Source organism: Vulpes vulpes, chromosome 1, assembly GCF_048418805.1.
Source record: "Vulpes vulpes isolate BD-2025 chromosome 1, VulVul3, whole genome shotgun sequence".
NCBI lineage: Eukaryota > Metazoa > Chordata > Mammalia > Carnivora > Canidae > Vulpes > Vulpes vulpes.
Genome location: NC_132780.1, coordinates 90,992,601 through 91,280,958, shown reverse-complemented (window position 1 = coordinate 91,280,958; position 288,358 = coordinate 90,992,601). Strand labels below are relative to the sequence as shown.

Here is a 288,358-nt window from a genome sequence, read left to right as displayed (position 1 = left end):
TACCCATGGTGAGGCCTGAAAAAGATTGGAAGTTTTGGCCATCTTTATATGTACCTTTTTGCCAATGTGAATAGGCACAGATCACAAGGGTCTTTGCATCTCACATTAATGCGCAATGGAGAGTATCCACCAAGCAGTGGCATTTAACCATCAAGCAGAGAAGATGACTTGTCCCATGGATGTCAGCCTCCTTTCTCCATTATGGTTGCAAAATGGGCCCATGAATGGAGACTCGGCATTGCCCAATACTTGTGCTCCTTCTCACAGAACTCAATCCAGCTACTACTATGGATTAATGCCTAATTTGGCAGTGCTGATGGATGCTGAGCCCTCAGTATGAACCCATTCCTTAAAACTACTTGGTGGCAACTTGATCACATTCGTCCCTTCTGCCTTGGAGGAAGCATGGATTTGTCCCTGTTCGGATGGGCAACATGCCATAGACCCTGAGCATTTCTGCACATTCTTTCTGGGTATGCCAAGAATCCAAGGCCCTCATATCTCTTACCCAGGTCATTTTTCAGCATTTGCAGCAGTCAATCTTGAAAACATATCTCCTTCCAGAACAAGAGGCTTGTTTATTGCTTCCTTTAAAACAATAGGTTCCCAAGCTAAGTATTCCTCAATTGTGATCCAAATCTACTGTATCTATCTGGGCTTTCCATCACACTCCTGTGAGCCTTCGAGCCCAGAACAACTGACCCTACCTCATGCTACTTGTTGTGCTGGGAGTAAAAAGTCTGTCTCTGATCTTAGAGTCTTCTGTCTTTTGCTAGCATCCATAAAACAGTAACAGGTTAACTTGTTAGCGTAAACGTAGGGTAAAATCAATTCCCCTGGCAATTTTTATCAGAATTGATAGCAATTCCAGGTATGTATTTGCCTTCTCTTTTTTTAGTACTCCTACCAACATCATAAACCAAGAGCTTAGAGAATACTGAATTATGTACTTGGAACCCTGTATAACATTGCCTTAGTCAAAGGACCTTTAACAGTAAGGGGAATATGAGATATAGGCACATGAACACAGTATTTCCTGTGCTTAGCATGTGCTGCATCCATCATTCTGAGGCATTTGGCTTAACAAAATAGTAATCTGCTAAAGATTCAGGTAAGGGACCATTTTAGGGTCAAAGCCCTATGGTTTTAGGATACTTGTCTCTAAAATGTCATAGACACACTCAACCAAAGATAGATATGGACAGCTATATCCTCAATAGCCAAAATACATGAGTCCTGAAACTCAGTAGTACAAGTAGAATTGGGCCTTCTCACCATCTCTCCTAGTAACCCACTTTTAGAATCTAGGCTTTCCTTCCTACAGCCATTGGCTCTGCTAGTTCTTTGCAAGAAACCATCAGCTAGAGGATATAATACAACTTGGAGCTATAAGTACCACCAGATCATATAGCAGGGGACTACCATGCATATAAAGGTGTTATACTACAATGGAAATAACCATAATTAAGATGAAATTGTAGGGTTTCTTCTACACAATGGGTCAGGGAATAGCATGTTTAGAATCCAGGAGAGATATGTGGAACCACTCTGATTCTATGCCCAGTGAGAATGACAAATGGACAATTGCAGGCATCATAACCTAAATAAAAGCAAGGCAACCTTAGAGCTCACATCTCTTGAGGATAAAGATCTGGGTCAACCATCAGGCAGATTATCCAGGTCAGTTCAGTAATGGTTGAGTAAAGGGGAACCCTAGAATGGCTGGTGAGGCAAGAAGATGATGAAAATCCATTAGGGCCATAGGACCAGCTACAGCTTTAAGAAATGTAGTCTGTTTCCCTAAACCTCTTGCTTTAGGTCTTCTCAGAGCTGTACTTGGCTTTCACCTTAAAAAACACTATGACTGACTAAACTTAGACTTCCTCTTTTGAGGAATAAATGATAAAATCTTGTTCCCACAAAAATGGAGGCTTTAAATCTTATATGTGTTCGACATATAGGAAGTACAGCTGAGTCTAAGGAGTACAAGGCACAGGCTGTATCAAACACTTCTTAGACACCATGTCAGACCCTTTTGTCCTCACACGTCTGAGGTCTTTGGCCACAATTTCCATGTCTCTGCTTGTGCCCCAAACAACTTAGAGCAACCGCTATCCAAAAACATTTGACTTATACCAGTCTAATTTCTGCCCCCTGCCCTGGTTTTCCTGTTGGTGAGGCATGATGCACCAGGAGAACTTCTAAGGGAACTCATGTAAGCATAACCCAAAAACTCAGCAGAGTTAATGTTCCTTGGGACTAATATGTAACTAATGGGAAAAGGAACTGAGTGAATGATTTCTCCATCTATCTCCCATTCCTGCAACGCCAACAATTGATAAATGACAATGCTGCTCACTTGAGGGGAAATCCTAGATCACCTCCCCACCACAACCATCACCACCCTACACAACCTCTGTGGTTTGTTTCAGTCTCTGAGTCCTAGATACTTATAGCATTTACATGAGAACACAATGATACCTAACATTCACTAATATTCTCCACCCACCAAAGCCCCCTAGGCAAGGCAGGATCAAACAAGAGTTTAGTGTTCCCGTTCTTTCCAGTGGCAGAAAGTGTCTAAACAGACTCTCCCCAGAAAAGCAACTAAATCTTCCCTGAGACTCCTACCCTACGTGTAGCAAATCAGTATTCTTTTTCTTCCAGCTCTGGTATTGCTTGAGCTTATTTCAGATTTTCTCAAGGTAGACTTGATAGACACAGAGCCTCAGTAAGCACTCCAGGTTCCCTGAGCCACCAGACAGGTAAAGCCTGTAGCTCAGCTACAGGAGCTTCCCAGCACTGGGGCAGGTGACCCAATCCCACCAGTGGGTCCTGCCCATCAAATGAGGCTGCCGCAGGTCCCACTCCCTAGGCGCCCCTCCTTGTTTCATCTGGAATGAGTGCCAGGTACTTTTATTCCTCATGATTTATTTCACATGGACCATATGAGTGCAATTCTGGACTCCACAATGCTGGAATGGTGACTCGGTCTCCACATTTGTCATCAGCTTAACTCCCTACATGAGCCCCAGGGGAGTCTTCCCCTTCTCTTCCCATTCTGAGCCCCACCCTCTACTTCTTTGATTCCAAGAATAAAAACCACTGCAAAATGTATTTATGTGAAAATAATATTTTAGGGGAAGGTGAGATGTGAAGTTACTTTTTTTTTTTTTTAAACAAAGAACAGGAGACATCAGAAGGGCTTGCAAATGTTGTCGGTTACCGGCTAGACTCAGGATCCAACAGAATGGTGAACTTTAAGACTTGCGCCTCAAAAGTCTGGTTGGAAACTACCTCTTTGGTAGCGATCCCTGTACTAGTGAAGTCTTAAAGCTAAAACAAAACTTTAAGGAATAGTAGGGTTTGCTTTTATCAAATATGGTAATTACAAACAAATAAACAGAAGACCCTGCCACTTATTCTCCTTATTGTTTCTTAAACAAAAAGACATTTTAACATCTAAAGATAAGGAGAGCAGAATTGTAATAAAAGAGAGCCTTTAAATTAACAAAATGAATTCCAAAGGGAAAAAAAAAAGCCACTGCTTTATTATTTTCCTCATTTTACTCCAGATAAATGTCAGTTGTTGGATCAGGTCTATAGAAGTCCACAGGCAGGCCGGGAAGCACTCTTCTAGAACTCAAAAGAGGATTCGCAGAGAGCTTCTCACGTAGTTCGGAACCACCCTAGTGGATACCAGGATATTCTTTACTAGCTCCTCCAAGGCCTTTACCAGAAACCTACTCCAATGCTCTGACAAGGAGCAGCAACACGTTGTCTATCATTCAGGATGGAGACTGCATCCACAGGGAATCTAAACATGGTTGTGCTGTGTACTTGATGCCATCAGCTGGGGACAGAGAGAAATCTCTGTTGCTAGTCCCGGTAAAATGGATCCTTTTTTATTCTTCCTTAAGCTATCCATATTTTAAATATATTACTTAAAATCTTTAAGACCGTGTTGTAAGAAGAAAAACCAATATGATGGAAGTATCACCTTATGGTAATGTGTTTTTAATAACAACAACTGTGGAATTACTAAGAAAGTGCAGTGTCAGGGGAACCTATCAGAATTGGAAGCATCCAGCCCTAAGAGTCACCATGCTCAATGCCCTAGGCCAATCAGGGGTCCCCGGTACACTGGACCCTATGTTTTGTATTTCTGTAGAGGATCTCCAGTGGCTACCTCAATGGGAAATGAAGGTCAAAGTATTAAAGAAAAAGCAAGAAAGTGGTGAAGAGCAGAGTTAGGAAGTTCTGAGTGTAAAGTTTGTGGACATTGTAATCAGAAATTTATCACTGACCGATGGATCTTGCCCTCATGCACAGTTATTTGGAAATCTGACACATTTTCTAAAATTTCTGCAATCATTAGCCAGTAGTATACTTATTCTGGAGGACAATTCTGAAACCATTTGTCTATTCTTTCCATAATATCATAAAACAGGTTTCTCTTAGAAAGAGCTGTTCCTTTCCTCCTGAATTTATTTGCTCCTTTTTATACCTGGTGGTTCTGTAATGTATTCACTTAACCAATGCACAACCCAGAAGTCCAAAAAAAAAAAAATGGATTTTTAAAATTAGCCCTTCCTGTGAATTTCATATTAAGGGAGGGAAATCAAGCTGGAAAGTACCTCCTAAACCCAACTCTGTATTTGGTCTGATATTTGTGAAACTATTAGAATGTAAGCCTTGCTCACAGTGCACTAATTTTGAATTCCTGAGTGATGCAGACAGATACTGCGGAGCAAGATTGGGCAAGTTCATACACCCCATTTACTAGTAAGAACAGAAAGTTCCCAGGAGAAGGAAGACACTATTGAGAAAGCAGAACTAAGAACAGTGCCATTTAAGAAAGGAGGGGGAAAAAAATCTCTGAACAACTATCCAAATTTTCAAAGCCCCTAAGCTGTTTAGTCTTTGGGCTGTGCTAACACTGGAGAACACAAAAGCTAAACCAGCACATTCTATAAAAATGGGAAACAAAAATCTGCTTGATCCTCTGTCAGATGTACGAAGGACTGGAGAAAGGACTTTGCAAAGCGGTCATAGAACTTGAGACCACATTTAGGTGACCTGAAGAAGGACAAATTTCCAGGATAGAGACTTCTCATGTATTTTGAGACGCTGATTTGGGTAACCTTGAGTAAACCACATCCTCAGTGTTTCTTCACATTTCTACTAACTGAGCTATATGACTTGGAGTGAACCAAAGCGAGAAATGACTGAAGTTTTCAAGAGGAAACGAGTTTCGATATGAACTTATTCCTCTGAGGCATCTCTGGACCAGAGGAGTCGGGTGAGAGGGCCACCACCCTGCAGCAGGCCACACACTGGCTTCCCGGCAGGCCCTGGCTTCCAGGCCCACATCATCTCAAAAACTCTCCACTGTCTCTCTTCTTCACTGTGTCTTTTCAATATGGTTTCTGCTTCACTCATTCTTTTCCTGCCCATAATGTTGGGACCATTCTTTTAAAAAGCACCCTATGATACTGGTTTTGTCATGGATTCCTCTAAAGAGACTATGCTCATTAAAGAACAAGAGGCATCAGAGACAGGGTTAAGAATCATGATGTCAAGACCAGCATTAGAGCAAGATAGAGCTGAGGTGGAAAATCATTTTATAAACCTGCAAAAAGTGAGTTCCTTCAAGCTTTGCACACTTACATCTTCTAAAAGGCAAACACAAATAAGACCTGATTTAAAAAAAAAAAAAAAGACAGGTATGCCTTCAAAATCAAGATATTAGCATAAATATCAGTTTCGACCACTGACTCTAAAATGATTCAGTCATGTGGCAGTCACCTTAGGAAAGTAGACACCATTCCAGAAACACACACTGAGCCAGACACTTGTATACAGGCACCAGTGACTATTGTTGGGGGTGTGCTGATGAACTCAGGGCACCCAGAGCCTTCCAGTTTGTCTCAGAGCCAGCAGCTGTCACTGATGAGCTGTGCCTTGGGGGTGATCCCTCACTGCAAATGTTCTTAGGAACAAAACTGACCATACTACAGTGCCTGAGCTAGATCCAACTACCTCAGAAAACACCCAGGTGAATTGAAGCCGGCCTATGCAATATTGTCATGTGAAGGAGAAAAAACATAAAGAAAAATAAAATGTGCCACCAATCAGAACTGTCTTTCTGCCTGAGTGTGATGAACTCAGTATCTATCTGGGGAAGAGCTAGATGCTACTCTTGTGTGGCCTGCCCCCTGTAAACATGGTCTGAGACCCATCAAGACACAAAGGGATGAACAGCTGCCTTTCCCTCATCCTATCTTTCCAACCACAAACCTGCCCTCATGTCATGAGTGAGCCAGGGTCAGAGAGCTCCTGGGATTGCCCACTTGTGTGATAAGGTTGTAGAAACCATGAATGGACAGCACAGGAGAGGCACTTAGACTTTGGGTGCCAGAGAAGCTCTGCTGATGACAGAACAGAGTGGTCGCTGAAGCTGTGTTAAGAAGTCTCGTCACCTGTAGAATTGGTCAGCAGTGGCTCTCCACCAGGGTTGATTTCACCTCCAGGAGACATTTGGCAATGTCTGGAGACAACTGGGAAAACGATCCTGACATCTGGTGGGTAGAGCCAGGGATGCTGTTAAACATCCCGCACACACAGGGAAGCCCCCCTTCAACAAAGAAATGTTGATAATGCTCAGGTTGAGAAAATCTGCTCTGGAGCACGCCACCAACATTACCCTGAGTAAAAAGTAGGGAGAGAAGATTCACAAAATTATCACTGGTTCTTACATAAGTAGAGCGCTATCCTGGGTTTGCGGTTGGCTCTGAGGAAGTCTGTCAAGGCTATCAGTACTTCCTGGAAGGAAGAAACTAGTCACAGTGTGATTAGGACTGTCCCAGTTGAAGTCTTTGGATTAGATATAGTGTTTGCTGCTTCAGGCCTTGTCAACAGTTATACAGGAAAAAACCAGGAAATGGAGTTCTTGCAGCTCCATTAGAGAACAGTTCTAAAAATCCCACTTTTTGTTTCAGAATCAACAGAAAATTATGTTACCACAGAGCAGGGTTTTTTTTTTTTTTTTTCCTGTCTTGTCAACTGATACACCCCAAATTCCTAGCACAATACCTGGTATATGGTAGGCATTCAAAATATTCAAAATATATTCATTGAGGCCTCAGAGCCACCCAGAATCCTTCTCAGGCCTCCCCTCACTGGAAAAATAATAGCAGATATTTCTTGATTATTAAGTGCCAAGAACTGTGCTAAAGCTAATCCTATCTAAATTAATTAAATTAATCCTTACAACCACTTTATGAAGTGGACACTATTATTACCTCCATTTTACAGATGAGGCCAATGAGGCAAAGAAAAGCCATGTAACTTGTCCAAGCTCACACAACCAGTGAGTGGAAGAGCAGAGGTGCAAACCTAAGCAGTCTGACTCCAGAGCCTGGGCACTGACATGTAGGCAGCACCACCTTCCCCAGGGAAGACCAGATGCAAGGGTGGAACTCTGCTGTGCCTGGCTCAGTACCAGTGAGAAATATCTCGAAAGGCAGAAAATAAGAAAGTACTTCTTAACCTAGAATCAATTGCTAAAATGAGGATGAAGGTATAAGTTGAGAAAAGGAAAGAGTTGAAATACCCCAAATCCTGAAAGAACTAAAGGAGTCTTTGATGTTGGGAAGTGACAGATGGGTGGCAGGAGAAGACTGCAGTGACTGGCCTGCCCTCTCCCCAGGTTCCTGCATGGTCGTCCTTCACCATGGGCTAGAATGCCCGCCCCCCACCCCTTGGTGCCCACCCCTCCATCTCAGTTGTGCCTCAACTTCTTCAGGCAGAACTGGAGACTCTGCTCAAGTGATTCCACTTCACTTAGACATTGAGTTTATGGCCCAAACAACCTCAGCCTGCATCCACGTTCCTGTGAACCAATAACCTTCTTCGCTTCCACCAGCCCCTTCTCTCCCTCTCAAGATGGGAGCTTCACTCTTGAAACCCCATTTTTGGTTCTATTCTATTAGCTTCTGCAAGATCATCTGCTTGATCAAATCTCAAACAAATTATCTTCGCTCCACTGCTCTATGCCCACACGCTGTTCCCTACTACTACTCTAACTTGCCCGGTTAGACCTTCCTGATGCTGTCGCCTGCCTGGAGTTCCCATCCTTTTCACAAACCACATTCCACCTTCCCAGATGTCCCATTGCTTACAGTTGTGTCTTCCCGGAGCATATGTCCTGCCCACAGGGATGGGTGTGCCCGTTTCCACGTTCTGTCTTCTGGTCTGTCTGGGGCAACTGCCTTCAGAGAATTGACACTTTAGCTGCTCAATGAAAGCTTGACCAAAGCTTAAGTGAGCAAACTGCACATCTGCCCTCCTCACCCCAAACAGAGCTGTGTGACTGCCTCATAGCTGCAAAGGTTTTCCTAAATCCCCTAGGACAAGTTGACCATTCATCCTTGGTAAACACAAGCTCCTTGGGTAGATCTCTATAAGGACACCTATCACTGTAATGACGTTAATTTTTAATATATGTAACAGGGTAGATGAATCTTCTCTTCCTTAGTAGCAGACATTAGATTTTTCTTAGGGCAAGATACTCTTTTTTTGGGAAATATTTTCTTAACATCGCTTGGATTTAGTGAGTTTCTGGCAAGAAATATCATCTGGTGTTAAGGTCCCAGATGAAGGTCAAGATTACATCAATCAAGAAGAGGAATTCATTTGAACCTTAGAGCAAATGGGAAGAATAAACGAAGGAGAAACATAGACAGGGAGAAAAAGAGTACAGCCAACAAGATAGCTGAGCCTGGGTGGCTCAGTGATTTAATGACTGCCTTCGGCCCAGGGTGTGATCCTGTAGTCCTGGGATTGAGTCCCACATCGGGCTCCCCGCATGGAGCCTGCTTCTCCCTCTGCCTCTCTCTCTCTCTGTGGGTCTCTCATGAATAAATACATAAAATCTTTAAAAAAAAAAAAAAAGGCCACACACTTTGTGATGAGATCCTTTCCCTTGGAAAAGCCAACCAACTTCATAATAAGTAGATTGCTATTAGCAGCAGTGAGTTTGGATTTGGCATCTAGGCACCCTGGTGTTTCAGTCAGTTTAACGTGGACTTGGTTTCAGCTCAGGATAGATAAATAGATAGATAGATAGATAGATAGATAGATAGATAGATAGATAGATAGATAGATAATAGATAGATAGATAGATGATAGATAGATAGATAGATAGATAGATAGATAGATATCTTGGGGAGACTTCAGGTTTCCCAGCTATGAGTTGGAGGGAGGTCAGGGCATTCCCACCAGATGTCAGAGATATGTGGGAAATAGGCAGCTGACACCTGAGTAGCATGTGCCTCCTCTATGAAGCATAGAACTCTGGCAGCAAAGATCACATCTTACGCATCTTTGTTCAGCCTTTATTTACCACAGTGCAGGTCTTGCACACACAAAAGGTGCTCAGCAAATATGCTGTGAATTGGTAAATTTCTGCATCTATTCTGAGAGGAGATCCACCCTGCAAAGTCTGTGCAAGATGCCCTTGTATTTTTTTTTTAACCCTAAGAGACTGCAAACTGCCACCTGAATAATGTCCATCACTGCTTGTGAGAAACCACCTCAAGAGAGTTACCAAGCCAATGAGCTATGTTTTGCTGCCTTGCTTGTTTGTGCAGAGGGCACACAGCCCTGGGCAGAGGGGCCCCATCCTCCCAAGCCTCCAGAGAGTGCTGAGGTCAGCCTTTCTGAGTCACTCCTAGGGTGTGACCCATGTGGAGGGCCCCAGGTGAAGGGTGGGGATCCTGTCAACCTGGGTGGGGAAGGGCGAGGGAGGAGACTTGTAGCTTCAGTATTGTGCCTCTTTACTCAGTTCTCACAAGTATGGCGCTAGACTACAGGCAGGTGTGGGTGCTGTGTACTATATGGGAAACAGAGGGGATGCTGTGGGGGGGCATAAGAGCTGGAGGGCTTCAGGATTCCCAACCCAACTAAACACTTGCACTTGGCCCTCTCTTTTGTATCTCATCCCTTTACCTGGCATGTGAGACCCTCCTCAGTCTGGCCCAATTTACTTAGCCAACTGATTTCCCACCTTTGAAGAGAGACCTTCAGAAGTTGACCTCACTTGCTAATCTGGAGGTTATGTGGGTGGGTCATAAGTAATAAAATCCACACAGAAATCCTAAGAGCAGGGACTCGGAGAGAAAACCTCGGTCTTATAATTGAATGAGCCACCCATTTATTGTTAGTTACTCATTCTGCGTTCTAACCAAAAAGACGAGGCAGCATCTATTTAAAGAGCCAGTTCATCTGATTTCTCATCAGCTGATCTCTACTTGCAGTTCACACAAATGAGTGTTCATGTACTTTCTAGATTGTGTCACCATCATGTAAGAAACTCAAGCAATACTTATATGTGTTAGGTACTAGAACAGATTATTTTCCTGGAAACAATTATGACAAATGCTGCTTACTCCCTCTAATGAAAACATGCCAGCCTGTATATCACTCAAGAAGGATGAAAGGAGGTCTTGGACTAAATGCCCTGAAGGATGCTCTAGGATTCTGGCCACATCGCCTCTTCATAATCAACTGAGTTTCAAGAGAGAATAAACAGTCACTGACTTTGGGTTTTCCTTTAGCCAGAGGCTGACGTCATGGCTGCTCAGGCTCCAGTGGGTAATATTCAAGTAATAATAACAGGAGTCATATAAGGAAGACTTATACTCTATAGCGTGAGGAAAATACCTGTGTCAATGAAGCACTTAGGTTTCTCACAGTTCCACTGTAGCCTCTCAAGACCAAACACCTCCTTGCTACCCAGCACCCCCTACCACCACTAGTTATTAAACTTAGACCTTTGAGCACTTACTGTTTGTACATGCTGCTTTTAGAGGCCCCTAGGTATTGACTCAGTTAATCCTCACAGCCTAATGATATACGCACACTTACAACTGTTGACAAACAAGGAAACTGAGAAGTGTACAAATTAAATAATTTGTCCAAGAGTATAGTTGATACATTATAGAACCCGGATTTGAACTTGGGAAGCCGGACTCAGATCTATAAGCCTAATTGATTTGATACTCCAAAATCAGAGAACAAAGAAATGGAAGGGGAAGGATGGTATGTAAATGGAATATAGAACCAACATGAATAAAACCATCTGAACCGGAAAAACAGAACCAAAAAAAAAAAAAGTGGAGAAGAAAAATTGTCCTTTCATTAGCTCTGTACTTCTGTCCGTTTCGGTATGACTGAGCTACTATAGAGACATGGAGGCCAAGTTAAAATACAAGAGGAAACCAAAGTTTGCTTTTGGGATAATGTAAAGAATTTTCATGGATAATTTTATTATTCAGTGTTTTTCCTTACATTGAGTTAGATCCCAACTCCCTAAAAAATCTGACTCCATTCAGTTTATGTGACTTATTTTGAGCAACTCCTGAAACATTTCTCTCACCACTGAATCATAGTCAAGAGGCATCATGAGAAATACCAACTGTGTGCCAGGTTGGCATTCAGAGCCATACCTTCTTTCTGTCAGGCTAGCAAGGACCCTTCTCCTACACAGGTCATTTGGCCCATTGGGCGCTAATATACAGCTCACAAAATAATAGCAACTAACTAAAATCAACACACATCTACACTCACATAGTGGTCAAAACCCCATTGAGCATTTCTCCATCATACATAAATCACTCATTAATAAGATCTGCTTCATACAGAGCCTATTAGCATTTTCATTCAACTATGCAACAAAACATCTGCCCACAAATACCCAATACTATTTGCTCTTCCACATTGAAAGCTATTTCCACTAAGCAACGTCCCTAGTGTCATTTGATGAAGGCATTTTGCCAAAAGTATATTGGGTTCTCTTTCTGAGCATAATATTATTCATTATCTTTGCCTCTTACTTTAGAAACTCCTTAAATAATATAACTCAAACTGTCTTTGCTCTAAGTAGTTCATTTGGGATCAGTCTTCAGGAAGAGAGCCCCAGATGGGAAGCTGAAATGTCATACTCAGAGGAAGAATGGTCAGTCTTTTGATTTAGACCAATAGCTAATTACCAAACTTCAGAATTACCAGAAGAACTAAAGAATAATAATAATAACAATAATAATGATTATTATTATTATATCTGAGCCCCACCTTAAAGTTTGATTATCTAAGTCAGGGACGTAGATAACCTGGGAACTTTTTAAAAAGTTTTACAGGTAATTATAATGATCAGAAGAGACCAAAGTTCTGCTGAAAAAATAGTATGTTTCAGAAAGCACTTTGTACTGTAGTTCCTTTCTATTAGTTTTAGACCTATCATCAAAATGTAATTCTTTTAATTCTATAAAATATAAAAAATGTAATTCTATAAAATATGAACAACTATTACTTAGCATCTACGTATGAGACTTTGAAGTTATCAAATTGGCTTTTTAATATGGTATCTGTGTTCTCTTTCAAAATCAAACAGAAGAGTACACCTTGGAGAAATTGCACACATTGGCCATACCTTCATAGCAATCACCTTCCTGGTTATCCCTAGCAAGAACGGGACTAATAAATTCAAAATGTTCCATAAATAAAAAAGGAAGATGAAGATATCCTAAGTGTTCTCACTGCTCCTGTCATTCGCTGCTTTCCTTTGGAAAGCCAGAAGGTATCCAGGGAATGGCAAAGTAGAATACACTACAAACAAATACCAAATGTCGAGGCAATTTTTCTATTTTCTTTAATGTATTATTTTCTCAGTGGTGGTGACTACAAACACGCTGGTTTCATATCAGATGCAGGAGACATGAGACAGTGGCCAATATATCCAAAAAACATTTGAGCGAAGTGTGAATTCCCTTATGCTATGGGGAGATATTAAATAAATAAATGTATTTCATTATTTGGTTTGACTATTGAATTTTAGTAATAGTTTGAGTTTCATCAGTCCAGTTACTGGTAAGCTTAAAAATTTGGTTCTGGTTAGTTTTAATTACGAAAAAGAGGTTTCTAGAACAATGTTTCTGTGTCGTCCCTCCAGCTCCCACCATGAAGCCAATCTTATTGTGGACAAGCTCTTTTTTTTTTTAATTGGAGTTCAATTTGCCAACATATAGCATAACACCCATTGCTCATCCCGCCAAATGCCCCCCTCAGGCCCATCACCCAGTCACCCCAACCCCCTGCCCACCTCCCTTTCCACTACCATTTGTTCATTTCCCAGAGTTAGGTGTCTCTCATGTCACTATCACTGATATTTTCACTCCTTTTCTCTCCTTTCCCCTTTATTTCCTTTCACTAATTTTTGTATTGCCCAAATGAATGAGACCATATAATGTTTGTCCTTCTCCGATTGACTTATTTCACTCAGCAAATACCCACCATTTGAGGTTTCTAACGGCTGAGTAATATTCCATTGTATACATAGACCACAGCTTCTGTATCCATTCATCTGTCGATGGACACCGAGGCTCCTTCCACAGTTTGGCTATTGTGGACGTTACTGCTATAAACATCGGGGTGCAGGTGTCCTGTGTTTCACTGCATCTGTATCTTTGGGGTAAATCCCCAGCAGGGCAATTGCTGGGTTATAGGGCAGATTTATTTTTAACTCTTTGAGGAACCTCCACACAGTTTTCCAGAGTGGCTGCACCAGTTCACATTCCCACCAACAGTGCAAGAGGGTTCCCCTTTCTTGTGGACAAGCTCTTAACTGGATCTAAATATCAAGGCCTGAATTTCTGAGAGACTATGGATAGATAGCAGGATGGCATCTGCCCTGTGCGCTCAGATTGGGAGCTGGAAAGCAGAGCCCCAATCCAGGATCTGGCTTTCCTCCTCATTCCACAAAAAAAAAAAAAAAAAAAAAAGGACATATTTTCAAACCAGAGATAGGTTTACTTTATAAACCAGGTTATTTTGGCCCATAGATTCATCTGCATTTATTTCCCACGTGTCCCCCCGCCTAGTGTCAGTAAGTTCTGCCTGTTTCAGCAATGCTTCAGGAACTCCAGGGGAGACTTGTATGTCCACATTGACCTGCTGGGTTGGAGAGCAAGTATTGCTTTAAAGGCAAGGGCTGTGGTAAATCAAAACTTGGTGGGGCAGCAGGGAGAGGATATAGGATCTCAGGATACAGAACAGAGCAGTGGCCTAACTGTACTTCCCCATCAGGAAATTCTTCTTTTCAAGGAAACCAACCAAGGTAGAGGTTTGACATTTTTTTCCTTATTAGGTAAAGTTGTATAACATGGAAATAATATCCCCATCTTACAGAAGAAATAACTGAGACTAAGGTCAGTTAAGTTTCTTTCGCCAAAACAGCACAGCTGCAAGTGGTGGTATAGGAAGTGAGAATTGTACCACCTAGTGTTTTACTTCATTAGTCTTCAAACTTCAGGAGTTATAGTGTATGTCTATAAATTTTTTTTAGAACTGTAGAAAAATACATTAAGTATACATGCATATATTCAGTCCAGTGTAGTGTTAAGCATATTCACACTGTCGTGCGAGAGACCTCCAGAACTTTATCATCTTGTAAAAGCAAAACTTTATACCCATGAAATAACTCCCTATGTCCCCATCCCCTTTACCCCCTGGCAACCACCATTCCATTTCTGTTTCTATAAATTTGCCTTCATTAGATACCTCATATTGAGTGGAATTATACAAATTCAAAATTTATATGTATTTCACTTAGCATAATGTTCTTCCGGTTCATTCATGTTGTAGCATATGACAGGATTTTCTTCCTTTTTAAGGAATAATATTCCATTGTACGTATATAGGTTCACATTTTGTTTATCCAGTCATCCACCAGTGGGCAGGAGCATTGCTTCCACCGCTGGACTGCTGTCCATAATGCAGCTTTGAAGATAAGAATGCAAACACCTCGGGTCACCTGGGTGGCTCAGCGGTTCAGCATCTGTCTTTGGCTCAGGGCGTGATCCCGGAGTCCCAGGACTGAGTCCCACGCCGGGCTCCCTGCATGGAGCCTGCTTCTCCCTCCGTCTGTGTCTCTGCCTCTGTGTGTGTGTGTGTGTATGTGTGTGTGTGTGTGTGTGTCTCTTATGAACAAATAAATAAAATCTTTTTAAAAAAAAAAGAATGCAAACACCTCTTCAGGATCCTGCTTTCAGTTCTTTTAGGTATATGTCCAGAAGTGGAATTGCTGGGTCCTATGGTGATTTTATGTTGAATTTTTTAAGGAACTGCCATACTGTTTCCCATAGTGGCTGCACTATTTTACATTCCCACTGACAGTGCACAAGGGTCTAGTTTCTCCATACCCTAGCCTATGCTTTTTATTTTGTTTTTCTTTTTAATAGTAACCATCCTAATAGTATGAGGTAATATTTCATTGTGGTTTTCATTTGCATTTTCTTGATGATGAGTGATGCTTGAGCATCTTCTCACATGCTTGTCGGTCACTTATACATCATCTTAGGAGAAATGTCTATAAAGTCCTTTGTCAAAAAAATAAAAAATAAAGTCCTTTGTCCATTTTTTAATTAGTTTTGTTGTGGTTATTTTTGTTATTGACTTGTGGAGTTCTTTATATATTCTGAACATTAACTCCTCATCATATATATGATTTGCAAAACTCTTCTATCATTTTGTAGGCTTCCTTTTCACTCTGTTGACTGTGTCCTTTGATGCACAGAAGTTTTTAAGTTTGATGTAGTCCAGTTTCTCTAGTTTTATTTTCATTGCCCATGCTTTCAGTGTCATATCCAGAAATCACTGCCAAATTCAAGGTCATGAAGCTTTCCCTCTATGTTTTCTATTAGGAATTTTATAGCTTTGGATTTTACGTTCAGGTTTTTAATCCATTTTGTATTAATTTCTGTATATGGTATAAAGCAAGGGTCCCATTTCATTCTTTTGCATGTAGACATCTATTTTTTTCAGTATCATTTGTTGAAGAGACTGTCTTTTCCCTAATGAGTGTTCTTGCCACGCTTGTTGAAAGTACTCACTGCCCCAACTAGGCTGCTTTAATACATGATTAAAGCTCATGCATGTTTTAGTAAACATGAGATATTTCTCTAATATATAACTAGCTTTTTCACTTAGCATAATGTCCCTAGGGTTCATTCATGTTGTAGCATGTAATAGAATTTCCTTTCTTTTCAAGGCTGGATAATATTCCAGATTTTGTTATTCCTTTACCTCATGAATGTGCATTTCAGTGTCATTAATTATGGCAAAAACAATAACAATTTGTGTATGGATCAAAATTTGGTTGCAAGCCAAAGACCAGATCATGATGTACCAGCGTACCTTAGCATGCCAGATGAGCATCACCATGCCATAGTACAGTCTTTCATGAAGGCATTTCTTGGAACCCTAAGAATATTTTTCCCATCCTTACTAAGCTGAATAATTATACCAGTTTGATCAAAAAGATAAATTTTCTGATTTCTGTGGAAGACATTACCATTTCAAAGCAAAGTACATAAATAAAACCAAACAATGACTGACATTTGATTTATGCATGAGTAAGAAGAATTTTGCTCTGAGTATCTTAATAGATGTAGCTGAAGCCTAGGCCACTTCATCTTGGGTCCTGTGCTCCTCAGGAGTATTGATTGTGTCATGAGTAATCGGGAATTAAGAAGTTTGGTGGCATAGGCTCTGGGCCAGGATGTATTACGGATAAAAAGAGAAGCAATATCTCCAAGATGGACAGGACCTTCTACAACAAAGGTGAAGAGGGTGCCATACCCACAACAAAGGTGAAGAGGGTGCCGTACCCTACACCCTGCTGCTGTTTTTGTGCCTGTCCAAAGGCAGCCCAAAGGATAATAGCAACTCTCCTTTTATCTGCCAATCATTAGCTCACCCCACACAGCCTCAGCGTATATTATCTTCAGTTTTACAGAGGAGTAAATTTTAGGTTCAAGAGATGAAATGGTTGGCCAGAGGACACAGAATAAATGATGAAGCATAGCATTCAAATTCAGATTCCTAGATGAGTAACTTGCTTTCATTACTTTGTTGTTTCCTTGATTTTAAAAGAGTTACCAAAAAATTTTGCATTAGCGTTTGCTACATAGCCTTTAAACATACTAGGTGCAAACATGATTTAGGTACTATTTTTCACATATCCTTTTATTTTTTTCATCAGCTATCATGACGCTGTTCACATAATTTTCCTCCTTCCTCACTAGTTGCCCCTTCTCCACCTCCTTTACCCTCTAGATGTTGGTAGACTCCAGCATCTTGTCCTTGTACTTACTTTTTCTATGGAATCTAAACCCATGGCTTTAAATAAAATCTTCATGCAATGAAACCTGACTTCTCTTCTGAATTGCAGGTGGATATACCCAATTGCATACTCAACCTCTTTACTTGGATATTTGGTGAGCTCTTCGAATGGAATATGTTCAAAGAGAATTTTTGGTTTTCTCCCACAAATCTGCTTCTGCCTTAGGCTTTCCACCTCACTGATGTTCAGCTGTTCAGACCAAAAATGGAGACATCATCTTTCATTATTCAGTTTCCCTCATTACCCACCATCCCCACCAATGATAACCATATCCAGGCAAGTACTGTCAACTCCACCTCTGAAATATACATGGATTCCAGCCACTCCTCTTCACCTCCACCACTGCTGCCTCAGTTCACACCTCCACCTTCAGTAGTCCTGTCCTGTACTACTGAAGCAATATCTTAGCTGGTCCCTCTGCTTCCAATTTATCCTAAGCACACCCCTATGGTCACAGTCCATTCTCCAGTTAGTAGACAGATGATATTGTAAAAGTATAAATTAGATAATACCATTCCCTAGCCCCCTCCAGTGCTCCCCACTGCAAGTAGAATAAAATCTAAAATCTACATGATCTGTTTTTTTACTATCTTGCTAAACTCATATCCTACCATTTTCTCCTTATTCATTATGTCCTAGCTACACTGGCATTCATTCTTTCTATTCCTCATACATGCCAAATTCATTCCCATCTTGCTATTCCCTCTGCCAGGAACACCTTTTCCTGAAATTTTTTCTTGGCTTTCCGCTCCTCAACATTCTTTTCTCACCTTATCTGAGAAGCCTTCTTTGGTCAGCAATAAGAAGTCACCACAATGCCATCGTCCTCTCTCCCATTATTCAAAATTTTTTATTATTTTCCTAATTTAAATTCAATTAGCCAACATATAGTACACATTAGTCTCAAATGTAGTGTTCAACAATTTATCAATTGCATATGACATCACATCACATGCCCTCCTTAATGCCCATCACCCAATTATCCCATCCCCCTACCCATCTCCCCTCCAGTAACCCTACTTTTTTTCCTATAGTTAAGAGTCTCTCATGATTTGTATCCCTCTCTGATGACTTTCCATTCAATTTCCCTTCCGTTCCCCTATGATCCTCTGTGCTGTTTCCTATATTCTGCATATGAGTGAAACAGTATAATTGTCTTTCTCTGAATGACTTATTTCACTCAGCATAATACCCTCCAGTTCCATCCACATCAATGCAAATGGTTAAGTGTTCATCCTTTCTGATGGCTGAGTAATATCCAATTGTGTGTATGCATGTATGTTTATATCTATATAATATTTTCTTTATCCATTTGTTGATGGACCTCCGTGCTCTTTCCATAGATTGGCTATAGTGGCCATTGCTGCTATGAACATTGGGGTGCAGGTGCCCCTTTGGATCACTGGATTTGTATCTTTGGAGTAAATACCTAGCAGTGATATTGCTGGATAATAGAGTAGCTCTACTTTTAACTTCTTGAGGAACATTCATATTGGTTCCCAGAGTGGCTGCACCAGCTTGCATTCCCACCAACAGTGTGAGGGTTCCCCTTTCTCCACATCCTTGACAACATTTGTTCTCTCTCTTGTTAATTTTAGCCATTCTGACTGGTATAAGGTGGTATCTCATTGTGGTTTTGATTCACATTTCCCTGATGCCAAGTGATCTGGAGCATTTTTTTAATGTGTCTGTAGGCCATTTGTATGTCTTCTTTGGAGAAATGTCTGTCATGTTTTCTGCCCATTTCATGACTGGATTGCTTGGTTTTTGGGTGTTGAGTTTGATAAGTTCTTTATAGATTTTGTTTACTAGCCCTTTATTGGATATGTCATTTGCAAATATCTTCTTCCATACCATAAGTTGCTTTTAGTTTTGTTGACTGTTTCCTTTGCTGTGCAAAAGCTTTGTATCTTGATTAGGCCCCAATAGTTCATTTTTGCTTTTGTTTCCCTTACCTTTGGAGAATTATTTTTAAATATCACTTGCCTTTACCTAAAATCATCATGTTTGATTTGTTTGTTAACTGTCTCTACTCATCAGATCCCAGTCTTTTTTTTTTTTTTTTTTTTTTTTTTTTGGTGGAAGCCACAGCTTTTTACTGAAAGTCAATCAGTGTACATGCCCCTAGGGGCCAGAATACAGTCTTATGAGGGTAAGAAACTGGCTTATCTTGTTTGCCTCTGAATCTCCAGAGCCTGGAAGAGTATCTGCCACACAGTATGTGTGGAATAAATGAGGGAATGAATAGCAAAATTAACAAATATAGAAAACTTATAAAACATTAAAGGTTATTTAAAAAGATTTTTAACCTTATTATCTGGAGGTAGTGACTCTTTATACATTTTCAGGATTGTTCTTTTCAACTCTCTCTGTTTTCTCTCTCTCCCCTTCTTCTCTCTCCTTTCCTAGTTGTAGGTGTGTATATATATATATATATATATATATATATATATATATATATTGTACATAGTATTTTATAGCCTCCTTTATCACCTGGAAATAGCTATTAAACCTATACCCCTAACAATAATAATTATTATAAAGTTTAAGCATGCTTGTTTAAAAAATAAAAGATTAAAAAATAAATAATGAAAGTCATACCCCACTCAATCTAGTTCCCAGAATTAACAACTGTTAAGATTGATATGTATTGTTCCATGGTTCTTTCTTTGTCTATTAAACATACACACAAATACATACATCACACATGTTATGTAACATATGTATACATATATATATCCATGTGCAACTTTGTATGTATATATATATTTATATATGGAGAAATAAGATCACAGAGATCAATTTTAGTATATGTGCTGCCAAAGCGAGCACTAGATCACAGAGATCAAATTTACTTTTTGTATGTCAAAGTATATTAAGATCTTCCCCTGTCAGCACATGTTAAAATTTTTAAGGGTTTTTTAATCTTTAAAATGGCTGCAGGGTGGGGGGAGAGGTAAGCCAACAAGAGGCAAGCTGATTCCTGCTTCAGAGAGGTTCAGGAATTAAAGACAAATCCTATCTCTGAAAGCAAAGACTCAACATGAAGTTTAGGAGGATAGATCCAAAGTTTTTACAAGAAGCATATCAAAGCCCAGTTTCCCTTCTCTACTACACAGTTAACATCCTCAGCTTTAGCAGGAGACTAGAAATATGCCCAGAGTATATTGAGGACAAATCACAGCTAAGGGCAAAATAAGGCACATGTTGAAAACAAGTGGGTTAAAGTTTACATATTCACTGATGAAAGTTCCAGCTCATTCTCCCATTGACTAGAATAATAACAACCAGGCTCTCTCTTCTAAGCAAGATATTGGAAAATTCTGCTCTAGGAAAACTGATCTGCCCAAGAAACAAGACTTACATATATTGGCAATTTGGAGTCCTTCAAACCATATCCACCACCTTAACCAATTGTGATTCTTACTAAGTTGAGCCCAATCAATATACAAGGAGTTTCCAAACTAAATTTTTTTGTGTCCTAGTCTGAAATATAAACAAACAACTGAGGATCATTAAATATCCAAGGAAAGCCTAAAAATTGAAAAATAGAGACCAAAATATATGCATAAGCAATTTTAAAAAATGGAGCTCAAAGGAAAAAGGGACATGGGTTGGACCAGAAAAAAACTTATTATTAATGTGGGAAATGAGAGATTTTGCTTCCACAAAATAAGTCAGAATAATTACTTTTTAAAAAAAGAGAAATAATTGGGGAATAAGAAAAGGCTCTTGGAAGTTAAATAGATGTTGGAAAAAATTTTTTTAGATTCCAGGAAGATTGAAAGATTAATATTGAGAAAATCCCCGCAAAGGAAGCATAAAAAGACAAAGAAATGAGAACTGGAAGAGAAAGTAAAACAAAATGAAGAGAAGGAACAATGAAAAGAAACTGACATAAAATTTAGAAGATGTAACAAAGAGGTCCAACAAATGACTAATAGGAGTTACAGAAAGGCAGAACAGAGATGTGAAGTGCTGCAAGTGGTTAAAAACCAATACTAAGGCTCATTATAAATTTCACAAGAACTATGCTTACATGACTATAATAATACAAAATATGAAAACTGATACAACCAAAAATAGTGGAAACTTGGTAAGAGGAGGGTCTGTATGCATGCATGCCTCTGTTTGTGTATGTGTTTGTGCACACAGATGTGTTGGGGTGAGTGGGAAGGATATAAAATATGGAGGGATATATCATTATCTTCCATGGTAAGAGGTCAATTTAAAATTAAAAACTCAAGGATAAAGGCATATGATTTGAAGGATAGAGGTAAATATCAAAAGAAACAGCTAAAACAGTTTTCTGTGGTTATTGCTTTAGCAGTCTGGACACGAAGAGCAAGGAGAGAATGGGTAGCACCCACTGTTTTCATGGCAAGCTTTTTGAACTGTGTGACTTTTAAGTTCAGCATATGCATCATTTTGACTTGTTTTTTTAAAGAACACAAGAACTTGGGAAAATATTTGCAATGTTTCTGGATAGGATGAGTATTTCTTGATAAGCATTAAGTTTGAAAAATAAATAATACTAATGTGTCTGCATTTACAAAGCTGTCATGGAAATTCACAATTTTTGAAAAGTGAGAATCCTTGCAAACTGTAACAAAATTTCAGTTTTGTCTGTTATAGAAACCCATTTTTTATTTGGAAACATTTTAAATATTTAGAGAAGTATAAGGAATACAGTATTTATTTATTTCTATGTTTTTAAACACAGGTTAAAAAAAAGTGACATTTTGTCATTTTTATTTTCATCTCAAGTCTCACTCCTTTTCTCCTTTCCTAAAAATAATCTTACCACAAATTTGGTGTACATTTTTCCAGTCCATGTTTTATGCTTTTGTTACAATAATATCCATACACAATGAAGTACCTGCCTGATGGGTTTTTAATCTTCTGTAAATATATTCATATTGCATGAATTAGTCTGCAACTGAATTTTCTTTCCTTTTTTAAAATATATTTTATTTATTTATTTATTTATTTAAGAGCGAGCACAAGCAGGGGTCGGGGAAGGGAGATACTTGAGAGAAATGCTGTAAGGGATTTGTTTGTTAATTCATTCATTCATTTGCTCAGGAGGCATGAGTGAGTCTCTCTGTGCACCAGACCTTATGTTCTATGTTGGCAATGACAATCAAGGCATGTTTTCTGCCTGTAGGGGTCTAGCAGTTTAGCAACAATGAAATGGAAGCATAGAGGCGGAAGAGCCAACATTTGCACACTGCAAGCGTTACAAGTGTGCCACACAAATAAGACATAGCTCTTGTGCTTTCCATAACTGTCCTTGTTTTGCCCCCTTGGTGATGGCAGGGGATGGGAAAAGGGAGAAGTGGACTTAAAGTTGCCAGTGAAAGGTCACAGTTTGTTCTGGTTTAAAGTCTGTCTTAAGTGACCTTAATTCCTCTAGAGTAAATACTGAGTCATCCAAAGTTCACACTTCTTTGTTTTAGCCCATCCTCGAGCATCTTTCATCCATCCATCTCCACTTTCACAGAAAGACAACAAGAAGCATTTATCACTTCGTGGGGAGGTACAGACTTTATAATGAATTAATCCTAATCTTCTCTACTGAGCCCAAATTGCCTACATCTCCACTGGCAAAGCCTCGTCCCTGGAGTGATGAACAGTCTGTTTCCTTGGTTCTAGCAAGACACAGAGGCAACTTCTCAGGGACTCCAGCCATCAACTACTGCTGACATGGCCCCTCGTTGGCTTCAGCCGGTGCTGTGAATACCTGGAGCCCTTAAGTGGCAATGCAAAAGCATTGGCTTTCTTGCCAGATGGCCTGAGATTGAGTCCTGGTCCAGCCAATTACTAGCTTTGTGATTTTAGGTAAGTTACTTAACGTTACTATGCCTTGGTCCTTCATCTGTAATATGGGGCTAAGAAAAAACATTATCTACCCTATCGGGTGGTCAGGAAGATGAAATGAAGTAATGCATAGAGAGGCACGTAGCATGGTATCTGGGATTCTAGAACTGTTCCAGTATTGCTTTCTGTTGAAAGGGTTGTGCGTCAGCTCTCATCAGCAGTCAGAGGCTGGAAACTCTGGATCTAGGCCAGAATATCTAGGGGTAAAGTGAAATAAGGATGCTCTTTGAGGCTTTAAAACAACATAATGGCCCCTTGAAGACATTCAGATTGAAGACAGATGAATCTAGTGTGGAAATCCAGAAGCTGTGAAAGGATGTGAAAGACTCCAATCCAAAACTGACAGCTGAATGTAATGGTGCCAGAATGGCCAGATCCTCATGTTGTCACTTCCTTTTCTGAACATGCTGAGCTCATTCTCTAGTAATTACACGTGTTGAAGGGAGTGTCTGATATCTCTAAGACACCTCATTAATGAAGACCAGATGGTCAAATGTTAATTATTGGTCAAAATGTAGAAGTTAAACCTGGCTTTCACTCTCTGGTTTCTAGTAAATTCTGTCCAAGTCACATGCCTACTTTATGTCACAATGTCTGTTCTCTCTCACAGGGATACAAGGATAATAAAAGGCAAAGCACTTTGTTTGAAAAAAAAAAAAAAGCTCAATAAATGTGAGCCATTTTTCTAACCTCTAACCTCATCAGATTATCAGATAGCCCCTTCATCCACCCTTGGCACTGCCTTCTATATGGTGGGGTGGAGGGTGGGGAGGATTTGGAGTACTTCCACACCTCCCAAGCTGAGAGAGAAGGCTTTTTAAAGTTTTCCTTGGGAATCAGGGCACACAATACCACTCACACCCCCATGCATATTAGCTTTCCTCTCTACTTCTCTGTGACTTCTATTGTTCTTTGATTCCTCTTTTCAACCCCAAGTTTTATCCCAAGAGGAGAAGTAGGATGTTTCAGCTACACTCTTCTTCTAATCAGCCCCCCCACCCCACACCGCCAATTCCTCTTTTGGAGCAGGAAGCTTTCTTGTTCTTTCTGTTTAGTAGAAACTTGGCATAAATCACATCCTGAGTTCTCTCTACCTAAGGCTTAGAGTAAGACTTTGTAATCAGATCTCCCCACTTTGCTCTTCATATGTAAGGGAACTTTCAGAATATAGAAACTCCTTTTATCTTTCAATTAGGTTGATTTCACAACTAGGGAAGACTCAAGAAAATCAGCCTGGAGATTCAAAGCTGGCCAACTACTTCCTGATTTTAGTGTTTCTTATCCTTTCTCTGAAGGGGTGAATGCCACACCCACCGGGACACAGTATTAGCTTTCCAATCTTTCTTTGATTTCTACCCCTCCTTGATTCCTATTGTTAACCCAAGGAAGAGCCTCAGTAAAACAAGGTTGATGGCGGGGTTCGGAGGGAAGCAATGTTAGAAAGTCCCCAAAAAATCATCCCCAATATATATACAAATAACAGTAGCTCCAATTTCTTAAATACTTGGTATATGTCAAGCATTGTGCTGTGCTGTTTTCATATAGTCTTTCAATTAATTCTCACAGCAACTATAATTACCCACCTTTTAGCCAATAGATAAACTGAATCTTGAAGATATTAAATATTTGCTGAATGTCACACAGCTAGTAATAAGCAAAGATACCTGACGCCAAAGTCTACTCATAATCACTGTGCTATTTTACTTCATAAATACGCAATGATGTGGCATAAGAATGATTTGGTGAGCCAAGAGGGGCCAGAGCTTGGTGGTTAGCTAGTGTCAGGGCTTCAGAGAAAGGGAGAAACAATTCTAGATAATATGAAAGAAGAATTCAGATCTTTGGGGAGAATGCAAAAGGGAGAGGATGAGGAAAGATAAGAACAGTGGTTTAGAGAGGAATTTCTTTCAAGATAGAAAAGCAGACAGAGCCAGATTATGGAGGGTTTTGTAAGCCATACTACTGAGTTGCAATGTAATCCTATGGGCTATGAAAACCAATGGAAGTGAATGGGGTAAATAATCCAGAGATGTATTTCCCAGCCAGACTTCTGCTAAATGATGATAGGGTTGTGTAGTAGATGCTGTTGATGCCTACCTTGAAAGCCCATTGGCCCACTGCTGAGTTCACCCCACAGCTGTGATGGATGGTTCCCATGCACATCCCAAGCAGCTGTGTCTCTGCCTCTTTGCCTGAGGGATTTGACCAACTTGCTAGCCCCAGCACAAGACTCCTCTGAAGTGCTGAGGATCTAATCCCCAATCATTCAGGGATGGAGGTGAGTTGATAAATACTCCAGTTTCTACATCTGCTATGGGACAGTTCTGCATGGTCGCTCAGAGGGTCTGTAGCAGGCCTAGCCCCAGGTGCCTACACAATAGCCAGAAGTAGTAACAGTAACATACATTTTATTGGCTTTTTCCCCTTCTCTATATTACTTTCCTCACTTGGGATTCCTGAGCTCACCTCCCAAATACTACCTCTACCTAAATCCTTGTTTTATGTTCTACTTTGGGAAAAAAAACAATCTAAGGCAAGTGGTTCTGGGAGGGGCCTCAAGATGGAGCCTGCCAGTAGCTCGCTCCAGTCAGATGGCAGGCTGAATGGCCCTGCTGGTGGTCTGTGCCTCTGCAGTGACTCCTAACAGCCTGGAGCATGACAGTTACTAAAGCACTCTCTGTGATAGTTGGATGGAAAAGGAAGCACGGGCTTCTGGGCTCTCTGAAGCACTTGAAAGATATGGGGGCAGTAATGATAAGGATGGTGGGATTGTTAACTGGAGTGAAGGAATAAAAGGTTGGCGTCAACTGAGCATCAATTCACTATGGCACAATGTGAAAGCCAGGAATCCTCCTGGAAAGCATTAAAGAGGTCCTTATCTCCTATATCTGCAGAGCAAGCTGTGTTGCAAATCCAGCCTAGGATTCGGTATAAGGATGATAGACATACAAATGAAACTGAAAACACAGTCGTAGGGCTTCATGTTAAAAATCAGACTCTGATAGGGAATGAGACTCTAAGACCTGGGATGGGGGCATTGGGTGGAAAGCTCCATCCTAGCAGAATGGTTCCCTACCCCTTAGCAGAGAAAAATTACTTTTACCACCCATTGCCTGGAACCACAGGAAGTTCTTTACTTGACACAGATGCCTCACAAGGTGATAGTGTCCTTATCATTGCTCCTTCCCTCATTGCTTCTAGACCCATAACTAGGCTGAGACCTTGGGATATCCTTAGTGGGAGGGTAAAGTTCATGCCACAGAAAGAGATGATCCATCCACAGAAAGAACTGCTGGACCTGGTTGATCTATCCCACAGGCACAGAGGGAACACAGATGGAATGGATCTTGAGGATGTTAGATGGAGAGACAGGTTGGTCAAATGAACTGCCTCTCAAAAAAATAAGCTACGCACTTGGAAACTTCAGACATTTCCAGCCTGGAATGGGCAGTAATTCATCCTATCAGAGTTGTTTACTTCTGTTTCCCTTCCCTGCCTTCAGTGCCCCTACAGCCCTATTATCCAAGGACTTATGGAGTTGATGAGTTATTGACATGAGATCCTGTATAACATTTTCTTCAATTAAGGGAGCTGAGGTGTGACAATGGGCATGTGACCATGAGGTCCACTGGTCTTTTTCTCTCTCTCTCCGCTCTCTCTCCTAGAAGCTGCCAGACTGATAAAATATTAAAATGTTTTACAGTCTCAGCCAAGAGATCAGCTCACAGATCTTTTAGGGCTGGGACCAGCCCCTTGGACCTTTATTCCCAGTGTCTTATTCTAGGGAATTTGTGCCTCCTCTAATAGAAAATTTTGGCTCTGCAGAATTAGAGGTCTAGGTCTCCAGGAGGGTGTGAGTTTCAACCAGGGCACATAATCAGGGTTCCATTGAAGCTAAAGCTGCTGCCACTGGTCATTTGGGGTTCCTCATGCAGGGAGACCAACAGACCAATAATCAGAGTTAATAACTGGTGTTAATTGGCCTTGATCACCACAAGGGGATATAGTTGCTGTTATGAAATATCTGTGAAAGCCTCAGCCACAGCTGCTATTATAGGGACTATAACTGATTTCACTAATCCTCCCATTTTTAAATTCTTCTTAGAGCTTACACCCTACAGCTACCTTGATGCATTAATACCAGAGTTTACTCAACACTGGGCAGGAATGATCTAAGTAAAGCAGGAATGAGGGACTATTGCAGACAATATAGGTGTCCACCTATGTCCTCTTGACTCCTGTCCCATTTAGCCTGTGGCCACAGTGGGCAATTGCCCTACACACTGACCACAGCTTCCCACCCACTCCCACATTGATCTTTCTGTCTGTTGGCCTGAGCACTTTACCTGGCACCTTGAGAGCTTGTTCAGCCTGCAGGTGGGTCAGCCCAGACATGCCAGGATGCAAATCCCAGAAGCAAATCTCAACAATGAAAGACAGAGTCATGAGATAAATAGCCCAGGTCGCTTGGTCTTCAGTACAACTATTTTGAGGCATATTCCACATGACTCCTCAGCAATAATGAGCCCCAGTTGCAGTGATCTGACTACACACACACACACACACACACACACACACACACATCTTTTTTCCTAAACAGTTCCTCTTCATCCCTTCATATGCTTCCTGGGATCATTTCCCAAATAAACTACATATCCTCAAGTCCTTGTCTCAGGGATCCAAATTGAGGCAGTGCGCCATGAAAAAAAAAAAAAAAAGGAAATGTTCTGATTTCAAAACCCCTGATGACTTATAATTCATTTTAGCACTTTAATAGTTGTGAAATTTGTATAGTAATAAAAAACACAAAGCAGAAACAAAGAATACAAAATTCTTTAAGCTGGGCAGCCCCAGTGGCGCAGCGGTTTAACACCGCCTGCAGCCTGGGGTGTGATCCTGGAGACCCTGGCTCAAGTCCCACATCAGGCTCCCTGCATGGAGCCTGCTTCTTCCTCTGCCTGTGTCTCTGCCTCTCTCTCCTCTGTGTCTTTAATGAATAAATAAATAAAATCTTTAAAAAAATTCTTTAAGCCATATTTATGTCTGTATGCCCCAAATACATTTGTGTATGGTTAAGAGAATGGGCTCTTGGAATCAAATGCACCTGGCTTGAATGATGGCTCCATTACTCCCTTTGGAAGTCACTAACCTCCCTAAACCTCAGCATCCCAAACTCTGACATGGATGTGATAATGTGTCTACCTAATGAGATTGTTGCTATGGTTAAATAAGAGCCTGGCACACAGTGAGGAAGCGATACATAGTAGATATTATTGCAATTACTTGACTATAGAATCATTTTAGTAACATCTGCTAATATCCAGAACAGGAATATTTTTTGGAACTTTCTGTATGCATTTCCCTTGTGAAAATCTCACCTATCTCATCTCGTGCAGAGAATATTAGGTTAATTCTTTGTGGTGACTTCTCTTTCAGAGAAGTCTTAAATGCATTTGTAAAACTCAAAAGGAAAAAGGCATTCATTTTTTTTTAAGATTTTATTTATTTATTCATGAGAGACACTGAGAGAGAGAGGCAGAGACACAGGCAGAGGGAGAAGCAGGCTCCATGCAGGGAGCCCAATCCTGGGATCAGGCCTTGAGCCGAAGGCAGATGCTAAACCGCTGAGCCACCTAGGCACCCCTGAAAAAAAAAATTCTTATCCATTAATTCCTGCAAATGAGAAACCTGTGTTTACCATGCCAGCTTGGCATAGAATATAAGCCTTATGATGCCTCTTTGAGGATTCTCATGTTGCCTGTTTTTTCCAAACCTCTTTTTCAGTGGAAAAGGTGTTTCAAGAGAAAGTTACATTTTAGACTGGGAAGTTGTCTACACTTTCCTGCCATCCCAACTCATGCTGTGATGACTCGAGGGACAGGCTGAAGGACAGATTGGGCTGCTCTGTTACCAAACAAACATAGACCCCCAGGCAGGCTTTTCTCATTGAGGACCTGCTAAGAGAAAGGCCACAGACACAGGCTGGCTCCTGTTTCTGCCACTCTTCCTGTATTTCCCAAGGCGGCCTGAGGATCACACAGCCATCAGTTCTGGCAACTTTTCTTACCTTTTCTTAGAATAAAAATCTGTTGTGTAAAAGAATGTGAACAACTAGGCGTGTTCTATGCAGAAGCCCCTCAGTACCAGACCAGCTAAGCTGAGGTGACTCGGGTGGCAAGTTAGCAGCAGACTCTGCTTGAAATGGCTTTTCCTTCAACAAGTCCGGGTTCCCAGGGTCCCAGGACAGCAGCCCTTCGTGCGCGCACGACAGACAGCTCATCCCATGATTCCCAGAGAGCCCCACTGGGACAGTTAGGTTAAAACTCAGCCAGCTGTCGCTGGAAGCTTCTGGTTAACGTTCTGAGCTGAGGAACTTCAATGCGGGTATTTCTTACTTTTTCATACATAGTTAAATGTGGATTTTCCTTAAGGTCTGTGTATCTGCAGCACGTGTGAATAGAAAATGACCAACATCGCTTGACTCAGCTTTGACTTTAATTGGTGGTGTTTCTGAATGTTGCATTTACCCTTTAAGGACACAACTTGGAGAAAGGGAAGTGTGTTCACACTGGTAGTAAGTCCTTTTCTTTCTTTTTTAAAGATTTTCTTTATTTATTCATGAGACACACACACGAGAGAGAGAGAGAGAGAGAGAGAGAGGCAGAGACACAGGCAGAGGGAGAAGCAGGCTCCTGCAGGGAGCCAGATGTGGGACTCGATCCCAGGACCCCGGGATCACGCCCTGAGCTAAAGGCAGACACTCAACCGCTGAGCCACCCAGGCATCCCTGGTAGTAAGTCCTTGATGCCAATGCTGAAAGCTGCCTCTGTTTCTGAGCCTCACAGAAGAAACATTAGGGAGGTATGTGGGAGTGGGGTGTTCAGGGAGAGAAGGCAAGAGGGCTTGACTAACTTCTCCAGACAATCCTGGTAGCAATGTTCATTCCTCCCAGGGCTCCTCCTTAGAGTGAGGACTGTTCCACCGTGGTGGCTAGGTGCCCTATCCCACGGCCAGGGCTGCTCGGGGGGCTCTGCAGCTGCACCCTGCACGGGGGCACCCAGCCCAGGGCCTCTTGGCAGAAGACTGCATCAGTTCTCCTTCTAAGATAAAATAACTAAGATAAGAGAACTGGCCCAGAGGGTGAGTGGGAGGTGTCCTGCGTGACCAGTGTCCTGCTCTGAGACAGAGGTATTTGTATTTGGGGCCTGCCAAGAATTCATTTTTTTCATGGTGGTGTTTCTAGTCTTGATGTAGCCAACTTCTGACCACCTAGACATCTTCAGAAGAGGCGATTATTCCAATGGTAAATTCTCTCCCCAGGAAAGTAATCGTGGCCAATGCCAGCCTCCTGTATGGACTTCAGCTTTTCAATCTTCTCTGTCTTGACTGAAATCAGTTTTTCTTTTTGGGGATGTATGTGGTGTGTGTGTGTGTGTGTGTGTGTGTGTGTGTGTGTGTGTGTGTTTCTTTAAAAAAAATGTTTAGGCATTGTAGTGTCACTTGACTAGAAACTGGGTGGGATGGCATTTGGAAATACGCATGGTCACTGAAGCATTTCAAGTGAAGAATATCCACTGAGTCACCAAAACAGAAAGCATAGACCAGAGAAACAGAGGATTCACACATGGAACTTGCTTTCAAAGTGTCACTAAATTGACTTTCAGTGATTTAGTTCAGTTTATATTTCAAATCTATGTGTTCCTACTTAAAAGTAACTAATTCAAAAACAGCTGATAATAGCAGGCTAATTACCTTGAATCTTTGTACTGGAAAAACTGGCTGAGCAAATCATTATCCAATTGTCTATTATGATTATTCAGTGACTCATTATCACTAAGACAACCTGACTCCAGTTAAGTCAACAGGGTTCCATTTCTTCACCAGAGAGCTATCTTTACACACACACACACACACACACACACACACAACTGAGTTTTCCTTTATTTCCACAGCTAGAGAGAAAGTTCCTAGGTCAACAATGAAGCACAGAATAATATAAGTGGAACATCTTTATCCTGCCAGTTGCTGAACCCCTTTTAATTTTCCTTTTTGGCTGTCTTTTCCCACACCCAAGGTGTATAATCCTCCCCTCTGCCACACCCAAAAAATACACCCAGATACTTAGCAGAATTGTGAAATCCAAGAACAATGAGCTGTATGTGTGACCAGGTGAGCCCAGCTCCTTGAAGAAATCTCGAAGAGCACAAGCTCTGGACATTGATGGGTCCCAATCTCGGTCTGTTTTCAAGAATTTTAAGACCTAAAACCAGCATGCCTGGGTGGCTCAGCAGTTGAGCGTCTGCATTTGGCTCAGAGCGTGATCCCAGGGTCCTGGGATTGAGTCCTGCATCAGGCTCCCTGTGTGGAGCCTCTCCCTCTGTCTCTGTCTGTCTCTTTCCCTGTGTCTCTCATGTATAAATAAATAAAATCTTAAAAAAAAAAAAACACCTGAAACCATATTCACAGAGGTGAGATAAAGCAATCTTTTGACCTCAGTAGAATTGTTGTTAACACTACATTGCAAAATAAAAACAAAACAAAATAAAACAAAAAACAGTTGTGGAAGGAGTGAGGAAAAGAGGGGGAATCCAAAGGAAGGAGCTGGAATCCTGTGTCTTCATCCCAAGCTCTCCTCTGAGCAGTGTTCTCTTGCCTCTGGCAGAGGTGTTGGCATCCTTACTGCATAAGCCTATGAAATAGTCTTGTTCAAAGTCATCCCCCTTTCACAGCAGTTTAGATTTAAGAATTGTTGGAATTTCTGTTACAGTTTTCCTGGTAATACTTTGAGTTCCTTTCTACAGATGGGAATTAAGTCCTGGAGGACTCTTAAAACATTTCTTTGTATCCCCCACTTAAGTCAGAGTCAAGGCATTGGTAGTCAGATGATCGCTTCTAAGAAGACGACGGCATCCCCAAAGATGACAAGTTTCATTCATATCTGCTCCATCTTATTTGAAGATTTGGGGATGGAAGGTGGAGAGTTAAGTAATTGGATTTAAAATATTTTTATATCAGAACAAGCATGGCTGTCTTTCCGATTAAACAGTTGTGTAGAAGGTAAGGTAAAACCCGGAGCTGTGCATGCATTCACCTTCCTCTGCGGAGAGCACGTGACAGAAAAAGATTTACACACAGTGATGTAGGAAAGTGAAAGGGAGCCCTGTTTCTATTTCTGATGAAGAATATTCTCTAGCATAACAAAAGCCAAAAGGATGAGATGCGGTCTATCTATATCTAGGTACTCTATATTTTATAAGAATACTAGAGGTTCACCATCTGGGTTGTTTTTGTAATACATATTTCAAAGCAGCTTATAAATAATAACTAAGACTCAAAACATTCTGTAGCCTATGGATGATTCTAAGGTCTAAAAAAAAAGTTTAGACCGGTAACCGGTAATATCAAAAGCAGTACATTTTAAGAAGACTAAAAAATAAGTGCTTCAGGAAGATGGCACTGGGTTTTCATTTATGAGGCCCTCTCCATCAAGCTACCAAACCAGGACTGGGCCCTTTCATTTCATCCACACCCTTGGGATAGTCTGGAAAATGGCTCATACCTGCAACATTTACAAAGTGATGACTCACATGGTCCAATCACAGAGAAGTAATCCAAAGTTAGACGGCATGATCATGAAGACTCAGAACAGTGTGAACTGCATTTCCCTAGCTCTGTGCAGTGAGCTACATAGACCCTAGAAATCCATTCGTAAACCTCTTTTTCTCCTCTCTCCCATTTATCTCCTTTCGCTGTCCCCACCCCCCAGCCTAGCTCTTTATATTTTTGGCCCTCCACCTTCTCCTTTGCTCCACACCTCCCCATTTTATAGTCCCCTGTCCCTTCACCTCCCAACAAGGCACACCCATCCCTGGAGCATGGAGAAGTGGAAGAGGTTGAGGGCTCCACACCAACACAATGGGGTTGGGGGAGCCCATGAATACTCGTGTGGTAACATTACCTACTGTACTATTCCCAACTGTACCAAATACCATAACATTGTATTTTGCACTTATTATTACTGTTATTTACTAGCTGTCTGACCTTGGAGACGTACTTCATGTTCCTATGTTTTCATTCCTCCTTTGAACAATTAAGAATAAACCTATATCAAAGGGTATAGGTGAGGTTTGTATGGGCTAGTACATGGGAAGCACTTAGAACAGAGCATACTATTTAATAATCATGATCATCTCTGAGGTTTGCCTACAGATCAATTGTTCCCTTCTGTAAGGGGTAGGAGTCTGGTGGGAGGAAGGCAGGAGTCAGGCCAACTGGGAAACTCTTCATGGGGTGGACCAAGTCCATTGATTTATACCCTCCACATTTCCCAGTGCTACCCTTTTCTCTGCCAACTCCAAGCTTGGCACTTCTTTGCCACTTATCAGGCAGCATAGGTGTTAATTCCCTGACATGCAACTTGAGTTTATTCTGGGTGGTGGCTTCACTCCACTGTTGACAATGTCACTCATTTCTCATCTTCTCAAATTTGACAAAGCCTCTGGTCAGCAAATGAACCCTTCTCTTGTTATGGATTTAATCCCTCTGGTATTTGTTTATTATTCCACATTTCTTCTCATGTTGGTGAGAAATGATGGATTTAATGGAGTCCACTCCACAATCTTGAATCAGAAGCTCCCTGAAATACAAATAAAGCTTTTCTTCTAAGCTTTAGGGTTACTTAAGCTCATGATAGAGTTCAAATTCACTTATTTAGTGGTCTTCCAATTAAAGGAATTTTCTTTTGTTTTCAATTAAAGAAAAAATTCCATCATAGTATTAAGATTGTAGTCATTGTCTCTAGCTGGGAAAGTCACTTTGAAAAAAAATCACATAAAAAATAACATCACTTTACCCTATTTCCTTTTTCTCAAGAATGTTTAAGTAGATTAACAAATGAGCAGATACACATACAAACACACTGAATCAAAGAGCTTTGAAGGGAAAAAGGACCATTTACAATAATTTTGTGAATGAGGTTATAAGGCCAGGCAGGGGAAGGTAAACTGCCCGAAGCATGGACAGCTAGCAAGAGCCAAAGTTGGATACGATTCAAATATGGCCTTTTTGGTTATGCCTAGAAAAACAAAACAGGTTGATTCAGGATTCATGTTTATTATATTAATTGGACTTTAAGCAGGAGTTTGTAGCAAAAATTAACATAATGAAGATATTATGACTACATCCTTCCATTGTTTTCATTTTCTTAGAAAAGGAAAGCCTATCAAACTTTATTGTCAGTCCTGTAGTATATTGTTTTGAAGCTAAAAGTAATTATATTCCATAGTTAGCTTGTGTGCCAACTGAAAGACCTTGACATATTACTTCTTTGTTATATTCAACAGTAAATGGCAAATAGCATATCTGACTACTTATAGTGTGAGTGTGAGATAATTGTTTGGGAACCTACAACTGCTTATTTAAAGGGTGGGGACTCTTAATATAATTACAGAGCCAAAAGCCACTCAGCTTTACTAGGGGAAATATCATGCAATGTATTGTTAGTCTTCAGATGGTTTCTTGGTCAAATTCTTCATTATTCTCCCAAGGAGCCATTTTTCCTAAACATGCATCATTAGAATATAGTGTATAATTTATTGAGAAGAATAAGACAGTTGGGCAGGGAAAAATCCAAAGACAGGAGTGCCTGCTTTAAAGAGAACCTTGTCCTCTGAGAATCATTTTCAGGTATAGTGGGAATTCCAGTTGCTTTAATCTCTAGCTACCCATGCTATTATTTTAGAAGATGACATCTTTAGCATTGTTGAATGTCACTTCAAGTCCTCTACTTGTCAGAGAATTAGAAAAAAAATTTTGGTGTAAATAATCACCCAGGTGACACTCTTCTAAACTTATGATGAGGAACATTCACCTCATATTTTGAAAAACATGGGAAAAAATTTACTTCCAAGAACCAACCAGAACACTGTAAGAAGTATCTCCAATCTGCCACCTGCAACCTGTCTTCACATTTACCCACGCCATAAGAGATTTAACCTATAACCCATGCTGGAACACCATTGTCAGCTGGGAAGGTGGACAAGGGTAAAAGAAGCAACTGCTTGCTGTCCCACTACCTGAATGGAAGAAGATCCCATCTCAAGCAGGAAGATGGAGAAAGATGAATCTTCAGCTAAACCACACAAATGCTCCCTGGCATCTGCACCTACAAGAGATCTGTTAGTCCATTTCCCTCTGCTGGCAGCACCAGATAGATGTTGTATGGTATCTGTGTACCGACAGGGATTGGTCATTGAGGAAGAAGTCCAGGAAGCAGACCTCTAGAATCCCTTAAAGTCCATTCAAAAATTGTTACTGGATACCTAAAATAAGCAAGACTTTTAAAACGTTAAGGAAAAGCTATTTTTCATTTTATCCGATGTTCTTATTTTGCCCCACTCAAAGAATCTTCTTAAAAGTCCCTTCCCCAGACGTGAAAAAAGAAAAAAAGCAAGACCAAAAACTACAAACTAGAAACAAGATTAGAACACCTGGTTTATTGGGGAAAATTCATAATGAAAACTGCAGTTGCTTATTCTGAAACTTACAAAATAATAATTTGATATATAAAATGAATTGGTTTTCATTATGTAAGTACAAATGGTAAAAAAAAAATCATAGTCAATGTGATATATCATCTATTTGCCATTCACGGGAAATCTCACATCCCTGAATTCTCCTGTTATGTGTCTTATACCAGATAGTTTATATCTCTTTTTCCAAAGATGACCAGGTTTGTAACTACATTTAAGGTGTCGTTTACAATTGCTATCTACCAGAAGCTGTGTCTATATGATGAGAACCCAGTCAACCTGAGATGAATAATTCAAGCCACTTCATCTCCTTGGGCTGTTTTAATGTTACTTTGTGAGAAGAATGGCATTCCTAATGCTTTACTAAGCAACCAAAGCATGCCTATAGTCGTGATGAATTAGACCTAGCCCATCTTTTAATCGATCTACTGTGTTCCTGAACATATAGACACAAAAGAGTACAGATTTATTAATGTAGCATTTTCCCACACCCCAACCCTATAAACCACTTTCAAAGAGAAAATTTCATCTTAACATTTCACTACATACGAAGGCCTTACTATTGCAGCAGGCTTTGACATGAAAGAATACTTTCCTAGATGCCAGATCAAGTTAATGTGAAGCTTCGCACAAAAAAAAAAAAAAAATTACTTAGGATATTAGAAATTCTCACAAACGATATGCATTTAGGAAGCTTTCACTTCTTTAAATAAGTGAAGGCTTGGAAAATATTTACTTTTTGCATTTCTTTTAGAATATTTGGTCACTGACATTTTTTACTAGTATCTCCCTCTTTTTATTGGCTCTTAATAGATCAGTCCATTCTATCTGGGAAAAACAGAAACTTTATCAGGTCCAGCCAATCTTTTAAGCCTTCTTTTTCTTGCCTTATATATGGTTAAGTTTCATATTCATATTCTTTTACAAATGTCGTATAAATGGTATGCATAGATATAAGGGGATATTAGCATATTACAGGTCATTATTTAAAAGAAATAAGTTTTGTTTACAAAACATATATAAAAGATGAATATGAAACTTTAACACCATTTAAGAAATTTTCCCCAAAAATTATTTTAGCATTGACTAGTCTAATGATATGAACATTGCCTACAAAATGGTTTCAAAGGATTCTGGGAAAGACAGTTTCTTGCTCTGGGATCCATCTCGGCAGCAGCGTTGTCTTCTGCTCACTCCCCACCTTAGGCAGATGTGTAGAAGTACCTGGGCTTGGCATTGCCCAGAAGATCATCTTCATAGTTGGGAAGACAACAGAAGAAGAAGGCACAGCCGATCAGGATAATCGTGGCTGCCCACCCAAAACCATAGGCCCAGTTATAGATGTAAGTGACAGCCGGGTTGGCATGAAGATTGAAGGTCTGGGTGTACTTCACAGGATAAATTACCAGGGAGATGATCTGGAATACAGCTAAAGGAAAGAAAAACATCCCAAAGTGAATACGGATCCATGAATGAATGCATGGTAATAACAGATTAACTCCCTCTTCCACCATTGTTTTTTGCCTTTAAATAAGTGTTAAATCCACTTCATGCTAATGAAAGGGGTTGAGGGAACCTATCAATCATGAGCTCAAACAAGTTATTGACTATTGTATGTCATATCTGGCACTGACCAGAATACTGAATATACGAAAGACAGAAAGCAATTAGAGAATCTCTCTTTGTGCCTGTGCAAGCATTACATTCACTCAAGTAGAAAATGCAAAACTATGGTGTATAGTAGAAAGCAGGGTGGCTCAGAAGAGTATTTTTTCACTTGGTATTTACTGTGCCAAACACAGTGAATATTATCAGTGTTAACAAAAATAATATATACACATATATTTGATGATATTGATATTTAATAGCACACCATTGGAATATTTATTTAATAAATGAGTGACTAAATGAAACAAGCCAATGATGTGAATCATCAATGTAGAGAAGCACCAGAAAAGTCTGCAGAGGAGGCAGGAATCTAAAGAATAAATAGAAGTGGAGAAATGGAGGTTGGAGGAACAGCATTCCAGGCTGGGGGAACAGAAATAAAATAGGAGAGTAATCATCCTGACTTGGGGGAGTGTACGGAGGATATAAGAAAGAAAACACAGGTCAAGAAGATTTCTAAACTCTTTGGTATAACAGTCACCTTATCACAATTAGTATTAATCATATTAATATTTTAAGCAACTTAAAAAAATAAGAACTCGATTAAATCTACTTTTGTATTATTTTTCAATGAGCATGCATAACTCTATGAAGCTATAATGAACATCCACATGCTATGCTGTGTTCTGCATTCTTTTCACATACTATTTCCCACGTCCACTGCCACATCATAAGGTATGAACACATTTTCACTCTGTAACATTAAGACACGAGTCTACACCAAGAGGTGCCAGGTGGCCGCGCTCCAGGGAGTGTATAGTCCTCACCCCTACCTTCCTTTTACCTACTTTTTTCCCTATCTTCACAGATGTAACCTAAAGTTGTTTTCTTTTCCTTTTTTTTTGTTTTTTTTTTTTTTTTAATTGCTAGAAAGGCCATAGGTGTTTCTACATCTTGATTCATTCCTTCTGTTTCTCAACTCAAAATATTCCTCTTCTCTAGCAATTTAAGAAGGGTGATCTCGGTGCAGATCTTAAATATTTCTGTTTCTTACACACTTTAAGTGGCAAACTATTACTTGGGAAGTTTGTTATCTACTGCAAATATTGTGTAAGACACTACATTATTCTCTAATTCCCCTGGTTGTAAATGTTAAATATTGTTCATCACCCAGATGTAGAGTTTGTATAGCAATTTGGATCCACTTCTGTAAAATCTAAATTGTATCAGTGCTCAATTTTTCTGATGTTAACCCCAAAATAAATATAAGATTAAAAATAACTGTTTTTGTGAAGTAATTCTTAAAAGTTGAGTAGGCCCTAATTCAACATTATTAACACTAAAAGTACATTGAGATTTCTAGGCTTTTCACTCCTGTAAACACTTCTCATTCTACTTGTCAAGCTCTCAAGGAAAAGATGAGTATTTAGTCATAATGTAAAATAAGGACACAGAATTACACAAGGCAGTATGCTGTGAATCTGTGAGAGTTCATAGAACCAGTCTTCCTGAAAATAGTAATTCTTGCAAGCCTGTCAGCTCAAGCTGGCCATTCCTAGATCTTAATTTTTATTTATTTTTTTATTAGTAATGTGTTTTTATTTCCTTGAAATTTCAGTACCCGTTAAGATGATATTTTATCTCCAGCAAAAAATCAATAAAGTTTTACTTAACATTTATAGAGGGCCAGACACAGTACTTTTCATATATTACCTCACATAATCTTTTTAAAACTTTTATTTAAATTCAACTAATTAACGTATAATGTATTATTGGTTTCAGAGATAGAGGTCAGTGATTCATGAGTCTTATAGAACACCCAATACTCAAGACATCATTGATGTCAGATCTTCTTTTTTTTTAATTAATTAATTATTTATTTGTTTGTTTTTTTTTTTAGATCTTCATTTTTTAATGCTAAGATGGATAAAAGAGTTTTACTGGGATTTTTTTTAAATGGTGGCAAAATATATACAACATAATACTTATCATTTTAACCATTTGTTAAGTGTACAACTCAGTAGTATTAAATACACAGTGTTGTGCAACCATCATCACTATCTGTATCTAAAGCTTTTTCAATATTCCCAACCTAAACTCTGCTTACCCCATTACCCACCCCGCCCTCAGCCCCTGGTAAGTTTGGATCTCTATAAATTTGCCTATTCCAGGTACTTTATATAAGTGAAATCATAAAATACTTGTCCTTCTGTGTGTATACCTTGTTTTTCTTGGCATAATATTTTCAGATCCATCCACACTGTACCATGTATCAAAACTTTATTCCTTTTAATGGCCGAATAATATTCCACTGTGTGTACATAATATTTAACCATTTTGTCCTGATGAACACTTGAGTTGTTTCCACCTTTGGCTATGGCAAATACCACTATGAACATGTGTGTACAAGTATCTGTTCAAGTCCCTGCTTCCAGTTCTTTGGGATATATACCTAAAAGTGGAATTCCTGGGTCATATGGTAATGAACATTAATGTCCTAGTGTGTTTCTAATGGTGACTGAAACAGGCATCTAGCTAGTCTTCTAAGATGTGTGGAAGAAAAGATATCAAGTGTGTTTCCTTGATAAGGCCTTATAAATTTAACTATGAAAGCCAAATAGAAGTAGAGATGGGATTCAATAAGATTCTTCATGTTTTGTGGTTCCAAACTGCTCCTAATTTTAAAATATTATTCTAAAAGGAAACTCTGAGACAGAAAGAAAACCAGAGTAAACCTTATGTTCAATCAAGAGAAATGCTCAAATATACAGGTGAAGGTTGGTCCTGCACAGGTTGGTTCTCTGAGCCACCCCCTTTCTCTGAGCCAGGGTCCTCTCCCCTCTCCCCTACTCTCCACCCTCCCCCCGCACTCCCAACTCATCCTGCCCTGGGCTCTGGGAACACGTTCCCTAAGCTCAGAGAATCCAGCACAAGGTGGTCTCTCTCTGGGCTCCTGCTTTACCTTATGTACCTCTCCTAAATCCAAGGCTTCTGACCATGTGCTCACTCTGTACCTGCACCCCAGGTCTGTGGCTGGATTTTTGCTTTGATCCCAAGGGCCTAAGTTGCTATGTCAAACAGACCTGTGGCCTTAACCTTATCAGCACCTTCTCTTTTCTCTTTGTCAGAAAAATCCAGTGATCCATCTAAATTCAGTTCTGTGACTGAGGTCCCTAGTGCCAGGGACCAACGGAAATTTCAAATAATTCTTGGTCCTAGATTCCTAGTTCTTGTAGTCCATTAATTAGTGTTCACTCTGACCACAGCCACCTGCCTCACTCCATTTCCCACCCCCAGAATCAGCTCTATGATACAAAAAGGCAGTTCCAGATCTGGACTTTCCTTGGATCTCCCGTCCCCCTGCAGAAAACCCTTCTATGACCTGGGACATAAGACTGTAATACACCTTCAACAAGTAAGATGGCTCAGGGACATCCCACCCCCCATAGCAAGGGGCTCACAGGAGGCCAGCACTGGGACACCCCATGGAAACAACACACTGTGTCAGTCTGGTCCCTCCAAGTAGGGGTGTTGCTGGACGTGGGTCACCTACAAGAGACAGCATCATGCAGCGTGGATGGAGAACACAAGATATCATCTGAGACCTCCTCCAGGAAGAAAGGCACCTAGACCTTAAAGCACACATCTCTGTTACTTGTGCCCCTGGTGACACATTTTCTGACAACAGACCTGGAAGTGTAATTGTCAAGAATGGTGGGTTGGGCAGTACTATAATGATGTCTATGGAAGGTATGAATGAAGAACCGCTGACTTAGTCTTACCTGCCAGGGCCAGGAGACCTCCAATCACTCTCAGGAAGACGAGCATCTGGGGTCCGCAGAGGGCAAAGAAAGACAGGATGAAGCAGATCACCAGGATGATAAAGCCACAGAAGAGCATGGCGGCCGCTGCCCTTCCCCACGCTGTGGGAGAAAAGAAACCGTGATTAATAAGATACACATGCCAAATTTAAAAATCCCTTATCAAAGTATCAATAGTTTTGTTTTTTTTATTTTCTACTACCTATAGTTGGGTGAAAGGAGTCTTTTTGACAGTACTTACACATCTCCATATCTCAAAGGGAGAAGTAAGCAATTCATATGGAGGGCACTAATAAATTGCTTCCAGTAACGTCTTCTACCCCCAGATTTGGGGCAAATGTTTCTATCTTTGAAACGAAAGTTAAAATTCATTCAACTGTTTCTCATGTAATAAAGAAGCCATATAAACAGGTATATTTAAAAGGTTTTCTCCCTCTCCCTCTGCTCCTCCCCCCACTTTGTTCTCTTGCGCTTTCTCAAATAAATAAATAAAGTCCTTTAAAAAATAAATAAAAGGGATCCCTGGGTGGCGCAGCGGTTTGGCGCTTGTCTTTGGCCCAGGGCGCGATCCTGGAGACCCGGGATCGAATCCCACATCAGGCTCCCGGTGCATGGAGCCTGCTTCTCCCTCTGCCTATGTCTCTGCCTCTCTGTGACTATCATAAATAAATAAAAAATTAAAAAAAAATTTTTTAAAAAAAATAAAAATAAAAAATAAAAAAATAATAAAAATAAAAATAAAAAATAAATAAAATAAAAAGTTCACACAAGTTCTAACATAACACAACCATAATAAACAACATTTTTAGTGTTGAACAATTAAATTAGAATCCCTTTAGGAAATGGTTCAAATACCTTTAAAAAGACCTTTGTTTCATATTAATGTCTGGTTCTGTGCCAAAATAATCATTGAAAACCTACTTATGGCCAGGCAGAGAGGTGAGCTAAAACAATTTAATTATAAAGAAGCTGTGATTTTTATAACAAGTTTAGGTGCACATATATCCAATTGTCTAAATTTTAACTTTGCAATTTATAGTGCAAGGATTCTTAATTATGGATATGAGCCTTATAAGCAACCAAGATGAAGTGAAAATTGAGTTCTGGGTTTGAAAATCCTCACGAGTACCTCCTTGTTTTACCTTGAACCTGTAGAAACAAGGAGAGCCATGATACCCAGGCTAACAATTCCAGTCAATAATTCCCATTATGCAACCTGCACTGATTTCAAAAATCTCTTCCAATACAAACTGCTTTCTGGAGGGCATAACTAACATTGATGACATAATGCTCTGTGCCAGGCACTGAGCTAAGAACTTGACATGTATTCACTAAATCTTCACAATAACTTTTGATTTATTTTATTTTATTTTGTTTTGCTTAAGAGAGGGAGGCAGGGGAGGAGCAGATGGAGAAGGAGAGAAAGGTTAAGCAGGTTCCATGCCCACTGCAGAGCCTGACGCAGGTCTTGATCGTGACTTGAGCCTAAATCAAGGGTCGCACGCTTAGCCAAATGAATCACCCAGACACTCCCACAACACCTTTTAAAGGTTCATATAATCATTATTTCTTTAGTGGAGTGCCTGGCTGGCTCAGTCGGTGGTGCATGAAACCTTTGATTTCAGGGTTGTTAAGTTCAAGCCCCATGTTGGGTATAGAGATTACTTAAAGATAAAAAAATCTTTATCATCATTTCTTTAGAAATGAGGATCTAGTAAGACTTTGAAAGTTCAAATGACCTGCCCACAGCCACAGAGCTGTTAAGTGGTTCAATCAGAGTTTGATTTCAAGCTTGGTCTAAATACAACATATGATTCTTTTCAGATATATAATTTACATCCTGTAAAATTCACTCTTTCAAACAATTCAGTGGTCTCTACTATATTCACAGGGTGGTGCAACCAATCATCACTTACAATTCCAAAATTTTCATCACCCCCAAAAGAAGCCCCATATCCATTGGCAGTCGCTTGCCATTCGTCTCTCCAGCTTCAGGCAACCATTAATCTAGTTTCTGGCTCTACAAAGTTGTCTATTCTGGACATTTCCTAAAAATGGGGTCCATACTGCATGGCCTTTTGTGACTGTCTCCTTTCACCTAGCAGAAACGTCTTCAGGGCTCATCTATATTTAGCATGTACCAACATTTCATTCCTTCTTATGGTCAAAAAATATTCTGTTGTATGTATAGCCCACATTTTATTTATCCTTTTGCTGATGGAAGAACATGTGCTCTTAACCTATCACTCTGTATTGCACTCGAAAAAGACAGTCATGTGCACATCTGCCCTGGTATTGCTCCTACTGGAACACAGCTTGGCTGACAAATGTCTCCTCCCTTAATGATAGATCATTTGACTGGCCAAAGGAAAAGGATGTCAGAGAGCCGAAAGGAGCCGGGGCTTGGAAGCCAGTTGGACCTCATTTATACCCTGCCTCCACCACCAATTAGCCACCATCAGCCTGCACATCTGCTAACCAGGATGAAAAATGCCTTCTTTCAAGATTATTGTGAGGATGACAGCTCTTGTATGAAAGGGCAGGGAGTTAGGAATTCTCTGCCCCTTGCCGTTCAAGAAGTTTCTCAAGTATGCCTATGACTTCTCTCCAGGATCTCAGGTTTTTCCATTTTTCCCCCTATATTGGAAAGTTCTGCATCATCACATTCTTATTCCTCAGTTACCCACCACATATTTACATCTCCATCTGTTATAGACAAGCCTGAACAAAGTTTCCCTGTTGATTCTCTAATCCCCACGCTCCTTCCAGATCTTCCTCTAGGTTTATGAATGACTGAGACATAGTAGGTTATTAAGGAGAAGACACATTTTTATATGCCTCAGAAATACCACATTTCCCCACAAATTATCCCTTAATATCGCTGCAGGATGAGGCTGAGACAGTGCATGAGTGGGCCTAATTTATATTTATAATTTTCCTTACTTTCCTCCAGACCTTTTTGCTCTTTCTGGAGATCAAGAAGAGATCTTAGGGGCAAGGTAAAATAGAAATGTGTTATTTTAAAACAGAAATGAACAAAGCCAGAATGTGAAACAATCTCACTTTTGCCTTGTCCTTCAAGTAAGGGAAAATGCAAGAGAAGGGGACCATCAGACCATCTCAAAGTCTAGTCCATAGACCACTGTGTCAAAATCATCAGTGGTGCTTATTAAAAATATAGATTCCTGCAGTTTCCTCTGACCCAATGAATTAGAACTCAAGAGATAGTACCCAGGAATCTGCACCTGACTGACATTTGTTATAGCCATACTAAAGTTTAAGAAGAACTAAGAGAGATGATTAATCTCATAAAAACATATGCAGTACTGCCAAAAAGGAGAACATTTTATTTTCAGTATGTGACCCACTGTCAATTACAGTCACATTTCTATGGATTTTTATGGCTACTACTAATCATTACATTCAATTAAATCCAATGATTAAAGTCAAGTAAGCAGATACTGATTTTTCCTTTTAAGTTGAGTTCACAGGTTAGAAACTGTGCAATAATAGGCTATACATCTGTATAAACATGCACAGGAATGCAAACGTAATGAAAAATTGCATATCAGAATGTGAATTTTCAAAAATAACAATAAAACTTCCTAACAAGGAATATATATTGATAACCAAACTTTATAGTCACAGACTAGAGTTTTAAAAATATAGCTATGAATAGTAATATCAATAATTATTCCTATTTATTTGGGGAAGATAATAGAGATTATTGCTATTACTACTTCCTCTAACATAATAGCTGAGGTGTGATTTACACTTAGTTTCAAATACTTGAACTAAGAAAATAGCAAGCCAGTTCACTCCACTAACCTGAAACCAACAGATGAACACAAATAGAAACACAGCCCATTTTAAGAACTTGGTCTATGCTAGGTTAAATAATTCAGTAGTAGCTTGTTTACTCAAAATGCTGAGTCTACAGAAAATCAAAATGGCAAATTAAGTAGCATTTTGTATTGAGAAAGGCTTCCCTAGAAGTAGAACACGTAAAACCTGCTCTTGCAGCATGGAAACACCCACACTGAATCATTTAACTACCACTTAAGACTAAAACCTAGGCAAGGTTTTGAAGATCTGGCTGACGAAGACAAGTAAGACAACCTGCCTTCTCATATCAATGACTATTTTGCTATAAAATGATGAGATGGACCCTGGTCTAAGCAGGGTCATTCCAGCCCAATATTCTGCCCAAGAAGGCCGACAGCCATGTAGACTTATAACATGGCATATCTCCATGACAGACATTTTGAAAAGTTAAGGGGTGTCTGGGTGGCTCAGTTGGTTAAGTGTCTGCCTTTGGCTCAGGTCATGATCCCCGCATCCTGGGCTCGAGCCCTACTTTGGGAGGCTCAGTAGGAGCCTCCTCCTCCCTCCTTGCGCTCTCTCTTGCTATCTCACTATCTCTTTCTCTCAAATAAATAAATAAAATCTAAAAACAAAACAAAACAAAACAAAAAACAGTTAAGTCTGTGCTCCAAATACCTTTGGTCTCAAATACCCAGAATGAGCTTAATACCTACAAATCTACCCAACCCTTTTGGGAAATATTTATATTTTTATATTATATCATGGTCTAAATTATACCATATTTACCAACCCCAATAGAAAAATATCAGCTTTTAAAACTTATCCTACTACTTCTTCCATGATTGAACAGATAGATGGTCCTTGGCTCTTGGAAGGCAGTATGTCCGTCTTTATTCTGAAGAAGTCTGCCCTTTATGTGCAAAATTTTATTGCCTTTCCTAATTGCGGTTTGTGATAGAGAGCAGGGAAGATTCTCATCATCAATTGGCACTCTTTGAATTGAGACCACAAGTCATGCAGTACTCCAGGTAAACAGATGCTGTATTTCTGTGCAGGAATGTTTCTTGTTTGTTCTTTCTCCTTAAGGGAAAATCAATCTGGTGTTACATATAATCTGTTATGTCCTAAATTTATTTTCTAAGTACCACTTGGAGAAGTTCCTATTATCAAAGAAACCAGCAGCCTTATAAATCCACTTTATAAGATTCATTAAAGATCCATTTGGATGGGCAGCCCTGGTGGCGCAGCGGTTTAGCTGCCACCTGCAGCCAAGGGCGTGATCCTGGAGACCCTGAATCGAGTCCCGCGTCAGGCTCTCTGAGTGGAGCCTGCTTCTCCCTCTGCCTGTGTCTCTGCCCCTCTCTCTCTGCATCTCTATAAATAAATAAATAAAATCTTAAAAAAAAATCCATTTGGATGAAGAACAGCTTACTTAATATTGCTATCACTCGCAAAGATTCAGCATTAAATCAAAACTAACAGTCACTAATGAAATCCTAAGTTTTTCCTAGGAAACACTTTTAAGTTTTTTGCATAAGAAAAATGCTGTATCTTTTTTCCAGTGATGACATATGAAAATACAATGTTACCCATAAAAAGAAAGAAAAAAAAATACAACATTACAAGGTAAATACAGCTAGGAAAAGACCAGTAAGGTCAACTACTAAGAAAGTAGGATAGATAGATAGATAGATAGATAGATAGATAGATAAAATAAATACCTTGAATGCCAATCTAGCAACCATAAACTGAAACTTGTAAAAGGGAAAAAAAACCTTTGTAAGATGAAAACACTACTAATATTTTTAGTATTGTGGGTAATACTCTGCAGGCTGTCACCAATTTTTCCTCCAAAGTTAGTGTTTCTTTTAGGGGATTTGCTGTATTCTTCAGTAATTTCTCATGTAGGCACCCAACACTGACCAAGACAGTCTGGCCTAGCCCCTTACTCAGTGCCCTGCAGATACCAACCTGTCACCCAATTACAGTAGGGTCCCTTTCTAGAACAACAGATTCATCTAGTAATAGTACAACGGCCCTACCTAGTAAATCTGAGCTTTTGTCAGATCCCATACTGCTTGTATAGGGTTCTTTATGTCAAACAGATTCTTTATATCAGAAATGAAAACTGGATTCATGACAAAAAAAATTAAAAAGATCCTACCTACACAAACAAGATATATACAATATATAATGAATATACACATGGGTGGAATATATATTCAAAAAGACTGGTGCATGTCCAGTGAGGAGATAATCTGCAGGAACAGAGGCCAGTGCTTCTGAAACCAGAAAGTGCTTACAGATCACCCGATCTTGTTAAAATGCAGATTCTGATTCAGGAGGTGGGGCCTGAGACACTGAGTGTCCTATAACCACCAGATAATGTGGATGCTTCTGGTCTGGACACTTTGAGTAGCAAAAATCTAGAGGACAACTCGTAACAGGCCTCCAAAAAAATCTACATCAGAAGAAGTGATTTTGTAGAAGCTTTAGAATGCAGTAAAGCAAGGTCAGGGTCACATGGGATGGCATCTAGTTGGTGTGAGATTCTTTGCATGCCCCACATTTTCTCCTGAAACTGAACCTGAAGATAACTACTTACCACTGTGTTTTTATAGAACTGTGGTCCTTTCCCCCATTATGGTTATCTTTGAAAGTCTCAGTGGGGAAACGACCCTACACAGGAAGATGTGAAAACAGGGATTTCTACCCTGAACTGAGTAAAGATAACTAGCAGGGAATTGGGGATCTATCCTCACAGATTTGAAAGTTTGTTAGATGAAGGCAGCTGGGAAGTAGAATTTGCATGGAAGCGTATTGGAACCCCATCAGTGTAAGACAAGTACTTTTGGACAAACAGCAGTGTCCAGAGAACTGAGTTATGTTGTGGAACAAAGGGGAGAGGCTTAGCTTGTCACGGGTGGTGTTGATGAGCACAGGCTTTGGTGAAAGCTTGAACAGGTGCACTCTTACACCCTTCTTTATAGCCTAGGAGTCTGTGCCCGCTAGACGGAAGAAAACTAGTTAGGTCACTTAAAAGGGAGTGGGGCTCTCTGTTGATTTACTGCTAAGTGCAGCAAGTGGACTAGATCACTGGTTCCTACACGTCTGGATTTTATAAGTCAATAGACATATATATTTTAATTATGAAAATCAACTGAGTACTAGCCAACTTTTTATTTTGTTAGGTAAAACCATGAACACACACACACCCAGAATAATCTATCCACTAATGCCTAATTTCATAAAATAATAACATTTCAATACCTCACCCTGCCTCCCAGCAAAAGAGCATCATCTCAACATGGTCCTTTAAGTCAAATTTAGTCTAATGTAAACCTATTAAGTTGGTACTTATCTTTCTCATTTCCTACATATTTAAGAACGATAGGGTGAAATCTAAAAAAATACTTCATATAATACTCTGAATCCTGGACTTATCCAAGACCAATTTCATGCTAAAAACAAAACAAAACAAAGCCACATGCAATGCACTGTGTGGTATTCAAAGGCATCTGGTAAAGATGAAGCTCCGAACTTCTGAGAGAAAGAGCTGAGGCAAGCACCCTTTGACTTAGCTGCACTGACTCCCCACTGCCATTCTTGGTAAACTCATCACCATTTGTCTCCACCCTGACAAGTAGGAGCCTGCTTGAGATTTGAAATCTGTATCACTGATATTTAAAATATCCTCCTGATGTGTTGTTTTCTTAAAACTGGGCAGGGGAGGGATGGGTGCCAGCAGAACAAAAACAGTATGCATGAATATGCATTCAAATGCAATTTTGCATTTTATTTATATGTGAAATTTGAATGATCATTTGGATGTTCTTTCCCCATTTGGACAAATATAAATGTGAGATTCTTTCAATGCTCTACATGCTCATAATTTTTTTTAAAAAAATTAAGCAAGTATTGGTTAAGCTGGGTATTTACTCAGTTGTTAATATCATGTAAAGGCAAATATTCCGTGTATAATTTGGTTCACTTACAAGGAAAAATGAGGTGATGTAGCAATCTGAAATTCCTTTTAAAAAAACTGTCAATAACCATGGGGAATATAATATTCTGTATTTTACATAGTTCTTAGGAACTATTTCCCTTTATAGAAACAGCTATATTATTAGGATTATTGCCAAGATTTGCCAGGAATGGGATCCCTGGGTGGCGCAGCGGTTCGGTGCGTGCCTTTGGCCCAGGGCGCGATCCTGGAGACCCGGGATCGAATCCCACGATGGGCTCCCGGTGCATGGAGCCTGCTTCTCCCCCTGCCTGTGTCTCTGCCTCTCTCTCTCTCTCTCTGTGTGACTATCATAAATAAATAAAAATTAAAAAAAAAAAGATTTGCCAGGAATGATCTGTGTTTTTAATAACAAAATGAACATATTAATGTTATTAATATCAATTAATAGAAAGAGATGACCAAACACTTTGTAATAAGAAGATATATTTTCTTAAATATATTATATATTTAAATATTAAATATATTTTCTTAATAGTTACAATGGTAAATCACGATGTTTACTTTCTAGTACATATCAAGAAGTTTTTAAAGAGTAGATAAACACAATTCTCTGCACTGAAATACCATATTAACTAGAGCCATTTACCTTACTCCTGTGCTTATACTTATGTGGGAGTGTGTATAAACCTTTTACTACATTTTAGATAAACCTCCTGAAAACATATTGTTTTCCACAAAGCCTTACTGAAGTTATCTGAAAATCTCCAGAGTTAAAGTTGCCCAGAAAATCGCCCTACAGTGTAGAAATACACAATTTGTATACTTGTGAAGCAAAATTTGCCACGACAGAAAATGAAGTGAAAGTATAGTAAACACTCCCAACTCATCTCTGACCACGGTAGCCTGAGATGGACCTCTCTTTGGGGAGTTCACATCTATATTGTTCTTCCCACGGACACCTGATGACAGTGGATCCCGGATTCATGATTTGATTCTAGGTCATGAGCAAAAGCTGCATCTAACACATTATTGGCACTTACTTATCTTTGCAAAGGTCATAGGAATAATTTAACTGGGAGGTTAAAGCCACCACCCACTTATGAAAATCGGTCTTGCTGCATCATAAAGGTAGTAATAGATTTTTCAAGACCTACTTGGAAAACTGAACTTTACCACAGGCCAATTTCTATATCAAATTGAAATATAGTTTATACACTGGATCAGTGTTGTCTTTACAATTAGAAGAGTGAATGCTTTAAACTCCTAATTAAAAAATATCAAACCAACAAAACCTGCTCATTCTCTTCCATATACAAAGCACTATATCATCCTGAAGCTGGAGGCGCCACACCCTCCGAAGGTGAGCTCATCTTGCAAGTCAAGAAAAATAAAAACCTCATTGTGTGAGTTTCACAAGAGGACTGCAGCCACAGCCAAAGCCTTGCAAGCTGGATCATGTCCCAGCAATAGTGCTGCTGGTGGCTCTACTGCACCTCCCTTCCAGTGGTGTGCTAAACTTCTTACTTCACAAGCAAGGGGTGGGGAGGGGGTTGCGGCATGCTCTTTGGATCTGTATTAGTTTTTGTTCTCAGGCACGATTATCCAGTCTGTTTAAAAACACACTCGTCTAAAGCAGTCCTATTAAGTCCCCTACAAGACCCTGAGCTCCAATGCATTTTAACTAAAAGATACAGATACTTTACTTCAAAGAAATTAATTTCCTTTCAAAAGATCTGAGATGATAGAAACCCTGGCAGGCGGTCTGTTTGTTTTAAGAGAGGAAAAACACAGACTTTAAGGAAAGCAGGAATTCCATGCAGTCTTTACATTTTTATTACCTGCTAATGAGGACCCTGCACTCCCTTTGCGGGAAAGCACAAAGTGGGAACCTCCAAACAATCCCACAGTAGATAAGATACAGCACCAAGCTCTGGATACGGGGCACCAGAACCACAAATAAACAGTGTGCTTGGAAGCCGTGGACAACTTCGGAGTAAAGAATCAAGTCAGTGGTCCTAGCAGGGAATGAAAAAAAGGCAGGGTAGCCCTCTTTCTGAGTTTAAAACTATTAAACTCAGTTGCTAAGGCCTCATTCAGTAGCATTTAGCTTTAAGTTTCCGACGCTGCTCATACTTAAACTGTTGTCTCCTGCACCCCAGGCCCGCATTGCTAATCACAACAGATCCCAGCTGTTCTCAGGAGTGCCCTAAGCAGGGGGTGGCAGCAGACAGGAAAGTGCTCCTCTCCAGTCGGGGCCTATTCAGTGAAACACCCAGGCTGCCTTCAGGCTGGAAAAATAAAACACTCCCTCTGAGATATATTAAACTTGTCGACTCTGTTTCATTCTGCTGGCGTAGAAGATGTGTTTGCTGCATAGATTACAAATCATATTAAGATAAGTGAGGTTTTTAAACAGTGCCCTACTTAAGTCATAAAGACACCCCCTAAAACAAAACTAACCAGAACTAGCCTGCTGCTTAAAAACACTGTAGTACCTGCTGAGATCATAACTGCTGAAAACTTTGATGGAAAAGGCTTTTTTTTTTTTAATGGAAGAAGAGTTGCTTTCGCTTAGTTCAAGTAAACGAATACACCGACCTCGGGAAGGCGCGTATTTTAATATTTATATTTTAATCTTACAAAGAATCACAGGAGGACGTATAATGGTAAGAGATTTTGGCAGGTCTCCAAGAAAATACACGTTGTCCATTACATTTCTTCTTCTAAAACTTTTCAATGCCTGAAAAATCACCTTTTGCATGTAACCGGCAAACTCCACAAAAAACAGAGCTTAAACTAGGGCCGTTTCCGTCCAGTGGTGAGCCTGGTTTGGGCCACCCAAAGCTGTGACTCCTTTTTGTTCAGATCGGATGCCGAAACCCAAGCTCTAAACTTTTTTTTTTTTTCTTTTTTCCTTTTTTCTCCCAGTCACTCACTACCTCTGCCCCAGTTCAGACCGCTCGCAAACGGCGGCTTCGGAAGGCAGCGCCCGCCCAGCCGCAGCCCGGAGGGCTTCCCGGAGGCGCCGGCACTCACCATAGTCCATGAGGCTCTCGCAGCCTTCCTCGTAGGACCCGCTGCCGCCGCCCTCCTGGGAGCATCGCCACCACAGCGAGGACGTCTGGATGTGGTCGCTCGACTGCAGCCAGCCGCGGCCGGCCAGCGCGATGATGTCGAAGGCGATGGCGCTGAGCAGCAGCAGGGGCAGGATCCACCTGCAGCGCTCGCAGGCCAGGCCGCAGCGCAGCATCTCGACGGCGGGCACGGGGCGCGGGGCGCGGGGCGCGGGGCGGGGGAGCGCGCGGGGCTCGGACGCCGGCGGAGAGTGGCGCCAGCGCGGGCAGCGCGACAAAAGGGAAGGGGCCGCGGGGAGGCGGCTCCCGGGAGGACGCGGCTCGGGGCGCCCGGGCCCCACCCAGATTCCGGTGACTCACGGGCGCCGCCCCGACCTGCCCGGCCGGCCGGGTGCGCGCGGGCAGAGGCGGGGCCGGGCTCGGGTTGCCGCGGGCGCCGGGGCGCCCCCCCCCTCCCGCCGCGCGCCTCCCCGCCCCCCGCCTGGCTCCGCGCCTCCCGGGGCCGCCCCCGCGCCGCGAGCGCCCTCCGCAGTGCCTCGCCGGGAGCGCGCTGCAGCCCTGGCGGGCCCTCCAGGTACCCCTCCCCGGCGGCGGATGATGGCCTGACCCTCCTCGACCTCACACGTCGTTGCGAGCCGCCCGGGACGCGTGTTCACGCCGCAGCTGCAGCTCAGCGCTGCCCCGGAGCCCGCCCGACCCCCCGCGGCGCGGCGGCCGCTTCCTCCCGGGCCACCCTGTACCTTGCACCCGGGCTCCCTCGTACCCGCAGCCGGGCTGCCGGGTCGGCCGCGCTGGGCCCGCAGGGGCCACGTTTCCTGTCCCCGCGTGTCCCGGTGTCGAGCCCTGGGTCTGGGGTTTGGAGGCGCTCACTGAGCACTTAAGGCACCAGCGCACCCCCTCCGGCCTCGGAAGCGCCTCCTCTGGCCTCCCAGGAACCGTGGGGTCCCCTCTGCGGCTGTCCTCTCCCACCACGGATCTGTCCATATTTAAACCCCACTTTAAACTCCGCTTATTTACTATGTTGAGGTTTCTCCAAATAAAAAAAAATGTCACCATACAACCAGCACCTAAATCCCACCTCCAGGTCCTGGCCCTCCTCCTCTCACCACCCTGCCTCAAGTGGGGCAGGGGGTGAGGTCGGATGCAGGGGCGAGGGGGTGCCACTGGGTGTGCCATTGAAGAGAAACAGATTCTCAGTGTCTCGCTCCATGGTGGCCTTGGGCAAATCATGAAAAACATCCAATGAGGGTCACATCTGTTTTGTTTTTTATTTCTAATGAGCATCACGTTTTGTTTTTTTTTTTTAATGAGAGTTATATCTTACCTTGTACCTTCACAGATTTCTTCTGAGTCGCTTGCTTTTCCCACCAATTTAACATAAAAGAAGGAGGGGAAGTATTTAGCCACCTTTAAAATTTTAGTTCTCTGTATTTCAGCTTGGTACTTTCAAAAGAAAAAGAATACTATTTTGTCTTAGGCGTTCTCTCGCCATTTTTGAGGACTAATAAAGTGTGAAAGTATTTGAAACCACATGAAAAAATTTCTCCAGCCTTAATTTTACATAAGCCGAGTTCACATATTTTCCTTAAAGGCAAATATTTTCACTTTGAAAGAATAGCATAAGGGGGGGGGGGGGCTTCTGCCAAGAGTTAACTGCATATGGTGTAGATTGTGTAAAGAAAATAAGCTTTCAGGGTTTTCAAAAGTAATGTAAATATTTGTTTAATTAGCTGTGCCTATAATATATTTGTGAGGGGGGAAAATCACATTCTTATAGATAAATAGAGTACTGATCATGAGCAAAGTGGTTTCAGACAAAATCCGAGTTTCATGGGTCTTAATATCTCTAAATGATCTTGGACTAGAAATGCCTTCTTTTTCTTCTTCCAAGAGATTTGAGGAAAAGAACTCATTAATGTCGGGGTGAAAGCAAGGAAAGTAGCTCTTCTGAATTTCTGGAAGAGACTAAACCCACCCTGGCTGGGTTCAAACCAGAAGGAGCCTAATGTATGTCTCAGACTGTGGTGGAACCAGACAGCTCAGGTTCAGATCCTCATGCTAGCTGTGTGACACTGGAACACTTGGCTTCGCTGCGCCTCAGTTTCCTCATCTATAAAATGGATCATGCTCACCACATAGTGTTGCAATGAGTTTTAAAAGAGTTAATACCCTAAAGCACGCAGAATAGCGTATGCACATAGTAAGCCACAATAAAATGGTGATGGTGATGATTTTCACATTGGTTTCGCACTTTCCTAAGATTGGAAAGGGGCCCTTGCATGTTCAGAAGGAACACATTCCTTATGAGAATACCAATGGTAAATTATTAACTTTTCTCGGACAACCTTTCATCCCAGCCATCCTGGTGAAATGGTGGATTCTGGAGAACAGACCATCAAGTAGTTCCCTCTGCTGGATAGTCCAGGGATCACAGAGCACCTGACAATGTAAAGTGTGTCTGAAACGGGGTTTTACTTTTATACATTTGGATTTTTATGGTTATAAAGGCAATAAATATCACAAACAAAAAATATATAAATATGTAAATTTAAAAATAACAGTATATAGTTTTACTGCCTTGTCTAATGGTCGTAGTAGCTAACATTTGTTGGGAGTTTTCCATGTGCTAGTAAGTGCTCCAAGTCCCTCAGATCCTCTAGGTGTATACTACTATCAGCTTCCTAGAGATGAGAAGACTGGGTCACAAAGAAGTTAAGCAACTTGTTCAAGACCACACAGTCCCTGAGTGGCAAACCCACACATCACCCCAGGCCATTTGTCACCAAAGCCAGTGCTATTTGCCACCATAACCGTTTATAAGAGTTTGGAAAATATTTCCCCTAAAGTTTCCTTCTTTCTTTCCCTGCTCTCTGCCTCTGTAAACATCCAGCCCACTACCAGTTGTCTCCTGAGCTGTAATGAAATGGTCCCATTTAAGCTGCCATGTCCTCACCAGTAAACCAAAGCAAGAGCTGCGCAGGTGGTAGTAGAATGAACACGGGACAGGAAAATCAGGCAGCCTGAAGTCTAATTCTCACTGACCCTGTGTTTAACCTCTAATTTTATCCCATCTCACTCCTCCCCTGTTCCTGCAAACTTTTCATTGTCTCCACTCTCTCCCTTTCTATTCCTTCCTGTCTATTCTACCCAGTGGTGTGATGGTAAATGTTTAACAACCAACTCTCCGACCCTCCCCCGAAGTCCTTGATTTGTAGCATTCGCCAATTTCTATCATGTAAAACTCTCCCAAGACCGATTTCCAGATACCATCTGATGTCACTGAACACAGAATTGGAAAGAAACATACATAATTATCTCTCTCAAGCTAGTAAAAGCACACCCTTGGGTCTGTGCCCAATATCCTACTAAAACTGTTCTCACAAAGGTCACCAGTAAGCTCATATTTGCCAAATTCAATAGACGTTATTGATCTCTTCATTCCACTAGCTACTGTGATGTCTTCCTCCATAAAACTTTCTACTTTCTTGGGGTGCCTGGGAGGCTCAGTGGTTGAGTGTCTGCCTTTGGCTCAGGTCATGATCCCGGGGTCCTGGGATCGAGTCCCACATCAGGCTCCCCATGGGGAGCCTGCTTCTCCCTCTGCCTATGTCTCTTTGTATGTTTCTCATGAATGAATAAATAAAATAAAAACTTTCTACTTTCTGTAAAAAAACGTTAAAGCCCAGTGCCCAAGGATCATCTGAAAACACACCTGTAGTCAAATAAAGTTAGATTTATTTACTCTGCAGCAAAGGACACTGCACACTAAGGGGAACTCTGGGGATGTCCCAGCATGAGGATGTTAGGAGAGCCTAGTCAAAAGATTTAGGCTTATGTCAGGTGATTTTGGAAAGGATTCCAGGATATGAGTGTTTTGTTCTATGTCGAGGAGAGTGATATTTTATTTTATAGTTGCATGGTGTTTTTTTTCTTTCTGTGTTCAGATATGATTATGGAGTCTTGCTTTTGTTTCGTTCTATCGCAATGATAGCCTGACCTTGTCTGATGTGAATATTCTGCGTAGCTATTTTCGCTCAGCATTGGATCATCCTGGCCTAGCTATTGGATTGCCAGAACAATAACCAAGTGCCAGGGACTGGCTCTTTCTCCTTCATGTCTCCACGAACCTCTCTATCGATCCCTTCCCTCTCCCCTTGATGTGCCGGTCCTGCTCTGACCCCCCACCCTCACCAGTGCTGGATTCTCTGGGGTTCTTTCCTGGATCACTTTTCTATTCATTTTTTTTTCATATTACATCATGCATTTTAATGATTTCAACCCCTATGTATATATTCATGGCTTGCAAATATATACACTCTTCCTCTGTGCTTCATTCAGAATTTTATATCCAACTTCCAGCAAGTGGCACCACCTGAATTCCTCCCCAACCACTTTAACATCAACCCGTACAGAGTTCAAACTGCTCTCTCTTCTAAACCATCATCTTTGTCTTATAGCCCTTGTACTGCCTCCATCATCTTGGTCACCACAATTGAAACTCCAAGACCATCCTTGAGTCTTACTTTTTTATCCAATTAACATACAACAATTTAAATTTTTTTTAAATTTATTTATGATAGGCACACAGTGAGAGAGAGAGAGAGGCAGAGACACAGGCAGAGGGAGAAGCAGGCTCCATGCACCGGGAGCCCGACGCGGGACTCGATTCCGGATCTCCAGGATCGCGCCCTGGGCCAAAGGCAGGCGCCAAACCGTTGCGCCACCCAGGGATCCCAACATCCAACAATTTAAAGTTTTGCCAGCTACCATGGCTCCCAGGTATTTCTGAAGGGCAGACTCTGTTCTGCCCCTACTCCACCTGCCCTGAGTCATTGGCCTTCGCTGCCACAACTGCCCTCACAGCTATCCCCACCTCTAGTTCTAAACACTCCTTCCTCCCTCATCCGTCTTCCACAAGACCACCAAGTGATCCAGCTAAATGCATATCTGACTCCGACACTCTCCATGATGTACCCCTCACTTATTTTTCATCACCTCTGCTATCAAGAATGAAATTCTTAAAAGTGACACAGATTCTTCTGTGGTCTGGTCCGTTTGCCTCTCCAGCCTCATCTGTCCCCTCTGCCTGCCTTCTCATCTTTCAGGTTCCCCCCAACCTATCACAATCTGATTCTGCTTGTGCCACTACATTAAAACAGCTCTTAGTACGAATATCAAGAGTATTCAACTTTACTGATGGCTTCCTCCTGGAAACCCACACCTCTCTCTGTCATGGCACTCTCACTTCTCTTACCTTTCTTTTTTTTTTTTCTTAAATATTTTGTTTATTTATTCATGCTCTCGTGATTAAGAGCTTGATATTCTTAGTAAGAGCTGTTTTAATGTAGTGACACAGAGACATAGGCAGAGGGAGAAGCAGGCTCCCTGCAAGGAGCCTGATGTGGGACTTGATCCCAGGACCCTGGCATCATGATCTGAGCCAAAGGCAGATGCTCAACCATGGAGCCACTCAGGCGCCCCTTCTTTTACTTTTTTGTACTGTCCTTCTCATTCTATAGTGCTTTTCACACTCTCCCTGGATGATTTAGTCCAGTCTTTTATTTCCTCACATTCATGATAACTATATTTGCCTTTATTCCTGATATTATTTCTGGAATACCTTTCTTCCCAGTCCCCTATCCATCTCCCTAGTTACTTCCTACTGATTTTTAAAGATCTCCCTCATGCCTCATGGTCTCCAGAAAACTTCCTGAATCTTGGTATATCCGCTCTATCCCCACCTCCAATCTAAGGTAACTATGTGCTCTTTCTCTGTGCTCCCAGAACACGTGAACCATAAGTAGTAATATCTTTGTTTTATAGTAATCTTTTTGTGTGTGTTTCCATTAGATTGTGAGATCCTTGAAGAAAGTGAGCCTGTCTTATTTGTCTTTGTATCCCCAGCATCTGTTCTAATGCAAGTGTAAGGTAAATGACAAGTACATGCATGAACAAATGGATGGATGGATGGATGGATGGATGGATGGTTTTGTCAGTATCTATGAGACTTGGCTTCTCTGAACTTTAGTACATTCATTTATTTGTTGAAGTGGCTAAAAAACAAACTGCAAGGAAACCTTAGCTCTAAAATGCTTTGAAAAAAAAATAAATAAAATGCTTTGAAAGTATAGATAAATAAAAACATTCTGAGACTCCAAGTTGAAAAAAATATATATTTATTTGGAACAGTAGATGGCAGTAGAATACTGTTTTTCAGCATAGCATTTGCAAGCCTTCAAATTGATCAAATCTCCATAGATAAACTAGTAGCCATATAGTATGAATTTTTAATGTCTTTATACTTTAGTTAATAACGATGTGTTCATATTGGTTTCTTAACTACAGCAAATGTACTATACTAGTGTAAGATGTTAATAATAAGGAACACCAGGTACAGGGGTTTAGGGGAATTCCTTACTATCACAAGTTTCTATAAGTCTGAAACTATTCTAAAAATTTATTTTTAAATACTTCTATATTGCTTAGTAGATCATTTTTCTCCTATAAAAATAAATATAAAAACCCCAATATCAGTCATTTCCTTATACAAAATCCCCATAATTAATCATTAATCTTCCAAGTTAAAAATAAGTTTTTGATTTCAGAAATAAAGGCCATTTATTTATTTAAAATTTTATTATTCTGTTGTGATTATAAATATATTATTTTGAAAATCTGAAGAAGACGGAAAGTATAAAGAATACATCATTCATAGAAAATTGCTCCTTTCTTTTCAATCAGTCAATTGCTACTGATTTTGACCTTTTTTTTAAGGCTTTTTCCGTGTGTGCTCTAATAGTTGAGCACTCCCTTGGCTCTTAGTGGCACACATTCTTCTGGTTTCTTCCCACTCTGTTGCAGTCTTCTTTCCTAGCACCTGTAGTCGAAACCACTGGGGTTCATCAGGGTTTGGTCCTGGCACCATCTCCTACCTCTGCATTCTCTTCTTAGACGACTTCAACTATTCCTGTGGCTTAGATAATATCCTGGAAACTTCCAAGCTTATTTCTGGGCCAGACTTCTCTTCTAAGCTTCAAGTTAAATGTCTCTCAGGTAATATTAAACATAAAACAGCCCAAACTGTCTTTCATCTCCGAAGTGTCTTCTATATCCTTCTTTGTTTTTTCCACATTCATAAGTAGTACCAGCATCTTCTATCTTCTTAGAAGCCATCCTCAACCCACTTGCTCCACATCCAACCCATCAGAAAATCTTTAGAGGCTACCTGCGGAAATATCTCTCAAATCTATGTGGCTTTTGCAAGTTTTATCACTGCCCTACTCCAAGCCACCATCCTTTCTCACCTGGATTATTGTAATAGCTTCCAGATTGATTTTCAAATATCCATTCTTATCCTCTCAGAGTGGCCAGAGAGATGTTGAAAAGATACAGATGACTTGCCTATGTAAGGTTTGACAAAACAGCAATGTCCATGGCACCTGCCCTGGAACTTGCCCTGCTGGCTGAGCCCTTCAGCCGCTGGCCAGCCCCTGCTCACCCCTGTTCAAATAATTGGCATGCCTTTGTCTCCTAGAGAACTCTGACACAATTTTTAATTATTGAAACATAAGAAAGAAAATGTTAAGTCCTCATAGCACTGTCACCTACTCAGAGAGAAACAGGTAATAATTTTATACATTTCTTCTACTCTTTATTTCCACATTATATATATATGTTTGTTTTTAGAAGATTAGGATTCCACTCTATATTTCTGTATCCTGGTTTTTTTTTTCACTTGACAGGTAAAATATGAGTATTTTGTTAATACACACTGCTATTTACATTTGTCACCCACAAGCACTTAATACATAACCTGCCCTACCTTTGCGACCTTTGATTATTTCTCCTGTTCAGATCTTTACATTCCTGTGTTATACTGGGTATAACATTCATTTCCCCAGGATGCATGTATTGAGACCCTCTCATGCACATAGCGCTATGCTGGGAAATAGTGTAGGAGGACAGAAGACAGGTCCCATAGCAGGGCTCAGGGCTCAGGGAAGATGCTGCCACCAAGCGATGCCAGTTGCAGGTTGCTGTGCTAATGTTAGGGCTGTGGGGCTGTGGCAACAGAGAGGAGGTGGAGGCACTCCTGGCCCTGGAGCAAATGGCACATCTATCTATGGTGGGAGACAGGGCTGGTTTCAGGCCCAGATGTACTCTGTTACCTAATTCTATCCCAACTCCACCGGGGACTCACTGATAGCCAACATTTGTTTACAATTGCTATGTTCTGTTTTAAATTGCTATGTTCTGAGGACTCTGCTAAGTTACAAGCAATATCTCTTTGAATTCTCATGACTGTCTGCAAGTTATTTTTTTTTAAGATTTTTTTATTTATTCATACAGACACACAGAGAGAGAGAGAGGCAGAGGGAGAAGGAGGCACCATGCAGAGAGCCCGACGCAGGATCCCGTGTCTCCAGGATCAAGCCCTAGGCTGCAGGCGGCGCTAAATCGCTGTGCCACCGGGGCTGCCCGACTATCTGCGAGTTAAATGCTGTTATGCCCATTACAGAGATGGGGGGAAAAACCCTGAAACTGAGCTATTAAGTTAAACCATTTTAGCTACAATTCTGATGGCTTAGATACTATGCCATAGAAACTTCCAGATTTATTTCTGGTCCAGACTTCTTTAGTAAATAAGGGGATTTAAGCCCCAATCTACTTGCACCATGTCCATGCTATATGTTCCTTCCAGCATAAGCAATTTTGTAGGTAAGACAGCATTTGGAGCAAACAAGTAAATAGAGTTAATGAAGGGTTAGCATAGACGTATACTCTGCAGAAAAAGTAGTTACATTTCAACATCATTTCCAAGTTTGGAACATGACTGAATAAATAAAAAATAAAATACTGAGCTCAAATCATGTCATCTGGAACCCAAAATTTAATCAGAGATAATAAATGTTAACATTTATTGAGCGCTTCAAGATAGGTGACACTATTCTTTGGACATGCTGTGTATTAATTACTTTATCCTCGGAAAATCCTATGAGGTAGGTATAATGATTACATCTATGTGGCAGATACAGATACTGAAATGGCTTGAATTACTTGTTTAAGATCAGCCAGAAAGTTGGGGTTAGCTAGGATGAAAGCCCAGGTCAACCTTCTTGACTTAAAGTCTCGGCTCCTGACCACCATGTGAATAATAATAATAGCAATTAACCCTTATCTGTCACTTACTATGTGCCAGTGCCTGCTTCAGGCACACAGGAATCTCTCTTACTTTCACACTATCACAAGCAATGTACAATTATTGCTGCTATACCACAGATGAGGAAACTGAGGCAGAAAGAAGCTAAGTGACTTTTCCTGGATAACTCAGCTGGGGAGTAGCAGGGCTGTCCTTCGAACCCAGACATTGGGCTGCAGTCCGCCCAGTGAACACCTAACACTCAATTTTATTTTTTTTTAATTTTTATTTATTTATGATAGTCACACAGAGAGGGAGAGAGGCAGAGACATAGGCAGAGGGAGAAGCAGGCTCCACGCACAGGGAGCCCGACGTGGGATTCGATCCCGGGTCTCCAGGATCGCGCCCTGGGCCAAAGGCAGGCGCCAAACCGCTGCGCCACCCAGGGATCCCTAACACTCAATTTTCATATGCAAATTCTTCAATCTATTGGGGTACATTTGAAATTTGTAGAGCATATCCAGTCAGTCATTGGTGTGTATTTGAAAACTACTTATCTTTCCAAACCAATTCCATAGTGGGCTCGGTCTCTCCCCTCTGCCCACCCATGCTCTAGAACAAAGATGATTGTTGTGCCCCTGACACAATCCCTAAAATGCACGTTGTATATTCTAGGGTTATTTCAGCCTGGAAAATTTCCAATAAATATTCAGCTAAGACCTCAGTGTGTCACACATGCTCTTAAAATACACTTTTTAAAAATATACTCACAAGATGGGCAAAGAGATGAAAAGCCTGAGCCCCGGCTACACAGTTGTATTAAAAATTACACAGACCTGTTTCCTTAATGAATTGAAAAAAGCCATTAATATTTGGGAGATTTTTTTGTATTTAAACTTCACATATTTTCAGTCTGCTTCTCATATAGACATTTTGTTTCATTTGGAGCTTTCTAAGAGTTCTTTCTTGTTTATGACTGATTCACTGTGTGAGGCCACCTCAGCCCAGCCCCTGATGGCTTCTCCGAGCCCATTGGCCTTGTCTCCTGTCTCCACAGGGGTGGAGAATCCTAGTGGGCTTAACAAAAATCGTTGAGATTTTTAATGGTAAACATTAATTATGGGGTTTTACAGATTTTTTTTTTTAAAGTGGCTGTTTCCCAGCCACTTTATGAGATACAAAATAGTGTACAATTGATGCAGCAATTTACAGTTTAATTATGTTTATTTTCTCTCAGGAGGGTTGTTTTTTTACTTTTCCAAAGATGTACTGCAACGTTTCTTTTAAAATAGCTATGAGTTAATCAAGTACTTTAGCAGTTGGATTTGTGGCAACTAGAAAGAAATATAAACCCTCACCTCTGTTTCCTTTGAGTTTACAACTTAATTTGGAGGACAGCTCATACTGGAATATACATGAAAACAAGTAGCATTAAAAGGCATTTATGACTAAGTGCTCAGTGAAGATCTATTGAATAGGCATTCAGAGAGCTGGAAAGAGAATTATAAGGAGGCAGGTAGTTTTCTGTTGCTATATAACAAATTACCACAAACTTAACGACTTCAAGCAACACCCAGTTGTTAGCTCACAAATCTGTAGCTCTGAAGTCCTGGAGGGCTCACACTACTATTCAGACTGTTCTCTACTTAGGGTCTCCCAAGGTGAAACCAGGGAGTCACCCCGGTCAGACTAGGCTTGACATGGAACTTGGGGGAAGAGCGGGCTGCCAAGCTCCTTCACCTTGTTGGCAAAATTGGTTCTTTGTGACTGTACTTCTGAGGTCCCCGCTTTCTTGCTGGCTGTCAGTCAGGCCCTCCTATTCCTGGGGCCCCTCCATCTTCAAAGCCATCTTCAAAGCAACAGTGCGCTGAGACCTTCTCACACTCAGACTCTCTCTGACTTCCTCTTCTGCTGCCAGCTGGAGAAAATTCTGCTTTTTCATCCACGTTCCACTCACACTCCAAGAGGAGGATTATCCAAAGGTGAGGGTCATTGGGACCCACTCTTCAAATTTAAGGAATAATTCACCTGAAAGGTGGGACCAGAATGCGCCTTAAAGGAAAGATAGCTTCTAGTTAAATAAGAGTACTAAAAGGTTTATTCCAGACGGAGGAACTATTGACTCATTCAATAGATATTTATGCAACACATTGATATATGATTATCGGGATTAAAATGATGAACAAAGCAGACATGCTTCCTGGTTTGATGAATTTGACAGAACAGTGACCACAGACAGATTTGCATGAGCCATGCTCAGGGACAGCGAATAGTCCACAGTTTTGAGGCCAAAAATAATTCCTTGAAAGAGACAGAGTTTAAAGTCACATTAGGTATGTTTGTAAGACAAGGTGTAGATACAGACACTTGATGGCTTTTAGGACAAGACAGGGGATTTTGTGTTAGCAGCCCAGTGGCTTTTGAAAGGAAGAAATAGAGATACCTACCCTTTCTTCTAGAGACCTAAAGCTGTTAAAAGCTGCCCAGGTGAGCTGGATGGCCCTACCCCAGTCCACTGGCAGGGATAATCAGCAAAACCCTGAATTCGAAAACACTGTGAAGACAAAAGAGATGGCCCAGCGGGCTGAATTGCATGGTCGGAGAGAGGACAGTGAGTCAGGGCACATGTGATGATGGCACCCTACTCACATCCCATCCCAGCCTCCTGGCTGGTAAACAGGTACCTGGGTACAAAGTGATGTGAGCTGGGAGTGTGGGAGTCTAGTTCAATCTGGTGTGGAGCATATGTGGCTGAGTTTGGTACCAAGGGGGGAAATGGTCCTTGACCAACCTCTGTGACAAGGATGGAGGTCTGCAGAAGTGGATGGAGGAGGTCCCAATAAAAGCTTCCAACCCAGCTGTGGTAGTTGCCTGTGGAGAATGTCCTTAAGCTGTCAAGGCAGAGCAACTTTTTCTGGCAAATAATGAAACTTCTCTTGCCTCAAAGGAATACAGGTTTAGCCAAATACACTTAGCATATGTTTCAAAATTTCCCTGGGGCACCACAAAGTATAAGGAAGGAGGCGATGACCTAATAAGAAGCACCATTTAATGAGTGTCCACAGGGAGGCAGAAGCAATTCCCATGTGTGCTCTGCACTCCTTCCTTCTCCAAACCCTGACACACAGATACCAGAACTCTCATATTGCAGATAAGGACACTGAGGGTCAGAGAGGGTAAGCAACATGTACAAGGTCTCACAGAGAAGAATTGGTAGACAGGACTCTGCTAGGTCTAAGTAAAGCCTGTGGTCTTTTAACTGAAGCATCGCTTCCTCTTGAAATCATGTTTTCAAAAGGATGAAATGTGCTTATGATTTCTAATTTTTTGGTTATCTAAAATCTCATGAAACAGCATATAACCTGTGTTATTAGTTGCCTTGATGGCAATGTCAGAGATGAATTTACTGATCAGAGCATAATATAAATAATATGTGGTGAAAAAGACAGTTCCAACTGTCAAGAATGCCATGGAGATGTCACTAAAGAAATTCTGGGGCTTTGCCAATCATTGTATATTGCAAACACAAGGACCAAAGCATTGGGCTACTTAGGTAATCTAGGATATAGCCCAGTTGAGGTTGTGGTGTGCTGGCTCTTGGCTTTCTGGACCCGAATATTTGGGAAGTTCTGGGACCTGAAGAGCAGCTACCCCATGTTAGGGATGAAGACTAGAATGGGTCCAGGCTTGCAGTCTTCTAAGAAACCTGCCCTGCACTTCCAAAGGGAAGAGAGATCAGAGACTGAAGAAAAATCAAGAGGAGAAGGTGGGCAGGAGACGCTTTCTCAGTGTGCCTAGTAATTAGTGGTCAGATGGATTACAAGTCCCTTTCTAGGGCACTTGGGTGGGGCTCGGTTAAGCGCCCAATTCTTGGTTTCAGCTCAGCGTGGTGAGATTGAGCCCAGTGTTGGGCTCTACACTCAGTTTGGGGTCCACTTGGGTTTCTCTCTCCATCTCCTTCTGCTCCTCCCCCTGATCCCTTCCCACCCTCCAGCGCCCTATCCACTGCTGCCTGCGAGCACAAAGCCTCTCTCTCTCTCTCTCTCTCTCGTGTGCTCTCTCTCTCTCTCTCAAATAAATAAATCTTTTTTAAAAAGTCCCCTTCTAAGGGTCCAGATGGTACCATCCCCTTAAATGCAGATTCTGCACCATATTTAGCTCTGTCCCAAAGTCTCAGAGCAGTAGTACGGATTTCACCCTTCTCTATTGATCTCTGAGCCAACATTATGGAGAGAGACTTGGCTAGGAAGTAGCTGGAATTTCAGTCTTGATTTTGCAACCAATTCTGTGTCTTTGGAAAACACACTAAGTCTCTCTCCAATTCATTTTCCTCATCTCTAAAATAGTCTATTAACATGGAGTTATAAAAACAGAATGTAAGTTTGAAATCAATTATTCAGATAATCTTAGACTGAAATAGTTTTCCCCTGAGATGTCAAGAAAATTAGGGCAAACATGTTGGAGATTACATCCAAGACTCCTCTAGATAATTATGTAAGTTTACCTTACATGTTTATATACAGTCAATATACAGCAAAATTTTTGTTGATGGAAAAAATAAATGTGACACCCAACATATCTATACCTGAATATTTGGGGAGCCTGTGAAAAGACTAGGAATGGAGGCCAAATAACACATTCTAAATATGTAAAATCTATAGATCAAGGCAATAAAGTGCAATAAAACATTTCCTATCCTCCTATCTTGATAAATATACCTTCCTAACAATCTGGAAGGACAGGTTTGAATTTAGAAACCATGGAGTGTTGATTCCCAGCCCACCCCCATTCTTTTCCCACCTCTGACTCCTTCCTGTATTGCTAATACCTCGTGCAACCCAGTGTGCACACCCCACCCCACATGCCAAGCTCTGGCCAAAGCCCCTGCAAACAGTTGCCCCTGGCTGCCACATAGGCCTAAAGGTACAGATTGAGACCTTGGGAGGATGTACTCAAGCTCAGGCTGATTAAACGGGGAATTTATGGGACATGGGTAACCAGAATGTGGTCTAGAGGGTCAATGAGGGCAATGGTGGTCATGTGCCCTTGGCCTTGTGGATTCTTTATCCCAAGTGGAAGTCAGGGGATGGCTATTGTCAAGGGATGGCTATTGTATGGCTCTTGAAAGCCAGGCCAGGGCAGGGACCTCAGATCTGACACATCTGTCTTAAAGACTAATATCTGAGCACCTCTTTCTCCTGTGGTGCGCACTCTATAAAGCCCCATTGCAGTCAAGAGGAACATCATCTGAGAGGCTGTTGACCCCTGAGGGCTGCATGCATCTCTCCATCTTATCTGCTCAAGCATAGGAAGGGCAGTATTACCTGCTTGTCCTTGTATTAGGAAGTCTGTTCTGCCACTATTACCTAATTGTCTCCTTTTTTAAAAGAGATTTATTTATTTGAGAGAGTAGAGAAGACGCAAGCGGTGGGGAGGGCAGAGGAGTGGGAGAGAGAGAATCTCAGGCAGACTCCCTTCTGAGTGCAGAGCCTAATGTGGGACTTGATTCCACATCCCTGAGATTATGACCTGAGCTGAAATCAAGAGTTGGTCACAACCAACTGAGCCACCCATGTGCCCCTAATTATATCTTTTAATTGAGTCTGGGGGAGTTTTCTGAATTTTGCTTTAAAATTTATTTTTTAAGAATTACTTATTTTAGAGCGGTGGGGCATGGGCAGAGGGAGAGCAGGAGATAGAGAGACTCTGAAGCAGGCTCCCAGCTAAGCACAGAGCCTGACACGGGCTTGATCTCACCACCCTGAGGTCATGACCTCAACTGAAATCAAGAGTCAGGCCCTCAACTAACTGAGCCATGCAGGGGCACCTTGTTTTAAAATTTAAAGCATATCTTCTGAGGAGGGCACTTGATGGTATGAGCACTGGGTATTATACTGTATGTTGGCAAATTGAATTTAAATAAAAACAAATAAAACAAATAAAATAAAATTTAAAGCATGTCTTTATATGCCTGAGAAAGGATTGGAAGGATATAGGAAATATGTTAACAACAGTTATTTATAGGGCAAATTGCAGGTATCGAGAATTTTTTCTAAAAAAAATTATCAATTTTTTAAAAAGATATTATTTATTTATTCATGGAAGACATGGAGAGGCAGAGACAGAGAGAGGGAGAATCAGACTCCCTGTGGGGAGCCTGATGCGGAACTCGATCCCAGGACCCCGGGATCATGACCAGAGCTGAAGGCAGACACAACCACTGAGCCCAGGAGCCCCAAAATTCTCAGTTTTTAAAAATGGTTTTTATTTTCACTTTTAAATTCATCAATATTTTCTGCAGCAAACATATAGAGAAAGAAACACAAGTTATATGGTCCCTTCTGCAGGTCATTTAGGCACATAGAAGTACACGACACACAAATGGTGTAATATAGGTCCATAGGCTCTGCTTTTGTGACTTAATTTGTTTTGATACTTGTAGTTCAAAACATCCTCTTTTCTACATCATCATCTTTTCATCGTGCACCAGAATTCCATCATATAAAATAGCCATAATTAAGGCAACCATTCTTCCATTGATGGATATTTAGGTTGTTAGCATCTTCTTGCTTATTATAGGCAATGCCACAACAAACCTTATCTTGTGTATTTCTGCAAGTATCCCCTTTGATGAATCTCTAGCAGTGGGAATAATGGATTAAAGATGATATGCCAACTGATTGATATTAACAAATTGCCCTTCAAAAAGGTGGCACCCATTTTCATTTCCACTGAAAGCGTATGAGAGTTCTGACAAGTGCTTGCCAACACTGCATTTTAGAAATGTTAATCATTTTTGCAAATCCAGTACATAAAAAATTAGGGCGTCTCCTTGATTTGATTGTCAGCTCACTTTGAGTAAGGTGGAATGTAGGTATTGGGCATTTGTATTTCTTAATAATGTAAAATTAAGATTCTTCCCAGCACCGAACTTAGGGTAACTGCTACTCTGAATTCATATTCAGTGTCCAAGGACTCACTTTATTTGATGATTATTTCTTTTAAGATTTACATGCCTCTGCAACACTGCTGGGAGCGCATTGGTAAAATGACTTCACATGCCCTAAGTTTATGTGTAGCAAAATGTAACAGAAACAGAACTGGTTGTGACCTCATCAGACAAGACTTTTTTTTTTTTTTACAATAAAATCTAAACTCTTCTCTGAGTCCTGAAAGTCTCTCCTGATTGGCCTTTGTTAATCCTGCCAATCCCATCTGGCGCCACATTGCTTCTCCTCACTAGGCTCTGTCCTGGCCTCCTGTCTCTCCAACCCACTGACCACTTTGTTGTCCCAAAGCCTTCACAGGTATTATTCCCTCCATCTGGAACACACCTCCCTATGCTCTTCACCTGCTCTGCATGCTCTCATCCCTCAGGCTCCAATTCATTCCCCATCTTAATTAGGCACCTTCTGTCTGTTGGTCTCACACATCACCCTGTTTATTTCATTTAATATGGGCAGCATCAAACTCAACGATTGCTAAAAGGAATCGTGGGCCTCAAGGAATTGTTTTATTCAAGGTTTTTTTTATTACAGTGAAAGGATACACATCAAAATCAGCAAAGGGAGAAGGTGGATGGGCAAAGTCAAGGAGAAACCAGGTGCGTGCTTGCAGGCGCGCCTCCCAGTGGAGACACATGGAGATGCCCTTAATTCTCCTGGCAAACATGTATGACAACGCATGTGAGCATGGCCCACCAGGGAAGTGCCCTGAGTCCTGGGGTCCAGGGTTTTTACTACAGATCAGTGATGTGGGTTTGTAGTAGCCATGTGACTGACCTTATTACTCACTCTTCCAGCCCCACAGAGATCAAATTGGCACAGCATGGCCCAAATAAAAACAGTTATCAGGTAGGATATTCCAAGGACTATCTCCCAGGAGCCGGTCAAGGGTCAGACTCCCTGAAGACAGGGCTTTTCTGGGTGTGGGGTAGGGTCTGAACAACCCAGGCCTGCTGATCTGGGCCTTTACCACACAGCCTGAAATGTCTTGTTTATCCATTCATTGCTTGTGGAGCATTTCCCTCCTTAGGAGATCGGTCTCTGAACGCAGAAAAGTCTTGTCTATAAGCTCCAATGCTGCACACCTGGAAATGAGCCCAGTGCCAGACACTCAGTAGATATTTGATGAAGGAATAAATGAATGAGTAAATGAAACACTTGAATAGGTATTTACAATAAATTCTTCTTACCCCTGCTTCTTAGAATTTTGTCATGCTTGTACACCTTGAGAGCTTAGAAGAAATTTGTAAAACATAACATTATCAGAGAGAAAAACAATCCTTTAAAGCTCAGTCTTTATTAGCATAAAATTCCAAGCATTCCTTCGAACAATTTTTAATTTCATAATTATTTGACTTGGCATGAGATTCTATCTAAATATGTCAAAGGCTTGAAAAATAATTTTGGCTTTGTAATGAATCTCACTTTATTACAGAGCCTGCCTTCTCTCAAATGATAGTAATAATTCTACTACAGTGTTTTCTGAAACATTTATGAATTCCTTTAACTTACACTTCAGTGCCATCTTAATCTTTTGAACTTCTGATGTGGAAATATCTTTTTATCTAATGTCATAATTTCTTGCAATGTATTCCAGTAGAGTAAAAAAAAAAAACCTTTCAATAAATGAAATAAGTTTTCAATATAGAACATTTCTGCTTTTTTGAGGGGTGGGGAGAGTGTTTTATGATTACGTTACCTGATGCTTAGCTCTTGCCATCTGCTCTGCCCACAAATTATAAATGTCGGGAGAATAACTCACAAACATATAAGAGATAAAAATGATTTAAAATCCCTGTATCTGTTTCTTTCATTAAAAAATGCTGCAAAGAAGATATTATTATTCATGATTATTCATGATTCAGGCACAAATTATAAAGTGAACTGGTCATACACGACAGACCAATTTATTTCCTGGACTAAAGATTTCTTCATGCTCACAAGATACTGGAGAATGACTGCACGGAACGTTCATAGCATTTTCTGCATTAAGGCACAACAGAAAGTGAATTATTTAAGGGCTGTTGCTTATGGCAGGGTTGATGACACAGAGATAAATTAGTTTCGACTGCATTCACTTTGTGGGAATCTATTTTTGAGATGAAAGAGAGTATTTAAAAAAAGGAGAATGGGAAGTGAGGATGTATATAAGCAGATTTGCATAATCCGAATAATAATAAATCCTGCTGTAATAAAATAAATCCTATGGTAGCAATGAATTTAAGCCCTAACTAATAAAACCAAGTCTCACGATATCCACACTGTTCCTGTTTTTCTTGTTTAGGCAAGTGTAGGTAGTGTTGCTTTTGGGAAAATCATTGCTCTGCATCGGTAAGTCAAGTATGGATAGAATAGGCTCTATGCTAACTCTCTACTTTGGTAACAATAAGAATTACCTGAGTGCTTATTAAAATCACAACTTCCTAGGCTCCAAACCTATAGAACATGTTTATAGGTAAGGGAAGTGTATATAAATCTATCTTCCAAATGGTATGTGGGGCTAACAGGAGATGTCCTGGACAAAGCAGGCCATATGGTCATTAACAGTGGGTCTGGATATATATTTGCCAAGAACTCCACGTGATTCATGTGAAGAGGGAATGGGAATCCTCCTGAGGGAATAAATCTCCCTCTATCCCTCAGGACCTAGAGCACTTCTAGGAAGAGACTCTGCCTAGAGGGAACCATCTGCTATGTAACAAGAAAGGGCCTTTCAGAGAGAGTCACCAAATGTCTTGGTTTGCCTGGGACTGAAATGATTCCCAGGACAGAGGACTTTTAGTGCTAAAACCAAGTTCTGAGCAAACGGGGATGTGCTGGTCACCTTATCACAAGGAACCAGGCAAAGTAGCCAAGTAGCTTTTCCAGAGCCTAGGAATGAGAGACATCAGTGAGAAAAAAGTCAGAACTCTCACAAGAGTGGAATATCATTTCTATCCAAAGGGATAAAGATTAAAAAAAGCGGGGGGTGGGGGTGGATAAAGATATACAAGAATCCCTTCCTTGTGAGGATTATTAATTTCCTGGGGCTATCATAACAAAGTACCACAAAACTGGGTGGCTTAAAATAACATAACTCCTCTTGCAGTTCTGGAAGCTGAAAATCTGAAATCAAGGTTTTGAAGGACCATCTAAATGCTCTGGAAAAAAAATCTTGGGGCATCTGTGTGGCTCAGTGGCTGAGTGTCTCTGCCTTTGGCTCAGGCCGTGATCCTGGGGTCCTGGAATCCAGTCCCGCATCAGGCAGGGCTCCCTGCATGGAGCCTGCTTCTCCCTCTGCCTGTGTCTCTGTCTCTTTTTCTGTGTCTCTCATAAATAAATAAATAAAATCTTAAAAAAAAAAATCCTTCTTTGCCTCTTCTCAGCTTTTGGAGGCCAAGGAAAGTCTACCACCAGAAGCTGGGAATCTGCACCCATTGTCACATGATTGTATCCCTTGTGGAGTGTGTATGTGTGTGTCTCCAAATCTTCTCTTTTTTCTTTAAAGACACCAATAATTAGATTTAGGACCCTCTGGAATCCAGTATGACTTCACCTTAAGTGCAAAGACCCTATCTTCAAATAAGGACTCATTCTGGTTTCTAGGTATGTGAATGGTGGAGTAGGGGGTGGGGAAAGTATTTAACTCAGTCTGGCATATAAATTACATTAATGGAAAAGAACTAACTATTTTCAAAGATGATTCCTTCAGGCCCTTTTATTTGGAGTCTCCGCTACAGAATGTTCCTCCTCAAAGAGATTTACTTACCTACCCAGAGGTCCACATTTAGCATCCACATTGCACAAGCTCAAAATCCAGAAAAGACAAACGACACTCCCAACACACAAAGAATGGAGGCAACTTGGTAGCAGTATCACCATCTGAAATACTGAATTATGTTTCTCAGAAACACTGTGCGCCCTTACAGAGTTCAGCTCCAGTATCTTCAAAAATGAACTAAGAAGTGTATGCTAGACAAGAAGGCAACTGGGTTTTTTTCACATATCCTTTTGGAGTTTGAAAGGGAAAAATAGAATGGAACCAGCATTTATTCAGCATTCAACTCTATTCTAAGTACTTCTCATCTATTATTTTGTCCATCTTCCCAATAGCTATGTGATAGGCATTGTTAGATCTCTCTTCTTTCTTCAAAGTTGTTTTAACAGAGGAGGGGCCTCAGTTCTTGCCACCTGATGGATTCCCAAGACCTCTCCAGAGGTCAGCAAGAGTTGGTTACCATCTGCTCGGAAGCTTAGACGAGCAAAGCCTAGTAAAACCTAGAAGTCACTCGGGCAGCCCGGGTGGCTCAGCGGTTTAGCGCCGCCTTCAGCCCAGGGTGTGATCCTGGGGGCTTTGGATCGAGTCCCACGTCGGGCTCCCTGCATGGAGACTTGCTGTCTAAGTAGCAACAAAGCTGGCTTCCACTTCATTGTTCAAACACTCTGCTTTCACTGAAGGCCTCGTCGAGCCTGTCAGCTCCCCTATCGCGTTGGGCCATCGGTCTGTGAACAAGTTTGTCTCCGGAGAGGTGCAAAAATGGGGTGTAGAGACTAAGGAGGGAACAGGTCACAGGAGAAATGAGTGGAAAAAATCAGAGAGGGTGACAAAACGGTGACAAAACATGAGAGACTCCTAACTCTGGGAAAAGAACAAGGGAAAGTGGAGGGGAGGCCAGCGGGGGTGGGGGGGGGGTCGTCTGGAAGGTGGGAGTGGGGGTGCGCGGGGGGGGGGGCTGGGGAGGGCACTTGATGGGATGAGCACTGGGTGTTATACCATATGTTGGCAAATCGAACTCCAATAAATAAATAAATAAATAAATAAATAAATAAGAAATACATGTGTATATATAAAAGAAGAACTGGGCGGACTGGGCGGAGGAAGGCAGGGGTACACCTGCGCAAGCCTAAGGAGTCCTGCGGCGCGGCAGCCCTGTGCGCATGCGCCTGAGAACCGCCAGGCCCGCTCAGTCCCGGAGCTGCGGTGGCTGCAGCTCCTGTGCGGGGCTCCAGGTGCGCGGGCGCACCTGACCCTCCACCCCTGCCTGCCTGCCGAGCGCCAAGAGCAGCAGCGGTCAGCATCTGCGAGAGCAGCACGTGTGACCTCGACAGCACTGGGGCTTTACAGAATGTTGCACTTGGCAAGGCTTACTGAAGTAGTGTGTGCTTTCTTTTAGAAATTTTCCAACAGTTTTTCTGTATTTTATCCGAGATTTCAAAAGATACTCTTTTTAATGTATAGAATAAGAATGTTCACTAAGTCAGAGTCGATTTAACTTTCTGTAAGAACACGATAATAGCTCATTCTGACATATCTCTATGAGGTTGACAGGAAAAATAGATCATGTTTGAGGAAATTGTTTTTTTTTTTTTTTAAGATTTTATTTATTCATGAGAGACAGGGAGAAAGGCAGAGACACAGGCAGAGGGAGAAGCAGGCTCCATGCAGGGGCCCGATGCGGGACTCGATTCCAGGGCCCCAGGATCAGGCCTTGAGCCAAAAAGGCAGACGCTCAACCATTGAGCCACCCAGGCATCCCTGGTTTGAGGAAATTGTAATCATTATTTTAATATACATGAACCAAGTCATGGTTTGCAGGATTGAATTTAAGGTAGTTTAAGTTGAAGTTAAGAGCATTTCAAATATACCTCAGAAATAGACACATAATTTGATAAGGAGTTTTCTGTTTTCTTATATGAGGCAGTAACTTCCCTCCAAAAATATTTTTTGAAGGAAGGACAAGTGCACACAGGTGAATTTCATAAACGTTGGGACCCATGTACAGTGTATTAAGTATTTGAGAAATGATAGGGTAAGAGCACTGGTCCAAAAAGTCAAGATTTGTGGGTTCTCACTCAAAGTTCCTTGTAACTAACCATGTAAACTAAAACTTCTCTAATATCTTTGTGCCTTGCAAATCTTTTCTGTAAAATAAATATATTCAGCACAGCTAGTCATTTTCAAAGTGTGCATCCCTGCCCCCACATCCCAGCTGAGTTCTCGTTCTGATTTCTCACTCATTCTCACTGAGAATCGCAAGAGATTGATAAACAACCCTCCCTTCATCTCTTTCTGTGTTTGTAAACAATTGAGTGATCAATGTTGGGTGCAGACCAACGGAGGGCAAAATCGGGTTTTGATTACTGATGGGAGCTGGACCAGTGAAGATAGCTCACTTGTGCTATAACAGAGGGCCACTTTGTATACCTATCAACACTGGCCACAGGGCCACCTCAGGTCTTATTAGATGGAGGGACAGGGAATGTATGTGTCCTGCAGAAAGGCTGGTTCCAAAAGGAACAGAGCCCAAAAGACCCTGAGCCAAAATACTTAGTCGCTTTTTCTAAGTGTACCGACCACTTCAGTTATCCTCCTGCTGTTGGATGGAAAAATAAGTAAAGAGAAGCTAGGCAATTTCCCCCCATATTTCTCCTTCTTGGGATTGTAGTAATGATTGTATAACTGTGAACATATGAAAAATCAGTAAATATTATAGGTTAAATGTGTAAATAGTACAGTATGGGAGTTGAATCTCAATAAAGCTATTATTTTTTAAAGATGTATTTATGTACTTTAGAGAGAGAGAGCACAAGCAGGAGGGGCAGAGAGAGGGAGAGAGAATCTCAATCAGACTCTGCACTGAGTGCAGAGCCTGACACAAGGCTTAATCTCATGACCCTGAGCTGAAACCAAGAGTCTGATGCTTACCCAAATGAGCCACCTAGGTGCTCCAGTTCTTACCATTTTATGTGTTCAGTTTTGAACATGCAGCTTAAATACCCTTTCAAAGGTTTGTTGGTTATTTGTATTTCCTCGTATGTGACCTCCTTTTCTCCTTTCTTATCCAATTTTCTCTGGTATTAGTCTTTTCCTTATCTACATAACACCCCATTATTAGAGATATTAAGCCTTTGTTGCATATATTGTAAATGTTTTTCTCAACATTTTGACTCTGAGAAATGTCAACTTTGTCATATTTTTCCACATGGCATTTAATATATATGGGTCGCTTTCCAATAAACAAGTTAGAACTCTCCCATTCTTCCAGACCAGATACTTATCAAAGTCCTCAGAGTCAAAATATCTACTCTCTAACACCTGTCAAATGCTCATATTTGAAAGAAGTGGCATGCATCCCTCAGGGGGTGGGGCGATGGGTGAAATAGGTAAAGGAAATTAAGAGGTACAGATGTCCAGGTATGAAGTTAATAAGTCACAGAAATGAAAAGTACAGCTTATGGACTACAGTAAATAATATTGCAGTAACTTTGTATGGTGACAGACATTTTAAAAAGAATGAAGTGTTTAAAAACTACTGTATGTACAAAGATCTTCTGACTTACAATAATACTTACAAATGAGTGACCACTACCTTGTTCCCACAAGTCCTCTCCTGTCTCTAATAGCCTCTTCTCCGGGAATCTTACCCCCATCATTGACACCCTCATCCATGGAGTCCTTCCCCATCACTGCTGGGGAGACCACCAGGAACACCTATTTGGGGCCTCTACAGCCAACGGCATTTCCATGCATCCTTCCCTGTGGACAAAATCATCAGGGCTCTAGGGTCTCAAGACTCAAGAATCATAGGGCTTAGGATTAAGAGTATGAGGTGGTAGTCAGGTCTCTCTGGGAATACTAAGAACTACATTCAGGAATATTTCATCCTCATGATGGACTGAATAAAATTTTGTGAGTTTGTGAATGTAGCTATATTTGTGACATTTCCAAGCATAGACCTAACAAAATATTTTTGGAGTTATAAGCCATTCATAAATTGGGGTTACCTGTAGAGTGAACATCAATAGTTATAATAGTTTGATTTTTATTTTTATTTGATAAAGTATTAAATCGAATGTACATTAAAGCCCAGTGCAATTGTAAAGATAAAAAAGAAAGTGTTCCTTTCTGGGCATGCCTGCAGCTAACTCAAGGGACCTCCCAGTCATAAAGGCAAGCAGAATTTCTTTCCCCTTCAAATGCACTTCTTGTTCCTTCCCTTCTACATTTGTTTGTGTAGTATAACCATAAGCTTCTGAGGGACATGACCTGTGCTTATAAAACAATATACATAATATTCCCCCTAAATTAAAAAAAAAAACAACTAAGTCACAGGGGAGAAATATTCAGTCTTCCTACTTCTGAATTTCTGAAAATAAAACATTTCTGCAGCATAAATTTCTAGGTATGACAGAGGCAGCTCAGAGTATTGCTCTAGAGGACATCCCTGCAAAGTTTCAGTGCCTAAAACACAATTTTAATTTCCTTCCACTCCTAGGACCAAAAGTGTCTTCTTTAAAAAACAGGCCCGGAGGGTCACCTGGGTGGCTTGATTGAGCTTCCAACTCTTGGTTTCAGCTCAGGTTGTAATCTCAGGGTTGTGAGATCTAGCCCTGTGTCAAGCTCTGCACTCAGTACAGAGTCAGCCTGAGATTCTCTCCCTCTGCCCCTCCCCCCACTTGTGCTCTCCATCTCTCTCTAAAATAAAGAAATAAAATTAAAAAAAAAAAAAAGCAGGCCCATGATTAGGACTCTTCATTTTCTGTCCTACCTTCCAGCCAGTCAACTCAGCCAGCCACTTAGAGTGCAAACCCTTTCTCACCATGGATCAGGGACTCCCAGGGTCTAAATCACACCCAGCAGAGCTTCCATCAGGAGTTGCTGCCCAAGTTCCTACAGGTCAGGTATGTCTGGTTGATTCTAGTTGTCTTTCCCAGTCCCCCTGAGCGCTGCTCTCCTACCGCCAGGTTAGAACCATTGGAGATTAGAGAAGTGAAATCCATTTTGCTTGATTCTTTTATTATTATTTTCATTTTAATTCCAGTATAGTTAACATGGAGTGTTAAATTAGTGTCAGGTGTACAATATAGTGATTCAGTAATTGTATACATTACTCAGTGCTCATCACAATAAGTATACTCTTTTTTTAAAAAAGATTTTATTTATTTATTCAAGAGAGACACACAGAGACATAGGCAGAGGAAGAAGCAGGCTCCCTGTAGAGGGAAGGGAAGGGAAGGCTCCCTTCCCTGTCGGGAGCCTGATGTGGGACTTGATCCAAGGACCCCAGGATCACACCCTGAGCCAAAGGCAAATGTCCAACCACTGACCCACCCAGGCGTCCCGCTTACTCTTTAATTCTCATCACCTATGTCATGCATCCTCCCACCTACCTCCTTTCTGGTAATAATCAGTTTGTTCTCTATAGTTAAGAGTCTATTTCTTTGCTTGTCGTTATCTCTTTTTTACTTTGCTCATTTGTTTTGTGTCTTAAATTCCACATATGAGTGAAATCATATGACAGTTGTCTTTCTCTCACTGACTTATTTAACGTAGCATTATATTCTCTAGCTTTATGCATGTTGTTGCAAATGGCAAGATTTCATTCTTTTTTATAGCTGAATAATATTTAATTGTATATATATGTATACACACATACCTATATACATATGTATATATAAGTCCTGCTTTCTTAATTCATTCATCTTTTAAATGTTTTTTTTTTTTTAATGATAGTCACACAGAGAGAGAGAGAGAGAGGCAGAGACACAGGCAGAGGGAGAAGCAGGCTCCATGCACCGGGAGCCCGACGTGGGATTCGATCCCGGGTCTCCAGGATCGCGCCCTGGGCCAAAGGCAGGCGCTAAACCGCTGCGCCACCCAGGGATCCCCTATTCATTCATCTTTTGATGGACACTTGGTCTGTCTCCATAATTTGGCTATTGTAAATAATGTTGCAGTAAACATAGGGGTGCATATATCTCTTTGAATTAGTATTTTTGGATTCTTTGGATAAATATCCAGTGGTGTGATTGCTGGGTCATAGGGTAGTCCTATTTTTAACTTTTTTTTTTTTTTAAAGATTTTATTCATTTATTCATTAGAGACACACACACTCACACACACAGAGAGAGAGATAGAGAGAGAGAGAGAGAGAGAGAGAGAGAGAGGCAGATACATAGGCAGGGGGAGAAGCAGGCTCCATGCAAGGAGCCCGACATGGGACTTGATCCCTGGACTCCAGGGTCATGCCCTGGGCTGGAAGCAGGCGCCAAACCTCTGAGCCACTTGGGGATCCCCTATTTTTAACTTTTTGAGTAAACTCCATACTGCTTTCTATGGTGGCTACACCAGTTTGAATTTTTCCCATATCCTCACCAACACTTGTTGTTTCCTTTGTTTTTTATTTTGGTCATTCTGACTGGTGTGAAGTGACATCTCATTCTATTTTTGATTTCCATTTCCCCAATGTTGAGTGATGTTGAGCATCTTTTCACATGTCTACTGACCATCTGTATGTCTTCTTTGGAAAAATGTCTATTCATGTCTTCTGCCCATTTTTAATTGGACTATGTTTTTTAGGTGTTAAGTTGTATCAGTTCTTTATATATCTTGTGCACTAACCTTTTATTAGACATGTCATTTGCAAATATCTTCTCCCATTCAAGAGATGTCTTTTAGTTTTATTGCTTCCTTCACTATGCAGAGTTTTTATTGTGTTGTAGTCCCAATAGTTTATTTTTGCTTTTATTTCCTTTGCCTCAGGAGACTTACTTAGAAAAATGTTGCTACAGCCAATGTCAAATAAATTACTGACTGTGCTTTTTTCTAGGATTTTTATGGTCCAAGGTCTCACATGTATGTCTTTAATTAATTTTGAGTTTGTTTTGTGTATGGTGTAAGAAAGTGGTCCAGTTTCATTCTTTTGTATGTATGTTGCTGTCCGGTTAAATCCATTTGATCAAGTGTGTCATTGAAAGCCACTGTTGCCTTATTCATTTTCTGTTTGGATGATCTATTGATGTAAGTGGGGTGTTAAAATCCTCTGCAGTTACTGTATCACTATCAATTATTTTCTTTATGTTTGTTATTAAATGTTTTGTGTATTTGGGTGTGTCCATGTTGGGTACATAAATATTTATAATTGTTATATCTTCATGTTGGATTTATTATTAGAGTCCTTTTTTGTCTCTTGTTACAGTCTTTGCTTTAATGTCTCTTTTGTTTGAAATAAGTATTGCTACCCCAGCTTTCTTTTGACAACCACTTGCTTAATAAATGTTTCTTTATCACTTCACCTTCCAGTTGCAGGTACCTTTAGCTCTAAAATGAGTCTCTTGTAGGCAGCATATAGTTGGGTCTTACTTTTTATCCACTCTGTTACCCTATGTCTTTTGATTGGAGCATTTAGTCCATTTACATTCAAAGTAATTATTTATAGATACGTATTAATTGCTGTTTTGTTACTTGTTTCATGATTATTTTTGTGGTTTTTCTCTGATCCTTTCTTTTCTTGCTCTTTCATGATTTGTTCACTTTCTTTAGTGATATATTTAAATTCCTTTTTCTTTATTCTTTGCATATCTATTATTGGTTTTTAATTGGCTACCTTAGGTTTGTATACAACATCTTCTGCATAGAGCAGTCTATATGAAGTGATACTCGCTTAAGTTTGTACCCATTCTTTACTCCTCGTCTCTCCGTGTCTTAGGTATATGATGTCATACTTTACATCCTTTTATTTCGTTAGCCCCTTGACTGGTTTTTCAGATAGCTAATTTTTTACTGCTTTTGTGTTTCCTACCTTTCATACTCTCACTATGGTCTTTCCTTTCTACTCAAAGAGTTCCCTTTAATATTTCTTGTACGGCTTGCTTAGTGGTCAGGAACTCCTTTAGTTTTTGTTTTTCTGAGAAACTCTTTAATCTCTCCCTCTATTCTGAATGAAAGCCTTGCTAGGTTGAATATTCTTGGCTGAAGATTTTTCCCTTTCAGCACTTTGAATATATCATGGCACTCCTTTCTGGCCTGCAAAGCTTCTGTTGAAAAAAATCTACTGATAGCCTTTAGAGTTTCCCTTGTACATGGTGATCTTCCTTTTTCTTGCTGCTTTTAATTTTTTTTCTTTATCGTGACTTTTTGCCATTTTAACTACTATGTATCTTGGTGTGGACCTCCTTGCATTGATTTTGTTGGGGAATCTCTGTACCTCTTGAATCTGGATATCTGTTTCCTTCCCTAGATTAGGGAAGTTCTCAGCTATTATTTCTTTGAATAAATTTCCTGTCCCCTTTTCTCTCTCTTCTTCTGAGATCCCTATAATGCAGATATTATTATACTTGATGGAATCACTGAGTTCCCTAGTCTATTCTCATTTCAAATTTTTTTTTCTCTTATTTGCTCAGCTTCATTACTTTCCATTATTTTGTCTTCCTGGTTGTTAATTCATTCCACTGCCTTCTCTAGCCTGTTATTTATTCCATCAAGTGTATTTTTAATTTCAGCTATTGCATTCTTCATCTCTGATTGGTTCTTTTTTAATCTCTGAGTTAATGGTTTTAGGTCCTCCACTTTTAAGTCCAGTGAGTATTTTTATAATCATTACTTTAAATTCCCTACCAGGCGTATTACTTATATCCATTTTGCTTGGGTCTCTTGCTGTGATTTTGTCCTGTTCTTTTATTTGGGACATATTCCTCTATCTCTTCATTTTGCCTACCATTCTATGTTTATTTCTGTGTTTTAGGAAGTTAGCTATGTCTCTGCTCTTGAAAGTAGTAGGCAGGGCATACACTTTTAACAAGGTGTCACTGGTCCTCCTCCACAGGGGAAGAGGCCACTCACAGCCACTGTGGAAACTGGGGCAGCTGGAGCCACTCTGCCAAGTGCACACATACAGATGGAGGATGCAGTTTTTTTCTAAAGATTTATTTATTCATTTGAGAGAGAGGGGGAGAGAGAGAGAGACTGTGGGAGAAGGGGCAGAGGGAGAGGGAGAGAGAATCCTCAAGCAGATTCCCCTCTGGGCATGGAGCCCAATGCAGGGGGCCAATCCCATGAGCTGAAATCAAGAGTCACCACTTTAACTGACTGAGCCACCCAGGCACCCTATCAGAGGGTACATTTTTAACAAGGTGCTTGTATCCTCCACAGGAGGTTGGGAGGTGCAGTGTTGGAAACGTTTGCATCAGTCTTCCTGGGGAGGGGACCCGCAACACCAGGACTGAGGCAGGCCCAGCTGGAGAGGACAGGGCACAATGTAAGCAAGTTAGGCAGTGAATTGCCTGTGCAGGGCTGGTTCCCACAGGAGACTGTAAGATTATGCTGAGGGAAGGGGAAGGGAAATGATAGCTGCCAGCTCCTTTGTTCCTAGAGAGGTCCCTCAGTGAAGTCTGAGATTGGTAACTAACTCTCCCTTGTATATGCTCCAGGCATTTTGAAACTGCTGCCTCTAACTCTATCTCTGAAGGCTTTTTGTGGCACTGTGTCTTTAAGGACACTCTGGGCTCTCCCAGAGCCATGCCTGTTGATTTTTAAAGTACCAGACTTTAAGTCCCATGGGTTATTAAGAACTCCTGAAATTTGGCCCCCCTGATTTCTAAAGCCAAATACTATGGGGATTTGTCTTCCCTGTGTAGCCTCCTGGTGTGATAGTCGGATTTTCACAGCTCTCCACACCTGTGGCTCCCTCCCTCCAGTGGCCAGATCCATGGGGTTTAGTTCCCTACTACATCTCTGCCCTTCCTACCTTCTTCAGTTGGCCTCTTCTCTACTTTTAGTTGTGGAGTTTGTTACAGTTTCTGTCAGTCTTCATTTTTCTAGGTTATTTGCACTGATGTGAGTGTTATGGAATTATATCTATGGGACAAGGTGAATTTAGGGTCCTCCTACTCTGCCATCTTCCCTAGAAGTTCATTTTGTTTAGTTCTTGTATCCACTCCTTACTCCCAAAAGAAAATTACTTTTCTTCCAATCACTAAATGACTGACTCAGTGACTCAGAGTTTGCTAAACAAATGCAATTCTTAATTCTCTTCTTCTGCTGGATGTAGGATCTATTTGCTATTTTGCTATTTGCTGTTTTTTCTCCAGCTCCTTTAGGTGCAAGATTAGCTTTTGTATTTGGGTTCTTTCCAGTTTTTGGATGGATGCTTGTATTGCGACGTATTTCCCCCTCAGGACTGCTTTTGCTGTATCCCAAAGATTGTGAATGGTTCTATCTTCATTCTCATTAGTTTCCATGAATCCTTTTAATTCTTCCCTAATTTCCTGGTTGACCCTTTCATCTTTTAGCAGGATGGTCCTTAACCTCCACGTGTTTGAAATCCTTCCAAAATTCTTCTTGTGATTTAAATCTAGTTTCAAAGCATTATGGTCTGAAAATATGCAGGGGACGATACCAATCTTTTGGTGTCAGTTAAGACCTGATTTGTGACCCAGTATGTGGTCTATTCTGGAGAAAGTTCCATGTGCACTTGAGAAGAATGTGTATTCAGTTGCATTTGGATGTAAAGTTCTGTAAATATCTGTGAAATCCATCTGGTCCAGTGTATAATTTAAAGCTTTTGTTTCTTTGGAGATGTTCTGCTTAGAAAACCTGTCAATTGTAGAAAGAGCTACATTTGAGTCACCAAGTATAAGTGTATTATTATCTAAGTATGTCTTAACTTTGGTTATTAATTGATTGATATACTTGGCAGGTCCCACATTCGGGGCATAAATATTCATGATTGTTAGGTCCTCTTGTTGGATAGATCCTTTAGTATGATATAGTGTCCCTCTTCATCTCTTACTACAGTCTTTATCTGATATGAGGATGGCTACCCCTGCTTTCTTTTGACGACCATTTGAATGGTAAATGGTTCTCCAACCTTTTATTTTCAGGCTGTAGGTGTCCTTACATCTAAAATGAGTCTCTTGTAGACAGCAAATAGATGGGTCTTGCTTTTTTATCCAGTCTGAAACCCTGTGCCTTTTGATGGGGTCATTAAGCCCATTCACGTTCAGAGTTACTATTGACAGATATGAATTTAGTGTCATCATGATACCTATTCAGTCCCTGTTTTTGTGGATTGTTTCTTTGGACTTCTGCTTTCTTTTACAGGGTCCCCCTTAATATTTCTTGCAGAGCCGGCTTGGTGGTCACATATTCTTTCAGTTTCTTCCTATCTTGGAAGCTCTTTATCTCTCCTATTCTGAATGAGAGCCTTGCTGGATAAAGTATTCTTGGCTGCAGGTTCTTCTCATTTAGGACCCTGAATATATCCTGCCAACCTTTCTGGCCTGCCACGTCTCTGTGGAGAGGTCTGCTGTTATCCTAATGCTTCTCCCCATATAAGTTAGGGATTTCTTGTCTCTTGCTGCTTTAAGGATTTTCTCTTTATCTTTGGAATTTGCAAGTTTCACTATTAAATGTCAAGGTGTTGAGCGGTTTTTATTGATTTTAGGGGGGGATCTCTCCATCTCCTGGATCTGAATGCTTGTTTTCCTTCCCAAGTTAGGGAAGTTCTCAGCTATGACTTGTTAAAATACACATTCTGGACCTCTGTCCCTTTCGGCACCATCGGGAACCCCAATTAAATGTAGATTTTTCCTTCTGAGGCTGTCATTTATTTCCCTTAACCTATCCTCATGATCTTTTAATTGTTTTTCTCTTTTTTCCTCACTTTCCTTCCTTGCCATCAACTTGTCTTCTATGTCACTCACTCGTTCTTCTACCTCGTTGACCCTCGTCTTTAGAGCCTCCAGTTTGGATTGTATCTCATTTAATTGATTTTTAATTTCGACTTGATTAGATCTAAATTCTGCAGTCATGAAGTCTTTTGAATCCTTTATGCTTTTTTCTAGAGCCACCAGTAGCTTTATAATAGTGCTTCTGAATTGGCTTTCTGACATTGAATTGTAATCCAAATTTTGTAACTCTGTGGGAGAGAGGACTGTTTCTGATTCTTTCGAGGTGAGGTTTTTCCTTCTAGTCATTTTGCTCAGTGCAGAGTGGCCAAAAACAAGTTGTACTGGAAAAAGGAGAAAAAGAGAGAAAAAGAAACGAAAAAAAGGGGGGGGGGGAGACAAACAGAAAACAAGAAACAAGCGGGAGTATCCTCTGATTCTATATACTGTAAATCCCTCGACTTCCCCTGGAACTTTCTAGTGCTGCTTGGTCAATAACTTGCTTTTCCCCTGTCTTTTTAGCTGGTCTTCTGTGGGAGGGGCCTGCTGTGCTGATTCTCAGGTGTGCGCACCTGGGGAGCTACCTAGGCCCCTGCCGGGTGCACAGCTCAGTAGGAGCTGTTTATCCTGTGAGGCCCCTGCTCAGTCCTAGGTACAAGGTGACACCAGGAGGAGGAACAACAGTGGCGGCAGCCAGCTCTCCAGCCCTGGATTCAGCTCCCGCAGTAACTACCGCAGCTCTCAGTCCGCAGGGGCCTGGATGCTCCGGGGGCGAAGGGCGCTGATTTGCACAGCTCGGGGCCGCCAGGCGACAGGAGCGTCCTTGCTGTCCTGTGTCCTCCCGGCCTCTGCCTGTCCTGGGGGGAGCGCGGGATCTTGGGCCGTGTCCCCCGGCACCCTGGGCTCCCGGCCTGTGCCGCTGGAATCGCGCTCCCGGGGCCACGCAGCCCTCTCCGTGCTGAGCCGCCGCCGGAGCCACCGCCCGAGCTGCTCTCCGGCCCCGCTGGGCGCGCACTGCAGCCCTTTAGGGAGCTCGGCCCGCGGTGTGGCGCGCTCTCCTCCCGGGTGCACCCCCTCTGTTAGTGCCCCCGGGAGCCTGAGGGCATCCCCGCCCCTCGTCGGATCCTGCCCGAGCTTCCTGCTAGCGCCTTTCCGTCCTGGAAGATTGGTAAAGCTCCTGCTTCTCCAGGCCTGGGCTCTCCTGTCCTGGGGGCACTTGCCAAGGGGCCTTAGCCCAGCTCCTCACGGGGGCTCCTCCCCCTTGGATGCTTTCTTTTTTATTTATTTATTTATTTATTTATTTATTTATTTATTTATTTATTTATTTATTTTCCTGTCTTCCTACCTTGATAGAAGCGCAAACTCTTCTCACTGTAGCATTCCAGCTGTTCTCTCTTTAAATCTCAGACCGAATTCATAGGTTTTCAGGATGATTTGAAAGTATCTAGGTAAGTTGGTGGGGACAGGTGACTTGGGGACCCCACTCCTCTGCCATCTTGCCCAGCCTCCGAAGCCAAATGAATTTTAAAGTAAGCCTTTTGTGCTTACTTTAATACTCATTGGGAATTTCACTGGAATTGCTTGTTGTCCAATATTTTGTCTTTATAAAAGTAGGATCTGTCTCTCCATTTACTTGAATCTCCTTAAAACGCTTCAATAGAGACTTAGAATATTCTGTACAAAGGACCTGCACACATTTTCTTATATTTATTTGTAGATGCTTTATATTATTTTATGCTACTAAAATTGTTTTTGTTGATGAGTAGAAATGCAATTGTCTCTTTATATTGACAGTACCTCTAGAAATCTTGCTAAACTCTTATTAATTCTGACAATTTTTCTGTACATTTTGAGTTTTCCATGTAGATAATTATATAACTATCCATAAATAATCCATAAATAATGACTGTTTTATTTATTCCTTTCTTAATTTGTGTACTTTCTTTCTTATTTCATTGTATTACCCATCAACTTTAGTCCACTGTTGAATAGAAGTGGTGACAGGAACATTCTTATCATAGACCTATGTCCTTCCCTTCTTTTTGGTGCTTGCTTCAGAATCAGAATCTTGAATGGACACATGGATGAGGAAAAACGGATGCCATACGTTAACACCCACAGGATGACAGGGCTCTTTCTCTAAACTTCTGAGGAACTGTTCCCAAATTGGAAGAACATTCAGATGCTGAACAAAGCAAAGTAAGTGTCTGGGTGCTTGTCTTTATCACAGTGTTTCCACCAATCAAGTTAATAAGCATGCAGAATAATGTGCCTGTAGGAGAATGTATTCTCTACTTCAAATTGAAACTCTGAGAGCACGTCTTTCTTTGCCACACACATAACATCAGGATTGGGGATTCTCCCTCTTCTAAGTCATTAATGGAAGCTGCTGTGGCCCATTGCACAGTCTACTTGAGAAGCTGCCACTTAGAATGGGTGAGAGTGAAGTATGGAGCATCCTAAAGAACTGGAATTTCCTGGGAGTAGAAAACCTCAGAGGAGATTTTACAAAGTCACATCTTTGGTAATTCCCTTTTTCTTTTCCCAAGGATATATCTACTTCTGTCGCCATCACATCGCCTATAGTAGCACCCATATTTTCTTCTGCTAGGTTACTGGTGAATACAGCAAAATCTCCTTTGCTTTCATATCTGTGAAGAAGTTTGTGTCCCTTTATGGTTTTCTAGAATATTACTGCTGGCAACAATGAGAAAGAGACTTAATAAAGAGGATTCCGCTACCAAATTCATACCCAAACACACAAAGTCATGATTTGAAATGTGTAGTGAATCATAAACAAAATGAAAAAACAAATTACCAATGTAAAAAGCACATTTACATTCTATATGACAAAATTGCCATCCCTAATATAAAATAAGCTCTTACAAATTAATAAAAAGAGGTAATATCCTAATTTTTAAATGGGCAAAAGACATGAACAGGGCAGAGATAAAACAATAAAAATAAGATATTCAACTTTGTCTTTTAGGTTTAGTTATAAACTAAAACAAAAATTAGATACAACTTTTTCACCACTTAAGTTGGCAAAGAGGGAAAAGATTTTCAATATGTTGTGGTGCTGAAGAGTGGAAATACAGGTTCTCCTGTGCCTTGGTGGAAGCAAACATCCGTGTTCCTTGAATCTAGTCTGCCAATACGTTGTCAAACACTTTAATTGTGTGTGACTTTTGACTCAGTATTTCTGCTTCTAGAGGTTTACTCCAGGAAGATACTCTAATAGGGAAGTAATAGAATAGCCACAAAAATGTTCATTGAAGACTTCATTATAACACTAAAAAGTGGAACCAACAATATGGATTGATTAAGGTGTGTTAGAGTTATACAACAGAATAATAAGCAGCCATTTAAAAGGAAAACTTGTCTGTCACATACCACTGAGTGAAAAGAAGCAGAAGCAGAATGTATAAGAGCATATATAATATTACCTCATTTACAAAAATGCATTTGACTATGTGCATATACACATCCACACACATAGACATATCACAACTATGAGAAAGGCTAGTCATTAAAATTTTATTAGTGAGCAGGTGTCAAGCCTTTGAGTCATTTACTTTATTGATTATAATGTTATGTATGATTTTAAGTAGCCTTAATTACATGTGAGTGCCTCTGTTTGAGGAATCTTGGTTCCTCAAGCTCTAATTGCCTTAATAGCTCAGGATTCCAAGTTTTGTTTTCCCAGACTTTGAGAACTCTGACACCTCCAGTCCACCATTTTTTACTTGGCTTCTATGCACAGTGAGGTACTGGCAAGTGCTCCGAGGGAAAAAAAGTAGTAGAGAACATCTGGCCCACTTCTGTGTATTCCCCTTCTCTTCAGGATTTTGGCCCTTAAATCCTGGCAGCCCAGTTGTTTCTGATGCCTTCAAATAATCACTCTTAATTAATTAATTATTTTATTTTTATTTATTTTTTTAAAAAGATTTCATCCACTTATTCATAAGAGACAGAGAGAAAGAAAGAGAAGGAGGTAGAGGCAGGGAGAAGTAGGCTCCCTGTGGAGCTGGAAGCCTGACACGAGGTTCTATCTGAGGACCCCAGGATCATGACCTGAGACGAAGGCAGATGCCTAATAGACTAAGCTGCACAGATGTCCCCCTTAGTTTTTTTAAATCCAGTTTTAGAACTTCTTTCAACAGTAAGTTTGTCCTGATACAAGGTGCTGAATCATAGCCAGAAGCCAAAGTTCAACTGTATCATATTTGAGTACATATCAATTTTTACTAAAATAGAAACAGTTTTTTGCAAATGAAGGAATCATTTTTCAATGTTAATAATTGTTAATGTTATCTGTTTTGGGTATTTAAATTTTTTCCTTAAATAAAGGTACATTATATTTTAGATAAATTACTTAAAATGTATTAAAAATAATCATTTGCTTTTTTAAATGTCCAGTCAACAAATGATTTTTTTTTAAGATTTTATTTATTTATTCATGAGAGGCACAGGGAGAGGCAGAGACACAGGCAGAGGGAGAAACTGGCCCCATGCAGGGAGCCCGATGTGGGACTCGATCCTGGGACTCCAGGATCACGCCCTGGGCCTAAGGGAGGCGCTCAACCACTGAACCACCCAGGCATCCCAAATGATTTCAAATTAAACACTGTTTCCTAGGCTGAATTTACTACAAAACTGAATTTAATCCAAAACCATGCTTATTTTACTTACAGGTTATACTTGTGCATATTTGGGTTAAACAATATTGCCTACAAGTTTCTTCAGTATACTGTGAATTAGGTACTAGAATAAGTGAAAAGATCAATGATTTGAATATCAGGCAAAATAAGCTTGAAAGGGAAATTAAAAAAAATATTTTACTTATTTATTCATGAGAGACACAGAGAGAGGCAGAGACACAGGCAGAGGGAGAAGCAGACTCCCTGCAGGGAGCCTGATGCGGGACTTGATCCCAAGACCCCAGGATCATGACCTGAGTCAAAGGCAGAGCTCTACCACTGAGCCACTCAGGTGCCCCTTGGAAGGGAAAATTGGAGCTGGAAATCTAGATTTAGCATCATCAATCTGGGTGGTCAGCATCTGAAGCAATAATAGCAAATTCACTAGATATCACCAGACTTGGAAATTTTGCTGAATTGGGACTGCTCCTTAAACATTCACAAACAGGGAATTTCTAGGGTCCTCGACACTTCAAGGAAGCTTCCTTATGCATCCTTGGTCACCACCCTTTCCCATTTACAGACTTTTGGCCATCTATTTATATCTCTTATACTCACCAAATGTCTTTCTGTTTCACAAGGAAAACAAGATATCAGATGTAACTCCCACAAATCCCTGTCCACATCAAAAAACTAAGCACTACCAAAACCCAGTCTTCCACCTTTCCCTCCTTATCTGGAGATTGGCTTTCAGACCCTTACTGGACCGGTGGCTATCTGTACACTAAATTGCTATCTTTCCCATCTCGTTATGATGCCTATTTCACCTGTTAGGTTGGCCACTTCCTACTATTCAACTTCTACCTTTAAGTCTCTTTTCTTTCACTGTATAAATATACTTCCCACCGATAGCCCTTTAAATCTCCCACTGGTCTAGTGTTTTCCAAATTTCAGGTTACTCATCAATGTGTTGTGAAGTCAATTAGTCTGTTTCACCACAATGTGTTTTTTGAAATGAAGTAGTATAGAATCTTCAATATTGGAAAATGACACTTATATTCTAAGACATCCTGTCCACATTGTAGCAAATACTGGGGTCAACTGAGTTGGGTGACAGCTGGTGACTTTGTGCATTGGCTGGGAGCCAGCCGGCCATCCGCTCTTCTGTTCACTGGTGCTTCATTTGATTTTCTGGATTTGATCATAATTGTATCAGGAGAGTTAATGTTTTATAGTTTAATTTGTGTCAATGTAATTTGCAGTTAATTATGAAGTGAAGTTTAGAATTTATTCACTGCTGGCAAAGGCAGCAAAAATTCCTATTAACTTTTGTTTGTGAGTTAATAATTTTCAGTTTGAATTTTTGGATTAGGCATAATCATTAGGCACTCTTTGACTTTGCAAATAATTGTACATTTTAATCAAACTTGCATAATTCTTCTTAAAATAGTTTATTTCATTATTAGAAGAAATAAGAATGATGATGCGAAAAAACACAGAAGCATATTTTGATTGAACTGGCTGATATGGACTTATGAATAGTGACAACATTGGGGAAAATGTTTCTTCCATTCAATACATTTTTTTTTTTAATTTGAGGAGTCTAAATTAAAAAAAAAGGTAAGCCATTTAAAAAAGGTTTAAGGGATGCCTGGGTGGCTCAGCGGTTGAGCATCTGCCTTTGGCTCAGGGCGTGATCCCAGGTTCTGGGATCGAGTTCCACATTGGGCTCCCTGAGAGGAGCCTGCTTCTCTCTGCCTATGTCTCTGCCTCTCTCTCTGTGTCTCTCATGGATAAATTAAATGAAATCTTAAAAAAAAAAGGTTTAAGTATAGTTTGTCAAATGCTCAAAACCACTAAAATGTATTATTTACAGTGATATTCTTTTTTAAAGAGATATTAAATAGTTTATCTAACCTTTGAAGGTATTAAAATATTAATAACCATATATTAGCTAATAAAATATATACTAATATATTAAATAGTAGTTTTAGAGTTTATTCTTTATTCAAGTTTAATTGACATATAACACTATATTAGTTTCAGGTGCAACATAATGATTTGACATTTGTATACATTGCAAAATGATCACCACAAGACTAGTTACCATCCATCACCATACAAAGTTGCAAAATATTTTTTTCTCATGATGGAAATATTTAAGATATACTTTCTTAGCATTTTTCAAATTTGTAATACAATATAATTGATTATAGTCAACCTATTGTACATTACATCTCATGACATTTATTTTGTAACAGGAAATTTGTACTTATTGATCCCCTTCACCCATTTTGTCCACCTCTCAACTCCCTCCCCTCTGTCAATCACTAATCTGTTTTCTCTATGAGTACTGCCTTGTTTTGTTTGTTCATTTGTTTTATTTTTTTAGATTCCACATATAAGGAAAATTATATGGTACTTATCTTTTTTTAAAAAACATTTTATTTATTTATTCATGAGAGACCCAGAGAGAGAGTCAGAGACATAGGCAGAGGGAGAAGCAGGCTCCATGCAGGGAGCCTGATGTGGGACTTGATCCCGGGACTCCAGGATCACATCCTGGGCCTAAGGCAGACGCTCAACCACTGAGCCACCCAGGCATCCCAAGTACTTATCTTTTTCTATCTGACTTATTTCGCTTAGCATAATAGCCTCAATGTCTTCCATGTTGTCACAATTGGCCAAATTTCATTCCATTGTATGGTCAAGTAGTATTCCAATGTGTAAACGTAAATACCACATCTTCTTTATCCATTCATCATTTGATGGACACTTAGATTGCTTCCATATCTTGGCTATTGTAAATAATGCTGCAATGAACATGAGGGTGCATATACCATTTCCAATTAGTGTTTTCATTTTCTTCACCTGTAAGTGGAATTATTGGATCATATGGCAGTTCTATTTTTAATTTTTTGAGGAAACTCCACACTATTTTCCACGATAGCTGCATCAATTTACATTTCTACCAATAATGCATTAGGGTTTCCTTTTCTCCTTATCTTCACCAACACTTCTTATTTCTTGTCCTTTTGATAATAGCCATTCTAAGGCGACATTTCATTGTGGTTTTAATTTGCATTTCTTTGATGATTAATAATGTTAAACATCTTTTAATGTGTCCGTTGGCCATCTGCATGTGTTTAGAAAAATGTCTATTCAGATCTTCTGTCCATTTTTAATTGTATTTTTTAGTTTTATAACCCATGATTTGCAAATATATATATCTTCTCGCATTCAGTAGTTGCCTTGTTATTTTATGGATGGTATATTTGGCTGTGCCTTTTAGTCTGATGTAGTCTCATTTGTTTATTTTTGCTTTTGTTGCCATTGCCTTGGGAGTCAGGTCCAAAAGAAAATACTGCTATGACCAATGTCAAGGAGCTTACTGCGTATGTTTTCTTCTAGGAGTTTTATCATTTCTGGTCTTACATTCAAGTCTTTAAGCCATTTTGAGTTTATTTTTGTGTGTGGTATGAACTAGTAGTCCAGTTTCATTATTTTGCTTGTGCCTGTCCAATTTTTCTAGCACCATCTATTAAAGGCACTGTCCTTTCCTCATTGTACATTCTTGCATCCTTTGCTGTAAATGAATTGACTATGTATGTACGGACTTATTTCTGGGCTCTCTATTCTGTTCCATTGAGCTATGTGTCTGTTTTCATGTCAGTACTATTCTGTTTTAATTACTATAGCTTTGTAATATAGTTTGAAATTAGGGAGTAGGATGCATTCAGCTTTGTTCTTCTTTCCCAAGATGCAAATGAAAATTTAAAATCTTACAAAAAGGAAAAAACAAACTTGGAAATACAGCAAGTCAAATTTGTTGATAAGGCCCTCAAATATTTTCAAAGAAAGAAAAAAAAAACAAATTTGTCAACACTATTTCATGATTTACATTGGTTAATGAGAAAGTGTTAGTACTACGTTTAGTTGTATATGTGTGGCAAAAGAGAAAATTACTCACATAGTTGCTGAAAAAATTATTCCTAGCATGCATGGTTATGATAACTATAATTCTTGATGATTAATCAGCTGAGAAACTTAAAACTATCCTGCTAAGTGATAATACAGTCCAGATGTAGTTCCACAGAATATACAGAATAGAATTAATACTTAGTAGTCAGGTATGAGCAGATATAGGTTGTATGATTCTACCTCTACCTATTGAGAGCACTAATAATTCAAGTTATTATACATTCAGTTTATGTCAAATATATATGACAATTTTTATGAAGGATTTGTTTTGTTTAAATTTAAGCTAACATATTACTGGTTTGAGTAATTTGATAGAATTGGAAAAATACTGTTTGAAAAAATATAAACTGGTAAATTGTAACAGAATTGCAAGCGGTTTGAAAGTAAATATGACCAGGAAACAAAGCACAGTAATTTAAAATATTATTAGTAATTACCTTCTACCTTACTACTTGGAATCACTGTTCACACATTGTTCATACATCTGACATCCTTAGAATTCTACTGTATCTCTGCTGAATTTCTGGAAAACAAATGTAGTGATAGTTGTTTAATTTCATTAAGAGAACTGCTACTTTTTGATACCTATTGTTCAAACTGGAGCTGTGACTGACATTGGTGTTATCCACAAAATCCTTCCCCTTCTGCAAGGATTTCACAGGAAGAGATCTGTGGTGGGGCACTGAGGACCCAGACAAACTATATTGTATCCAAGTGTGTCTCTGCAACTGTCCTCACCAATGGCATATAGGAAAAGGGATTTGTGTGACTTCTACATCTCAGGCCTGGGCTTATATACTCTCTGTTTCTCTCCCTATCAACTAGAACACAAAGTGCCTAGGACCCATCTTTGGAGAACAACTTCTTCCAAGATAGTGGAGCAGTAAGATGTAAGGCACAAGGACCTCCAATGATCTTTTGGAACTGCTGTACTGATCTTCACCACTGACTTGGGACTTAGTTTAAATGATAGATAAAAGCCTATGTTCTGTAAACCACTGTATCATTGGGTCATTGTTAAAGTAGATTAGCCTTTCCATTAACCCATATATGTATATGTTATACTGGAGTTATCGGTTGTTATGAGGAAAATATTAAGTTATATGAACCCAGGAATGGGATTCACATTTTTTTGTTTGTTTGTTTAAAAGCAATCTCATTTGGCTAACATTTTTTGAGATGTCTTTTAGCAACAGAATTGGCACATATAACTTATTTTTAACATTTTGTAATAACTGGATTTGGAACTATAGGGGAAAAGTAACACTATATTTCAAGATGCTGAAGATATGCAACAGTTAAAATACATTTTAAGTGATCACCATGGTTACTATATGTCCTCAACATTTTGCAGCACAGAAAAAAAACATTATTAGTAAAGGCACTCTGAATGGAATGAAATTAAAGATATTAGTGATATTGCAAGTCTGTTTCAAACTTCAAACATTTCCAATAAAGATATTTGAAATATCAAGAAAAAGCATTTGGATAAAAGATCCATTTGTTTTTCAAAATCCTGAATCCACATTTGGATTAGAGTTGATGCTCAAAGAAGAAATGTTTTGTTATTCAAATACATTGAAGAATGATGATAAATTTATCACCATTTTAGATTAAGATTAAAGAATCTGCTGAAATTTGCAATTTTAGTTACTAAGTAGAGTGTATTGTTATTAATAGCATGCACAGCAACTTATTTGTGTGAACCAGAATTTTTAAACAAAATAACTGAGAAAGGTGGGAAGGAATAGACATCAAAGCACAAAGCACCTGGATTTGTGCATGTAGCATTATCCTCATGTCTCCAGCCTGGAATAAATATAAGAACAGGCAAACATGCCTACAACAATGAATCAAATCCCATTTAAAAGTAACTCTATTCTGTGTAACAGTAAGTATTGTTTTATAAATAAAAATTTTGTTGCAGGGGCCCTGCTGGCTCAGTTGGTAAAGAATGTACTCTTGATATCCTGGTTATGAGTTCCAGCCCCACTGTTGGGCATGGGGATTACTCCAAAAAATCTCTTGTTTCAGTTTTTTAATCTACCAATATATGTATTTCTGGGTACACTCGGTAGTGATGTAAATGGTATTTACTGAGTTGATGTTTAAAAAAAGTGTTTTGACTATTCTGCTCTTAATCTCCTTCATAGCTAACATTTTGAGTGGGTTGTTTAAACATGTATCTCTACCTGCTCTTAATCTACTGCAACCAGGCTCTGCCTTCATTATTCTTCTTGGGCAGACTTCCTAGCTAAACTCCATTTGATCTGTTTGCCATTGTAAAAGGAAAAATGTTTATTTTCCTATGTGTTCATGTGTGTTTTTAAAAACTTGTATGTACATCCACATCAAATATTTAAATAATAAAACTGGGATCTGTGCCTGGATGTATGCGGTAGCATTTTACAACTTTCTACTTCACTCAACTAAGTAGTAGCAACAACTCTTTATGTCATTCAATATTCCTATCCTACATTATTCTTAAAGGCTATGTAGTATGCTGCTTTATGGATACATACGTCATGGGTTATTTGTCCATTTTTCTACTGTTGGACATATAATTTTTAATTTTTTAAAAATGAAAAATGATTGAACAGCACATTGAAATCCTTATAGAAAATTTTTTATCCACTTCTACAATCACTTGCTTAGGATGAATTCCTAAAAGCAGGATTGCTGAATTGTAGCCATATCTATGCTGTATAAACATCCAGAAACCCTCCAGAATTACCCTTCCACCAGCACCCACAATGTGAGAAGGTCCAGTTGGCCAGCCAGCTCTTAGCCAATTTGATTGATTTTTTTAAAAATCCCATTTTATGCTTGTGCTCTTTTGATAAGTAGGTGGTCGAACATTTCTCATAGGTCATAAATTATTTGTATTTCTTTGTGGATTGACTTCATAATCATTGTCCTTTTTTTTTTTTTTTTAGTGTGCAAATGCATCTGTTGTTTAATACTCTGTAAAAGCTTTTATACAAGGCTATTTAAATTTTATATCTCTGACATTAGTATTTTCTAGTTTGTAGCATAAATTTGTTTTTAATCATAAAGTAATAATAAATACTCTTTAAAAGAGTAAGGGGACCCCCAACTTCCTCCCTGGCATCCTGCTCTTCCCATTGCATCCACTGCCTTCTGCAACCTTTGCCAAACCCCAGGCTTCAATCAATAACTCTCAAGACCTGGAGGCTTTCAAATCCTCATTTTTATCACACAACACTGTTCTGGGTCCCTGCCCATAAGTGAAACACCCTGTGGGTATCTCATTGTGATTTTCCACCTGAATATGTTCAAAACTGAACATGTATCCTCCTCAGATTCCAAACTGTCCCCTTCTCGTTAACTTGGAAGATGGGGCCACCGTTTCCCAAAGGAGGAACCATCCCGGATGCTGACCATCCCCATCAGTCAGTAAATCCTCCTGCTCTGACTCCTTACATATCTCTTGCTGTATTTCCCTCCATTCCTTTCCACCTACTGTTGGCCTAACTCATTTCTAGATTCCTGAAGAATCTTTTTACTGTTTTCCCAGCTGCCAGTTACTCCCTTGCAATTTTTTCCCCCCCGCTATCACTCCAGTGACATTCCTAAAGAAAAACGAATATGCTTCAAAACCCTCCTTAGCTCCTAGTCTGGGAAACAACAGGGAAACAATGAGACGCCAAATGAGATTCCTGATTTCCTTCTCCCTCTTTGCTTCAGCGACCACCCCAGGGACGCTCTGGGGGCCTGAGGCCCGGCCGAGGCCGAGGCTGCCTTCCTCCCCCGTCGGGCCGCCCCCGAGGGTCTCCCAAGTTCAGCCTGAGGGTTCTTCGTTGGGGAAGTTCCTCCTGTCCGCCCTCCCACCCCCACCAGACTTAGGTGGCTGCGTGGGGCCCTGCGCGCCCTCCCTTTCTTTCCCCAGAGATAACGATGTAGGGCAAGAGAGGAAGGAAGGGGGGGGCGGTCGAAGAGGGATTTTTTAAAGGGGTTTGCATTCAGGAACGCGTCTCGAGGCTAACCCCTGGAGGCGCGGGAGCCACTCGGCCTCCCCGGGCCTGGCTTCCTCGCGTGTGCAGTGGGGCTGGGGCCGCCGCCCCCGGCCTCCTCCGCCAGAGCGTGGGGCGCGGGGCACAGGCCCGTCTGCCCGCCGAGCGGGGCCGCGGGAGGGGGAGCGCAGGACGGCCCGATGCCAGGGCGCCGCACGCCGCCGGGGGCTCCGCGAACCCGGGCGCACGCGATCGCGGTCGGGGCACCGGGTGGGGCACCGGGTGGGGCACCGGGTGCGGATCCGGGTGGGGCGGGGAAGCGGCGAGGCCCCCGGGCCCCACGGCGCACCTGACCCCGGCGGGCGGGGCGGGGCGGGGCGGGGCGGGGCGGCGGGGCTGACGTGGCCCGCGGCTCGGAGCGGGCGTGATTCATCAGCCGCCGCGCGGGGCCGGGGTGGGGGGGCGAGCGCAGCGGCCGCCTGGGCGCCCGGGGCCAGGCGGTGGCGGCGGCGGCGGCGGCGGCGGCGGCGGCGGCGTCCCCGGCCGGGCCTCGCGCGCGCCTCTCGCTGTCGGTGCCGAGCCCCTGCGGAGGGCAAGATGGAAGAGATCCTGAGGAAGCTGCAGAAGGAGGCGTCCGGGAGCAAGTACAAAGCCATCAAGGAGAGCTGCACCTGGGCCCTGGGTAAGCGCGGGCGCGGGCGCGGGCACCTGCTGCGGTCGGGCCCCGGGGCCCTGGTGGCCGCCGCCGAGGGCGCGCGGGCCGGGGCTGAGCCGGCGGGGATGCGCGGGGGCTGCCGCCGGGCTTCTGCGTGGGCGAGAGCGGCCCGGGCCGGCTGGCGCGGGCATGGGAATTCGGGCTCGGGCGTGCACATCCGTCCGCCTCCGCTCTGGCCCCTGCCTTCTCCCAGACCGTACGGGGCCGCCGTCCTCAGCCAGGAGCCCCTTCTCCCGGATCCCCAGCCAGGCGCACGACGGTCACCCATCTCCAGTGAGGACCGCAGCCGGTGCGAGTCCAGGGGCCCGATTGCAAGCGCCTGTGGCGAAAAGGAAGTTGAAGCATCCTCCCGGATCTCGAAACGTTGGCGACTGTGACGAGGAAGGAATGGCCTCTTTAATTTGATTTTCCGGAGAGAGGCCAGCTTGTTAAGTAGTAGCTCCCATGGTTATTGTGCAGGAGACGTTACGTACGGGTGGGATTGCGTTACCTCTGCCATTCTGCTGTGGTGTGCCCTTCAGACAGGTGGGATTTTACATATGTGAGCTGTGCAAGTATTGAAATAAGTTCCAGGTGGCACATTGGTGTTCCCCACCAGACTCAGGTTTGCAGAACTCCACCTACAAGACGACTGAAAGACGTTCATCCCAATTTGGCACGGATTTGAGCGATCAGAATGGTCTGAACGGGAATGCAGAGGGATCAGGAGCAGACCTCGGGTGATCAAAACAAGGAAAGGTGGAGGAGAAACCGAGACAGCTCTGTGTCCCCTGTCCCCCCCCCCCCCCCCCCCCCCCCGCTCGCCCTGGCCCAAGCCTGCCTGCCATTCCTCAGTTGCCATTCAATTACAAAACAAAATTAAATCTCTTTCTCTCATAATCAGAAAGCAATCAGTGCTTGTTATGACACTGCTGTGCTACAACCTGAAAAAGCAATGTGCCATTAGCAGGTTTTTTTTACTGTATGTAGAATCCGATGGTGTTTCAGGTGACTCTGTTAATATGTAGAAGATCAGAATTCACATATATTGGGTGTCTGTGCACAGACAATCCTAGCAACATCAATTTTCTTTGACATCTGCATATCATCACGAAATTTTCTGCAATATTTTCTAGGAAGTTTATCTTGTAGGCGGAACTTGACCATTGTTTACCGTTACAGGAATCTGGACCAGATATAAATGAGCAACTAGGCCCTTAAAGCCACAGTATTGTTTTTGCATTGCCATTGTCATTCAACAGACTCATTCAGAGCTAGATTCCTAAATGCCTCTAATGAAGAGTCACAGATGGCTGAATAACATAATAAAGCAGGGCCTGACTACGCTTTAAACATACCATCCCTGTGTTCATTATTATTTTGCTCTAAGTTATGCAGATTGAGATAACAGAGAGGAGACCAGTAATGGAGTATTTTTCATGTTTAAATTTTGGTACTTACATCTTGTTAAGTTAAACCACAGTGTGGCTGAGGTGAGATCCTGGAAGCTACATGGGAAGCCCAGAAGTGAGGAAGGTATCTGAGTGGAGCCTGGAATCCGAACTGACCCCAGAGAGTGGATGTGATTTTTTGCCCCAGTGACTGTTTTTCTGTACTTACCAAGGGGAGACAAAGTGCGTGAAATAGTTAAATAACAGTGCTTGACACTCATTGTGCAGGTTGGACTGAATAAATCAGGAAAACAGATCAATGAAGAGGGCATAAGTATGTGGTCAGGGGTAGGTTGGGGAGGAAATTGGTGTGAGTTGGTGGACCTTTTAAAGTAGATTTGTCTTCAAGAATGGGTAAGCTGTGAATTCTTTCTCTTCTTCACTTATTTATTTAGCACACATTTATGACGGCCTCCCTTATACTGAGCATGGGGGTATAAGGATAAGTATGATGCTTCCTCCCTAGAAGGAATTTGTTAGAAGGGCATATGGAGAGAGAAGCCAGCGGGAGCAAAGGCTATATAGTTTCCTACTCTGTTTTCCACTCCAGTTCATTTTCTACCATTTCATCTTTTTTTTTTTTTAACTGTGAAACACTTCCTCCTCCTCAATCTCCATTATTTCTCTCTAGATTAAAGTGTAAATTCCTTAAAACACTCTTCAGAATCTAACCCCAGCTCTTGTTTCTTATTGCCCTTCCACCAGGGGTCCCATAAACTATAGTAAGCTGAAGCTTCCACAAACACCCTGCACTGCACACTCTGCTACCTTTACTTGTGCTGCGAAGTCCCTTTCCAGACTCCTAAGGCCCAACTCACATAGGAAGCATTTCCTGAGCTCTTCAGTCAAATCCATTCCTCCCCTAGGTTCAGAAACCTGCCCTCACGACTGTCTTAGAGCACCTGCTACTTTGGAGTATTTGGGCATAGTTACTCTTTTGGGGGCAGGATAATTGAGAAATATTGTATCTGGGAGACCAAATCGCCCACCTCCCCAAAACAACAACAACAAACCCTAATTTAATTTAATTTAAGCTGACCAGCAAAACAGAATTTATTCATTCTATTAACTAAATATCCCTTGTAAGGCTAGCTATGGGTTGAGTTTGGCTCAGAAATTATATACTGATCAAGGACCTTGCTCTGCATGAGTCTCCATAGCTTTAGGCTTGTGAATTATCACATTTAGACCATCTCATGAGAAAGAAGCATCAGCACACTTCAACCATCTGAGGGGAAAGGGATCATCTCTAACTGAAACCATCGTGAAAGGGAAGAGTCATTTACACTGACCTAGTCCGTTGGAAGAGAAAGGTGTTATCTCCCATTTGGACCATCATAGAGGAGAGGGATTACCATGACATTTAGCCCATCACAGGAGAGAGGAGTTATCTCCTACTGAAACCATCATAGGAGATGGGGGGTCATTGCTATATGTAGGCCATCACAGAAGGGGTCATCTCCCGCTTGACCCATCATCAGCTCATCTCAAGAGTGTGGAGCTCTTCCAGTCACTCCTGCCCAGTCTTTGGTTTCACTTGTTCTCTCTTGGTCCTGATGGGTCATGTGTATACCTGAACAAGTCCTCTAGCTAAGGAATGGAATGGACCCACTGGCATAGATCTAGGCTACAAGGCTTCCTGAAATCCCTGACTCAGAAAAGGGAGGTTTCCTCAAAACAAATTTAGGATTCTTTTTCAGAAGGCTAGTCAACCAAAACAACAAGTATTGACAGTATAGACTCATGCTTCTTGAATGTAGGGACTGTCGCTTATGCTTTATTGTGGCTTCTGCATTTGTAAGAAAAGAAGCAGATGTTCAGTAAACAGATCAGCCTCTTAATGACTTGTTTGGGTTTTAAGATATATTCATCTTTTTTTTCTATTATAAAACTTACATATGCTCATTTTAGAATACTGAAAAATATTTGGACAGTATAAAGAAAAAAATTAATGTCACCTGTAATCTCAACACCCAGAGAGAATGCTGATCACATTTTAGAGTATTTCCCTTCTGTAAAGGGTTATAGTTTCTATGGCAGAGTGTCATTTGTTTTTTTGTTTTTGTTTTTAGCTTTAGCATTTTCTTATATGTTGTCATTGATACTTCTCTGAAAATTGGTTTTCTTAGTGGCCGCATAATAACTGGCAAAGAATGTATATATGTGTCTTCCCTCTATTTTGAACAATCTGGGTTGTTAGATATTTTTCTTGTCAGTGAGAAAATGGTCTGACTAGGGAATAGAAAGAATAAGGGAAGGGGTCAGCTTGAGGAAAGTAGAGACAAGAGCATTTTTCTTCAAGAAGTGGTGATCCCAGACCCACGTGAGCTGGGACGGGCCAGAAGACATAGAATGTCAGAACATTAGAATGTCAAGGGACCGTGTCTTCATTTTAGAAACTTTTAGTGTCTTACATATATCAGGGACTTGTGTAAAATGGATTTGGAAAATGGAAGAGAAGAGAAAGAAAACTAGAGGCTGGAATGCCACGTTGGGAAGGAAGAATAGTCCGTCCACCACCATCCTTCCCTCTACTTTCCCATCTGCTTTTCCTTCCAGCCAGTTTCTGTTATGTTCACAGCCAGGCTTCATAAAATGTGTCTATGGTGATTGTGTCCATAGCCTCATCGTCTACTCATTCTTCAACTCACTGCCATCTGACTTCCTCCTCCATCATGCCACCAACCATGGCTAAAGAATAAGGCACCCAGACCCCAGTCCAGCAGGGCATTCTCAGCCAGGTGGAACATACTGGGTGTCTATCATACCCTGGCCTCCAGGACTACAATTTTTATCATGCCTCCTAAGGGGTTCTGTCTCCTTTCTCCAGCACTTCTCCCTAGCCTAAATGTTTGAGCTTCTCAGGAGTTAGCCCTGAGCCCTCTTCTCTTATTCTCAACCCTACTGGAGTTGACCACATCCATATCCACAGCTTCAGTTCAGTTTCTGAGAATGTGATGCCCACATGGACATCACTAGTCTGCAGCTGGGCTTGACACCCAAAGCCCGGGGCAGACACCTTCTCAGCATCTCTCCTTGAACAGGACAGGCTCATTACAGCTGCTCTGTGATTGTCCTGTGTTCTTTTTATTTCCTTTGCCTCTTGGTTAGCATTTGTAGGGTTGGGCTCTATTGAACATCCCGAGTTGAATATAAACCCCTCTGTCTGATGAAGAAAACTACAGTGATTTGGTCATTATAGTGTGAACACCTCCCCCTGGACAGTAGCATCAAATTGTTAAATTGTTGTGGGCACTGGCCCCTGCCCTGCTAGCTGCTAGGCCATGCTGCTCTGAGTGGCCTTTGATCTGCTTCCTGCACGTGCATCTCAGGGCTTTCCCTTCTTGATGTCCTGTCTTGTCCTAACAGCTGACCTCAGTTCTTCCACTGCCACCCTTAGCCTTGTTGGCCACAGCATCCCTGACCCTACTGAGCCCATCTTTCTGTTTTGTGGATTGTCTTGCTTGCACCCACTCTTTGCCCCATTGGCCACAACAGGCTCAGATCCTATCATCAGGTTTTGGACTGTTCTTACCCTTGAGTCTCAGGGATACATATGGTGTCCATTTTTCCTTCTGATCTTTTAGCAGACAGGGAGAAATATTTCTTTTCCAATGAAAATGGTTTGCATTGACAGGTCTAGTTGACTCTAAGCAAGGAAGAAGGAGTTAACACAGTTTGAGCTGAAAAAATTGGGAACAAATTGGAGCTTGTGATATGGGGATTTCTAATGAAAAATATAGACTTGGTCTGTTTCCTTGTTTCTGGCTCAGAGCCCCTAAAATCCTTGAATTTCCTAGGTGAAGAGAACCATAAAGTGTTGTTATATAAATGAGGCAACTTAAGGATGGGGACCAGTCGCTAGGAGGACCAACCCTGTGCTTAGAGAGTTGGAATTTTCAGTCAGACCCCAGACCTCCCCAGAAAGAAGAAGAGATGGAGACTGAGTTCAGTCTCCAATGGCTGATGATTTAATTAATCGTTCTTACATAATGAAGGCTCCATAAAGACCACAAAAAGGACTGGGTTCAGAGAGCTTCTGGGTTAGTAAACACATGGAAATTTGGGGAGAATGGTACCCTCAGAGACATGGAAGCTCCTCTTCGCCTTTTCCATTTCCATACCTTGGCACATGCCTCTCTTCCATCTGGCCATTCTGGAGTTTTGTCCTCTTGTAATAAACCAGTAATGTAGTAAGTGAAATGTTTCTCTGAGTTCTGCAAACTGTTCTAGCAAATTAACTGAACCCAAAGAGGGGATCATTAGAACCTTCAGCCTGAGCCTTTTACTAGTGGGATCTGACCCCATCTCCTAGTAGATATTGTCAGAATTGAGTTAAATTGTAGAATGGCTTAGCTGGTGTCAGAGAATTGCTTGTTCATGTAGGGACGCCTCTCGCAACCACACATGCTGGAATTCGCTGCAGAACTGTTAGCACTATTGAAATAGAACAGCTTTGGGGGGGGGGAGAAGAATAGTGTTTCATTATCTCTACAATTGGAGGCAGCAGTAGTTTGAATAATCCACAACAATGGGAAAGTATTGAATATCCAGGTTAGGTTAATGAGATTTAAAGGTGAGCTTCCTTACTGTAGGATTTTTTTTTTTTAAGTTAAAAATCTACCATGTCAGAAATGTGTGTGAGAATAATGAGATGTTGCATAAAATGCCTTGTGAACATCAAGTGTCTCACAATTATAAATTATTATTTAAGGGTATTGAAACAGTATTTTCGAGGAAATAGCTTTCTTTTCTGTATTTATTATTTTTTAATTGAAGTTTAGTTGATATACAATACTATATTAATTTCAGGTGCACAATTTAATGTTTTGGCTATTTATATACATCACAAGATACTCACAAAAAGTGTAATTACCATCTGTCACCATGCAAAGTTATTAAAATATTATTGATGATATTCCCTATGCTATACTTTTCATCCTGTGACTTATTTATTTTATAACTGGAAGTTTGTACCTCTTCATCTCCTTCATCTATGTCGTCCATCTCCTGCACCCCTCCCCTCTGGTAATCATCAGTTTATTCTCTGTGCATATTCATGAGTCTATTTTTGTTTTTTGTTTATCCATTTGTTTTATTTACATTCCACATATAAGTGAAATTATATGATATTTGTCTTTCTCTGCCTAATTTTACTTAATATAGTACCCTCTAGGTCTATCTACCCTCTCACAGATGATGAGATTTCATTCTCCTGTTTATGGATGAGTAAAATTCCATTATATATATATTATAGCCCATCTTCTTTATCCACTCATTTATTGAGGGACACTTAGGTTGCTTTCATATCTTGGCTATTGTATATAATGCTGTGATAAACATAGGGTTGCACATATCTTTTTGAACTAGTGTTTTCATTTTCTGTGGGCAAATACCTGGTAGGAGTAGAATTACTGAATGGTATGGTAGTACTGTTTTTAATTTTTTGAGGACCCTCCATACCATTTTCTACAGTGGCTGCACCACGGTACATTTCCACCAACAGCTCATGAGAATTCTCTTTTCTCACATCCTTACCAGCATTTATTTCTTATCTTTTTGATTTTAGCCATTCTGACAGGTATCAGGTAATATCTCATAGTGGTTTTGATTTGCATTTCCCTGATGATGAGTGATGTCATCATCACAGATGTGATGACACATCTTCTCATGTGTCTGTTGGCCATCTGTATGTCGTCTCTGGAAAAATGCCTATTCAGGTCCTCTGTTCATTTTTTAATTGAATTATTTGTCTGGTTGAGGTTTTTTAAAAAAATTTTTTGCTGTTGAGTTATATGAGTTCTTTATATATTTTAGATATCCCTTTATTAGATATGATTTGCAAATATTTTGTCTCATTCAGTAGATTGCCTTTTGTTTTTGTTGATGGTGTCTTGTGCTCTGCAAAGGTTTTTAGTTTGGTGTAGTCCTAAGAGTTTATTTTTGCTTTTGTTTCCTATATCTTCTCTCTATTGTTATAGTAAGAATATAGCATTTTAGACAGTTGTAGCTAAATTATATTGGCATTCTGGTTCAGGTGAGAAGTTTAGCTATTCAATCTCGGTTTCTATAGGGAAATGTATCCTAATTTTTAACTCCTCCAAGGAAGTCTTTGGAGTCATGAAGGGGAAGGATTTTTAAGTACGAATGACTTGCATGCAGATAATTGAGAATTGACCAGTTTATAATTATAGGGATTTCCAGGGAAAAAAAAAGAAACCAACAAGGAAATTTATCTGCAGATTCCCAGTCTATACATTATTTATTTTTAACCTTGTAATTTTCCTTCTGCAGAAACCCTGGGTGGTGTGGATACCATTGTCAAGATCCCTCCACACTTGCTGAGGTAAGGAGACTGGAGTTATATAATGTAGTGGAAGTAAAAACCACCGTGTTTTCCTGAAGGCCCAGATAACTTCATTGGCTTATAGCATTTTACTTGCTGACCAATGGCTTTTTTATATCTAGGAACAGGATGGGAACCTGATTCCCAGGCATCTGTGGAATTAATGAAGTCAGTAACCCAAAGGAAGCAGTTGAAGAAGTAGATGAAAGATAAAACTGGTCAGGGAGAGAAATTACCAAAACCTGAGTGAGAATGTAGATAGTAGACAAGATCTTCCACGAAGACTGGGAGATGGTGCCCCTGTTGGGAAGAAGCAATCCTACACCTACAGGGGTACCTACAGGGGTAGGGGGTTAGATTTAAACTCTCATTGGCCCCTTGGCTGGACACCATCTCACGAATTCTATAGCCACATAAAACAGGCTGGAGATAATGAACCAGTTTCTCTACCTTGCTCACCCTTCCCCACCTTCCTTTATCATGAGACAAGTGCCCTGTGTGGGACATTTGGGAAGAACAAAGCTGTGGATTCTTTCTCTTCTTCACTTACTTATTTAGCACACATTTATGATGGCCTCCCTTATACTGAGCATGGGGGCATAAGGATGAGTATGATGCTTCCTCCCTAGAAGGAATGTGTTAGAAAGGCATGTGAAGGGAGAAGCCAGTGGGAGCAAAGGCTATACAGTTTCCTACTCTGTTTTCCACTTCAGTTCATTTTCTACCGTTTCATCTTTTTTTTTTTTTACTGTGAAACACTTCCTCCTGTGCCCATAATCACACCACCTAAGGATAACCACTAAAAACAGTTTAACAAATTTTCTTAACAGACTTTTTCCTACATATACATACTTTACAAATTAGTATGAATTTTGTTTATGTTTGTTTCCTGCTTGTTTTTTCAGTCCACATCATATGAAGAATATGTTCTTACATCAATATATGTTCCTCAAGTTAAAATATTGTATATTCTTCCACTATATGGCTGCTGTAATGTTTATTTAGTAATATTATTAAACATTTGGATGATTCCCAATTTTTTGACATTATTAAAAATATTGAACTGACAGTCTTTTGTTGAGTATAGTTCTATACTGTCAGGACATTATGATTTATTAGATGTTTTCCATCTCTACAAGGAGAATGAAAAAGAATCCTGTGTTTAAAAAAAAAAATATTGCTTCTCCTGTAGTATCTGCTACAAGCTGATATGTTGTAATGAAATACATGTGTTAATCAAACCAAAGTACGTTTCTGTGTATAAAGCTAAATGGACAGAATGCCTGGCAACGATACTCTTGCCCAGAGGAGGGGTGTTCCAGCTGGGGTATGCATGCACACAGGAGAACATGGAGACTCTCCAAGACATGTGAAGGCATAGATGGTTTAAGGGAGATATTTCCTGGTCCCTGTTGTCTATAGGTACTCTTTCTGAAAACTGATTTTGCCACATCTCCTTTTCTGTGTTATCTGTTATAGTCCCTCTTCTCTTTGACCAAGGAAAGCACCACTATTAACCCATCGCATTCTGAATCTTACTGTGATGTGTTGTCCTGGAGTGCAAAAATCTTTTCCCACCAACCAAAGACTATGAAAATACTAATGTTTGTGTTGGTAAAGGGGACAATGTAATGACCAGACCACACATTTTTTGTAAGTTAGTTTTTACTTCTTGGCTTTCAACAAAATTGAAGGAAGACCTAATCTTTTATAAGGTAATAGACAAAAAGATAATAAGGAATACTTCATCCATGGGTATGTGAAGTAATTGAAGAGGAAAATAAATGACTTAAATTTTAAAAATAAAAAATATTTAAAAAATAAAGTAAAATTATACTTTCCAGGTTAATTATATTAATATTCTTATAAATAATACTTAATTCTATTTGGATCAGTTGGGTCCATTAATAATTACACTTCAAAGTACAAGAAAATTTAACACTTTAAAGCCTTTTGGCCACCGGAAATTTTTTAAAAATTACTTTATACACATTTTGTTACATGGAAATATAGTAGGAGAGTAATAAAGGCCTCTTAAGAGTTAAAACATATTATATTGAGAGAAAATTAAGTTGGCGAAGTAGAATGGAAGAACAAATTCAAGGTGAAAAGAGAAAAATGTAGCATCTTTTACTATTAAAGAAGAGTGTGCTCATATACTTTTCTGATGGATGAAGGTGGTTTTCAAATTGGTAGGATATTTTAAATAAGTGATATGTTTTAATTAAAAATTGTAATATTTTCAGTATGCCTGGAAATCACAGCCTTTTCCATTAATTAAAATTATGACAAAGAAATGTAAATGTCAGTTTAAAATACGTGAAAAACAGAACTTTAAATTTTTTTAAGTGGCTGGTTGCGCAAAAAAGTTTGGTAACAACACTTTAAAGGCTAGCTCCTAATCCAGAGGGTTGTTGAACCTGACGGCTGGGCTTTTTGTGATTCTGGGTCTGTGATAAGAGTTCTGCCTATAAGTGTTAGGGGTGAGAAAGTGGCAATGATACCAGAGGAGCCTCGTGGCCTACTAGTTAAGCACATTCATCAAAGGACAACTGATATTTTTCAACCCTTGATGTATGTACGTCCGAGGATGTCATGGGGCACAGATGAGGTAGAGAAAATGAAGTGTTAATGGGACCTAAACATGGTTGGTCCTCATTTAGCCATGGCATTTAGCTTTACTTTCCTCCATGGCTTCAAGATTCACCCAAAGCCCAGCTGCCATCTTGTACAATCCATAGAAGGGGCTGGGGGGAGGATGTCACCAAATAGGTGGCAAGGATGCTGGATCAGGAGCTGTGGATGAACATATATTGGTGTCTTTTCATATCTTTACTACCGTTAGCAGATAATTTGGAGTGTTTATCCTAATAAAGAGCTGGTGATGTCATCCTCATGTATGTGTATTGTGTTCTCCGTATGCATTGAGGTTAATCAAACATTTTTGTACAGAGAACTAAACCATATGCATGAGACAAAGCAGATGTGAGCATTGCTCTCAAAGGTTTTATATTCACAGGGAGGAGAATAAATACATATGTAGCTGAAAAACAGTATTTTGTGGTAGCAACTGTAAATTCATGGTAGAATTTTATACATAGAAGGATACTTCAATTTGACCATGATTCACAATAGATGAGAGGCTTTTAAAGCCTCTTTTAGGGTATAGGGATAAGCCATAATTAGAACAAAAAAGAGCAATTGAATCAATATTTGTCTGATTTACTAGCTCCCTTTATCATAAGGGAAGTGATATAATGAGATACGCTGTAATGGGCTTTTCTCTCTTTGTTGTGAAGTCAGTCTTCCTTTAATCCTTTGATTCTGCTGCCGGGCACTATTAAACCCAGATAGGACTTAACTCTGTGCAGGCATCATGTTTACCAGAGCATCCTGCTATTGTTTGAGTACCTGCTCAAAAAAAAAAAAAAAAATCTAGTCACTGTAAATATGTGTATCCAAGAAAGAATTTGAATATGTTAATTATTTTTCTTCAATTATATTTTAATTATTTTTCTTTGATTACACTTTTTTGTAGTATATGAGAAAGAGACCAGATTCATTAGGTATGGCTTGCAATCTCCTGATTTTGTATTCAGATTTGGTTTCCATTATTTACAGATATTTTGTTGTTTTGGAAAGGGCAATAGGGAATAATACAAATCTCAAATACTGCTGTGCTGTTTTTCTTAATTTTTTCTTTTGCCACTGATTGATTGCTTTTTAGGTTACATATATTGACGTTCTGATAAATAATTACTCATATTGTTTTGCTCAAATGTGTACATTAGTAATGATACCTCAGATCAGAAGAAAACCAAAGCCTTGAGAGACCTGTGGTTCCATTATCTTCTGTTTTTCGTTTGTCATTGATTGCTCCGTGGACTTCTTGTACAAACTGAAGTAGACCAGATGTCACAGGAGTGATTTTAGTCACTCTAGTGACTAGATTCAGTCATATGTAGGGCACTATAGGGGAGAATCCCATGATAAAATATTTTAGATGAAGATAAGGAGTGGTCAGAGGCATTGCCTATTCCACGCCAGGCTTGCAGTTAGCAAACACCCACTCTCACGGTCGGTAAGTGAGCCGCTATAGCTGCAACTACAGGAATCCATGCAGAGTGCCAGTGAGATTTTGTGCCAGCCACGGAGGAAGGTCCAGGGAACCTGTCCTGTGGAATATTTCTAGGGAATTCTGTGGAATTTGTTTGTAGTTATGTGAATATCATTCTACCTTCTTGCCCTAAGTCTTGCTTTTGAACTTGGCAGTAAGTTTAAGAGTTGTAACCTTGGGCAGCCCCAGTGGCTCAGTGTTTAGCGCTGCCTTCAGCCCAGGGTGTGATCCTGGAGACCCGGGATCGAGTCCCACGTCAGGCTCCCTGCATGGAGCCTGCTTCTCCCTCTGCCTGTGTCTCTGCCCCTCCCCCCACATGTCTCTCATGCATAAATAAATAAAATCTTTTTTTTAAAATTTTTTTATTTATTTATGATAGTCACAGAGAGATAGAGAGAGAGGCAGAGACACAGGCAGAGGGAGAAGCAGGCTCCATGCACCGGGAGCCCGATGTGGGATTCGATCCCGGGTCTCCAGGATCGCGCCCTGGGCCAAAGGCAGGCGCCAAACCGCTGCGCCACCCAGGGATCCCAATAAATAAAATCTTAAAAAAAAAAAAAAAAAAGAATCCTAACCTTCCTCCATGATGAGCCTGTCCCTTCACTGTCTTTGTTCCTCTTTTCCTTCTTAAATTTAAGGCCTTCCATATCTACACAGGGTTGAAAACCTGTGAATTAGTGGGACATCATGGTGTTCTTAAACTCAAGAAGGAGGTCATTGATAGCTCAGGCTCTCCCTTTGATTGGGGTTACCATTTCCATATCCTACTTGTTTTACAAGCAGAAAGCAACTGAGGGTGCTGACCAAATCACGTTCGCATTAATAGTCCTTGACTTCATCATTGTTAGCTGTTGTTTTTTCAGCCAAGTAATAAATAAGACCTGGATGCTACTAATCAAGAAACATTATTAGTTAATAGCATGAAATGTTTTCTGTTCTCTGACATTTTTCTCCTTGAAACTAATAGAACCCTGTTAATTACACTGGAATTTAAAAAAATGTGGCACTAAAATATTATTTATCTTGCTGAGTTTCTTCATGCCCTCTAAAATTTTTTACCCAAGGCCAGTACCTCACTCACCTCACCAGAATTCCAGCCCTGTACTCCCTGTCCCCTCAGAAAGTTCTCATGGCTGCCAGGGCCATCCCCCTTCAAGTCAAGCTTCATTCTGCCCTTCCAGGTTCCACAGACTGTTTTAAGGACCTTGGTTTCTGTCCTGCTATGAGTGGAACCTTAGTGGCACATGCCATCAGGGAAACAAGCTCTTTCCCACAATGAAGGCTGTGATTTGTTCCGGGATACTCTGTCTCACATGTACTAGTGTTTTACTGAAGGCATTTCCCAGCCCCCTCCTCCTCCTTCCTGAGCCCATCTCAGAAGTTGAAATAAAGCATGCTGTTATGAATCCTCTTCCGTCTGCATGCCAGAGCCTAGACCAACATGGCAGGTCTGCAGTGTTTGCTTAGCAATCCCAAACTCCCTTTCTAATGGGGCATTAAAACACGAGGGAGGTATTTTCTGAGCTGCTTTTTTCAAGATTGTCTACTGGGTGCCTCATTTACATACAACTCTTCCCACTTTTCATCCTTCTTATCCTTAAAGACTGAGCTGTGTTTGCTAGAAGGGATTCTTTTCTCCTTTGTGCCTTCACTATACATACATCTCTCAGGATGCTTATCAATCAGGTTGGCAGCTGTCTAGGGCTTCCGTTCTGAGACCCTATCCTCAAGAAGGTCATATATATAAATTATTCATCTCACGGTGCTCTGTAAATGCTTGCAGGATGAAACTGATTCTCCAAACTGCACTGCATATCCCAGGGCACCTGTGCCTCATCTCCTAGATTCTTAGAAAACACAGTATTTGGAAGGATCCATGCCAGAATGAAACCTCAGCTTTGACAAGACAACTTTTTACATCTCACTGACTGAAGGGGGGGTGGTCCCAAAGAGTAGGATTGGAAGCCCAACACCCAATCCATTGACTCAGCTAGTATAGTCTTAAATGCCTCACTCTCTACTCAACCAAAGCCCTGTATTAGATCATGGGTTGGGAGTTGGTAGTAGTTATTGGGACTCTGATTAATGTTCTTTGCCAAAGGGCATTGATGATGCAAGAATTTCAGCTCTCATTGGCCCACCTAGAAGAGGCAAGCTGCCTCCTCTGCCACATGCCCAACATGAATTTGACTTGGAGTATTTCTGTTCTAAAGAACTAAAGAACCTTCACCACCATCCTGCTCCAACCCAGGATTTGCTCCTTCTCTTAGCCCAGGTTATTTACAATAGGAGTGGTATGGATGAGATAAAACTGTCAAGGGAATCCTCGAGCTGTCTTGTTAAAAGGCAGCCATTGGCAGTGAACCTCTTGTTGGCATTTCTCGGTCCCCTTTGGGAACAATCCCAGAGAGTACTCCAGCCACAGACCAGCTGCCTTTTGCTTACTACCTTCTCTGTGATTCTTCAGAGTCAATCTCAGCCTAATTACTTTTCTCCTGCCAGTTGCTGTTCCCAGAAAGACTCTTACAGCACTTCTTCCCATTCATCCTTGTCTGTGTCCCACACACGACTCCTGTCCCTGCTCTGGCCGAGCCTCTGCTCAGCCTTCTGCTTCATTTTACTTGGGTGGTCCACATATTTTTTTTCAGCTCGGATGCTGTCATGTTCCTCCCTATCTTGATTGGGGGACCTACTGATCTTTCATGCAGAATGGGAGCACATTCATCAGCCTTTATGCTTTAAGAGAACCATCCATAGTAGCTCCCCATTCTTTGTATGGTTTTATTTTAATTGCTTTTATGCTGCTATTATCTACTTCAGTGTTTCAGTGCTATGCTTTGAGCCCTGGAGCAACTTCTACAGGATGTGCAACATTTTTATTTTTTAATTGAAATAAACATATTCACATCAAATGGGAAAGACTGATTTAAAATGGATGAGAACAGCAGATATCTCAATAGTGGTTTTTGACAGACAGTTTCAATCTCAGCATTGTTGTTTCTTGTGTCATGAAGAAGTGTTGGGCTTCCCTTGCTAGCTCCTACAGTCAAGAGGAGGAAGCAAAGGATGGTAGTGTAGAACTCCCAGGTCCTGTCTTCAGCTTGTGCTAACTGAATAGGGGCTGTTAGCATAAGTGCAGGACAGGTGTTTCTAATGAGGCTTCCACGTTATTCCAGGTGAATTGGAAACATCTGTGCTTCTCATGAATTTAAACTCATCTTGAGGTCTTATCTCTTTCTTCCCAAGTACAGCTGACCTCCCCTTGCAGAGGTAGGCAAATGTAAGTAAATATTGGCTCTGTTTATCTTTTGCTGGTTCTGCAATAGGAAGATGATAATGATTATGATGATGATAGAATAAGAGGTTTAAGACCCTTTGGCTAATCTAAGCCTGGCTCATTTACAGTTATAAGGAATTCTTTATCTCAGTGAATCCTGAAAGGAAGGAGGGAGACTCTGTCAGCCTTGCCAGAGGTAGATAGGGACCATTTATGTGCACAAGGACTTGCCTTGGCATGGACCTGATGTGTTCCACCTTCCTGAGATCAGAATTGCCCTGCACAGGTGAGCATAATGACATTTCCGTGTTGACCACAAAAACCCATTGGCAAGAAGAACGTGGCATGTGGAGAAGCCTCTAGCAGGGGGGATGCTGAAATCCATGTTCAAAGTCAAGGTGCCCCAAAGATCTAATTTCTCTTTTTCCTTTTTTTGCTGCTGTGGAAGACAAAGAGTATTTCTGTCACCTTTTATCTTATTTTTTTAATATTTTATTTATTTATTTGACAGAGAGAGAGAGCATGTGCATGAGCAGGGGGAGTGGCAGGGAGAGGGATAAGGAGAAGCAAGCTCCTCACTGAGTGAGGAGCCTGATGTGGGGCTAGATCCCAAAACCCTGGGATTATGACCTGAACCAAAGGCAGATGCCTAACTAACTGAGGCGCACAGCTGCCCTCTGTTCCCTTTTTATGTATCATAAGTAACAGTACTATACTATTTCCTAATTTATAGCTTCTTCTGCTATCTGCCAGCCTGTAGGCCAATCCTAATGGTTTTCTTATTCTATTTCCCTTTGATAAGGAAGACTTACAATTAGCTCTCAATTATAAAGCTTCTCCTTGTTAATATCCCCTGACCTAAAAGCAGTTTTAAATGATGCAGTCAATTAAAGAAGTGTATAACCCACCCAGACTAGGAGGATATTGGGCTTGATGGATATACTGGGATGTGAGCAAGATATTAATGTTTTTTATAATGATCTTTTAAAAGATTTATTTATTTATTTATTTATTTGTTTGTTTATTTATTCATGATAGACATATATAGAGAGAGGCAGAGACACAGACAGAGGGAGAAGCAGGCTCCACACAGGGAGCCCGACACGGGACTCGATTCTGGGACTCCAGGATCGCGCCCTGGGCCAAAGGCAGGCACCAAACCCCTGAGCCACCCAGGGATCCCCCAACAAGATATTAATGTTCAAGAATAGCCTTGGCCACTCATCATTCCTTTTGACAAGTGGTTGATGTCTTTATTTTATAGCCCTTGATTCTAAAGGGGAAGTGTTGGAAGGAAACATAAAACTCCATTTTGAGGAATCCCTGGGTGGCTCAGTGGTTTAGCATCTGCTTTTGCCTCAGGGCGTGATCGTGGAGACCTGGGATCTAGTCCCACATCAGGCTCCCTGCATGGAGCCTGCTTCTCCCTCTGCCTGTGTCTCTGCCTCTCTCTCTGTCTCTCATGAATAAATAAATAAAATCTTTTTAAAAAATAAAAAATAAAACTCCATTTTGAGAAAATATAACAATCCAATCCTGAATTTTCCCTTCTTAAGCCTCTATTCTTTTTGAATGGAATAAAGATAGGCTTTTTATTCTGTTTGGTTTTTATAATTAAACTGTGCCTTATAGGCAATTTAAGTCCAAAATTCCTGCTTTTTTTCAAAGTATGCCTCTGAGAAATTGTTTCTATTGATGGGTTATAACAGTGGATTTCAAGAGATGGGTAGGGACTGGAGCTTATTGATTCAGTGATATAAGTGTTTCAGTGAGTTGTTTGTATCTCCCTTGTTCACCCTGTAGGGCTTTTTTTTTTTTCTGCTGGGGAAGGCATAGTGCAAAAACTAAAATCATATTTAGTTTCTTTGGATATCTTCATTTATTAAATATTTTATATTCTGTTTTCATTTTGGTGCATATTTATGTGTAGTTGGACTGTCTGTAAGTCAGTATGATTATGGAATTACACAATAATACCCTGGTCTATCTTTTCAAGTGAAGTTCAGTACATTTGACACAGGAGATCTCCTTTACCTCTTCATATCCCAGTGCTCTGTTAATAAAATGTCTCGAAGCTTCAAAGCTTTCTGATTCATATTTTCTCAACTAATTTGAAGACCCTTAAGAATACAAGTTAACATTTTGAAAACCTTTCTTATGTGACAGGGCCTCTCCCAGGTGTTGTGCATCCTGGTCTCCATCCTGACAGCCCTTCTGTGCAGCAGGGGAAACGCTGTGGTTTGGAAAAACCAGGTAGCCAGCCACACTTCTCAAGCTGGCCTCGGGGAGAGTCAGGACTCCAGTTTACTGTCTTAACCCATTATGGGGTATTCCCTCCACCATTATTGATTCATCAAAAAGGGTTATTTTTTTCTTTCTTGTAACTGTGAAAAACTGAGATATAGAATACTAAATTTCATGCAGTACATTATCTGATGAAGCACCATCGTTGCAAAGAGCTCTTGGGAAATCCGTATTTAGCCACTGCTCGTTAATGAGAGCGACTTACTAATGTTGGAGTTGCGGATAAAATCACCCAGTACTGAAACAACTTTAAATGCAATTTCCAAGGAGCCAGAGCTTTTTTTTTTTTTTTTTCTAAAGATTTTATTTATTCATGAGAAAGAGAGAGAGGCAGAGACACAGGCAGAGGGAGAAGCAGGCTCCATGCAGGGAGCCCGATGTGGGACTCAATCCCAGGACTCCAGGATCAGGCCCTGAGCCAAAGGCAGATGCTTTAACCACTGAGCAACCCAGGCGTCCCAATGGAGCCAGAGCTTTTAAAAGAGGGGGTGTCAAAAAAAAAAAGAAAAGAAAAAAGAAAAAAAATAAAAGAGGGGGTGTCATATATTCAGGCTGAGGGAAGAGCTGTGAATTATTAGAGCTGTTGAGATTCACGTGTGTACAGAACTTTGCCAGGAAATGACCTAAATTGACTTTTCCTCTTTGTAAGGCAGAAGAGACCTTGAGATAAAAGACTCCAGTCTGAAATTGATGTGAGTACCCACGAGGGAAGCCTGAGTAATTATGTCATTAACTAACCCTTACCTCTCTGAGCTTCTGCTCACTTGAGTGGGGAAAAGGCTAATGAGCAGCTATGGTGGTCTCTTTAGGGAGGGTTACCATGAGCAGCGAGCCTGCAGACTTCCCCAGAGGAAATGTAGCCAAGGACTGATTTTTACCAAGTTAGGCCTAAACTAAAGAAACGCATCCAGTATAGATCACGTTCTTAGTGAGAGCAGACCTGGGCTAATTTTTAATTTAATGAAGTCCAGAGAGAACAGTTGTATTTTAAAGATTTTTTTTTCCCTCTCTAAAGCTGTATCTTCCCCATTGCCTGCTTTATTTTGTAAGCCTCATTTTGGTTTTCTGTATTGCCAGCTGCAAGAAAAATCTTTCAAAGACAAAAAGGGTTTTGTATGTGTATTTCAGAGTCTGTTGGTAGAGAAGAAGCCAGGAAACACTGTCCAGCTGTGGTTGGCAGGCAGGGGCTGGACACAGAGGCCATCCGGGTTGACCTGGGGAGGGTCACTGTATCTGCCCTCTGGAAATTTAACTGCTCTTCTGAAGTAAACCTGAATGTGGAAGACAGGGCCAGTAACACGACCTTTGCTGAAAGCGAGGAGGGAAGCACTCGCATGTTTCAGACATGGTCAAAATATAATTGTAATTTTAAAGTCAATAAGATATTTGATTAAGAAAGAAAACAATTGCTAGTTTAAGGTGTGTGTACACAATCACCCAGTACAGTGGACTCCTTTATTAATATTTGCTTGTGATGATGCCTTGCAGCTCTGTCATGAATGTCAGGATCTCTATGGAGGTGTCTGAAGCTGTGATTGGTAGTAGGAAGACAGTATGAGGGGGCCTGGGTTGTGGTGGAAGAGGCAGTGGCAGATGGGGACAAGCATCCTGGGCTCAGAATCAGCCAAACCAGCCATGTTTTGTGTGCTGGGAATAACACAGAGACCATCTCCCCTCCAAGAACACACCATTGGAGGGGAAAGGAAACAGGTAATAGTCATACAGTGACTTATAGGTCCAATTCCTGGTTCTTCCATGTATGGCTGTTGGGATCCTGAGCTAGTCATTTTGCCCATCAGCATCTATAAATGAAGATGGACACTGAAAGGGAGTAAGGTGCCTCTGTTTCCCCAGTGTGATCATTGACCAACCAGTAGATGCAGAAAAAAAGAGATCTAGAGAGACCCAATTGCAGACCACAGAGACAGACTCAGTCTTCCTGCAGAAGGGATCAGCATGCTTGCATGTCACCTTCTGTCCAGGCAAAAAAGCCACCAATTTACCTCCTCTTTTCTTCTCTCTTCTCAGCATTTGAGCAGGAGAGCAGCTTCTGGCCCAAAGGGCTTACCTCAGGGCCCTCCATGTTACAGGCATATGTTTTTCCAGCTTTATTGAGATATAATTGACATAACATTCTGTAAGTTTAAGGGGTACAACGTGATATTTGATTTATGTTTACATTTTGTAAAGTCATTACCACATAAGGGTACTTAATATCCATCCCCTCACATAGCTACCATTTTGTGTGCATGTGTGACGAGAACTTTTACATAAAATCATACAGTATTTGTCTTTGACTTATTTCACTTAGCATAATGTTCTCCAGGCTCATCCATGTTGCTGTCAATGGCAGGATTTCCTTCTTTTTCATGGCTGAGTAATATCCTATCATGTGTACCTGTACCACATTTTCCCTTTCCATTCACCTGTCACATTAATGCAGCAATTCTCAGACTTTTTGGTCTTAAAACCCTTTACACTTTTAAATGTTATTGAGGACCCCAAAGGGCTTTTTAGGAAAAATATTGGATTATATCTATCAATATTTACCACATTGAAGTTAAAACAGAAAGTTTAAATATTAATTCATTAAAAGTAACAAGAAACCAATTACCTATCGATACGAATGACATTTTTTTATGAAAAGGAACTACTTTAAGCAAATTTAGTGAGAAGAATTTTATTTTTTTTTTTCAAATCTTTCATATCTGGCCTAGTAGAAGGAAAATAGCTAGAATCTTGGCTCTATTTCTGCATTCAATCTGTTCCAACATGTTGCTTTGGTTGAAGGAGATAAAGAAAATCCTGCCTTGCACAGATAAGTGGTTTAAAATGGGAGAGGAATCTTAATTGCCTTTTCAGATGATGGTGGATATTCTTTTTTGATAGAGTCCACCATATACCCTTGAGTGATTGAGAATGAAAATGTGTTTGACCTCGTGGACCCTCTGAAAAGATCCCAGGCATCTAGGTTATGCTTTGGGAACATTTCTTCCCCATTTTATTACTAAAGATTTATTTATTTGAGAGAGAAAGAGGGAGAGAGTGTGTGCAGGTTCAGGAGGGGGCAGAGGGAGACAATCTCCAGCAGACTCCCTGCTGAGCACGGAGTCCAACTTGGAGCTCCATCTCACAACCCTGAGATCATGACCTGAGCCAAAATCAAGAGTTGGACTCTAAACTGACTGAGCCACCCAGGCGCCCCCTTTCCCATTTTAGATGTCAGAATCTTAAATCCTTCATTAAGATTTACCAAACTGGAGTACCCGGGTGGCTTCATCAGTTCAGTGTCCAACTCTTGGTTTCAGCTCACCTCATGATCTCAGTATCATGGGGTCAGGCCTGGTGTCACAGGGTCAAGCCAAAGGTCAGGCTTTGTGCTGTGCATGGAGTCAGCTTGAGATTCTCTGCCTCTCCTTCTCCCTCTGCCCCTCCCCCTTGCATGCCCTCTCTCTCTCTCTCAAATAAATTAATAAATTAAATTTTAAAAAATGACCAACTCTTACCTGGGAATAGGAGCTTCTCCCACCCCCGCCTTTCCCAGGCCTGTCCTTGACTCCAAGCTTTAGGCCTGCACAGCAATCATGCTATAATGCTTTGTAGCCCTCTGGTGTGCCTCCCAGGCCTGTGGAACTGTCACCTGGGTCATGTTGTTACACTTCTGTCATCCCCTGGAACTATGGAGATTGCCCTGGAATAGCACTACAAATAATACTCCTTACTTGGGGCCTTAGGAAGATTAATTAAGATTTTAAATAAGATGGTACTCTGCAGAATGTACATCAAATCATAAGTGAAATATGACTGATACAATAGTATCATGGTGTTTTGGCAGTTTGCAGCATGATTAAAGTTTTTGGTTTGTTTTTTTCTACCCCCCTGCAGTGCCGAGTTTCAAAGTATGATTTTAGATAGAAGAACAGATTTCAGGTACAAAGGAGCAGATGACTATCTGAATTTAAGTAGTGTCACCTCTGATTCCTAAGAATACAGAGAGGTCTAAGCTGGTCCTTGGGCACTAGAAACATGAGCTGGAGCAGGTGTGATCTGTGAAACGTCACTGTGGCAGTTTCAAGTGTCGTTTAATAAATTCTAGGATCTGCAAAAAAGAAAACTGGCATTGAATGACATTCTATCTTTCTCTTCCATTTTTGCTTATAGACCCAAGAAATTTCTTTGAGGCTGGCTTCTTTTGTGGCAGTCTGTGATGAGTGTGGCTGTTGATGGAATTATGGGGGCAGAGGGAAAACCCAAGTTTCCAGTAGTGCTACACTACATGCCTACCTAAAGGTCGTGGTTTGGTTTCTAATCAGAAAACATGCAGGGGTTTTCCTAGTTTAGGAGGTGGTTGCATTTGTAAATTCTCTGGGCCTTCCATTATTTTCCCCTGGAGCAGAGACTTTTGGTTGTTACCCAACATCCAGTCACCCCCTACCACCAGTAGGACTGACTGGGTGTTCAGAGGAGCCTACCCCATCACAGGTGTGACTTTCTGGTCTGGCCTTGGATGTGCCCTATGTCAGAGTATCAGAATGGAGTTCCAGAGGGATGCCATCTCACACTTGTGAAGGTGAAGTTAGTTCTTCTCTGATCTTCAAATGACACTTCCAATGGCCACAGCTCACTTTGCACCTGTAAGGAAAGCCAGAAGAGGGTGGGGGAGTGGGGGAAGGGGATGTGGGTCAGGGAATGCAGGTGGGTAGGTAAAACAGACACTTAGAGGGTAGATCACCGGAAAGATGGAAAGAAACTGGGCTCTTGGCTGTGTCATTGGAGCACTGAATCGCCTAAAATTGAGGCCAACCTGCCTCCATGTTTAAGCACTTAGGGAGTTAATTTCATGTCACTTGCAGCTGAAAGTGTTTTCCTGATACACCCGCTTTAAGAGAATCCACATGACCCCCCAGGGTCCAGGCGCCCAGGGGTGGCAGCCTAGGCAAACGTGGCAGGCTGGAAGCTCTGTTGGTGGAATCCTTTTCCTGTTGTCTGGCTGCATTTTGACCATTTTGCTGACCTTTTAATTTCTTTTGCAGGATAAGGGTAAGGAAACTCTAAGTATTTGGTAACTCCAGTGAGATATTAAGGGAAGAGGTCTGAGACATCTGTGACATTTACAAGGTCTAGGCACCCTAAGCACACGGGTGCACATTATAGCCTCATTCTTCTGCCACAAATAACTGATTTACTCCTGTGCTTCTGTAGCTAGATTCTAAACCCTCATCATCCTTATATCCAGGCTGGTGGTGTGATGTACCTCCCCACAATATTGAAGGTGACCAATTATGAAGAATCCGTCTATGCCAGGAATTGTGCTAATGACTTCATTATCTTATTAAACTTAACAATAGGTACTAATATAATTTATATTTGAATAAGAAAACAGGCTGGAATGATAAAATCATTTGTGTGAAGTCACACAGCTAGTACAAGATAGAGGTTCAAATATAGGTTTGACTTGAAAGTTGTTCTTTTAACTAATATAATCTATGTTTTCAATAGATATTTGCTGAGTACTGGTCACTTAGATATGTTAAAATAGGAACTACTGTTGTCCCTGTCTCATAACCCCTTTCACCTTTGGGAAATGTATTGGGAACAGAAGACACGTATGTGATTGCTTGAATATTGGCTTTTCTCTGGAAATTGGCTTTAGGGGCTTCTAGGTGGCTTAGTTAAGCATCTGCCTTCAGCTCAGCTCATGATCCCAGGGTCCCGGCCCTACTCAGTAGGGAATCTGCTTCTTCCTCTCTCCTCCCCATTTGTGCTCTTTCTCACTGTCTCTCTCTTCCAAATAAATAAGATCTTTAAAAAGGAAGGAAGAAATCAGCTTTAGTAGTAAGTTACAAATGCATTCAGCTATAAGTAATGGAAAATGTAAATGTGGTTTAAATGAGATAGGGCTTATCTTCCTCAGGTAATAGGCAGGCTGGTACATTTAGGATACTACTGACCTTCCATTATATTTGGCTTTCTGTACCACAAAATGGCTCTTGCAGCTGCCCCCATCCAAGACAGAAGGCAGAAGAACAGTGCTAACTAAACAGGCCTTGTGCCCTTTTTATCAGGAAAGCCAAAGTACTTCAAGAGCCACAATGGAGGCTGAAAAAGTAGGAAACCGGATTCATCGGGAACAACTCAGACCAACTTTGATTTACCAGAGGAAGCTGACTGTGCTGTCAGCCAAAAACAAAGTTGCAATCAAGTTGCTAAGAGGAAGGCTGGTAAGACTGCAAGCCGCACACCTCAAAGAAGCCGAGGCTGTTAGAATTTGAAAAGGTCCTGGAGCTGCCAGGTGTAGCTGGTGAGATAGCTGGGACATGCAGAGACCAGAGCTGGTTTCCTTAGACTCTGCTGTTCTTGTCACTGTGCTTCCCTCGTATTTCCATAAAGTGTTTGCTTTCAAAGCTCTTTCATATCCCTACTCAGTTTATCCTTCCTGTCCTTTCAAAGAAGTCTAGAAAGCTTCTGCACTTGTCTTGTGAAAAGAAATTGCATATCAGAGAGACCTAAGTAATATGCTTAGGATTATATCTGACATTTGTTGGCTAAAATGAAATAACAGAATTCCAAGTTGGGCAGAGTGGTTTGTTTGGTTTGTTTGTTTGTTTTAGGATTTTATTTATTTATTAGAGCAAGAATATGCATAAGTGCGGGGGCTGGGAGGGCAGAGTGAGAGAGAGAAGCAGACTCCTTGCTGAACAGGGAGCTGATGTGGGGCTCCTCCCAGTACCCTGAGATCATGACCTGAGCTGAAGGCAGATGCTTCTCTGACTGAGCCACACAGGTGGCCTTGTGCCAGAGTTCTTTTAACAGACTCCATTGCCTTCCCTGACACTTTGATCTTCCTTTCTAGCTTTCTACTTAATCCCGAGCAGAGGGACTTGCTCCCCAGACACCCTGGGCTTTCAGTTGGGCAGGCCCAGCTACCCAGCATGGATGGCTTTGGTTTCTCAGGGATAACTGGGTGGAGCCCAGCCTGCATAGAGGTAGCGGGTCCCTTGGAGTCCCCAAGGAGAAAGGAGAGCCAGTTAGTGGGGCTATGAAGAATAGCAATGGGCAAGTGCCCATAAACTTGAGTATGAATGTTTTCCAAGGTTTATTTGACCCTGTCTTTCAGCAGCAGGGTTCTTGGTCATTTTGAGACTGGTCAGCATGTTTTTGCCACCCCAGGCTGGAACTGAGAGCATCGGGTGTCTTCTGACACACAGGGAAGAACAATGTAATGCAAACACTGTATTGAGTCACCCTAGGGAAGAGTGTTTTGGTGGTAGTCAGTTAATCGCAGTGTTCCATAGTGGGGACCTCTCTCATCAATATTAGGATACAAAATGAGAGGAGGGTCCTTTACTTGCCTTGTAAAAGGAGAGACGCCTTTCCTTAGCTAGAGGTTTCCATGTAATCTCATGTAATGAGATTTTGCCAGTACAAATAATAATTATAGCAGAATTATAATTATAGTGTTTAAAATACTTGGTTAAATTAAAATACTTGGTTAAATACTTGGTTAAATTTATCCATACATTTCCCTTTCTTCGATGTGAACATCTTTATGAGCCTGCAGAATCTCAGCTTATTTTCTCGGATTTTGTGGGTACCCACATATGTACTTTTGCAAACTCACTATGTCCCTGTTTGGATTTAGGCCATTTAGAGCCAAACCTGTAGCAGCTGGCTGTGTGGCATTTGCTCTTTGTGATCTCTGGTGGCTGCGAGTGGTGACAATAACACCTGGCCAACTCATGTTAACACCCATAAGGAGGAGGAGCTCCACCATGGCCCTCCTGGGTTGGTCAAACCCGCAGTCCCTTGATGTGCCATTTTCATACCCTAGGTTGGGATTATTGTCAGGCAGCTTTTGCTGTCTTGATCTTTAATCATTTCACTAAGAGACCAGTCTGCTACTGCTTTTTCTCTTCAGTACATAAAAAAATACGGAGCATATCTATTTTTCTTCCAGTACATGTTTCATTTAGGAAGGTCATGTGGTGTGTAATAGATCTGCTGCTACCTTGAGTGGGATAAAGCAGCCCCTTGCTGATGTATTGTCACAAACAAAACTGCTTTCAGGATGACTGGGTTCTAAGGCAAGCTGAAGGGTAACTAGCGCCCAGACACAATCCCAACCTTTAAAATTAAATTTATCCTGAGAAACAGTCTTGTCTTCATATCAGATAGTGCCAGACCTGAGGCTACTGAGTGGCAGATTAATGTAGATCTTACTCAGCTGAGACTATAGGCTGAGCGAGGGGAGGTATAAAATCTATAATATGTTTAAAGCAGACGGCTAATAACCAAACCAATCTCCTTGGCTCTCACCCAAGGCTTATTTTTAGAAAGTGCTTACAGAGCAGAATCTTTTGGGATATTCACTGGTTAAAACAACACACACATATGCCTGTTGGGAAGTTGCTATTTATGGGAATATAAAATTTTACATCCTTCTCCATCCGATGCTTATTGCCAAAATGTATTGTTTAAGAGGTATGATCTTTCTACATGGATGGCTGAATGTGATTTTTGATGCCTATGGGGAGAGAATTGTGGGGCGCTTAATGGGATGGAGGCTATAACTTCGAAATATAAAAAGGTATCAGTTTATTTTCCCAACTTTATTGACAAATTTGTATTTTTATTTAAGGTATACAATGTGATGATTTGATATATATATATACATTGTGAAATGACCACAATCAAGTTAATCAACACATCCATCACCTCACATAGTTACGATTTGTGTGTGTGTGTGTGTGTGTAACGAGAACACTTAAGATCTACCGTTTTAGCAAATTTTGAGGCTATAATAGAGTATTACTGTCTATGATCACCATATTGTACATTACATCCCCAGAATTTATTCATTTTATAATTGAAAGTTTGTACCCTTTGACCAACATCTCCCTATTCCTCCACCTTTTAGCTCCTGGCAGCCACCATTCTGCTGTCCTTGAATTTGACTTTCTTGTTTATTTTATTTATTTAAAAACATATTTATTCAGTGTCATGGTCAGACTTTTACATTTAGGAATCAACAGCATGGGTGCAAAAAAAAAAAAATCTCCTTTAGATTGTTGGAATGCTTTACACTTTCCACAGAACAGAAAATAACCTGTTATATAATTAGTCACAGATAATAGCCTTCAAGTTTTTTGCCCATACACATGAATATTGTCTAAAACATGTCTTCTTTGTTGCAGGTGGGCCCTGCCACCACTGTGCTTGGCTGAGTTAACAAATCTGTTATAACTGGTAGCTTCCTTGTCACTTCTCTGGCTCTCCTCTCCTGCTAAGCTTTATTTCCTGGCAGTAATGAAAACCCACTGCCATAGCTACTGCTGCTGCTGGAACCATCATAGCCATGTCGGTTTCATGGTTTGGCAAAGTATTGGCCTCCACCACCATAGAGGCCAGAGCGTCTACCTCCAGGGTGTCCTTTCATGGTCCAAACCTTGAAGATTGTTGTAATTGCTAAAATCATTCTGGCTTCCACCACCTCCAAAGTTGCTTCCATCATTACCAAATTCATTCTAGCCATCCCAACTGCCAATGTGAAGCCACCTTGCCCACTGAAGTTCCCTTCATGACCAAAGTTATCATTCCCACCAAAACCACCTCTATGACCACACCACCTCCACGACCACCTCCCAAGTTTCCAGAACCTCTTGGCTCTCTTTGGTTGGATGAAGCACTAGCTATTTCTTACTTAGATAGGGCTTTCCTTCCATCACAGTTGTGGCCATTCACAGTATGGAATTTTTTTTAATAATAAATTTATTTTTTATTGGTGTTCAATTTGCCAACATACAGAATAACACCCAGTGCTCATCCCGTCAAGTGCTCCCCTCAGTGCCCATCACCCATTCACCCCCACCCCTCTGCCCTCCTCCCTTTCCACCACCCCTAGTTCGTTTCCCAGAGTTAGGAGTCTTTATGTTCTGTCTCCCTTTCTGATATTTCCTACCCATTTCTTTTCCCTTCCCTTCTATTCCCTTTCACTATTGTTTATATTCCCCAAATGAATGAGAACATATAATGTTTGTCCTTCTCCGATTGACTTATTTCACTCAGCATAATACCCTCCAGTTCCAGTATGGAATTTTTGAATGACAATCTTGTCTACAGAGTCCTAGTCATCAAATGTTATAAAAGCCAAATCTCTCTCTCTCTCTCTCTTTAAGATTTTATTTATTCATGAGAGACACAGAGAGAGAGGTAGAGAGACAGGCAGAGGGAGAAGCTGGCTCCTCACAGGGAGCCTGATGCAGGACTCAGTCCCCGGACCAGAATCACACCCTGAGTTGAAGGCAGATGCTCAACTACTGAGCTACCCAGGTGTCCTTCAAACCTCTCTTTTTGCCACTGCCTGGGTCAGTCATGATCTCTGTCACTTCCATTTTCCCCATACTGTTCAAAATAATCTCTCAGATGATATTCTTTAGTATCTTCTTTCATGCCACCAACAAAACTTTTTCACAGTTAAGTGGATACCAGGTCTTTGAGAACCTTCTCTTGAGCCAGCCCTCTTTGGTTCCATAATTCTTCCAGCCACCATATGTGGCCTTGCCTTCATGGTTGCATCCACTTCCTCCACAGCAGCATATGTGACAAACCCAAAGCCTTTGGAGAGCTTGGTGTTCAGATCTCTCATCACCACACAGTCTGTACGTGTTCCCCATTTCTCACAATGGCTCCTCAGACTTGCATCAGTTGTTTCAAAGCTCAAACCACCAATGAAGAGTTTCCATAGATGTTCAGGCTCTTTGGGAGACTGACTTATACATGACAGAGGTGGGAGAGGAAATTTAATGATGCTTACTTGGTGGCATCCAAGGGCAGAAAGGAGTTTGACTTTTTTAGATTACACATATAAGTGAGATCATGCAGGTTTTGTCTTTCTGACTGGCTTATTTCACTTAGTACAATGTCCTCTAGATTCATCCATATTGAACAAACGGCAGGATTTCCTTCTTTCTTATGGATGAGTGATATTCCATTGTGTGTCTGTGTATCTATCCTATATATACTTATGTATATATCTAGGTGTATATATAGAGATATCTATATATAAATATAGATATCTAGGTAGATAAATATCACATTTGCTTTATCTATTCATCTGTTGATGGACACTTGGGTCATTTCCATACTTTGGCTTTTGTGAATAATGCTGCAGCACACACAGGAATACAGATATTTCTTTGAGACACTGGTTTCACTTCCTTTGGGTATATACCCAGGGATTGTTGAACCATATGGTAGTTCCATATTTAATTTTTTGTGGAACCTCCATACTGTTTTTCATAACATCTGTGCCAATTTATATTCTTACCAACAGTGCACAGGGCTCCCTTTTCTCCACATCCTTGCTAACACTTGTTATTTCTAGTCTTTTTGAAAATAGCCATCCTAACAGGTGTGAGGTGATGTCTCATTGTAGTGTTGAATTTGCATTTTCCTGCTGATTAATGATTTGAACAACCTTTACTGTACTTGTTGGAAATTCATGTTTTCTTTGGGAAAATGTCTTTTCCATTTCTTTGCCCATTAAAAAAAATTTTTTTTTAAGATTTTATTTATTTGAGCATGAGAGAAGCGTGAGAGAGAGCACAAGCAGGATGAGGGGCAGAGGGAGGAGCAGACTCTTCACTGAGCAGAGAGCCTGATGTGGGGCTCAATCCTAGGGCTCCAGGATCATGACCTAAGCTGAAGGCAGATGCTTAACTGACTGAGCCACCCAGGCACCCTTCTTTGCTCATTTGTAATAGGATTATTTATCATTATTATTGTTGTTGAGTTGTATGCATTTCTGACATATTTTGAATATTAACCTGTATCAGATAGATGGTTTACAAATATTTTATACCATTCTGTAAGTTGCATTTTCATTTTGTTGATTGTTTCCTTTGCTGTGAAGAACTTTTTTAGGGCACCTGGGTGGCTTAATCAGTTAAGCATCTACCATCAGCTCAAGTCATCATCCCAGGATCCTGGAATCGAGCCCCAAATCAGGCTTCCTACTCAGCAGAGAGCCATTTTCTCCCTCTCTCTGTCCCTCCCCCCTGCTTGTGTTTTTTTTTTCTCTCTCTCTCTCTGTCAAATAAATAAATATTTTTTAAAAAGCACCTTTTTAGTTTGATGTCCCACTTGTTTATTTTTGCTTTTGTTGTCTGTGACTTTGATTGTTATCCAATAAATTGTTGCTAAGGCCAATGTCAAAGAGCTTTTTTAAGTATTCTGGGAGTTTTGCAGTTTTAGGATTTATATTTTTAAGTCTTTAATCGATTTGGCGTTAACTTTTGTGAGTGGCATAAGAGAGAGCCTAAAAGGTATCCTTGTGTCCTATAATATGAAATATGTTTTAAATTATCTAGAATGTAAAAGAATACACAAATGATACACTTGCAGGGGGAAAAAAAGTATTTTTAGGTTGAGAAGTATGTTCTTACTGTAGAAAATTCAAAAGCCTAGAAAATGTAACTCTTGAAATACAGTGCCATGTTACTTAGTTTAACTATTTAGTAGGTTTCATTACATCCATACTTTATAGATGAGGACACTTAGGCATGGAGCAGCTAGGACTTGCAGAGGGTTGCCCAGTAATAACTGGTAAAGTCTGAACTCCAACCCCTGACAGTTGGATATGAAAGCCAGATTATGTAGAGATAATAAATCTTAACATTGGTTTATTTTCTTTTGAATGTATGTCATGAAAATTAGATCAGGAGGTATATACTGTTTTACAACTTGCTACTTTCACTTTGTGTTGAAAAAATATTTTCAAATGCCATCGGGGGTTCTTTAAAAACATTTTGAAGGCTACTAAAATTCCATCAAATTGATGTACCATAGGAAAAATCATTGTAGCTATGATTCTAACAGTTGATCAAAAATTGGCATAAACTGCTGGAAAGTGCCCCTTCTTTGAAGGTATAATCCCAATTTTAAATTTTATTATGCCATTGTAATAATAGTAAGACAGTTCACTTGCTTTAGTAGATTTCACAAGGACCTTCATTACCAATCGATTGTGAGTCAAGAAACGTGAAAATGCCCCCCTCCGACACAGTTATTTAATAGCATCCCTAACTACCTGTGTAATCATCTACTCTATACTGTGTCATGGAGGTGAGGGAGGCACTAACCCTGCCAGGAGGGGCTCTAGAAATGCTAGTAGGGTCAAGCAGAAGCATGGAGGAAGGTAGCGTTTGTAAAGATGGATGGATGTGTAGAGAGGATGTGAGGTTTAAAAGCACTGTGCATGCCTTTGATGAATGATTGTTAGCCTTAATGGTCCAGTCTTTCTTGACAGTGAAGATTAAGCTTGTTCTTGGCCTTTCCCTATATTCAAACTAGCCAGATACTTAGCTTTTACATCTTGGACTATATTTGACAATTTAAGGCTGAAAATATTGCTGTAGATAAAAAGTCAATAAAAGAGTAAAGGATACAGATTTTTCTATTTTCTGTGACCTCTGGGCCCTATGCATTTTATATCTGAGTGTGTTATTTGGATGGAAATAGTTCTTAGTTTTATCTGTCATAAGAAAAGTAGGGATGACATGACAACAAAAATTTGTTGAGCATGTGCAACATGCTAAGCACTATCATACCACCAACCTAAGTCCTAGGAGTAGTGGGCCCCTTCTCTGGGCTCATGTTGTAGAGTCCCTGTTCTTAGCTTCTCCAGAGTGGAGGGAACATTCCCCCTCAGAGCCCACTCCATCTCCTCAGTTCATGCTCTGAGCACTTGAGATCTCCGAATTCTCTACTTAGACTCTACTGAGCCTTCTTCCAGAAACTGCATGTGGACCCCTTTCCCAGCTTTACCTTTAAGAAAGCAGATGGTGCTATGGGGGTCTGCATGTCTAGGGCCCTAAACAGCAGCTATTTGCATAGCTGGCAGTCTGAGACCCGTGTCATGAAACCCTTGTGGGGCAGGACAGAACCAGAGGTGAGAAGAGAAGGGAATTGGGCCAGGGATCTTCAGGAGTGCTGTAAATGTTAGGATGGGAAATCAAGAATTCTTCTAATGTAGCTTTTTATCCCATCATTGTAATAGTTCTCCAGGTAGGTAATACTAGGTCCATATATAAAGTGAGAGTTGCAGAGGTAGAATACTTACTGTACAGATTGTAATTGGAAGAGCCTGAATTTGACATAGATTAGTTAGGCTCCAGAATTTTATTCCATGATACTGTTTTTTATCCATTCCCTGCATTGTATCCATTCCACTTTGTAGAAAATGTCTGAGGTCACATTATTCCCTGGATCACAAAATCTTCCCATTGATTCATCATTTACAACTGGCTAACAGCCAGTTTCTCTGGAATAGCATGCAGAGACCCTTCAAAAGCTGCCTCGACTCTATCCTGCCACATTCCTTTCTCATCCGTCTTCCCACTATGACTTATCTGGTTGTAATGAACCTACTCTGAGCCTTTGTCCCCAAAACCTCAGCTGGGTATGTCTTTCCCACTTCAGGCCCATGCTATACTATTTCAAGGCCAAATGAGCATCACCTTGTCCATGAAGACACTTGACTTTTTGTAGACAGGATCTCTCCTACTCTTGTTACACATTCATATTTGATTGTTTATACCTTAATAAAAATGTGCATTGCTTTATTACCTATGTTTTAATATTATCCTTTGTCTGTTACTTCCCTGAGGCTGTGGCTTCCATGTGGGAATGAACTACATGTCTTATCATTATAATCCTATATTTTCATGCAGAGTCTGGACATATATATAGTAGGCTAGATAAATATTTTTTAAAGACTTTTATTACTAAAAATCTTATGTACTTTTCACAAATGAGTTATTAATAATTGAATACAAATTCTAGTTCTGACAGTTGTGCTGAACTGCTAATGAACTGGTTTTATAAGGCATTTTGACATCACAACTGGAAATTTCTAATTCACAGGAAAAATATGTTACTTTACTTTTAGCCCTATAATTTCACTATCATGGCATTTAAGTGATGAGAAATCATTATAAAAAATATATATATATATATTTGTGAACTTTTTACAGGCCGATGAGCTCTGAATAGAGCATAAATCACAGTTTTGTCTCAGTGTGATTAGTTGTGTTTTTTAAGCTATTTGTCTTTAGCTACATAGACTTTCCTGAAAGATATGTATATCATTAATTGCTGTTTTTAAAGAGGTAGCTACCTATTTACATAAAATTATCAGCACTTAAAAAAGATTATGCTAAAAAAAAAGATTATGCTATGGTATTGTCCAGCTACTTTTTCTTCTTCCCTAAGATTTGAACAAGTGAGTTAGAAATCCTTTCTGTTTTGGTGATTTATTGCTTTTTGCCTCTTCATGGCAGAGATTCTGGGAAGAGTCCTACCTCTGGATTGCCAGTTGGAAAACTTTCATCATAAAAAAATCATTAAGTAGGCACTTGGGTGGCTGCATTGTTGAGCATCTGCCTTTGGCTCAGATCGTGATCCTGGAGTCCTGGGATCGAGTCCCACATCAGGCTTCCTGCATGGAGCCTGCTTCTCCCTCTGCCTATGTCTCTGCCTCTCTTTGTATGTCTCTTATGAATAAATAAATAAAACCTTTAAAAATTAAAAATAAAAAAATCATTAAGTAAAAGATACATGTGGTTCTGTGTTACGCCACAGGGCAGAACAATTCCCATAGGCAGGTTTCATGCTAGTGGTATATTTATACTCTAAGCCCAAAAGTTTGATTATGGGAAAGCTTGTCCTAGAAAGAAGCAAAATGAAGTTAAACATGGTGATTTTACACTATGTAACTAAGATAATTAAGTATATTTTAGGGTCATAAGCAAGCCTATTTTTCAGTCAAAAAGACTTTAGGGAAAACAAAGAATTCAGGAAGTATTTGAAAGGTGGTAAAGGAATGTCTTAGAGGAAAGGGGAAGGGGAACTATTCCTGGAATATGGCCTAGTTTTTGATAAGAAGGAAGGGTGGTGACTTGACAGAGTAGAAGAAGTTGGCACAGCAGGAGCTCAGGAAGGATTAGATGAAAGCTGTTACAGGAAACATAGCTCCTCAGGTTCCCAGGCCAAAAGCTTTGAAAGAAAATGGGCAGGCGTTTTTGCTCGTGTAGTACAGGTCTAGCTTCACTTTTTATTTCTAATGGTAATATGTTCTTGAAAATTTTTTGACTGTAGAAACATGTAATAATAATAATACCAAGATCATTCGTATTCCCAAAAGGCAGAGAGGCATTCTGGACATGTCTGAGGAATTTCTTTCCAGCCTCTCTCCTTCCTCCAGCCTTCTATAATTGTAATGGTTTATTTAAGAGTAGGAATGTCATAGTATGTATTCTCCATTGCATTTTCATTTTTAAACTTTTTGGCATAATATTTCAAAGCACTTTCCTGTGTCAGTGAAAACATTCCAGAATACTTTTAATTATTATCTATTATTCCATTTTATAAATGTGCCATAATTTCCTTAACCTTATTTACATTATAAACAAAAGAACAGTAAAAAAAAAGTCTTTGCATCTAAAACTTTGCTACATGTATAATGATTTCTTTAGAAAGATTTCATGGCATAGAAGACCCTCAGTGAAGGCAGATTCATGGTTTTAAACTCTTGATACTTATTGACAAATTATTTTTGGTGGACATCTTAAAGAATAAACCTTTTCATGGTGCCACAGGAAGGGGCTATATGAGAAATTGCTAAGTGTGTTGATGAAGGTGAGGAAGAGCTGAGTGTTTCATGGTGGAACAGCATACAAGTTGGTGTGTAAATGATTGACGTGGGAGATAATGTGAGGAGATGTAAGAAAGAAAGGATGCTGGGCTTTTTGTTTTTCATGAAAGGTCCTTCACAGGCTTATTGTGTGTAAAATGCTTAACCCAGTCTTGGAACAGGGTTTGAGAGCTACCAATGGGAACCAGTAAGGTCATCTGCTGTGGGAGGAGCTTGTGTTCACAGCTCCGCTGCTGCTCCATCTCTTTTCCAGGAGTGAGTTTTCCTCTCATCCTCTTGTTCTTCATCAATAAATGCCAATACTGTTTGTCCCTCCTCACTGGGTTGGCATGAAGCTTAAAGAACATCATGTGCCTAAGCTCTTAAAGTGGTGCCCCGCACACTCTTCCGTGGAAGGCATTAATAAGTGGTGCTTCTATACTTGCATGGCTACTCTCCTGTGTATCGATTAGGGGTCCTCTGGTTGACAGTGATGGAACACTCAAGCCAAAGAAAAAAAGCCAGCATGTTGTGTCCAGCACATTTTGTGTCTGACGGAAGGAAAAGGACACTTGCTTTGATCTTTTTACCAGACATGCTCATCTTTATAGGCCCAGCTAAACTTAATAGCCTTGATGCTAACACATCTCAGGCATTTTCCTTCTTTTTGATGATCAGAAGGTGAATTGACACTAACCCGTATCTTGGACAGGAATGATGGCTGTTTTTTTCTGCTGTTCTGTGTTAAGTGCCAAGTGCAATGCCCAGAACATAACAAATGCTCAATAGTTGTAGAAAAAATGGATTCCAGAGCAGCTTCTGTTATGATTAGCATGGACTTCATGTCTCTTTTCCTCTGGAAATTAAAAAAAAAAAAACTTTAGTGTTTTTCCACTTGATTACAGGGTATGTGTATCTTATGGCAGAAGTATGAATATTGATAAACCCAGATTGTTGGTGAAAATACCAACCCATAATGTGTCTTAAATTTTTTTTCCAAAGATAAATAAGTTCTGAGATGTCATGTACAGACTGGTGACTATTTGAAAGTTGCTAAGAGAATCCTCTTCAAAGTTCTCATCATAAGAAAAAAAAATTATAATTTGTGAGTTGTTAGATGTTAACTAAACTTATTGTGGCAATCATTTTGCATTATACACATATCAAATCATTATGTTGTACACCTGAAACTAATATAGGTCAGTAAGTAAAACTGGTCGATAAAACTGGGAGAAGGTATTTTCAAAGTGAATAAAAATGTATTCTCCTTTATGAATTGTTTTCTTGACCTGTTGTATTCTGTATTTTTAAATTACTGCAAGAATATTAGATGAAAACTTTGAAATGAAAAAAGTAAATGGGTTTGCCGTTGCCCCATCACAATGATGTAACAAAATATTTTTCGTGTTTAAGTTGCTTTCTATTCTTTTGCAGATTTTTTCTTCTGAATTGGCTTCTTTTATTAAGAAAAAAAAAGTCAAGAAAATGAGCTTGACCCATAGGTGTTAGAAAAATGATTTTCAAGGTAGATTCTAGCGTTTGAACAAATTTAACCTACCTCCATACAAATAACCATCTATTATAGAGTAGGAGCCATTAGACCTATCAAATAGCAAAGGTAAAATCCAGATAGTATTTACAAGTTGTCAGATGTTGATAAGCCTACTTAATTACCTATAGTTATCTTTTCATTACGAAAACAAATCAATTAGCATAGTGTTGCCCATCATGTAAATGAAACTTTCTTTATGGACAAGAACAACAGGTATAATTGCTATAAAGATTACAAGGACTGTAATGGTGCACCTAGGTGGCTCAATCAGTGAAATATCTAGCTCTAGAATTTGGTTCAGGTCACAGTCTCAGGGTCATGAGCTTGAGCCCTGTGTTGGGTTCCATGCTGGGCATGGAGCCTGCTTAAGATTCTCTGTCTCCCTCTTCTCCCTCCACCCCACTGGCCACTCATGCGCATACGCAAATGCTCTCTCTCTCTCTCTCTCTCTCTCTCTCTCTGTCTCAAAAAAAAAAAAAATACATGGACTGTCAGTGTAAGTACCAATAAGAAGTGGGAGAAAATTAGTTCCATACTTAATATTTTGCCTGTATACAAGCAAAAGCACTGCACTCACCTTTTTTGAGCAGAACAGAAGGAAACAGTGATGGTTATTTTTGTAAGGAGCCAATGGCTTTATGGCTTTAAAAAGTATTTTGTTCAGATTATGCAAGTATATTCTAGAGTTATTATATAAAAATTGATACAAATAGAAAGTATAAAAAAAACCCCAAAAGATTCCCCCATGCCACCGTCTGAAAATACTCACTGCCAACATCTAGCCCACTCTCTTCTAGAGAGGGCCCTAATTGATTTTCATTGCTATCCACCCTTTGTACTGTTTGAATGTTTTTATGTACATGTAAGTCTTTTAGAATAAAATGATAGTGAAAATATGAGCATAACCATATTATTTGGGAGTTTTAAAATAGAATCATAAAAAATTGCTGATACTCTGTAAAGATGGCAACTTCATATGCTCAACTTAATAATTACAGTAGGCTTGCTAAGATATCTTGAAAGCAGGCAGGAGAGAAGGAATTATGTTGTTCAGAGTATCATTCATAGGGCCAAAAAAGTTCCTGGAGGGTGAACCTAATCTTTGTTATGAAATACAGAAGGAATGATACTGATAAAAATAACTTAAAATAGAAATGAAAACTGTAATAAAATGGAAACCTTTTTAACAGCACTGCAGTGAAAGTCAATTAAGGAACCGATTCAATTCCAATTGGTTAAATAGAATTGGCTCTGGCGAAGCTTAGTCAATGAAAATTCATCAGTTTTTATACAAACTATATACAGCCGCAGTATTCAGAAACACGAATTATAAAGTCCCAGGTGTCACACAAGGTGGGTGGAGAAGCATTGAAAAACCTCCCATACTCAAATTAGCAAAGCGTGTGGCTACTAGGAAAAGTGGATGGTTGTAGCTTAAACTCAGCAACTGGTTTTAAAGCCTCATTTTCCCATTCATCCCAATTGCCTATCCCTTCTTATAACTACATACCAGCTGTCAAATACGCATTCCTTATCAACAGTCACTCAAAATAAGATCATTTACATTACTTGTTTGATGCCTGTCCCCAGTCTTTTAACCTGGCAACACTTGAACTGCTATTTTTAAAACGATATGTCCTACACCACAGTTGGTGGGGAGCTGTCTGCTGGTAAAAGCATTATGGAGGCCTAGGCTATGGGCTTGGAAGGCCCATGGTCCAAGTTGAAATCACAGCTGTTTCATTTATAAACATGGGACCTTGGATAGGTAATCTAATATCTCTTTGTCTTGTCAGCAATTAAATTTCTACTTTCAAAAGTTGTGATTAAATAGTAAAGATGAACATATGATCATGGGCCTTTACATATATAAGCCTCTGATTTTCAATCAGAGCCATGGTTATTATATGAAGCATTTCAGACAGTTATTGAATAAATGTCTCAGATCGTAGGATCCTAGAACTGGAGAGTGTTGGCAGACATTATAAATCTTAAGTATCTTTGTGTGTTTCCCATGTGGTTCATCAAGGAGAAATCAGCCCAGCATTCAGTAATTGATTATTTGAAGTTCATATTGAAGTTGGTACCAAAAGCTAATTTTTGGTAAATCCTAACTTTCCTCCTATTTACCTATTTTAATTTCCCTTTGTTCATTGTTATCTTCCAGCCCAATGAAGCTGGTCTTGACAACATAATAAAGGAAGTAGGCTTAGTCTCCTTGACACAACCAGACACAGTGTCACGGGATGATGTGCTCCTCATGCATATGCAGCACTGCTAGTTCTTTAAGAAATAATTGGATGGGAACGCCTGGGTGGCTCAGCCGTTGAGCACCTGCCTTTGACACAGGACATGATCCCTGGATCCTGGGATCGAGTCCCACATCGGGCTCCTGTGGAGAGCCTGCTTCTCCCTCTGCCTGTGTCTCTGCCTCTTTCTTTCTCTGTCTCTCATGAATAAATAAATAAAACCTTTAAAAAAATAATTACATGTCAGGACATGGAACCAGAGGCCACTGCCTTTATTTAATTAGGCAAGAGTGAACTTGCACATGCCTGTGAATAAAAAATAATCACTTAATGTAACTGAATATTGATTTTTGGTATGCCCTTTTCCCAATGAGGCAGCATCTGGAAAGATCAAAAGATGATTTGTTCTAATATAGTATGTGCAAAGGGGACCGAGTGGGTGCCACCTCGCAACTTCATTATCAATTTTATTGTGAGACTCAGTTAACAGGCCTGTTATTCTTTTATTGAAATCACTTAAAAAAAAACAAAAACAAAAGAAAAAACTAAGGCGGCAGGGTAATGCAAGCAATGAAATCATTTCCCAAGTGTTCCTTTCCTGTTTAAGTCAGGAGCTGACGTTGGTGATGCTAATCTAGGGCACTGCTGGGTCTGAGGGGAGGAGAGACCTTGGATTCTCAAGAGAGTCATTCCCCTTACCTCCTACACATATATACACTCACACACAAAGCTACCTTTCTGCCTCACTCAGCATAACATCACTTCAAAGCCTATCCTTGTGGAACTCTCAGACCAGTCAGGGAACATGTCCCTCTTCTCCGACCCATCAAAATTCCCACCATGTCGGGCAAAGGGTCCTTTCCCTTGAGGTTAGGGGCTCTTGGGATCCATAAGAAGTTGACATTTGGGGGCTCATGAGCCCCCTAAAATGATTTCTGTACTTCCCTCAGAGGAGGGTTCTGTGCCAGATATTTTAGGTTCATGATCCAGAAAAGGTTAAGAAAGAGATCTTTTAACTTTGCTCTGATCTTTTTGAGACCAAAGGGAGGAAGGAACTTGGTCTTGGGAGTCAGATGGATTTCCATTTGAATGGTCTCCAGTAGGTTTCAGCTGTGTAGCCTTGGGCAGGCTACAGAAGCTCTCTGAACCTCCAGTTTCTCAAGTGTAAAACAGGGTGAAAATGCCTATTTTAAGGTTGAAGTGACAGGTACACTAAACAGAAATAAGTGCTAATTTTATTTTTCTCTTTCTTAAATGAAAGCAAGTATCTGTTCTGTTGTGTTCTTGGCCAGATTTTTCTGAGCACCCGTGATGGTGTCTTGCTCACAGCAGGCACTCAAATGTTGGTTGAATAGGTGGTTGGATGGATGGGGTGCCTTGGCTTAGTACTTAGATGAAATCTCTGTCTCCTTTCTCAAAACATTTCTAAGAGATCTCTTGATACTAAAAGATCTCTCTCTGGAAGAGAGCTTGGTTTTGTCACCACCCCCCTCCCCCAGGACAGTTAGTTCCATGTCCTGTGCAAAATCTGTCCACATACTATGACAAGATTAGATCTTATTATTCCATGTGGCAAACCATGAACTGTGCTGCCTTTGTCTATTTCCAGGACTGGACGGACTATAGCCTGTAGGCCAAACCTGGCCTAGTGCCTGTTTTTGTAAATAAAGTTTTATTGGGACATAGCCATGCTTATTGATTTATGTATTGTCTATGACTGCTCTTGTGCTATGGCAGAGTTGAGTACTTAAAGACAACATGGACAGAAAGCCTAAAATGCTTATTATCTCCCTCTTTATGGAAAAACTTTGCCAACTCCTGATATCTTACTTGTACTCCTTACTGCAACCCTGCAGTATTGGTCATCAGATGCCCCTTTTGTGGATTAGGAAGTAAGACCCAGTTATATATCTTGATTGAGATCATACAATGTATATATAGCAGGTTCAGCATTCCCAGGAGTGGCCCTGTTGCTGCTGAATGTGGCCTCCACTCTTGTTTGATGCCCTTGGTGGGTGATGTGTGATACTTGGGCATTTTCAATTCAGGGCCACTCAGCAGAGATTTTCCATCGCCCAGGCTGTGAGACTGTGAGGGTTTGGAACCTCATACTTGCTCACTGGTACTGCATGTTCACTGGCAGATCTGACTTCAAATGTGAGCAGAAAGTTCATCCCTAATGAATGAATCCTGATGGATATTTGATTGTTTCAAGGGTTTGCAGATGACATTCTGTTGTTCTTCTGTTAATACTCCATCTGCCTTTTATTACTACTTTGCAACACTCACCCTTCCAGTTAATTTTTCCAGCTTATAAACTGGTTATGATTAAAACAAAAGAAAAAAAACTTGGAAAAAAATCAGTCACTCCTGCTTTAATTGACTGCATAGCAGTGTTTGCCTTGTAATGGTAGTTAAGCTGGCAATAACGGTACAATGAGAGAATTCCAGCCCCCTAGCTGGAAGTAACACTGGGTAATTTATCCATCTGTCACAGGATTTATCTAATGAAAAATGGCTGCAGTGTTAATCGATTGTCACGTAAAAGTGGCTATTGTAGCATTGGGTTGGTGAGGGGAGAGGTGAGGACTGTGAAGGCGAATGTCCTCTGATGGAGTCTGTCTTTGTTCTTTCTTTGTGGCCACCATTAGGGAGGGTCTGTGACTCTTGCTTCATCTGTCATGGAGCTGCTGATGGAGGATCCATAGAAAAACAGAAGAGCTGCAGGGTGGATAGGAAGGAATCAGAGCTATAATTAACTTTCTGTGTCATTGTGTTCTACAACAGCAACCCATATTTCTCCAAACTCAAAATCCTATAGTCTCACCCCGTAGCTTTCGTACTCCCTAAAGTCAATGAATCTTTCAGTTTATGCTGAAAATATAAAACAGATAAAAACGAGGTTGCTATGGTTTAAGTGGGGGCGGGGGAGCCTGGTAAAATTAAGTAACATCCCATTTGTTATGCTAGTGTAGCTCCATGGGGAAATACGAGGTTGATTAAAATTCTTAGATATTGTTTAATTATTTAGAGTGAATGTTCTAACAGAAAGATGTTTTTCTTTTTGTAGCTCTTCTGGCTTACTCCTAACATACTTTAGTGCCCAGTTATTTTGTTAAGCCCTAAAATATCCAAGTACCTCTCCACATATGTCTTTTTCATCTCTCCCTTGGTACCAGGTACTTTTCATTAGTCAAAGCTGCTGACATTTATATTTCTGTCTTGGAAACATGCTTATCGAAAACCCATCAAAAAATTCAGATCTACCTGATGGAGACCAAAAAGCAAATTTAAAAAGTATAAATGATTGTTGAACATGTTGAATTGGAGAAAAATTGACAAGTTAATAGAATTTCCATTTATATTGATGAGGCACAGTAGTGGTGTAATGCATCCACTTTGTTGGTGAGAGAGAAGTATGAGCAAGGCATTGAAATCTATATAAATGGTACTTTCTAGAGTTATTCCCCCCAGATATCCTAGGTCCTATATTTAGGAAAGAGAAAGGCATGTACATGGACCAGTGAGAGCCCCAGCATGTAATAATTTGTGCACTAAAGCAATTGGTTGAGGGTCCTTGTGTTGGCTCTTCCTATAGCCGAGGCAAGTGCCGATATGCTATCTTTTTTTTTTTTTTAAGATTTTATTTATTTAAGAGAGAGAACATGAGCAGGGGCAGGGGAAGGACAGAGGAAAAGGGAGAAGCAGAATCCCTGCTCAGCAGGGAGCCCGATGTGGGACTTGATCCCAGGACCATGAGATTATGACCTGAGTCAAAGGCAGACACTTAACCAACAGAGCCACCCAGGTGCTCCTGTGTTATCATTTCTGCACAGATTTTTTTTGCTGTGTGTTTTTTTTAAGTCCATGTGCATTTTTATTATTGGTCATAGTTTTTATGTATGTGTGTCACAGCATTTGTGAGTGGGTGTACATAAGGCTTGTATCACTTGACTGCCAGCTTTGCTGAGCTCATATGTTGTCCTTATTTATGTGTTTTGCCAGGGAGAAATGCTTGCTTCCTCTCCAGTTGGCTTTGGAATCCAAGAATGTGAAACTGGCCCAACATGCCTTGGCAGGAATACAGGTATGGCTCTCACTGGGTGCAACCAGGTGACAGAAATTGATAGGCTACTTTGGCATTGAAAGAACAAATACTTAACATTTTAAATACTAGCTGTTTAAAGACCCCAACTGTAATTTGTTTGAACTAGGTAATAACCATAAATGATAACAGATTTTTCTTATATTTACCAGCATTTCTCTGGGTATAGTATATCTTGTGGAGCATTTGTCATCTGATGCTGATTCCCAGCTAAACTCACAGAGAAATGAAATATTTTGGAGGATGTCCAACTTTAGGAGAGCAAAGGATCCCAAGAGAGACAACTCCAGTTCTGTACCAATTAAAATCTTGTATATATTTAACATCTTTGATTCTGTGTAAGGAGAATTAGTAAACTGGAAAGATTTTGTCTTGTTTTCTATTTTACAGTTAGGTTGGTAAATGAATTCATGTGTTTTGTTTCCAGAGCAAGAATGGGAGGAGAAAAAAAAACGAAATTTGGCCTAATCAGAAAAATAAGATTGCTTGAACACTTTCCTTCTCTGAGCATTTGTTTGTTTATATTTTATACTGTATAGAATAGGTCTAATTCCAACAGTGCAAAGGTGATGACTATATAATATATTGACTTTTAAGTGGCTTAGCTTCTAAGTGACAAGCCTGTGGGGTTTATTCAATGTGGCCATGAATTGGTGGCCTCTGTCAGGTATCTTTTCATATTAGTCTGTACTATCTCATCCTTTAAGTTTCTTTCTCATACATATAAAAGAGTGAGAAGACTATGGCTCTTCTGTCTCCAGTGGATCAAAATTAGATAATGTATGTTTTATGCATTATCTGCATTAGACATTTTTAAACATTGTCAGTATTATTAAAAACTCTTTGCTTTCTCCAAGGTGATTGGGCCAACCACGAATGTGAATGAGAGTTTTTTTGACCTGCTATGATATTCCCTTTCTCTAGTATTATATAGATTTCCCACTTATTTTTTTTCAATTGATTGATTTTAGAGAGAGTGTATGTGCAAGAAGGAGGAAGGGGCAGGAGAGAGAGAGAAAGAGAATCTTGAGTAGACTTCCTGGCTGAGTGTGGAGCCCGGTGTAGGGCTCAATCCCAGGACCTTGAGATCATGACCTGAGCTGAAATCAAGAGTCCGATGTTAAACCAACTGAGCCACTGAGGCATCCCCCATTTATTTATTTATTTATTTAACTCCCAAATACTCTAAGCTTACAGAACCATGTTTTCAAGGGCTTACTTTACCATGTTAACTCCAGTGACTTGATGGACAATGAGTCTTCCTCTTACTAGCCCCTGTTACTTCCTCTTAACTTTCAGCATGCTTGTAGGGCTTTTTCCCCAGTCTTTATCACTTTAGGTAAAAACAAGTTTGAATATAAACTTTAACTCTGGGATGCCTGGCATGCACTGCATGACAGTGAAGAAATCACTTTTGAGAGGATGTAGACAAAGTGTCAGGGCGTCCTAAGAAGATTTGAAATACTCGATTTCTGGATTTGCAGTGACATTCTGCTAAAAGAGGGAATCCTTACACAGGATAAATCAGAATTCCAAAAGTTCTTCACGGCTGCAAATCTACACTAAATAGGACGAGGACAGATAACTATAAAATCTTACACGAGGGTCTCAAAAATTGACTGTCTCAGGGCAGAATGGGAAGAATAGCCTAATTGCAGCCCTTGTGAATGAGAATTAGGGATTTCAGGGTGAGTCAGCATAGAATGTACTGTGACTTACAACTAAGCTCATTTGATCTGAGAATATAATTAAAGTTATGCATTGCTGTTTTTTGGCTTTTGGTTTTAGGCAATAAACACATTTAATTATCTCACATAACTAGAATTCTAGAGGCAGGCAGTTCTAGGTTTGGTGTGACAGCTTAATGGTGCCACCAAGATGCCATTTTTTTTTTGTCTTTCCCTTCTGCCATCTTAAACATTTTTAAGACTTTTTTTCAAGAGCAATTTTAGATTTATGATAAAATTGAGAAGAAGGCACAGAAATTTCCCATATATCTGCTATGCCCAGCCATCCCATTACCAGCATCACTCACCAGAATGGTATTTTTTTTTTTTTTTTTTTACCAAGAATCAAACTACAACGACACATCATAATCACCTAAAGTTCATAGCGTACCTTAGGGGGCACTCTTGGTTGCTTTTATTCTTTAATGTCAGACAACCCCTTAAAGTTTGACATTCCCTCTGGAGGCCACATTTTAAGTAGGAGAGTATCTGTGAAGCCACCTCACTCCAGGAACATTTGAAGATGCCCAAGGAGGTTTAGTATGGAGAAGAAGAAACTTAGGTGGACTTCATAGCTGACTTCTGATAGTTTAGCTTAGTCCTTGTGGCTCCAGGGAAAGATGAGGGAGTAGAAATTCTAGGAAGGGTTTTGGTACAATCTAAGACAGAATTTTATGGAAAATGAAAGTTGTTCCCGAATAGAAAAGAGCTGTGAGGTGTAATGTCTCTTAAGAGACCTCATTAAAATGACTGACTTCTCATTTTGGTTTTTGTGGGATTTGTTTTCTGATGAAAATGCATTAAGATTTGTGAGCTCATGAATACTACTTGGGTAAATGACAGTTCACATTAGGAAGTAAAAAGGTAAATTCTGAAAACTGAACTTGTTGTCTACAAGATGTTCTCCCTTCCTGTGACAAAGCTATGTTAGGAATGTGTATGTGTGAATGTGACTTTTGTAAGGTGCTAGAATCCCCTGGGCACATTCATCCTTCATCCCCACCAACCACATAACCTATTGGTCACCATGTTATTTAGAAAGAATTATTTAATAGCAGCAAAAAGTCTGCCCACACTGTTTACGAAAGGTTTGATGTGTTTTTCTTTTTTGTTGTTGTTGTTGCCACGTAGCATGAGTACTTTTCCAATGACCTCCACCTACGTGGCTCCTGAATACAAAAAATTATCCTCAGTACATTCTAAGGTTTTCCCCTGCTGCCTTATTCTGTTGTATCTATCTGTGATCATTGCCTTGTGCTCTTTACAGAAGCTTCTGTCAGAAGAGAGGTTTGTATCCATGGAAACAGACTCTGATGAGAAGCAGCTGCTCAATCAGATTCTGAATGCTGTGAAAGTGACGCCTTCCCTCAATGAAGACCTGCAGGTGGAAGTGATGAAGGTTGGTTTGACGTGGCTGCCAGTTTGCGTCATTGGGACGGGAACAGACTGATCCCCCCACCCCCGCCCCAAGCCCTCGTTGTTATTTGAAAATGCTTCTGTATTGTGGTCATGCCAGCTCCCCCTTCATTTGGAATGTATGGTGGTTCTTGCCTATGGTCCCCCAGAATTACCTGGATTGTTGAACAGAAATGACAACTAAGTAAGAAGATAGAATTTCGGTAAATCTATATGATTTTTGGTCTGATCCTGCATATCCAGTGTTGCTAGGAAATGTATTTATCACATTTTGAGAGCATGCATGTGAGTAGATCCAGCTTAGGGGAGTTCCGATCATTCTGAGTATTCTGCTACCTGTTTATGATTAAACAGAGCAGTGACCTAGTGATGTTTTCACATATCCTAAGGCTCTAGAAATAGTCAATTTAGGGTCAGGAAGACTATCCTTCGGAACCACATTAGAATCACATCTTTCTTGTCTATTCTCAAATGACATGAACTTTAATCTCCCACATTTCAGTTATTTTTTCAGGGGATAGCATCTCTCCCTCTTCTTTCCCTTTGCCCTCTCTTGAGGATCACCATGACTGGGAGCCCTTCATGCTGACTCTGGAATGTGTCCTATGCTGTGAATGAACAGGGAGCTGAGCGGAAGAGGATGGAAATCTCTCTCCTAGAACAGTACCTCAGTCAGAGCAACACAGCTAGAACCACTGGGCTGGCTTTTAATAATGCCATCTATTCCTTCTCTCCCTGGAGGAATAGGTACAGAGAAATATTTGGGAAAAGTTGGTGTCGTATAATGATTGATTTCTTTCCTGGAAATGCACTGAAGGATTTTTGTCTTGGATAAGAGACTTAACTCCTCTGGGTTTCAGTTTCCTGTTCAGCAAAGAAAAGATTATTTTAGTCATGACATTTTCCTCATGCCTTGCACCTCACCCTAGCCGATAGTATGAGTAATTGAGTGCAGTGATGATAAGCTGAGACTCTGAAGCCAGCTCATCCACTTTCTAGTTGGATATCCTCGGGTAGATTCCTTAACTACTCTGTGTCTTGGTCTCCTCATCTATAAAATGGGGGAAATAGTAGCACCTGCCCAACAGGACTGTTGCAAGGATTAAATAAGTGATATTTGTAAAGAACTTAGCACAGTATCTAGCATAAAGCAAGTGCTTCAGAAGTGTTAACATATGCCTACTACTTCCTACCTGCTGCTGCTGAGTCATAATCTCAGTGGGTGAGTCTAGGAATATTCTTTTTTTTTTAAGATTTTTTAAATTTATTTGAGAGCGAGAGAAAGAGAGCATGAGTGGGAGGGATGGAGAGGGAGAGGGCTAAGCAGACTCTGCTGAGGAGGGAGCCCCACATGGGGATTGATGTGGGGCTCAATCCCAGCACCTCAGGATACTGACCTGAGTTGAAGGCAAATGCTTAACCGAATGAGCGACCGGGGGGCCCCCTAGGAATATTCTTAAAATAAACATTGAGAATCCCTGAACTAGCTGGTCTTGATGATCTCATTCATCTTTAACTCTCTTCAATTCTGTAATGGACAGTTTTGCCTTGTCCTCCGACATATGTTTAGCAGCTGTGCGTTCATAGGAACTGAAGACTAACCACTTCTAGAATTTATTTTACTCTTCCATTTCCTCCATGCTGCTGTTGAGAGACAAGGCCAGCTGCCACGGTAATCATTTCTGTGGCTTCCAAGACCAGTCTGCTGAATCATTCTTGTATTATTAGGTCTTCATACGCTGAATGGTGAGCTGTGGTGTCCTACTGAAACACCTCACAGATTTCACGTTACTCTGGAACTTCTCCCAGGAATATACCTTTTTGTGGAATACAGGAATATGTATTAAAAATTAAAAGGAGAAAGTACTTATTCTTAAAGTCTTGGGGAAGCAGGATGTTTAATGGTTATGTCAACAGTAACACCTGTTTTGAAAACTTATGCTTGCTTGCTACTTCCAGCCCAGCAGTGCCTTCTGCTAGCCTTGCTGAGGACAGCAGTTGACACATGTTAACTCTACTGGAAACCCTGGAAAGCTTATCTTAATGGACTTTCTAATGACACCATGATAAACCATTGGTATTTGTCGTTAATGTCTGGGAAGAGATCAGGCATTGTCAAAAAACAAAAAACAAAAAACAATAATGTAGGCTGCCATTCTTTAAAATTAGGTTTCCAAAATGCTTAAAAAGAGAAGGGCCTTTGCCCTATGCTATTATTCTTAACCATTTAAACATTGGGATTGGGAAAAATTATTTCCACTCACAACAGACCTAGCCTTCAGCTAATTTCTTTTATTCTATACTTTTATTTAGACCAACAGTTTTAGCCAAGCAGCTAAACAATGAATGATAAGATAACAATCTGTGATAACCACAAGGGAGGGTTCCATGAGCATTTCTTATTTCTGACATTTGGATTATTTGGATCTAAGATATATCCAAATTATAGCATTGCTGGCTTATAAATAATGATATTGTTTATGCCCTTTATCTATGCAGGAAGAATTTCTGTGGTTACTTTAGTCACCTTCAAAAGCGTGTACCCTTTTATCTTGGATGCTGTAATATTTGTAATGGCCTGAGAAAAAACTCACAAATAAGTCCTTGTTTTGCTGACATCATTAGAATATGAAAATGTTTTTGCCACTTCTCCCCAAAATACAGTTAACAAAGAAAGAATTGGATAAGCCCTCAAGGAAAGGCTGGATTCATTTCATATGAAGGGTATATTTATTCCTGATGCTTCTACATAACTCATTCTCATGATAAATTATCCAAACTAGGAATTACCTGTCAAAATCCCCTAGTCATTTCATATAAATATTTTGTAGGTACGAGAAAATCTTTTAAGGTGAGATATGGTAGACATTTTCAAACACCAATATGCTATTCAAGAGCGATAAAGGCACACCATGCAGTTTTTATTTATGTCTGTCCAACCACAGCATAGCACATTTTTATGACAAACCCCAGGTGCTATTTTTTAAGAAGTGATGCCATGCATTTTACTCACCTATTGCTATCTGGTAGTGTTTATAAACACGAGAAATTGAACCCTGTCACACTTTTCAGAGTATGTAGCAGTTGTATTGAATTCCTGGAGAGAAAATAATATGGTTTCCTCTTTTAGACATTTCCCTAAGATTAAACTAACTAATAATGAAACTCAAAATTCTGATGGTAATGTTCTCATTTAGAAGGAAGGCCCTAGACTGTCAATTGGAAGGTTAAAGAAAAAAAATATCGATGATGCTTACTCCTGACAAATTAAATAGGAATGAGGTTAGACCACTTAGTCTAAGATCTGTTCTACATGGTTTTACAATCTAACAGGAGGGGGAGAAGAGGCAATTTTGATTTATTGAAATGGCCATGGAATCCAAATAAAAATTTTATAGCTTGAGCAAATCAAATTTCAGCACTGTAGAATCAGAAAGAAAATTTTTCTGAAGATAGATTACCTTAGTAATGCATTAGTAGACAGCAGGGAACTACTTAATATTTACGTTAAGTACTTGTCTGCTTTGGTAGCATTTTCCCAAGGTGTGTGCCATTTCTGTAAATGCCATGCAGACTCCATAGAAGTCAGCTACGTAACTAATGACATCTCTGACTAGAGCAATTAGGACTTTTTTTCCCCTTCTTCCTGATAGATAACATTTAGTGCGGTTATTAGCTGGTACAGCTGGCTGGTCTTTAAAACCGGAGGGAATTATGGCTGGCCTTCTGCCTCCATAAGTGTGTCAGAGATGTGAGCATCCTGAGGAGGGCCGCTAGCTTTGTGTTTAAGGAAGGATGTGATACTGGATACCGAGAAAGCATTTGATGAACGTTCTGGTATTGGATGTTTTACTTTGTATGCACCTTTAGGTAATAGAAATGAATATTGACTGGATACTGTAGTTTTTAAAGGGGAAATGACAGGGGCTGATTAATGTTTATTATGCATTAGATGCTCTGATAAGTACTTTACATTCATACTCAGGTCATACATCTAGTAAAATGGAAGGGCCAGTATTTGAACTGTAATTCACCTGGAGGCCAAATGTGTGCTTTTAAACAGTGGGCTAGGTTTCTTGCCTTCTGAGTCTCTTCTAAAAGGCATGTACATGGTAGTCATTAGTATCCCCATTCCAAAGATGATTGAACAGAGAAATTAAGTCACGGGGCGGTAAGGGGCAAAGCTGATAGTGGCTGAGAATCCTGTGTGTTTTTGGCATCCTCCATGACAATGCATTCTCTCACTAGTTTCAAGACCTAGATTCAAATTTGAAGAATCAATATCTCTTTCCCACCAAATTAGCTGACAAGTGTGTGGGTGTCAAAGAGCGAGAGAGAGAAGGATCGAGATTGAGATCAGGTTGAGGGAAGAGAAAAAGAATGTCATTTACTGTTGAGGTATTTTTATGTTTTACAACAAAAGCCAACCAAACATCTATAGAAAATACAAAGATGAGTGATTGATAGAAAACGAGCTAATGGCTATAGAGCTGGTAGACCAAAGCTTCAGGATGTCCATTTATAACTCTGGTCTTACAGTGAGAAGGAGAGAGTGCTTTTAAATTATGTACCAGCATTGCAGTCAGCACCTTTGTCTGGGAGGAAGAAACAGACCAAATGGAAGGACTGGTTCTAAATCCCCTCAATCATGTCTTGGGCACCTGGGTGGCTCAGCCCGTTAAGTGTATGTAACCGTTGGTTAGCTTTCAGTTTTGTTATAGTTATAAAAATATGTGTAGCATCTTAATAAAATGAATACCTCTAAACTCATTCAAGTTATGAACCTGAACATTAGAAAAATACCTTTGCTTTGAGAGTTTCTTCTTACTCTTTTTTTTTTCTATAGCCACCCCCTCCCCCTACAGCCTATAAAGGTAACTTTCTTCTGCAGTATGCAGTAATGGAAAAGTGTTTCATCATATATTTCTGATTCCTAAAAAAGGGCTTCATCATGTTTACTATTGTTAAATTGTAGCTTAAAAGAAGAATCTTCTGAATTGTTATTTATTGATCATCTACTAGTATATATTTAGGGTCCTAATCATTAGTCATAATTCCACAGTCTACAGAAAACACCCCACCATTTATGCTAATAAATTTCTATTCCATCCTACTAGGTAAAATTCATATGATTTGGTTATACTGGGGAAGCTTTATAATTATTAAATGTCTAACATATAGAGAATCAAGTTGGCTTTAGCCCTTTAAAAACTATCTTGAGGAACTTGGTTGATCATGTCTATAAGCATTGATTATAGAATTATCAAAAACCTCATGTGTATATGGGTAGAGACTATCTGAGATGAGGTGCCTGTTCTGGGGAGAGTCTGAGAGGGAGAGAAAGAGGGAATAAAGGTGTTATCTAAGACATGCTGATGAACTTTACTTCTTAAAGCATCAGCTATGAGATTAGGTCGAAATAAGTTTGTTACAGACTAACCTAGAACAAGACAGTTCATTGAACTTTTCAGTTTGTTTTCTCTTAGACTTATTTCCATTGGTTTATTCAGTGAGTGTATTTTTATTACCAGCAACATATAAAATTTTGTAGGATTAAAAGCAGTACCTTCAAAGACAAGTGTTCAAAATCCAATAGGAAAGAGATAACAATGTACACATTTACCATAATTCAAGGTAGTTGTGTATGTTGTAGCAGAAGTGGAGTTGGAAAAATTCAGAAGGAGAAACCACGTTGAGCTGGATAGATCAGTGTTTCAAGGAGAGGGTAATATTTGAGTTGGATTTTGAAAGGTGTATAGAATTCTGACATTGATATTGGGAGGGTGGGCGTTCCTGGTAGAGAAGGAAAGCCCTATAGATGGGAAAGCATGGGCTGCAACTGTGATTACTGAAGGCTGGTAAGTGATGAGCCTGGAGGGGAGGTTGAGAGAGGTTCTCTGGGGCCTGGTCAGAGTGAGCAGGAGCAGGACAGGGACACTTCCAGAGATGGGTGTTAGGTGTTGAAGGTGCAGGGGAAAAGAAGGAAGAGTTTTGCATGATGGTCCAGAATCAGCAGAACTGAGTCAGAGACGCTAGTGAAATATAAGAGCCTGGGATCCCTGGGTGGCGCAGTGGTTTGGTGCCTGCCTTTGGCCCAGGGCGCGATCCTGGAGACCCGGGATCGAATCCCACGTCGGGCTTCCGGTGCATGGAACCTGCTTCTCCCTCTGCCTATGTCTCTGCCTCTCTCTCTCTCTCTCTCTGTGACTATCATAAAATATATATATATATATATATATATATATATATATATATATATATAAGCCTAAGCAAGAAGTCCTGAGGACTTGAAACATATTGGTGGCAACAGGAAGGGTCCTGTGCAACTATGTGTGGAAAAGTGCACCCAGCTGCACGGGGCTGATCTGCAGAGAGAGAATCAGGAGCTGTGGTGGCTGGCAGTGGAGTAGGTGGTAAGTAGGTGGCGGAAGAAAAATCCAAAGTGATTACAGGAGTAGGAGCCAGGATTTCTGACTGAATGGTGGGTTTTTAAGGGGCCAGTTTAGGAGAGAGATAGTTCACATTGTCAGATATTAAAGAATTATAATATTTTTAAAGGATAATTTAAAGAAATACAAGTAGTTCAGCACCACAGGCTTTCCAAAATAGAAGAAAGTTCACTGCAAATCCCATAAGTATGACTGATTTTTGTATATTTGTTTCTAATCCTATCTATTTATGTGTTCAGTTATATTCATTGTGTATATAGGATTTTTTATTTCTTTTCACTTTAGATTATAAACCTTTCCCACAGGGCTATATTTATTCCTTTCATATAATTTTAATGGTTGCATAATTAGGAATTTTAGAGGTGGGGGAAGTGTTCGCTGTGTCACATTGGAGACTTAATGCTGTTGACAAGATTTTCATGGAATTGCATATATTCGTTGGTGCTGTTGAGAAGTTGAAATCAGGGACTGAAACTTGGAAGAAATATTGGCTCCAGTGATAGATTTTTGAGACTCTAGTTAGAGGGAAGAGTTACGAGAACTTGCCAAGGGGGAGAGAGTTTGGAAGGAAGAGCAGAATGGTTTATTTATTTATTTGTTCAAGTGAATTAGCCAAGCTCATTATAATTTAATATTCACACAAATTTTTTTTTACAGATATCATTGGTACAGCATTTCCTAGAATTAGGTGCTAAGGGCATATTGATGAATATCAATGAATATCAGACTTACTACTTGTGGCAACAAATCAAGGCCAGAAGAAACATGACCATATGCCAATTAGAAATGTTTTCCAAACTGGGTACTCAGGAACTCTAGCAAAATATTCTGTGGACTAAAAAAATCTGTCAGAATAGCCATTTGCCAGAATGTGATTTCTCAAACTACCTGTCACCTTAGCCTCAGATAAGTCTGTTTGAGTCCTAAGGGGTAGAAGTTTCATGTGATACAATAATTTAATTTTTATGTAAATCAAAATAAAGGTTAGGATCATAGCTCAACTACCTGTTGTTAACTTCAGTCTTGGATCTTTGGAGCATAGTGAAGGACCAGTGGGTCATCCCAGATCCCCTCTGAAAGTCCTCGATTCTCCCTCTGAGGCTTTTGGAAGCAGAGTAACGTTGTAGGGGTTCTCAGCTATATTCACAAGGCATGTGGGGTATAAGTGATCTAAAACAGTGATTCTCAACTGGGGACTATTTTGTCCCCCAGAGGATATTTGGCAATGGCTGAAGAAATTTTCAGTTGTCACAACTGGGAGTGCCACTGTCATCTGGAGGGTAGAGGCCAGAGATGCTGCTAAATATCCTGCAATGCACAGAACAATCCCCCACAAAAAGAATCATTTGACCCCAAATGTCCACCACACTGAGGTTGCAAAACTTTGATCAAAATAAGAAAAAGAAATGCTTATTTTGGGCAGCCACATTTTAATTGTAGATGAGAAGAAAATGTGCCCTGACATTCTATATGTACTTTTTCACTACCCCCACCCCCACTCCAAAGATACACATTCTTCTGTTCTGCTGTCTTCAGAAGGCGGAATCTGCTTTATTGTTCGTGTGTAGACCCTGAGGAAAAGAATCTGTTTCTAGTTCATGGTCAAGGTACACTTTCAGCAGCTCACACCCCATAAGGCTGCACATGCAGAAGAGGGGCATGCCCTGCACCCAATGGAAAGGCATTTGGTGGCTCAGAATCCCCATGCTCAACACTGAATTTCCCATCCTTGTTTTTGCCATATTTGACAGAGTAAAAAAAAAGAACTGGAATGTTTCTAAAGAGAAGGAATTATGCAATTATTTTTAATTTTATGAAGTTTCATGCCAAGATAAAGGAAATGCCAGAAGGAAATGTGCATGAAGTAACGAAGTTAGATTTTCCACCAGAACCAGAGCTGGGGTTTGAAATGCGTTTGGCATTAAGAATTTGAAGAGTGTCGTCTGCTCTATGCTCCAGTAAAGACAAGGCCTTTTGTGGGCTGGACTCAAGTTTTTAGTAACTTTTTTTGAGCTGTAGTAGATTTTGTTTGGTTTGATTTATAAATAACATCTGGTATTTGGGAAAGTAAAACTCCAGTCACCTTAAGATACACTCATATGTAAATTAAGATTATTTTAATAGTTTAAAAAAGAGGGAAAGAAGACTTCCTTATTCATTCGATATGCGTCCATATCCTCAATATGTCTTGACTTCCCCAAATCAGCTCACTTCTTGATGGAACCTGTGGTGTCTTCCCTAGGGTTAATTTACTAATTGTGCATGTTATAGCATGTTAAATTTAAAAATCCACTGAAAGAAGAAAGCAGCATTACAACTAGTATGCTATGCATTAGACCCAGAGAGACTTCCCCAGAGTACAGTGTGTTTTCCCAGTCATAGTATCCACCACGATTTATTGTGACCCCTTATTTTATGATGGACTTCAACACCAGGTCTTATCCTTGCAAGATCAGGGTGTCTTTTTAGTTCAGTACTATATGCCCAACACCAGCACTAGGTCAGATCACTAGTAACACACCCATAAATGTCTGCTGCATACATGGATGGGAGCCTGAGCAACACAGCACACAGTTAGACATAAAGCAGACATGCAGTTGCAATCCATTAAGCTCAAGAATCACTTCTTCGCTCTAGCATTTGCGGAAACAGTCCTGGGGAGAACTCATCTGGAACCTTGGGAGAAGTGAGATCTTTGAATCCTAAATCTTAGGCAAGTTACCATTTACTATGTTGAGTGCAAAAGGTAGGTTCTCAGTGGAGCATAGCAGGAGATTTCAGGAAGGAGAAATGTTCATGGCATCTCATGGGAGAGGCCATCTGATTAGTTGAGATGATTTTCTCACTGTCCAGAGCAAGATCCTGCCAGGTGACTGGATATCCCAAAAGGAGGCTTTACTAAATTCTGATTACCCTAACCTAGTCTTCAGAAGTTCTAGTATTCTTATCTTGTGTGGTTGCAAAATCTGCCTTTAGCCAGTCTGAGCAACCTGAGTCTGGCATTCAGATTCCTAGGATAATTTTCTTCTATACAACTGGGCTGTCTTAACATGTTGTCTACACATTTTACAAAAATGACTAGACACGAAGGTGCACAGTCTCACTGAAACTCTGTGAGGATGATCACTAAGGTGAACAAGGTATAGGAGGCTTGAGTACAGGCCAGGACACCACACCTCCCGAGGCCTGACAATGTGCTAAACATGTTAAGCATCAAAAAAAATGCTACTAAGAAGCTACTACTACTAAGAAGCTTATATAAGTCCAATGAGGCATAGAGAGGGATGCAGATTTAAGTGATAAGTCTAAGCTGCTCTGAAAAAATGGTATAGAATGTCTGCATTTCCTGCCCATTCTGAGTGTCACACCAGTAATAGTAATATATTATACATTTTGAACACAGTGTATCACTGTTCTCTGAAATATGCTGCTATATTAATACCTAAATATAAAGCATTGTAAAAAAAAAAAAAAAACGGGACTGTGGGAGATCAGTGTGATCCACTAGAGGGGTAGGGAGTAGGAGGAGAGAACAGCGATGGGATGATACAAGGTTTCACATATTGGTGACAGTTGTCTTTTAGGGTGGGAATTCCCTGCATCCCTTTGCCAAATGCACCCCAGGCAATTCACTGTCACTGGAATGACTAGAATCTGTCTTTAACTTCCTCTACATCCTAAGTGTCTGCTTTTATCACTCTGATTTACAGTTTGCCTCAGCTCCTCTATTTTTAGTTGGGATTTATGGGCCTGCCAAGCTCTAAAACAATACGTGCAAGACACTTAACCATTGGGCAGTTGAATTGCTCTGCACCAGGGTTCCAGCCTACCTCTCTAGCACCATCTCTAGCCTCATACCTTCCCATATCTGTCTTTACTTGTGACATTTCCTTTGCTTAGTGCATCTTTCCCTCCCTCTCTCTCCTGCCCATATGTCACCTCATCAGCAAAGTCTCCTCCAGGTGACAATGCCTTCTAGCCTTCAAAGTTGTTTTAGCCCTCACAACTGCAACAGCATTCATCACCACCAGCCCTGAAGTACAGTTAGGCCTGTGCTAGTTTCTCCAAGAGATGAGTGTTCTTGATGCCAAAGATTGTGCTTGCTTTTTATACTTGTGACTCCATAGCAGTCAGACTCTGAATGCATAATGACTTGAGCTGATGTGAGGCTGGAAAGGGAGAACATATAGGAGGGAGAACGTGGAGATGCATCAGAATGATGTGGATGCTGGGCAGTAGGAATCCGGGGCAGTGATAAAGAGTAGAATGCAGATTGCCACAGATTTATGCTTTTGAATGTGGATAATCTGATTGATTTCTTTTTAGTTTTTATTTATTTATTCATGAGAGACACACAGAGAAGCTGAGACATAGTCAGAGGGAATAGCAGGCTCTCAGCAGGGAGCCTGATACAGGACTCGATCCCAGGACCCCAGGATCATGCCCTGAGCTGAAGGCAGACGCTCAACTGCTAGGGCACCAAGGTGTCCCTGATTGAGTTTAATTTTTACTTAAAATGTACCTAATCACTTATGTTTAGAATGGATACCATAAGTTACATCACATGGAAGCTTATTTAACCTCTGTGAGAAGGCAGCCCTGGATAGGTACCGTGTACACTACTGTTTTAAACCATTGTTTAGTGTGTTCATTCCTCTAAATATCCTCATGAGGTGGGGGTGGGAATTCTACAGACAGGGGGATAGACATAGTCACACAGCAATTAGGTGCTGAATCACATGCCATGGTCATGTTACTAAAACAATAGTGTTTTGGCTCTGACATCACAGCACCTGCTCTGTTATACAGTCACAGGGCCCAGTCTGCCTGATGGAGAAACCCCAGTCACAGCTGTGAGAAGTCCTTGGGAGAGGGTTAATCCAGGGCATGTGTGATCAGAAGAGCACACCTGTCATCTTATGCTCATCATCATTATCTGTCCATATCTGTCCCCCTCTGTTCCTAATGTGACCACGTTTCCCAAATTCTTATCACTTGTGCCCAGTTCTTAAAGTAAATCAGCTTTGCTTTCTCCTTTCTGGTACAATCTTTTTATGCAAAGTTTCTTTTTTTTTTTTTAATTAATTTTTATTGGTGTTCAATTTACCAACATACAGAAAAACACCCAGTGCTCATCCCGTCAAGTGTCCACCTCAGTGCCCGTCACCCATTCCCCTCCAACACCCGCCCTCCTCCCCTTCCACCACCCCTAGTTTGTTTCCCCGAGTTAGGAGTCTTTATGTTCTGTCTCCCTTCCTGATATTTCCCAACATTTCTTCTCCCTTCCTTTATATTCCCTTTCACTATTATTCATATTCCCCAAATGAATGAGAACATACACTGTTTGTCCTTCTCCGATTGACTTATTTCACTCAGCATAATACCCTCCAGTTCCATCCACGTTGAAGCAAATGGTGGGTATTTGTCGTTTCTAATGGCTGAGTAATATTCCATTGTATACATAAACCACATCTTCTTTATCCATTCATCTTTCGATGGACACCGAGGCTCCTTCCACAGTTTGGCTATTGTGGCCATTGCTGATAGAAACATCGGGGTGCAGGTGTCCCGACGTTTCATTGCATCTGAATCTTTGGGGTAAATCCCCAACAGTGCAATTGCTGGGTCGTAGGGCAGGTCTATTTTTAACTCTTTGAGGAACCTCCACACAGTTTTCCAGAGTGGCTGTACCAGTTCACATTCCCACCAACAGTGTAAGAGGGTTCCCTTTTCTCCGCATCCTCTCCAACATTTGTTGTTTCCTGCCTTGTTAATTTTCCCCATTCTCACTGGTGTGAGGTGGTATCTCATTGTGGTTTTGATTTGTATTTCCCTGATGGCAAGTGATGCAGAGCATTTTCTCATGTGCTTGTTGGCCATGTCCATGTCTTCCTCTGTGAGATTTCTCTTCATGTCTTTTGCCCATTTCATGATTGGATTGTTTGTTTCTTTGGTGTTGAGTTTAATAAGTTCTTTATAGATTTTGCAATCTAGCCCTTTATCTGATATGTCATTTGCAAATATCTTCTCCCATTCTGTAGGTTGTCTTTTAGTTTTGTTGACTGTATCCTTTGCTGTGCAAAAGCTTCTTATCTTGATGAAGTCCCAATAGTTCATTTTTGCTTTTGTTTCTTTTGCCTTTGTGGATGTATCTTGCAAGAAATTACTGTGGCCAAGTTCAAAAAGGGTGTTGCCTGTGTTCTCCTCTAGGATTTTGATGGAATCTTGTCTCACATTTAGATCTCTCATCCATTTTGAGTTTATCTTTGTGTATGGTGAAAGAGAGTGGTCCAGTTTCATTCTTCTGCATGTGGATGTCCAATTTTCCCAGCACCATTTATTGAAGAGACTGTCTTTCTTCCAATGGATAGTCTTTCCTCCTTTATCGAATATTAGATGACCGTACATTTCAGGGTCCGCTTCTGGGTTCTCTATTCTGTTCCATTGATCTATGTGTCTGTTTTTGTGCCAGTACCACACTGTCTTGATGACCACAGCTTTGTAGTACAACCTGAAATCTGGCATTGTGATGCCCCCAGCTATGGTTTTCTTTTTTAAAATTCCCCTGGCTATACGGGGTCTTTTCTGATTCCACACAAATCTTAAAATAATTTGTTCTAACTCTCTGAAGAAAGTCCATGGTATTTTGATAGGGATTGCATTAAACGTATAAATTGCCCTGGGTAACATTGACATTTTTACAATATTAATTCTGCCAATCCATGAGCATGGAATATTTTTCCATCTCTTTGTGTCTTCCTCAATTTCTTTCAGAAGTGTTCTATAGTTTTTAGGGTATAGATCTTTTACCTCTTTGGTTAGGTTTATTCCTAGGTATCTTATGCTTTTGGGTGCAATTGTAAATGGGATTGACTCCTTAATTTCTCTTTCTTCAGTCTCATTGTTAGTGTATAGAAATGCCATTGATTTCTGGGCATTGATTTTGTATCCTGCCACGCTACCAAATTGCTGTATGAGTTCTAGCAATCTTGGGGTGGAGGCTTTTGGGTTTTCTATGTAGAGTATCATGTCATCGGCGAAGAGGGAGAGTTTGACTTCTTCTTTGCCAATTTGAATGCCTTTAATGTCTTTTTGTTGTCTGATTGCTGAGGCGAGGACTTCCAGAACTATGTTGAACAGCAGTGGTGAGAGTGGACATCCCTGTCTTGTTCCTGATCTTAGGGGAAAGGCTCCCAGTGCTTCCCCATTGAGAATGATATTTGCTGTGGGCTTTTCGTAGATGGCTTTTAAGATGTCGAGGAAAGTTCCCTCTATCCCAACACTCTGAAGGGTTTTGATCAGGAATGGATGCTGTATTTTGTCAAATGCTTTCTCTGCATCTAATGAGAGTATCATATGGTTCTTGGTTTTTCTCTTGCTGATATGATGAATCACATTGATGGTTTTACGAGTGTTGAACCAGCCTTGTGTCCCAGGGATAAATCCTACTTGGTCATGGTGAATAATTTTCTTAATGTGTTGTTGGATCCTATTGGCTAGTATCTTGTTGAGAATTTTTGCATCCATGTTCATCAGGGATATTGGTCTGTAATTCTCCTTTTTGGTGGGGTCTTTGTCTGGTTTCGGAATTAAGGTGATACTGGCCTCGTAGAACGAATTTGGAAGTACTCCATCTCTTTCTATCTTTCCAAACAGCTTTAGTAGAATAGGTATGATTTCTTCTTTAAACGTTTGATAGAATTCCCCTGGGAAGCCATCTGGCCCTGGACTCTTGTGTCTTGGGAGGTTTTTGATGACTGCTTCAATTTCCTCCCTGGTTATTGGCCTGTTCAGGTTTTCTATTTCTTCCTGCTCCAGTTTTGGTAGTTTGTGGCTTTCCAGGAATGCGTCCATTTCTTCTAGATTTCCTAATTTATTGGCGTAGAGCTGTTCATAATATGTTTTTAAAATCGTTTGTATTTCCTTGGTTTTGGTAGTGATCTCTCCTTTCTCATTCATGATTTTATTAATTTGAGTCTTCTCTCTCTTCTTTTTAATAAGGTTGGCTAATGGTTTATCTATCTTATTAATTCTTTCAAAGAACCAACTCCTGGTTCTGTTGATCTGTTCCACAGTTCTTTTGGTCTCGATATCATTGAGTTCTGCTCGAATTTTAATTAACTGTCTTCTTCTGCTGGGGGTGGGGTCTATTTGTTGCTTTTTCTCTAGTTCCTTTATGTGTAAGGTGAGCTTTTGAATTTGAGATCTTTCCAGTTTTTGAATGGATGCTTGTATTGCGATGTATTTCCCCCTCAGGACTGCTTTTGCTGCATCCCAAAGATTTTGAACGGTTGTATCTTCATTCTCATTAGTTTCCATGAATCTTTTTAATTCTTCCTTAATTTCCTGGTTGACCTTTTCATCTTTTAGCAGGATGGTCCTTAACCTCCACGTGTTTGTGGTCCTTCCAAACTTCTTGTTGTGATTAAGTTCTAATTTCAAGGCATTATGGTCTGAGAATATACAGGGGACTATCCCGATCTTTTGGTATCGGTTCAGACCCAATTTGTGACCCAGTATGTGGTCTATTCTGGAGAAAGTTCCATGTGCACTTGAGAAGAATGTGTATTCAGTTGAGTTTGGATGTAAAGTTCTGTAGATATCTGTGAAATCCATCTGGTCCAGTGTATCATTTAAAGCTCTCGTTTCTTTGGATATGTTGTGCTTAGAAGACCTATCCAGGGTAGAAAGAGCTAGATTGAAGTCACCAAGTATAAGTGTATTATTATCAAGGTATTTCTTCAGTTTGGTTATTAATTGGTTTAAATATTTGGCAGCTCCCACATTCGGGGCATATATATTGAGGATTGTTAAGTCCTCTTGTTGGATAGATCCTTTGAGTATGAGATAGTGTCCCTCTTCATCTCTCACTATAGTCTTCGGGGTAAATTTTAATTTATCTGATATAAGGATGGCAACCCCTGCTTTCTTTTGAGGACCATTTGAATGGTAAATGGTTCTCCAACCTCTTATTTTCAGGTTGTAGGTGTCCTTCTGTCTAAAATGAGTCTCTTGTAGACAGCAAATAGATGGGTCCTGCTTTTTTATCCAGTCTGAAACCCTGCGCCTTTTGATGGGGTCATTAAGCCCGTTCACGTTCAGAGTTACTATTGATAGATATGAGTTTAGTGTCATCATATCTATTCAGTCCTTGTTTTTGTGGATTGTTCCACTGAACTTCTTCTTAAAGGGGAATTTTAAGAGTCCCCCTTAAAATTTCTTGCAGAGCTGGTTTGGAGGTTATATATTCTTTCAGTTCCTGCCTGTCTTGGAAGCTCTTTATCTCTCCTTCCATTTTGAATGAAAGCCTTGCTGGATAAAGTATTCTTGGTTGCATGTTCTTTTCATTTAGGACCCTGAATATATCCTGCCAGCCCTTTCTGGCCTGCCAGGTCTCTGTGGAGAGGTCTGCTGTTACCCTAATATTCCTCCCCATAAAAGTCAGGGACTTTTTTTCTCTTGCTGCTTTAAGGATTTTCTCCTTATCTTTGGAATTTTTATGCAAAGTTTCTATATGCATTTTATTTTTCAAAGATTATATTTATTTATTTGAAAGAGAGCACGTGCACACGAGTGGAGAAGGGGCAGAGGGAGAAGGAGAAGCAGACTCCCTACTGAACAGGGACCCAACACAGGTCTCGATCCCAGGACCCTGAGATCATGACGTGAGCCACCCAGGTGCCCCAAGGTTTCTGTACATATTTTAAATTGAGTTATTTCTTTTATACAGTAGCAATTTGATGATTGTTTTTTAATGATTGGGCTTTTTGTTAGTCTTTGCAGTAATTTTTCCCAATTCATGGAAGACTTTGTGTCTGATTTCCCTATCCCTGTAGCTCACTTATGGAGGCCATGTGGGCTAGCTGAATTGTGAGATACTGCCGATCACTCCAGTTCCTGCTGTTCAGTGATGGTGTAGTCAGTAATGGAATCGCGCTCAGGGTTTAGTTGCTCCTGTTTTCCTTGAGGCCAGTGTAGTGAACTTGAACTTTCTGCCCTCTCCCAGTGCAACAGAGGTCAGCTGCTTTAAATTCATTTTCTATCCCCTAAACTTCCTACACCCAATCTTTGTTTTAATCTGGTGAATTAATGCTTGCTAGGGACTGGGCATATCAACCATTTCTCCATTGATCGTCTTTGATAAGTCATTTCTGTCTACTGCATCATCCTCTCTGGACACTGCTCTTTGTATGTACTGTGTGAGTCATTGTGGGCCATGAGCACTGTCCTCCCTATAATTCAAACCTGCTCTGCTTCCAACACAAGAAACTCTACTTGAGCTGAAGAAGCTAGCTTCATTAATGTGCTTCACTTCCCTCTCATTGTTTTTGGTGGTTTGTAGTTTTTGCAGATAGCTCAGTGAGTCTTTGGATATTGGTGGCCAGACATTAGGTGTGGAGAGCCTTTTTTCAAGGGTCTTTTGAACTCTATCAGCATTGGCTGGGTGCAGGGATCCTAAGCTTCCTTCAGACTATTGCTAAGAGGCCTCATTCTACATTTACTGACCTCCTTGTGACAGAGGAAGTTGACCCTCCTCAGTTTCCCAGAGAACATTGATTACCAAATACCACTACCAACTCAGTGCCCTTCATGGAGACGTCCCCATTGGTACTGTTCTCTCTTCCTCACCGAAAACTGGTTTGATTTTTGAAAACTTCTTTCCAGATCTACTCTTGTGTACCTTGTATGAATGCAGAGTAATGGAAGGCAGAAAGCCAATCACCAGTCTTATAAGTAACATTAATAACTAACCAGTTTAGGCAAATATTTGCCATTATTATTTTCATATTGTAAAGTATTGCCAGTTGTCAGTCTTTATTGTAAATACTGAAGGAACCAAGAGCCCAGATGGACAAGCTACTTCCCTCTCTGCAGACCACCATATCCACCAGCCAGCCTCTTACAACTTCCCACCTGCCTGCCAGGAATCAGAGAGGAGGGAAAAATTCAAGAAAGGGAAGCTGTGAGAAGTAGCAAAAACTCAAAGTAGGACAGCTCCATTTGAGAAAGCCTCGAGAGTCTTTCAGATGCCCAATGGATGTTATAGTTTAATGGAGAGATTAAAAATAAGTAAATAAAACAGTTGTTTATGAGCCTGGTACATGTTCTGATATCATGAAACAAAGGGATGTGACCAGCCATTTAGAGACAGTAGTCAGAGGATGCTACATGCCTCTCTGAGGGGGTTACATTTAAGTTGAGGCCTGAAAAAAGCCAATCAAATGAGCCACCTGATTAACAAAAGCAGGAAGAGCCAAGGACAGGAGGGTGTCAGGCACAGGCACCACCAAGTACAGAGGCATTAGAAGATATGGCCTCCTCCCAAGCCAAATTAGGTCCTCAGGACACTGCTGACCTCGGCTTTCACCACTTCTTGTTTACCAAAGATAGCCATTAAACAAAAGAAAGCCTTTTTCCACAAGGCCTGAGGACAGCTGTTCCCAGCATCTCTATCTACCTGCTTGGCATGGGGGGATTTTTATCTGGAGGTGATTCTTGGGTACCAGGCTCCTTAAGGATCAAATGACTGAGAAACAGACCCACAATGAATTTATATAATCTCATGACTAAAATTCAAGAAGATCCCCTTCAGCTTCTTTAATCTCATACCTATTAGCTTTCTCTAAAGGAGCAGCTGTTCCGAGGGTGGCCTGGCTGGTAACTAAACTGAGGGATTGGGAGAGATTCCTTGTCCCATCCGGCAAATACACTATTCATTGATTAGGTGATATCCTATGGTAAATTTGCTAGGCTTCAGCGTTCTTCCATGAACTGGGCAGAACCAGATGAGAAACACCACCAGGTAGCCCCCACTGGCAGGCCAGGCTGCAAGCAGGACAGTGTTGGGTTGGCGATCGAGGAGCAGACACCAGCGCTGTTTAATCTCGGATGGTCAGTGAGAAAAATTCACAGTGTCAGAAGTCAGAGGACAGGGAGAGTCTCACCTCTTAGCTACGAAATTAGAAACAATTTTTAAAAATGCCACAGAATGTTATCAATCTGTTCGCTGATAGCTTTGCAAGTAGGATGTGAAACATTTAGAGGTTGTTAAAGGTCTTGCAAATGTCATCAACTCATTGTCTGTCTTGTAGAATAAGAGTCATCTGAGACTAATAAATAAGTAAACTCAGAGCAGCATCTGGGGGAAGTTATAGGAGGGAAGAGGAAATTGCCTATTAAGGAATTTCTGTATGTTTTGGGGATCCAGGAAGGGGACAGGAACAGGATAGTACAATGACACGTGGGCAGATCGCATGGTAATTCGGGACATGGAGTCAGATTACTTGGGTTCAGATCTCAGCTGCACAACTTGTTCCTTTGTGGTGGCTTATTTAATCTTAGCATCAGTCTCCTTATCAGGGAAATAAGAACAATCATCACATTTATTAACAGTATTAACCTAGATCATTTACCCACCATGCGTAGCGCTGAGCCATGTTATTGGGTAGACCACCTCGAGTTGCTGAGGAATGCTGTCTCTGGCCAGTCTTGCAGTGGCCCTTCCCTGGAGGAAGAGGGTAGGTCCCTTTATTATAGTATTAGTCTCTATTTTATTGGGCAGTGTGCAGCCACTCGTTAGAGAGCAGTAAGTAGCATGGGAAGAAACATGAGATAAAGCAAAGAGCAAAGGAGTCATAAAAACAGGGCTGCACAAATGATATGTGAAACCGTATCTCTGTTTATTTCTACATTTTTAACCCCTTCTCTTTCCCTTCCTCCCCCACATCCTGGTTGCTAAAGGTTTTGCTCTGCATAACCTACACCCCGACATTTGACCTGAATGGGAGCGCAGTACTGAAGATTGCCGAGGTGAGTGCCCGCTTCCCACCGCCCCCTGCCCCTCCCGGCCCTCGAGTGCTGCTTGTTTGGTGCCTGCTGGCAGCTGCCTCCCCCAAGCTGGGAGAAGTCCCTGCTGGAGTTGAGGTCCAGCAGCCAGCAGTAGGGTAAACCCTTCTCTGATCATTACCTTAGGGAGTTTCCACTAAGGAAATGATCTGTAGGAAGCAGGCTGTGGACTCCATCAGCCTTGGTCATAATGCTCTGCATGCTTTGGTTTGCTTCATTTGAGGTTTTAAAATGGAAATAACAGTACTGGTTCTCCCAACACTACTACACCTCAGTGTTGCATCTCGTTTTGCTTTCTGAATCTGTTTTTCTCAAAAATAATTAAAAAGCATTCGATTTTTTAAAAAATGGTTTTTAAGAAACCAGGTATGAGAGTGAGAGAGAAATTTACTGATGAAATTCCGGGCTCTCCACCTAAAGCCCGATGAACACATTTTGTAACACTCGTTGGAAAGCCTTCTCTTTCCCATCTGTGTTGCAGGCTGGGGAACTGTGCACCTTCCAGCACTCCTAAGAGTATGTCCAACAGAATTCTTGGCTTCTCAAGTGCCTGGCAGATGCCTGTGGCTTTTGGAAACGTCAGCATTCCAAAGCTATACTTTAATATTCTTAGAATAATTTTCTTTCCATTTCTTGAAAAGAGTATCTTCAGAATTCATGTGTTTTGACAAGAGTACATGTGTAGACCTCAAACGGGCAATGATATTCTGAATTCTGAAATTATGAATAAAAAAGAAAGCTTAATAATCAGTGCTCATGGACATCTATCTATCTATCTATCTATCTATCTATCTATCTATCTTGCAGTAATGATCACCATTCCTTGAATATACCAGGTAGATACTTAGTGTCTTGAACATGTTTTCTTTTTTCTTTTTCTAATTATTGAGGTATAATAGACAAAAATTCTACATATTCTAAATCTACAACTCCATGTTTTGATATATATACACATTGTGGAATAACTACCACAATGAAACTAATTAAAATATCCCTCAACTCATATAGTTAGCATTATCATGAGTAGTATTTATATTGGCCTATACCTGTGCTTTTTATGGTGTTGTGTGGCATTAAAGAGTGAAAATTAAGAGAAAATTATTTTTGAGCACATTGAACATTTTTATGTGTCTGTGAAAAGAACAAAAAGCAATTAGCTGACCTCTCACTACAACGTAAATTCCCAAATGTGTATTTATATAGGTAGAAAGAACACTTGTCTTTAACATATTTATATGTTTTACTCCATATGGGTAAAGAAATAGAATATTTTTTCAGTTGATTTTTAAGGGACACCTATGAGTGTTCTCATTATTTTCATATTCCCTTTTTTGTGTGTATATGGTAAGAACATTTAACATGAAATCTACCTTCTAAGTGTAGGATATGGTAGTATTAACTACAGGCACTGTGTTGCTCAGCAGATGTCTAGAACTAAACTTTACACCCATTGAATAGTAACTCCCCATCCCCCCTTCCCTTCAGCCCCTGGCAATTACCAACCTAGTCTCTGTAGGATTTTGACTATTTAAGTACCCCATATCAGTTTGCTTTTAAAATGACAAGTGTAATTTCTGGTTACAGCAAGAAAGCATAGTGGCCTGTTAGCCCTTTGGCATGTGAAGGATGAGAAGGGAAATGCAGCTGTTCCTGCCTAGCCAATCTCCCTGCTGATGGAGCTGAGGACTGTGGTGGAGGGGGGGTGGATGGATAACAGGTTGTTCCAGGACCTTCTGGGGTGGGGAGGGGAAGTGCTGCCAGAGTTCCAAGCTACCTTCCAGAGGAGGAGGAGGAGGCTGGCTGCCTTTATCATCCTCACAGAAACCAGTTTTCGAATGAGAATCTGAGAGATTCAAGATGTCATCCTTGAAGAGTGGACACACATGGCCGTGAACCTCCCAAGTTAAGGCTGTTTACTGAAGGTATCTAGAAATCAGAGTAAAGACTCAGCAGGCCTTTTCAGGTAGAATAAAACATCAAAACATAGTGGTCTACCCAAACCTGTAAAGGAAAACCAAGTGTTGTTGTTTTTTTTTGTTTTTGTTTTTGTTTTTGTTTTTGTTTTTTGTCTTTTGGAAATAAAACAAAAAGATCTCAGCTCCAAAGCAACATGAAGATCAAGGCGTTCTGGCTTCGTGGCAAGAAGCCCTGGCTCGGGAGTAGCACTGTTTGGATGTAAACCCCAGCTCTGCTGCCTCCACCCACCTGTGGTGTTCTTGGCTACCTCCCTGGGCCTAGCGTCTGTTCTCTGCTGAAGCCACAGTGGTAGTGTGGTTGTGCCATTTGGACAAGGAAGGTAGAATCCACGGAAGAAGCTGTTAGTGCGGATCTAGCCACACAGTAAGCCCTTGCTGCTGCCTTGGGGGAGCGGCAGGTCCATCACGATGTCCCCTGGATAATGCTTTTCTGGCCAGGACCCTGGCAGGATGGGGCATCCAGCGAAGCTTCCTGAGAGAACAGTAACTCGTTCACTAGCTCTCCAGCTCTTCATGTCCTGCTGTGGCCCTCTGCAATCCCTCAGTTGGGGAAGCGTCCCCCGTGCGATAGGAGCATGACGGTAGCGAAGCCGGGGTCAAACCATCATGGAAACGTGTGTTGCTTCCAACGCTGGCTTGGACTTTATAGTCCATGAAAAAAGCCTGAGATGACATTCCCTTGAAGGAAGGACTTGATGAAGATCTAGAAAATAAATATCTCATCGTGTATTTGATGGTGGGGCCTTCCACTGGAACCTGCAGGCCCACTGATGAGGTTCTCGGCCCTTCTCCTCCCGCAGGCCCATGAGCAGACTCTTCCACTGCCCCGTTCACAGCAGGACGTGATTTCATCTGCAGTTCTCCTGCTTCTCGCTCCTTCTGCCATTCTGCTCTGGTCACTGGACATGTTGGAACACTCCCCAGCGTAGCAGGACTGTGGAGACTGCTTGGTCACAGGTGTGAGAATCACCATCTCAGCGTGCCTTTGGTAAATGGCAGCGTGCAGAATTGCCCCCCTGGGCCTAGACAGCAGCTTCAAGAGATTAAGACTCCAGCTCGTTTGTCTGGCTGGTCCATGGGAAGGACATTCCCAAGGCAGTCTGCTGACAGAGGCCGAGTGATCCCCGAGCATGACAAGCACCACAGATCCTAGGGCCAGAGCTTTACACTCTGCTGCACTTCTCAAAAAAGCCAACAACAGACACACCCTGGAGAGTGCTCCTGCTGCTGAGAAGAATAGTGGACATTTATCCTGCAACCCATCAGATTTCTATGAGGTATAAGTTCCATTTCCAGGCCCTCCCATGGCCATTCTCTCTCCGAGCTGGTAATTCTGAGGAGGCATGACAACATATCCTGTCACTTGTTATGGTGAGAGACAAGTACATAAACTCAAAGACAATAATGTATAGCTGTCCCTCATATTTATTTAGCACTTACTCTGTGCCAGTCACTGTTTTAAGAGCTTTACCTATAGTAAATCTTATAATCCACACAATACCGTGAAGCAGTATTATCCATATCTGACGGATAAGGCAAATGACACATAGAGGCTCACCAACTTCCCAAAAGTCAGAGAGCTCAAAAGTGGTGGACATGGGATGCAAGACCAGTGGCTGTGACTGAGCTTCTACTCTTCGCACTGTGTTGCACATGCTGTCACCAGCTTGGTTGCAGAAGGCCCACCTCATGGGGGCTCTTATGATCTCCTCTGTAAATAGTGGAACCCTCAAAGAGGCTACCCCCAGCTTCATCCCAAACCATGTTCAGGAAAGAATACCATACAGATCCAGTGTTGGAGTTAAACTAATCCTGCCTTTTGTCTTTAAAACATGTCTTTTGATTAAGAGTATAATATATATCAGTTGACTACTAACGGTGATGAAAAATCAGAACAAGGGGCAGGCTTAGGTTCCTATATAAGGCTGGCCATTTTCAGTAGTTACTTGATTAGGTTTTGGCTTTTTCCTCTTTATATTCCTGAAACTGTTATCTGTGGGAGACTTACAGTCACCAAGCTCTGGAGGCCTTACTTTTACATTGGTGGTTCTCATCAAATGGCTGCACATTAGAATCACCTGGGAAGTATTAGTAAAAAGAGGATGCCTACAGTTGCCCCAGAAATTCTAAGTTTTTTGGTCTTGGGGGATTCCTAAGCATTCACATTTTATAAAAGCTCTCCAGTGATCCTGCTTTAGAAGCCAAGTTGACAACAACTACTCTGATGGCTACTCTTCTCTCCCACCAACCTTTGCTGTAAAACCATGTCAGAATGAGCCATGGTACTCTAAAACCTCAGACTGTGGTCCACCAACCAGATGCATCAGCAGCACTTGGGAGCTTATTAGAGATGCAGAACCTCAGGCTTGACCCCCAGACTCATGAGTAAAAGTCTGTTTTCTAATTAGAGCCCTCTTGTGATTCATGGGCCTATCCAAGTTTAAGAAGCAGTGTCACATGTGTCAGCATACTCTCATTTGAAATGATCCAAAACCCAGGCAAGAGCTGCCCCCGTCCCCAAAAATGGTAACCTACCAGCAGCAGCATCCCCTCTATGGTGACCCCTCAGTAAGTGCAGGCTTTTGATTCTCCTATCCCTCTTGTTCTTCATCTCCTGCCATATCACCTCTACACTTTTCCCTTCCCATTTGTCAGTGCTTGACATGTATCAGGTGTATTTCTTATGCTTTAACAGTCTAATCTGCTACAGAGCTGTCCTATGTTCCTTCTGAAGCCATAAGGCCCACTGTCAGCCTTTAAAAAGGGGGAGAATGCCTCTACCCCATTCTGTAATTATGTAATCTGGCACAGGATGAGATCTATTTATATGAAAAGCATAGCAACAATTTATAAATATAAGCATATGGATCAGTAGTTACAAATACTAGATTATTAGATGAATAATGTATAGACAATTTAAGAAAGAATAATAGTAGAACCATCTGAAATCATTATTTACATTAGCTACACAAGAGAGGAATAAACATTTTTCTCACTGGCCTTTATGTTCCTCAAATTAGCAAAACAGCTCAGAGCCTCTCAGTTCTCACCATAGAAGTCACTTAAATTATTTTTCAATGGTTGGTGGCAGGCAAAATAAAACCCTCTCCCTGTAAAGACATCCATGTTCTAACCCCTGGAAACTGTGAATATGTTAGATTATATGGCAAAGGGGAATGAACTTTGCAGATGGAATTAAGACTGTTACTCAGCTTTAAGTAAGACTGTTGATCTTAATATAGCATCAACGAAAAGAACTATGTAAGAAAGTTATGCTGCCACAAAAAAAGTTATTCTGTAGACTTAAGCACAGTGATTTTGTAGATTCTCAGGTGCTTCTCACCTGCTCATTTAGCCTTTGAAAATCTGCACCTTGGTTTTGAAAGCAGGACATTCTAGCCTAAAACTAGTGCTTCGCTCCTAGAAGTTTTCTTACTTGTATCTGGACTTTTCATAAAAATAAGTAACTTAACGAAAAAAAAAAAAGTTCTATTGTCACTTTTGCTATAGCTTGGGAAACTATTTAAAAAACACCTTAAAATCAATTATTTAAAGCTCCTGTGGAAATGTTGAGAAAGAATCCAGACATTCTCTTCTTTCTTACCCTGATGCACATTGACTTTTACTCAAGAACAGTGTTTACCCTGAAACCTGTTGATCAGGAAATGGGGATGTGTACTTAACTATGAAAAATGAGCCCATTTCCCCAAGGCACTGTTGAAACTGTAAGAGGATCATTAAACATGTAAAATGTAAATAAAGCCTTTATTTGTATGTCTATCTTTAACTTGTTTAATTAAATTGTAATAAGGAAAGTTTTTCAGAATATAGTTTTCCATGATATAGGAGGAATAAGAAAATCATCAAATTTAGAAATGGATAATTATGAAATATGTAATATGTGTTTTCTGTCCAATTTCATGAATAATCAGAAATAAAAACTCTATGGATACATAATACTTCTCTTAATTGGTTGAAAACTAGACCAAGGTTTCTCTTAGTATGATGCCCAATTTAGCAGATCTGCTGTTGAGTTTTCCAAGAGTAGTTACTTTAATATTGGAAAAAGCTGTAGGAATAAAAATTGCCAAGGACTTTGGATAAAGGAAGAAGAGAAGCCAGAGCCAGAAGGTCTGTAGAGCAAATTTGAAAATGGTTAATGTTTCATTGGAAAAATTCAGGGTATATTCTCATGCCTGCTCTAGGCTCCCCTGTGGGATTTTTCAAAATGAAAAAGCCTTGTTGATCAATGTGTATTTGTTGGTTTCCTTATTGACTTATGGGAAACTTCCAGTCTCTGATCTTGTTAAGTTCAAGCAAAGCCTATCTCAAAGACCATTTTTTTTTCTTTAAGATTCTTAGTTTTAGGGTCCTGCCTCTTTGACTCCATCTATCCATCTATCCCTCAGTTGTAAAACACTGGTTAATAATAATAACCAACTAATAATAATAGTAGCTGCTAGCCATTGAGTCCCTAGGGTATGTCAATAAGTAGTGTCTTTTTTTTTTTTTTTGTACATTCTCCTCTCATCTTTCCCACAACGAAGACAGATAAAGAATCCCAAGAAAAGTGAGGATAATTTGCTTGTCCAAGTTTCTACAGTGAGACATTCAAATTCAGACTTTTTATATTTCAAATATGGGCTGTTAACCACTATGGTATATTGCTTCCTTGCTCTCAGCCTTTAAAAATGTCGGTAGGATCCTGCCATCATAATATTGGCAATCAACTGAAATTCTTAGGAGTCTTATCTACCTTGGCTTTTTACCACGATGCATAGTTAGAAAATGGCTGTATGGTGTTTTCACATATGAAGCAGCAGTATTGGTGAATTTTACTTTTTTTGTGACCATAGATTCAAGTGACTGTTAGGTTTATGCCTCTTTCTTGGGTATCTTTATATATCGATACTCAGTTTATATTTTATGAGCATTATACTAGCATCAGATGATCTAATGTTTTTATGTTTCTAGTTTTATTTAGTATCACTTGTTACCAAAGGGAATTTAAAACCATGAAGGCTGAAGACCTGCTGCCAAATATTCCAATTCCAAGCCAAATGATTCTAGTTGTCACTAAAGGATTTTTTTAATTGGGCTGACTGCTAACTCCTGAGTGTCCAATGATTTCTTTTCTTTTTCTTTTTCTTTTTTTTTTTTATTAAATCTAGTAGCATTATTCCTGAGACATACAGCAAATAAAATATTCTCTACAGTTAAGGAGCAGATTAGTCTGCAGATAAAATCCAGAAGAAAAGTGCATAGGTGACCCGGTCAGTTTTTCTTGGAAGCATCTTGTTTGTTATGTTCTCTCTAAAACTGGGAGTAACCCCACCTCCTGGCAAGAAAATTGGTCAAAGGAGCCCAGATTATTGTCTCAAATTGGCTGAGGCCTATGAAGTAAGGAAATACTGTTCTAAGGAGTGTCTCCACTTTTCCTTCTGGAAACACTTTCTTTATTCCTTGTGGGCCTGTTTCTTTACTGACCCTGATTTAATTCCTTTGAGGTGTCTGTTCTTTGGTTATTTGCTGCCGGGTAGGCTTTGAGCAAACTAGTCCTTTTGCAAAGACCTTCCACCTTTCCCTGGAATGTCTGACTTACAAAGCTCTTGAAGAATTTATTTGGAGTTAGAAGACATGGAGAGCAGTGCAGAGATCCTCTCTACTTCATTTTGGGCTGCTTCACAGGGCAAAGGGTAAAGTTCAATAGACTTTCTGTAGACTAAGGTGCAGGAATTAAAGGGCTGAGGCCTCTTAAGGCCATTTTAATAAGCCAGCTTAAGCCAAGAAGAATATGAAGAGGAGAAGAGAAGTCACAATCAGAGTTGTCCATGTATGCTTGGACACCTTAAAAATTTCTAGAAGGAAAACCAACAAATTTCCCAACCTAGCATGATAGTCAGACTTACTTACACACATTTCTTAGGAATAATAAAGTAACTTCAATTCACTCTGTGTGTGTGTGCGCGCAACCAGCAGGAACCATATGATGAGGTGCCCTCTGCCACATACCCACCTGTTACAGCAGTTCACCTAGAAATGGCTTGGCCACTGAATTGTCATGATGTAAGGTTTAGGTTTGTAGTAACAATCAAAATTGGTTTTGGTTCTAATGTGATCAACAAGCTTTCATCATATTCCCTATATAAAAAGACATTTCTTCTGCTTCTTGTAGCTTAATCTTTGATCTCCTGTTTTTTATCACCATAAATTATTTTTCATCTCCATAAAGATTTTCCAATTGAAAACATATAGCTCTTCTGTTTATGGAACTTGTTAGTGCTCAGTATCATGCACTGTTTTAACAAAACTGTGCCACCAGCCCTGTTCAGATAGGAAAGAGAAGGCAAATGCACGGTTCAACAAAGTGAACATCGTATCCACTTTGCAAAGATAAACAAATTTCTTTTGTGGCAGCTGCTTTAAAATTTGTTATCACTTTGGCCAATGTTATATGTCTATGACATTCTACTATGCTGCTTCATACTTAATAATAATGATTCTACCCCGGTGATTAATAATAATGATTCTTAACCTCGTACTGTTATTTATTGGTCTCCTTACTTGATGATACTACTGACTGTTGTTGCTCGTGTATGGCTTGCAGACTTGTGTTTTCTTGTTCTTTTTCCTTCTGCCTTTTGGATTTGTTTTGCTTCATTAACTCTTTGTGGTTTTGCCCTCAGCTGTGTCTAGCATGCCATAAAGCTGGACGTCCAGAAATGCATGAAATGGTCAAAATGTCCATTACGAAACTCCTCACTGCCCTGTGTCTTCGTGCGTTCCCTGGAGATCAGGGGCCTGGGGCTTTTCACAAGGTATTTGACTTGGCCCTTTGAGCCTCTGGCAGAGATACAGAACTGGGACTTTTAAGTGTCAGTTCTGCTCTACGAAAGCAAAGGGCATGGGGAGGTAGAAGTGCCGTTGGAAGTACTGCAAGAAGAAACTGAGGAGCCTCTTCCCAGAAACTCAGCCTGCCTTTGGACTTGGTATTCTCTTACCTTCTCTGATTCACTGTGCTCATGTTAGCACTGCTCCAAGATAGAGGCAGAAAAACAGTTATGAAGTGAAAAATCACTGGCCTTGAACACAGTGGTCAGGTTTATCATGGAAAACCTAGCTCGAGGACCCTTACTGGTTTACCAGTTTATTATTATTATAGCAAGTAGGAGAAACTTTTTATTAGGATATGTCAAGATAGCTGATACAGCATTTCTTTCTGTGGACTTAAAAATAGTGATATTATCAGGTATGTGGTCATTTTTATATTTAAAAGGATACCCTTTTGGGGGATCCCTGGGTGGCTTAGCAGTTTAACGGCTGCCTTTGGCCCAGGGCATGATCCTGGAGTCCCAGGATCGAGTCCCACATTGGACTCCCTGAATGGAGCCTGCTTCTGCCTCTGCCTGTGTCTCAGCCTGTGTGTGTGTGTGTGTGTGTGTGTGTGTGTGTGTGTGTGTGTTTCATGAATAAATAAATAAAATCTTTTAAAAAAAGGATACCCTTTTATCACAGTAAATATTTACACATCCAGCTTTAGCAGAATGAGCTTCTTAGATTAACACTCTTTTTTTAAAAAAAGATTTTATTTATTTATTCATGAGAGGCACATAGGCAGAGGGAGAAGCAGGCTTCCTGCAGGGAGCCCGATGCAGGACCCCAGGATCATGACCTGAGCCAAAGGCAGACACTTAACCATTGAGCCACCCAGGTACCCCATTTTTTTAAGTAGGCTCTATACCCAGCACAGAGCCCAACTTGGAACTTGAACTCATAACTCTGAGATCAAGACCTGAGCTGAGATCAACAGTTCGGTACTTAACCAACTGAGCTACCCAGGCACCCCAGATTAATACCTGTTTTTTAGGGTTTCCTTTCCCTTTTTTAAAAATTTAAAGTCAGTTTGTCAACATATAGTATAACACTCAGTGCTCATCCCATCAAGTGTCCTCCTTAGCGCCTGTCTCCCAGTTACCCCATCCCTCCACCTACCTCCCCTTTGGCAACCCTTTGTTTGTTTCCCAGACTTGGGAGTCTCTCATGGTTTGTCTTCCTCTATAATTTTTCCCCACTCAGTTTTAAAAACAGAGTAAGCATGCAATGAGTCACTCCAAGTGTTGTACACCTGGTAGAGGCAACTAAACCAAAGAGGTAGTGGTGACATTAAAACTCAAAGAAACACATTTGGTATTTAGGAAGTTCTTGCCCATATACTGAACCGTATGTATTACATAAACTCTAGTTCCTCGTCCATGCTTTCTTTCACAGGTCCAAAGTGACCGATAAAATTTTTGAAGGGAGGTTGTAAAGCTCATATAGCTCTCCATACCTAAAAGAATCATGCTTATATTGAGCATGAGTTCAGCTTTCAAAATAGCTACTCTTTCATCTTTAATACTTCTACAGCTTCAAAATCCCCCTTAAATTTATTTTAGTGCTCAGAGATCTTAAAGATCAGCAGCTATAAAGGCTTCTGGAGAGAATGTAGGATTTAAAGAAAACTGTTAAATTTTGAGGCACGAATAGTCCTGCTGTGCCTAATTACACTACAGAGAATTTGTTGCATCAAAGTGAAACCCTGCACTCATTTGGATTTATTTCCTGGGTTTGTGCATCATTTCATGACATGCCAAGTATAAGCCTTCCAAGATTAAGACACTTTTTTTTCTAAGTATGTATAATTTGTGGCTTCAACTACATTATAATCCATCATCATTGGAGAAAATGAATTCAAAACTTACATGCCCTTCAATGGTAATTAGAAAAATAAATATTTTGGAATTTTCTTTTTTGCATAAAAATGAATCAATCTAAACTAACTTCCAATTAAATTTATGAGTTTTAAATGCTCACTTGGACTATTCAGCATCCAATAGGAGATGAATTAAACTGTTGGAAAATATTTACTTTTTTCATCATTAATTTTACCAAAAAGGTTATGACAAGCCTGACAGTGTAGACAGTAGTGGCAACAAAGGTTAACACTTAGGATCTCTCCCATCTCACTTCTTATCCATCAAATTAAATTTGTCATTGAGGTGAGAACACTTTATTTTTATCATAGATAAACTCAGATTTATTCCTAGAAAAATAATTTCAGTACATTAAATCCCTTCTTTTTCTTTTTGTGGGTCTAAATATAGTTAGCAAACAGGAAAGGATGGCCTACCTTATAGAGGGAAAATGCAGTAAATTTAAAGGGCACATTTATTGTTATGCCCATCTCCATTGTTTCCAGAAGAATTAAGAGACAGTAAAATCTAAAAAGTCCTGACATTAAACATCATCATCATCAAAGGAGGGTTGGGCTTGATTTTTTTGGTTTGTTTTGGTTTTGTTTTTTTCCCAAATTGGGATTTCTCCATGCTGCAGTCATCGGGGAGTCCTCTCAGGTCCAACCTGATATTCAGACTTGCAAGACCCAAATAGGCCACAAGTGGCATTACATCTGCTCAGCAGATACACGACAGGGAAGAGAGGCAGGGCCCTGGCAGGCATTTCTCTGTCACAGGAAGGAGTCCCTGCCTCTGAGCGGTTCAGAGCCAGTCTGTGGCTCTCAAATGCCAGCCTCAGAGCAAGAAGATGAGAGCCACCCCGGTGGGTGCAGTCACCTTGACTGCCGAGCCTCCATGTTTCAACTGTGTTAAGGAAGTGGAATGTCCTTAAGGAGTCTGTGAACAGAACTGGCAGACGTCCCTCAGAGGATGTGAGCAACTAGATGTGCCCAGAAAACCCAAACCTGAACTTCTCACCAGATTTTTAAAGTCCATCCACATTGTTCTCAATTCAGATGCAACTTAGAAATTGAGAGACACTTTCACCCTAAGCCATGCTGCTTGGTAACCCAGCCCATGGTCCACCTCTACCGGGATTCCAGAAGAGCACAGCCAGAGAGTTACCCAAGATCGAGCTTGTTTATAGTGCAGGAGAAAGGGATTCAGTAACCCTTTCCCCATAATTCATAACTCAGGAGTGAGTAAATTCTGTTCCTGTTTGGCCATGGCAGGAGGTTTTCCTGATTAACTTCCAGCCCCCTGCAACTCCTCTCGGTAGAATTATTTGGCATATCTAAAAATCACTAATTTGCATTCTCCAATGATGCTCTGGGAAAAGGTTACTTGCCTGGAGGCTTAAAAACAAATTTTCAAGATTATAAATATTTCTAGTACTCATTGATAATTAGTCCTCAATCAGGCTGACTTTCTACTTAAGAGAGATTTGTTATCCTCTCTGGTCAATTCCAAAGCATGTCGGTAACCAACTGATACCCACAGAGCGTGTATGTTGCTCTCTTATTTCTTTACCAGGTGTGCATTGAGACTTACATATGTAGCTGTCACCAGCGTAGTATAAACACTGCTGTGCGGGCAACTCTGAGTCAAATGCTGAGTGACTTGACTTTACAGTTACGACAAAGGCAGGAAAATACGGTGAGCAGCCTTGGCGGTATGTGTGTAACTGCATGCTGTGTGTCCCACATCCCAGCGCTCCCTCCCCCACCTGCTGCCCTGGCTGTTTCCTACTGCAACAGTAGGAGGGGCTTGCTTGGTTTAGAAGAATGTTTATTTATACAAACTAAGCTCCTTAGATATATTTTTGCCTGTTTAAAGTTTTCGGAGTCCTTTTTCCTTGTGGCTCCTATCATTTTCCAGTCATTATTTTGTGATTCACTTTTGTTTTTTAATCATTTTTTTAACTCAGATTGAAAACTTTTACATAAAAATATTGTGTTGACATATTAACTAATACTAGAAGTAAGTTCAAAATTAGGAAAAACTGACAGCAATTAATTACATGTTTGAGGTGTAGTGTGTGTTTCTCTTTGTTAACTAAAAGATTGTGCCAGTAGGTCTTCCCTCATGTGCTGGTGCCATAAGGGTGAAGCTCAGTTTGCCTTCTCTCTGTCATTGAAGGCCATTGGAGCTTATTGATCTAAATTTGAACAGACTGTCTAAAATGAGCGTTCCTTGGGAAAAATATAAATGTAATTGGCTTCTCATATATTTTATCTTTGGGGAGTGTTAGTGAAGAGATGATTCTTCTTTAAAATAGGTATGTGGGGTTTTTTTATCTGCTTCTGAATAATTCAGATTAAAATTATTTTAAAATTTGCAAGAAGTATTCTGAAATGAACACTTTATTATTCTTTAGAATGGGAAATCTCAGTGGTAGTCTGAAATATCTCAGAAATTAACTTTACAGAAGTTAAGATCTCATATTCAACTGAAATCATTTCTAATTTTTACCTTCAATTATCTTCTAATTTTTAGAGTTGAATGAAACCTTAGTGTTTACCTAGTCAAATTCTTTTACCCTTCATTTTACAGATGAGGAAGATGAAACCCAGAGAGGTGAAATTGAAATCTGAAATGCATGAGCTTATCAGTGAAAGAAAGAGCCAGAACTAAGCACCTGGGCTCCTAACCCCTGCTGTGACAGACAGGGTTGAAAAAGCAACACTAATCTGAAAAAGCAAATACTGATATTTTTTTAATGTTTGCTATGTCCACAGCCCAAGTTTCTATTAAAAAATTGTTTTATCTTGAGATGCTATTTCCTTAGGTTACCCTTTGTTAAAAACTACTTCATTTAAACTAGTAATTTGAATATGGTAGCATGGAAATAGTAGTTTAAAAGAAATTCAAATTATAAATAGAAAATATGCTACAGAAAAAAACACAAGAAAAAACATTAAAGCACATTGTAATAGAAATAAACCTTAAACGTTGAAAATCTTATATTAATCATGTACTCATACTTCATCCTTACTAAATGGCAACGTGATGAGGTAATATAATACTAATGGTATCTTCATGTTTTAACATGAAACACTTAAATGAAACTTTGTAGTATCAAAGTGATTTTAATTGTATCCCTTTGCTGAATCTTTTTAAAATTTTAAGTAGGAGAATATTAGGTTTCAAGTAAAATGACTCAGCCTTTTAGCTCACATTGCTCTTCCGTGAGACAGGTAACAGGTAGAGAGCTATAGAGGTGTGGACCAAACCCAGAGTATGCAACTATTGATCACGGGTTACAAGTTTGAGTCCCATGTTGGGTGTAGAGATTGGTTAAAAATAATATTAAAAAAAAAAAGAACTTAGAGGGTTGTCTGCCTCTGTCTGTGATACTATGTGTCTAATAAGCCCTCTGGTCCTGCTCATCACTGACCATCTGGACTTACCCAGCCTGAGGCAAGATCCCAAATTAGGTGGAAAACTAGTATTTCCTGTCATTTCCTTTCTATTACTCATGCAGTCCCCAGAGATGCTTCCATGTCCCAGAAAAGTAATTCTCAGGATGCTAATATTTGAAGCATATGTGATATTTACTAGAGGGAGACATAAATTTTGTCAGCTAAAAATGGTAATTTTTTAAAAAGCCTTTAAAGGGAAGTGGTCTATAGAAATGGTGAGTTTCATTAAAAGGAGATTGTGTGTTCTCTCATGGCGCACCTAGCATTACCTAGGAAAGATGTGTAATGTGTGGCATGACCCATCACAGGAAAGAATCAAGAGACATGTCACAATTAGGAAGACTTAAATACAATGGAGAGAAAATAAATCTAGAATGCAAAAACATTAACATGGAATGTACAGTTGATCTTTGAATAACACGAGTTTGAACTACATGAGACCACTAATATACAGATTTTCTCCATAAATACAGTAATGTATTTTTTCTTCCTTATGATTTTCTTAATAACACTTTCTTTTTTCTATCTTACCTTATGATAAGAATACAGAATATATTACATATAATATATAAAATATGTGTTAATTGACTTGTTTATATTATTGGTAAGGTTTCGGGTCAACAATAGGCTCTTAGTAGTCATGTTTTAGGGGAGTCAAAAGTGACACACAGATTTTTGGCTATATGGGGTGATCAGTTCCCCCAACTCACACATTGTTCATGGGTCAACTGTATCATCAACCTAATGTCTACCCCTACTCCCAGGACAGATTATGCAATTTGATTTTGTACCATCAGGATCTTGGAGTTATTATCAAACTTTATTATTGAATTATTTAGATGATGAAAGCTATTATTAGATTATAAGTTACTAATTTCAAAAAGCAAAAATGCCACACATAAATACTTAGGGGGAAGGTGGTAGTGTTTCTCCTGTTCTCTAAATATGATTTAGATGTTTTTCCTCCAGAAAATGTTGTTCTACACTCTTATTTAGCCACTGCTGAGCTGCAGACATTGACATAAGATTTCAGTGAATGCTATGGAAGCAACCGAGCTTGCAAATTGATGAACAGAGAATAGTAAAAATATGCCCCTGTAACAAGTTTAAACAAGTTAAAACAGTGTCCTGGGATGATTTATATGTCTGGTAGTTGATTAGAATGAAAATGTCCTCTTCTCTCCCAGTGCTCAGAGGTATGGAGACCGAAGAACCTTCTACAGACCTGTATTTTAAAGTTCAGGAACCTGATCCTTCTTATTACTAAGAATCTGTGTTTGTTAGGTGCCAAAGTGTTGTCTGTGACCTTGGGACAAACTATCTGTGCAAAGGTAACTCACCAGTTTACGCAGGGGTAGCTCCAAGCCCTAGCTAAGCACCCTGGAATCATACAGTGTGTAAAGGACTTAAACCTTTGTGAAGATTGCAAACTCTTGAATGAATATTTTAGGACCTGATGAACTCAGTTCCAGACATCAGAGTCTTTTCCTAAATACCATGAGTAATGAAATGCTATCAAGACCTGGAGGTGCACTTAGGAGAGTTAGGTGAGCCCAGAGCACTCAGAGTGACATTTGTTTCCTAGAATTTTCCATTGTCTAAGAGTCCGGGATTTTTGTGCGCAAATCTTCTAATTGTCCTGTGGTGTGTCTCCCTTACTAGATCATTGAAAACCCGGATGTCCCACAGGAGTTCAGGAATCAAGGTATTGGATTTGATTTTTGCTAGTTCAATTTAAAAACCAGGTAGAAGGATGCATACTCTGTGCTTGGCGCTGGGGATGAAAGGGGTGAGTAGGGGCTCCCAGGGAGCTCTCAGGACGTTCTGCTTAACTTTGGCTTCCCAGCTATTACTTCATCAGCTGGTTCTTAATCTTCCTTCTGGTCCTGCACTCTGCCAGCCCCACCGATTACCGTTCCAACTATGTGAAGGATAGCAACTCTTCATATACCTTCCTGTTGGAGGCTGGAGGTTTTTGTGGGTATTATTATTATTATTATTATTATTTTGGTCATTGGTTTCTTTTGTTCTCCATGAAGCCAAGCTTATTAATTGTTAAAATGAGAATTAGATAGAGGGTTGTGGAAACCTGATTGACATTGAGCTACTAATACCACAAGTGTTTGTGAAATGCAACTTTTTTTTAATATAGAGAAATGAATCTCACAGGAAATCTGGCAGTAGGACAAACAGCTCAGTTTAAGTGGGAGATGAAATCAAGGTAAAGAATTTCATTCTGACCCAGAGGAAAAGGAAGAATAAAGGTCCACATATAATTGACAAGCAGTTTGTTTTTTGGTTTTGGGGGGCTTTTTTGGTTTTTTTTGTTTGTTTGTTTTTTACTTTGGCAGTATTATTTTCTGAAAGAGATATGAAAAATTCAGACCATCTAATTTAAAAATTTTAAATATATTTCAGATTTTATTCAGTAATTTTTTAAAACATTTTTTCTTAATTTCTTTTTTTAAAGATTTTATTTATTTATTAATGAGAGAGACGCAGAGACACAGGCAGAGGGAGAAGCAGGCTCCACGCAGGGAGCCCAATGTGGGACTTGATCCCGGGACTCCAGGATCACGCCCTGCAGCCAAAGGCAGGCATTAAACCGCTGAGCCACCCATGGATCCCCTTTATTCAGTAATTTAAAAAATACTGGACAATCTGCTTTTCTTTGATAGTTTTGCATGTTAGTAATAAGAAAAGGTGGGGATGGGGGTGGTTATAGAAAGGATGGAAAGGAGAATGAAAGGGGAAAGAAAAGCAGCCAAACAGCCACAATTAGGAGAAACAGAATGAAGGAGAGAAATGAGGAACGTGTCAAGTCATCTCTGAAGGCATTGCTGGAGTGTGTAGTTCTGATGGCCCCTTGCTCCATTCTTGGGCTGCAGACTGGAACGTGCTTCAGCATCTTGCTACCTGTGGAAGCTCCCAGTGACAGGCTCCTTTGTCTTTTCCTCTCTTTGGCAATAGCAGTTGCATAAAACTTTCTCTCTGGTTTTATCAACCAAAGAAGAGGTCCAAGTCCTCTTGGCCAAATATTTATTAAAATTTCTATTGGTAAAAGTGGGATGGACTCACTGAAATTTATCTAAAACTGAGTTTAAGCGGGATGCCTGGGTGGCTCAGTGGTTGAGCATCTGCCTTTGGCTCAGGGCTTGATCCCCGGGGTCCCAGGATCAAGTCCCACATCAGGCTCCCTGTAGGGAATCTGCTTCTCCTCTGCCTATGTCTCTGCCTCTCTCTCTCTCTCTCTGTCTTTCATGAATAAATAAAATCTTTTTTTAAAATAATAAAAAACAAAATAAATAAAACTGAGTTTAAGGGCTACTTATGGGTTTTGTTTATTTTTAGGGGTGTCTCATTGCATCTATCATTTCTCAGGTTGTTTTCTGCGTGGCAGACCATAACTTCTCAGGATTAGCCATTTCTTTTTCCCGTCCTCCTCTGACTTTACTGTCATTTTCGGTCTTCTGTGCTTGCCATTTTTTCTCCAACTTCTCTGACCTCATGGTCATTCTTTTATCTCTGCATTTATCATACACTCAGCCACATTTGTATAGATATTTGAAGGTGTTTCTTGTAAGAAAAACAAATGCTTCCACCTGTTACTTCACTTGGCCCAACAATTCTGTGAGTTTGGGATTGTCTGCTCCCATTTCACCAAAGGGAGAACTGAGGCTTTCCCAAGCTCACACAGTAAGCAACTAGCAGACCAGTACTTGGACAGATTCTAAATTTCACCCTCTCTATAATACATCCAGGGCTTCTGTGGAAGTTCTGTTGCTAGTTTCTGGGCATGAACACATTTGGAGGGAAAATTGTTTTTTCTGCCATTGTTCTCTTAGCAACTGTGTGCCCTGGGAAGCTGGACAGTGGGTTAAAATAGTAGAGATGGTGACTAAGTTATTTTGCCCTCTTTCCCTAGTTCCTTAGTTTGAAAAGCCCACCTTTCTTCCATGCCGCCACTTTTTCCTCTCTTTAATACAACTCAGATCTGCTCAAAAGATCCAGAAATTCCAAAGGTCAGAATAAAGGATACATTGTAGCCTGCTGGCCTGAATATTGAGAAAATTGTTGTCAATTGTGTTTGTTTCTTAATTTAATCAAATATCCTTCCATTAAGTGTGAATGAGTTTTATTTATAATAGCAAACAATGTATTATTTTCTTTCTGAAGTATTTTACATTAGAAACGAAATAATTGCGTTTTCTATGATAATTTTAGTGGCCTAAGGGAGGCTCAGTATCTGAAGACCAACTTTTCAGTCCTGAAGACATTAAAAGCAGAGGATGGAAGGACTGTTGAGGAAGCTTCTAGAGCTCTCTGCCCATGTCTAATGCTTGTAACCTCTTCTGTTTGAAGGGTCAACAGTTGAGTCCCTCTGTGATGACCTTGTCTCTGTGCTCACTGTTCTGTGTGAGAAGCTGCAAGCCGCCATCAAGTAAGTGCCTTCAACATTGGTGTTCTTATTCACCAGTGGTCTGTTTCTGAGAACTTTTGTCTACAGCCTCACCTAAAACTGCAGATTATAAGAACAATGGTTCCCCCACTGGTATTCACCTGTCACTCCTGAGAAATATATTCAGTGACTTTGGGCAAGCTTACTTTACTAAATACCATGACTGAAGGATATAATTTTCTCATGAGAAATGGGAAAACAATAGTTTACAAAGAAGACTTACTTACAAAGTAGAGTAGTTGATGTGACAAAGCTAGTTGATGTAACCCAGGCACGTCCCAGTTGTATGACTCAAAATGAGTCTTCACACTGTCCTCTGTTGAATGTCAGGGACAGACTCCATGGTATTTCTATATTTCTTCTAACATTTCCCAAGCCTGTGAATTCACATGCATATTTTTGAAAAGAACACATTATTCTGACTTTTATATACTCATTTTTTACGTGCCAGTTTAATCATTGATATTAGATCGTATAGATGTTGTCCACTGCTCCAACTTTCTATACAGTAAGTTAACTTGTTAATTTATGCATCTATAATAAAGTCAAATCATGAAAGAACTAGACTTTCCAAGATGAAGAGTCTCTACCAGCTACATACATAGTTAATTGCAAAATTCTGTAACACAATAAGATTCTGAAATGCCCTTTGAGTCATGAAAGACACTATAATTTACTATGAACTAGAATATTTGATAAATTATAAAACTTTTATTTATAAATTTTATATATAGCAATAAGTTGGAAGACAGTTGGAAGACATAAAACATTAATGAGGTCTCTCACTTTGCTGGAAAAATTGTAGAAACTTATTGGGTTTTTGTTTCTTCTTAAATAAACTTAGGGGTCTTTAAAGCTAAGCTTAGAATGACTCAAAGTTTTTGCCCAATAGTTTCTATATCAGATGATCTAATCCATCACTCCTCTAGGTTACCTGCACATTTTGACCAAATTAAGCTCCCTTCATATTAGGCACTTAAAAAATGAGTTCTATTTAATCCATAGATAGTGTAAGCCAAAAAGAAAAGCACTTCTTCCATAGCCCCACCTCAAGTTTCTCTCACCCTTGCACCCTAAGCAGAACATTGTTTTTCCTCAGAATGGATATGTCGAAAAGCAGTTGGCATGTGTAGTTGGCTTCCCCTGTACTCTGCTCAGTTTATATATTCACTCTACCCATCCATGACCAGGGTATAGATTTCTTCTAGTGCTCACTCCTCCCCAGCCCTGCCTAGTTTCTCTCCTTCATAGCAGAGCCAGGTGTTATATCAGAGCTGAGGGATGTTTTTCATTGGCTTTTTATCCTAAGATATAATCATGTATAGTGTTTAATCACTATTGGTTCAACTACATTATCATCATTGCATTAGCTGGGTAAAACCTCTGTTTTGCTCCTGACTAGCTCTTGACTTTGGGCAGAGCTCTCAACCACTGTAAACTTATGTATCCTATAAAATAATTAACATTTATTATTGTTTTATGTCATATAATACTAGTGATATAAAATATGTTAGGGGTTTTTTGTAAGAATCAAATGAGAAAATTTACTTAAGAGATAGTTGATTCCCAATAGCCAAAGATTACCTGAGGCTGAGAGAATTTGGTTTATGAACTTGTAATAGTGAGGGAGTCTGTACACTATAGGGAGCCAAGGGTATCCAGTAAAAGGATGTTAGAAGGGATTGTCCTAGATTTGAACCAGAGCGAGGTGATTTATTAGAGTGGGTGACCCAAACTTAGTATCTGTTCAAGGATTGGGTGCTGTCAGAAAGTAGGGGCCTTCCTGGTATGGGACATCTTAATTTTTATTTAAATGATGGCAGGAACAGATGGGAGCTGTCATCATAGAAGAAACAGCAGTCATTCACAGGGAAGGATGATATTTGGTCATTTCTGTGGTTGTACAGGATTCCTTTTTTAAATCTTTGTTCAGGCCTATTTTTGGATTGGCTTTCATATTGCTCTGTCACCATTATGGAGAGTCCTTATCTGACTCCAATATTCTGTGAAGTTGTTTGTGTTCACCAGGGGAACACCACAGCTAGCTGGTAGCAACGAGGCAGTTGCCAGCTGTCAAAGATGCTCCTGTGCCCTCCTCAGATCTTAGCGTTATCAGGGAATAAAACACAGACCATAAGAACTTTGAAAAATATAAAGGCTATGTTCATTACTTTGCAGGCAAGGGAGAAAATAAGCTATACATTTTTTTTTCCTGAGTAGTTTGCTAAGAGAAAACTAAGATATTAAGTGCTAGAAGAGCTCAAGGTACTTATGCTATTAATAATTGAAAACTAGCCACCAAGATAAGTCAGAACAATTCTGTAGGTCTATGAATGGTGGATTGAAAACATACCATCGTTCACTGGTCAGGAAAGTCTTCAGCTAGGTCAGTAAGGGCTTCAAGTTCCATGGCTCTCTAAAACCTGGATGTCTCTAACATCAGCTGTAGGGACCGCTATCTGTAGGGTGACCATAAGACCTGGTATACCTGGAACAGTCCAAGGGTATGCCTGTTGTAATTATTATAGACATTCAGTATTAGTACCTTTAGGAGATTTTGGGATAAATGGAATTTTTTAACTGCTTAGTGCCTAACAATAAATATTTGATAAATATTAGCTCTCAAATGGTTTGTTTACTTTTAGAATTGTCAGTGCTAACTTTAGTTTATGATGCAGTTTGAGACATTGAACTTCTTACATCAGACATTTGTAGATCATTAGGAAAATACATTGCACAAACACTGCAAATGCATATGTGCAGATATTACAGACTAAAGGTCATAAATGTGTATCAGTCACTGGGGAAAAAAAAACATTTCCAAACCATATGACTTGGGAATAGGCTTTAAATGAGAAAAGTAATTCATGTGACACATACATGTTTTTCTAGGATTTCTCATTGGGCTGTGGCTCAAAGATAGCTTTAGACATGTTGTCACAGAGCTTACTGGTTTTTATAGGATTTTATAGAGCTTGGTTTTTCAGTGCAATTCTCCAGTTATGCTTCTGTCTTTAGAGACTCTTCACCATGTTTGAGTATGGTCTTTCCCACCATGATTCCATTACCCTGAGATGAGTGTTCTGTGGCTAAGGGAGCTGGGGTGTAGCATGCTTAGTGAAGCTTAAATAGGAGACCTGTAAGGCCACCTGGTCAGGTGGACCCAAGCTCTTGGCTGCTTTCAATCTGGTGATTCTCTTTATTTTTCTTGTTGAGTTTTCACATCTTTTACAGTTTCTTCTGGATTTACTACCTGAAATCCTTTAATTTCTATTAGCTAAATTTGATACTTCTCCCACCTTCTAAATATCTTCTTCCTCTGAAGTCACACTATGGTCAGTACTTTCCCTCAGTGGTCATTTCCAAAAATCAGTGCCCACATACCTCATAGGGCTTTTGCTCCGTAAGGGTGTGTATTCATGATATATTCAGTCTCTGGGAAGAATTCACAGAGTGCATCCAGGTATGCAGAATAACTCACATGCCTTAGATGTGTTATTAATAGAACATGATGCTTTTTAAATCCAATGGTTTTTGGAAGGCTAATTGGGCTCAGAAAGCTATTCATTCATTCTCTGCCTATTGGTCTCCTATAAGCCTCTCCCCACTGCCCTCTCCTCCCAGTGCTGAATGGCAGGGAGGAGTGTACACCAAAGCATTCTCAGCAGCAATGAGGCAAGACCAGGTGTTCGCATCATGTTTTTAGTTTCATTCCACTTCTCTCACAATTACTTAACCCCCTCTCTCCTTTTCTACCTAAATTTCAATTGTCTCAAAGAGAGATAAGGTCAAAATGATCCATAATTAAACAGAATTCCAGGAACTCCAGAAATCTAGAATGTGCTGTCAAATACCCTTGCAGTCAGTCACCTTGCCAGTATGAGAGCTGCTTAGCCTTCCCCGCCCCCTGGTCCACTCACAGCAGTTCTTCTCCATGGATCTCAGAGATGAGCAGAGAATGAACCCAGCAGCTTACTCAACCTACCAACCATGAAATGCTTAAGTGGAAGACCAGGCCAAGGGGACCACAATCCTCCTAAGTAGGCAGATTTTTTTCCTCATGTGTTTTGAAGGAGTTGGCTGGTTTCTTGGCTTCTTTCTACTCTGTGCTTTTCATGTATTTGTTTGTCTACAGTCAGACAAATAAGAACCACACACATGGTGCATGTGCATATATGTATCTAGTGAGGGGCATGTGTGGAAGTTGCTTACATTTCAAACAGCTCCTTTAAATGACAACTCGTGCAAGGCCACAAGCACCCATTTTTCCAGACCGCTGCAGCCCACAGAAAAGCTACTGCCTTTGGTCTCCAAGGAGACTCTCAGGCCCATGATCTTGGCAATGCATCCTCTCTGAAATCAGGTCCGATGGCTTGGGGTTGCAATATTGCTGTGGCACACTCTGCAGATACTTGTAGAAACCTTGACTGCTCAGAACTTTTCTGTGGGTGTATTTCTGGTTTCAGAAATTAAGAATCTTTATTGTTTAAAGTTCTCATTTTCTGGTGCTAGACTGACAGTTTGAAAGGTATATATTTTTGAACTGGGGCATTTAATAATTATTTTTCTTAATAATGAGTCCAGTGAGATAACAGAGAGGGTCCTTTCAGAACTTTTTCAAAACGTGGTTTATTGGTGATATGACCCTTCTGTTTTGCCTTCTCCAATCATTTCTACAGCCTCCAGAATGATTATTCTATAACATGAATTTGGTCCTGACATTCTCTTACCTGCAGAATAGAGTTCAGACAAGTCCTCCCAGACCCTTCCTAATCTGGCCCCTGGTTCCACCTCTTGTTGATGGTATCCTCACACTCTGCTCCAACCACAGACCACCACCACTCTCTCCCCAACACTTCCATGCAAGTCTCCCACTTTAGGCCTCCGTGCAGATGCCTTTTCTTTTAGAAATTCTTTCTGGGTCTTTCTAAGGATTAGATGCCACTTCGATATGCTCTCATCAAACCTTGTGTTAAATTATTTATTTGTACCAGTTACTACACAATCCTTTACCTACCTGCTTCCTTGTTTCTCTAATCTCTGAAGAATGAAGACTGTGCTGTTTCTGGTCAGAAACAATGCCTTGCTCAAAAGTGTAGGGAAGCTTGTGGGTAGGAGTATCAAAACGTAAAGTCTTGGGATCCCTGGGTGGCGCAGCGGTTTAGCGCCTGCCTTTGGCCCAGGGCGCGATCCTGGAGACCCGGGATCGAATCCCACATCGGGCTCCCGGTGCATGGAGCCTGCTTCTCCCTCTGCCTATGTCTCTGCCTCTCTCTCTCTCTCTCTCTCTCTCTGTGACTATCATAAATAATAAAATAAAAAAAAAAGTAAAAAAAAAAAAAAGTAAAGTCTTTACCTGGCCCAGGATGGCTAAGTATGTCTTACCTTTCTTATTCTTCCTCTAACCACCACCTTCCTCTTGGCAAATAGTGATAATTTTTGTGGAAACTTAGCCTTGACCTACCTCTTCCTCCCCCCCTCAGTGGGTGCAGTAGAGTATATCCAAATATAGGCAGCATTCTCTTTTTCAGAATAATGGCATTATTTGAATCATTGTACAGTTCTCTTTGGGCAAGGAAGACCATCATAGAGTATGAGTTAGCAAACTTTTTCTGTAAAAGGCTGCACACTGCCTCTGTTCCCTGTCCATTTCTGTTATTGGTTTACAACCATTTAAAAATGCAAACATTGTTTTTAGTTCATGGGGCCACAGACAGGATTTGGCCTCTGGGCTGTAGCCTGCCAACTAGTTTTAGAACTTGATGTCAATTTTATAGAGACCTATTGCCAAGGAATCTAACATGGCATGGCACTTAAACAAGGGACCCGCAGCCCCCTATTTTGCCATCCTTCATCTTGCATCCATGCAACCTTTCTCTGTTTGGCAGTTGTACGTGTGCAGCCTTCTGGGCCTTGGGATGGCCTGGGGTTAACTTTTCTCTTCTTTCTTCCTGTCTCCTCAAGTTTCTACTGTCCATTCTCCTTCTCCTGGGAGTTATTTGAACTGTTAAGGGCATTAAACTTCCTTTAGGCATTTACTTAGGAAAAAAGAGACACAACCAAAAATGATTTTTCAAAGCAAGTTCCTCCTTTTTTGGAACGTTCCATTCCACACAGGATTTCTCAATGAATTCTCTTAAAAGTATTTATTACATATTTGTATAAATGAGTGCTCGAACATTAAATTCTTCCTTATTAGTGTCGGTCACTTAACACCCAGCTGGAGTTTAGTATTTCCTGATGCGTTAGGCAGAAAACTTAGTCTGGGTATAAGAACGTGCACCCCAGAAAACTCTCTTGTTTTCACATCTGTCTCTATGGATTAATCTCATAATAATAACTCTGAGAAAAATAATTTGTTCTTATTGAACAACCATGTTGCCTTCAAAAAAGAAATTCAAATGCAATTTAGTAAAGTGTTGACCATTTAAAAGATAATGTAATTAATGGTCTTTTGAAAGGTTTTGACAGTTGAACACAAGAAGAGCTTTCTGGAATAAACTGTGGCATTTAATTGGTAATGATAAATCAGTATTTGTTCTGTAATGGTAGCAAATGTGCCATACTAATATAAGATGTTGATAACAGGATAAACCATGTGCAGAGGCGAGTAGAACACAGTAACTCTGTTCCATATTCAGTTTTTCTATAAATCTAAAACTGTTCCAAAAATCAAAGTCTATTAATATTTTTTTTAATCACCCGAATTATATTAGTGTACTAGGGCTGCCATAACAAAGTACCACAGACTGGGTGGCTTATAGAACAGAAATGTCTTGCCTCCCAGTTCTGGAGCCTGGAAGTCCAAGATCAGGATGTCAATAGAGCTGATTCCTTCTCAGGGCTAAAGGGCAGGATCCATTCCTTGCCGCTCTCCTTGACTTGTAGATGGCCATCTTCTCCTTATGTCATTTCCATTGTCTTTCCTCTGTGCATGTCTCTGTTTCCAACTTTTCCCGTTTTATGTGGCCATCAGACCTACCCACGTGACCTGACTTTAACTTGATGACCTGGGTAAAAGACACTGTCTTCAGGAAGGGCATGTTCTGAGATACCAGGGGTTTGGTCTTCAACAGAGGAATTTTCAGGGATGCAACTCAGCCCATTATGCTAACTGTCCCTCCTCCCAAATTAACACCTCTCTAATGCCTAACATTCTTCCAAGTGTTTCCCACATACCAACTCTTTCATTTTGCCTTCACTTTGCATGAGTCTATGTATTGGTTTTGTTCTGCAGTGACCAACAGCAGTTGCAGCTCCTATACTTGGAGTGTATCCTGTCCGTGCTCAGCAGTTCCTCCTCCTCCATGCATCTGCACAGAGGCTTCACCGACCTGATCTGGTAAGCAACCCCCTAACGCCCCCCCACACCAACATGAGGCTTCTCCCCTTCCAGCTCTACGTGTAGGTCCCTTCCCATGGCATCTGCAGCCTACCAGTCACCCCATTTGTGCACGAATGCTTTAGAGAGAAAGCAGGGAGATTGCTTTGCTTGCATGCACTAGATCAAAATACAGAGAGGTTTATGATTATCTTAACAAAGTAGGCCTCAGAGGCCCTCTTGCATTTTGTTGACACCATAGGATCGTGAGACTCAGGAAGGGAAAGATTATTTCTAGGTTATTCATTTATCTCAAAAGTGTACGAAGACGGGATCCCTGGGTGGCGCAGCGGTTTGGCGCCTGCCTTTAGCCCAGGGCGTGATCCTGGAGACCCGGGATCGAATCCCACGTTGGGCTCCCGGTGCATGGAGCCTGCTTCTCCCTCTGCCTGTGTCTCTGCCTCTCTCTCTCTCTCTCTGTGACTATCATAAATAAATAAAAATAAAAAATAAAATACTAAAAAAAAGTGTACAAAGACACCAGAAAGTTGCACAGGGGGGCAAGAAATAGTAAGTGTTATTCTTAGCTCTTCCCTGATACTTTCTCCATCTCAACCTGAGGACTAGTCGCTTAATCATAGCCAGAGATTCACACAAGTGACAGGGCCCACAGGCAGCGAGCTAGTTGCTCTGGGTTCCTGGGCTTTTTGACAGGGAGGAAGTCCAATGATATGTGACAGTGTGTGTGTCAGAATTTTAAATTAACTTCTCAAATTAGAAGTAGAAATAATTTAGTTACTTATAGTAGAATGAAACTTTCTAACTAAGCCATTTATCACTGTGAGTCTGTTTCTTTACATAAGATGGTTTCTGAATACTTGTCTTGATATTTTAGTTAATTCTGCCTTGTGTTATGAGAAAAAGTATTCTGTTCATATATGCAGGAGTGATGAAGAGACATGGAAACCTGAGGGAAGGATGGAGCCAAAAGGAGGAGCAGTAAAGAACCCAACTCTTATTAGTCATTTTTGTGGCATCTGATATTTACCCTCAGGATTGTATTCACATTTTATCACTTTGACTTGTAGCAGACATTTTTTTCTCCTGTGTCTTCCCAGGAAAAACCTGTGCCCAGCTCTCATCGTGATCCTGGGGAATCCAATTCATGATAAAAGCATCACCTCTGCTTACAGCAGCAGCACTGGTTCTGGCATCGAGTCCGATTCTGCATCTCCAGGAGTTTCTGACCATGGCCGGGGGTCGGGCTGCTCCTCCACTGCGCCAGCTCTGAGTGGGCCTGTGGCTCGGACCATTTATTACATCGCAGCCGAGCTGGTCCGGCTGGTAGGGTCAGTGGACTCCATGAAGCCTGTGCTTCAGTCCCTCTACCACCGAGTGCTGCTTTATCCCCCACCCCAGCACCGGGTGGAAGCCATCAAAATCATGAAGGAGGTAAGGGGGCGCTAAGGAATGCCAGTGTGCTTGCCAGGAGGTGGGGGGGTCGAATCCAAACACCGTGTCTTGCCTACAGGAAGCACTCAGAAAATTCTGCCAATCGCTTGCCAAAACTTGTTTGCTACCACATGGTATCCAGTAACTGGCAGTATCTTTAGGGCTGGGATGTGTTGGGAGCCTAGGTGAGGAGAAGTTGATTGGTATTCACTGATGCAAAGTCATTGATAACTTAAGCTGCAGGCATCCGACTGGGCCCCAGTCTGATTTCCTTCTGTTCCCTTAGGTACTGTTTATGCAGATACTGTGTTTACTCCCCTTTGCCAAAATTGGATTTCAGAGTGATTCCATACTCAGGTTGTACATCGTCCAATAAAAAAAAAAATCATGACTAATCTCTGACTGGTAAAAGAATTCCCTTTGCCCCATCCATTCTTAGGCCCTCATATCCCAAACATCATGACCCCTGTGAGAAAGTAGTTTCCCAGCTTATCACAGCTATCCTAGTGTGCTCTTTCATGGTTTTGAGGAGGTACTACAGGTAAGAATTTCTCTGCTTTCTTTCAAATAACCAGAAAAAAAAGTGGATCAACATTTTTGTATTTGTGAACTTGCCTTTGTTTTTGGTACCTATGCTCAAACAATAACAAACCCAGAGTAACAAAATTCCCTTGTTGATGATTCGTTTAAGTAGTATTTGCTACTCATCGGTTTTTCAGAAGCTTAATTTGAAATGCCTCTTCATATTCTTTTAGTAAGATTTGACTGTAATGAACAATGGCAAGTTCTGACTCAACATTTCTAGAAATGAAGGAGTGATCCATATTTAATTGCTGGTTAAGAAAATCTATGAGTACACAATAATAACCTTCTTTTTTCTTACCTTCTATATGCCCAGCACTTCACATATATTATCTTTAAAAGTCTTAATAGCTCTTTGATGTTGTATTTCAATTTGTACCAGTGAAGACTACTATTTTTTTCCCCATGGCAGCTCAGGCAATGAGGAAAGGGTAGGGTAGGCTTTAATAACCGGTTGAACCCAATACAGCTTTGGAGGCAAGTGAGACTAGACTAGTTTGTCACCACTCAGACAGCAGTGGCCCTCTCTTGGCTCTACCCTTGTTAAGCATATAACTGGGAAGCAAGATGGGCTTTCTCTGAATAGGCAGATCTTCAAGGAGAAGAAAGAGGAAGGGACTGGCTACACCTGCTCAGCTCCTTCTAAATCTACCAGTCAGATGAGACACACACCACCACCCCACATCAGAAGGAAGGGAGAGAAAGAGAGGAGAAAGGTCCAGAACTCTATTCCACTGGCTGTTTCTCCCCATAGAGATCTGACACCAGCAAAAAGGAATTTTCCTTCCCACAAAGAAACTAAGGTTCCAAAGGGTCATATGATTTGCCCAAGGTCACAGAAAAAGAGAAAGGGTGTGAACCCTGGTCCATCTATCCTGAAACCCATCACTTTTTCCTACAACACACTTACTACTGTACTTAACTTTGATATTGCAATGCAGATGATTCTAGGAGCCCCTTTCCATGCTGGCTCAGCTACCCCTTCATGAGCCTGAGTTGAAGAGTCAGAGTTCGGATCCTCTGTCTACCACTCCCCAGCAAGGTTGTAGTAGCTAAATCATTTAATTCTGAACTTATAATTTTTTATCTGTACAAACTAGTAGTATTTCAAAGGTTCAAAATGCAATAAAGTTGTATAAATACACCATATGTATAAAGTGCTAGACAAATATTTGGCATGGTTATTGCTATCCTAAGGAAAGGATAAAATATGTGGAGGCTGAAAATAGCTGGTCCTCATGACCTGCTACCCAGAGTAGTGCACCCATTCTGGCTCAGCTCTTTGTCTATTTGCCGTCTATTTTCTTCCTTTTAACTTTCTGAATTTAGGCTTATAAATCATCACTGTTAACAGTTTTTTTCAGGCTCTACTAGCTCTTGTTGCCTCTTTCATCAAGTCTGAATTATGCTGCCCAGTTTCTAGATCCTTCTCTCATCATTCTCATTTCCCAGGATCATCCTCATTCCATCTGACTGACTGCTCCGTTCAGCTCCTACTTTCCTGCCTCTTTGCAGACTCCTCCCCTATCCCCATGGGCTATTCCACTTAGCAGGGTCAAGCATTTGATGATGATATGCTAGACAGAGCTTGCACTTCATGTTAATTTATTTACAAACTCTCTTAGTAAGATGATATCATGCCCAGTTTCTAGACGAGGAAGCTGAGGCTCCATGAGAAGTCATTTGCCCAAAGTCCTTGTGAGTAGCAGGGCTACCAGGTGAACCCAGATGTTCTGAGGACAGCTATGTCTGCTGGCAATATCCTCCTCCTTTATAAGTTCTGCTTCTTCCAACCACCAGTTTTGCTCTTTAAATTCCGTCATTTAGCAATTAATTATATGTCCCACCTCACCTCACTGATTGTTTCACAGTACTACTTGGTACAAACTTCTTGTCTCCTCAGATGTTTTTTATATTGATTTTGTATGTCCCACCCCCTTCCCACCCCAGTATCTAACACTGCAGTGCTTGAATTAGAATATGTGCTCAATGAATTTTGACTGAATGGGAGATGGACTTGAAGACAGAATATCTGCAAAGAGGGTGTTTTGTGAGCAGCAGCAACCTTTCTTTCTTACTCCGAGTTGACCAGCACTGAGGTTGTGGCTGCCCATAGTAGATCTACTCAATACCTGCATGCTGGGACTCCTGGGTGTCTCAGTGGCCTGCCTTCAGCTCAGGGCCTCATACCAGGATCTGGGGATCAAGTCCCACATCAAGCTCTCTGCAAGGAGTCTGCTTCTCCTTCTGCCTATGTCTCTGTCTCTGTCTCTCTCTGTCTCTCATGAATAAATAAATCTTTAAAAAAAAACCCTGCATACTGAGTAAATACATTGCATATGGGGCACATAGGTGTCTACATGTATTTTAAATTATAACTTATTTAACACTGTGTAGGAAATTTGTTATGTTTTCCCCTTTTTCATAGATTTTTCTAGCTTCCCAAAATTATTTTACAGGGCAAGGCTGCAATTAGACACCAGCATATGAGTAGCATTTGCAGGTGATGCTGCCCCATGGAGTCCAGAAGACTGATGTGGGCCAGGTTACTCCACTCACTATGACAACCAATAAATTGGGAAGCTTGGTAACCTGGAAACCGGAATGTGCCATCTACGCACACAAAGAAAACCACTGGGCACCGAGGATATTTGTTTAGCCTTTCACAGTTGGAACACATGATGTGTTATTTCCTTGTTCTCTTTGTGATTTGTCACTCTCCCATGCGTGCTGTGTGTCTATTAATCAAAGAGAGACAGGACAACATTTTGTTTTTCAAATGACATTCCCTTTTCTGTTTCCGCTTTCCCAAAATATGAGCAGTAATCAAAAGTTCACCTTGCTTCCTTTCTTCTCTCCCATGGTTCAGCTTCAGAAGGAGTTCCCTAGTCTTTAATCAGACCATGACACCCCAGCCCCTGACAGCACATCCCTCATTCCCACTGGGAGAAGCTGAGATTCGACGTGTCTTGCCATTCTTCAAGTAGTTGTTCAGCGTTCTTCAGAAGCGTGATCACTCATGTCCTTTCCTTCCAGATTTGGAAACAACTGAGAAATAAACCCAAGATTAATGTGGGAATTCAAATGTGTCATCTGATTTACTACTGGTATAGTTAGATTCGAGAATGTAATGAGATCCCAAGACAAAGTAAGATTCTCCCCCAGCTATCCCTCTGAAATGCACCTGCCCTTCTAGCAAGAGATGGGACAGCTAGAGGCACTAAGGCCCAGCCACTTAGCTTGGATGCAGGCCAGGCTGGTGGCAAGATAGAGGGTGGGGCGGGGGAGAGGGAAGAGGAGGCCAGGGGCGGGAGAGGGAGGAAAGGGAAAGAGTGGAGAGAGGGAAACTTGACTCTTTCAATGTCAAAAAAATAAAACATGGAGAGAAAACTGGAAACTTCATTGCTATACCTCCAAGAGAGTAGAAGTTCCCAATTTCTGGGGTACAAAGGAAATGTGGCAGGAGGGAAGGAAAGAAGAGTGCCCCTTAAGATGTAACTTTTTCTAGTTAATATACCTTTTTCTATGGGTATAAATTACTTTGAAAATAATGGACAGAGGCACCTGGGTGCCTCAGTGTTTGAGGGTTTGCCTTCAGCAAGTCCCCCAATGGGCTCCCCGCAGGAAGCCTGTTTCTCCTTCTACCTATGTCTCTGCCTCTCTCTCTGTGTGTCTCTCATGAATAAGTAAATAAAATCTTAAAAAAAAAAAATGGGCATAGTGATAAGAAGGCTGCTCTAATACACTTAACCCAATCTTTTCCTGAATTTATTAGCCTCAAATTGAAATGTTCTGTAAAGATCTCTACCACATGGAGACAAAAATTAAATATAATTAAACAGTCATGAAAATTCTGTACATGAAAACTTGTAAGATGTAGCCAAAGCAGTATGTAGAAGGGTATTTATAGCTTAAAATGATTATATTTAAAAGATTGGAAGCCTAAAACTAAGATTCCAATTCTCCAAGGTAGGTAGCTGGGAAAAGGAGAACAAATTAAATTCAATGAAAGGAGGAAAAATAAGAATGAAAGCAGAAAGTAATATGATAAAAAGCAAATATAGTGAATCAATAAATTGAAAAGTACCAGGGCTCTGAAAAGCCTAAGGAAATTTAACCCTTGATAAAAGCAATAAACCAAATCCATAATAGGTAAAAACAAGTAAATAGAAATAAGAATGCAAACATAACATAGATGTTATAAACACTAAAGAAATTTTAAAAAGGTATTAAGGCCACTGAGTCAGTAAATTTGAAAACTTAGATAAAATAGATAAATCCCTGGGAAATAATACAGCCTTTAACAAGCTGGCTCAAGAAGAAATTGAGGACCTACATAGTTCTAGAATCTTTAAAGAAATTGAATCAGTAGTTTAAAAAAAATCTTTCCATTAAAAAAAACACTGGCCCCACACAACTTTAAAAACAAATTATACCAACATTTAAGGAATGGATAATTCTAATAATACATGAATATTTCCAGAGTATAGAAAGAGAATACTTCTCAACACATGATTTTTTTAATTTTTAAAGTTTTACCTTCATTTTTTTCCGTCCTCCCACCCCTCACCTATGGCAACCACCAAATCATTTTCTGTAACTATGAGCTTGTTGTTTTTGTTTGTTTGTTTGTTTTTTGCTGTCTGTTTTTTTAAGATTCCACCTATAAGAGAGATCATATAGTACTTGTCTTTCTCTAATTTCACTTAGCATAATACCCTCTAGGTTCATCCATGTTGTCACAAATGGCAAGATTTAATTCTTTTTTATAGATAAGTAACATTCCACTGTATGTATGTGTACACACACACACACACACACCACATCTTCTTTATCCATTTATCCATTGAGAGACAGGTTGTTTCCATATTTTAGCTATTGTAAATAATGCTGCAAAGAACATGGGGTTCATGTATCATTTTGACTTAGGGTTCTCATTTTCTTCAGATTAATACCCATAAGTAGAATTGATGGATCATATGACAGTCTGTTTTTAATTTTTTGAGGAGCCTCCATACTGTTCCAGAGTGGCTGCACCAATATACATTCCTACCAGCTGTGCACAATGGTCTTTTTTTCTCCACATCCTTGCCAAAACTTGTTTTTTTCTAGTCTTTTGAAAATAGTTATTCCAGCAGGTGTGAGGTGATGTCTCATTGTGGTTTTGATTTGCATCTCCTGGATGGTAGTTCATGTGTCTGTTGGAAATCTATATGCCATCTTTGAAAAATGTCTAGTCAGTTCCTCTGAATATTTTTTAAATTGGATTATTTGTGGCTTTTGTTTTTTTATTGAGTTGTATGAGTTCTTTATGTATTTTGGATAGTAATCCCTTATCAGATATATGACTTGCAAACACTTTTAGTAGGTGACTTTTTTTTTTTTCAGTGGTTCCTTTGCTGTGCAAAAACTTTTTAGTTTGATGTAGTCCCACATGATTATTTTTGCTTTTGGTGTCAGATTAAAAAAATCTTCTCCAATACTCCTGACCAAGAGCTTACTGCCTGTATTTTCAAGTCTTCAATCGATCTTGAGTTAATTTTTTGTGGATGATATAAGATAGGTATCCATTTTCATTATTTTGCTTGTGGCTGTCGAATTTTTTGAGCACCATTTGTTGAAAGGACTGTCCTTTCCCTAGTGTATATTCCTGCTTCCTTTATTGTAAATTGACATATACGTATTGGTTTATTTCTAGGCTCTTTATTCTGTACTTTTTGATCTATGTTTTTATGTTAGTACCATATTGTTTCAATTACTGTATCTTTGTAATACAGTTTTAAATCAGGTTGTCTGATCCCGCTTGCTTTGTTCGTCTTTCTCAAGATTGCTTCAGCTATTCCAGGTCTTTTAAGGTTCCATACAAATTTCAGGATTGTTTGTTCAATTTCTGTGAAAAATACATGGAAAATTTGATAGAGATTGCATGGAATCTATAGTTGATTTGGGTAGTATGGACATTTTAAAAATATTAATTCTTCCAATCCATGAGTACAGAGTATCTTTCTACTTATTTGTGTCATCTTCAATTTCTTTTTTTAAATTATCTTTTATTGGAGTTCAATTTGCCAACATATAGCATATCACCCATCCTGTCAAGTGCCTCAGGGCCCGTCATCCAGTCACCCCATCCCCCCGCCCACCTCCCCTTCCACTACACCTTGTTTGTTTCTCAGAGTTAGGAGTTTCCCATGTTCTGTCTCCCTCACTGATATTTCCCACTCATTTTCTCTCCTTTCCCCTTTATTCCCTTTCACTATTTTTTATATTCCCCAATTGAATGAGACTATATAATGTTTGTCCTTCTCCGACTGACTTACTTCATTGAGCATAATACCCTCCTTCCATCCACGTCGAAGGAAATGGTGGGTATTCGTCCTTTCTGATGGCTGAGTAATATTCCATTGTATAAATGCACCACATCTTCTTTATCCATTCATCTTTCGATGGACACCAAGGCTCCTTCCACAGTTTGGCTATTGTGGACATTGCTGCTATAAACATTGGGGTGCAGGTGTCCTGCCGTTTCACTGCATCTGTATCTTTGGGGTAAATCCCCAGCAGTGCAATTGCTGGGTCGTAGGGCAGTTCTATTTTTAACTCTTTGAGGAACCTCCACACAGATTTCCAGAGTGGCTGTACCAGTTCACATTCCCACCAACAGTGCAAGAGGGCTCCCCTTTCTCCACATCCTCTCCAACATTTGTTGTCTCCTGTCTTGTTAATTTTCGCCATTCTCACTGGTGTCTCATTGTGGTTTTGATTTTTATTTCCCTGATGGCCAGTGATGTGGAGCATTTTCTCATGTGCTTGTTGTCCATGTCTATGTCTTCCTCTGTGAAATTTCTGTTCATGTCTTTTGCCCATTTCATGATTGGATTGTTTCTTTGCTGTTGAGTTTAATAAGTTCTTTATAGATCGTGGATACTTGACCTTTATCTGGTATGTCATTTGCAAATATCTTCTCCCATTCTGTAGGTTGTCTTTTAGTTTTGTTGACTGTTTCCTTTGCTGTGCAGAAGCTTTTTATCTTGATTAAGTCCCAATAATTCATTTTTGCTTTTGTTTCCCTTGCTTTCATAGATATATCTTGCAAGAAGTTGCGGTGGTCAAATTCAAAAAGGATGTTGCCTGTGTTCTTCTCTAGGATTTTGATGGATTCTTGTCTCACATTTAGATCTTTCATCCATTTGGAGTTTATCTTTGTGAATGGTCTAGTTTCATTCTTCTGCATGTGGCTGTCCAATTTTCCCAGCACCATTTATTGAAGAGACTGTCCTTTTTCCAGTGGATAGTCTTTCCTACTTTGTTGACTATTAGTTGACTGTAGAGTTTAGGGCCAATTTCTGGATTCTCGCTTCTGTTCCATTGATCTATGTGTCTGTTTTTGTGCCAGTACCACACTGTCTTGACGATCACAGCTTTGTAGTACAACCTGAAATCTGGCATTGTGATGCCCCCAGCTCTGGTTTTCTTTTTTAATATTCCCCTGGTTATTCGGGGTCTTTTCTGATTCCACACAAATCTTAAAGATGATTTGTTCCAAGTCTCTGAAGAAAGTCTACGGTATTTTGATAGGGATTGCATTAAATGTAGCGTTGACATTTTCACAATATTATGAGCATGGAATCCATGAGCATGGAATATTTTTCCATCTCTTTGTGTCTTCCTCAACTTCTTTCAGAAGTGTTCTGTAGTTTTTAGGGTATAGATCCTTTACCTCTTTGGTTAGATTTATTCCTAGGTATCTTACTCTTTTGAGTGCAGTTGTAAATGGGATTGATTCCTTAATTTCTCTTTCTTCAGTCTCATCATTAGTGTATAGAAATGCCACTGATTTCTGGGCATTGATTTTGTATCCTACCACACTGCTGGATTGCTGTATGAGTTCTAGCAATCTTGGGGTGGAATCTTTTGGGTTTTCTACGTACAGTATCATGTCATCTGTGAAGAGGGAGAGTTTGACTTCTTCTTTGCCAATTTGAATGCCTTTTATTTCTTTTTGTTGCCTGATTGCTGAGGCTAGGACTTCTAGTACTATGTTGAATAGCAGTGGTGAGAGTGGACATCCCTGTCATGTTCCTGATCTTAAAGGAAAGGCTCCCAGTATTTACCCATTGAGAATGATATTTGCTGTGGGCTTTTCATAGATGGCTTTTAAGATGCTGAGGAATGTTCCCTCTATCCATACACTCTGAAGAGTTTTGATCAGGAATGGATGCTGTATTTTGCCAAATGCTTTGTCTGCATCTATTGAGAGAATCATATGGTTCTTGTTTTTTCTCTTGTTGATATGATCTATCACATTGATTGCTTTACAAGTGTTGAACCACCCTTGCATCCCAGGGATAAATCCCACTTTGTCATGGTGAATAATCTTTTTTTTTTGGCGGGGGGGGGGGGGGGGTGAATAATCTTCTTAATGTACTGTTGGATTCTATTGGCTAGTATCTTGTTGAGAATTTTTGCATCTGTGTTCATCAGGGATATTGGTCTATAATTCTCCTTTTTGGTGAAGTCTTTGGCTTTAGAATTAAGATGATGCTGGCCTCATAGAACGAGTTTGGAAGTATTCTATTTCTTTCTATCTTCGGAACAGCTTTAGTAGAATAAGTATTGTTTCTTCTTTAAACGTTTGATAGAATTCCCCTGGGAAGCCATCTGGCCCTGAACTTTTGTGTCTTGGGAGGTTTGTGATGACTGCTTCAATTTCCTCCCTGGTTATCAGCCTGTTCAGGTTTTCTATTTCTTCCTGTTCCAGTTTTGGTAGTTTGTGATTTCCCAGAAAATCATCCATTTCTTCTAGATTGCCTAATTTGTTGGTGTATAGCTGCTCATAATATGTTTTTGAAATCATTTGTATTTCCTTGGTATTGGTGGTGATCTCTCCTTTTTCATTCGTGATTTTATTAGTGTCTTTTTTATTTTTAATAAGGCTGGCTAATGGTTTATCTATTTTATTAATTCTTTCAAAGAAACAACTCCTGGTTTTGTTGATCTGTTCCACAGTTCTTCTGGTCTCTATTTCATTGAGTTCTGCTCAAATCTTTATTAACTTCTCTTCTGGTTTTATTTGCTGTTCTTTCTCCAGTTCCTTTAGGTGCAAGGTTAGCTTTTGTATTTTTGAGGGATGCCTGTATTGTGATGTATTTCCCTCTCAGGATTGCTTTTGCTGTATCCAAAAGATTTTGAACACTTGTATCTTCATTCTCATTAGTTTCCATGAATCTTTTTTTTTATTTTGTTTTTTAAAAAATTAATGATAGTCAGAGAGAGAGAGAGAGAGAGAGAGAGGCAGAGGGAGAAGCAGGTTCCATGCACCGGGAGCCCGACGTGGGATTTGATCCCGGGTCTCCAGGATCGCGCCCTGGGCCAAAGGCAGGTGCTAAACCACTGTGCCACCCAGGCATCCCCTCCATGAATCTTTTTAATTCTTTCCTAATTTCCTGGTTGACCCTTTCATCTTTTAGCAGGATTGTCTTTAACCTCCACATGTTTGAATTTCTTCCAAGTTTCTTCTTGTGATTTAGTTCTAGTTTCAAAGCATTATGGTCTGAAAATATGCAGGGGACAATCCCAATATTTTGGTATCGGTTAAGACCTGATTTGTGACCCGGTATGTGGTCTATTCTGGAGAAAGTTCCATGTGCACTTGAAAGAATGTGTATTCAGTTGCGTTTAGATGTAAAGTTCTGTAAATATCTATGAAATCCATCTGGTCCAGTGTATCATTTAAAGCTCTTGTTTCTTTGGAGATGTTGTGCTTAGAATATCTGTCATTTACAGAAAGCGCTGTGTTGAAGTCTCCCAGTATAAGTGTATTATTATCTAAGTATGTCTTAACTTTGGTTATTAATTGACTGATATACTTGGCAGGTCCCACATTCGGGGCATAAATATTCATGATTGTTAGGTCCTCTTGTTGGATAGATCCTTTAGTATGATATAGTGTCCCTCTTCATCTCTTACTACAGTCTTTGGGATAAACTTTAATTTATCTGATATGAGGATGGCTACCCCTGCTTTCTTTTGACGACCATTTGAATGGTAAATGGTTCTCCAACCTTTCATTTTCAGGTTGTAGGTGTCCTTAGGTCTAAAATAAGTCTCTTGTAGACAGCAAATAGATGGGTCTTGCTTTTTTATCCAGTCTGAAACCCTGCGCCTTTCCATGGTGTCATTTAGTCCATTTGCGGTTCAGAGTTACAATTGAAAGATATGAATTTAGTGTCATCATAATACCTATTCAGTCCCTGTTTTTGTGGATTGTTTCTTTGGACTTCTGCTTTCTTTTACAGGGTCCCCCTTAATATTTCTTGCAGAGCTGGTTTGGTGGTCACATATTCTTTCAGTTTCCGCCTATCTTGGAAGCTCTTTATTTCTCCTTCTATTCTGAATGAGAGCCTTGCTGGATAGAGTATTCTTGGCTGCAGGTTCTTCTCATTTAGGACCCTGAATATATCCTGCCAGCCCTTTCTGGCCTGCCAGGTCTCTGTGGAGAGGTCTGCTGTTAACCTAATACTTCTCCCCATATAAGTTAGGGATTTCTTGTCTCTTGCTGCTGTAAGGATCTTTTCTTTATCTTTGAAATTTGCAAGTTTCTAAATGTCAGGGTGTTGAACTGTTTTTATTGATTTTGGGGGGGCGGGGAATCTCTCTATCTCCTGGATCTGAATGCCTGTTTCCCTCCCCAAGTTAGGGAAGTTCTCAGCTGTGATTTGTTCAAATACACTTTCTGGTCCTCTGTCCCTTTCAGCACCTTCTGGAACCCCAATTAAACGTAGTTTTTTTTCCTTCTGAGGCTGTCATTTATTTCCCTTAACCTATCTTCATGATCTTTTAATTGTCTTTCTCTTTTTTCCTCAGCTTCCTTCCTTGCCATCAACTTGTCTTCTATGTCACTCACTTGTTCTTCTACCTCATTAACCCTCGTCGTTAGAACCTCCAGTTTGGATCGCCTCTCATTTAATTGATTTTTAATTTCGGCCTGATTAGATCTAAATTCTGCAGTCATGAAGTCTCTTGAATCCTTTATGCTTTTTTCCAGAGCTACCAGTAGCTTTATAATTGTGCTTCTGAATTGGCTTTCTGACATCAAATTATAATCCAAATTCTGTAACTCTGTGGGAGAGAGTACTATTTCTGATTCTTTCTTTTGTGGTTAGTTCTTCTTTCTAGTCATTTTGCTCAGTGCAGAGTTGCTAAAAACAAGTTGTACTGGTAAAAGGAAGATAAAATAAAAAAGGGGAGAAAAACAAACAAAGAAAGAAAAAAAACAAGGAGGAGTATCCTCTGGTTCTATATACTGTAAATCCCTGGACTTACCGTGGAGCTTTCTAGCGCTGCTCAGTCAAGAACTTGCTCTTCCCCTGTCCTTCCAGCTGGTCTTCTGGGGGAGGGGCCTGCTGTGCTCTCAGGTGTGGGCACCTGGGGGAGCTGCCCCGCCCTCTGCCAGGTGCCTGGCTCAGTGGGAGCTGTTTACCCCATGAGGCCCCTGTTCCCTGGCACCCCGCCCCCCCCAGACACAGGGTGACACCAGGAGGAACAACAGTGGCGTCGGCCAGCTCTCCAGCCCTGGATTCAGCTCCCGCAGTAACTACCGCAGCTCCCAGTCCGCAGGGGCCTGGATGCTGTGGGGGCGGGGCCGCTGATCTGCACAGCTCAGGGGCGCCCGGCGGCAGGAGCGTCCTCACTGTCCTGGGCCCTCCCTGCCTCCACCTGTCCCGAGGGGAGCGCAGGATCCTGGGCTGTGTCCCCCGGGGTTCCAGGGCCTCCGCCACTGGAACTGCGCTCCCGGGGCGCACAGCCCCCTCCACGCGGAGCCGCTGCACGAGCTGCTCCCGAGGCCCCACGGGGCGCGCGCTGCAGCCCTTTAGGGAGCTCGGCCGCGGGGTGTGGCGCTCTCTCCCAGGGCACACCCCCTCTGTTAGTGTCCCTGGAAGCCTGAGGGCATCCCCGCCCTTCCTGGGGTCCTGCCCAAGCTCCCTGCAAGCGCCTTTCCGTCTGGGAAGATTGGTGAAGCTCCTGCTTCTCCAGGACGGGGCTCTCCTGTCCTGGGGGCTCCCGCCGCACCCCTTAACCCGGCCTCTCGCGGGGCCCCTCCCCCACTGGATGCTTTTTTTATTGACTTATTTTTCCGCCTTTCCACCTTGTTAGAAGTGCAAACTCTTCCCTCTGTAGCATTCCGGCTCTTCCCTCTTTATATCTCAGGCCGAATTCGTAGGTTTTCAGGATGACTTGAAAGTATCTAGGTAAGTTGGTGGGGACAGGTGACTCGGGGACCCCACCCCTCTGCCATCTAGCCCCGCCCCTTCAATTTCTTTTATTAACGTCTTAGAGTTTTCAGTATGCCAATCTTTCACCTCCTCGGTTAAATTTATTCCTAGGCACTTTTTTTTTTTTAAATATTAGTTCATGTCTTTTACTAACCTATATACAATTACTTGTCTCCCAGTTCCTTGAAGCGATAGGTCAGACAACTCTTGCCACAGTAATGTCTGTCCGAGGGGCTCGCCCCACAAACTCCAGCACCACATCCACCTGAAGGGTCCTCCCGATGCCGGCCACTGCTGTTGCCATTCTCATCCACCTCATAGTGTTTCAGAACAGCCAATTTAACTTTCTTTCTCTGATGCTTCTTCTTTTGGGAGTGGTATAAGACTTTTTTTTCCTTTTTTTTTTTTTTTTTTTTAAGCACCACCACGAAGTCTCAACACACCATGAGGAGTGGATTCCTTTTGAATGTTGTAGTCAGACTGAGCACACCCATCTTCCAGTTGCTTGCCAGCAAAGACCAGTCTCTGCTGATGAGAAAGAATTCCTTTCTTATCTGAATCTTGGCCTTCACATTTTCTACTGTATCTGAGGGCTCAGTCTCAAGAGTGATAGTCTTCCCGCAAGGGTTTTCATGAAAATCTGCATCTTGGTGGCAGTTCCACAGATAGCAGATTTGAAGGCATTTTATTATTTCTGATACTTTGTAAATAGGATTATTTTCTTGATTTCTCTTTCTGATAGTTTATTTGCACATAGACATGCAACAGATTTCTATATGTGGATTTTGTATCCTGCAACTTCACTGGATTCAGTTGTTCTAACAGTTTTTTTTTATGGAGTCTGTAGGGTTTTCTATATATAATATCATGCCATCTGCAAATAGTGACAGTTTTACATCTTTTCCAATTTGGATGCTTTTATTTCTTGCCCAACTGTGGTAGCTAGGACTGACTGTATCAAATAAGAGTGGCGAGATTGGCATCCTGGTCTTGTTCTGATCTTAGAGGAAACGCTTTCAGCTTTTTACTGTTGAATATGATGTTAGCCGTGGGTTTGTAATATGTGGCCTTTATTATGTTAAGGTATGTTCCCTCAATACTCATCTTTTTGAGACTTTTTATCTAAGTGGCTGTGGAATTCTGTCAGAATGCTTTTTCTGCATCTATTGAAATGATCTTTTCGTTTTTTCCTTCATCTTGTTAATGTCGTGTATCACTTCACTAATTGGTAGACATTGAGCCATCTCTTTGCACCCATGGAATAAACCCACTTGTTTATGGTGTATGATCCTTTTAATACATTGTTAAATTTAGTTTAATTACATTTTGTTGAAGATTTTTGCATCAGTATTCATCAGGGATATTGGCCTATAATTTTCTTTTCCTTTTTTTTAAATTTAAATTCAATTTGCCAACATATATAACATCATTAGTTTCAGATGTAGTTTTCAATAACTCATCAGTTGCATATAACACCCAGCGCTCATCACATCACATGCCCTCCTTAATGCCCATCACCCAGTTACCCCAACCCCATGCCCACCTCCCCTTCTGCAACCCTCATATTATTTCCCAGAGTTAAGAGTCTTTTGTAGTTTGTCTGTCTCTCTAATTTATTCCCATTCAGTTTCCCTTCCTTCCCTTATGGTCCCTTCTACTATTTTTTATATTCCACATATGAATGAAACCATATGATAATTGTCTTTCTTCAATTGACTTACTTCACTTAGCATATCCTCCAGTTCCATCCACGTTGATGTAAATGGTAGGTATTCGTCCTTTCTGATGCTGAGTTATATTCCATTGTGTGTGTGTGTGTGTGTGTGTGTATATATATATATATATATACACACACAACACCTTCTTTATCCATTCATCTGTCGAAGGGCATCTTGGTCCTTCCACAGTTCAGCTATTGTGGACATTGCTGCTATGAACGTTGGGGTGCAGATGCCCCTTCATTTCACTACATCTGTATCTTTGGGGTAAATACCCAGTAGTACAATTGCTGGGTCATAGGACAGCTGTATTTTAACTTCTTGAAGAATCTCCATACTGTTTTCCAGAGTGGCTGCACCAGCTTGCATTCCCATCAACAGTGTAAGAGGGTTCCCCTTTCTTCACATCCTCACAAACATTTGTTGTTTCCTGTCTTGTTAATTTTACCCATTTACCTGGTATAAAGTGGTATCTTATTGTGGTTTTTATTTGTATTTCCCTGATGACAAATGATGTGGAGCATTTTTTCATGTGTCTGTTGGCCATTTGTATGTCTTCTTTAGATAAAAGTCTGTTCATGTCTTCTCTCCATTTCCTGAATGGATATAATTTTCTTTTCTTGTGGTATCCTTGTCAGGTTTTGGTATCAGGAAAATGCTAGCCTTATAAAATAAGTTTGGAAAAGTTTTCTCCTTTCCTATTTTTTTGGAAGCATTTGAAAAGGATTGGTACTAATCCTTCTTTAAGTGTTTGGTAGAATTCACTGATAAAGACATCTGGTCCTGGACTTGTGTTAGTTGGGAGGTTTTTGATTACGGAGTCAATCACCTTTCTATTTATTGATCAGTTTGGATATCTTTATGATTCAATCTTTGTAGGTCGAATATATCTAGAAATGTATTCATTTCTGCTAGGTTGTCCAATTTGTTGGCATATAATTGTTTATAGGAGTCTCTTATGATCTTTTGATTTTCTTTGGTATCAGTTGTAACATCTCTTTCATTTCGGATTTTATTTATTTAAATCTTCTAGGTTTTTTTTCTTGGTGAGTCTAGCCTAAGGTGTGTCAATTTTATCTTTCCCAAGAACCAACTCTTAGTTTCATTGATCTTTTCTACTATTTTTTAGTCTCTATTTCATTTGTTTCTGCTGTAATCTTACTTACAAATACTAACTTTGGGCTTCACTGGTTCTTTTTCTAGTTACTTAAAGTATAACACTAGATTGTTTATTTGAGACTTTTCTTATTTTTTGAGGTAGTCATATACTGCTTTGAACTTTTAAAACTACTTTTGCTCCATCCCTTAAACTTTGGGATGTTATACATCCTTTTTTTTTTTTTTTTTTTCTGCATCTCAAGGGTTTTTTTTGGTTTTTTTTTTTTTTTTTTTTCATTTCTTTTTTGACCCATTAGTTCTTTGGTAGCATGTTCTTTAATCTTCACATATTTGTATACTTTCTGGTTTTAACTTTTTAATGTAATTAATTTCTAGTTTCACGCCAATGTGGTTAGAAAATATGCTTGATATGATTTTAGTTATCTTAAATTTAAGACTTATTTTGTGCCTTAACATGATCTGTCCTGGAGAATGTTCCTCATACACTTGATCAGTCCAGTTTTTGAAGCTAACCAGCTTTGATAGCAAAATGAGACAGACTACAGGGATGTTAAATTATAGGTCATTCTCAGTAAAGACCATAGATTCAAGTGCTTTATAGTTATGTGCTATAAAATTTTTTGAAACAATCCCTTAGAGAATTTGCTTTGTCTAAGCCAGTCCTGAATGTGGAGCTGGAAACCCAATGTGTACTTGGTGACAAGAGGAATACTAGATCAGTTTTATTAAGATTTGTAATTACAGATGGTTGTGTTTTTTTCTTTAGAGTGTATCACATGCTTATTTGATCTCACAATTTTAAAACCTTGTGCTTTTTTATGATACTCACCGTACTGTTGTTTTTTGTTTTTTGTTTTTTGTTTTTTTTTCCTTTTTCTTAAAGCTTCTCGGAAGCCCACAGCGTCTCTGTGATTTGGCAGGACCCAGCTCCACTGAATCAGAATCTAGAAAAAGATCAATTTCAAAAAGAAAGTCTCATCTGGATCTTCTCAAACTGTATGCTACATTCCCCTTTTCCATCTATTATTGCTTGGTGAAGACTGCTGCTCTGAATACATTTGACCTTGTTTTTAAATCCCTGAAATTTTTATGAACCTGCATTTTATGGAATGTTATTGACTAATAATGTTCCCACAAGCCATATGAGAGGTCTTATTTCAATGTATTATAATCATGTGCTTTCCATATTTTCATATGACTTAACATAAACCCAGGGTGCAAAATGAAATGTACAATTATTCATTGGGGGTTACTTTAGGGAAACACTTTATGAATCACAGTACTATATAACTGTAAGATTGCCTTTCACGTAGCCCCACCACCACCACCAAAAACTGAATGTTATCTGATTTGTGATAGTTGTATTCACATCCATCTGTTCGGGAACGTGTTTATTTTTATGGAGGGTGTCCATATAGAGCATCATAACTACTATATTGTCATATAGCCATCATATAGCCATCATAACTACTTTCTTTCTGAAAAACTGAGCGTAATACAAAAGTGAGATTATTCAGTGCCCGTCCTTGTGGGGATCATAAATTCCCATCTGGAATTTTTGTGTGTGTCCAGATAAGCCGGCCAACCGAGAGAGAGTGGGATTCAAGGTGGGCCGCTTTTCCTGGGTGTTTCCCTGTGCCAGCCTGCGCGTGTTGGTCCCGTGTAGCTCAGAGGATCTGTGTTGACCAGTGAGCCGTTGACCGGGCTGTCGCGTCTTGTTCGGGTGGAGCCCTGGCCAGTGCTTCTTACGCTCTCCTTCTCTCCTTTGGGCGCCAGCATCATGGATGGCATGACCGAGGCGTGCATCAAGGGCGGCATCGAGGCGTGCCACGCCGCCGTGTCCTGCGTCTGCACCCTGCTCGGGGCCTTGGACGAGCTCAGCCGGGGCAAGGGCTTGGGCGAAGGCCAGGTCCAGCTGCTGCTGCTGCGCCTGGAGGAGCTGAGGGACGGCGCCGAGTGGAGCCGGGACTCCGTGGAGATCAACGAGGCCGACTTCCGCTGGCAGCGGCGCGTCCTGTCCTCGGAGCACACGCCGTGGGAGCCGGGCAGCGAGCGGAGCCCCGACATCAGCATCAGCGTGACCACCGACACGGGCCAGACCGCGCTGGAGGGCGCCGTGGGCCGGACGCCGGCCGAGGAGCGCCCGGAGCATCCCAAGAGCAGCCTCAGGTCGCCGGCCGCGCCCGAGAGCAGGGAGCCGCCGGGCAAGGCGCCGGAGCCCGAGGCCGTGGACCAGCCCGACGTGGTGCAGCGAAGCCACACGGTCGCCTTCCCCGACATAACCAACTTCCTGTCGGTGGACTGCAGGATGCGGCCCTTCGGCTCCAGGTACAGCGAGAGCAACTTCAGCGTCGATGACCAAGACCTGTCGCGGACAGAATTCGACTCCTGTGATCAGTACTCGATGGCCGCCGAGAAGGACTCGGGGAGGTCGGACGTGTCGGACATCGGGTCGGACAACGGCTCCCTGGCCGAGGAGGAGCAGACCCCGCGGGACTGCCTGGGCCACCGGTCCCTGCGGACTGCCGCCCTGTCCCTGAAACTGCTCAAGAACCAGGAGGCGGACCAGCACAGCGCCAGGCTGTTCCTGCAGGCCCTGGAGAGCCTCCTGCCCCGCCTGCTGGCCCTGCCCGGCGTGGAGGAGGTGGACGCCGCGCTCCAGACCTTCGCTTCTACCTTCTGCTCAGGTTTGTAAAGGGCCTTGGCTACAACAGTCCGTAAGGGTATTCAGAGCATTCTGCTGAAGTGGGAGATTCCCATCGTGCCTGGGGCTTGAAGTGCTCAAAACATCCTAATGACTCCCAGGGCAATAGAAGACTTACTGGAGGTGGTTTGAGTTGCAGGCAGCTGGGATGCTCCGAGGCTGATAGATGGAGATGGTGCAGAGTAAAGAATGAGAGGTTACTGCAGTAGAGCAAGCTGCTGCTGACCAAAGCAAAATCACCATTTCTGACTCTCAAAACACGGAGTTCTCATTATGCTTCTTTCTACACGTTGGCATCTAAAAATCACGAAGCAATGCACTTCTGGTATATCAATATATGAACTATTTTCAGTGAGGTCTTGAATCACATGCAGGCTGTGTGAATTCCCCTGAACTTCCAAAGTGTGATATTCCAGCATCTCATCACAGCACGGTGTGATTAGTCCCCATCCAGCAGCCCACCTAGAGTCCCTCCTTAGAACAAAAGATGTTCCTAGTTTCCCTTATCACTTAGACATTTACAAGGGATTTAGGAGTCAGGATGAGGTCAAAGCCACATACTAGAACAAGAGGTGCTTCTAGGGGTCATATCACTTAGGAAATTCTAAGGATTTGAGGAGCTCTGCCAGGAAATGGGCAGAGACCAATATACATATTTTTTTTTCTATTGTCTCACAGTACTACAGAAAGAAAGCAATTAATGGGTACAAAACACTTAAGGCAGAAATAACTGAGTGCCTGACTCCTGGTGGTCACCTGTTCCTTCCCCTGACATTCAAGGGTCTCTTGACCACAGACGACCGAGATGGATGGACTTTGCTGGGCTTGTGCTCACATAGAAGGGACTAGCCCTGAGAATGAACATGTAACTGTTGAAAGTCAAGATCGCCATTTGTTCTTCCACCACTGAGTTTTGAGCGTGTGTGCATTGTTGCACTTACCACATCTGCCAGAGTTACTTGTGAACACATCCACCTTCTCCCCTTTGTACTTTCAGTTCCTTGCATGCTCCAACCGTGTCTAGCACATAGTCGGTCTCCCAACAAAGAACACATCACACACATATACAAAAAAAAAGTCTAGCCCAGTTATTGGAACTTGGTAGAAGCTGATTCCTGTACAGTTAAGAGATAGCTTAATCAGTATCTTTAAGAAACTGACCAAATTGTCCTTTGTTTAAAGGGACACAAAAAAACATGTTTTAATTCCAGTGTACTTAAGGAAGGACATTTTCTAATATGAGAATGATCCAAAATTGTAAGCACCAGCAGATCTATAGAACTTTTAATCCTGGAAAAATAATCCTGGACTTCTCAACCTATCTAGAGATTATAAAGAGACACATAAAACTCCTCAGCTTTCCTAACTGTGCTGATTCTTTTTGAGATATGAAAATACCTATTTTTAAGGCTACTCAACATTTTTTTTCTCAATACTTTTCCTTTTGGAATTAGATACAAAAATAAGGTTGGGATATTTGATTTGTGCAAAGGAACACATGCATATATAAAATTAATTTTGTTGAAAGACTAAGATAATGTCTAAATACTCTTCTAAAAATTGTTTCTCCCTAATATCTTTTATGCTACCAACATTAAATTTGTCATTGTTTTATGGAGCATTGCTACTATATGTTTTGTATATCTCTTCCTCTCTCCCTGTTTCTCTCTCTCACACACACACACATATACTCTCACACACACTCACACATGTTTCATCAGTCAACATTTATAGAGAAACTTCACTGTGCTCTGAACTAGAGGCCTCAAGATATGCATGCCTTATTCTCAATAAATACGTATTGACTGTAGATAATAAGCTTGGTCTTTGGTCCCTTAACATGTGAAATAGTTCGTGGGCTTAAGAAGTAAGTTGCGGATAAAGCCTGAGTTGGAAGGAGTTGGAAGGAATGTTCACTTCCCTTTGAGGGGGTTTGGTAGAGCATCTGAGCCTGTGCTTCTTCTCAGCTAGTAATGTTCACATGGAGAGATGCTCAGCAGCCTGTTCTGACCAGCCTGGTGCCCCTGGTGCCAAGGCAGACAGGCCAGCAAACATCAGTGATCCCAAAGAACAACTGTTTGTCACATTACAGCACTGCTACTGGTTGCAGTAATGGTGACCTTGAATCAAAAATGGTAAAATTACATTTGAGGCCTTCTATTTAAAATTAACATAATCTTGGGGCACCTGGGTGGCTCAGTTAGTTAAGCATCTATCTCTTGATTTCAGCTCAGGTCATGATCTCAGGGTGATGAGATTGAGCCCTACCTTGGGCTCTGTGCTGGGTATGGAGTCTACTTAAGATTCTCTCTCTCCCTCTCTCTCCCCCCTAAATAAAGAAATACATAAACAAATACATAAATAAATAAATAAAATTAAAACCATAAAAACAATTCAGCTGCAGAAATTTCAGAATTTAAATATGTAAGATCTAACTTTCAGATGACTTCATATTTATCAACAACATCCCCAATAATTCCAGATAAATGAGTTGTCATATTGGTAAAGATTGGCTCTCAAAGGTCCTGCCTCTCCAATGAGAATTAGGAAATATAAATCCTAGCAAAGTCTTTTGTAGAATTTGATGTTGCAAACTGCTCAAGTTTTAAAGGCCAGTAAAATGTCCCATCAGACCCAATTTGATGTGACATTCATTTTTACATATAGGAATCAATACATTAAAAAGAGACACTTTAAAATATTTTGGTTGTTTCCGAAAATAATATTAATTTAACTTAATTTTATTTTATTTTTTAAAGATTCTATTTGTTTATTCATGAGAGACACACAGGGAGAGGCAGAGACATAGGCAGAGGGAAAGACAGGCTTCCTGCAGGGAGCCCGATGCGTGCCTCGATCCCAGGACCCCAGGATCACAACCTGAGTCCAAGGCAGATGCTAGACCACTAAGCCACCCGGGCATCCCTCCGAATATAATTTTTACTAATTGTCCATAACTGAGTTAGTCATTTTCTTTTTCATTCTAGTGACCTCCCCAGTATTTTTACCAATTAGGAGTTGGTCTGTTTTTCCAAATTACGGACCTATTGCTCTGTGCTCCTGCAACTAATAAGTTCATTCTCCTCAGGTACCACTCAGTTAATGGATCCCGTTGCCCATTGCAGTGGGTGAACCAAAGCTGCTAGATGCTTGCCTGGGTCCCACTTCTGCACTGAGCCAGTGCTCTCCCTCCCTTCAAAAGCGTCACCTCAGGGAGGAAAGATTAATAAAAGAGAAACATCTGTACCCTGCAGGGGCAGGAGAGCAGGCTGATGGCCTTTGTTCACCCTAGACAAAGTTTAAAAGATAACAACAGGAGATGAGGAGAGAGAGTCTCCCTGAGTGATAACCCAGATATTTTACTCATTATTTACTTCGATGTCAAAAGCTTGAAACCTTATTTTGTCAAAAACTCCCATCGAGTTATCTCCCGGACTTGTTATAAGGGTCTGCTCTGCCAGCTGGGATCAGACTGGCTCAGCATTTCTCAGGGACCCCTGTCCTCAGACAACTAACATTCAATTGAAATGAGCCCCCTTAATTCCACATGCTTCAAGGGAGCCTTTCCTTTGAAAGCAATTAAAGGGTTTTATTTTGTTTTGTTTTGTTTTGTTTTTTGTTTTTTATGTTGGGGGAGTTTGAAAACATCCAAACAAAATGGGTTTTATAAAGATAGGAGTGGACTTGAGCTGTGACAGCTGCAGAAATTCCTTCCCTATCCTGCACAGAACAGAGTGGCATCTGTGTGAAATGGCCCCTCAGAGAGGAAAAAGCAAGATCCAGCCTCACACAGTGATGCATAGAGGGGCACAGGCGCTTGGCTTTGGGATCGCCGTTCCCTGAAATGAGTGTTGTTCTGTTACCATCTTGAGATTCATTGCAACCACATGTAAGGCTTATCACAAGCAATTTGATGTTTATAAGGTACCAAATTTCATAAAAGATAATACAGCAAGCATGAATCTCAGTTATGCAGGAAATATCTATTTCTTTAAATTAAAACAAACCTGACCCCAGACCCTCAGCCAGCCTGGCTGGCCAAATGTTTGACAGTAGCTCTTGGGTCCCCATTCCAGGGTAAAACCAGAAGCTGGAGCTTATGTGGGATCTGAAAGAGAGGCCTTTCACCTCTCACATGTCCATTTCACAGGCTCCCTGGAGTCCTGTGATTTTGCTACCCCTCTGCCAACCCGGCATCTGGACTCCTCTGGCAAGCCTGGGAGCCCCTGGACATCATTGTAGCTTCTCTGGGGTCCTACCAATGCCCGTGGAACTGCCAGGCATCAGACAGTTACAGACCTCCAACCCTGGCCTATTTTGGAGGGTCCCCCTTCTCTGTTTCACTGCTTCCCCGCTCCTCTCATTACCTTCTGGGAAGGGACCACAGTCTCTGGAAGGACCTCTGGGTTTGTGGATACAAAACCAGGAAGGCAAGCATGCTCTTGTCAGCTTTGGTTTCTTGCCCTATGATTTAAACATTCCAGAAGGTAGTCAAATTTAACTCAAAATCCCTGTGGAATACAAAAGGTAAAATACAAAAAAGAAATGCTCAAATAAATAAGTTAGTGTGTTAACCCACCTCTGTCAGTTAGGATTAGGTTTTTTTGCACCTAGTGGAAAACTCAAGTGTTTACGATTCAGTTTCTTTCCCCTAAATTACATCTGGGGTAGGCTGTCTGGTGCTCCGTGATGGCGTGATGGCTGTCCTGTCTTCCTGCCCTACCCATTGTTTTGTTTGTTTGTTTGTTTGTTTGTTTGTTTGTTTGTTTGTTTTTTCCCTACCCATTGTTAACATGTGATTTCATCCTAAGGTTTTCTCCTTTACCAAGATGACTGCTGCTGGTGGAGTTGGCGGTTGGTTCATTTGCTTTAATAAAGGGAGAGAGAGGAGTATTCTGGAAGCAAGGTTAGGGAATAAATAGTCTAACAAAATCTTCCTCTAATACCCTGGCATTTGTGGAATATGAAATTTGGAAAACATAATAATATAAAGAAAAAAACATACACCACCCAGAGATTGCCTCTGAAATATCTTGGTGTCTTAACTTGGAGCTATTTTTCAGCATTTATATGTATCAGCAAGGATGATAATAGCTAACATGAACATAGCATTTCCTGTGTGCCCTGCATTGATGAAGGGTTTTACCTATATTGATTCATTTAATACTCATAGAAATATTAGAAATAACCTCATTTTATAGGTGACAAAACTGAGGCATGGAGATGTCAAGTAAGTCAAATAAGGTGCACAGCTACAAAGTGATGGTGATGCCAGGGTACAAACCTACACAGCCTAGCTCCAGAGACCTGTTCCTAGTACCACACTGTGCCTCCTAGGGTGGGAGAGTGGGTGGATGGAAGAGTGATGAATGGATGGGTAAATCATAGAGACTGTTCAAGAACACAGACCCTCTGGAGTTGATTGGCTATGACTTAAAAAAAAAAAAATAGGGATCCCTGGGTGGCACAGCAGTTTGGTGCCTGCCTTTGGCCCAGGGCGCGATCCTGGAGACCTGGGATTGAATCCCACGTCGGGCTTTCGGTGCATGGAGCCTGCTTCTCCCTCTGCCTGTGTCTCTGCCTCTCTCTCTCTCTCTCTCTCTCTCTCTCTTCTCTTTCTGTGTGTGTGTGACTATCATAGATAAATAAAAAATTTTAAAAAATATAGTCTCAGTTTGTAGCCCAGTGAACGTGGGACAGTTTTCCAAGTCCTGATAGACATGCATGGAACCCTGTCATCTTATCAGCTCCTGAGAGAATCTCAGGAATTTATACTGAGGAAGCAGAAACTCAAGAAGAGATTTATATATCAAAATGTATATGATAGCAGTATTTCACAGCAGAAATATTAGAAATAACCTAAATGCCATCAAATAAGGGGAGAGTTAAATGAGTTATAATATATCCATTTATGACATTATGTAGCTATTTAAAATGATGTTTTCAAGTAATGTTTAATGATATGGCTAATGGTCATAATATAACTTTTAAAAGGATTCAAAACGAACATCAAATGTTAATACTTATCTCAGGATGGTATAATTACAGACTATTTTCATTTTCTTCTTTGTATTTTTTTCCAAACCTCTTAAAAAATGTTTTCTTATAACTTCTTTCATCAGAAGATAAAACAGAAATGTTATATAAAAATTAGAACCATAGACTTAATTAAAGAAATGTATTACCAAGAAAAATCATGTAATTTTTTTGTTCCAGGTATACAACAGTAGTTTCAGGTGTACAACAAAGTGATTTGACAAGTCTATACATTATACTATGCTCACCACAAGTGTAGTTACCATCTGTCACCATATAATGTTATTATAATACCATTGACTATATTCCCTTTGCTTTACCTTTTATTCTCCTGATTTATTCATTCTGTAACTAGAATCTGTGTCTCCCACTCCCCTTCACCCATTTTGCTTATCCTCCTACCCCTCCCCTCTGGCAACCATCAGTTTGTTCTCTGTATTTACAAGTCTGTTTCTGCTTTTTTTTAATTTGTTAATTTTGTGCTTTAGATTCCACACGTGAAATCATATGGCATTTGTCTTTCTCAGTCTAACTTATTTCACTTACCATACTCTCTAGATCCATCCATATTGTAGCAAATGGCAGGATCTCATTCTTCTTATGGCTTAGTAATATCCCAGGGTATGTGTGTGTGTATACAGCACATCTTTTTTATCCATTCATCTATGGATGAACACTTGGGTTGCTTCCATACTTGGCTGTTATAAATATTGCTACAGTAAACACAGGGGTGCATATTTTTCACCCCCTTAATTTTCTTTGAGAAAATAGTAGTGGGATTACTAGGTCATATGGTATTTCTATTTTTAATTTTTTGAGGGACCTCCATATTGTTTTCCACAGTGGCTGCAGCAATTTACATTGCCACCAATAGTGCAAGAGGGTTCCTTTTTCTCCACATCCTTACCGCTTGTTATTTCTGGTCTTTTTGATTCTAGCCATTCTGACAGATACAAGATATTTCATTGTGTTTTGGTTTGCATTTCTCTGATGATTAGTGATGTGGAGCATCTTTTCATGTGTTTGGCATCTGTATCTGTTATTTGGGAAAATGTCTATTCAGATTCTCTGCCCGTTTTTTAACCAGATTATTTGATTTTTTTGGTGTTGAGTTGCGTAAGTTCTTTATATATTTTGGATTTCAACCTGTTATTGGATGTATCATTTGCAAATATCTTTCCCCTATTCAGTAGGTTGCCTTTTTGTTTTGTTGATGGTTTCCTTTGCTGTGTAAAACCTTATTGTTTTGTTGTAGTCCCAATAGTTTATTTTTACTTTTGTTTCCCTTGCCTAAGAAGACATATCTAGAAAAATTTTGCTAAGGACAATGTCAAAGAAATTACTGCCTATTTTTCTTTTAGGATTTTTATGGTTTCATGTCTCACATTTAGATCTTTCATCCATGTAGAGTTAGTGTAAGGAAATTATCCAGTTTTATTCTGCAGGTAGCTGTCTAGTTTTCCCAGCACCATTTACTGAAGAGACTGTCTTTTCCTCATTGTATATTCTTGCCTTCTTTTTTGTAGGTTGACTATTATAAGCATGGGTTTATCTCTGGGATCTCTATTCTGTTCTCTTAATCTATATGTCTATTTATGTGCCGGGACCACATTATTTTGATTACCACAGCTTTGTAGCATATCTTAAAATCTGGGATTATGATACCTTTCTGAAGATTACTTTAACTGTTTGGGGTCTTTTGAGGTTCCATGCCAATCTTGGGATTACTCTGGTTCTGTGAAAAATGCTGTTGGTATTTTCATAGAGATTGCATTGAATCTGTAGATTGCTTTGGGTAGTATGGACATTTTATCAATATGAATGTTTCCAATCCATGAGCACAGGATATCTTTCCATTTGTTTGTGCCATCTTCAGTTTCTTTTATTAATGTTTTACAGTTTTCAGAGTATAGATCTTTCACCTCCTTGGTTAAGTTTATTGCATGGCATTTCATTCTTTTGGGGGAAATTATAAGAAGAATTTTTTTATTTCTCTTTCTGTGACTTTGTTATTAATATATAGAAATGCAACCAAAAATCATATAATATTATTACAAAGGTTTAGAAAGTTGATAATGTCCAATATTACTGAGTGGCTACAAAAATGTTCTTATGCACCATTGCTGGAAAGAAAAATTTCCAGCAAGGAATTATTTGGAAGATATTTGGGCCATATCTATCAAACTTAATATATGTCTTTAGTCTGCTTTAAGGAATTTATCCCACAGATAAACTTGTATACCTACTAAAAGTCATTTCATCATTTCAGTGTTTGTTTGTTTTTTCATAATTGAGACTACTTAAATGACTACCAAGAGAACATTAAATAAATCACACTCCAACCATGCCATGGTATAAGCATAATTATTTGGAAAGAATGAGACAAATACGTAAGTGCTAATGTCAAGAGATATGTAGGGGAACCTGGGTGGCTCAGTCAGTTAAGCTAAGCATCTGACTCTTGATTTCAGCTCAGGTCATGATCTTGGGGTCATGAGATCAAGCTCCCACTCACATACACATTCTCTCTCTCAAAATAAAAAGAGATAGCTAACATACATTGCTAAGAAAACACCAAGTCACAGTACAACATATGTAGTTTGATCTCATTTGCGACTATATTTCCACACAATACATACAAGGAAGTAAGTCTGCTGGGGTGGGGCAGGGACTATTATCCTTATTTCTTATATTTTTCAGTATTGTTAAAGATTTTACATAAGTATTTAATGTTTATTTAAAAAGACACATTAAATTATCCAAGGCATGAAAGAGATATTTCAAGGTCATTCATGCTAATCTTGTATCCAGTCTTTCACTGGTAGCCAATCAAGCAAGTGACCCATCCTTCTGTTCCTGACAGTTAAGAACATCTTAATTATAGAGAGAAAGAATGAACTTTAGTTACAGAACACTGGAAAAAACAAATAGCCAGAATGTGTTAAAGGTCATAGCTCCTATACTTTGTCACTTCAAATTTCTGACACTTCAATGAACCCAATCAGAGGATGAATTTAAAATAGACTATCTGTTCGAGAGGGACATGATAGAGTACAACCTTTCACATTAGAAACAAGTACAGCATGGCATAGTGCAAAAAGCCTGGAGTTTGGGCCCAAAAGACCTTTGCCAATTTCTAGCTATTTAACTTTAGGCAAATTAATATTTCCGAGGCACCTTCCTTACTGGTGAAATAAAGGCAATCAATATAGATTTTATATGTCAAATGAAATAACATATGAGAAGAGATTGGTTCTAAAAATTAGAAAACACTTAATAAATTATAGCTATTTTGTTATTCCCATTATTAACATCACCAGTGAACTATATCTGGCACAGCAAGGAAATGAGCATCTTCCTTAAGGTTGATAGATAATTCTTTTGTTTTATTCTCAAATTTGCCAGCTCCTGTAATATAAGAAATTATCTTCCTAGAAAGAGAGAGGCCAGTACCAACAGAGTGCTCCTAACAAGTCTGACAAATTATTTCAGAACTCCGCATATCCACTGGCACTTCCAGGACATTGTCACGCCTCCACTAGTGATTTGGGTCTCTGTGTCAGCAGATGCATCAGCTGCTGCCTTTCTTTTCAGCATCTGAGCATGTGCTTGGTTTTCCAAAACATATTCCAAGGTGAATAGTAGTTGGTTTTAAAATTTTTAAGAAGAAATTATTACTGATAACCAAAGATCAAAGCCATTACAAATACTGTTTTTTTTTGGTTCATAGTCTTAAATATCCCTTTCTTTTTTTTTAATTTTTATTTATTTTGATATATATATATAGAGAGAGAGAGAGGCAGAGACATAGGCAGAGGGAGAAGCAGGCTCCATGCACCGGGAGCCTGACGTGGGATTCGATCCGGGTCTCCAGGATCACGCCCTGGGCCAAAGGCAGGCGCCAAACCGCTGCGCCACCCAGGGATCCCTTAAATATCCCTTTCATCTATGATCCAGGATAGTTAAATACCCAATAATATTGAACTCTGCTTTCTCTTTGCCATGAGAGGAGACCCATCATGTGTCCTTTATCTCTTCCAGAGACTAGAACCAACCCTACCAGGACCTTAAGAGTGTGGAGTGTTCCTCTGGATCATCATGGCAGAAACATATTGCCCATGTCCTGACCAAAGATGTCATTTTTGGTTTTTTTTTAAAGATTTATGTATTTATTTGAAAGAGTAAGGGCACAAGCAGGAGGAACAGAGGGAGAGGGAGAGAGAGAATCCTCAAGCAGACTCCCTGATGAGCACAGAGCCTGAGATCATGACCTGAGCCAAAACCAAGAGTTGGCCTCTGAACTGACTGAGCACCCAGGTACCCCAGGGATATCATTTTTAAATCCCACTCTCAACCCCCCCTTTTATAAATGCACCTCAGCCTAGGATCACAAAGTGCCTTCAGTAAAAAAAATCTCTCCTAGCAGCTGCAGAGTTCTTAGAGGAAGGCAGAGGTCATGCCTAACATTGACTGAGTAAAGTGGTTTTATTGGAATGACATATATACTTACTCCCACCAAAGGATGTTTATACAGTTCTCAAACAAAGCAAAAATCTTGAAGATTTTTCAAATTCAAAAGCTTCTTTGGCCCACATCCTCTTGCTAGCACATTCATTAAGAAATCCACAGGGACGTAGGTAACCATTCCAGTTACAAATTTATATTTCCAATGTATTTGCCTGTTAGTTTTGAAAATTCTGCATTTCATATAAGACGTACATTTTTGGTCAAAGGATAATTTTAACCATATGAAGAGTATATGGATACAGGTCATTTGCATGCATATATTTCAGATGGTCTGTTTCAGCCACATTTCTAAATCTAGCATCAGAGTGTTTGCAGGACCAAGTAGAGCATTGAGGCTGACATAGGACCAGATGAAGAGAAGCTGACCTGTGAAATTTTTGTCACCCCACATTTCTCCGTGAAAAGTTTGAACAAGGCACCAATTCTCTCTGGCTGAAAGAGCCCATCTTTAAAGGTCATCTAGAAGATGTAGTTTGTTTGTTTGTTTGTTTGTTTGTTTGTTTTTATTTCAATTAATTTATATAAAGCACAAGGAGCCCTTCAAAAAATGAAAACCTTATTAAGGTGTTGAGAAAAAAATGAGGGAAGAACGAATAGCTATTCCTTTATGTGTGTATGTATGTATACACCTTAATAAGGTTTTCATTTTTTGAAGGGCTCCTTGTGCTTTATATAAATTTATATATATATATTTTTTGAAAATCTGTTTCCTCATTTAAGAAATTTATTAAAATTTATTGAGATAAAGTTCACATAACATATAATTTGCCTATTTAGAGTATACAATTCAATGATTTTGATATATTACATTATCATTTGTTTTAATTGGGATAAAAACACACATAAAACTTAAAATTTGCCATTTTTACCACTTTTATGTGTACAATTCAATGGAACTCACTACATCCACCATGTTGTACAAACATCACTACTTACAGAACTTTTTTTTTTTTTTTAATCATCCCAAAGAGAAAGTCTTCTCCCCAGCCCCTGGAAAATTCTAATCTACTTTCTGTGTCTATAAATATCTTTTCTTGCCTGTACCTCACATAGGTGGATCATATGATATTTGTCATTTTGTGCCAGGCTTATTTTACTCAGCATGTTTGCAAGGCTCATCCATGGTGTATTATGTATAAGAACTCCATGGTATGTACCATATTTTGTTTATCCATTCATCTGTTGATGGACATTTCGGTTGTCTCCATATTTTGGCAATTGTGAATAATACAGCAGTAAAATTGGCATACCAAGATCATTCTGGGGAGTGGGAAGAACAAATGCGAAGGTCTTGAGGCAGGCCCAGTCTTAGTGTGGTCTAAGGAGCAGCAGAGGTCCAGGTGGCTGTGGGGAGTGAGGAAAGAAGAGGGGAAGTCAAGGTTTTATTATATTGTGATGGGAAGTTGTCAGAGACTTTGATCAGGAGATGGACACAGTTGATTATTTTGCCTACGTATAGGTGAAGAAGCTGAGACTTAGGGGATCTGAGCAATTTTTACCAAAGTAGCTTATGAGTAACTCATCAAGATCTGCCCAAATGGATTCACTCTGGAGTGCATGCGCCTCCCCATCCAGCTGGGGTGTGTTTCTGACCCTCCCAATACTCCTTGCTGGCTGTAGTTGCTTTCCAGGAGTGTCCTATAAGATGTATGCTCCTATCCCTAGGATTGGGTCAGGGACACTCCATAAGCCAGTCTTGCCAGGCACCTTGTTTGCAACTCCAGAGGTTTCTTAACTTTCTCCTGTAGGCATGATGCACTCTCCCGGATTTGATGGGAGTGGCAGCCTCAGCTTGCAGATGCTGATGAACGCAGACAGCCTGTACACAGCAGCGCACTGTGCTCTGCTGCTCAACCTGAAGCTCTCCCACGGCGACTACTACCGGAAGCGCCCCACCTTGGCACCCGGCATGATGGTGAGTGTGTGATCTCTGTTCAGACCCTCCAAGGACAAGTGGCTGGCAAGCCGAGCATCAATCACCTGGGAGGGATAGTGTGGAATGGCCAATGCCTGTGGGGCTGCAGAGGGTGGAAGGGGATGCAGTACAATTTGCATAATACTGTGGGCCACATGGCTATCCACCTTGCTCCAGAGAGCCAATGACCCCAAGTGCCTGGGAGTGGCTGCCTGCTAATGGCTGTGATTTCACTCAGTGGCATTGTTAAACACAAATATGTGTAAGCCATATTCAAAACAAGTGATCAGAATATTCAAACATTAGAAGGTATGCAGGGAATGGTCCCCTTTACCTAAAATCAAGGCATGCTGTTACAAAAATTCTTCATTGTCTTCCAGAATGTACTCAGATCTACTTGTGACCCACTACTAAGCTTACTAGTTGTCAGTAATAAAGCACCTCCTGTAAGCTGTGGAATGAGAATGATGGTGATTATGTTGTGGTTGGCTCCCTTGCTAGACTGAACCCCTCCATGGTCTGCCCTAATATCAGTTCATGAGCCTCACTCCATGGAACTGCCTGAAGGGCATTAGCCATCATTTGTTTGCTTGATAAATTATAAATTCCCAAGGATAACTGGTGGCTTCATGAGCATAATTCAAGTAGCTCTTGAGCCACACAGGTTTTTTCAGAGAACACATTCCATCTCCGCTGCAATTAGGGCAGTGAGAGGGAGTTGCTCTATTCATATTTCTGTGCTGTTTCTAATCCCCCCCACACATCAAAGACTGAAGCTATGAGACGCAGCGTTCCTAATCCCTTCTACAAGGTGTCTTAAAAATGTATCATAATTAAAAGGAACTTCATGAAGTTTAGGACTTCTTCCCCATCTTGATTACCCCTTCTCTTAAACACCCTCCCCCTCACCCAAATCAACAAGGTTTTATTTTTCCTTAGAACCCTTGATTCAGATAGGGGACCTGTAAAGGGACAAGGCAGCAGAGGAACCTGTCCATTTGCAGGGGATCCTCTCTGGTCACCTTCTCCTGTGATCCTCTCTGTAGAAGGAGTTCATGAAGCAGGTGCAGACCAGCGGGGTGCTGATGGTCTTCTCCCAGGCCTGGATTGAGGAGCTCTACCATCAGGTGCTTGAGAGAAATGTGCTGGGAGAGGCTGGCTACTGGGGCAGCCCAGAGGATAACAGCCTGCCCCTCATCACCATGCTGACAGGTCAGTGGCTCCTCACACAGCTCTGGGGTACTTGGTGGGGAGGGAGGGCTGACATCCCAGAGTCCCTTTTGGAGAAGCCAGCCCTGAAATGACACCCACAAAGCCTCCCTGGGAGCCGGTAATAGTGCCAGGGAAGTGTCATGAATTCACCTAATAGGAATGTTCTGTTTTTCATGTGGGACCCTAGAGGGCTCACTATGCCCCATTAGATAAGGACTTTTTATAGCACCCATGTCTGTCAAGGTGAAACTACAAGCCTCTCCTAAGGATATGAAGTACTTTCTGGGCATAAAGCCCAGAATTATTCCTGGAAGCTCTCACATGCTAATAGATAATCCTATATCATTCAGTGCTCCTGAATTTGCCAGAAATGTAAAATGCTTCATTTTAAACTTGGCTTCCTTCCCATTTCCTATTCACATCAGAGGTCCTCTCTTCTCTTCCTGGCTATATAAGAATTAAAAAATAATGCCAAATTGTTGCCCAGCATCTTTGTCTTCAGTGTCCAGAGTTTTTAAAATCCCGTTTATTAGAAATTTCACATGAGAGCATAAAGAGCACTATGGGGTGTGGCCATGAAGCAGGTTTTTGTTTTTTTGTTTTCATGGGATTTTTTATGAAAACAGTCATTCATGGCTTTTTATGGCTTAACTACAATGTTAGGTGAAGACCAAGGAGTGCTCAAGACTTTGGTCATCGTAGCCTTCGTATATTAGGTCCAGGCTTGTGTTGTGTTTGATCTGAGTTCCCAGACTGATTTCTTTTTTTTTTTTTTAAGATATTATTTATTTATGTATTTATTCATGAGACACAGAGAGGGGGGTGGGCAGAGACACAGGCAGAGGGAGAAGCAGGCTCCATGCAGGGAGTCTGACGTGGGACTCGATCCCGGGTCTCCAGGATCAGGCCCTGGGCTGAAGGCAGCGCTAAACCGCTGAGCCACCTGGGCTGCCCTCCAGACTGATTTCTGATCTGAGTTATCATCTCGGTGGCTCCGGCCGACAGGATATGTAGGACACAACCCTATGCCAGGTACCTTCCCTGTCCTCTCTGTCATGCCATGTATCCACATGGCTCTGTGCCAAGCAAAGCACACAGGCAGGAGCATGGCTGGACCAAGACAGGACAGTCTGGGGAGGAGGCAGATTCCAAAGGGAATATTATATAACCTATGGCTGGTATCAGGGGGCTCTTATGAAGGTGGCAGAATAGACTACAGACAGGTAGACAGTGGACTACTGACCCCAACAGTAGTGAGGTCTGACCACAGCAGGCAGAGCTGTAGTCATTGGCTGGCATTTGGAGTCTTGGTTCTAGAACTAGGATGCAACTGGGAGAAGCAAGACTAAGGTCCTTAATTTTGGGGATCATGATCACCGGACAGATGACCAATTTGTATCTGATTAATCATGATAACTTTTACATCCATTTGAAGTGCAGGATTTCATCAGTGTGTGAGATGACTGTGTGTTCAGTCATCCTGTAAGTAGTGCGTGGTTTCCATCTGTCCTTGTAAAATCCCTCCAATAGGGATTGAGGGTACTGCCCAGAACTTAAAGTGCCTTGGAATTTGGATAAGGATCCTAACATGCCAGCTTTAATTTTCAAATACCACAGTTTCTGCCAAAGTTAATGTCTGTGAACTTCTTACCTGAACCTTAACATTGGATAATTATAAAAATGAGCAAATAACAGGCCATTCACGGGGCCACATGCATCATGCGATCCTGTGCATCAGCCACCTCTTTATCATGGAACTGTAAGCTCAGTCACTACATCCAGGAGAGAGTTCTCTAATTAGATATAAAGTTATAAACATAGGCTTTTTCATACGAATTCTACAAAATAAAATTCTGTGATTCTTTGTAGCAAAATCGAGGTTTGAAATGGCAAATAAACTTGAGCAGCAGTTAACCTGGGGTTTGGAAGCTTCCATCTGATCTTTTTATCATGATAAGGTGTAGCAACCTTATCAACGTTGTACAAACTGTGGCCATTCCTGAGGTCATGTAACAGTGTTTTATAGAACTGTGGGATTTTAGCACTTAGATAAACTCTGTATTACTTGATTTCATCAGTCCTTCACCTAGCATATAGCAAACATTATAACTTTCAGAAATGGCAATTTCTGTTGAATAGTGTAAGACCATTTGACTGAAAGTCAAATTAATGTCAATGAAACTGCCCTGTCCCCACTTTGGTAGCCATTGAGATTTCTCCCTGCTTTTGTTCTCCAGTTTTGTTAAGATATAATTGACATATAACATAGTAGTCCAGGGCGAACAACATGATGACTTAATGATATGCGTGTGTGTGTGTGTCCGTCCCTGTGTGTGTTATTGCGAAATGATCACCATGATAAGTTTAGTTAATGTCAGTCTCCTTACACCTTAAAAGTTACAAATTGTAACACCTTACAGTTACAATTTTCTTGTAATGAGAACTTTTAAGATCTACTGTCTTTGTAATTGTCAAAGAGATATGTTGCCAGAAGTCTCTAGGCTTCTTGGACTTCCTGTAAGAAGCAAAGATCTAATTAAATAAATTTCAAACACCATACAGAGAAGTCTCATCCTGTTGGTGAGGATCAAGCTGTACAGTCAAGGAATAAACTTTGGCTACACTCTTTTACCATCCCCTCCTGGCTATGTTAGTTGCATTCAAGTACATATGCTCCAATTCCATGGTCACTTTTCCAATGGTTCTTTCCTTTCCACCGAGGCATCAAGGCCCAGAGGATGCAGTATAACCCAGGACTGCAAGGCTACTTAATTCAGAGCTAAGACTTCTCAATCCCAGGCCAGCCTCTTCTTGCCAGTATATTAAGAAATGGTTCATTGAGCTAATGCCAGAGATGAGAGTTTGTTTTAACAAAAATTCAAATGAAGGATAATTAAGACTCCTTTATTGAGCTGGATAGTGTGTGTGGTGTCATGGAAAGAGGCCCAAATGGGAGTCAAAAGATATGAATACTAAATTTCTTATAAATAAGAAATATTTCTTTCTTTCTTGATGAAATAGGAAAAATAATACCTACCCTGCTTACCTACTTAGAGCTGTCAGGAAAATCTAAATGTGAAAACACTTTGTAAATTTTTAGGTATTATTATCAAGTGATTATTATACTTTGGAATCAGATTATGTGGCTACCAAAGAGATCTTAGTCTCTTCTTCATTCTTATGGGGAAATTCTGAAAGAGAAATCCATCTTGGAGCAACTTGCACATATAAAATTTGGGAATAATGCCCCTTTTCTGGAGAAAAGGAATATTCAAACATCAAAATGTTCTAAATCAATAGACTTTCTAACAACAGATATAGCAGAGTTTATCTTTCTTTCTTTTTTAATCTTTCTTTTTTTAAATAAAAAATATACAATGGCCTAACAGAAGAATATTCTAACAATGAAAGAAAACTGGACTGGAAGAATAAAACAAAAATTTTAACATTCTGATAAAAGATTGTTACATACTCAGTACAAAATAGATCCAATGGATGTTTGGGAGGGGGGGAACGAATATTGTGGTGGCCATTTGTTTGTTTTTGACTGGAGTGTTCTAATCAGGGAAAACCTTGCTCTTTTTCCTTGGCAGACATTGATGGCTTAGAGAGCAGTGCGATTGGGGGCCAGCTGATGGCCTCTGCGTCTACCGAGTCTCCTTTCACTCAAGGCAGGAGAATTGATGACTCTACAGTGGCAGGTAATGACTTGGGTCTTGAGTTTATGGATATACATACATCAGATATGTTACCAGCAATTAAATCACTAAGTGGCAGCCTTCTGGGCTGACATAAATGAACATTTAACATTTTATCCTGGTAGAAGAAGTGCCTGATGAAAGTTACTTAGCAACATCCAGGCTGATGATGCAACATTCATTATTTATAAACACGAAGTAAAATGTAATCCAATATCCAGTAACTTCTCTTTCCCATAGTAGAATTGCTTACAGCTCAGTATTGCTACTTTGATGGTCAGAAGATCCCAGGCCATTCTCTGCCCAGTCTTTTTTGCCTCTGACAAGTGATCCATGCCCCTTCACGTTCTAGGTGTGGCATTTGCTCGCTATATTCTGGTGGGTTGCTGGAAGAACCTGATCGATACTCTATCAACCCCCCTGACTGGCCGAATGGCAGGAAGCTCCAAAGGGTTGGCCTTCATTCTGGGAGCTGAAGGCATCAAAGAGCAGAACCAAAAGGAACGTGATGCCATCTGCATGAGCCTCGACGGGCTGCGGAAAGCAGCACGGCTGAGCTGTGCTCTAGGTACTGAAGGGAATAACATTCCCTGACCCACGCCTGTGGGGGCGGGGGGGGGGTCCCCTGGGGAACACCCTGGGGATGGCCCCAGTGGGAAACAAGTCTTGGAAAGGCCCTTCTTGGTAGCTGTTTAGAGTGGTAATCATGTCTCATCTCTAAAGGAGTTGCGGCTAACTGCGCCTCAGCCCTTGCCCAGATGGCGGCTGCCTCCTGTGTGCAGGAAGAAAAAGAGGAAAAGGAAGTCCAAGAACCCAGTGATGCCATAGCACAAGGTAATGCTGAAGGGCCAAAGTCCACGTGGCTCATTACATGCAGTCTACACACGCCCCCACATGCGAGCAGACACCTATACCTGTGCCTCGTGCGACCCACAGCATGTTTACTGCTGATCACAGAATGCCAGGCTGGGTCCCAGGCTGGGCTCTCTTTTACACGGCTGCCCCCGTAGAGTCCCTACAGTAGATCCCTCTGGAGACAAGAGACATACTAGCCCCAGTGACTAGAAAAGTGCTCTTGGCTTCTAACAAGAGTCCTACAGGACACCAGGGGCCACCTGGATGAGCTGTTCAGACTTCTGTCATCATCTGGCCACTTGTTTTGGCACTTCACAGAGTATACATCTGAGGAGCCCCAGGTCCTAGTGGGAAAAGGCAGAGTAGCCAGTTTTTGGAATAGGGAAATCAAATGGTGGAGGTACCTGAGAGGAGCTTCAGAAAAACTTTGTCCTTATAAGAGAAAAACCTGAGCATCATGAACTCTGGAAAGAGTTGATTTTTAACTTGCTAAAATCAGTTGGCCAATGAAGTGGATGATGATCTAGTATATATGCATAATATGCACAACCGTGAATTCCATTAAAAATCCTTACATTTAAAGTTCTTAAAAAATTATAAAGCCAAAACTGATGTTCAAATTATATACAGACAAAAAATAAAATCAGTATCACATCCATGAGGCAAAATGATGCTTTGCCGAACTCCGTTTGCCTCTTACAACAGGAGTATGGTTTGGCATCCCCTGAAGTGCACGTGCTGTGTTTCTGGGTCCTGGACCACCCTTCACTTATCCCACCAGACCCATCTTCCAACGAATTGAAGCCTCTATTCATGGAGGATGTTGTCATTTGACATTGCCTTGGCATTTTGCATAATTGACATATTAAGTCACCTTCTGCATCCTTTATCATTAGTCATCTATAAATTAAAAAGTATCATTTGAAGATGACAAATACAAATGTAAACTCAGGGAGTGAAATGACCTGATGATTTCCAGTTACAAAGCAGTCATCATGTGCTCAGAGCACAGATCCATACGCATTGAATGATCGTCATCATGAACATGTGACATCATATAAACCTCAGAGAACTTGCAGGTTGCCAGGAATTCTCTTATCAATTTGAGTACGGGTTGGGGGGGGGGCCTCAGGCACAGAGGGCTTCCACTAGTGTTGGCACATAAAGCCCATCCTCACTGCTTTGACTTAGAACCCACAGGTGGGTCTACAAGGACTGTGCCCACCAGCCGAGGGTCCACCCAACTCTGAAGTGGCAGAGCTGGGCTCACCAAGGTCTGTGCAGCCTAAGGGCTGGGCAGTTTGCACAATGAACCACAGGGACCTGTTACCAAGGAGCTTGCTGCCAGTGACATCAAGTGACATCTGCGGGTTCCCTTTTACTCTTTCATGCCGCCTGTTCTTTCCTTTTCATCCCTTCCCTTCTCCCTCTCTGTCTCCTTCTTGGACCATTACATTAATGAATGTCTTCCTGGCACAGTGAAGCTAAAAGTGGAGCAGAAACTGGAGCAGATCGGGAAGCTACAGGGAGTCTGGCTGCACACCGCCCACGTCCTGTGCATGGATGCCATCCTCAGCGTAGGCCTGGAGATGGGAAGCCACAACCCGGACTGCTGGCCACACGTGTTCAGGTGCACGACAAGATCCCCAAACACCGATCAGTTACAGAATTTACAACACCCGTAAGATGGCAGCAGCAATAGCTCCACAGTCCCCGTGCGGCTAAGACAGCACATCTCCCAGGCATTGGCATCTGGGCAGACCTGGGACAGTGAAGTGCTGCCCACGGTGCAGGCATGGGGCTGGTGCCAGCTGTTTCTTCCTCCTCCTCAGCATACACCCAATGCCTTGCACCAAGCTCAGTTCTAGCAGAGCAGCAATGGGGCAGTCAGGGGCAGGCCTAGGCACCTAGATCTCAGTTCACTTTGATGCCCTCAAAGCAAATACAGCTATAATGGTCTGTTGTGTTTCAAATAGAGAAGCATACAGACGATTCAAGCATTGAAAAACCCATCTTGAGAGGAACATGTGAAAGAGCCAGTGTGAATCAATCTGGAACAAAATGGGTTTTACTGTGGAGCTGGTAACCTGCTGCTCTTCACTGCTCTCACAAGCAAAACAGGAAAAAAAAATGACATAAATTGCATCAGAGTATTTTATATGGAATCAAAAAATTGCCCAATTGTAGAACACGAGAGCGAATTATCTGGGATGATCCTTACCTATAACTGGATGACTTCTGGGATCCTGGGCCTCTTAGGAACCATCTCAGTCCCAGGGTCTGTTTGGCACAAATAATTTGGAAGTTGGCAGTTACACCCTACGTTGTGATGCTTCTCTGTGCTTCCTGTGATTAGGGCACGACCCGAGCACTAGTTACATGGAGCTGTCGAGGCCGGTCAGGACACGGCTGGGCAGAGTCCTTGAGAAAGGGCCTGCTGTGGCTAGGGGGCCTACACACCCATTCTGGGATCCTAAAGAAGCACTTCCTGAGTCCTAATCAGAGCACAGAGAGTGGGGAGAGGGCCCCTTGGGAAAGCTCCCTTGGACAGCCATCATCCAAATAAGCCGGTAGGCTAGACAAGATAGAACTGGATGAGCAGGGCTATTGTTACCCACTTTTCTCCCAGCATGGGATAAGACAATCGAGGAATCCCTACCTCACTTCCAGGTCATCTAGTCCAACTCAAAAAATAATACGGATAGTGAGGCAGGAAAGGGAGAGGTGGCTATAATAAGAGAAGGAAGGAAATTGGGGAGGACTGCAGAACTGCCTGGGTTATCCTTCTCTTCTGTGGGATTTACAGAGCTGGCCTGCTGAGCTACAGCCTAACAGCTGCTTGTCCGTGACTCTGTCTAGGGTCTGTGAATACGTGGGCACGCTGGAGCACACCCATTTCAGCGACGGCACCGCTCAGCCCCCTCTGACCATCAGCCAGCCCCAGAAGGCGTCAGGGGGCTCCGGACTCCTTGGGGACCCAGAGTGTGAGGGCTTGGCCCCGGAGCAGAACCTAGAGCCAGAGAGCTCTCTGAGCACAGCCCCTGTCATCCAGCCCCTCTCCATCCAAGAACTGGTCAGAGAAGGCAGCCGCGGCCGGGCCTCCGACTTCCGTGGAGGCAGCCTCATGACAGGGAGCAGTGCCGCCAAGGCTGTGCTCACGCTGTCCACCCAGGCCGACAGGTATGAACGCAGCATGGTCACCACACCTCAAAGGACTGCTCACCATGGAGTGCCAGTGGGCAACATCGCATCCATGTCTCTAGTCTCAAAATCACTTCCAGGCCAACTGGATTTATCATTTAAGCGTCTTTTGATTTTTTTTTTTTCAAATATTCTTCTGTCTCCCATCATGCCCCACACTTAAAATGAACTGCTGTCTGTTGACTAAGACCGGAGGCCCTGGAGGCAGGCTCCCTAGGGCCAGAGCTCTGCCCTTACCCCATGACCTTGGGCAGGTTCAACTCCCTGAACCCTGATTGCCTCACGTAAGATAAGGTCATAAAGTCACCCTCTCCCAGGGTGGCCGTGAGTTAAATTAATTACTACACTCAAAGCATTGAGGACACAGCTTGATAAATCATAAAACTTCATAATTTTTATGATAGTTAATACCTATAGTCTCACACCCAAGTGTGTGATATATTATTTAACCATGTTAAGGTGGAGAGGAAAAAAACATAACCCCAGGCCCAAGTGGTGAGGCTTTCTGATGTTGAAACTGTGGTGAGTCACCAGTAACATGTAGTCCCACCTCATTCCCCTCTCCACACTGGGTCATGGTGTGCTCAGCACTGATGCAGTGAAGTTTATTCAAGGAGAGGGAATGGGGGAGCAGAGCAGCAGTCACTGGAGCACAGAATACCTGAGTTCTTTCCTGACTTTGACACTGACCAACTACAAGGTCATGTCTGTAGAAGTAGTTAGGCTGAGACTCGGTTTCTCCATCTGCTCAGTTGGTACAGTAATCTCTTTTTTCCTATTTATCCAAAACGGTGGCTGTGAAAGTGTTTTGGCATCTGGAAAGTAGCATACAGTTGTCAGGTGGGGCATAATATTCACTACTGCTCTCTTACTAGGAACAAGAGAAGAAATTGTTAATAAGACCCAGAAACTATATGATATTAAAATTGGGGCAGCCCCGGTGGCGCAGCGGTTTAGAGCCGCCTGCAGCCCAGGGCATGATCCTGGAGACCCTGGATCGAGTCCCACGTCAGGCTCTCTGCATGGAGTCTGCTTCTTCCTCTGCCTGTGTCTCTGCCTCTCTCTCTCTCTCTCTCTGCATCTCTATGAGTAAATAAAAATAAAATAAAATAAATTGGAATTACAAGATAGCACGAAGAAAGTCTTTGTTTCAATAATTCGTGAATGCTGAATCCACTAATTCCCATCTTAAAAGCTGTGTGTCTCATATACAAAAGGGACTCCTTATTCAATTTCTGCTGGAGACCCTCTCCCTTGCCCAGCATGTGACAGCCACAGGGCTACTTGCCCTTCTAGTGTGAACTCAGATTTGGAGGGTAGGCAGCAGGATGACCCAAGAGCAGTGGAAGGCTAGCCATATAAACCCACATTTGATGCCAACCTTCTGAATTCCAGTGAGCCTCTGATCCTACTCTTAGCCTGCTACCTGTGCTCCCCTCTTCCTTCCCAACTCCTTCTGCTAGAAATCTGTGCGCCCAGCTGAATTGAAAACAAAAGGAAAATCCCTTATATTAGGGAATATTTATTCATTTAGTAGATAGTTGCATTCCCACCAAGTCCAGGGCTCTGGATGTATGAGTCAGAGGCAATAAGAAAGCTAGGCCCATCCCCCAGGGGACTTACAGGTTTGGGTGTACTTTGGTTTTGTAGCCTTCCCAAGGCCATGCCAAGCATTAGATTCATCAACTTTAGCCCAGCAAAAGCCTTGATTAATTTAGTGGGGTTTGTTTTTGTTTTTGTTTTTGTTTTGTTTGTTTGGTTTGGTTTTTTTTTTTGTTTTTTTTTTTTTTTTTTTTTTTTTTTGCTATAGCTTAATGAAACTAAAGCTAGTTCTAATGATTCCATTCCCAGTTACTCAGTTTCAGGGAGTGATGTTTTGCCAATTTTCAATGTCTCACTAAATATTTTATGAGTACCTAGTATGGCTGAGCTAAGCCATAGGGAAACAAAGATTTTTATTGTTGTTGTTAATGGTCTGTGCCCTTTAGATTAAAATCTCTTAGTTGGAGCAGACTTGTACACAGTAATAATAGGTATAGAAGTATAACATACATTTCTTTACAATGCTTACACATTTTCATTAATCACATTTAACAAAATTACCGTAATCATTCTACCGCAAAGACTTCATGGAATTGCTTCCAAGTAACAAATCTGTTTCTTTCAGGCTCTTTGAAGATGCTACAGATAAGTTGAACCTGATGGCGTTGGGAGGGTTCCTTTACCAGCTAAAGAAAGCATCACAGTCCCAGCTCTTCCATTCTGTTACAGATACAGTGGATTACTCTCTGGCAATGCCAGGTAATTCTTTCCCTGAAGAGACCATGCCATGAGATTAGCAGGAAGCAGCCCAGATCTCCGAAAGCAGCTTGAACGCTTGAATCCATGTTACCGTCACACAGGGTCACCCTGGCTAAAGTCTAGTGCAGACTTGTCATCACTTTTCAGGCATGTGGGGGGTGGAAGCAACATTATTCTGTGTGAACAGAAATGCTGCTATGGCCAGCACTGCACCTGTCACCACCGGAGCCATGCTAGGTGTTCTGTGAAGTTTTGTGCTTGAGAGAAAATTATGTGGCTACTCAGGGTGCAGATAGCTTCCCTTGAGGGTAGGACCCCTTCTCCATATCACAGGCCACATCTCTTGCTTTATTCAGTTCAGCCGCTTGCAGAAGCGACTCCTGATTCCACAAGTCGCTGGTGGGAGGGAAAAGTGGAAGAGGGAGAAGCCTGCGGCTGCTCTTAGAAAAACTGCTGTCGAGGCATCTCCTATTAATGATAGGTCAATGTCACTGTCTTCACTGATGAGGCCAAGTGAAAAGGCAAGGTCCTCTTTTTTTTTTTTTTTAATTTTTTTATTTATTTATTAGTCACACACACACACAGAGAGAGAGAGAGAGAGAGAGAGAGAGGCAGAGACACAGGCAGAGGGAGAAGCAGGCTCCATGCACTGGGAGCCCGACGTGGGATTCGATCCCGGGTCTCCAGGATCGCGCCCTGGGCCAAAGGCAGGCGCCAAACCGCTGCGCCACCCAGGGATCCCAAGGCAAGGTCCTCTTGAAGGGAGCAGAGTTACACCAAGCTGCCCAGGGGTCCCGAATGGGTGGCAGATTGCTCACAAATGCAACCCGTCTATCAGCAGCCAAGGTTGTCATGCCAAAACAGCCAGCCCCTGCCCATGGGTTTAGGCAAAGGCACAGAGCCATGTGCTGGGGACACATTGTGGTGGCAGGTTGGATTGTACAGCCTCTTGAGGTCCCATCTTTAAGGATCTGAAGTTCTAAGTGTATATATTTGGTCTTTTGATCCTTACTACAGATTCTGATTTGAGAAACAGTCTTTTTCCTGATAGTTTTTAATAGACTTTAAAACCTTAGCTATATAAAGCCAACCTCCCAGACCCATCGGACTTCCAGAGCATCCCTGGGTCTAGGGGCAATCTTCAAAGTGTTTTGAATTGGAGAAATCAGCAAGCTCTCAGCTTACAAAAAAGCCATGAGCAGGGTCAGGAAGAGGCAGCAGACCTAAGAAGGAGACATTTGCTTTGGAATGAACCAGACGTGAGTTAAAATGCTGCCTTCACTATTTACCAGCTACATTGTCTTAGGCAAGTTAACCTGTCTGACATTTAATTTTCTAATCTATAAAATGGCAATAACTACATTTGTTAAAGGTTCGCTTTAAAAAAATAGGGGATCCCTGGGTGGCGCAGCAGTTTGGCGCCTGCCTTTGGCCCAGGGCGCAATCCTGGAGACCCGGGATTGAATCCCACGTCAGGCTCCCAGTGCATGGAGCCTGCTTCTCCCTCTGCCTGTGTCTCTGCCTCTCTCTCTCTCTCTCTCTCTCTGTGACTATCATAAATAATTTTTTTTTAAATTTAAAAAAAAATAAAAATAAACTGTGAGGGCATCCCTGGGTGGCTCAGTGGTTCAGCACCTGCCTTTGACCCAGGGTGTGATCCTGGAGTCCCAGGATCGAGTCCCACATCAGGCTCCCGGCATGGAGCCTGCTTCTCCCTCTGCCTGTGTCTCTGCCTCCTCTCTCTCTCTATGTCTATCATGAATGAATAAATAAATAAAATAAAATATTTTTAAAAAATAAAAATAAAAAATAAACTGTGATTAAAGATGCATAAAGAACTAGCACAGCTTTTGATACGGAGTAAACATTTGGTAAATGTCAGTGATTATTATTACTGTCATTTTGAAGTTTGATATGGCAAGACTAGACTAGTTAGAAAGGAGCATTTCTGATTGGGAGAGTGCAATAGGGACACCTGGGTGGCTTAGCGGTTGAAGCATCTGCCTTTGGCTCAGGGCATGATCCTGGAGTCCCGGGATCGAGTCTCACAACAGGTTCCCTGCATAGAGCCTGCTTATCCCTCTGCCTGGGTCTCTGCCTCTCTGTGTGTGTGTCTCTCATGAATAAATAAATAAAACCTTAATAAAAAAAAAAAAAGAAGAAGAAGAAGAAGAGCGCAATAGTGATCAGCATTTGGAAGCAGTATGAGAAAAGCAGTAAGACATGGGCAAGAAGGTGACAAGAAGAGAGAAGACTAGGGTGACAGGGCAAAGGAGTAGCAAAAGATCACCCTAGGCAAAGACTGCCCTGAAGCAAGACCGATCAGGTTAACAGGCATGTTACTGAGTAGAAAGAGGCCTGACCTGCTTAGCAGGGGCTTCCAAGGTGCCATTAAAGATTAGCAACGTGGACGATGAGTGACAACAGTAACGTTAATGGCTACCAGCAGGGGGCGGTTAGTATCGATAAGCACTTTGTATCGCCACATGTAATCCTTAAAGTAACACTAAGAGGTAAGTCCTGTTATCTCTACTTTTATAAGAAATATGGCTTAGAGAGGGAAATCTCTGGTCCAAGATAACCCAGTTCCTAACTGGTGCAGCCAGGAGCTGAGCCCAGACGGTCTGAACTCCCACCCATCCCACTTAACCACAACACCACTCTCCCTTATCCACAAGCATTGCTCATGCTTGTCACGGTCGGCACTGGGGATGTGGTGGCCAATAGCAGAGGTGTTGAGTGAACCACTTCATCTCTCTTGAATCCAGGGTCCTCTCCTCTCTTGGTTGGCCCACACTGACCAATCCCACCACTCAGTATTTTCATCCCCTTTGATTTCATCCTCTCTGTGTACTTGAATAGATCAAACTGTTTCTGTGTTTGGGCTTTATGGCTTTTATGGTCTTGCCTTCTTATAGGAGAAGTTAAGTCCACCCATGACCGCAAAAGCGCCCTCCACCTATTCCGCCTTGGGGATGCCATGCTGAGGATCGTGCGGAGCAAGTCGAGGCCACTGTTCCACGTGATGCGCTGCTGGAGCCTTGTGGCCCCACACCTGGTGGAGGTGAGCTTCGGAAAGCAGGGAGCAAAAGCTCAGAGAGTTCCTGCAGTAGAGCCAGTACCGGGTTTTCCAGGTGGTGTACAAAGAGTACTGTGGCCTGGGAGCAATGGTGAGGTTTCCATCACCTGGCCACAGGCAGCATTGTTCTCCAGTTGTACATCATGGCATTTGGAGAATTACTCCAAAGGGCAGTACCATCTTGGTGTCACCCTGACCCTTTTTCTTTACAATCACATGACTTGGCTAGGTACCTCTTACAGCCAGCTTTTCATTCTTTATGCTTTAGTTTCAACTGAGGCTGGAGTTTCACTCTTATACATAATGATAACAATGTCTTTCATTCCTGCCAGTTTCTTTTTTCCCATAGCTAAAATATACTCTGGGAAGTACCCAGTAAGTAGGCAAACCATATGCCCTAGTTTTCCCAACAAAATTAATTATACTAGGACCCCTTTCACTTTCATACAAAGTGGTTAGTATGATAAATTCTATGAACTAAGCATTTCAATATATGACAACTGGCTACTTCTCAGTTGAGAAAAATTGCTGCCTTGTTTTTCAGTGATAACTATTCTTACTAGTTCTTTAGTGTTAATCTGATGGAGCTACATCATCAAATAAAGTATTTTTTGAAACTTAATTCACTAAACTGAGAACATTCTAGTAAAGAATAAGGGTAGAAAGTAACAACTTGGTCATGGAAAAACAGCAAGGATTGCACTGAAGCAAGTTATCTGTTACACTATAATAACAGTTACAGTTATCTGTTATTATCAGTTATCTGTTACACTATAATAAACCACCACCTAAATCTGGCAACATAAAAATAACAACCATTTATTTTGCTCATGATTCTATGGGTCAGAAATCTGAGCTAGGTTGAGCCAAGCCTAGCTGAGCTCCACTTGCCTCACCTGTGCACCTGTTGGCCAGATGGTTCATGACAGCCTTGACTATGAGGGTGGGATACATGGGCCTCTCCTCACAATCTCTCTCCCTTCAGCAGACCAGCCCTGGCTCATTCACATGGCATTCTCAGGATCCCCAAGGAAAAGCAAGATGGCAAACCCCAAATCAGAACCACTTTTCAGTTCTCTACTGATACAATATTTGGTATTGTTCCATTTTCCAAAGCAGGTCACACATCCAAGCTCAGGGTCGGTGTGAGAAAGGCTCCTCAAGGGCATGCATACAAAGCTGTGAGCCAATTAGAGCGTTGTTGGGGCAACAAGCCCATGTCCTTGAGGGACAGAAGACCCGTCTGATCTTCATATTTGGAATGTAATGAGGGGCCATAGGCAGTTCCCAGACTAGGTTCTGGAATCTTTATAGTCCATGTGTTCTATACCACCCAAGAAAACTGTCATGTTACAAGTGGGGGAGGGGAGAAGAGAAATTACAGAAACTCTTATTTTTGGGGGGGGGAGAAATTGAGTGTGATCTTCAGTTAAATTATTAAAAATTCAATTTTAGTGTGCTCTGTATCTATACTTATTCCTTGGATTTATTTCTTTTTTTTATTTTTTTATTTGAACAGAATTGCTGTTTCTGCCTCCCCACAACGAGGTGGGTTAGGAACTTAAGAAACCATTTTCTTACTTGTGTAGAGTCCTGATAGTATTCTTCTGTCCCCCAAATTTTGTAGGCTGCCTGCCATAAGGAAAGGCATGTGTCTCAGAAGGCCGTTTCCTTCATCCATGATATACTGACAGAGGTTCTCACTGACTGGAATGAGCCGCCTCATTTTCACTTTAATGAAGCACTTTTCCGACCTTTTGAGCGTATCATGCAGCTGGAGTTGTGCGATGAGGATGTCCAAGACCAGGTCAGTGTATCGTGGAAGTCAGCATCACCAACATCACAGCCAGCCCTGACTAAGCACCCTGGCAGGCACTGCTATGTGGCCTTTGCGTATGTCATCCGTCCAGAAACCCTCTGTGGAATCTGTAACAGAGGAGTTAAGCTATTTGGCTAATGATACATAGTTAATAATCAGTGGAACTGAGGTTCGAACCTAGGTAGTATAGCTATACCAGTCTATACTTTTATGTACGTAGCCTACACTCTTAATCACTACAGTACCCTCTGCTGGGAGACAGGTATTAAAAAAAGTAACTGGACACTACATATCCAGCATGATGTTGCTCTAGGACCACAGAAGATACTCTTTGTCTGAAATCTACCCAAAATGTGAATAAAAGGTTAAAAAATTCCTTTTAGATCCATTGACCCTTTCTGGCAAGAAAGGCAAGAATACCAAGATGTCCACAACTAAGTGACAATGGGAAGCCAGTATGCTAAGTAGAGCTCTAAGACTGCTTTTGCCATGAGGGAATTTGCCATCAGGTGAAGCATGAGTTCTGGTTCTCACATTTTTGAGGCCATAGGAATAGAAGATAAATCTCAGTGCAAACCTTTTAAGACTGGTGTTCACTCAGGCCAAAATTGAATTAGAAATGAATCCACATACCACCCTCCCAAGGATACTAGCAGCCTCTCTCTAACATTGGCTCTTGGTAGAGATTTAAAAAAACCAAAAACACACACAATAAAACCCAAAAACTCTGCAGCATTTAAAATTACAAGGTAGCCCTTCTAGCAGGTCAGCATATGAAATTACACCACCATGGTGCTCTGAGAAGCTTTATATGGGCATGGCACAAAAGCAACAGAAATTCCCCCAGAGGAATTCATTTCAACTTGGGCCATAAAAGAATCCCACTACTAAAGTTCCAAGATATGTGAGTTCACAGTATTTACAAAATATTGTAAAGCATACGGGGAAACAAGGCAATAGAGGGAGCTGGCTGAAACAACAGATGTCACAGTGAGGACTGAAAAGAATTGAAATACTGGTATCCTTCCTGCAAAATATTAAACAAGAATGTCTATTAAGTTCAATGAAACAAAGGAAAGCAATGAAAATATATGAGTTAATACCTAAAATTAAGTTGGAGAATTTCAATGATAGTGAACTAAGTAGTTCAGATCAACTTCCCATGGGGAATAACCAGGAAAAGCTGGATAAAAAAAAATTTTTTTAATCACTGGAAGGTACTGAAATACAACAAGGTGGTGAATAACTATGAGGCCAATATCTAGAAGAAAAAGAATACCCAAAGTCAATGTCTGGTATTTGAGACTTCTTTTCCTGAAAATGGAATCTGCTAATTTCAGAAAAAGAAGTTGGAAGATTGAGAAACTAACCAACTTTGGTGGCTGGGGCCTGCCAAGTCTGATAACTTCCTGACATCTTGGGACAGAACCATGAAGAGAAAGGGATATATTAGGAGGAAGAGTGAAACTTAAATAGACTAGTTATAACAGGAAATAATCCCAAACTTCAAATAATCCCAATCCCTGACATGAGATTAGAAGATTTTGGGGTTCTAGTGCCTGCCATAGCACAAAATGCCTCTCTGACAGAAGATGACATCATCCCAAGGCTTCAAATTATTCTTGATTTGAATGTGCAGTGTCTACATTCAATCAAAAATAATCAGACTCATTAGGAAAATAACATGTCACTGACAACAAAAAGAAAAACAAACAATGAAAATAGACACACACACAAACATATATATGCTCATGCTCAGTCAGGGATCTAGAGTTATAAGAGACATACTTTAAAATAACTGTTTTTAAATTAAATTAACTTTTAAAATTACATTCAGAAAGATTTAGAACAGGAGGGATTTGGGATGCCTAGGTGGCTCAGGGGTTGAGTGTCTGCCTTCAGCTCAGGGCATGATCTCAGGATATGGGATCGAGTCCCACATTGGGCTCCTTGCAGGGAGCCTGCTTCTCCCTCTGCCTGTGTCTCTGCCTCTGCGTGTGTGTGTGTGTGTGTGTGTGTGTGTGTCTTTCATGAATAAATAAATAAGATATTTAAAATAAAATTTAGAGGGATCCCTGGGTGGTGCAGCGGTTTGGCGCCTGCCTTTGGCCCAGGGCGCGATCCTGGAGACCCGGGATCGAATCCCACATCGGGCTCCCGGTGCATGGAGCCTGCTTCTCCCTCTGCCTGTGTCTCTGCCTCTCTCTCTCTCTCTCTGTGACTATCATAAATAAAAAAAAAAATTAAAAAAAAATAAATAAAATAAAATAAAATTTAGAAAAAAGAAAGAATAGGAGGGATTTGGGCTATGATGGCATGAAAAAGTTCATGAAGCTTCTTCACAAAAGTCAAGTATAAAACAGGGCAAAATTGTCAAAAGCAACAATTTTAGGTTTGTGGAAATTGACCAAGGACAGACAACAAATACAGTAGGATTTCCATTTGGAAATATTTCTTTCTAGAACCTTGGTTAAGAACGGTGGAAGTCTGTGACTTCTTGCCAAAGACTCCCCATCACCTCTACTGTCAAGCTATTGCCAAGAATAGTAGTTTGACCAGTGTGGAGCTAACGTAGAAAATCAGCAGCTTTTCTACTATAAGGGACAGACTTAGTTTAAAGAAGAGGAAGAACGGCCATTGGTTTGGCCATGAAAAGCAGCAAAATCATTGGAAGTGAACAGGGGAAGCCTGCAACTTTGCTAGCCTAAGGTTGCCATGAACCAATAAGAAATGTAACATGAGTCTCTGGAAACCAGAGATTTACAGGAAGACTAGATAAGTTCCTTCACACATCTGTGGCTGGCTAGAACATGGGCATACACAGGACAGACCATACCAGTTCCACCAGAAAGTGAAAAAGAAGGGAGACTTAAGAACTGGCTAAACTTAGAATATTTTCCCCAACCTACACACATGGATTGGTTGAAGAGGATGGAAGCCTTAAGGGCTCAAGTTGTCGAGCACAATTTCTCCCCGCATCATCAGCTGACCACTAAACTATGCAGACCTGGGGATACATATTAAATAATAAATCTAAGACCTAAAAACAAAAAACTGATCCAAAGACACTGGCTCCTACACATAGGTAGAGACAGATTGCACAATAGAAATCCAACCCCTTATTAAAAAAAAAAAACTCAAAAACTAATCAGAATTCAGCATTGCCACAGTGTATTATATAAAAATGTCAACTTTTTAGGAAAGAAAGGAAGAAAGAGGGAGGGAGGGAGGAAGGAAGGAGCAAGCGAGCGAGCAAAGAGGCAAGAAAGAATGACACATATTGGGAAGGGAGGCAAAAAATAAAAAGTGGCTTAGAATGAGCCCGGATGTTGGAGTTGAAAGACAGGCTTTAGAGCAGCTATTATAAATATGTTCAAAGAATAAAAGGAAAATATGATGACAATGACTCAAAAGTCTAATTAGAGAAATGAAACTATGAAAAAATGCAAATTCTAGAGTTGAAAAGGGCAATAACTGAAATGAAAAATCTACGAGATGGTCTTCCCAGCAAGATTTGCAATGGCAGAAGAAGAATCCATGAACTTGAAGGTAGATTAATAGAAATAATCCATTCTAAAAATTGGAGATTGACCAGACACAAGGCCTTGGAAACTTGTGGGAAAATGTGAAGCTTACATGTAATGGGGGTTGAGACAAAGATGAGAAACCACAAAGGGTCAGAAAACATATTTAGAAAAATAATGGAACTCCGATTAACATCAACACAAAGATATCCACAGGAGATACATTATAGTCAACTGCTCAGAGACAAAACCTTGAAAGCAGCGAGAGAGAAACAGTTCATTACTACAATAGAATAGGATTAATTGCTACTTTTCCAGAGAGAATGAAGGCCAGAAGACAATGCAATGACATATTGAAAGTGCTGAAATTAAAAAAAAAAAAGTGGTCAGTGAATAATTTAGAGTAATTACCTTTCAAAAATGAAGGTGAAGTAAAAGCATTCTCAGATCATCAAAAATCAATAGAATTTCTTGCCAACAGACCTATCTTATAAGAAGTATTGAAGGAATTCCTTCAGTCCAAAGGGTGAGAACACAAGAAAGTAACTTAATTTCACAAGAAGAAATGGTGTTTATGTGGGTAAATATAAAAAGATTGTATTTTTTTTTCCTTTTTATTTTAAAAACAATGTTTAAAGCACTAACTCTAACACTGTATTTTTGGATTTGTTAAATGTAAAGATATAAATAACCATAGCAGAAAGAAGGGGGAGAAAATGAAACTATTTAGAAGCAAACTTATTCTATTTTGCCATAATTAAGTCATTATTAACTTGAATATTGTGATAAATTGAAGATGTGTATTATAATCCCTAAGGCAACAGCCACAAGAATAACACAAAAAATAAATTAAAAATGGACAAAGGAATTAAAATGATACACTGAAAATGTGTTTAACACAAAAGATGCAGTAAGAGAGGAACAGAGGAACAAAAACCACGTTATATATAGAAAACAAATAGTAAAATGACGGATGTAAATAAGACCACATCAATAGTACTAAATATGTATTGGTGAAATATGTTCCCCATTTTTAGTCATTAAGGAAATGCAAATCAAAACCACAATGAGAAATCACTTTAAACCAACTAGGATGACTTCAATAAAAGATACTAAGTTTTGATGAAGATGTGGAGAAGTTGGAATTCCCATATGCTACTATCAGGATAGTTAAATGCGCCACCATGGAAAACAGTCTGTCAGTGCCTCCAAAGGTACTTACCCAAGAAAAATGAAAACATATATTCATACAAATCTATACACAAACATTCAGAGCAGTATTATTATTCATAAGAGCCAGAACATTGGAAAAACCTCAATTCCGTCTGCTGATAAACAGATAAATGTGGTATTTCCACATAATAAATATAATATTATTCAGCAATAAAAAATTAGCTCTGATTTGTGCTACAATGTGAATGAACCTCAGAACATTACACCAAATGAAAAAAGCCAGCCACAAAAGACCACATTTTATAGGATTTCATGTATGTAAAACACCTATAATAAGCAAATCGATAGAGAGAAACAGTAAGTTAGTGATTGCCTAGGGCAGAGAGTAGGGTTCTGTGGAGGGAATGACTGCTAGCACATACTGGCTTCGGGGGCACAGGCAGGTCATGAAAATGTTCTAAAATTAGTGATGGTTGCACAGCTCTCTGAATATGCTAAAAAACAACAAATTGGACCATGTAAATGGTAAATCTTAACGTATGGGATTTATATCTCAATAAAGACGTTAAAAAACATGAATTGACTCAACTATCAGAAAACAGATTGTAAGGGTGTAAGTTTACAAGAGACAAGTTTTAGATTAAAAAGCATAAGTAGATTGAAAGTAAAATAAGTGAAAATGATAGGCCAAACGAACAGGAACCATGTAATTGCTGGGGTGGCCATATTAACATCAGGCAAAATGGACCGCAAAATGGTAAATATTACTAGAAAGATTTCTTAAGAGTGACACCAACATGATCCATAAAAAGAGAAATTGATAAATTAGGTTTCATCAAAATTAAAAACTTGTTCTTCAAGATGGGATGCCTGGGTGGTTCAGTGGTTAAGTGTCTGCATTTGGCTCAGGTCGTGATCCAGGGGTCCCAGGATGGAGTCTTGCATTGGGCTCCCCACGGGGAGCCTGCTTCTCCTTCTCCCTATGTCTCTGCCTCTGTGTGTGTGTGTGTGTGTGTGTGTGTCTTCTGAATAAATAAAATCTTTAAAAAATTAAAATTAAAATTTGTTTTTTAAGAGACACCATTAAAAAAATAAAAAGACAAAGCTAACGCTGTAAAAAAAAAATTGTAAATCCTGTATCTGAGGAAAGACTTGAATCTAGAATATATAAAGAACTCTAACAACTTATTAATAAAAAGGCAATAATGAGGGATGCCTGGGTGGCACAGTCAGTTAAGCATCTGACTCTCGGTTTCTGCTTGAGTCATGATTTCAGGGTCATGAGCTTGAGCTCCATGTTGGGCTCTGCTCTCAGTGTGGAGTCTGCTTGAGATTTTCTCCGTCTCTTTCTCTACCACACCCCACCTACACTCACTCTCCCCCCCTCTCTCTCTAAAATAAACCTTTCCTTAAAAAAAAAATGACAATAAATGAAAAGACAAAAAAAAAGCAAAACATTTGCAGATGACTCATAAGCACGTGAAAAGTTGCCTAACGACATGAATTAGTAGCAAAATGCAGATTAATGCAATATGGCTGCTTCTTTTTGAGTGAGTTTGACTGAATTCTGGTTTCTCTTTTTCATTGAAATTAACCCAAAAAATAGGAAGCAGAGAAGTAGATCCTCCTCCCAGAAATTTTTCTGCTGCTTTTAAGGAAAAGGTTTTACGTGCCACCTCCTTTGTTTCTGCCAGGTTGTCACATCCATTGGTGAGCTAGTCGAAGTGTGTTCCACCCAAATCCAGTCGGGATGGAGGCCCTTGTTCAGTGCCCTGGAAACTGTGCACAGTGGGAATAAGTCTGAGGTGAAGGAGTATCTGGTTGGTGATTACTCCATGGGTAAGAACATGTGTTGATTTAATGTCCTGAAACTTTACCAAATGCATCTATTAGTTATGAACTTTTGGGCGGTGTCTTTAGGATTTTCTAAATAAAGTAGATCATGGAATCTACAAACAGGTAATATTCCTCCTTCCTTTCTGATTTGGATGTGTGTTTTTTCCTGTCTAGTTGCACTGGGTAGTATTTCTAGTACTATGTTAGGTAAGGGTGGTGAGAAGGAAGAATGTAGATGATTTTTGTTACAAAGTATGAATTCTTGGGACACCTAGTGTCTCAGTGGTTGAGCATCTGCCTTTGCTCAGGGCGTGATCCTGGAGTCCCGTGATCAAGTCCCACATCAGGCCTGTGAGGAGCCTGCTTCTCCCTCTGCCTGTGTCTCTGCCTCTCTCTCTCTCTCTCTCTCTCTCTCTCTCTCTCTCTCATGAATAAATAAAATCTTTAAAAAAAAGTATGAATTCTTGATGCCAATTTTCATGCTACCAAAAGAAACTGAACAATAGAGAAGGCTAACATTCAGCCATGTCTCCTTGCTAGGAAATAATCTGGTGTAGCAGGGACATGCGTTCCAAGTTCTGCCCACACGCCAAGATCCCTGAGCCTCATCAGGCCCTGCTCTTACTGACAGATTAAACAAAATGCTGTCACTTCTGTTGTTTCAGTTATACAGATGTGTGTTGAGTTTGCTCCTAAAGTGAAAAAGAAAAACATTGTTTGCTTGCTAGTAAGAAGCAGAAAAGCATCACAAACACAATAGAATCCCAGTTAGGCAAATTGGGTTTGGCTGGAAATGAATGGGGGTCCATAAAGCATGCCCAGAGACCCACCAGAGGGATTCACAGCACTCAGCATAGACGTATGCTAGGTGGCATTGCATGGGTCAGATTTATTACATGGCTCACCGCTAAGATTTATCATGGCAGCATACTGAGGACAAGCCAGATTGTAAGGGCAGAAGAAATCCCCGTGCGGGCTTCCATGTGCTCTCAGCCTCCCCCAAGGGTCCCACAGAGCATACTCTGCTCCACTGGTGAAAATGTAGCAACATGAATATGATGTTTCTCCCCAGCAAAGCCCATTGGAGATGCAGCTAGGAGCTGGCCACATAGATTCCCTCTGCCTAGCGCCTACCAAAATCCTAGACTCCCCAAAGGAGTCCTAAGACTCCCCTTATCCTGAGTGCTCAGGATAAACCATGTTGTTTGCATAGTCTAGGCACAAAGAACCACCTTACCAGTCAGCTGTTGCCTGGGACTATCCTGAGAGCCAGGTTCCCAGAAGCCAGCCAAGGGCTGAACTTGTAAGCAGGCCTTTGTGAGGATAACAATCTTGAGCCTGTTAACTCTCCTGCTCAGTTATAAATCAATTAGTATATGCCATGAGGGCTTATCTAAACCTTTCCTTGCCTATAATTATGTGTGTAGAATCCCAGGGGATTCTGTGTGTTTCACTACTCCTAGATCCACCTGTTGCCCCAGCCTTGCATTCAGCTAGCTTTGCCCTTAAAGCTCTACCCAGCTCTCTTCCTATTTTTAGCCTTCCTGCAGCTCCCCCTGCAGGCAAAGCTGAGAAGGACAGCAGTGGAGCCTGGCCACACGTCCCGTCAAAAGGCCAGGGATTTCCTCCAGGAGCAGGTGTTTTCCAAGACTCCGGGGAAGGTGCTGGGAATATGGGTGACCTGAAGGGCTGAGACTTATTTTTCTTCAAATTCTACAACCTTCCTCCCTTAGGAAAAGGCCAGGCTCCAGTGTTTGATGTATTTGAAGCGTTTCTCAATACCGACAACATTCAGGTCTTTGCTAATGCAGCCACAAGCTACATCATGTGCCTTATGAAGTTTGTCAAAGGACTGGGTAAGTGGAGTCTTCTTTTCCTGCCTTGTGATAGCTGGGGGCCCTTTCCTGGATGACTTTGCATGGAAAGCTCTGGAGGCAGTCCCACTGGCTGCCTGGAGCAACCTGGGCTTTCAACAGATGGTGGCGTGTTGTATATTCAGAAGCAGAAAGCCTACTGTAAAAGCAGCTTGGATTCTGTCCAGGGTTGCTATTTTTCATCGTGTTCCTGGAATACTCTTGTAGCATGTTTTCAATCTGTATGTTACTTTACTCTAACAAGATTCTTTTTGAATCTTCAAACGTTCAGTGTTATATTCTATAATTGCCCTTATGCAGGAGCCACTGTCCTCAATGTCACATAATTAGCAGCATGAGCTTGAGTTTCCAGCTTCCCCTAAACAAAAATTAAGGATGCCTCCCCTGGGCCTTATTTATCATAACATTTCTTTGGAGTGTGAGAGTCCCCCTTCTTTGAGGCCCTGTGTGTTTCAGAGACTACCAAGCTGATTTAACGCTTCATTCAGCAATGCTTAAACAAAGTAGAGTCTTGCTCTGCAACATGACCGGCTGCAGCAGATTTTTATATAGCACAAGTTTATCTGGGGTGAAACGGAAGGCAGCACAGTTAGTCAAACCAATAATTTTAGAAGGAACGTAAGTAAGTCTTAAAGTTTGGAACTTCACCGTGGAGTGCTCTTATATCTGGAGGTTATCGACAGTTCATCTGCAAAGAAAACCGGACACAAAGAAACTAGGTGACTTCATTCAGATTCCCCCTTTTGCAGGGAGCAGAAGCAAAACGCAAGTTTTAGGATAGAGGCAACAAGGCTGATCTGTAGACCACTGTTGTTATATTCTATTATTTATTATATGTGCCTCATTCTATTGTTGAATCTGCCCCAGGAAATGGAGGACTGAGCAGAAGGGCAACCATGACAGCCACTTGCTTATCGATTTTACACTATGGGCTTCAGAGGAAGATTTCTTGTGAACAACAGCATAAAAATTTTTTTAAACTATGTTAATTAAATAGAAACCAAGTAACTTAGTGTCTTAATTGTAAGACACATAATCTTAGTAGTAGGAAATTCAGTTATTGCATGGGAAGAACTCACAGGAGTGTGTCTCCTTTGTTCTCCTGTGACCACCACATTCAAAATGCTCTAATGCTAGATGTGGAGGGCGGAGGGTTCTCACACCATCCAGTATTGTGCAATACCAGTGGGGTGTCCTATAATTCAGTCCAATTCTGACACTACCCGGAGTTAGCCCAGACTCCACAGGGTAGGGGCTCAGTCCCACAAGACTACTACCCCCCACATCACATGCCAAGCAAAAGTAGGTCCCCATTTACCCACAGCTCTGACATGGCTACAAATAGAAGGTTCCACGACCTTCTCCCCTTGGATTTGGTTAATTGTTGGAACAACTCACAGAACTCAGGGGAACATGATTAGCAATTTATTATATAATGAAGGATATAATAAAGGACACAGATGAATAGCCAGAGAAAGAGCTACATAGGGCAAGGTCCATAAAGGTCCCAAACACAGGAGCTTTCGTCCCCATGGAGTTGGGGTGTCCCACCCTACCAGCATATAAATGTGTTCACCAACCCAGATCTCCAAACCCCATACTTCTACAACTTTTATGGAGACTTTATCATGTAGGCATGATAGACCTCTAAGTCTATTTCCAGTCCCTCTCCCCTAGGAAGGGGAAAGGAGCTGAAAATTTCAAGCTTCTAGTCATGGCTTGGTCTTTCAGGTGACCAGTCCACTTCTAGGAGCCCACCGGATATTGCCTCAGTTAGAACAACAGACCCTCCTATCATGCAGGAAATTCCAAGCATTTAGGAGCGGCATGTCAGGAATTGGAGTCAGAAACCAAGTATTAGGGCAAAAAAACGGGGGGGCCTCTAATCCTCATCACTTGGGAAATTACAAGGATTTTAGGAGCTCTGTGCCAGGAACTGAGAGCAGAGGCCAATATGTATATTTGCTATTATGTCACAGTCTTATATTTCATTTAAGAACCATTATTGGTATTCTGTTATTCAGTGAAGAGTTGAGTGCCTGCCATGTGTGCACAGCAGCCTTCATATGTACTATGAAGGTATAAAGAGGAATAAAACATGCTTCCTGCCTGTGAGGGGCTCACAGCCTCTTCTAGGAAACACATATAAATCAATCATTACAATTAAGTAAGATGAATACTTTCATGGAAGCTGGTAAAAAAGAAAAAATACATGTAAGCTGAAATAAACAAGTAGCTGAGATAGATGTTTGGTAGTGGGGTCCAGTGCAGGCTTTAAAGGGTAAGGGACATTTGAACTTTGTGGTGAACTAGGTTTCCTTTCCTAAAATCAGGGTACATTGGAGGTACCCACATAAAGGGATAGTGAATGATGAGTTGGGAAGAAAGGAAGTTGTGAAGGGCTCCATATGCCACATCAAGGAATCCAGAACGTGTGGGGAAGGTTTCTAGGTAAAGAGTGGTACGATCACACAGTGTTAGAAACTGAACTCCGGAAGGCATATGTCCCCTTACATGGGGACGAGAGGCTGCAGGCAGAGAGGCAGTAGAGAAGATGAGGTTGGCTCCAGTGCATGGTAGAGGTGGGATCTGTGGGGCTTGGCCCTGCTAGAATGGGGGCTTGGGGAGGAGGCATTGAGGAAGGCTCCCTGCTTCCCTGACAAGGACTAGTGTTACCCAGAAATAGGATGTTAAAAAGGAGAGCAGGTTAAGTAGGTGTGGAGGAGAGGAAAAAGTAACGAATTCCATCTTTGGACATTTGGACACGTTGAGTTTCTGTAAAACCCTATTCAAGTGGGGATGTCTAGCAGCATGTTAACAAATTTGAGATTTTATCTTAGGGAAGGACTTAAAGGCAGCAGATAGAGATGCAAAATAATCTATGTACACATGGGGAATTGTTTGGTTTTTTTTTCTGTGAGTCATAAGGTGGCATTACTTGTAGGGGGCATGGGAACCTTGAGCCCCCAGTAGCCACGCTGGCTAGGTACTGCCCCAGACTCCAGGGGGCGCCATTTGCATAGACTGATGTGTAACACACCAACCTTGGTTAAAAAAACCGGCTGCTCACTTTGATCAACAGGCTAAGAAATGAAATTATTTTTAATTGCCATCTGGTTATTTCAACATGAGTTTGACCCAGTCTGTGCTTTTATATTGTAAAGCATGTTAATCCAAACCCGGGGCTGGCAAGCAATGGCCTGCAGGCCAGATCCAACCCATCGATGGTTTTTATAAATAAAGTTTACTGAAACACAGCCATGGTCATTTGTCTACTACTATTTTCGTGCTACAATGGTAGATTTGAGAAGCGGTAACAAAAACAGGATGACCTGCAAAGCTTAAAGTATTTACTGTCTGGCCCTGTACATAAAAAGTTTGCTGATCCCTGATCTAGAATACAAATATTTATCTTTTCTTTTTTAAGGAGAAACATGCTGCTTTGTCTGAATTTTAACTAAAGCCCAGTAATTAGGTCTGTCTGCCCACAGGGAAGGGTGCCTAGTGGCTACGATTGTAGACAATTAGAAACAATTTCAGTACTGTGGAATGATCTTATTAAAAGTACGGGAATAGATTTCATCCCATGGGAAGAAAAATGGTAATCCTCAACTACTATTTACCTATAGAAATATCTAGATGCCCTCCACAGATCTGCAAAATCTCTAGATATGTACCAAAAATAAATAAATAAAAATCATTTCAGTTCAATTCGATAGTCTCTATCCCTGAGCCCCAGATGTCTAGACTCTTCCCAGAGGACTTTATCACCACTCTATAGTGCTGAGCCCTGGCAGCAGAGGGGTCCTTTTGCAAACAGAGAGGCCAAGTGCTTCCCTCCATCGCAGACGTGGCTGGGCACCAGGAGTGTCCTTTATCATCAAGCTCAGAGTCGCACCATCCACAGCAGGGACGGTGAGGGGAACTACCACAGGCCCAGGCACAGAGGGACCCCGTGCAGCCACTGAAGGAACTGTGGTCCAGTACCAGAAAAGAGGAGTTCACTGTTTAGTGAAAAGAGGAGTTACCAAAATGGAATAATCCAACAAACTAAGATGCTCAATTCAATCCCAACTGTATTTAACACGTACACATGTGGAGGGAGAAAAAAATGACTGAAAGGATTCTCCTCAGGGTCCAAAGTTTGGGGTAATTTTGTCTTTTATTTTAGTAGACATTTAATGAACGAGTGCTGTGGGAGCTACTAGGTCTTCTGCTGAAGGGGGGATGCCAGAGTAATTGTGTCTGTCTGTCCTCCAGGGGAAGTGGACTGCAAGGAAATAGGAGACTGTGTCCCGGGACCCGGAGCCACGTCCCCAGACCTGTGCCTCCCCGCCCTGGATTACCTCAGGCGCTGCTCGCAGGTAGGGGGTCATGCTCGTGCACCCACACTGGGCTCCAGGCTCTGTGACCGGCCTGGGACCTGATGCTTGCAAACCAGGTGTGGATGTCTCTTGCTGAAGCCCAAGAGAAACATTTTTGGCTGACTCTGAGGAGAGCAGGGGCTGAGATCTGGAGTAGGAATTTTTGTCCTCACTGCTTCCATGAAGGAAAGAATGAGAGGAATGAAAATGTGCTAGAACACACAATTGAACTGAAACCTCTGAAACTTCTCCTTTATACTCAAGACACAGGAACGGTCCTAATCTCTATGTTTGCATCAGGCTGTAGGGAGAGAGGTCATGGGAAGTCTTCATGATAGGATGTGGTGGTGGTGCCACCACTAAAGAGAGACAAAAACAAAAAAGGGACGTGTTCAGTAAAGATCTAGTGAGGAAATCCCATGAAACCTCATTTATCAAAGGGAACAGCGACTTTCGTTGTGGTCAATCCAGTAATTGCTGTTAGCCCAAGAGGATGCTCCCTCCAGCAACCAGAAAGCCCCTTCTGCCCCCAGGCTTCAGTGACACCCTTTATAGTTGTTCTCCTATCTTCACAGGTGGTGTCCCCAGACCTTTTCCTGTCTGCGGAACTCCTCCCTCGGTGACAGCAGTGATGGTGTGAACCCCAGGGCTTTAGAAAGGATACCTAACCCCAGCTTCTTCCCCCATCAGCCCTCAAAAGACACCACATGACAGGACTTCAGCTACCTTTCCACCCTCAGATCCTTCCCTCTCACTGTATGCTCCAGCCACACCGACTTTCCACCCCTCAGATACATGGCACCTCACTGCTCAGGGCAGTTGCTGTTCCCTCTCCAGGGAGTGTCCGCCCTGCATCTCCCTCTCATGAGCTACTGTAAGAATCCAAATCACAAACAACCTCAAAACTTTCATACATTGGAAGCTTTTCTGGTTTTCCCTAACACCAGTATAGCTGGTATACGATGTTATTTTTCTTTAACACCCATAGTACAGCTTTTTCTAATACATAGTTGCAATTTGGTTTTTCATTATTTAGTTACTGGCCAAAATCTACAAAATGCCCTTGAAGCCAATATTCCTTAGTGGGCGACTGGCTAGCTTGCCTCGAAGACTTCAAGAACAGTCGGCCAGCAGTGAGGATGGAATTGAGTCGGTCCTATCTGACTTTGATGATGACACTGGTGAGTTAATTGATTGGACTGAACTCTAGGTTATTTGTTATGTTTATATTCCCAGAAGCTTAAACTATGAGTTCAGTAGCTTAGAGACATAAGAATGATCATCCATTTATGTTACTATTGTTTTTAATTCTAATAGAACAAGTCTACGTAAAGTTTCCATGGACTATTTAAAAACATCAAAACATCATTTGATGTCTTGTCTCCAAACCCATCCTTTTATAGATGGATGCCTCTATCCAAGCTCAGTACAGATCTGCAGATTCCACTAAATATAGTTTCTAACTCTGAATTCTCTATAATTTAGCAAATTGGAACGCGGTTGCATTGGTACGTAAATTGACTGGTAATTGTCTTTAATACCTTCTAGGAAACACAATCATTATATAATTACTTCCTGTAGGACTCTTTGGTTAGAGACTGGGGAAATTAAGCCACTACTGAAGAGAGAATCTATTTGTGCCTGGTGGAACTGAAGCCTCATTAAAAGAATAATTTTAAAGAATGTGTTTCAAATTAGTTCCCATGTAATTTTCTGTGGATCGGAGTTCTCTAGTAACTTTGGGAAATTTTCAGATGGATTAACTCATGCTCATGCTTGTCTTCTGATTCAGTCAACCCTGCCCTGTTCTAGATCTAGAAGTGGAAATTATATCCTTAAAGAGGACTAACAGGACTAACAGGCATAGGTTGATTCAAACTCTTGCAAAAGGAGTTTTGGGGAGAGGTTTTTTAAATTTTGCTTTTCTTTAATTATTAATTTTTGTTTTATTTTTCTGTTATAAATTCACTTATGAGAATAGCGAGAGGATTTACATTTTTCCACAGGGATTATAAATGGTAAAACCTCACTAGTTGAGAGTAGTTTTAAGGGAGAACTGTAGGAAGGAATAACAAATGTAGAGAACAATTTAAATGGAAATTGGCTAGAGGTTGTCTAATAGAGGTTTCATTTAATGACCCTCCAACCCAGGAATTAGGGTTAGTTAGGAATAATTTTTACTTAGCCTCTTAAACCTCCAACCCAGACAATTATAAACAGAGGCTAATGTTTCTTATCTATAATACAGTCTTTAAACAGTTATAAATTGTCTGTGTAGGTAGCAATCAGCAGTTCTCTTTCCATATGTGCAAATCATTAATCCATTGTTTTTTTCTAGGCAGCCCATCTTATAGATAAAATTCAGCTAAGACCTATCTAAAGTTTTCCACATTATCAACTCATTGATATCTTTAAAGTTATTATGATATACAAAATATAGCTAGCTCAGAGAAAAGAATTAAAAGCAAAGGCTTCAACTTAGTATTGAAAATTTATATGCTCTTACATGTTATTCCTCTGGTTTCCAAAGGCAAATAATGTCCTTTTTTCCCCCCCATGGAAATTTCAGACATGATTAAACTAGACAGAATGGTATAATGAGCCTTCATGTACCCATCACCCAGCTTCAACCATTAACTTATAGACAGTCTATTATGTATACACACACACACAACCCCTCACTCTGTCTCCCACTTCCTCTCACTTCATCTATTTTAAATTAAATCCCAGACATTATAGCATTTCATCTGTAAATGTTTCAGTTTGTGTTTTTTAAATATAACAAACATAACCACAATTCCATTATCATAAGACCTAAGAATTAACAATTATTTAATATTAAATATTATTTTTTTAAGATTTTATTTATTCATGAGATACACAGAGAGAGAGAAAGAGAGAGAGAGGCAGAGACATAGGCAGAGGGAGAAGCAGGCTCCACGCAGGATGCCCCATGTGGGACTCGATCCCAGGCCTCCAGGATCACGTCCTAGGCTAAAGGCAGGCGGTAAACTGCTGAGCCACCCAGGCTGCCCTCCTTAAATGTTAACATTTCCCATTTTCTTATGTCAGTGAATTTTCAGCATTCACATAAGACCTGTACTGTGTGTTTTGCTGATAGGTCTCTGAAGTCCTTCTCAATCCCTAGAGTTTCCTCTTCAACTCTTTTTCACTCTTTTGTACTTCATTTGTTGAAGTGAGACCCCATAGAGTTTTCCACATGGACTTTATTGGTTATACCCCCCCTAGAGTGGTGCATAGCATGTGATTCTGTCTTCTGCATTTCCGATAAATTAGCTTGTTCCCACCTGCTTATACTTTGAGGCTCATGAGCCTCTGTCACCTAGCTTTATTATATTTGTGGTTCATGGGTTTGCTTTAGCTTTCTATGAATGGGAATGTCCAAAATGTAGAAGTAGTTTTTTTTATAATGGGAATATGATAAAGCTGCCATCTTTTGACAGTTATCTTTCATAGGAAACTGAGAAGTATTAAAATGTAGGGTGGGTTATTTTTTAATTTTCTATTCTAGGCCCTTTTAGATGAAGCGAAAAAAATCGAGTCCTTTCTCTGTGTCAGTTATCTGGCAGGTTCATATATTTCCAAAGGCAGTGGTGAGCAGGAATGTTGGCTCAGATAGTGCTTCTGTAAATGGCAAAACTAAAATTGTTTGGATCTAATAAAAAAAAAATCTCATGCTTTTTCCCTTGCCTTGTAATGAGCAGCACTAAAAGTTAGTATCTTGTTTTAAAAATGAAAGTCTGAAGGGGAGAAGGAAGAGAGGTGTATACTGAGAGGTGTGCTGCTTTGGGTGTATGATTCTGTTGATGTTGTGAATCTCATTCCCCATCTGTGAGCGGTACATGAAGTGATTTGCATGTACGTAGGATGAGAAAGTGCCAGCAGCGCCAACCACAAGGCAGGCATGCAAATTCAAAATAATGTATAAATTGCAAAAAAAAAAAAAAAGACTGGAGATGACTGATGGACCTTTGGAAAAAGTGAGGCATGAAGAAGAGTAAAGAAAATAGACTCACACACAGGAGCAGCAAAAGAAAAACTGGATGACTCAGACTTCATCAAAATTAAAGACTTTTGTGCTTTAAAGGACATTATCAAGAAAGCAAAAGGACAATCGAAAGGAGAACATATTTGTAAATCCTATTTTTGATAAGGTTTTAATATCCAGAATATATAAAGAACTCCTAAAACTCCACAAGACAAACTACACAATTTAAAAATGGGCAAAGGGACATGAGTAGATATTTCTTAAAAGATCTACAAATGGCTGATCAGCATGCTCAGCATCATTAGTCATCAGGGAAATGTAAGTCAAAACCACAGTGTGAAACACACTTTCATACTAGGATGTCTATAGTTAAAAAAAAAAAAAAGTAAGTGTTGGCAAGGACATGGAGAAATTGGAACCCTCACAGGAATATATATTTCCTTTATGGAAAACAGTTTGGTACTTCTTCAAAACGTTAAAAAGAACTACCAGATGACCCAGAAATTCCTCTCCTGGGTCTAGACCCTAAGGAATTGAGAGATTGAAACAGATACTTAGTCCTATGTTCATTGCCTTATTTCCACCATAGCTAAAGCTGGAAACAACACAAGTGTCCATCAACAGATGAATGAACAAAGCGTGGATTATTATTCATCTGATATACAGTGCAACACGGATAGACCTTGAAAACATTACACTAAATGAAATAAGCCAGACACAGAAACACAAATCCTGTGTGATTCCACTTATATGAAATATCCAGAACAGGCAAATTCATAAAAAACAGAAAATAGATGATAGGTTCCCAGGGGCTAGAGTGAGGGGAGAATGGACAGTTACTGGTTGCAGGGCTTCTGTTTGAGATGATAAAAAAAAATAGTTTTGGAACAAGATAGTGGGGATGGTTGCACAAAACCTTGAGAGTAATTAATACCACTGAATTGCATATGTAAAAAGGGTTAAAGTGACAAATTTTTGTTACATATTTACAACAAAATAATGTTTTAAAAGAATGTATGCTAAGATGATACAAAAGGATATTTTATTATTTTGGTATTGTCAGCTCCCAAGAAATCTGATAGTTATTTCAATATAGTAAAATTTGCCACATCACCTTCTTCCTGTAGGGGAATGAGAAGAAATTTGGGATTTTCCCCCTTTAACTTTGTTAGAGCATGTAAATCATAATCTGCCCATGCCTGTAGACACTGAGGACTACCACACTGCCATATGGCACACTGCTAAACTCACGATGTTTAGTTTGATCTTATGACTCTCTATTATGTTGAACTGGATTTCACAGAGATCTGCTTTTTCATATGCAGGGCTGATAGAAGTCTGGATCATCCTGCTGGAGCAGCTAACAGCGGCTGTGTCCAACTGTCCACGTCAGCACCAACCGCCAACCTTGGATTTACTCTTTGAGCTGTTGAGAGATGTTACCAAAACACCTGGTAAGAATTTCTATGTCTGTCTTTTGTGAGGAGGTATTATGCATATAACTTTTTTCAGGAAGGTATTTCCATGTGTCTACTTGTTTTACACCCATAACCCTAGACTTGGTGCAGAGCTTCATGCATAATAGAAAATAAAAATACTTGTAAAACAGTAAATACTTGTTAAATGGTAATGATGCAGTTATGTTTAAGATATGTCCTGTTAGGGCAGCCCCAGTGGCACAGCGGTTTAGCGCTGCCTGCAGCTCAGGGCGTGATCCTGGAGACCCTGGATCGAGCCCCACATCAGGCTCTCTGCATGGAGCCTGCTTCTCCCTCTGCCTGTGTCTCTGCTTCTCTCTCTGTGTGTCTCTATGAATAAATAAATAAAATCTTTAAAAAAAAAAAAAGATATGTCCTGTTATTATTTACATGTCTTCCCATCAGTCCATTCACAAATAATACGTACTATCCAGTTAGGTGTGTTGGATCCCTACAATAATCAGGCCAAGGCTATTGGCTTTGCTCTGTTCTATGATCACAGCCTCCTCTTGGCCCTAGGGCTGTCAGTAAGGCTCGCTGAGTCTTCAGTGACATAAACAAACCACTCAAAAGTATGTACAATATTAAAACAGCAAGATCTTAAGTATATAAAGGTCATAGGTGATTGGATTTAGAAAAAGACATGTAGTGGCACCTGGCTGGCTCCATCAGTTGAGCATCTGACTCTTTTTTTTTTTTTTTTTTTTTGAGCATCTAACTCTTGATTTCAGCTCAGGTCATGATCTCAGGCTTCATGATCAGTGTGCAGTCTGCTTAAGATTCTCTCTCTCCCTTTCCCTCAGCCTCTCCCTGACTCATGCTTGCTCTCTCTCTCAAAAAAAGAAAAAGACATGCAGTGATCACCTAATACCTTGATAGTACAGGAAAAGAATGGCCCTGAGGAATTTATTTCTTCTTTTGATTCAATCAAATTTAGCATATATACTTAACACATGCAAATTTTCCCAAGATCCAAGCAACTATAGAAATTTTAATTTTTACAAACAGAATCAGAACCACAAATGAACCCACTAGTCAATTCCATAGTAATAAGAGGAGTATCATATTTATTACAAACTGGTGAAGACTTGATAACTGGTACAGTATTAGATCCATTGCAGTTTGTAGCAGAATTTTTTCCAAAAAAGCCAGCATAGCTATTCTCATATGTCAAAAAGTTATAAGCCCTTTATCCAAAAATAAGCAGGTATTTTACAGAATTAATTATATAGCTCTCCCTCACTAGTTAGTACTGTTTTCTGTTTTCACATTGCCATTAACTGTGTGTGAAGAGCACTCAACCTAATTAATTCTACTAGAAATCTATCATCAAAGGAAATTAATAGTGATGAAAACAAAATGAGTATAAAATGATTGCTGAAATATATTGAATACCGAAAAAATTATGAACACCCTAAATGGGTTAAGTCAATTACAATGAGAGCATATAAATATCCCACAGATATAAAAATGAGTATTTGTGAATAACATTTAAAGTATATATACTATGGAGTACAACCACAACATTGAAATTTTATGCATCTATAAATACACATGTCCATTCAAAAAGACTAGAAGTCAAACATAAAATGTAATTATCTCTGTGGGTGATGTTTCTTTCTTCGTATTCTCATTCTTTTCTGTGTTTATTAGAAAAAGGTTTCTTACTTTTGTAATCAGAGCTTTAAAAATCCATCACTTTCACAAGGATTTTCATTATAGCATTGTCTAAAGCAAAAAGTTAGAACACCTTAAGTGTCCATCAGTATGGGAACAGTAAGTAACTGTTGTGTATACATGCAATGGAATAGTATGTGGCAGTAAAAATGAGGAATATCTAAATTCTCTGATACAGAATGATCTCTAACACATGTTAATGTGTTTCTTGATGTTTCATATAGATATTTATATGTAAACTTTAGAGGACATTTTCTTATATGTGTATCTCTGTTTACCTCTGGGGGAGTTAATTAGGTGATACTTTGGCTTTATTGGTATTATTTGAATTTTTATGAATTTATTCATATATCACTTGCATAACTATATTCATAACAGAAACAAAAAAAGAGAAGCACCTGAGTGGCTCAGTCATTTAAGCCTCTGAGTCTGGATTTTAGCTCAGGTCATGATTTCCAGCTTGTGGGATTGAAGTCCCAGTCCAGCTCTGCACCCAGGGGTAGTCTGCTTGAGATCCTCTCTCCTTCTCCCTCTGCCCCTCCCCCTACTCTCATGCTTTCTCTAAAATAAATCTTAAAAAAGAAAAGAAAAATGCCAGTGAAGACCATATATTCCCCCCAGTCAGTAGTAAATTCTTTTTCACTGCAACTTCTTGGGTGGGGGGAACACCTGTGAAAGAACTGGGGCATGCCAAGTGATGGCAGTAACTTCTGTTTCCCTACAGGAGAGCTGTTGTGATCACAGTTCTGATGCCAACTTTTCTATTTCAGGACCAGGGTTTGGTATCTATGCAGTTGTTCACCTTCTCCTCCCTGTGATGACCCTTTGGCTCCGACGTAGCCATAAAGACCATTCGTACTGGGATGCAGCTTCTGCTAATTTCAAGCATGCCATTGGCCTGTCTTGTGAGCTGGTGGTGGAGCACATTCAAAGCTTTATACACTCAGGTATCTTTGGTACCCTAGCAGTCCATGCTGAGTATTTTTTTTTCATGGGAAGCATCACTGTCAAAAAATACCAGTGTATGATTTTTGTCCAGATATTACCTAAATAGAACTATATAGTCAGTGCCAACCTTCTCCTAGATTATCAAAATGAAAATTAATACTTAAAATACATATAAGAATATAGTGCCATCTAGTAGATCTGTGCATGAGAAGAGAGGAGGCAAGTTCAACTATGTAATAAATTAAATAAAGAAAAAAAGAACTAGCTCTGTAATCTGTAGGTGAGAGGGTGTATATCCTCCTGCTTCCTCTGGGAGGCTAAATGGAGGAGATAAGATTTGAGAAAAGGCTTAAATTATAGGCAAGAAGTTGCTTAAGAGGTTAGGGGTGAAGTATCTTAATATCTGTGGTACTTTGAAGATGACCTGAAAGCATGTGGCAGATAGTATATTGAAGTCAGAAAAAAAAATATCACTGTTAACCTAGAAGTTATAATTCACTATGCCTTTGGCTTCTCTTTATAAAGGAAGAAGTAAGGTAAGAGACGCCCTTGTTGAAGAGGTTAGAAAAATTCATGAGATGTTCACCCCAAGGGAGAATCAAAAAGCAAAGTAATAAATGGGTGGTTCTACTAAAGTTAATAAGCTTGCCTCCACAAAAAAGAACGTTAATTGAGAAAGACAACAAGTGGGTGTTTCCACATGTAAGCGATAATTAGCCCTACAGGTATGTTCTTAGCTGGATCACTGCTTTGCCCAGCACAGAACCACTGAGGATTCTACTAAAAATTAAATCTGTGTCATCACATGGACTTTGAGGGAAAGAATATACATGTATTCCTTGAATTGGGAAAATAGAATGTGATTTGGAGAAGTCTCATTTTCTTTAGTCTGGGGATAGTGTGCCAGGCTGAGTTCAAGAACTGTTAAGATGAGAGAGGGTTTGTTTGCCAAGAGCATTTAATTAGTCTGTCAAGAGTAAGGAAACTGTAGGTTTCATTTTTCTCTTTTTTTTTTAAGGATTTAAATTTTTTATACAGAAAAGAACACGCACAGCCTGAATAGTAGCTAGTATAAGTGGATGAATTATATGCTTAACTTCGAAAAATGTATATCAACACATAAAAGTAAGCCTCATATTTCATCATGAAATGATTAATACAAGCTAAAGTCAAGTTCAGAAAAAATCCAAGAAAATTACTTTTTCCCTAGATTTTTATACATCTTTTTATTGCTCAGACTTTCCCCTTTTACTAAAAATGTCATTTTAACCCTCTCCTTTACAAGAGTTGAGTGAAATTCTGGTTTTACTTTTCCATGTAGACATCAGGTATGAGAGCATGATCAACACGATGCTGAAGGACCTGTTTGAGTTACTGGTAGCGTGTGTGGCCAAGCCCACAGAAACCATCTCCAGAGTGGGCTGCTCCTGTATTAGGTGAGGAAAAGATTCTTTGCCTCTCCACAAAGTTAAGAATTTTTATTATGAAATCCAAGGGAGTTAAATTCTTTTATTGTAGCAATCCACTTTTTGGACTGCTTTCTATAAGTAAAAATGTCTATATGTATATGCTAATAATGCTTCATTTCAATGTGTAAGGCATTATACAAAGAGAGATACTCTGTGCATAGGAAGTCAAGGTCCCTACCCTCAAAGAGGCTTTATAGCCTTTTCTAAAGGACGTAACAGAGAGAGGCACATGAAAAATGACAATAGTTAGGAGTTACTGTACATGCCACGGAGGGCAGGGGAGTAGGATGTCAGCAAGGACTTTTTATATTAATGACATTAGGTCAGATCACCCAAAGTGGGCAAGATCTTGATAGATGGGGACTTGCAAGCAGAACATCACAAACATAAGCATGGAGATCTGAGTCATAAATGACAACAGAGTTTTTATTATTTTGGTTGTTATTTGTAGAGGAGTAGTAGAAAATGAGGCTAGAATAGAAAAATTAGTACAGAATATATATACAGCCTTGCATGCAAAGCCTAAGTTGAGACATTGCCCTATCTGTAATGGGGACCCATTGCTATTTGATATTTTTATAGGAAAATACCTTAGGAAATAGTGTTGTGACAATAGATAGGATACCAGTTGGATTGAAGACAAGTGTAATAAGAGGCAGCAAGACTTGAATGGAAGCTGTGGAACAAATCTGTGCATTCGTCTGTAAGGGCAACAGAAGGTACAGATTCAAGACTTCTTTCCTGATTTCTTTGAGCAGGTACGTCCTTGTCACAGCGGGCCCTGTGTTCACTGAAGAAATGTGGAGGCTTGCCTGCTGTGCCCTGCAGGATGCGTTCTCAGCCACACTCAAGCCAGTGAAGGTAAATTGTTGGCAGGTGGAGCCAGAGCAGGTTCGAGTCATCTCGTGCCTGTCAAGTTGGGTATCTGGATGCTGCCCTCCTTCTCTTATCAGGCAGGCCCACTTGAAATCCTACAGAGGGTGAAAAAGAAGTTGTCCAATCTGTGCTTTTGTCCCAAACACCAGGACCGTAACAGCTCTAGAACACAGGGCCTGGATGCACCCAGGAAACCTCTGCTGTGTTTCTCCCTAGGATCTACTGGGCTGCTTCCACAGCGGCACTGAGAGCTTCAGTGGGGAAGGCTGCCAGGTGAGGGTGGCGGCCCCCTCCTCCTCCCCCAGTGCTGAGGCCGAGTACTGGCGCATTCGAGCCATGGCTCAGCAGGTAAGGACTGGGGCTTGTGATTCCCAGGACTTTTACAAGCTTCTTCCTGAAGGTCTTGCATAATCAGATTGTCTTTCATTCCCTTAGGGACATACACTTTCTGGCTCTGACATCTTGTCAGTACTGTTCTTGATGAGGACCACTAACCCAGTCAACATCATTATAATCCTTTCTGCCTGGCCCCTACACTTCATACACCACTTGACTTTCTCGGACTCTGTATATTATCCATATTTGCTGAAATATTGATGGTACTTGCAGTCTACAAGTGCCTAAGGATGGCAAACCTATTTGGATTTTTCCTTATGTTTCCCATGCAGAGTTTGACATTTACAAGCTGCTTAATTTCAGTCAAATGTAAATCATAACTAAAATTAAAATATACTTACCTATTCAGGGATCACCATGTACCAGTGACTTTTTCTGCTGACAGGGGTCAGAAGTCAGAAAAGTTGATTGAATCTCCTGAGGAGCAAAGAACATGTCTGTATACTTACCTTGGTATTAGTAGAGCCATGCATATAGAAGATACTTAGTAAATATCTGTTGAGTAGGTGAGTTACTAAATCACCAAAGGCCTTCCAGCCTTAGCACTAGCTACAGATATGCCCCCAAACACTCAAATAGCATGTCAGTCTACTGCTAAGAAACCCTGCATGCCGCTTCCAGCAGAGTAATTAAACATTGTCCCTAAATTTACAATCTATCATGTAATGGCAACAGACCTATTTGAATTATGTCTTCATATACAAAAGACATCTTTTGCATGTATGTGGTATGTTTAAAATATTAAGCAATTTTTATAAATGTATATGCAGTATTGGATTGAATTATTGGAAAAGTATTCTAATTCTTTACAAAAATAAAGTGAATTAAGGGTTATATTCAGAATTGCCTTTTCTCTATAAGAGCTGTTTAAATTCTTAATAAAATCTCCCTTAGTATATCCAGGATACTCTGATTATCAGTTGATAAGTTTCCTGGCTAGGTCTGGTTTCTAAATGTCCTAATTAATTTCTTATTCCTGTGTTGGATAGAATACCACAGAGATGTCAAAATCGGAGATATTTTTTATAAACACGGCCCCTCTTTATTTACTCTTAATTAATATTAAATATCAGCACTTACTAGTTGGAGTGTAATGAGTTGTCACGTGATTAAAGTAGTCGTGTTATTTGTGTTAGTATCAGCCACTAACTTCTGAATATTTATTCTTCTGTTCTAATGCTATGCATATGTAATATACACATATTAATTCTCTCAACATATCATGTAGGAAACCATTGTCAACTTCATTTCATAGGTGAGAAAATGAGTAGAAAGAGTAAGAAATTTATCCAGGGCCATCCAGCTAATCCCTAGTGGAGTCAGGTGGAGGATGACAGAGCTCTGAACTGTACCTTTGCATACCTTTGCAGGTGTTTATGTTGGACACACAGTGCTCACCCAAGACTCCAAACAACTTCGATCATGCTCAGTCTTGTCAGCTCATTATTGAGCTGCCTCCTGATGAGAAGCCAAATGGACACACCAAGAAAAGGTAAGCAGCTAATAAGCTTAAACATGTGGGGAGCTTACAACTAAGGAAGGTTCTATTTATTTTCATTTCTGGCTCATTGAAATCCAAGATTTGGCTAAGAATGACATTTATAGAGTCGTTTAGCAAAGGTTTTTACAGAAAACTGTTTCTGAAGCTTTACAGCTTCAACATTTCACATGTACTAGTTTCATAGGACTACCATACTGAACACCATCAGCTGGGTGGCTCAAACAACAGAAATGTATTTGCTTACAGTTCCGAAGCCTAGAAGTCCAAGATCCAGGTGTCGGCAGGGTTGGTTTCTTCCGAGGCCTCTCTCCTTGGCTTCTGGATGGATGCTTTCTCCCTGTGTCTTCATGTGGTCTTTCTTCTGTATGTGTCTGTGTCCTAATCCCTTCTTATAAGGACACCAGTCATATTGGATGAGAATCTACCTTAATTATTTTTCAAGATCTTAACTCCCAATACAGTCACACTGTGGTACTGTGGGTTTGGACTTCAACATATGAATTTGGGTGGGGGGACATAACTCAGCGTGTCTATAGTATTATCCATGGTCTCTCTTTTTTTAAATTGTAATATGAGGCATGATTCATACTGTTTCAGGGAGAAATACTTCAACTTTTCATGAGCTGTTGGGAGATAAAAACATCTGTGCCCAGCCACAAGAATCTGGCCCTTTTTAGATTGATTGATTGATTGATTTATAATTAGAGACACAGAGCAGAGGGAAGGGAAGAAGGAAAGGGAGAGAATCTCAAGCAGACTCCCCACTGAGTGCAGAGCCTGATGCAGCTGATCCCAAGACCCTGAGATTGTGACCTGAGCCAAAATCAAGAGTCAGATGCTAAACCAACTGAGCCACTCAGGTACCCCCAAATGTTGCCCTTTCTAAATACTGTCATTTTGCCTACAAACTATTGTTCCTAGCCTTGAAGATAATACCCATGACTGGAATTTCCCATTTTTAAACTTCCAGCCTACTAATAATAATGATGGTAAGTATTTGAGCATGATATGTAAGATACAGCAGCTAGATACTTCCACTCCCATTTTATCCATGGGAAAACATTCAGAGAGGCCAGGCCACCTATCCAGGGACACATAAGCACAAAGGCGTGGAGCCATCTGGCATTCTTGGATTTGATTCTTATTACAGAGCGGTTCTTATCTTAGCACGAGATGTAGCACAAGATGCGGTAGACCTAAGGAAGGTTCGTATCTATGCTCATCCTCAAAGGTTCATGTTGAAGTTACCCATGGGGGAAAAAAAATCTAAATCAAATTCAGATTATAGTATTAATAAAGAGAAATCTGGGTGTGGTTTTAAATCACCTCTAGATAGCCCCTGAGCTTTACAGCATCCACCTAATGTGAGAGCTTTAAGATATGGTACTTGAAATTCAGAATCTGTTTCTCTCTGAAACTGGCATTAGCAGGTCTTCAGTCAGCCACTGGTTAGGCAATTAATTCTCCAGGAAGAGACCTTTCCTTTGCACTTGGTCTCAGAAGCACTTCACAGTCCCCTTTGTAATGGGTGTGCAGACCAAAAGGATGAAACACTTGGGTACAACAAATTGAAAAATTATCTGTTCATTTTTGTTTGTTCCAGGTCTTTTTTAAAAATCTTCTGTCAATATAAATGATTAAGAGTTGTGCATCTATAACAGTTATTTCACTTTTTCGGCACCTCTCTGAAATTTTGATCTCTGTATTACTGCTCCAGCTGCGTCCCTTTATTGTCTTATTATGTATCATGGAGCTTGATCCTAAAGCAGAAGGCATTTTTTTAAACTTTTCACATGCACACTTAGTCCCCTTGATACTTTAGGATATAAAATTGCTATCTTGGTTGATAGATACTCCATAACTCAAACATGGCCTTGCATCAACTGTCTTTTTATTTTTTTTAATAATAAATTTATTTTTTATTGGTGTTCAATTTGCCAACATACAGAATAACACCCAGTGCTCATCCCGTCAAGTGCCCCCCTCAGTGCCCGTCACCCATTCACCCCCACCCCCCACCCCTCCTCCCCTTCCACCACCCCTAGTTCGTTTCCCAGAGTTAGGAGTCTTTATGTTCTGTCTCCCTTTCTGATATTTCCTACCCATTTCTTCTCCCTTCCCTTCTATTCCCTTTCACTATTATTTATATTCCCCAAATGAATGAGAACATATAATGTTTGTCCTTCTCCGATTGACACATTTCACTCAGCATAGTACCCTCCGGTTCCATCCACGTTGAAGCAAATGTGGGTATTTGTCATTTCTAATGGCTGAGTATTTCTAATGGCTGAGTGTCAACTGCCTTTTTAAACATTCACTGGTAAAGGGCTTTCCAGCTCTCGGGGAAGGTGACAGATCATGTCCTGTGGGCTCTGGTGTTTATATCTTCCAAAGGTTGATCAAACTTACCCCTCTCTGGTTGGGTTCCTGCTTCAGGAGTCCAGACTGCCAAGGGCATGGGGTTGAGGTGTCAGAGCCATTTCTCAAGGAGAACGTTGCTTCCAGGAGGCATTTGTACTTAGAGCCAATCTGGTTTTGTTACTCAGTTTGTCAGTTTGAACACTTACTGAGAGCTGCTCTCACCAGACATTTTCCCAACCTTGAATTAGATAATAAGATACCGCCCTGGCCCTTGAAGACTTTTACGGTGTAATGGGGCATACAGACAAGGGAAAAGACTTGAGTGGCGACAGGATTTCCCTTAAGGTAGTATCCTATAGCTATAGACATGAAGCACTTGATCAACTTGGGCGCTTTTAAAAAGAATGCATATTCAGTGTTCCTGATACCTTAAATAACTTATCAAAAGAAGGGCAGAATGAGGAGTTATTGTTTGAGGGGTATTGAATTTGGGATGAAAAGTTCTAGAAATAGACAGTGGTGACAGTTGCCCAAAATGGTGCAGGTACTTAATGCCATTGAATTGTGCTTTTAAAAATGGCTAATATAGGGACACCCGGGTGGCTCAGCGGTTGAGTGTCTGCCTTTGGTTCAGGGCATGATCCCGGCTCCAGGGATCAGGTTCCATGTCAGGCTCCCTGCAGGGATCCTGCTTCTCCTTCTGCCTGTGTCTCCACTTCTCTCTGTGTGTCTCTCATGAATAAATAAATAAAATCTTTTAAAAAATTAAATTAAGGGATCCCTGGGTGGCGCAGCGGTTTGGCACCTGCCTTTGGCCCGGGGCGCGATCCTGGAGACCCGGGATCGAATCCCACATCAGGCTCCCGGTGCATGGAGCCTGCTTCTCCTTCTGCCTGTGTCTCTGCCTCTCTGTCTCTCTGTGACTATCATAAATAAATAAATAAATAAATAAATAAATAAATAAATAAATAATTTTAAAAAATGGCTAAAATAAAATAAACTTTTATGTTATGTGTATTTTACCACCAAAGCAAGTTACTTAAATGACTTGTTAAAAAAGGATATGGTTTGTAAATGGCAGATCTGTGCTGATTACACCATGCTGCATCAGTGCACCATGGCACGGAGGGTAAGGTCAGCCTTTAAATGTACAGAAGCATTTGTGTTCCTTTTTGTTAAAAGAGTAATTTTGAAATGCAAGGTCATAGCTAACCATATTAACATAGTGGTTGGAGCTTTAAATAAACACTGTTAATTAATTAGAGTTGTCATAAATTCATAATTACCCCGTATGGGATTTAGTTTGCAACATAATGGTATAAGCTATTTTCATGCAGTTCTAAGAGCAGCAAAACAATGTGAAACCATAAACCACAAACCACATGGGTGAATTATAATATTTAACAAAGGTAGTACCTGGAATTGAAATCGTATAAGAATACAGCCAAACAGGAGAGGCGAAATCACCAAGGGGCACTGGTAAGGCTTCCTTATGTGGGCTGTGCCCGCTTCTCAACCAGGGGACCTGGCCGGGTGTCTAGGGAGGATTCGTCCCCTCCCCCTGTGCCACGTAGCTGACCTGAGGGGCCTCTCAGCAAATCCAAGTAAGCATTCCAGGGCCACAAAGGAGCCCTGTGGCCATGTTGGCAGGAAAGGACACAGAAGAGAATTATAAGTGTTGAATGATCGCTGCTTTGTCTCTCAGGTTTGGTTTAGAAAGCTTGAGTTCAGTCATCTATATCTTAAATTTGCACATGTGTGACCCTCGCCCATTTCACATGCTGGAAGCACTGGAGTTTTTATATATATGCACCTAAAGCATTAACAGTTAATCCGGGTAAACTGGTTTGGTCCCTAGAAAGCTGGACTTCAATGAGATTGCTAACAGCTCTGGGTTTGAGGGAAAAAAAAAAAAAAAAAAAAGCAAAGGTAGGGAAGAAAACCAATTAAAATTCATAGAATTTTATGGCCAGAAGTTGTTACTTTCCGATTTTATTTCCTTCACGGTTACAGGTCATAAAATGTCAAATGCTGTATCCCACCAGTGAGCCTATACTGAAAAGTTTTTATAAAACAGTAGTATCATATATCGCCTAGATTTTAGAAAGTGTCCGCAATTCTGTTAACCATGATTGAAATGGTGTAATGCCCCCAAGAAGTTTGCCCTTTTGAAAGGAAAGCATTAGGGACGCCTGGGTGGCCCAGGGGTTGAACATCTGCCTCTGTTTCAGGGTCCCCGCAGGGAGCCTGCTTCTCCCTCTGCTCTGTCTCTGCCTCATGAATGAATGAATGAATGAATGAATGAATGAATAAAAGCTGTAAAAGAGGTAATGGAGTAAAATCTGTAGATAAATGAAGGCGCTGAAGTAAAGCCGGGCCGTGTGTCATCTGGCCCGAGCCCTTGGAGGATGGGTGACCTTGGAGTGGCTTCCGCGGCCGGCGCGGGTGACTAATCGAGCGTCTCTAGCGTCTCTTTGTCTCTTTGCGCCGCAGCGTGTCCTTCCGCGAGATCGTGGTGAGCCTGCTGTCCCACCAAGTGCTGCTGCAGAACCTGTACGACGTCTTGCTGGAGGAGTTCGTCAAGGGCCCGTCCCCGGGAGAGGAGAGGGCGGCCCCGGCCGCCGAGGCCAAGCTGGCCGGCTTCCTCAGGTACATCTCCATGCAGAACCTGGCCGTCATCTTCGACCTGCTGCTGGACTCGTACCGGACGGCGCGGGAGTTCGACACCAGCCCCGGGCTGAAGTGCCTGCTGAAGAAGGTGTCGGGCATCGGGGGCGCCGCCAACCTGTACCGCCAGTCCGCCATGAGCTTCAACATCTACTTCCACGCGCTGGTCTGCGCCGTCCTCACCAACCAGGAAGCCATCACGGCCGAGCAGGTGAAGAAGGTGCTCTTTGAGGACGACGAGAGGAGCTCGGACTCGTCCCAGCAGTGCTCGTCGGAGGACGAGGACATCTTCGAGGAGACTGCGCAGGTGAGCCCCCCGCGGGGCCGGGAGCAGCGGCGCTGGCGGGCCCGGCTGCCCTCGCTGAGCGTGCAGCCCATCAGCAACGCCGACTGGGTGTGGCTGGTCAAGCGGCTGCACAAGCTGTGCATGGAGCTGTGCAACCACTACATCCAGATGCACCTGGACCTGGAGAGCAGCGCCGAGGAGGCGCCCGCCTTCAGGGCCGACCCGTTCTTCATCCTGCCCTCCTTCCAGTCCGAGTCCTCCACGCCGTCGACCGGCGGCTTCTCGGGGAAGGACACCCCTTCGGAGGATGACCGGAGCCAGGCCCGGGACCACGCGGCCGAGCCCGGGAGCCTGCCGCCGCCGCCCAGCCCCAAGGCGGAGAGGAAGGACGCCGGCCGCAGGAAGGAGTGGTGGGAGAGCGCGGGGAACAGGATCTACACCCTGGCGGCCGACAGGACCATCTCCAGGCTCGTGACCGAGTACAAGAGGAGGAAGCAGCAGCACAACCTGCCCGCGTTCCCCAAAGAGGGCAAAGTGGAGAAGAGGGGAGAGCCGCCGGGCGCCAGGGGCCAGGACTCGCCGCTGCTGCAGCGTCCCCAGCACCTGGTAGACCAGGGGCAGATGCGCCACTCGTTCAGCGCGGGCCCCGAGCTGCTGCGACAGGAGAAGAGGCCCCGCTCGGGCTCCACCGGGAGCTCGCTGAGCGTCTCGGGGCGGGACGCCGAGGCACAGATCCAGGTGGGTTCCCGCCGCGCCAAGCAAGCGCGCGTTAGCCTGCGGTGGTGCCAGCCGACTGTTTTCATCCCAAGTCTTCCTAACCCACTGGGAGCACAGGATGCTCATTGCTCGGAAGGCTTTGAGTGGGCCTGCCCCTTCATGTATTTAAAATCTGTGACTCGGCTTGAGGAGAAAACGGTGTTGGTACTGTTTAAGAATAGACGGGAGATGGGGCAAGAGAAAAAGAGGGATCTAAAGTCACAGGGAGAAATAATCCGAGTGTTTGAATTGTGGGCTCCTGTCGCAGGCATAGGTTAGAAGATCTTAGATCTTAGGATTCTGTGGACCTACACAAAAAATGTGTTCTTAGAATAAACATAAGTGTGGACTTAGCGTGAATCTTGCAAGATGCCTTATTTTCCTCTAAAGTATCCTGAAAATAGAACCAAACTTCAAAACCAGACTGGATTTGCAAAAGTCCAGTCAAACAGAGATGTATGGTTATACTATAATAGATGACCTTTTGGCCAAATAACATGGCTTAATTTTTTTCATGTCTTGGAGATTTGCTTATGATTTTAAAAGCCACCCTGAATGAAGGCAGTCCTATTCCAGCTTGCTAAGCATTATGGAGACTGATAACTTAAAATGTCTTATAGAGATTTCATTATGAGAAGGCAAGAGAATTTTTAAAAATCTGAGGAATAGGTAGGTAAGATCTTTGTACAGGCATACCTCGGAGATATTGCGGGTTTGACTCCAGACCACTGCAATAAAGCAGATATCAAAGTGAGTCAAATGAATTTTTTGGTTTCCCAGTGCATGTTAAAATTATGTTTACACTATGCTATAGTCTATAAAATGTGCAATAGCATATTTAGAAATACACATACACACACACACACACACAACCTTAATTTAAAAAATACTTTATTGCTAAAAAGTGCTGAGCATCCTCTGAGTTTTCCACAAGTCAGTCTTTCTGCCAGTGGAGGGTCTTTCTTCGACATTGATGGCTGCTGACCAATCGGGGTGATGGTTGCGGAAGGTTGTGGTGGCTATGGCAATTTCCTAAAATAAGGCAACAATAAAGTTTGCTGCATTGACTCTTTCATGAACGATTTCTCTATAGCATGCAATGCTGTCTGGTAGCATTTACCCCCAGTAGAAACTTCTTTCAAAATGGGAGTCCATCCTCTCAAACCCTACAACTGCTTTATCAACCGAAGTTTATGTAATATTCTAAATCCCTCACTATCATTTCAACAATCTCCACAGCATCTTCACTGGAAGTAGATTCCAGCTCAAGCAACCACTTTCTTTGCTCCTGCATAAGAAGCACCTCCTGATCTGTTCAGGTTTGATCAGGAGATCAAAGCAATCCAGTCCCATTTCCAGACTCCACCTCTAATTCTAGTTCTCCTGCTATTCCCACCACATCTGCAGGTACTCCCCCTGGGGAAGTCCTGAAACCCTCACAGTCATCCGTGAGGGCTGGAATCCACTTCTTCCAAACTCCAGTTCGTATTGATGTTTTGACCTCTTCCTATGAATCATAATGTTCTTCATGGCATAGAATAGTGAATACTTTCCAAGTTCTCAATATGCTTTGTCCAGATCCCTCAGAGGAATCGCTATCTAGAGCAGCTACAGTCTTATGGAATGTATTTCTTATATATTAACTTGAAAGTAGAAATGACTCTTTGATCCAAGGGCTGTAGAATAGATGTTGTGTTAGCAGGCATGAAGATAGTATTAATCTTATTGTACATCTCCATCAGAGCTCTTGGGTCACCAGGCGCATTATCAATAAGCAGGATTATTTTTAAAGGAATCCTTTTTTTCTGAGTAGTAGTTCTCAACAATGGGCTTAAAATATTCAAGAAACCGTGTTGTAAATAGATGTGCTGTCATTCCAGGCCTTGTTGTTCCATTTATGAAACACAGGCGGAACAGATTCAGCATAATTCTTAAGGGCTCTGGGATTTTCACAATAGTGAATGAACCCTGGCTTCAACCGCAAGTCACCAGCTACGTAAGCTCCTAACCAGAGAGGCAGCCTGACCTTTGAGGCCGGGCAGTGACTTCTGTCTAGCCATGAAGTCCTAGATGACATCTTTCAACAGAAGCCTCTTTTCATCTACATTGGAAATCTGTTGCTGGATGTAGCCACCCTCATGAATGACCATAGGTAGACCTTCTGGAGAATGTAGCTTCTACTTCAGCACTTGCTGCTTCACCTTGCACTTTTCTGTTATGGAACTGGCTTCTTTTCTTAAACCTTATGAACCAACCTCTGCTAGCTTCAGACTTTTCTTCTGCAGCTCCCTCACCTCTCAGCCTTCACAAAACTGAAGAGAGTTAGGGCCTTCCTCGGAATTAGGTTTTGACTTACATGAATGGTGTAGCTGCTTTGATTTTTTTTTTTATCAAGACTATTCAAACTTTCTCCAGAACAGCGCTAAGGTTGTTTCTCTTTCTTATTTGTGTGTTCCCTGGAGTAGCACTTTTAATTTCCTTCAGGAGCTTTCCCTCTGCATTTCCAGTGTGGCTAACTTAGCCCAGAAGTAGACTCTTGTGCCAGTCTCAGCTTTCAACATGCCTTCCTCACTAAGCATAATCATTTCTAGCTTTGGATTTAAAAGGAAAGACCTGTGGACTATTCCTTTCACTTGAACACTTAGAGGCCATGGTGGGGTTAGTAATTGATCTAACTTCACTATTATTGTGTCTCAGGGAATAGAAGGGCATGAGGAGCAGGAGAGAAATGGGGGAACTGGTCAGTGAAACAATCAGAGCAGACACATTTATTAAGTTAATGGGCACAATTTATGGCACCCCGAAACAATTACAATAGTAACATTAAAGATCACTGATCACAGATGACCATAACAAATAATAGTAATAATAATAATGCAAAAGTTTCAAATATTGTGAGAATTACCAAAAGGTGACAGAGATACAAAGTGAGGTGAGCAAATGCTGTTGGAAAACAAAACATTTAATGCTGTTGGAAAAATGGTGCCAACGATGGACATGCTCAACACAGGGCTGCCACAGATGTTCAGTTTATTTAAAAAAAAAAAAAAAGGCGGAGGCGGGGGAGAAAGAAAAGAAAAAGCAGTGTCTGGGAACCACAGTATTGTAAAGTAAAATGCAATAAACAAGGTATGCCTGGAGTCCATGAAACCTGAAAATAAGGTATTCCTAACATTAAAGGAGTCTCTGCTGTTCCTTGTGTATATGAACTTAAAATGAGGACTTAGCCACATTACATTAGTAAAGACTGATTTATTTGCAACCTAAAGCCTAGGATAACTCATTTGCAAATTGGCTGGAATGAATCCAGAGGGGAAAGCTGCTAATGCTCCTCCATCCTTTCTCCTAGGCATGGACCAACATGGTGCTAACGGTCCTCAACCAGATTCAGATCCTTCCGGACCAGACCTTCACGGCCCTCCAGCCCGCCGTGTTCCCCTGCATCAGCCAGCTGACCTGTCACGTGACCGACATCAGAGTGCGCCAGGCTGTGAGGGAATGGCTGGGCCGAGTGGGCCGGGTCTACGACATCATCGTCTAGGAGATCCCCGTGAGGAAGTACAGCAGCGAAGGGCGGAGAGCGCCTGCCAGTCCGACGGGCGGGGGGCGGGGGGCGTCCTCCCCACCGCCAGCCCCGCTGAAACCGCTGGCCGCTCCCTCGCTAATCAGTACCGGGGCCACTCCGGACACTCACCTTGTATCTAGAGGACACAAACGATACTCTGATTTTGCACATTATTTCAGAAAAGTCTTCAGTCCTTGACACATTTCTAAATTTTGATGTTTATTTCCCAGTGCTTTTGCCTGCCATGCTATTCCCAAGAGTCCCTTTTCAAGGACTACTCCTTTGAAAACACTTCACTGGTCCATTTGATTTTTTTTTTTTTTAATGCAATTGTTAAGAAAATATCCGCTGGTAAGTCAAGCTGATGTGCAAGCACTCAGGCATCTAGTAGCAGACGTTCATCGGAGGAAGATATCTATTATGGTTATGGGCTTAGCAGGGAAGACAACAGCTGGAAAAACATATTCTTGGGTGTCATAATCAAGTAAGGGATGACTTCCTCTGTAAGATATTTCAGAACATTTCAAAGTTGTCCTAAATTGTCAAGATTTTCTGGTTGGTATTCACCAACTTACTTCTTCTTTTAAGGTACTGTTGTGCCTTTATTTCCCTATTTCTAAAGGAATAAAATGCTTTCCTGGCAGGGTTTTCAGTCTGTGTCCTGGAAACTTTTGACACGCAGCTCCCAGTGATAGTGGCCGATACAGATCTTGCCAAGAGACATAAGACTGACCTGCCACCCTGGCTTCCCACCAGTCTCTGCTTTTGCTCCCAAGGCAAAACAGGAAAGGGAAAGAAAAAAAAATGGTGCCTTAGTTTCTTGTTGCACAGACATTTTTATGCTCTAGCTATCTGAACATAAGGCAGAACATTGGGTTTTTAAGAAAACAAAACATTTAAATGCAACTCCTTTTGTATCCACACCCTTGGAGGAAAGGACTCAGTTCTCCATCCAGTGAGCAGACTTCTCAGGGAACGGGGCAGGAAGTGTGGGGTGGCAGGGAGACAGCTGGAAGGGGTGGGAAAGGAGACTGGGACGAAGTCATTTTAAACCTTAAATATTATACAACCATCACGAGAAATTACAGTGTCAGGCAAACAGGCTCTAGTCTCAAAAGAAAAAATAACTAATGGAGAAGGGGACACAATGAAATTTAGGAAATTAAGTTTTTCAATTTAAAACATGTGTTCTCTCTGGCAAGTAAATTTATCTTTTGTCTGAGGCCTTTCTAAAGGGCTGTTCTATATGGACATTTCTTTTGGATAGTACTAGAAAATTTATTTGGAATCCTTATATTATTTACAATATACTTCATAGTTCCTAAATTATAATGATTGAAACATCAAGTCTTTGGTAGAGAAGCAAGGATTTACAACTAACAGCTTTATTAAGTGCTGTTATTTGTAAACTTTGTCTTCCTTGAGAAATATGTAACTATCTACAAGGTTAAGATGAAGACAGGGTTCCCTGATTTATTTAGCCAATATGAAAGAACCACATCATTCCTTATACCATCTAAAGATCACCACAGAGTCCAGAAGACATATTTCCAGTTCCATGACACACTCTTTTTGCCTTCAGGTTTTACTCATTAGACAAATAAGTTTAGAAGCAAATCAACTCCTTGATCTTAACAAGCAGTGAATTGTTGGGATAGTAATGAGCTGTATTCTATACTTTTAAATTGTTATATTTTGGAAATAGAATTGAAAGTCCGGTACTTTTTTTATTTTAACAAAAGCCACAAAAAGAAATAGAGCCACCAAGATGTACTGCTCTTCTGAGATTTGGTTCCCCTTTGTGAGCCCATGAGGACTCCAAAATTCACTTTGGGGTGGGAAATAAGCTTCATTAGAGAAGAGTATCAAATCAGAGTGATTATGATATGTAGCAACCTCTTATAAAGTATGAAAATTTGAGGGAAGCCTGTCTCAGTGTAGAATGTCATGTCCTAGAGTATGTTAATTGTTTAGAAATCAGAATCCATTCTCCCATAGATGCTCTATTATGAGATTCAAGGCTAGTTTATGAAAATAAACTGTACGTTCAAGAATTAAAAAGTGAGAAAACGTACATAGTTCTTTACCATTTTTAAGAGGTTTTTGACCCCTTTCCATCATCTATTCTATAGCCTACCCCATGGCCCACATTGGTCTCCACCCACCTCTGTCCCCAGCACACTCTGCGCTTCACATCCACATCAGATTTCAACAAGAAAGTTAGCTAAACCACCATAATACCTCCCAGAGGTATCTGTGATTGTCAAAAAAGATATTGCCTGATGCAAATAATCTCTAACAAACAGAACATCAGGTCACAGTGAAGTCTGTCATCTCCAGGGGTGGAGAGGAACCCTTGGTAGACAAGGGTTCCCTTTCCAGACGGCCCAGGTCAGCCTCTCACACTCTCCAGCTGTCTTGGTTTCTGCCTTTTCCGCTCTCTTCCTTCACTCTCGTTCTCCCAAGGTCTCTGAAGGACCAAGGTCAAGACAGCCTTTGTGGTTAAAACAGTTCTTACCATACATTTACTGATCTAAGCAGAATAAGATTTTGCACATTGCTTTCAATTGCCCATATTTACTGCCAAAAGTGTGTTACCCTGAGGTTGAGATTTATTTTTTAATATTTTGGTAAAGTGCATCTTGAAAGCATCTAGAAAATTCAGTATTTAGGAATTCCTGACAGCCAAGTAGACCACACTCATCATCAGATTTCTCCTTGCCCTAAGAGCATAGGTTTGATGGAGTTCTAGGATTTCCCCCTAGTTCTTGCCTCTCCTGATTAGCTTTTTAAAATGCTTGGGCTGCCTCTTTACACCATTTTATTCTCTCTCCCCTTACGATTATTTTCTAGCCTTCTCCATCAATACAAAACTAGGGCATTTTCTACCATCTTTATGCTATTTAATGACTGACCAAGGCAGATGTTAACACACATAACAGCTCAGATTAAAATATTTGCAATCAAACATGACAAAATATTAACAAAATTCAAAAGTACCTTTAAATGGAAGCCTCTTGGTATGATACCACCAGGCTTTTAGTTCTTGTTTTAAGAAGAGGCTTATACAGAGTGAGTGGAGAAAGTCAAATGGCCTTAATCATAAGAAGGTAATGTGATTGTATAATAGATATCCCTGACTCTCCCCAAATACATCACAAGACTGCTTAGGTAAGACAGTTTTCTTTCTCAGAAAGAAAATCCATTTGTGTCCACCCATCAAACTAAGCAGAATGAAGACCTTTGTTTGGAGCTGATAACCACAAGAGGTTATAAACAGCAGGGAGGTGGTGACATTTGTCGAGTGCCACTGTGAATGTAGACCCTTTACCTACATTAGCATTTAATTTTCACAATGACCTTGTCAAATAGACATAGATTTCCTCATTTTTGTTCAGCTAAGGATACAGACCCAGAAAGGTTAAGAAATTTGCCTGAGATAACCAGTAAATGGCAAAGCTGGTTGTGAGAGAGGTGTTCCTAAATTCAAAGGCCACGCTCTACAACATTGTGCTCTAAAAACACAGGGGAAACACTTTAGTGTTTTAAGGAATTAAACAGTTAAAATGAGTGGAAAATATCTGACATCCCAGATCTGCTATGTTATGGGAATTTTTTCAAATAAGGTTTAAAAAAAAAAAAAGAAAAAGCTAGTGTTTTTACATAGAAAGATCATATATAACATAATATTTTGAGTGTTTGAAAATAAAATAAGGTCTGAACTTTAATCTTCAAGCAGGCCCTCAGAGGTAATTTACAAAACTTGCCAAATTAGTTGGAAATGATAGAATAATATTTGTTCATGGCCAGCTGTTACGCAGAAAAGCATGGCAGTCTGTGGCCAGAATGACATGCAAGGTTGGTTCAATTTAATCACTCAGAATAAAGTGCTCTGTAGCCAACAGTGCCTCTCTACTTGCTTCCCTGGGAAGTGTACAGTAGTAAATACGTAAGTCATCATCAAAGTTTGGGAATATGCAAAATAAATTCTAACCAGTTTTCAAATGCACTCTTTCCGAAGAGGCAGCAACGGGTAAGACAAGATTGTTTAAAGATCCGGGTACTGAGGGCATCAGGTCAATATCCATAGCAACCATGTGCCACATGCCTAAATATTTCTGCATATTCTGCGGAGACAGGCAGAAAAAAAAAAATCCAACACGTTTCATTAAGTGAATAACAAAACTTGGATATGCATGGGTACCACTTAGGTGATCCTAGTGACATTTAGTGTGGCCTTAAAAAAGCAAGAGACTCTTTTTAAGCACTTTTTATTGGAAATATGAACTTGTTATTGGGCAAGCTTTATGAAACTAGTATAGAACTCATAATTATGCTTCATCAAGAAAAATTGTGTTCTCCTTCCTCATAGTGGAGCAATCTAGAAAATTGTCTCTCCTTTTGTGAGATCCTCTTCCTCTGCTTATAATGTTTGTATTTGATGTGGAAGTAACAAATAGTTTAATACAAAGTGTTGGACTAGAACACCATTTAGATTTCCAAAAACACAATTATTGCTTCAGGGAAAACAGACCAAAAAAATTATCCCCGGGGATAATCTATGAGAAACTCAGTTGGGAATAATGCTCAATTTCCATATAAATGATGGCACCACTTACTAATTGAAGAAAACTCGATGCCACACCACTAGCACCATACAAAACCTTTCCCCTCTATCTTTGTACAATAATGCATGAGAGTTCCAGGGAGGAGAGACTGGCTGACCATCTTCGTGACAAAACCGTAGTCAACTGCGGGTGAATCCCATCCACTTATGGTCCTTCCAGCCTTTCAATCACCAAGAATTGTTTGTACTATTAGTTCCTATCCTGAAGGTTTAAGTAGTGGTTGTGTGGTATCTTTTGACTTTGTTCTAAAGTGGTTCTCAAACTTTAGCACACATGAGAATCACCTGGGGGGGCTTGTTAAAACACAGGTTCTTGGGCCCATGCCCAGGGTTTCCAATTCAGTAGGTCTGGAAATTTGCTTTCCTAACAAGGACCCAGGTGAGGCCAATGCTGCTGTTCTGGGGACCATACTCTGAGAACTGCCTTGAAAAAATTTCCAGCTACTACCTTTAAGATCAGCCTGACTTATCAAGCTCTAGAGAAAACAACAAACAACCTTGGGCAGACAACTTGGGATTGGATTCTCTACAGCATTCCTATTCAACCTTCCCAGTTTCTAGGTTTATTATACCAACAATTCGGTTTTTTACAAGCTCAAAGACAATGAATGTATCAGTTCAATGGGACAGTGAGATCTGTGTAAGCTTTTCGTCTTTGTACTTAGAAACACTGGTTCTATGGATGATCATTTGTATCATGTTGACCCTTTGACTTGTACTGAGGTGATTTTAAATTTAAATACACAGTATTTGAGTTTCTTCTGTCATACAGTTTTAATATTTCCATCTCAACTCTGTTGCAATCTTGGCTCCTGGCTTCCAGAGGTTTTTGAGTCATTGCTTGCTTGCTAGTAGGTTTCTCTCTCTCATTAGTCACCCAAATATCAACACATCACAATGATATTACACTACTTGATGTACCTTCATCTTTCACTTAACTGTCTGGTGTAAATATTTTCATTTCCTGTGTACCTGTAACGAGTCTACCAAGTGGTTTCATGGAAATTTGGAAACTGAATAATTCCCTTTTAGCAGTACATGTGCCTGTTTTAAGGACTTTTCAGTAAATGTGTTTCTGTTCATATCTGCACAGTGGAGACCACACTCCTCGTTTTCCAATTATGGGAGAAATGTACACATGTATCAATATGCTTTGGGAATACAATGAAATCATGTTAACTCAAGTGTAGGTGGGGCCTTAGTTGATTTCCTAACATTTTCTTTGATTAATTAGCCTTGGAAATTCTTTTCTTGCATTAAAAAAAGGTTCATGGAATAGTTCAAAAGAAAAAAATTAAGAACCTTTAAATTATCATCCAAGTATAAACTATATTAATTACAGATACTTCTTATTGATTTAAGTTTCTTTAAAACTTTCTGCTGGAATACCCTAACATTGTTTAAATTAATTTAGATTTTCGTATGAGAAGATAATTACAGTATTTACTAGATTTAGTGAGATCAGAAAGCATATCAAAGTGTTAATGGTACTAAAGAGTCGAGTTCTTGCCTCTGTGGATGGAAATAATTGAAGAGTTTTATTACACTTTTGTTTTCCATAATCCATTTTGGAAATTATGTGTGCTTTTAGCTCTTTTAATAGTAATTTATTTTCAAGTTAAATTTAAAATACTAATCTCTGGGAATAATTTTAGTTCCAACTTATTTTACCAATTGGTGCCAAAAAAGGGAGGGGGGAATCTAAAATCCAATCTTTTGAGCTGCCACATAAAATATGTTTTCAAGTTAGGGAATCTCAAGCCCTGACACTACCAGCCACCAGTGGTCATCCATGACTACCTCATGATCATGTGCAGGCTACTTTGTATTCCTCCCTTGGCAGTTCTTTCATCTGTATTTTGTTGGAAGTGGTCCTCTGTAATAAAAATTGGTTTCCTGCTAAATAGGCAAAACTGGACAAAGATTAATGATTTTGATATTTTTGGTTTCACTTCAATTGAAACCATGTGGTAGGATATCCAGGTATGGCATGATAGGGGCAGGAGCAGGTGCCTAGAGGGAAAGAGTAATTTCACTTATTTTTGTTCATTGATTTGTTTTCAGTGGATGGGTGGGGGTGGGAGGAAGGGAGCTAAGAATAAGATGTTTATTGCCCTAATCATGCCAAAAAGTTATTATTCAAGATTATTTTCCTGCATTTCTAAGAGAAATAAATTACATTATAAACAGTTCCCCTACTACCACTTCCCACTCTAAATAAAGCCAGAAGGTGGTAAGGGTTCTTTTATCCCTTCTTGTATTATGCCAAAGAATTGACTTGTTTTCATGAATAAAAATTGTAAGTAAAGCGTGGTATAGCCATAATTATTTGAGTCAGTATATCATTTTATCTATAAAATGCAGAATTCATCCTTGCAATCCCATTCACCAGGAGCCTTGAAGCATTTTGTTTACTCCAAAGGACTTGTCAAGGAAATATAATTTTAATTTGCCGCCTTATTTAATCAGTTTGCTCACATTAGTAATTTTTTTTAAACCCCGAAACTATCCTCCTTTATATGTCGATAAACTGTTTGATAGAATTTGTCTGTTCATTGTTTAACAGGTCCCTGTAAGCAAGCTTGCAAGTGTATTTTGTGTACATTTTATCTGAGGTGAAAATGAAAATTCTAAAGAGAAAATATTTTAAAAGATTGTATTTATGTTGCTTGTGTTGTAGAATAAAAATTCAAATGCATTAAAAATATGTGAAATAATTTTCTTTACATAATAAATAAATAATTTATGTAACTAGCCTATGTTTATAGAATTCAGCCAAAGAATCAGGTTCCTTTCTCCGTGGCATTTCACAACTGAATGAAGAGGCCCCTTCCAGTTCCATAATACAAAGATGGTCACTGTTAACAATTTGGTACATGCCTATAAAGTACATTTGAAGAAATACATATTACATATATATAATATTTTTAATATTTATTTTTTTAAGCATGCTTCACACCCAACATGGGGCTTGAACTCACAACCCCAAGATCAAGAGTCACATGCTCTACCAACTGAGCCAGCCAGGCACCCCTATAATTTTTTAAAATAAATTCATACTATCAGTAGATAGTGGTGGAATTTGTTCATTATAAAAATTACCTTTTTTTCATAAACAACTAAGAGGAATAATACTATTAGAAGGTAATATTGAAAAGAACATACAGCCACTTTTAACATCATGGTCTTATTTGATTGCAGCTTTATCACTGTTTCAAAAGCCTATAATAGTATAAGACTAGAAATCATCATGCCCAAATTGTGGAAAAGTGGCCATTAGAAGGATCAAAGTACAGGCTGCCATAGGGATGGAATTTGTGTACGTGACCTTAAACCATGATTCTCTTTCTATCATACACTGGGAATCTCACAGTTTTACTACTAAAACATAGTCACTTCCCTCCTATGGCTGAAATAAAACTACAATAGATAGGTACTTTGCATACAGACATCACAAATGTAAGTGCCCACCCATGTTTGTGGGTGGAGGTGAGGAGGGCCAAGAATGCCCTGGACTTTCGCCAGAAAAGCAGAGTTCACATCCCAAGCTTTGTGGCTTCCTGGGAGTGGGAAAATCATACAATTTTGAGTACAGAGTTCAAGGTTCCCACTCTGCAAAATAAATATAAACTCTAACCTCAGGGCTGCTTCAAGGTAACATGAAAGCCCCAATGTTGCAGTGCTGTGTAAACACCAATGACTAATAATTGCAGTACAACTATGTGCTGAAGGATAATCCATCTCATAAATAGCACCACTATTTTGCAAGATGATTTATGCTCGAAACCTCAGGTATACATATCCTTGACATCTATATCAATAAATGCACTACAACACAGAAAACTTAACATTTTGTGCTAGTCTTATACAAGGAGGTTGGCAGCTCAGATGTAGATCTCTTTAATCAAATATTTTGGAAATAAGTTCTAGGTCAGTAACCAGTTCTTCCATTATTGATATCCTGCAATGAATATAATACATGCATAAACCTGTATGTATTTCCTTAAAGGAGACTTGATATGCTTCAACTATTTGGCTTCTGATCAAAACTTGTATAATTCAGCTTTGATAAATATTTCATCTCACTCATTAAAAACTCACTTTCCCATCTGGCGTCAAGGTAGGTTCAATAAGCAAGTGAAAATAAAATTGAAGCATAATGTAATATTGTGGCTTTCACATATCGACCGGCATTTCTGTTATCTCAAGCCTTTGAAAGAATACTCCAAGCATGACTTTTATCTCTTCCTTGTTTGTTTTTATATGTAGATTCCTAGTTACAACATCAAGTCATGGTTGCCCTGAATCTGCCCCCTAATTTAATCTGGTTGCTCAAAATGTTCTGTTGTCAAAGAAACAAACTATCCAGCTTAATGATCTCATGCAAACTGAGAGAGGGCAACAGCATAATTAAATCCTAGAGAAGCAGTTTCTAAGTTAAAAAAAAAAGATTATTTCAATATGAAGGGATCAAATTCACAACAGTTTAGAGCTGGGAACTCAAACATTGAACTTCAGTTAACTTTGACATGGTTTCCCAGTCTCTGGCAGAGAATAACCTTCAAGAAGATAAATTAGATAATGAATGTTATGATGCAGAAGGCTCCATTATAACTCAACTTGAAAAAATGAGTATTGAAGTTAATTTACCAATTATAAAGGAGAAGATAGTGTTGGCTACATTTTGGTTAAAAATTCAATATTCCATCGAATCAGTAAATACTCAATGGGTTTTCTAAAATAACAATGGGTTATAAAAGCAACATTATTCTAAAAGCCTAGAATAGATTTTTCTTTCAAGTGGGAGGAATATATATTATTACAGACTGGTCAGGTCAAGCCATTTGGAAATGAGCTTCTTGGAAAACTGAGCACAGTGCTAAGCCCTATCGACTGAAGACCCTGGCAGTGTCTACATTAGTACAAGTTCAGGGAGTTACATTTTTACATTATTAAATTGGTCAATTTAATTTACTTAGCTCTTATTCCAATGGGGGAAAAAAAGCCTGTAAAACCTGTGGGGATTAGAGCTCCGCCTAGAGATAAAAATAACATCTCTTCTCTGCAGGTCTCCCTTAGGCCCCTGCCGGGTTTGGCTAAGGTAGTGGGGGAAGATCATCCCTTGCACATAGCTGAGCCTGCCTGCGCACCGCCCCCACCCCGCTCAGCCACTCCAAGGAGAGGAATGGCAAGAAGTTAACATAATCATAAAATGCACAGAATTTATTACTTATCAGAATAACTGGGATTGTGTCTTTCACGAAACTGTTTCCTGGCCAATATTCAGGAATGGTAACACCTATGGATTTACAGGACCAGATCTCTGATCCAAAGATCACAGATGAATCTACCAGGCCACTTTTCTTCAATATAAGTTTTTCCTCAAAAGCAATAAGTGAAATCCTGTGATTAAAAAGTGTATCTGAGATATTAATCTATGCTCTTCTTCCTTCCAGTGTTCAGTAAGTAATTGGCGGGATGGCAGTGAATTGCCTGGGACATTCTCTGGCTCTTCTATCCCAAGATCCCATGCCATACACATCTATATACACGTGTGTGTACACATAGTTGGGGGAGGGATCTTAATATGGGTTTTGAGGGAAGAGTGTCATAGAAAGGGAAAGTGTAGACAAACCCTCTAGGATAGAGACATAAGGGGAGGGAATTCCTTTGTCCTTGACTAAGAGTGAACTCCCAGGGCTATAAGGAAGAGGGAGAAGAGATTCAGTAGCAGAAAGCCTGCAGGTCAGGAAAGACCCTTGCAATGACAAAACAGTAAGAGTCCAGAGGAGGCCAGCCTGCAAGGTGTTCCTTGGCTGCAGGTTGGCCAGCTAGCCTAGGAAAAAGTCCCAGTCCCTGGCCATGGCATGGGTAGCAGAAAGATCTCCATACTTCATGGTATAGAAGCAGCAAAGTGAGCAGCCACTATGACAGAATGGAAGCTCAGAACACTTATTTTTTCCATCAAGTCGGAGAAAAATAAAGATCAAAATTTGATATATGAAGTTGTGGGCTGAATTTATACCTGATTTCATAATGAATAATCTAAAAACCACAGTATGTCTGGTTTTGTAAGGCAATTGGAATGGGGGTGGGAGGGGAGACAGTTGTACCTACAAATGCGAAGTTATTTTCAAGGAAGGGCCAACTGAGTTGGCAACTGACAAGACCTCCCAAGTTCAATGTCAGTGGCCCTCAATGTCAAAAAGTTGTCTGCCCTCTTGTGGAGCAAGACAGTCTCACCAGATCATCTTCCATCAGGCTCCAAACTGTCTCTTCTTAGATGTGTGAACTGTCTCAACAAAGTGCAATTTGGTTCCTCCCAATGGGCAGGGCTCCAGTTGCTGTGGATAAACCCAATCAATGTGCTGAACCTGATTCCATAGCCTTCCTCCTCCTTGCTTCTGGGTGAACCTAAGCTGCTCACCTCCTTCTCTGCCAGCAGCTCCATAGCCCCACTTCAGGTTTTCCCTAATCAGTAAAAGACAGCACCCACTCCATGTGGTTATAGACAAATACAGATTTAGAACTAGCTTCTTTATGTGATCATCCTGAGAATCACAATAGGACAACAGCTTACAGAGTAACTTCAAACTCTATCAAAAACACATCTCTGCTACCTTACAAGCCATCCTCCCACATAGCTCAATTATGCCCATTACTAGCTCACTACCCTAGACAGTCACAAGTTGGGATGCCCATAACAACTATTTGATTGTTGAACTTGCAGGTGTCCAGGCTTGCCTCACAAATTCTGACCCAGGAAAAATGATGCAGGGCTCAGGAATCTACATGCAACAAGCTTTCAAAAATACTCTGACACAGATGACCTATGAATCACTCTTTGAAAATTATTCTAAGAATCTTAGTCTTATTCTATCTAATATTCTTATTCTAAGAATCTGAGATATAATATGACCTAAAATTAAAAGCTGTGTTTTTGGTCCTTAAATATAAGAGTTTAGGTGGAGGCCGAGAAATATTGTAGTGGCTCAAGCCTTTACCTGCCCAGATAGCTTCACTATACACCAGAGGTTTGTAACTTGGGATTCACAAGAAATTGGGGGGGGGGGGAGATCTGTGAACAAGAAATGGAACAATTATAGCTTTATTTTCACTGACTTTTTAAGTAATCTCTACATGAATATGGGCTCAAACTTGTAATCCCAAGATCAAGAGTCACATAGTCTACTGACTGAGCCAGTCAAGTGCCCCTTCTTTTCACTGATTTCTAACTGAAATCTAACATACCCTTCAATTTTGAATATGGGTGACAAACCACCATGAGAATGGCAGGCCTATGACTGGTTGCCCATAGAGGTCACAGATCTTTCCCTACTGCAGATTCCTCAAAATTCCCATACTTGGGAAGCACTAAAGTTGCTATTAGAACCACTACTAGATCTTGTTATTTAATATGTTAATGAGGAAGAATACATATATTACTCTTTCAAAGTTGAATATTTTGATAACTACATTGGTTTCATTTTCTTTGTAATAGAACATATTTTACCATATGCATTTAAAAGTCTTTAAAATACTTTAAATTATTCTGAAAAAGATTCATAGACTTTCCCAAACTGTAAGAATCTATGGCACAATAACCAGTTAAATTCTGTCCAGGATTATCATAAGGAAGGATGGCTGTAAATCTGGGGTAAACTCATCAAATTATGTTTGAGACAAGAGCGCTTTCTCTCTCATGTCACCTTATACTCTAGTGTAATCACCTGGAATCAGAAACCCTAATTCCAGTCCTAGATTAGCACTGTTTGTCAGCAAATTACTTCTGAGTCTCATTCTCTCACCTGCCATGAGACAGAGCTGGTAAAGTGATTGCCAATGTCCCTTAAAACATAAACAATTCCATCTTCATGACCAAAATTCTAATAAGGCTGTTCTGGTAAATTCTCACAAAGGCTCCTGCATTGGAGGCATTCAAATGAGGACAGTGCACAGATTTTTTCGAACGAAGAAGAAATGTGTCCCTGCTGTAGAGTAAAGCTTACTAAAAATATAATTCTGTATATATTCATGAATTTTATATACTTTTTAAAATTCAAGTTGGTTTGAATTTTTAAAACACTGTAGGAAAAAATAGAATGGCTTAAAATTTCCCTCTGCTTACATTGTGAAAAATGGAAAAAATTCAATGTTTTTATGTCAGATCAGCCCTTTAAATTTAAAAATAATAAGATTAATTTCATGCAAATTTTAAAAATTGCTTTGAGTTAGAAATATTTCAAAATAGAGTTAACAATGTTTAAAGATGAAATGGGTGAAATATCAAAAGAACTAATTTTAAAATCTTATTTAGATTCAGCTTCCTATTAATGAATATACCAACCCTTTAGATGTCTGTAATCAATTTGACTACTAAATACTAAGCTAATATTTACTGTAAGATATTCAATAACTAATATTGGCAATGATTTTACTTAGGAAATCTGATGGATAAATGGCCAAATCCATTTATTATCACAATCTCACATTATCAACCAGTAGACTATGAAATAAACTGAGGGGAATTTTACCTGTAGCACTAAAAATGGAGCAACCAGACTATTTAATCATTTCTTTATTATTTTCATTTTTAAAATGAATTCATAGATGACTGAAGTAGCCATTTTTAAGATATTTATTTATTTGAGAGAGAGCAGTAGGTAAAGGACCAGAGGAAGAGAGAGAATCCCAAGCAGACTCTGTACTGAGCATGGGACACAACATGGGGCTCAATCTCACAACCCCAAAATCAGGACCTGAGCCAAAACCAACAGTCAGATATTTAACCAACTGAGCAACCCAGGTGCCCCTGAATTAACCATTTTTTAGGAAAGGCAAGACTGAAAGGATGGAATTCTCAAAGAAGCATGTTTAATCCATCAAAGAAAGTGTTTCCTGTCTGAATGGAGTATTTGATTGTAGAGAACATAAATAGACCCAAGCCCAGCCCCTACTATCTCAAGACTCAGAACTGTGCGAGGCAATTTATGCACAATGCACACTTGTTCTCAGGAACACTCCATGGGGTGAGGTTCTCAGATATGTTTTACAGATGGGAAAGCAAAGTCTCAAAGGGGAGAAATTTCCAAAGGGGAGATAAATTCCTGAAGGTCACATGACTGGCAATTGGCAGAGCCAGGATTCAAAACCCTAATCAGTCTGAACCACAAAGTCACGCTCTCTCCACTAGAACATTATACCTGAGGTAAAAATTTAAATGAAATTAATAGCCTGGAGGAAGCCTTGTCCAGTGCAGCACCTTCAACTGCGATAAAATCACTCACAAATTTAAATTCAAACATTTTTTTAATCAGTACCCTCAGAAGAATTGTGTTACATTAGTCCTCACAATGAGAAACTCTGGTGCCATGACCATGGAAAATACAGAATAAATTCATCTGCAATAGGAATAAGTAGCATGAAATTCAACTGATGGTTGTATTCAACCTAACAACCTAGCTAGCATTTTGTAAAGGATAATTTGAGAGAGCTAATATTCATGACAAACTTTTTAAAAGATTTTATTTATTTATTCATGATAGACACAGAGAGAGAGTCAGAGACATAGGCAGAGGGAGAAGCAGGCTCCCTGTGAGGAGCCCAATGTGGGACTAGATCCCAGGACCCCAGGATCATGACTTGAGCCAGAGGTAGATGCTCAACCAATGAGCCGCCCCCACAATAAACTTAAAGGTCATTTTAAATACACACAATTTGGCACCTGGGTGGCTCAGTGGTTGAGCATCTACCTGTGGCTCAGGTCATGATCCCAGGGTCCTGGGATAGAGCCCCAAATTGGGTTCCCCACAGGGAGCCTGCTTCTCCCTCTGCCTCTCTCTCTCTGTGTCTCTCATGAATAAATAAAAATAAAATATTTTTAAAATAAGATGTTTTTTAAATAAACACAATTTTTAGAATTTCTAACTTTATCCCTGCATTATTAGGTTGTGCTATTGAGAAGCTGTGTATTCAAACCAAATTATCTCAGCTTCCTTCAGAAATGCCTTGATGAATTAAGATATAATGTTATGTCCTTGGCTTCTAAAGAAAGTTGATATAAAAATTGCCAAATTTGTCTTTCATAAATCTATATTAATAGTAGGTGCCCATTACATTATCTATTTGTTTTCTTATATAAGAAACCATGAGGAGTTTTGATTTATTTGATCTTATTCTAGATATTGACTCACTCATTTTTTCTTTAGCTTCCAGGCAACTCAGAGCTAAATTCAGGCTGAAGGAGAATGTCGAGGAATAAGGGTTGACCAAACCATGAGCACCATGCTACTCACTGCATCTTTTGACTCTCCTTATTCACTCATCACAACACTTAAACAAAGTAGATTCAATCAATGCATCTTATGGAAGGAAAGTGCATGGAGATCACTTTCCTAAGGAGGTCCAGCTACAAAACAGGATTCAAGTCCAGGTCTGAGTCAAAGTTCAAGTATTCCACCAGGTGAAAAGAATTGTTTCACTTTCATTCCCTAATAGCACCCATCCCCTGGCTTTTTAGTTTTGTATTGTTTTTGTTTATGAACAGCCTAAAGCTCTGTTGTGAATTATATATATGTCACATGTAAATAAAACCTTCCCTCAAAAAATATGTGACCTAGCTAACACTATGATATAAGTAGCATAAACACCTATAAGTTCTCTTAGCTACATCAGACACCCAGAATTTCAGGTCCATACTAGCCAGAGACTGATCTGTGGCAACATTCAGTAGCATAACCCACAGAATCTGAAGGAAGTGATCCTCAATCCCGCTTGGATCCCTCAGCATCCATGCAGACAGGGAGGGACTATGGTTTACCAGTATCCCTTTAGATCAGATTCTTGTCTAAAGAGTTGAGATCAAGAAGGGGGCCAGACACATGGCAGAGTAGTAGGGTCCTGAGCTCACCTCATCCCATGAACACACTGAGATGTCAGCTACAGATATGCAACTAACTCTGAAAATGACCTGAAGACCAGCAAAACAGGTTTCCACAGTTAATTGCAGAGAGAAGGCCACATTGAAAAGTGTGGGAGAGGTGAAGATATGGCCAGGAAGCAAACCCACAGTGAGACTAACCACAAACAGAAGTAACACAAGCACAAAGAAGTGAGAACATCAGACCCTACACCAGGCATCGTTGGCACTGGAGATCCTCACTGGGAAGACGAGTCCCCATAACATCTGTCTTCAAAAATCAGTGGACTTATTCTGGGAGAGCCAGAAGGCACTAGGAAACTGAGTGCCCACCCTTAAAAGCCAAAATACTAAATAATGTGGCTAAAGACACAGCACAGAAGACCAAAAGATGCGCCTGACCTACCTAACACATAGAAGCAAACATAGAGAGTTAGACAAAATGAGAACACAGAAGAATATGTCCCAAATTAAAGAGCAAGACAAAAATCACGAGAGCTAAATGAAACAGAGATAAACAATATGCCTGATAAAGAATCCAAAGTAATGGTCATAAAGATACTCACTGGATTTAACAAAAGAGTGGATGAGTTCAGTGAGAACTCCAACAAATAAATAGAAAACATGAAAAAGAACCAGTCTGAGCTGAAAAAGTCAATACCTGGAATATAAAAATACACTAAAGGGAATCAACAGCACATGAGATGATACAGAAGAACAAGCCAGTGATCTGGAAGACAGGATAATGGAAAGCAACCAAACTGAAGAGAGAAAAATAATAATAAAAATGAGAATGAAAAAAGTGAAACCATAAAATTCCTAAAAGAATACATAGGCAGTAATCTCTTGGGCATCATCCTTAGCAACATATTTATAAATACGTATCCTCAGGCAAGGGAAACAAAAGTGAAAATAAACTAATGGGATTACACTGAAGTAAAAGCTTTTTACACAGCAAAACTAAAAGGCAACCTAGTGAGTGAGAGGAGATATCTAATAAGAAGGTTAATATCCAAAATATATAGACATATACAACCCAACACCAAAAAACGATCCAATAAAAAACAGGCAGAGGACTTGAATTTTTCCAAAGAAGACATCCAGATGGCAAACAGATACACAAAAAGATGTTCAACATCACCAATCATCAGGAAAATACAAATCAAAACCACAATGAGATATCATCTCACCTCAGGCAGAATAGTAAATATCAAAAAGGCAAGTTTGAAAGTAAGTATCAAAAGGGCAAGTTTGCTGAACAAGTTCAGCAAGGTTGTGGAGAAAAGGGAACCCTCATGCACTGTCAATGGGAATGCAAATTGGTGTAGCCACTGTGGAAGATCATATGGAGTTTCCTCAAAACCTTAAAAATAAGAATACCATATCATCCAGTAATTTCACCCACTGGGTATTTACCCAGAGAAAACAAAAACACTAATTTGAAAAAATATATGCATCCCTAGATTTACTACATCATTATTTACAGCACCCAATCTATGGAAGCAACCCAAATGTTCATAAATAGATGAATGGATAAAGAAAGTTTGGCAAATACACTATGGAATATTACACAACCTTTAAAAAGAATGAGCTCTTGTGATATGCAACAACATGGGTGGACCTAGAAGGTAGTATGCTAAATGAAACAAGTCAAACAGAGAAAGGCAAATACCGTATCATTTCATTTATACATTGAGTCTAAAAAACAAAAACAAACAACAAGCAGACTCTTTTTTAAATATTGTATTTATTTATTATGAGAGACAGACAGAGAGAGAGAGAGAGAGGCAGACAGGCAGAGGGAGAAGCAGGCTCCATGCAGGGAGCCCAATGTGGGACTCAATCCCGGGTCTTCAGGATCATGGCCTGGGCCCGAAGGCATACGCTCAACCACTGAGCCACCCAGATGTCCCAACAAGCAGACTCTTAAACAAAGAGAACATGGTTACCATAGGGGATATGGGTGGGTAAAATAGACAAAGGGGATTAAGAGGTACAAACTTCCAGCTATAAAATGAGAGAGATGAAAAGTACAGTATGGGAAATGTAGTCCATAGCATTGTAATATTGTAATAATGTTGTATAGTGACAGATGTGACTACACTTATCCTGGTGGACACTGAGTAATGCATGTATAGACATGCATTGTCTATGCATGTATTGTCAAATCAATATGTTGTATACCTGAAACATAACATTGTATGTTCTGTATACTTCAATCAAAAAAAGACTTGAGACCAAGAAAAGGTTTTAGACCAAAGAGCTCTCACAGTG

The 288,358-nt window shown here is 40.6% G+C and overlaps 2 protein-coding genes, 1 long non-coding RNA gene and 1 pseudogene across 6 annotated transcripts; 1 reads left to right on the top strand and 3 right to left on the bottom strand.

Annotated features, from left to right (window-relative positions):
* Positions 1-35,601: 35,601 nt before the first annotated feature.
* PERP (p53 apoptosis effector related to PMP22) lies at positions 35,602-52,350 on the bottom strand. The gene is made up of 3 exons (XM_025997900.2): positions 51,910-52,350; positions 41,043-41,183; positions 35,602-37,081 (listed from the first exon to the last, which is right to left on the bottom strand). The coding sequence occupies exons 1-3, from the start codon at positions 52,121-52,123 to the stop codon at positions 36,855-36,857; spliced, it is 582 nt and encodes a 193-aa protein (XP_025853685.1). The 5' UTR covers positions 52,124-52,350; the 3' UTR covers positions 35,602-36,854.
* A 44,240-nt stretch (positions 52,351-96,590) lies between these two features.
* On the top strand, positions 96,591-274,237 carry ARFGEF3 (ARFGEF family member 3). 4 transcript variants are annotated; one of them, XM_072719977.1, is made up of 35 exons: positions 96,591-96,793; positions 104,551-104,602; positions 138,797-138,878; positions 141,891-142,022; positions 161,230-161,298; positions 169,997-170,128; positions 173,618-173,740; positions 177,169-177,211; positions 179,869-179,947; positions 187,203-187,307; positions 188,405-188,738; positions 205,316-205,428; positions 206,209-207,119; positions 219,448-219,614; positions 220,661-220,826; positions 224,420-224,527; positions 224,877-225,092; positions 225,248-225,358; positions 226,859-227,009; positions 228,239-228,559; positions 230,748-230,881; positions 233,800-233,945; positions 235,588-235,767; positions 242,171-242,315; positions 244,046-244,168; positions 248,447-248,550; positions 249,587-249,731; positions 253,885-254,013; positions 256,485-256,661; positions 257,984-258,098; positions 258,890-258,992; positions 259,224-259,355; positions 260,774-260,895; positions 265,759-266,956; positions 270,324-274,237. In XM_072719977.1, the coding sequence occupies exons 1-35, from the start codon at positions 96,709-96,711 to the stop codon at positions 270,513-270,515; spliced, it is 6,645 nt and encodes a 2,214-aa protein (XP_072576078.1). In that variant the 5' UTR covers positions 96,591-96,708; the 3' UTR covers positions 270,516-274,237. The 4 variants fall into 4 exon arrangements, with proteins under 4 accessions (XP_072576078.1, XP_072576091.1, XP_072576081.1 ...); XM_072719990.1 differs by lacking the exon at positions 169,997-170,128; XM_072719980.1 differs by lacking the exon at positions 173,618-173,740.
* LOC140595764 (ubiquitin-ribosomal protein eS31 fusion protein-like) lies at positions 201,760-202,241 on the bottom strand (annotated as a pseudogene).
* LOC140593888 (uncharacterized) lies at positions 254,998-259,934 on the bottom strand. The gene is made up of 2 exons (XR_011994255.1): positions 259,745-259,934; positions 254,998-259,102 (listed from the first exon to the last, which is right to left on the bottom strand). It is a non-coding gene; the product is annotated as an uncharacterized lncRNA (long non-coding RNA).
* Positions 274,238-288,358: the final 14,121 nt, after the last annotated feature.

What these genes read in the sequence shown, in the direction of transcription:
- PERP (XM_025997900.2), bottom strand. Translation starts at nt 52,123, where the DNA reads ATGCTGCGCTGCGGCCTGGCCTGCGAGCGCTGCAGGTGGATCCTGCCC. An exon ending in CGAGAGCCTCATGGACTATG is followed by an intron (nt 41,184 to 51,909) that starts GTGAGTGCCGGC and finishes TTTCTCCCACAG; the next exon opens with CGTGGGGAAGGGCAGCGGCC. An exon ending in AGGTCTCCTGGCCCTGGCAG is followed by an intron (nt 37,082 to 41,042) that starts GTAAGACTAAGT and finishes TCTTTCCTTTAG; the next exon opens with CTGTATTCCAGATCATCTCC.
- ARFGEF3 (XM_072719977.1), top strand. Translation starts at nt 96,709, where the DNA reads ATGGAAGAGATCCTGAGGAAGCTGCAGAAGGAGGCGTCCGGGAGCAAG. An exon ending in TGCAGGTGGAAGTGATGAAG is followed by an intron (nt 142,023 to 161,229) that starts GTTGGTTTGACG and finishes TGGTTGCTAAAG; the next exon opens with GTTTTGCTCTGCATAACCTA. An exon ending in CCTCATCACCATGCTGACAG is followed by an intron (nt 220,827 to 224,419) that starts GTCAGTGGCTCC and finishes TTTCCTTGGCAG; the next exon opens with ACATTGATGGCTTAGAGAGC.